The following is a 288,358-nucleotide window of genomic DNA, read 5'->3' on the forward strand; positions in this document are numbered from 1 at the left end:
CATTCTTAGAGTCCTAGATTGTATAATGAAGGGGGAAATGGTTAATTATTTTGTGTAACAAATACTCTAGTCACACTAGCATGAGTGTAAGATGTAAGGGGATTAATTTTCCATTCATTTAGTTACTAATACAAGATCCTCTTCATCTCCAAGCTTCTCCTTCAACTTCTATGACACTCTCTCTCTTCTTTCTATCTTTGTCTCTCTATTTCTCATCTTTCTCTCTCCTTTGTAGTCTATCTCTCTTCTCTCTACCTCCTTCTTTAAATAAATTTAATCCCAACTTGTTTTATATCCTAATTTATCTTCCCTTTTGTACCTCATCATCTTCATTTCGCTTTAGTTGCCATCTCTCCCCAAGCTTACCAAGTTTAGGCTCATCCCTTTCTACTTCTCTCCTCCTTCTAGTAACAAGCATTATATCAACCCTTTTATTGGCAGCTAATGAATTTAATGCACTTTTTCCTTTCCCTTCAACATTTAGTCAATGGCTCGTGAATTTCTATCCCGTAGTCATTTTGACTATTTGGTAGGTGGAGTGGATACATATCTCCTCCTATTCATCAAGGATGTGGACAATTTTGATTGGTATGACCGACCTCTCTGTAGATGAAACAAGTTGGAACTCTTTTGGGAAGACCTCTACTATTTCCCCTAAAAAATTCTCCTTGCGCTCCTTGACTAATAGGTCCTCCAACTCCTCTATCCCAAGATCTATCTCTCAATGTTGCAAGCCTCATATTTGGAATTTGTGTAGCTAGTTGGTGTTCAACCTCAACTACTAATTAACTGAGTTCCCTATCTTGTCAACACTTGATAATTGTAGCCATTATTTGTTGGGCGTAAAGGTGTCTTTGCTTAGCCGCTTGTGTATTACTACACTGATAGTACCCACACCTGCACACTACAGGCAGTGGGCATCCATCATTATCACTTCATTCTTTATTCTTTCAGTGATATTTGAATAAAGGGAAGGGCAGTCATACATTGTGACTGTTGGAGTTTCCACATTGTGCATGTCTCTCTCTCTTGCTCTTGCTCCTTTCACCATAGCTCTTGCTCCTGCTCATGCTTCCATTTTAGGGCTCACCTCTCTTCAATTGGTATTAGAGCTTTCTTCTTTGTGAGCTTGAGCTTGGTCCAGCACACTCTTAACTTCTATTTGAATACCTACAACAGTCATCTCTTTGTTGGCAACCACCATAGCCACTCCGTTCGAGCTTCCTATCGGTTGCATTCTTCTTAGGCACTCTTTGAGCCTTCTCGAGCAAGTTATAGTAGCCCCCATAGTCCTCACCCTGCTGGTGCAACATCACATTGTAGCAGCAGCTCACGTTTTTCATATCCTATAGCATATCTTCTTCATTGGGCAGCTATAGAAGCACTTATACACTTGGTTTTGATGCTTGGCATTGATCCTTCCACTCTTGCCATTTGATTTGAGTGCTAAGATTTAGTTTTGGACTATTATAATAGTCCACAGACTGTCATAAAACATGGAAACACTTATCTTTGATGTCTACACTCATTGCCATTGGTTGGATAATGTCCAATTATACTCGGGTTGATGCTTATATATTCGGGGATGCTACATCATTGCTTGGAGTTGATTTTGGATTGATTTAACCACTTCATTTACTCTATTTTGTCTGAGGTTTGCTAGTTGGAAATACAGTGCAGCACTCTATTTGATGCTTCTATGGTTAGCTTTGTTGGTCTTATGATGCCCGATTATACTCGGGTGATGTCTACATGTATGGGAATGCTATGCCTGTGTTATGGGTTGGATTTGGAGCTGATTTTGGTACTAAAATAGCTTGGTTTGACAGTGTATTCATTGTTGTATATAGTAGGGCTGAATCTCTTTTAATAGGGATTTTATATGCCTATTGCTTCGAGCTATGATTCGGGTGCTCTATATGCACTACCGATGTGTACCATTGATGCTAGTACATTGGTATATCATATGCCTATGATTTGAGGTGGTTTTGAGCTTGAATTGAGGACTGATTTACTTAGTTTTGACAATGAATTTATTGCTATAATAACTAGGGCCGAAGCCTATCTAGTTAGTGTATGCTCTACCTATCACGAGTGCTTCTTGGGTGACTCATATGATTACATGGATGTATACGAAGGTTGGCACACATCTTGTATTACTCCAGAATGCCTTTTGAGCTTTGATCGAGCTTTGTCTTGATTGGCATTTGATTGACATTGGTCTATAATGTTATGCTTTGTGATAGTCATTATGCCTATGGTCTATGCTTGACCCTTCGGTACATGCTTTGACGCATATGTCAGAAGTGCATGCTCCTTACATTATCTGTGTTTGATTGCCACTTGGAGTTTCAGTTGGGCATTCATTTGCATACTTTGGAGCTCTTGGATGCTTATTTGGGTTGTTAGAGATTTGACATTGACTGCTACATGATATACTGGATATTATAGGCGATGCTTGACCGATCCCTTGCTCTGGATGCTCTGTTGATATACGGTCTTGGATCCATGATGCCTTATGTATTCACATGCTATCTTTGAGCTTGGTTGCTCAATTGATATTGATCTTTTTGCCAATGGAAGCTTCATGCTATCTCTGGATATTGCAAAGCTTGTGATTTATGTAGTTGAGCTTCTTGAGTAGATGAGATTAGGATCGCTTACATGTCTATGCTCTCGATAGATACTTGTTTGCATTGGATGCTTTTGGGCTGATTTGATCCGTCTTCTCTTTGAGCATACATCGACCTTTGTCAGGTCTTATCAATTATAGGCATACACCTAGCTTGGCTTACTCTCTGAGTTCTTTATGCCAGGGCTTGTATCCTCCTATTGACATCGATTGCTTTGACACATTTGGGCATTTGGCTCATGGTTCTTAGCTTTTACAGTGTTTGTTACATGCCCGCTTTATGCAGGATCTGACCTGGTAGTCATACTTGACTTTTGTTAGCTTATTGTTTGCTCTCTTTTTCTCATTACTGTGATTTATTATATCAAGCTAATTTATGGGGATTGTGATGTATTTACTGAGCTTCATGTCATTTTGATATACTTTTGGTACTATTTGGTGGACAGGTAGTCATTTTAGCAGTTTCTCTTATTTTTAGCTTGTTTTGGTAGTGGTTTTTGCTTGTTTAATGCTAATTATAATAGGCTATTTTTTGCATAGTCTGTCTCTATTTGACTCATTATGGCCAGTCATCTCAAAGATACAACTTTGTTTAACATTGCCAAGTTGGATGGCACCAATTGTGGCTATTGGAAGTCTCAAATATGGCAGGTTTTGGTGCAGAAATTGTAGATTAAGCCACTAAGAAACAAAGATATTAAACCCTAAAACATGGATGATGATGATTGGGTTGATTTAGATGCACTATGCAAGTTCACTATCATTTTATCACTCTTTGAAGACGTCCACAATAATGTTGTTGAAGATGAAGATCAAAGTGCATGGAACCTATGGGAAAAGATTCAGGAACTTTATGCAAAGTAAAGCCTTGCTTCGTAGATGTATTGGCTTAAATAAATGATGGATCTTTGTATGAACGAGGGGACCCCATTGTTTGTTGACTTTAGCCAGTTTCATTCTATCATGAAGAATCTTCTTCAAGAGGGTATTGAGTTTCAGGATAATTTACATCCTTTGTTTCTACTTGGCACTACCTGAGTCTTGGGATGTATTTCACATTGTGATCTGTACCAAAAAAATTGATGCTTGACTAAATAAATTAGTAAGAAAAACAATGATGCTTCCCGCAATTCACATGCTTTATCCATTAGAGGTGGCAAGAAAGATAATGATTGACATGGGAAGGACTCTCAAAAGTCCCAATCTAAGTCACATGGATATAGCAAGTCCCCTGGACGTAAGTCTGATCTTACATGCCATTATTGTGGGAAAGCAGGACACATACGGTCGTAGTTCCATAAGATGTGCGATGACAAGCGCACTGAAAAGGGGAAAGAAAAAGTGCAATAGAAATCTAATGATCGTAGCATTATACCTGCAAAGTCTAGCATAAAGATTGAGGAGATAAATATCATGCAACTTGAGGAGTCCGATGGTGACTACATCTTAGCAGCCTCTTCATGTGATGCCTCTTAGTTGACCGATGCTCACTCTATGCATGCACAATGTTGGCTCTTGGATTTAGGTGCGCCTTTCCATGTGATCCCTCTACTGTGAGTGATTTCATACCAATCGCAGTGTATCTAGTACTATGCGCTTAGGTGATAATAGGTCTCTTACTATTGTTGGCATTTGTGATGTCACTATATAGTTTCCCTTTGGTAGCACTTTTGTTCTGCATAATTTACTTCATGTACCCACCCTGACTAAAAGCCTTATGTTTGTTGGGTAGCTTGATGATGCAGGTTATTATATATGCTTTGATGATTCTACATGGAAGATAACTCGTGGTAGGCTTGTTCTTGCAAGAGGTGCCAAGTTTGGCAATCTCTACCCCTTGGTTATATTTGGTACTATTGACCATGTTTTATCTGTGGGTTTTATCCCACATGTATTTCTCTGGCATGCTCGTCTCGGGCATATGTCGCTTAAGGGAATGAAAATACTTTGTGCTTTGTAGTATCTTCTGCCTTTTGACTAGCATTTTGAGGAGTGTGATCATTGTTTATATGGCAAGCAAACTAGGAATTCGCATAAAAAGTCCAGTATTCCACGCATGGGTGAGCCTTTGGCTCTTGTGCATTTAGATGTGTGTGGACCCATACCCTGCCAGTCATTAGGGGGTGCGAAGTACTTTGTCACATTTATTGACAATTATTCATGTAAGGTTTGGGATTATCCCATAAAGTAGAAATTTAATGTCTTAGCCATCTTTCAACATTGGCTTGCTCTCACCAAGAATAAGTTTGGGCATAGGCTGAAATGCCTGATGATTGATAACAGGGATGAGTACGTCTCACGTTGTCGCACGGGATTTGCACAGGGGTTCGTGAAAGTTGCTCGTCGCATGGACGCTTTGAGATGAGAGAATTCAACAAAATAAAACTTATTTAGAAGAATTTTTGAATGAGAAAAACAACTTCTTGATTAAAATATAGGAAAAATACAGGTTCAAAAGACTTTCGGATTTGATGTTAAGAGTTTTGGGAAAGACAAGATAAATTCTCAATCTTAGAAAGAAGAGATGAAGGTGGGATGACAAAATTTTATGGAAAATTTTCGAGGAGCATGAAGCTCAACTCAGAAGTTTGATGTCATACAGAATTTGTTAACGATCTTTTTAAAAAAAAGGCGAGAAGCTTTAAGCTCAATTCAAACCAAACTTCATAGTGACTCGCGATGATGGTATCTTTGATGTAGGTGAGGGGCTTAAAGCTCATCCTCAAGCCTTCTCTCCAAAATTCGATGCCGGTCTTCGAAGAAGGTGACGGATTCAAGCTCAACCTCTAGCCTCTCTCACAACATGCGACCCTCCTCCAATTACAAACTTCAATGCAACGAGTAGTGCTCTTTGCACCATTTACCCCTCTCTTATATAGTTTTTTGTCAAGTACTCACGTTAGGTTTGCTTTTTGCTTTCTATAAAGTCTAAGGCTTTTTAACATTGCCACAGACTGCTTCGTCATCATCAATGTCCATCTTCATATTGTTATCTTACATGTGGAGTCTGCCTTATATTTTGTGGATAGTCCGTCACCTTGCGAGTTTTTAGGATGCGGCTGTCAGCATCTAGTTTCGTTGTCGGGACATCTTCTTTCTCCACTAACATACAAGTTGCTGCGGTGCTTGTCACCTTCTTGCAATTTGGATCACGGTCATCGCCTCTTTCACATGAAAGCTCCCATTATTGATCCAATCTACCTTCTTAGTTTGAGCATCTTCATAGTTTGGATTGTCACACAATAGCCTTTGAAACACAGGATATCTTCTCTTTTGTAGCATTGATGTCGCCCTCTCACAGTCGTGCCCTCTTGCGTTAGAAGAATCTCATTACATGTCACATTAGATTTTGAACTTCCATCAATTGAAATCTTCTCCCTCCTTCCTATAGATATCGTGCCAATGATAAATACGATGCCGTTAAATTGTTAAAGTTGAGGACAATAATGGCGATGAAGTTGCAAATAGAAGGCCGTACTGACTTCAGTGGGATAAGCTTCAGCAAACTCACGTCTAGTTCTGACAAACGAATAAGCTTTGCAAGAAATTTTTGAAGCCTTCTTCCCCATGCTCTTAGTAGCAACCAAATATTTCTATGCCCCTAGAAACATTTAGTTTCCCCCACCTTCCAATGTTCTTGTGACCCTCTTTTTCCATACTTTTTCCACCAATCCTCCAAGAGCTGGCTGCAGAAGTCCTTCTCATGCAAGATTTGTCCAATTCTCTTCTGTTGGATCTTCATCTTTACACTTTATAGTTGCTTATAAAGCCTTTATTTCTACTTTGAGAGATGATGGTGCGCAAATCGGATACTGGATGCATACATAGGGAGTGCTGGAAGGTCCCCAAGAATAAAGAACTCTACTAAAACTCATAAAAAGCAAGAAGAGAGTTTGCACGACATGAGGCAACACTACAACAAGCAGTAGTTATAGACGCGCTTGGTACACGCGCATAGTCGGGCGTGTTTAACTGTGCGTATATAAGTGCATCTATAAGCGCGTGTATATAGACGAAATTCGTGCTCTATATACATGTGCTTATAGACACGCTTTCAGATGCGCGCATAGACGTGCACTAAAATTTTAAAAAAAATTGAAAAATATTGCTAATGTGTCGTTCTTTTCAAAGTAGTCCCGTCTTGCGTTTCTTTTGGGTTTTTTCTGACAGGCGCACGACACAAAGAGAGGAGAAAGGAAGAAGCAAAGAAAAAAGGGTAAAGAGAGGAGGAAGCAAGAGGCAAAGAGAAAGGAGAGGGAGGAGAAGAAGGAATTTGTAGCCCTGTCGCCGCCGCCCATCACAACACTGATTCAAGGTGAGTCCTTCTTGTCTCTCTCTCTCTCTCTCTCTCTCTCCCTCCCTCCCTCCCTCTCGCTCTTTCTCTCTCTATCTTTGCTTTGAGTTGTATTTTGCTACCTTCTTAGCTTTTGGTATGTTTGTTGCGACGAGGAGAACAGCCAAAGAGCAAGGAGATGGATGAGAAGAAGGAGTTTGTAGTTGTGCCGCTGCCCATCACAACAAATATTCAAGGTGAGTCCTTCTTCTCTTCTCTCTCTCTCTCTCTCTATCTGTTTACTCTGAGTTGTATTTTGGTTCCTTCTTAGCTTTGGGTATGTTAGTTGTTGCTTGCTTTTCCTAGTTTTATTTTGTGCTTCACTGCTAATTCGTGTCTACAAGCGGGTCTTATATACAGAGTAGACGCGCAAGTGTTGAAGATCCATTCAACCTCCTAGGTTTTTTTGAGTTTTGTGGAGCTGGTGCATGTAAGAGTATGTTTGATCCATAGAGTAGACGTGCCTATAGACACATTCGTGTTAAACAACCACACCTCCTCTGAGGTTTTTTGAGTTTTGTGGACCTGGCATGTGTAGGAGCGTATCTAGTGTGCAGTGTACACGTGCTGATAGACACACAAATTTGTTTTGCAAAATATACAAAAAGAGAGAGAGATATATATATATATATATATATATATATATATATATATATATATATATATATATATATATATATATATATATATATATATATATAGAGAGAGAGAGAGAGAGAGAGAGAGAGAGAGAGAGAGAGAGAGAGAGAGAGAGAGAGATAGACACGTAGACAGAAATACTCACTACAATGCAATGGCACCTTAAGTATAAGAGTAACATCGGTAGGCTACATAATACATTTAAAATTGGAGAGAAAAGAGAAGGCGAAGGATAATATAGATAGCACGAGATGGGAAGGAGTAAACATGGGAGCGGATAGCAAGCCGATAATCACCACAACCAATATTTTGATTGTGTTATATAGCCTAACAATGTTACTCTTAACCTTAAGGTGTCTTTGCATTGAAATAAGCATGTGCTCTATTTCTAGTATTAACAAAATAGTTGAGAAATCCCTACATGCGTGCTATCATAAGCTATACAGTTTGCTTACATTGGGACTACATGATCCTTGCAACGGATCCTAGCTTATAAAATCACTTTTTTTTGTTGTATTAGCTACCTTGTAAAATTACTTATCTCTCACACTGGTACTACACGATCTTTGCAATGGACTTTTACAAGAAGGGGCTCATCATAGATAAGGTATGTTTTGTTATTGCATGAGAAGTATGACTAATATTCTTGAGTAATGTTCTTGTGTTATCTCCAAACACACAAAATTTGATGGGGGGAAAAAAAAGCCAGAGAGCATGTGGTTGCAAAAAGCCAGAGAGCATGTGGTTGCATGGCAACCACATGCTCTCTGGTTTTTTTTTTTCATACACTGTTTTGCGCGTCTATATATGCGTATAAGTTGCAGGTGAAATCACATCTATGTGCGAGTGTATATGCGCATCTATAAGTGCATCTATATGAGCATCTATATTCGGGTGTATATGCGCGTTTATTTAAGCGTGTATATGCACATCTATTAGTGCGTGTAGATTCCCATATACACACGACTATAGACACGAAATTATACACGCGCACTTACACGGGCTTATAGACGCACCCATAAGATTTTCTCTCAATTCAAAAATCGCGTCTAAGAGGCCTTTTTATTGTAGTGCAAAAAGACAAATTGGGTACAATCTCCCCCCACGCTTTGTGTGAACGCTTCACAAGGCATGTATTTATAAATTTATTCATCTAAAACTCAAAAATAGCCTAATTTTACAATTAGTATGCTTTAGCTTTTGTGTTTGCTTTTGTCCAAATAAAGAACAAAGCGGTTGGGCGGCCCAAGAGTTAGGCTGTGCCCAAATACAATGTCCAATAATGAAATATTTAAACCGAGCACCCATGCACATACAAAATAATAAATATTTGTCAAGCGCTTCAATAAATAGGAGCGTCTAAATAAATATTAGTGCCACGCCTTTAATGATAAGATGTGCATCCATAAAAAATGATAATTTCTTCTAGGTAATTTGAATACATGCTATTGCCTAGTGCTTCCCAACGCCACTGCTGCTTGCTCTACACATCAACTAAAGCATTCACAATTGTTAAAAAATAAAAAAATTAAACCGACAAAAGTAAATACCTTGCAATCTTCAGCTACAAAATAAATAAATAGGTTAACTCTGTCCTAACCTTAATTTAATACGAGTGCACTCTAAACTCATAAACGCCCATTAATTTAAATATGTATTTTGCAAAATTACCCGCTGTGGAGTCACCCACATGCACATTAAATTAACTTGACGCCCAAAAAGGACAGGTGTCCTCGTCAACTTCTCGCACAAGGAATCCTCCTTTTGTATGAGCCCCATCAAATAAATACACTTTTACGAAATCCACCGCAAAACCTCACGGAATCCATCGTGGAATAAAAAACTCATGGAATCCACTATGGAATATGCCTCTTGGCATCATAACCCAAGGGTGGGATAGCAATACATTTAGAAGATTCGAAACCTTTAAGCTTTTCATCATTTTTAAAGGCTAAAAACTTCTTTTAAAGCCTTAAGGTTTTAGCTTTTTAATAAAGCTTTTTTTTGTTCATGTTTCTTCTGCTACCTTCCATTTTTGAGGATGCCACCATCCTTTTTCTTTTGTTTGTGATGCTTTTGAACAGGCCACTACCCTTTTTCGTTCCTCATCGGAACCGCCACAGGACCACCACACTTGATCGAAACGTGCGGTCCATCTCTAGTAGCTCATTTCAAAAAGTTCATATCATCAATGCCTACTTGAATTGTTATGATGTCTTCCTTCATATAATCACCAAGCACACATGCATCCAAAATAAATATCCCTTGCTTCTTGTTTGCCAACTCCCATTTTCTTTAAGTAAGTTTAGATCTACATATGCAAATCCAATAGCCCATAGACGTTGCGAAATTATGTTGCGTAAAGCAATATTCCTTTGTAACCTCACAGAAGTGCTAAACTTATACATTGCAATATGTGTTGCTTGAGGCATAATTGTAATATTTCTGCTGAAAAATATTACGAGCCACGTAAGTCTCATGCAATGACAATTCCGGCATTGAAAATACGGACGGTGCGATCTTTAAATTGTACACGACGTATCATGATCTCCATTGGCAGAATAGAGACTAAGGTTTAAAGAAACCGCATATCTTCATGTGAACCTCCTTTTGGGAGGAGGTAAAGAGGATAATGATATAATTATTGCAAATTTTTTAAATCCTCTTCTCCCCAGTCGAAGCGTGGCTGAGGGAAGAGGATGGGGCTATGTTGGGAAATAGTAGAGGTGGAAGAAGAGGAGCCATGCGGGCACCACGTGGGGGAGGGAGGCCTTACCCCCTCTTCCTATAAAAACCCTTGCTATGGGGTGGAGGGGGGAGTGTGGTAAGGCTGATAGGAAGGAGAGGTAGCCGTGAGAAGGGAAGCTGAGTCGGACGCTGCCGTGATTGTGTGAGAGAGAAAGTAGAGCTGCGCCGCTCTGAATGCGCCGAGAGGGAGGAGGATTGCCTTAGAAGAATCGTTGCTGCCATATTTCGCCTCTCCTGCCTGCCAACAACTGTCAATAATAATCGTCTCCTCTTCCTCCACGTGGATTCTGACAGCCAACAGAAGCTTCCAAGAAGCTTCTTGGAAGCTTCTAAGGGGGGCTCTCTAAGCCCCCTTTTCTATTGCCTTCTCAAGTGGGTTTTTATTACTTCCACGTTTCTAAAAAACCCTTTTCCATTGGCCCTTCTTGTGTGGCCAAAATTAAGGTCTTTCCCCTTGCATCCTCGTGAATTAAGCCTTTCCCCCCTTGCATCCCCCATAAAGCTTACACTAGCTGGGTTTTTAAGCCCCTTTCCATAGCATTTCCACAAGGCTTTTAACCTCGTTTCCTTTTAAAGCCTCCCATTGCATTCCTACACAAGCCATATTGGTAGGTTTTAAACCCTCTTTTCTGTTGGATCTCCTCAAGTTCACTCTAACTGCCGGATTCAAAAACCATCTTTCCTATTACAACTCCCACAAGCCTATTTTTTCTAACCGAATTAAAAGGCCCTTCCCTTTTGAACCCTCCGAAAGCCCAAATTTCTTTCCCCTCTTAAGCTTCGAGGAGGAAGCCTACAAGGTCTTCCAAAGCCCAATTCCACAAGACAGAACATCGGTCAAGGAAGCCGATTCTCAAAAGAGAATTGCGCGTGCAAAGGAGATGGGCCAAGATCATAAGTCTGTGGCCAAGGCAAGAAGATCGAATTCGCGATGGCCCCTAAAAAGGCACAAGGCGCAACCGCAAGAGGATCATCTCCTAACATTCATGTGGACATTTCACCGAATCCACAAGTCCAGGTTTTCTTCCTAATTTTGGTTTACGTCGAAATATTGAAATTGTGAATGGATAATTTATGAAATTAGGGTGCACTTTTGGCTATTTTTAAGGAAATAACTCATAATTGAAGAATCAGTCATTTTTATTTTTTTTCAAAGAAACGAGTGAAAGAAGGACATAAGACGTCCATGCATTCTTAGCAAGTTGTTTTTATACATTGCAAAGTAACGAATTTAGATCAACTAATGATCATCTTTACAAAGTTGAAATTATTGTTGTATACTTTGATTATGCATGGAAAGATAAAAATTGCATGTTGCATTATTAGACATCTCTTTCTTCGCAAAGATTCATTAAAGAAGATTGCTAACAACCGTAGGAATTTGCAAGGCATGGAAATGATTCTAGGACTGCATGAAGAAGATTAAACTCTAGGCAATTGGCATAAATCTCGTTTCAACTGTGTAGTTGTTAGAAAAGGCTGCATGGTTTAAACATAAAACCCTAAAGCTTAGTAGCTTGAATCTTGAATGCATGTTCTAGAAGGATCAATAGAAATTGTGTTGTAACTTAACATGCGCTTGAAGCTTAGCCGCTAAAGCTAGGGTTTGTAAATCTAATCATTCATAGCCAATGAATCGTGTGCTCACGAGAATGGTATCGTAATGGTTTTACCCTAAACACCTAAACCACAAAAGAACTCGCTTAGGAATGGTTAAATCGATGCAACATACCCCAAGTGCTAACTAGGATTTAGCACGTTGAGGACGTGACCTAGTCGCTCTTATTGCCAAGCTGAAACTCTCATACCCTAAAGACCTGCCCACATTCACGAAATGTAGGGACAATAGGATATACTTGCGAGAAACGATCTAGGGTTTCTACCCTAAGGATCGCTCGATTAAAAAGATGAAACTCGGATTGAGTTGGAACCCTAGGACCGACGGTGTCGCCTAGTGCAATCAGGAATGGATTGGATATGAAGACACCCTAACCCTATTTCCTATCTAATCATGATTCTGCGATTAGAAGACGTCATTTGATGGGTAAAATAGTCCCATGGATTAGATGCGGCACTTGTGCAACAAGTTGTAGAGTCGCATGATCTTGTGGTTTGACCACAAGAGAATGGCCAATTCCTCGGAATACGATTGGCAGATTCTTGCGCAAGTTTATCTTGCAAGATGATGAGTAGTCGTCCTGATATAGTACCTTTCTTGGGAAAAGTGACCAAGATAAGGGGATTAGATATTTGCTTGGAAGCAAAGGACCAATCAATAATTTGGAGCAACATATTTTTTGTTAATAGAACTTAAGGTATTGGTTAAGTTGGGTTAATAGGGTACGATTCTAACCCAAGGATATAAGGGTTAACAAACAAACCCTTGGGAATCTTGCCAAGTCGCAATTGATCCCGAATCGAGTGTTGGATGCATTCGGAAAGAAGGATTTACTCCTTAGCAATTGGCCAAATAACGACCACTGGAAATGATTGTGCTTGTAACAATTTAAAGGGCACTGTTTGCTTTGTTTGCTCAAGGAATTAAAGGATGAAAATATATCTAATGCTTCAGGTTGAAGGCCTGAAGGGAGAGGCAGCCTCAGTTACCCTCGATTGTCTCCCTGACCCTAACCAAGGGGGTTGTTAGCCACGCCGAGAAGGTGGATTGAACCCTCTGTGTGAGGTCTCTCCGTTGAGCACTACTTGGAGTAGGAAGATGCTTGGGTGCGAGGGGGGGGGGGGGGGGGCTTTGGCCGTAAATCCCTCACCTTCCGAGCCCTGCACAAGAGGCCAACGTGACTCGAGATTGGATCTCGAGGCCCGCATACTAGTCTACGGGCGAAATCTTGGATTAGTAATCCCTGTGGATTGCTGGATAGCCTTTGGGCGGATTATGGATAAGCCTACGGGCTGGACTTTTTAAATGTATTCCAAAGATAAATATGATAACCTATTGACAAGGAACTTGTTTGACACTTTTTCTATGTCAAGTACTAAGATTACACGAAGGAACCAATGCCTAATGAACTAATTAATGAAGCTGCTTGATGCATGTCCAACTAAATGTGGTAGGCAGAAAGTGCGGTGGATGTGGCTATGGGTCCGTCCTACGGATGGGTGGTCCCGGTTGGCCGGGAACTTTTCTCAATCATAAATGACAGCAAGAAGATCGTTTCAAAGGACATGAACAACAAGGGCGCTGACCTAAAGTCTAGGTTATGATAATCCCGGTTTACGCTGTTTTAGGGGTACGAAATGGAGCTATGCCTTATGGCAGAGAGGTTGAGCTTTGCATCCCTCTTGTTTCCCATTCTCCTTGAACCAAGTGCAGTGTGAATCCGCTTCGGCCCTGGCGTTTTTGTGTAAAGTAGTTCGCTCGGGGTTCGATGCTAGTTGCCCTTTAGGAAATGACCATTAGAAAAAACCCTGATTCAGGTCGGTCCTAAGTGGGAACGGCCAGAATACTTCCGCTACGTGGCAGACGCGGAAAGTCCTAGATCGCAAACCCCGTGACATTCCATGGGAATGCCGGACGGAGCTTTCTAGACCTCCTTTCCGATGGATTGCTAAGATGTGTCCTGAAGTGAACAAGTGGACACATTACAATAATGCTCATGTTGTCCTTCACAGCTTGTACCATTCAGAGACTTCTTGAATAAGGTGTTGCTTTCTATAAACATTCACTTATGCAACTATTGTCATCAATGTCTACTCCATGGAAAAAAATTGGATGTGTGATGCCTCTGTTGTCCAAGTCACCGTCTTGCTTACCAAGCAAGCTAGCCTTGTCAACCGTCTAATGCTCTAGTTTCCTCTCTTCAAGTCAAATACTAACAGCCATGCACATATTAAAAACTCTATCATTATATAACAAACACCTCTTGATTCAGCAACCCAGTGCTATATTTCTCCTTCATCTCTATTGCTGCAAACATGACCCGTTCCCATATCTTTTTCCAACAATGCCAACAGTTTGTGCTCTTTGAGTAGTAAACAAGATCAAATGATACCAATAGCCTTTGATATTATCACAAAATGATAATGTCTGTCATATTCTTCTTTTGCTTCTCAATTTCCTTTGTCCCGATCATCCCCTAAGCAAAATATTGAATTTCTCGTCCAACCATCTAATACACCTTCAGTAATTTCAAATAAGCATGCCAAATTATAATGATTGCATTGAGTTTTCACTCAAATCCAAAAAATGAGTGTATCTCGATTTTCAATGCATGAAAGAAAGTCTCTTAGTTTTTTGTCAGTTTTTGAATTTTTTGTACTTGAGAACTTGATTGTCTTGGTTGAGATAGATTGATTTCTTATAGATTGGAGCTAGATTTTGTGAGTAGCTATTAGACATCTTGAGTCAAGTGTGCTTTCTTTCCAATATTCTTGCACATCACTAGGATTATGGATTCACAAGCACTTCACGTTACACTTGTTGGATACACTGTACTCAAGGGTCATCTCTTGATTTTCTTCAATTATGTCTATGACATGGGTTGGATTAATGCACTTATTGCAGCATCATGAGCACTAGCACAACATGATGCCCACTGCAACTATATGTAGTAAAATTTAGATGTATGTGCACTTGAGACACCAGCCTTTATTGTGTTTGCATTGTTCCTTGCATGCACTAAAATTGGAATATTCATCACTAAATTAGGAACCTCAGGTTGAAAGGGAAAGGTAGTCAGGTGAGTTTGAGGGTTGTGAAGGACTCCTCGAGTTGCGAGATCGACTGGCTACCTTGGTCAACATCTTGAGGACCATTATTTTCTCAAGAGTTTGTGAGATGGGCTTTCTACCTTGGTCATGTTGGGGTGGATGATGGCACGTCACTGTTGGTGGGAAGAATCTATCTATAGTGGTCGAGGGTGGAAAGAGAGCTGAGGTCGAAAATAAGATCATTATTATGTAAGAAAGAGAAAAGGAAAGAGATGGCAACCTTAGCAGAATAGTGGAAGTAAGTAATTCGTAAAAGAAGAAATTAGTGAAAGCAAAAGCTTTCGAAAAGAAGCAATAGACAAGTAGAGGCAAGGGCGGGCCATCACTTACAAGGAAGGAGCTTGAGCCTGGATACATCCAACAACCAAGGTGGTCGCTTTGTGAAACTGATTAGGGAATGCCAAAAAGGGAGTAGATTCAAGTGACCGCTGCTTGTGACTTGGTTGCATCCAGACGTCCAAGAAAGAGGGGATCGATGGGGTGTGCCATAGAGGAGGCTTCTCTCATGCATTCTAGCATGGAGACCTCATCTAGTCTTCTAGCACACAAGCCCTTGGACAAGACATTAGTGCACCATGGCCCAACAGAGCAGCAACACCATCTAGCAGTATCAAGGATGATGCGGGGCTAATGCGGTCATTCTAAGGCACTGGCCTTCTCCATCAAAACGCGAGGACATCATAGTATAGATTTACCTTCTAAGGGGGCAGCTGTCAAGATGGGCCTATGAAAGTGGTGCCCACCAACTTGCAGAAAGGGAGAGTGAGGGAGCCGTATAAGAAGCTATGCTGCTAGCATGATATGATGATGTTTCTAAAGGCTATCATCCTATCCATTTGTGGTGTGCTAAAAGAGAATAAAGAGGATTACCACTTGGATGTTCTACTTGCTTACAATTGCCAATTTAGCCTATGGTGGGTATAGAGTAAAAGGATTGCTGAATAGGATGCTAGCTTAGAGTAGGCATTTGAGAAAGCTACTTTAGAATAGGACGGTAGCTTGGAGAGTTGTTCGAGAAGGACATGCTTTTGTACCCTTGAAAATTTCACAATTCTAGTTTGATGGTATACTAGCAGACCATTTTATAAAATGCCTCTTTGGATGTGCATAGCTTTGTGATATTGGGAGTTTGGATGATAGTGCTAGGGTACTTGAAGTGCTTAGGATGAAAATAAAATAAATGCTCTTCACATGCCAAGTATGCATGGATGAATCAAAAGATGATCTGGATCGTTACATTTTGTGATAGGGTTACCGGGAAAATGCAACTTTAGGCAAGGCACATTCATGGCAATCTTCAAAGTGGGTAGGTGCACAAATAGAGAGAGAGAGAGAGAGAGAGAGAGAGAGAGAGAGAGAGAGAGAGAGAGAGAGAGAGAGAGAGAGAGAGAGAGAGAGAGAGAGAGAGAGAGAGAGAGAGAGAGAGAGAGAGAGAGAGAGAGAGAGAGAGAGAGAGAGAGAGAGAGAGAGAGAGAGAGAGAGAGAGAGAGAGAGAGAGCGAGGGAGGGAGGGAGGGAGGGAGGGAGGGAGGGAGGGAGGGAGGGAGAGAGAGAGAGAGAGAGAGAGAGAGAGAGAGAGAGAGAGAGAGAGAGAGAGAGAGAGAGAGAGCGAGGGAGGGAGGGAGGGAGGGAGGGAGGGAGGGAGGGAGGGAGAGAGAGAGAGAGAGAGAGAGAGAGAGAGAGAGAGAGAGAGAGAGAGAGAGAGAGAGAGAGAGAGATAGAGAGAAAGAAAGTTATATTAACGTCTTCTAAAGACCAAAACTGGCCTATGAGACAAACTGTGATACAACTGATGAGGTCCAGCTATCCAAAATAAAAGTGCTGAATGAAAAGCTAAAAATTGAAAACTGAAAATACGGTGCTGTGTGTGTGATAAGTGTCGTATATGTGTATGTGCGTATGTAGCTCTGGTACTCTAGATAATGGCTACAAAAGGGGAACAAATGTCGGCTGTGATAAAGTGGTGCGATGTGTATATGTAACAGATGCAGGGAGATATACTATCCTGGGATGTAGTAGTAGTCGTCGAAGTCACTAATAGCAGGTGATCCCTCCTGGATGCAGGATGTGGTACATCGGCGGTGGAGAAAGAGCAAATTGGAGATCTGAGATCCAATGTGTCGAGTGTCGTCGAATCTTAGTCTGTTGTCGATGTAGATCAAGAATCCTCCGGATCTCCTGTCGGTGTGGCTGTGGGGTTCGAAACCCCCGGATCCTCTTGCGGCGTCGGATATGCTGGTCCTCAGCTTGCTGTAGTGTGAGCCCGGAGGTTTGGCTGGAGGCTGGTATAGTAGCTCTCACTCTGTCTGTCTGAAAGAACTGTGTAATAGTCGTCTGGGTTGGCCCCTCTCTGACTGGGACTCGCTGTGTGCTCTGCTCTCTGATGTGCCATGCCTCTCCCAGAAAACGACCAAATGATCTCTGGTCCATATCAGTCATACATCCATGAAGTGAGCTGCTCAATGTGTATCTAGATCTCAACTCTGAGTATGCTAGGCATCTGAGAACAAAATGCTCCTCACTCTCCACCTCTGATCTGCAAAGGGGGCATATCCTCTCCTCCCATGGGATGCCACTGGCTCTGGCACTCTCAATCATAAGCTGATGTGATGATACCCTGAGCTGTCCAATAAGAACTCTCAATTGATGTGGCATATAGATCTGCATATATCTCGGAATCTCTATGAATCCCTGCTCTGATATGCTCAAGAACTGTGTATAATAATGTGCCATCTTCGATGGCAGTGGCTGTGCAGGGCTGACCCATATCCTCTGTATATAAATATGCCATATCTCCTGTCTGATGACTCTGTTCCTCTCAGAGAGAGAGAGGGTGTAAGTGGGAGCCTGAGTATCATATAGAAGAGGTGGGATAGTCTTCTTCTAATTTCATCAACTACTCTAATCGATGTTGAATTGATTTTTCCAGATTGACCTTGTGTTCCACTACAATTCTGAGACTATGCACAACAAATTCCATAGGTACGATTGCCTGATGTCCATGAGCTAGTGTGATATTGGGAGTTTGGATGATAGTGCTAGGGCATGTTCCCTTGGGTTGGGTCTCTCCATTGAAAAATGTTAGAGCTTACCCTAATTGATGACATGATTTATGCTTCATACATTGAAAATGTTAAAGGTTGTGCTAATTGATGACATAGTTTATGCTTCATCCATGAAAGATAAAGCTGAGCTCGAGAATGCTTACCCGTGGCTTAGTGTGACAACTTGAGAAGAACTTTGAGAAGATGAGAAACTCAAAAGAGCATTAACGCTATGTAAAGATATGGAGAAAATGTGGACTTGAGACTAGATACTTAACAAAGCTTAGAGAATTATATACTGGATGTTTTCTACTAGTATCTTAGGACTTTGAGTTTTGGAGGTGGATGGAAACATGAGAGATAGAATGCTTAGGTAGTCCTGACTATGTTGAGTGAACAAAACTTGCCTATGATTAGGATCGTATTAATGCATCAATTTGAGGGCAAGAAGAGAAAGGAAACTCCATGAAATTGAGAGGTATTGCGATCGTTTTTTAGTAGTGCATTTGAAAGTACATGTTTGTGGCTTCTAATTGTTATCCTTGAGGACTAAAACATCATAAAGAAGAACCTTGAGAGAGAGATATTCATGAAATGTGAGGTTGCACACCAATCATATTTATGAAATAATATTTACAAAGATGTATTGATCATACTATGATCTACCAAAACATCATCTCATGGATCCTTTCCTCAAGTATTTTAAGGTCTATATTCTCATATCTTGGTGGATTCTCATGTACATGTCAAACAACATAATGTGGTGGCTCTTGGGGATAACCAAAACATCCCATACCGAAACAAGGCTTTCAATCTCTTATGTGGTACTATATGTAGCACTTTCCAATATACCCAGAAGGTTTTAGGTATAGGCTTTTCCCCAATGTCTAGTACCATTCAACAAAGGCATTGAACAAAAGGTATATCTTAACTATCCTTAATTGCTCAGCCCATCTAATCATCCCTAGCTCGTAATGAAGAAGGATGTTGTGCCCACAATATATCTCCATATGTGACCTTTTCCTTGGCCAGAAATCTTTCATGTACCATGAGTTAGGATAAGGTTGCAATACAAGCTGTGAAGGACAACATGAGCATTATGCCTCAAGCGACACGGATTGTAGTGTACAAGTTTGGCACTTCTGTGAGGTTACTGAGAAATATTGCTTTATGGAAGATAATTTTGCAACATCTATGGGCTATTGGATTCGCATATGTAGATCTAAACTTAAAGAAAATGGGAGTTGGCAAACAAGAAGCAAGGGATATTGATTTTGGATGCATGTGTGCTTGGTGAATATATGAAGGAAGACATCATAACAATTCAAGTAGGCATTGATGATATGAACTTTTTGCAATGAGCTACTAGAGATGGATTGCACATTTTGATCAGATGTGGTGGTCCTATGGCGGTTCCCATGAGGAACGAAAAAGGGTGGTGGCCTGTTCAAAAGCATCACAAACGAAAGAAAAAGGAGGGTGGCATCCTCAAAAACGGAATGTGGTGAAAGAAACATGAACGAAAAAAAGCTTCATTAAAAAGCTAAAACCTTAAGGCTTTAAAATAAGTTTTAAAAGCCTTTAGGCTACGTTTAGGGCTAAAAGCCTTTAGGCATTTGAAAACCCCAACCCATAACCTTTATGAACAATCTATAAAAGGGGGGGCCAAGAGGCATGAAGGGCCCTTCATTAAACATGCAACCTCTTCTGTAATGTGAGAGAAAGGAGGTCCCATACAGAAGTATGGTTTTTTGTGAGAGTTTGTCAACCTTGTGAGAGTTTTGGATGTTGCTCAAATGACACATTGTGTATCGAATATTAAAGATGTTGAGATGACAAGCTCAACACATGCAGACATTGATGATGAACCACCTGGTTAGATGGGTCCACACGTCTACACTTAGCACGTCGGTGGTCATTATGACTCTCACATGGCCATTGACTCATTACTTATTATATTCAGGTTGTTACACCTATTTACAGCTGGCATAGTTATAGCGCCAGTCGACTAGTGTAGTCGGTTATGCATTGTTTGACTTAGTAGGCCACTTTCCTTTATGTTGTATCTTATCTATACTTTGTGTACATTGAAAAGAGTGTGAAAGAAGAAGAAGAAACCAACAAGAAAACGTTTTGGCCTCCATCTCTCTTCTTGTCTCTTGAGTGAGCTTCTCCTTGTGTATTCTGTGTGTGTTCGGCGCAGCATCTTGAGCAAGTCCCCCCACCACGCGATTCTTGACATGGTATCAGAGCCACGCCACTGAGAGAGGCTGATTTCGAAGGTTGAAGTGAAAGAGAAGAAGCAAGGTTCAAGCAAGCAAGCCACGGGTAAGAAGCTCTTCCATCCTTCCACTCTCTCTCTTGGATAGTGCCTGTGGAGGCACGGGAAGCAGGGCAGAGCAAAAATCTCAGATTGTAATGAGATTTGGTGTGCGCGAATAGCACTGTGTATTCCGCAAATCTGAGGCCGTTTCAGGCCCCGTTTTAGAGCTGCAAGGTTATAGACAATAGTTTCAGGGTACATTGTGATTTCGGCTGTTTTGACCGAAAGTGGGTGCACAGGTTAAAGATTGTGAATTTGTAATTCTTGAGGTGTTTGCAGGAAGGGAACATAAGGTTTATTTGCAAACAGGTTATAGATTGCATGTATTGTTGAGGAGACAGTGAAAAATGTCTGGTGTATTACTGTGCACTACAGGTCGAGGGTTGCAGAAGATTTGCTTGCTATTTGGTATTAATTTTGTGATATGACAGAGAACAGTGGAAGCCCCATCATTGAGAAGCTCGACAAGAAAACTACCCTTCATGGAAGTTCCATGTCACGAACTTCCTTATTGGAAAAGGCCTCTACAAGGTTGTTTCAAGTGAAGAAAAGGAGTCGGAGGTGAGTGATCCTCCAACTGCAGAAGAGACAAAGGCACGGAAGGAATGGAATGCAAAAGACAAGAAGGTCATGTATTGGCTGTCTGCAGTAATTGACAATAATATGCTAGGGCATATTAGAAATGTAGAGAATTCATATGCAGCTTGGACCATACTTGAAAGTATATTTTCCGTAAATACAAAGGCACGAAAGATTCAACTCAAGCAAGAGTTGAATACATTGAAGAAAGGGAAGATGTCTATCAATGAGTATGCACTGAAGGTAAGGAGCATTACAGATGCATTGGCAACGATTGATGCAATGCCCGATGATGATGATTTGGCGTCGTCTACCTTGGGTGGACTTAACAATGAAAAGGCTTGGAAGTCTTTTGTAACTTCTGTATATGTCAGAAAGCCATTTCCAAATTTCGATGAGTTGGTCTCCCTTATGATAATTGAAGAGATCAACATGTAGAGTGAGACATCTGAAAGAAGTGGTGAACAGGTTCAAGCTTTCTACTCCAGTTCAGGAAGGGGACGTGGTAGGTTCTCTTCAAGACGCCGTGGTATAGGACGTGGTAGTGACAACCAGCAAAACAGATTGAATCAACAATTTAGAGATATATAGGTTTCAAGAGGTCATGGTAACTTTAGAGGCAGGGGGAGTTTTAGAGGAAGAGGTGGATGATAGAACAGAGGCTCTAACAACTCTGGTATTGTGTGTCACTATTGTGGCAAAATAGGTCATATTGCAGCCCAATGTTATGCTAAGAAAGATGATATTCGCAGTGGTAAGTTGCAGCAAGGAAACTATGCATCATCTTCACGACAGAATGAAGACAAAAATGAACGTCTGTTTGTTATGCAGCATATGCTGAATGTTGTTACAGGAAAGGGAACACATGATGATGTTTGGTATGTTGATTCAGGTGCATCCAATCATATGACCAGCCATGCAAAATGGTTTGGAGAGATGCAGGATTTGCAAAATATAGGTTATGTGCAGATGGGTGATGATTCATGCCACCTAATTTCACACATTGAAAAAGTTCCCTTGTCCTTGCATGATGGTAAGACAAAGAGTCTTCCAGATGTATTACATGTACCATCTATTACAAAGAACTTGGTGTCAGTCGGTCAAATGGTAGAACAAGGGCTGTAAGTCAAATTTAATGCAAAGGGCTGCTTTGTAGAAAACTTCAATGACAAGTGTAGGTTGGTAGCAAAGGGAAGTAGAGTTGGATGTATGTTTGCTCTGGATGCTGGAATTCCTACTATGAATGCTGATATGTATGCTAAAGGAAAAGGTGTTGTTGCAGATATTGAAATTTGGCACAAACGCATTGGATATGCAAATATACAAAGGTTGAAATTAATGCAGTCCAAAGGGTTGGTTACAGGTTTGCCTACATTTAGAGTTGTAGAATTTCATAAGGTATGTGAAGCATGTCAGTTTGGTAAGCAGGCAAGACAACCCTCTTCACATGACAGAGATGTAAGCATAAATATCCTTGATGTTGTGCATACAGATATTTGGGGGCCTACACAAAATGTATCTCTTGGAGGCAGTTCATACTTTGTCACATTCATTGATGATTGTTTTAGAAAGCTGTGGGTATATTTTATGAAGGAAAAGAGTGAAGAGTTTGAGCACTTTAGAACTTTCAAGGCTGTAGTTGAAAGAGAAATAGGCTTGAAAATAAAGTGCTTGAGGTCAGATGGAGGGGGAGAGTACCTCTCGAATGAGTTCAGTGATTTTCTGAGGTCTCATGGGATAAAGAGATAGTTCACATGCAGGTATACCCCATATCAAAATGGTATTGCAGAAAGGAAAAACAGGCATATTGCAGAAGTTGCACGCGCCTTGATGGTTGAAAAGAATATGCCTAAGCATTTTTGGTCTGAGGCTGTTCATACTACTGTTTATATTATGAACAGAACTCCCACAGTTGCAGTTCATGGGATGACTCCTGAAGAATGCTTTACTGGCAAGAAGCCTGATGTATCGCACTTGAAGGTATTTGGCTGTGTTGCATACGTTCATGTGCCAGATGAGCTACAAAAGAAGCTTGATCCAAAGGCATAAAAATGTGTCTTTATTGGATACTCTGTAGAGTAGAAAGGGTATTGCTGTTATAACCCTGTCACATGTAAGTTCAGAGTGAGCAGGGATGTCATCTTTGATAAAATGAGAAGTTGGTATGCATCTAATGGTGATGCATTAGATGATGATAATGATCATGACACTCATGTGCAGGCTGAAAAGCAAGAATCACGGACTCTTAGTGGACCAGAGACATCATCTGGTAGTCCTTGGCCTGGGAGACTAAGGAGTAGCTCTACATCTTCAGGTGCATCTAGTAGCACTATAGGTAAAGACAAAGGAAAGAATAAAGTGTCAGAAGGCATTGATGCAGTTCTTGATGGAGACTCCAGTGGCTCAGAGAGCTTGGATGATGAGCTTGGCATTCCTTCAGTGAGGACACCAGGTGTACAGAGAGCTCATAATAATGTAAAGGCTCCATTGAGTGATCCGATGGTACGCAGATCTAGCAGGGTCAGATACCCTATTAAAAGATTTGGTTTTGAAGGTTATGCAGCTCACCATTATGCTTATATGGTGAAACTAGTTGAGGATGTTGAGCCTATATGTTTTGAGGAGGCTGTTGGTCATGCTCATTGGGATGCAGCAATGGATGAGGAGATGGCTGCATTAGAGGTCAATAAGACTTGGGATCTAGTATCATTGCTGAAGGGCAAGAAAGCTATTGGATGTAAGTGGGTTTATAAGATTAAGCACAATGCAGATGGTTCTATTAGTAGGTACAAAGCTAGGCTGGTTGCAAAAGGCTATGCCCAGACATATGGCATAGATTATGAAGAAACCTTCAGTCCAGTTGCTAGGATGGCAACTGTCAGACGTGTGATTGCTTTGGCAGTAGCCAAAGGTTGGAGGTTGCAGCAAATGGATGTGAAGAATTCCTTCTTTCATGGTGATTTGCAAGAAGAAGTGTATATGGATCAACTAGCAGGTTATGAAGATTTAGAACATCCCACGTATGTGTGCAGGTTGAAGAATGTGCTCTATGGGCTCAAGCAAGCACCTAGAGCATGGTCTGACAAGATCAGAGAGTATCTTGTCAATATTGGCTTTTATGTTTCTGATGCTGATCACTCACTTTATGTGAGAAAGGGAGATGCAGGTTTGGTCATCATAGTCATCTATGTGGATGACTTGATTATTACAGGTGATAGTGATAGTGGGATTTTTGAAGTCAAGGAGTTTTTGAAGAAGAAGTTTGAGATGAAGGATTTAGGTGAGCTAAGGTACTTCCTTGGCATTGAGGTGATCAGATGTGATGATGGTATATGGCTGTCCCAAAGACAGTATCGCTTGGATATGTTGTCCAAGTATGGTATGACAGAATGCAAACCACTTTCAGTCCCATTGGAGCAGAATGTAAAGTTGAGTGCTAATGTTGGGGATGAGATAGAAGACTCTACATGACCATTACAAGGCCACACTTGAGCTACGCTGTTGGTCTTGTGAGTCAGTTTATGCAAGTACCTAGAAAGCCACATTTGGATGTAGTCAGACGCATATTGAGATATGTGAAGTCCACATTACATTATGGACTTTTCTATGAGGCAGGTACAGATGTACAGGCACACCAGTGGATACATGTTCTCTCTTGGTAGTGCAGTAGTTGCTTGGAGCAGCAAAAAGCAATCTACAGTTGCTTTGTCGAGTACAGAGGCTGAGTATAGAGGTGCTGCTATTGCAGCATGTGAGGTAGTATGGCTATAAAAGTTAATGGCTGATTTGGATGTGCAGGTGGAAGGTCCAGTTGTCATTTATTGTGACAACATGAGCAGTATACAGTTGGCTAGGAACCCTGTGTTCCATTACATAGGATCAGATAGTTGACATCTTCACGAAGGCATTGGATACAAAGAAGCTTCAAAAGTTTCGAAGTTTACTTGGAGTTGCAGAGATGTAGTTGAGCTTGAGGGGGAGTGCTGAGATGACAAGCTCAACACATGCGGACATTGATGATGAACCACCTGGTTAGATGGGTCCACACATCTACACTTAGCACATCGGTGGTCATTATGACTCTTACATGGCCACTGACTCATTACTTATTATATCCAGGTTGTTACACCTATTTACAGCTGGCATAGTTATATTGCCAGTCGACTAGTGTAGTCGGTTATGCATTGTTTGACTTAGTAGGCCACTTTCCTTTATGTTGTATCTTATCTATACTTTGTGTACATTGAAAAGAGTGTGAAAGAAGAAGAAGAAACCAACAAGAAAATGTTTTGGCCTCCATCTCTCTTCTTGTCTCTTGAGTGAGCTTCTCCTTGTGCATTCTGTGTGTGTTCGGCGCAACATCTTGAGCAAGTCTCCCCACCACGCGATTCTTGACAAAAGAGGTATGAAGTGATTATTTGTTTTTGGACTCAAGATTTCATGTTTGAATGTTTATGTATGCTTTACCTAGTGTCCATTTTTGATGTTTTTTAGAGCTACAAGAGGCATTGTTGGTCATTTGCGTTCTTGTGTGGGTTGTGTAGTGTTTATGAAACATTAAATTTTTTTGTTTTGAGTCGTTTGTCAATATAGTCAATTTCCTATTGGCACTCCTTAATGTCTCGCTATATCGAGTAGTGAGTGAGGCTTGTCTTCGATCACCACTTGCTTAACAATGAAAGTTCTTTAACATCCAATTTTGACGTGCAAGGTACCTATTATGCTTGACATACGTGCATCTATTGTTGAAATTTATATGTAATTTGCAAGATCATAGGGTCTGCTAAGGGTGCAGAGGCCCAAGTTGTAGTGAATGCCTATCATGGATGTTGTTAGTATATTATACAGGCTAGGATGTGGTAAAATTTTATAAATACACACAACTACCCACATTGGGTAGCTATGTGTCTAGATGGGTTGATGTATGCAATGGTTTTGAGGCTACATATATTGGAGTGAATGCAATCGTCTACTCTACAAAGTCCTTGAGTGGATGTACATGTGTTGATGAACAGAGTGAATGAGCGTAATAATGTTGCCTAAGGTAGACTAAGTGTTAGATGATTCTCATCATGTGGTGGAAACACAATTTAGTGTAGCAAGGATGGATGCATAGTGATGAATGCACATTAGAAGATGCACTTCACTGGGTGCATACTTATAGCATATGCTCTATATATGGCTATGTAGAGGTGAAGGGGTTAATTGGGTGTGGATACATTGTGTGTAATTGGATGAGATGGTGCTTCCTATGTGCGATTGACTACACATAGTATGCGTTTGAGTACAAAAACTGTGCAGTCAACTACACTTGAGCACACATAGTGGTCGATGCCCATTTGTCCTTCCGCTACCTCTCTTCCCATTGTCCTTCCATCCTACTAGGTTGGACATGGGTTGTAGAGATAGAGATTAGGTGGCTTGATGCATACCACATTGTGACTGTGAGGAATCTCTTACACAACTATGCAGGTAGAGTAATGTGCAGTCTAGGAGGATACAATATGTATCTCTATGGAGATGGGGGCATGGTGTAGCACTGGTTGCACTACAAGGGTTAGAAGCACTTTATGAATGTAGAGTGTAGTGTTGGATGCATGCATTACTATGCACAAAGATAGTGAAGCGAATGTACTCTTGTGTGGTGTGAATTGATGTGGATACACGACATGCTATTGTGGAGGGAAAGATGAGGCTCTTGTTATGAACACTTGGTCTATATGCTACATGCTATGTGGTGTGAGACATAATGGAGTGCCCAAATTAAAAATCTTACTTAATGAATCAATCAAAATCAATGAATGGTGAAATCTACACATAGAAAACCAATTCAAACTCACAGGAGGTACACAATCTAATTATACTCATGATCGTGTAATTGGCATGTAACTCATGTGTTTTGGGTCATATGGTGTTGCCAAGGTGCACTTAGTGTCCACTAACCTTGCCACTCATGCCAATCCTTCCACCCAACAGGATGGATGGCCAAGTACATGAAGGGAAAGTGCCTTATGCTCACATGGCCACACACATATGTAGGAGGATGCACATAGTGTAGGTAGGAAAAACAACATTACCTCCTTCACCCAAATTCAAAAAGCAATAATAAACAATTCAATTCCTTTGTGCTAACATGTGTGTATAGCAATCAGTGCATTGATACAGAGGGAGCAAGTACGAAGCCTTCTCAATTCATGCATGCATCAAATATCTTTTACATGTGCAATCATTAATGATGGCTAAGTGACTAGGTTGTTTCTAACACACACCCTTCCTTTCATAGGTAATTGCCCACCCCACTAAGAGGGGTGAAAGTCATTGATAGGGTAAGATGGAGACATGACCTATCACGAATACTCCATTTTACAAAAACTTCACATGCAATAAGTTAAACACCCTACCTATGATTGCAATAGCCGGGTTGGCATGACATCCTTAGTGGTAATTATCCTATTGAGTGGCAGCTTTGGGTTTCTCCTCCTCCCCCAATTGTGGCTTTGCTCCTTTCTTCAAAGGTGATTCTAGTTTTCTTTCTCTTCTTCTCACTATTAATGTGCGGTGGGGATGCAAGGCTCCTTCTCATGATAATAAGGGTAAAGATGACGAAGATAGGAGTTGTGATTCATGCAATTTATGAAGTAGATAATGATGACAGATAAGTTGAGGTTGGGGTGCTGTTGGCTATAGGAAAGATGATTGCGGTGGTGGCAAAGCGTTCAAGTGTGGCACAAGAGGACATGGGGCATAAGGCAAAAGTGAGGTGGGAGCACCGTGTGGAGTTTGGGGTTCTATCAACTATAGGTGAGGCGACTGTGGTGGTGGCCAAGCAGCCACATGTAGCACAAGAGGATGTGGGACATACTGGAGTAGCACGACAACGATTGTATGACATGTTACTAATGTTGAGGTGGGGCTACTGGGCACTAGGTGATGGTGTTGTGTGGAGCACTGTGTGGAGGTTAGCCTCCTTTCTTGCATGAGTGGATGAGGTTCAAGTGGCAGAGTGGGTGCATTGTTGGGGAATGAGGCATAAGGACTCCAACAATCATGATGACTTGCGTGCGAGTAGGGTTGTAGGTATGGTGGATGACACAGTGAAGAGGGAAGACAAATTGATTATGCGTTGCAACTCAATGATTGGGGGGTGGCTATTTAAGGAAATCCTCCCCTTCCTTACTAAAAGCACACATGCCATGCCTTTTTTTGGAATAATAAATAAGAGTTAAGCCCCCATTCACCGGACTTTTTTTTAAATGGGTTGAACTTCCCTCTTTCCTTATGCAGCTTGCTCATCAAGGATCAAAGGCGTTCATCCTCATGGTGATTCCCATCCTCAAGGTTCCCTTTCTCACATCGAAAGGCATGTGAAAAATTTGTACTTGAAATATTAGTGAATATTTTTTATGTGAACAACTTTGCTTATATGTACTTGAAATATCATTAATGAATATTTTTATGTGAACAACTTTGCTTATGCATGAGAGAAGGTGTTATAGATACTATGTCCTAAAATCAAAAAATGGAAAGCTTTGCAAGAAAAATGTGCGTCATAATGCATCCTATGCTAGGCAAAAATGAAATCCACTAATCAATTCCATAATGCATTTGTCAAAAATCATTAAGAAAAAACAACCAAACCCAACTAAGTTATGCTTCACACTCAACATCTCTGGGCCGTCGAGCACACTGTTGTTCTTTCTAGAGCTTGGGTGCATGCATTGTTGACGTGTTTATTCTCAAGAGTATTTTGAATACAAGAGCAAAACAATGACAAGCAATTGAGTTTTTTGTTGCCCTAAATCATTTGAAGCTACTCTTGTATATATGATCATATAATAGTGAGTGTTTTGCAATCCAAACCCCAAATATGTTTATGAAGCTCTTTGGACTCTTGCTATAGCTTCTTTAGCTATCTCTATATGATCTCTTCTATATTATGGAACTCTCATAACTATATTCTCCTATGTGCAATAGCTTCATCCTTCGAGTTTTGGAACCCTCATTTTGCATCAATAGATGAGCCAACTCCATGGCATATATCTCTAGTTTTTGGAACCCTGTTCAAGGCTATGGACAAAGCCCTCTAGTAGTTAAGCCCAAAATACCCCTTTTATGCTTCAACTCCATGGCATATATCTCTACTTTTTGGGACCCTATTTACTGCTATCAATAGCCCTCTACTTCAACCCAAGATATCCCTTCTATGCTTTAGGAAAACCATGAACTATTCTTGCATAAAAACAACCTAGTATTTCTATTTGTTCTATTCAAGACAACACTTAAAATGTTTTCTTGTTCTCTATAAACATAGCAACACATTTTGATATTATGTACGATAATCAAGCTCCTTAACGTCAAGTTTCAAGACAACTTCTTGAGGGGAAGTTATTCAATTGTCTAATGTGTGTATGCTAGGATTGTAGACCAAATTTGGGGGGAGAAGAGAACTTTCATTATGAGTGTCACGCAATGCAAATGACATTAACTCAAGAGTTGGCAAAACTTTCATTCTTGTTGGGAATAACTATTTAGAAAGTAGATGCTCTCATAAAAAAAATCATTAAGAGATAGAAAAATGGAGTCAGACTTGTCTACAATGATAGCTTGCTTAGTGGAAAGGCTAATATTATTATTTGAATGAGTTTTCATGCTAAAGAGGTAGTTGATATCAGATGCATGAGCAGTTGGGCTATTTTCTGAAAGGTGAGAAGGATCGAAGCTTGCACGCGAGCTATGGCGGGAGAGCAAGAGCAAGAAAGAGAGAGACAAGAAATGGGAACTCCAACAGTCACAATGTGTGACCGGGCCTTCCTTTATTCAAACTGTCACTAAAAGAATAAAGAATAAAGTGACGTGACGGGCGCCCGCCACCTGCAGTGTGCAGTGGCGGGTACTGTCAGTGTAGTAATACACGGGGCGGCACGGCGGAGGCGCCTTTACCCCCAACAACCTCCCACTTAAAGGCGAATCTGCCCTAGTGAGAGAGAAAAGAAAAAGAAAAGACAGTACAAATGTACATAGGTGAGGAAAGGTGACATCTCATCCAACGCCCATCAACCTCCTGAGGAAGGCAAAGCGCTCAGTAGTGAGGCTCTTCGTGAGCAAATCTGCAGGATTCTCGTCAGTGGAGATCTTGACAAGGTCAACAGACCTGTCCTCCACGATACCACGTATGAAGTGATACCTCACCTCAATGTGTTTCGTCTTCGCATGGAAGACCGGATTCTTAGCCAACTGAATGGCACTCATAGAATCCGAATGCAGTGTAGGTGTAGCATCAATCCCAAGGTCAGCAACTAGACGGCCTAACCATATGGCCTCCTTGCAAGCCTCAGTGGCTGCAACATACTCGGCCTCAGTGGTAGACAAAGCCGTACACTTCTGAACCCTGGACATCCAAGAGATAGCCCCTCCAGCATAGGTGAATACATAGCCAGAAGTGGACTTCCTACTATCTGCATGTCCTGCATAATCGGAGTCAGTGTACCCCACGACCCCTGTATCCTGGCTGCCATAGCAAATACACATATCTGCTGTGCCCTTCAGGTACCTCATGATACCCTTCACGGCATCCCAATGTCTGCTGCCAGGTGTAGCCATATAGCGTGCCACAACACCAACTGCATGTGCAATATCTGGACGAGTGGCTATCATGGCATACATCAAACTGCCCACGGCTGATGCATAAGGGATCTTGGCCATCTCGGCCCTCTGCTCATCTGTCTGCGGACAATCGGCCTGTGATACCTTCACATAAGAAGGTAATGGACAGCCAATAGGCTTTACGTCCTGCATGCGGAAGCGCTCAAGGACTTTATGAATGTACTCCCGCTGTGAGAGATACAAAAGTCCCTGATGCCTATCGCGCTTAATGCGCATCCCAAGTATATGTGAGACCTGTCCCAAATCCTTCATCTCAAAGCTCTTCTTTAGCTGAGATTTAAGAGCATCTAGCTCATCATGAGCTTTCCCTACTATCAGCATATCATCAACATAGAGTACCAAGATAAGCAAACTGCCATCACGGGCTTTCTTCGTGTAAAGACACGGATCCATAGCACTCCTGCTGTAGCCCTGTGACTGCATAAAGGCATCAAACTTATGATACCATTCCCTAGGTGCCTGCTTCAAGCCATACAAGCTCTTCTTCAACTTGCACACTAGGTGCTCCCTGCCAGGTTCTGCAAAGCCCTTAGGCTGATCCATATAGATCTCATCATGCAAGTCCCCATGTAGAAAAGCCGTCTTGACATCCATCTGATATAGATCTAAGTCAAGCTGTGCAACCAAAGCCAAGACTAAGCGCAGGGTGGTCATCTTAACCACAGGAGAGAAGACCTCATCAAAGTCCACACCATGTTCCTGCTTAAAACCCTTTGCTACCAATCTAGCCTTGTATGCCGGCTTGGGGTGTCCAGGGGTACTTTTCAGCTTGTACACCCACTTGCATGGCAAAGCCTTCTTGCCCTTAGGCAAGGCAACCAAATCCCAAGTCTCATTCTTATGCAGGGAGTCTATCTCAGACTGCATAGCCCTCTCCCAGGAGTGACTGTCACCCCTGCGCATAGCCTCATCATAAGTGAAAGGCTCTCCTGCATCTGTAACCAAAACATAATGCATAGAGGGCTGAAATCTGTCAGGTGGACGTCTATCTCTAGCAGACCGTCTCACCGCAGGCTCTGCTGCCTGTCTAACTACCTGTCCAACATCCTGGCCCTGTGGAGGAACTGCTGCAGGCTGTACTACTGGCTGTGCTGGAGCTTTAGGCTCCTCCTGAAAGATCACTCTGCGGATCTCAACCACCTTCTCAGGCTGCCTGTGCATCTTGTCTTCATGGAAGACGACATCATGGCTGCGTACTATTTTCCGCGCCTGCGGATCCCATAGGCGATAGCCCATCTCTCCTGACTCACCATAGCCAAGGAATATGCATTTAATGCTCTTTGGATCCAATTTACTCCTCTTGTCCTTGGGCACATGGCAGAATGCCTCACATCCAAAGACACGGAGATGCGCATAAGAGGGTGGCTTACCAGCCCAAACTTCCTCTGCAACCTGGAAATCCAATCCACTGGAAGGCGATCGGTTTATGACATGCACTGACGTACTAATTGCCTCAGCCCAAAAACTCGGGGGTAGGCCTGCATGGCTAAGCATAGAGCGCACACGCTCCTGAATAGTCCTGTTCATGCGCTCAGCCAAACCATTCTGGGGTGGGGTGTAAGGGGCGGTCAACTGACGCTTAATACCCCTGTCATCACAAAACTGCTCAAAAGCATGCGAGACATATTCTCCCCCATTATCTGTCCTAAGGCATTTCAGCCTATACCCAGTCTGGCTCTCAACAAGAGCAAGCCATCTCTGAAAAATTGCCAAGACATCGGACTTCTGCTTTATGGGATAAGCCCACACTTTCCTAGAAAAATCATCAATGAAGGTAACGAAGTACTTCGCGCCACCCATAGACATGCAAGGCATAGGCCCACAAACATCGGAATGCACCAATGCCAAGGGCTCACTCATGCGTGGCCTACCCGATTTCTTATGCGTAGACCTATTCTGCTTACCATAAAGACAATGATCACACGAGTCAAAACATGCATAATCCAAAGGCGGAAGATACTGCAAACCAGATAACATTTTCATTCCTTTCAAAGACATATGCCCCAAACGGGCATGCCAAAGTGATACATGTGGGATAGAGCCCACTGCCAAAACATGGTCTACAGAAGACCCAGATACAACAAGAGGATAGAGGCTGCCAGCCTTGGCGCCTCTAGCAAGCACAAGTCTGCCTTTGGTAATCTTCCAGGTAGAATCCCCAAAACAGACATGAAATCCTGCATCATCCAACTGTCCTGCAGACATAAGACTACGCGTAAGCGCAGGTACATGACGTACATCCCTGAGAAAAAAGGAACTGCCAGTGGAAAACTGCAACTGAATATCTCCACAGCCCACAATATCAAGAGACCTGTCATCTCCAAGTTTGACTGATCCAGATACAGTACGGTAAGAGTGAAACCACTCACGGTAAGGCGTCACATGGAAGGACGCACCTGAATCCAATAACCAGCACTGTGCATACATACTAGGTGTCTCAGTCAAGTGTGAAGCATCAGAAGAACTAGCTGCAAGTATAAACTCATCACCACCATCGGACTCTTCAGTCTGCGTGACATTAATTTCCTCAATCTTGACGTTGGACTTCGCAGGTACTATGCTGCGATCAGAGGACTTCTCCTGCACTTTATCTTTCCCCTTATCCTTGCGCTTCTCATTGCGCAACTCATGACACTGTGGTCTAATATGGCCCTTTTTCCCACAATGATGACAAGTGACATTTGCATTGCGTCCACGCGACTTACTACGCGACTTGCCACCACGAGATTTAGACCGACCCTTCTGCGAGTCACGGCCTCGGCCATTACCACGGTCATACCTGTCATTCCTGCCTCTAACTGTCAAAGCATGACTACCACGAGAGGCATCCAAGTTTTTGCGATTCACCTCTTCCTGAAGAAGAGCACTCTCAACATCTGCCAATTTTAGAGTAGCACTAGAGGCACAAAGAGCAGTGCGGAATACATCCCATGACTCATTCAGAGTTCCAAGCAAGAAAAGAGGAGTTACTTCCTCTCCAAAGGTGATATCCTGCGAAGTCAGGTTCTTCAGTATAGCATGGAACTGGCTCAAGTGAGCAGACATAGTCGCATTATCCTTCATGCGCAGATCCATAAGCTGCTTCAACCAGTACATCTGACTCGCCGGGCTTTTCTTATCATAAAGATTCTTGATCTTATTCCATAGATCCCATGCACTCTGTGCTTCCTCAAATACATTATAATGTACCTGTTCAGTGAGAGACAATACAATCGTGGACTTGCATAGCTCATCAAGTTCAAGCCAGTCGTCAATGTCCATAGTTTCAGGCTGCTCCCCACTCAACCGAAGTGGCTTAATCTGAGATTTCTGCACCAAAACCTGCCATATTTGACTCTTCCAGTAAGAGTAGTTGGTACCATCCAACTTTGTAATGTTAAAGATGGCACTATCATGCGAAGATGACGCCATTATGCAGGCTGGAAATGCCCAAACAGTCCAAAACTGCTTGCTGTTTTACTGCAGAAACTGCCCAAAAATGACCAAAACGGGGTCCAAAGGGTGAGCAAAGTGTGCCAAAAGTTGCTGCCCACTTAGTACTAGGTGCGGTACACCAAATCAGGATATTTCAGCATGAAAAGTACACCTCAGTCCACCAATAACTGCTTGCTGTAATAAATTGCAGGTATGCAGTCTAGAGAGCAAACTGTCCCAAAATAGGATCCAATGTCAAGCAAACAATGCTAGGTCCAAAGCCGGCATGAAACGGACATAAGCAAGGCCAATGACAGTGAAAAGAACATGAGCTCAACACCAAGCATGTCAAAATAACATCTGCCAGTGAAAGGCACACCCCCAGACACTCTAGGCAAAGTGTTCCTGTAACTGCCAAAACCTGACACAAATAGGTATCTGCTCAAAGAGAAAGATCCAAATATGAGACTCAGCTCATAAGCATCCTGTGAACCAAGAGTACATCAATGCATATCCATAAAGATCGGAGTATGATCCCAAAGTCTCAATGTGTATGTAGCTGCTCAAGACATAAACTGCTTCAAATACATGTAAGTGCTCCAATAGCATGCAACTGTCAAAGGTCAAGAAAGCATGTAAAATGCTCCCACTGGCACAAAAGGCGTACAAAGCGAGCTCAAAAGCTCAAACAACCCAAGAGAAAGCACCAGTGATAAGTGACCCTGTCAATGCATCAAGCGCATCCGAGAGAGCATGACATACATGAAGCACCGGTCGTATTAACCATGAAGCAATACATAAGCCCAAATAAGCTCTCGGTCAACTCAATGACATCCAAATAGCAACCAAGATCAGTGATCAAGTAAGCCGGGAATGCTCAAATACATCCAAATCCAAGCTCCAAATGTCGGTATGGCATACACGAACCAAATAGCATATGTCACGAACCAAAGCATGTAATGCAAAAGCCTAATTGTCAAGCAGAGACATGAGGCATAGGCGGTCCACGAGCATGCCGAGTCGGTCCAAATGCCAGTGAAGACGGAGCTAATGCGAAGCTCAAAAGCATCCCATAATCTCATACATATGCTCCAAGTCGTCCCCAAATGTCAGAGATATCATGCCAAAGCTCAAAGCATACATCCGGTATCGGTAGGTAAGTGCCAAAGCATGTAAAGTACCTTCAGCCCACTGTTATTCCAGCATGTATTTACTGTTCTAAACAGTAGATTTCAGCCCCAAATTCAAGCCAAAATCATGGTCAAACCAAATGCATACATCCCCAATACATCCGGGTAGGAAGTAGACCACATACGGGCATCAAACAAGGTAACCGGAGTAGAGTATAAGCATTAAATGCCAATGCCAAGTGTGGCTGCCCTGTTTCCAGCACTGTATAACAGTAAATAACAGTCCCAAATCAGCCAATATTTCAAGCCAAAATCATGGCATAATCATGTGCATACATTCCCAAGGCACTAGGCATCATGTAGACCGCATACGGGCATCAAATAGCACAACCGGAATGGAGTATAAGCAACAAATGCTAATGCCAATGGTGCTGCCCTGTTTTCAGCCTGTTATGACAGTTTATGACAGTCCGAAATCTGAAGAAATCAGCCCCGAAAGATCAAGACCAATACCCAAAGCTTGAATGACATCAAACATGAAGTCTATAGCCCTCTTGATCAAGGTAGAGAGCAAGAAGCAATGGCCAAGTGTGGAGCTGAAGTAGATGAGTGCTCACAGCCTGGAAAAAAATGATGCAATCTGCCCTGTTGGTGCTGAACTTGCTGTTGCTCCACATGGGCTGAAAAGGGGGTAATGGGGGGCTCAATGATGGCCCAAGGTAGGCACATACCAAGCCATGAAGGCCCAATGCAAAGGGGAGGGAAGATATGAGCTATGGAGCTCAAGAAGAGTGGCTGCCCTTTGTTCCTGCCCTGTTTCAATCTGAGAATACACTCAAATGCCTGCAAATGCTGAAGCAATACCTCAAGGGCAAGGCCCTGATGAAGCTCAAGAAGGCCAGGATGGAGCTCGGGAAGCCGGGGAGAGTCGGGAGCTCAAGAGGTCGGCTATGGCTGCCGGGATGGAGACCCAATGCGTGAAGCGAGTCGATGCGAAGGTCGGGAAGCACCGAGTCGAGCTCGAGCAAGAGAATGCCAAGCTCTGATACCAGTTGAAAGGTGAGAAGGATCGAAGCTTGCACGCGAGCTATGGCGGGAGAGCAAGAGCAAGAAAGAGAGAGACAAGAAATGGGAACTCCAACAGTCACAATGTGTGATCGGGCCTTCCTTTATTCAAACTGTCACTAAAAGAATAAAGAATAAAGTGACGTGACGGGCGCCCGCCACCTGCAGTGTGCAGTGGCGGGTACTGTCAGTGTAGTAATACACGGGGCGGCACGGCGGAGGCGCCTTTACCCCCAACATTTTCAGCACATATGTATACCAAAAAGGGTAGTATTCTATTGCTAGACTATGGGAGTAATAATCCATTATTATCTTTAGACCTATGCATGGTCTTGAAAGATGATTGAGGTATGAGAATGTGATAAAAAATAAATAGGTGTTTTTAAACCATTGAGACTTGGTAGAATTTTGTTTGTTAATCAAACTTGTAGGCCCTATAGATGCATGAGGAGTATGTGGACCTTGCTATTTTCATAAATGACTACTTCATTGATTTGGAGAAATTAGGTGTCTTATTAGTTTGGCTTGTTATTTGAGGCATTGGAAGTTGAATGAGAGATTATTAGATCTAAAGACCAAATTACTTAAGTCTTAGCACCAAGCCACTAACTTATACTGACACTCCTTTACTTTCATGTCTTGGGTTGTGAGAGTGGATTATATTCGCTCTCCGCTTGCGATATGAGGGTAGTTAGTAGCATTAAAAGCAAGATAGCTAGTGGCCCATTGATGGTTGTAGTGATAATTATGGCAATTTGCATGGCACATGGTCAAAGAGAATATTGCAACTAGTAGCAAGCTATAAAAGGAAGAGGCTCACCTAAGTAAGGGGTTTGTTCGTTTGCATCTTTTGGTTCGATAGTTCATAGTCATTGACTTGCATCTTAGGTGCTATAATAGTAGCATAGCTATCCCTGGCATATAGCTTGGGTTGATAATTGGCAGTAGTACTACCTCCCCCTTTGTATTTCTATTATCTTTGAGTATATGAAGCTATGCTACTTCTCTAGTATTGGTCTCTGTATAGTTAGATACTATCATTCACATATTTGATGAGACTATTGTATTGGATATGGATATCAAAACACTTGGGAGTTTCATTTATTGTCTTTATCTTTACCATTTTGGCTATGTCTATCTTCTTACCTTGGATATTGATTGTAGATTAGGATGTTGGTGTCCACATGTGTCAGTTTTTTGTGTGACTGCACTTTGCCCTATGGTGGTGATGTTCGGACCCGATTACGAATACCAAACCGGATTACTTGGTAATTCCTACTTCCCATCAGGATGTGGAAACACCACAGTCACACTTCCTAATAACCCCACCAATTCTACCAAGAAGCATACACTTAATGCCTCAAAAAAGAGTGATACTTACACAAAACTAACAAGCCCAAGTAGTCAGTAATCCTCAAGTTAAGCTCAACCTGAGAAAAGCCTCTAGCTCAATTAAAACTTACCTTGTGGACTGAGAGAATTAAATGACATTACAATAGAAATTTCCCAAAATGAAAATCAAGTAGTGATTACCTATCTTAAGAAATTGAGTGATAAAATCATGTTTCTTGCTTGTGTGTATACCCAAGGTTATGTTGGAATTATACTGAGCAATTTGAGGAATTCTGAGCATGGCCACCATCATGGGAAGAGCGGCAACACCTCAGCAAGCAATATAGTGACCACATCGATGACCTTGGAAAGCTCATTCCCAATGAGAAAGTTGAGAAACACTATTTGGTTCCCAAATTTCATAATGCATTGTGCTCCCAAACCATTGAGGAAATATTATTACTAGAGGGTCAAAGTTCATTCGAGCAAGTATAGTGCACCTTCAGAGCCTCAAGGGTGAGATTGGAAGTCAGCTCATGACCATTTAAAAGCAAAGATAAGCCATATGAAAATCCCAACTTGATCCAATGTACGTAGCTTGGACTTCCCTGTGAGTACTTGCCATTTTACAAGGAGTCATGACCTTTCCTTTCTCAACAAAATCCGAACAATAGAACACCTCCATGTTGCAAGTAGATTAAATCAAGGAGGTGTGGTACTTGAAGTTGTAGCGTTTCTATCCTATTTGCACAATTTCCATAACTTCTAGACACATACAATGCACTCCAATACAATCCTGACTTCTATCAATGGCTCATATATTGATAGAGTAACCCTATACCATAATCCACAACACTTGTACATTGCAATTTTATACACAATATAATCTATATTTATTTTTTGAAAAAATACAAAAAAAGCATAAAGCAATTCATGCATGCCAGACTATTAGTATCCCTGCAATGCTCGAAAGCATTGTTACATTTTTCATGCACGGTGGGAGCAAGAAGTTGATGAATGTTAACAACATGAATTGGTAAGTGATTATAAACAACCATTTTCAAAAGTTTTAAATCCTCATTGAACTCAATTGTATATGCTATCAATTTTTATCAAGTGAATGTAGACAAAGAGGTGGCTAATGATATACTTAAGGTAGAAATAACAAAGGAGTAGTAAGTTAGTAAGCTTTGGAAGATCTCATGGACACAAGAAAGAATGAAGATATGGATGTGTAGGATTCTCAATGAACTCCAAGGGAATGCAAAAAGAAATTAAACATCAAAGAGCTTATTTCATCAAGTAAACCTCAACTGCTGTCTGAAGCTCTCTATTATTGCATGATGAAGTGTAACAACTTCTAAGATATTCAATTATCCCTCAAACTTTAAACTTTTCATCAATAATAGGTTCTTCACAACATCAATTCAATGCTTAAGGATCAAAAAATGCTTACTCAATGTGCAATCCTTCTTAGCCTTCCAAATCTTCACCATCTATCTGAAATCTCTTGTAAGGCTAAAAGCCTCATTGTATGGCACTATTGTATCATTCAAAAACCAAAAAAATAAGAAGAAGAAGAAAAAAATATTTTTTTTAAAAATGCATGCACGATCACTTCACTACACCTAGGTGTTCTCAAGTTAGGTACATCCGGTGGGCTTGGTTAGTAAGCTCTGCCCCCCTAATCCCCTATTGCTTTTGTTCATTCCTCCTACACTTACTCAATGCACATCAATCATCAGGCATATCTAGGAAGCATGCCTTGCCTATAGTTAGAGACCTGTCACCCTGAGTCACTTGCATATTTTCTTCTCTGTATTCACACGAATGCCACCCATAAATCAAGGTGGAAAAGTGCTAGAAGAGGAGACCATTTTGTTCAATCTCCCCTGTGAAGTAGAATTGAGATTCCCATGTTCAACTAAGTTCAAGGTTTCCGATGGGGAGATGAGATGGTGATGTGCATGGATATGAATTTCAATCGACTACTTAGAGGACTCGTCTGGGCTGTTGGAGGAGGCACCTCACACGTGTATCAGAGCCTAGGTTTCAAAAGAGCTTTTAGTGTAAGGTTAAGTAGTCAACATATAAAAGGAATTAATAAGATAACCACACTTGTTTGAAGAGAAGTGTTGTTGATTATCTTGCACTAACGCTAGCATACACATTGTGCTCATCAGGAAATTAGCGATGAGGAAGCTATATATTTGCGGGATATTTCTCCCATCATGTATCAAGTAGCCTTAGGGTCAAATAAATTCTCATACCATGAGAGCGGAATTTTGGTGCCGGGAATTGCTTAAAAATAGCTAAAAATTATGAATATCAAGGGAAAAATATCCAATGTCAAAGGCGGCGGACGATTTTAAGCGTCAAAGTGCTCTAAGGATGCCCGGGCAACACTTGCAGATTTTTAGTAATTTTTCCATGCGCCTGTGGCGGTTAGTGGAGCTATCAATCAGTGCGGGATACCGAGACGAGCTCACAGAAATTTTCAGATCGCGATTCGGACACCGTATGCGAGAGAGACGGGAAAAGGGCCAAAAGGCCGGTCAAAAGAGGTGCCCAAAAAAGAGAAGTGAAGGGGTGCCTTTAGGAAGGGGCACCCCCCTTCCCTCAAAAAAACGAGATTGAGGGGGGGCGGCAGGCTGCAGCGCCGAAAAAAAATGGCGCCCCCCCCACAAATCGTGATGAGGGCTTGAAAGCAAGCCATGGAAGTAACTACAGCAGGCAACTACTCTCACTCCGCGCTCCGTATCGCTCCGGTCCACGCGAGAAATGGCAGCCTGTAGAGGGAGAGAGAAAATCAGTCTTTCTCTCTCCTCCCTCTCTCTCCTCTAAAGGCAGGTTCATGTGGGAAGAGAAAGGAAGAAGAAAGAATGGTGGAGGCTTGTCCGGCATCGATCGGATTGCTCCACGGGTTGGAAATGGTGACGTGTGATCATCATGAGCATGAAGTGCTGCTGATTTTCAGATTTGCAGCCATGGACATGAAACCCGAAACACGCAAATAAGCGGTAATTCAATTTTTTCAAAGGAAATTTGAGATTTCATGGCTTTTGATTGATAAAATGTTGTTCATGTGGGCTAAAAATTGTTTATGTTGCTGATTCCCATGAGTACTTGTTGATCATAATCAGAAAATTAGAAAAACATGCATCTTGTGGCTCAAAATAATACACTAAAACACGTAAAATATGGAAAATCAAGGGAAAATGATGTTTTTGGGTATAAAAATGGAAGAATAAATAGGAACACCAACTAAATTTTCATTTTTGTTGCAAGAAGGAACTAAGGGCCACAGCCCATAACCTATTTTGAAATTTTAGTAATAAAATAATGCAAAAAATAAGGAAAAATACAAGAAAAATAGAGAAAAACCACAAAAATAGAGAAAAAATGCATTTTGGGTGCGAAAAATTAATGAAAATTAAGAACAATGTTTGTGAATGTTTGTGGGGACTGAAGCATGAGGATTTGCCTCAGTTTAGCCCCACCTTCTTGTTCTAGTGTGTCTTTTTCCGCTTTTTACACATAAAATGATGGCAAAATGCCTTATAAATCTATACAACAATGCAACATTTGATCGATGGGAGGGTAGAGTGGTTAAAATGTGTCTAAATGCGGAGTAATGATGAAAAGATTGCTGGTATTTGTTAGCATGCCATATAGGTCGGTGAATAATTATAGAATGAGAGCCTAGTAGCACGAGGGTTTCCTCGGTGCTAGGTTCGTGCAACGCCGCATAAGAACGGTAGTTGAAAATCATTGAAAGGGTGTTTTCCATATGTGCACAATATTGATTTCATAATTGTTTGAGCACTTAGCATCCACAATATGCATAAACCATGGAAATATTTAAAGGTATCAGAAATCCTGGATGCACAGCAATTGCTTTCATTAGGACCTTGACCCACGTTGAGTGAGAGACAGGACACCCTAAGCCATAGGCTAGTTGTGGGGTCTAGGGAAAAGAGAGGTAAGGACGATAGTACATTCCTGTATACGATTAAATGGTACCTTGAGTGGATTTTGTGCGAAATGTTTATATGTTGAGCGACGCACCGAGGGGCCAATCCCCAAGGTGTAGGAGAGTCGCAGCGGGGTGGCGGCACTCAGCCGTTGGAGGACCCCCTATGTCTGTGCTTCATGCCATTAGGCAATGTGTAAGGGACTCCCTTTGAGGAGTAGTGGGTGAGAGAAGAGTGGACTACAAACGACGTAATACAAATGCAAGATGTCTAGGAAGGCAATGTATGTGTCATCAGCGCTCCTGGCCGCGAGGCCGTGGGGTTGTTGAGCGCGTGAGATAGAGGTCCGGCTAGTGCACGAGGCAGTGCCGGCCCGTTCTAGGTTCCATCAGTGGTGCATCTGTCGGGAGCCACTTAAAAGTGGCGGTCCTCGAATCTTGGTTGTCTAGGGACCAACTAGCAGTTTGTGCCAAAGGATACTGTGATTGATCCGTTATTTATTGATAAGCATCGTCTAGCAGAAATCCAAAAGCAAGAGAGAGACGAAAGAGCTAGGCGATGTGCTGAAATTTTTAGGAGATATTCCCCTAAGCGTAGCGGTGCTGAACCCTTACGAGGGAGTGGATCTAGTGGTCTTGGGGCCACAAGCAGTAAGTTAGAAGAAGGTGGAAGCTCTAGTGCTCCCCTTCCATCCATAAGCCAGTCTATATCAAGTGCGGGAGGTGTAACCCCACCGTCCCTTATTCCTAGTGCAAATCCAATCCTCGTCATGGCACAGCCTATTGCAATTCCAGCAAGAGTGACAGATTTGCTGGCTCTAGGTTACCCGCTACCCATTTTTAATGGGCTAGTTGAGGAAGATGCAGAACTCCACATTAGGGAGTTTCAAAAGCTGATGTTTAACTGTCGCATCCAAGAAGAAGGACATTTAATGATGTTTTTCAATATGACTCTCAAAGGAAGAGTCGCTATATGGTATCATGGTGTAGAAGCCGGAACCATATTGAATATTGATTCATTTTATGGAGCTTTTCGAAGGGAGTTTGCCCTTGAAAGGGGTGGGCAATATTGGTTGCGTGTACTCAACGTGACCCGCCAAGAACCACACGAGGATATTCGTGCTTATGCGAAGAAAATAAAAGAGGTTTTCCGTAAGTTGGACACCTCTATTCCTATCCCCGCAGCTGCCCAATTGCAATATTTCCTACATGGTTTGGACTTTAATATCCAATTGCAGTTTAGTGTCCCCTTGGGGGATATAGATACTGCCATTACACGAGCACAAGAGGTGGAATCCCGACTACAAGCAGCCTATGCTTCTCGAGGAAATTCGAATATGGGTTTAGTATTGGGAAACAATGTGGCGATGGCCAATGGCAGTAGTAGCCAAGGGATAGCGATGGCTAACCCTAATGGGAGAGGGAACATGATGCATAATGTCCCTTTATTACCAGCTCCCCCTAGCATGTCAATGCCTACGGGCAGTCAAATGGCTCCAAATGGTGGAGGCCAGGCGGTCAATTCTAATACCATGCATGTGGCTCAACAACCAGTGCCTAATCGAATTGTTAGGCCAATGGAAGGACATGGTAATGACCAAGGCTATGAGTCGAGTGCTTCCAATGTTCTTGGCGAGGTTAAGGACATGATGAAGCATTATACCGACATGATTACGGAGCAGTATCGTCAAATAGCCGTTGATGTCAACTTCCTTAAAAAACAACAAAATTTGATAGGAAGTAGATACCCAGATGAGGGTGCACCTTCGAGGTTTAGTTGCAAATGGTATGGTGGGCAACACTATCCAAGAAATTGCCCAAATGTTAAGTGCAATATCTGTGGAAAATTCGGCCATTTAGCAGCTACTTGCTGGAGTAAGATCAGTTCCCTCCAGCGCGGTAGTCGGCAGCCAGGGCCTGTTAATCATCGTGCCCAAGGAAATGATTCCCAGCGAGAAGACGGGCCTAAACAAATACTTCAACGACCAAAGACTACAGTGGAGGAGCTACCCAGCGGTAGTGGGGTTAGTTTGATTGAGGCTGTATGCGTTAATGATGCTGAAACCTCTAATCTGCGAGCTGTTCTTACAAGAGGTCAAAAGGGTAGAGAAGCCGACAAGGATCAGCCTGTCGACGGAAACCCTAAACAAGGCGACAAAGGAACGCAAGTTTTGGATCTTGCCATGGAAGGGGGACCTTTGAAGCCCGTGGAGAGTAAAGCCGATAAGGAACCACCAAAGAAGAAGGTGAAAGTTAAAAAAGAGGCAATAAAGCCGGTTCAGCGACCTAAAGAGCGGATGGTTTGGCATGAAAAGCGAACTCTATTGAACTATCATGAATTCGATTTGGCGAGCTCTCTTTGTAAAGTCAAGCCGGATGTGAATCTTCTGCAGCTTATTAAGCTTTCCCCAGAAGTACGCAAGGAATTTAGAAAGATCCTACGTACCGGGTATATCGTAGAACCTTTGGGTATTGTGCGAGTTGGTGATGATTGGTTCGAGCATGCTGAGAAGCATTGCCCAAGGGTTGCAGCCTATGTCGATGGGATATTAGTAGATTATGCCATTGTCGACATGGGATCATCTGTTAACATTATGAGTTCTGAACTGATGGAAAGGTTGGGTCTTGCGATCTAGAAAGATACCTCCACAATTCTCAGAATGGCAGATGATAGTTTGAGGTAGCCGGAAAGCTGCATTACTAAGGTCCATGTCACTGTTGCAAATGTAGAATGCATGTTGGACTTTAGGGTGATTCGTTTTGCAAGCTGTCCAAGTTACCAAGTATTACTCGGACGACCTTGGATCTTGCAGGCGGACTGCCAAGTAGATATACCCGCCGATCGACTAATATTCGGCAGAGATGCCCAGCGTGTGGTGGTTGATGCTTATCTTGAGTCTCCGCGGAGTGAGAGAGCTCCTCTATCTTCTACAGAATTGGAGATATTAGAAGATTTATCTGCTAGTGAGACATCATCGAGTGATGAGTCCAAAGAGGGATCCACCACGGAAGACATCTATCAGATCACTTTGAACGAGCCGATAGAGGGCCAAGATCGTATGAGAGATGCAGATGTTATCGAGCTAGACCTTGGTATGCCTGATGATTCGCAGCCAATCAAATTAGGTTCTATGCTCAGCATAGCAGAAAGGGAGGACTATGTGGCCTTGATTCAGGAATTCCGCGATATCTTTGCCTGGAGTTATGATGAGCTGAGAGGCATTCCTCCTAGGCTTGCTGTTCATACAATTTCGTTGAAAGAGGGCAGTCGTCCTGTACGACAGAAAGTAAGGCGTATGCCTTTCGAATTGAGGGACGGGCTGTTTGAAGAGTTACAGAAGCTTCGGAAAGCAGGGTTGATTTTTCCTGTGCAACACACGGAATGGTGTTCGCCGGTTGTGATCAGAAAGAAGAAAAATAATCAAATCCGATTATGTGTAGACTTTAGGGAGCTGAATAAGCAGATAGTTAAGGACTACTACCCATTGCCATTTATTGACCAGATTTTGGATCAATTAGCAGGTAGGGAGATATATTCGTTTATGGATTGCTTTGCAGGATATAACCAGATGGCAATTGCAGAAGAGGACAAGTTGAAAACAACTTTTATTACTGTATTTGGTACTTTTGCGTACCATGTGATGGCCTTTGGTTTATGCAATGCGCCTGGTTCGTGGCAACGAACAACAGATAATACATTCGATGACATATCCCCTGAAGAGTTGAAGGTGTTTATTGATGACTTAGGGGCTGCCACTGTGAGAAGAAGGCAGTTGATCATTTTAAGAAAATGCTTTGAGCGCTGTAGACAGTTTTGTATCGCCCTAAACCCACGGAAGTGTGTTTTTGGAGTACCTTATGGGCTATTGTTGGGTCATGTGGTCAGTTCGGTAGGAATTGCGACAGACCTCGATAAGGTCAAAGTTATAGTTGCCATGGGTCCACCACGCACTCCGAAAGAAGTTCATAGCTTTCTGTCTCCGGTTGGTTATTACCATAGATTCATCAACGCCTTGGCAAAAAGAACGTTGCCGCTTACAAATTTATTGTCCTTTAGCTGTTTGTTTGAATGGGGTGACCCTTGTAAGGTAGCATTCGAGGATGTGAAACAAGAGCTAGCATGAGCTCCCGTTTTAAAAGCACCTAAAAGAGGTGAGGTGTTCTATATATTCTCAACAGCCACCATGTATAGTATCAGCTGTGCTGTTTAGCCCAAATTTGGGAAGAGAAGTGGTACCACCCGATTGCTTTTGCTAGCCGAAAGCTGGGGGTATCCGAAATCAATTATATCTACATGGAGAAGTTGTGTCTAGCGATGGTCTTTGGGACCAAGAAATTCAGGCATTATATTCTCTATGAGAAAGTCGTGCTTTATACGAAGGCGGAGGGACTTCGATTATTGATGAATAAGCTACAGCCGCTTGATTGTCTAGCGAAGTGGTTAATCACTTTGCAGGAATTTGATTATGAAATCCGTAGTAAGCCACCAAGGTTGCAAGGCATCGTGGAATGTCTTGTGGACTTTGGGGAGCCGAAAGAATCTTTGGCTGAAGGTAGTAACATGGAGTTGTTATTTAAAATAGATACGACATCTATTCCCTCCTGGTACGCTGCAATAACACATTATTTATCGACGGGAGAGGCGGGATCCGAATTATCTAAAGCTGAGAGAAGAAAAATTAAGCAGCAAGCGTTAAAGTTTGCCTTGATCGCAGGTACATTATATTGGCAAGGGGTTGATGACATCTATTGCCGATGTGTGATGCCTGACGAGGTGCCATTCATTTTGGAAGAGTGCCATGATTCTGCTTGCGAAGGCCATTTTGCTGGACGGCTTATAGCACAAAAGGCTTTAAGAGCAGGTTATTGGTGGCCTGCCATCTTCCAGGATGCGTTTGCGTATGTTAAGAGATGTGATATTTGTCAACGACATGATAGTCGAGAGAATAGGAAACGACCACTCACCCCTATTATGGTGATACTTCCATTTGAAAAGTGGGAAATAGACTTTGTGGGTAATATTACTCTGTCGTCGACTGCACAAAAGAGGTATATCATTGTAGCAATTGACTACTTCACAAAGTGGTCAGAAGCACGTGCAACAAGGAAAGATGATGCTAAAGAAACTGCTAGTTTCCTTTTAGAGTAGATAATATGCCATTTTGGTCCGCCGAAAGATTTAGTGTCGGATCGCGGAGCCCATTTTTTGAATAAGGTGATCAAAAGCTTGATAGAGACTTGGCAAATCAAGCATAACAAGACAACCCCATATAACCCGCAAGCCAATGGGCAAGTTGAAAGCACCAACAAGCAGCTTGTGGGCATTCTGTCCAAAATTGTGTCGGAAAAGAAACGGGATTGGGATAAAAAGTTATACGTGGCAGTGTGGGCCTATAATACGACCTTCAAACGAGCCACTGGCCATACCCCGTTCAAGTTAGTATATGGGGAGGAGTGTGTCTTGCCTTTAGAGATTGAGCTGCCGACTATTCGGTTTGCCATCAATCATTCTTTGAGTGATGAAGATGCACTTTTTGAGTGCTTGACGACACTGGCACATTTAGATGAGCTAAGCTGTAGAGCTTATTGCACCAAGAAGTGCACTAATACTATGACTGCCTTGAAGGTCTAGGCGAGATCGTTCAAACATCTGCAAGGAGATCGTGATAGAGGTTGATGGGCCGTCTGATCCCTTATTTAGAACACCCATATTTAGAACAGAGGTAACATTAGGGAAAGCTCATTTGGTGGAGCAAAGGATATAAGGTGACTGAGCATGAAGGCGGGAAATTTATTTGTGAGATCAAGGTCTTCTGCCATCACTGCCTACAAATTTTGACGAGCATCCCTATTGAATTCAATGAGGATGGAGGGATGGAGCCTACAGTCCACCCGTTGAATATGCTGAATTTCGATTACCATAATTACGAGTAGAGTTCAGGATGGCGGGATATGTAAATCCTTTATGGACGTACACCTTGTACTTTGATGGGGCATCCAGGGGTGCATGCAAAAAAGGAAGTGTAGGAGTTGTCATCCGAGACTCCCGACGATGCAATGTCATGAAGTTAGCTGCTTATCTCGGGGTGAATTTTACCAATAATATGGCAGAATACAAAGCCCTGATTATGAGTTTGAATATTGCAAAGAAGGGTGGTATCCGCCAGTTTTACTGGTGAAAGGGGACTCTTAGTTGGTTTTAAATCAACTCAATAGGACGTACATGGTACGAAACCCCATCCTTTGCATGTACCATCATACTGCCATAGCCCTGCTAGACGAATTTGATAGAGTGTCTTTTCAGCTGATTCCACGAAATTGGAATCAGTTTGCCGATTCATTGGCTAATTTTGCGTATGAAGAAGACCTCTTCTTTAATTATGGCCCTTGTCCCGATATATCTATTGATGGTGAGACAGGATTTGGTCGTTTGTGGGGTATGCTTTCTGAACATGCCCTCTTTGGTAGACGATGGTTGATTTGGGTGATGTAGAGGGTAGGCGAGACTCATCTGTCTTTATTATCTTGGACCCACAGACTGATTAGACGACATGTGATGCGAACACCTCTTGCGATATACGCAGGAGGGATGGGTCATAATTTAATGCACCTAGTTTAGGGCTACGAGCCTCTGTTCCCCTGGGAATGGTATGCTTTGATGTCTATCATAGTTGTTTCCAGGAGGATGCTAAGCGTAGTTATGTTTGATTTCATTAGGCCAACAGGGCCGATTCAGTTTTGTAGTGAAGTATTTGATTTCATTAGGCCAAGAGGGCCGATTCAGTTTTGTAGTGAAGTATTTGATTTCATTAGGCCAAGAGGGCCATTTCCCCGTCTAGTGCGGGTGCGTTTAATCAGGTTTTTGTTTTAAGTGTTATGCTGGACAAGTTTCGTGATTCGTGGAATTTGGTGAAGCCTGGAGGAGCCTTTGTTGCGATGGAAGCTTCTTGTGGCCAATCCAGGTGATACCTCTCCTTTACGAGTACCTTTCTTTCCTGTTATATGTGTATTTGTACTTGTCGAGGGGATATATTTTGTTGGGGACCGGCAACTAAGGCATGAAGTCCCAGGTTTAGGCTAAGTATGTTTGAGGGAGGTCGGAGTAGTCATTGCCTCCTGTAAAGACATTGTCAGGCATTGAAAGACCTGCTTTAGACGGAAGTCCTAGTGGCCCTGTTCTGCTAGCCTGCTAGGCAGCCGTTCTAGGAGTTCTTGTTAGTAGTGAGGCAGTTAGAGAACAGAAGACAATAATAATGATGCCAAGAAACCCTGAACATCCTACAAGATGAATCTAAATACGAAGGTGTGTAAAAAGGGGTTCTAACCCCTAGCAAAGAAAAGAAAAGGAATGAAAATGTATAGGCAGTTGATCATCGCCTTGCGAAGGCCTGGTAGGTTCCTGGGGACGAGTCAGACCCGGGGCCGATACCTTATCTTCCTAGGGGTGGCTTCTTGCTGGAAAAAAAAAAGACAAAATAAGGAAGGTTGGAGCGAAAATAAAAGTGAGCGTTAGAAAAGGATTAAGTGTCGCCTTGCGAGGGCTTGGTAGGTTCTTGGGTACCGAGACAGGTCCTGAGACCGATGCCCTGTTCTCCTTGGGTCACTACGCTCAACTCCCTCCTTTTTACATACCCAAGTATGTTACTAAAATAAAAACCCTAAAAGAAGAAATGTATTGAAAGAAAATACTCCTTGATCAGGCTATAGGAGTCCTCGCCTTGTAGGAGCTCCTAGTTGTGTTGTCTTTAGTTGGTAAGTAGTTCAGACTACCACTTAGGGCAACCTCTTTGATGGGTTTTTTAGTTCGGTTGTGTTGGAGCAGTTGGGTAGTGACTCGCTTCGGATCTTCTATTAGACGATACTAGGCCTACTCCTTGTGGATGCCATGCCTTGGTTCTGTCCAGGGGTAGGGGGAGCATTGTGCTGAGTTTTATTATATATTTGTTTTGTATTAGCTTGATACTTCTTTGGTTGTTTATGTGCGGATATGTTCGTGGATTCGACGGGCTGAGTCGCCCTATCCCGTGGTCACTAATGAGAGCGGAATTTTGGTGCCGGGAATTGCTTAAAAATAGCTAAAAATTATGAATATCAAGGGAAAAATATCCAATGTCAAAGGCGGCGGCTCGACCTAGGACGATTTTAAGCGTCAAAGTGCTCTAAGGATGCCCGGGAAACACTTGCAAATTTTTAGTAATTTTTCCATGCGTCTGTGGCAGTCAATGGAGCCATCACTCAGTGTCGGATGCCGAGACGAGCTCACAGAAATTTTCAGATGGCGATTCGGACACTGTATGCGAGAGAGACGGGAAAAGGGCCAAAAGGTCAAAAATTGGGAGGTGCCCAAAAAAGAGAAGTGAAGGGGTGCCTTTAGGAAGGGGCACCCCCCTTCCCTCAAAAAAACGAGATTGAGGGGGGGCGGCAGGCTGCAGCGCCTAAAAAAAACGGCGCCCCCCCCCAAATCGTGATGAGGGCTTGAAAGCAAGCCATGGAAGCAACTACAGCAGGCAACTACTCTCACTCCGCACTCCGTATCACTCCGGTCCACGCGAGAAATGGCAGCCTGTAGAGGGAGAGAGAAAATCAGTCTTTCTCTCTCCTCCCTCTCTCTCCTCTAAAGGCAGGTTCATGTGGGAAGAGAAAGGAAGAAGAAAGAATGGTGGAGGCTTGTCCGGCATCGATCGGATTGCTCCACGGGTTGGAAATGGTGACGTGTGATCGTCATGAGCATGAAGTGCTGCTGATTTTCAGATTTGCAGCCATGGACATGAAACCCGAAACACGCAAATAAGCGGTAATTCAATTTTTTCAAAGGAAATTTGAGATTTCATGGCTTTTGATTGATAAAATGTTATTCATGTGGGCTAAAAATTGTTTATGTTGCTGTTTTCCATGAGTACTTGTTGATCATAATCAGAAAATCAGAAAAACGTGCATCTTGTGGCTCAAAATAATACACTAAAACACGTAAAATATGGAAAATCAAGGGAAAATGATGTTTTTGGGCATAAAAATGGAAGAATAAATAGGAACACCAACTAAATTTTCATTTTTGTTGCAAGAAGGAACTAAGGGCCACAGCCCATAACCTATTTTGAATTTTTAGTAATAAAATAATGCAAAAAATAAGGAAAAATACAAGGAAAATAGAGAAAAACCACAAAAATAGGGAAAAAATGCATTTTGGGTGCGAAAAATTAATGAAAATTAAGAACAATGTTTGTGAATGTTTGTGGGGACTGAAGCATGAGGATTTGCCTCAGTTTAGCCCCACCTTCTTGTTCTAGTGTGTCTTTTTCCGCTTTTTACACATAAAATGATGGCAAAATGCCTTATAAATCTATACAACAATGCAACATTTGATCGATGGGAGGGTAGAGTGGTTAAAATGTGTCTAAATGCGGAGTAATGATGAAAAGATTGCTGGTATTTGTTAGCATGCCATATAGGTCGGTGAATAATTATAGAATGAGAGCCTAGTAGCACGAGGGTTTCCTCGGTGCTAGGTTCGTGCAACGCCGCATAAGAACGGTAGTTGAAAATCATTGAAAGGATGTTTTCCATATGTGCACAATATTGATTTCATAATTGTTTGAGCACTTAGCATCCACAATATGCATAAACCATGGAAATATTTAAAGGTATCAGAAATCCTGGATGCACAGCAATTGCTTTCATTAGGACCTTGACCCACATTGAGTGAGAGACAGGACACCCTAAGCCATAGGCTAGTCGTGGGGTCTAGGGGAAAGAGAGGTAAGGACGATAGTACATTCCTGTATACGATTAAATGGTACCTTGAGTGGATTTTGTGCAAAATGTTTATATGTTGAGCGACGCACCGAGGGGCCAATCCCCAAGGTGTAGGAGAGTCGCAGCGGGGTGGCGGCACTCAGCCGTTGGAGGACCCCCTATGTTTGTGCTTCGTGCCATTAGGCAATGTGTAAGGGACTCCCTTTGAGGAGTAGTGGGTGAGAGAAGAGTGGACTACAAACGACGTAATACAAATGCAAGATGTTTGAGGCCAGTGCCGGCCCGTTCTAGGTTCCATCATACCGCGAGGCTATATTTGAGATAATGGAGATGATCTTTATTCCTCCAATTGTATTGCAACCTTATCCTAACTCATGGTACATGAAAGATTTCTGGCCAAGGAATAGGTCACATATGGAGATATATTGTGGGCACAACATCCTTGTTCATTACAAGCTATGGAGGATTCGATGGGCTAGACAATTAAGGATAGTTAAGATTTACCTTTTGTTCAATGCCTTTGTTGAATGGTTACTAGACATTGGGGATGAGCCTATATCTACAACCTTGTGGTTATATCGAAAAGTGCTACATATAGTACCACCTGAGAGAGTGAAGGCCTTATTTTGGTACGGGATGTTTTGGTTATCCCCAAGAGCCACCACATTATGTTGTTTGACATGTACATGAGAATCCACCAAGATATGAGAATATAGATCTTGAAATACTTGAGGAAAGGATCCATGAGATGATGTATTGGTAGATCATAATATGATCAATACATATTTGTAAATACTATTTCATAAACATGATTGGTGTGCAACCTCACATTTCATGAATATCTCTCTCTCAAGGTTCTCCTTTATGATCTTTTAGTCCTCAAGGAGAACAATTAGAAGTCAGAAACATGCACTTTCAAATGCACTACTAAAAAAAGATTGCAATACCTCTCAATTTCGTGGAGTTTCCTTTCTTTTCTTGCTCTCAAATTGATGCATCAGTACAATCCTAATCATAGGCAAGTTTTGTTCACTCAACATAGCCAAGACTACCTAAGCATTCTATCTCTCATGTTTCCATCCACCCTCCAAAACTCAAAGTCCTAAGATACTAGAAGAAAACATCCAGTATATAATTCTCTAAGCTTTGTCAAGTATCTAGTGTCAAGTCCACATTTGCTCCATATCTTTACATAGTGTTAATGCTCTTTTGAGTTTCTCATCTTCTCAAAGTTCTTCTCAAGATGTCACACTAAGCCACAGGTAGGCATTCTCGAGCTCACCTTTGTCTTTCATGGATGAATCATAAACCATGTCATCAATTAGCACAACCTTTAACATTTTCAATGTATGAAGCATAAATCATGTCATCAATTAGGGTAAGCTCTGACATTTTTTAACGGAGAGACCCAACCCAAGGGAACATGCCTTAGCACTATCATTCAAATTCCCAATATCACACTAGCTCATGGATGCGAGGCAATTGTACCTATGGAATTTGTTGTGCATAGTCTCAGAATTGTAGTGGAGCAGAAGGTAACTCTTGAAAAATCAATTCAACACCAATTAGAGTAGTTGATGAAATTAGAAGAAGACTATCCCATCCCTCTCTCTATCTCTCTCTCTCTCTCTCTCTTTTTGCACCTGCCCACTTTGAAGATTGTCAAGAATGTGCCTTGCCTAAAGTTGCATTTTCCCGATAAGCCTATCACAAAATGTAACGTTCCAGATCATCTTTTGATTCATCCATGCATACTTGGCATGTGAAGAGCATTTATTTTACCATCATCCTAAGCACTTCAAGTACCTAGCACTATCATCCAAACTCCCAATATCACATATAGGCATTTTATAAAATGTTGTACTTGTATTCCATCAAACTAGAATTGTGAAATTTTCAAGGGTACAAAAGCATGTCCTTCTCGAACAACTCTCTAGGTTACCGTCCTATTCTAAAGTGGCTTTCTCAAACCCCTACTCTAAGCTAGAATCCTATTCAGCAATCCTTTTGCTCTATAGCCACCATAGGCTAAATTGGCAATTGTAAGCAAGTAGAACATCCAAGCGGCAATCCTCTTTATTCTCTTTTAGCACACCACAAATGGATAGGATGATAGCCTTAAGAAACATCATCATATCATGCTAGCATCATAGCTTCTTATATGGCTTCCTCTCTCTTCCTCTTTGCAAGTTGGTGGGCACCACTTTTATAGGCCGATCTTGATAGCCGCCTCTTAGAAGGTAAATCTATAGTGCGATGTCTTTGCGTTTTGATGGAGATGGCTAGTGCCTCAGAACTATTGCATTACCCCAACATCATTCTTGATACTGATAGATGCTGTTGTTGCTCTGTTGGGCCATGGTACACTAATCTCTTGTCCAAGGGCTCATGTGCTAGAAGACTAGAAGAGGTCTCCATGCTAGAATGCATGAGGGAAGCCTCTTCTATGGCACACCCCATCGATCCCCTCTCTCTCGGATGTCTGGATGCAACCAAGTCATAGGCGACAACGGTCACTTGAATCTACTCCCTTTTTGGCATTCCCTAATCAGTTTCACAAAGCAACCACCCTGGTTGTTGGATGTATCCAGGCTTAAGCTCCCTCCTTGTAAGTGATGGCCCACCCTTGCCTCTAGTTGTCTTTTGCTTCTTTTCGAAAGCTTGTGCTTTCACTAATTTCTTCTTTTATGAATTACTTACTTCCACTATGCAGCTAAGGTTGCTATCTCTTTCCTTTTCTCCTTCTTACATAATAATGATCTTCTTTTCAGCCCCGACTCTCTTTCCACACTCGACCACTATAGATAGATTCTTCCCACCAACACTGACGTGCCATTATCCGCCCCAACATGACCAAGGTAGAAAGCCCATCTCACAAACCCTTGAGAAAATAATGGTCCTCAAGATGTTGACCAAGGTAGTGAGTTGATCTCACAGCTCGAGGAGTCCTTCACAACCCTCAAACTCACCCGACCAACTTTCTCTTTCAACCTTAGGTTCCTAATTGAGTGATGGATATTCTGATTTTTAGTGCATGCAAGGAACAATGCAGACACAATAAAGTGTGGCGTCTCAAGTGCACATACATCTAAATTTTATTGCATATAGTTGTAGTGGGCATCATGTTGTGCTAGTGCGCATGATGTTGCAATAAGTGCATTAATCCAACCCATGTCATAGACATAATTGAAGAAAATCAAGAGATGACCCTTGAGTACAGTGTATCCAATAAGTGTAATGTGAAGTGCTTGTGAATCCATAATCCTAGTGATGTGTAAGAATATTGGCAAGAAAGCACACTTGACTCAAGATGTCTAATAGCTATTGACAAAATATAGCTCCAATCTAAAAGAAAATCATAAGTCCCAACCAAGACAATGAAGCTCTCAAGTACCAAAAATTCAAAAAATGACAACAAACTAAGAGACTTTCTTTCATGCATTGAAAATCGAGATACACTCAAATTTTTTGGATTTGAGTGAAAACTCAATGTAATCATTATAAGTTGGCATGATTATTTGAAATTACTGAAGGTGTATTAGATGGTTGGATGGAAATTCAATATTTTTCTTAGGGGATGATCGAGACAAAGGAAATTGAGAAGCAAAAGAAGAATATGATGGACATCATCATTTTTTGATAATATCAAAGGCATCCTATTCAACAATCCTTTTGCTCTATAGCCACCATAGGCTAAATGGCAATTGTAAGCAAGTAGAACATCCAAGCGGCAATCCTCTTTATTCTCTTTTAGCACACCACAAATGGATAGGATGATAGCCTTTAGAAACATCATCATATCATGCTAGCAGCATAGCTTCTTATACGGTTCTCTCTCTGTCCCTCTCTGCAAGTTGTTGGGCACCACTTTTATAGGCTGATCTTGATAGCCGCCCCTTAGAATATAAATCTATACTGCGATGTCCTCGTGTTTTGATGGAGAATGCCAGCACCTCAGAATGACCGCATTAGCCCTACATCATCCTTGGTACTGCTAGATGGCATTGCTTCTCTGTTGGGCCATGGTACACTAATCTCTTGTCCAAGGGCTCATGTGCTAGAAGACTAGAAGAGGTCTCCATGCTAGCATGCATGAGGGAAGCCTCCTCTATGGCACACCCCATCAATCCCCTCTTTCTCGGACATCTGGATGCAACCAAGTCATAGGCAACAACGGTCACTTGAATCTACTCCCTTTTTGACATTCCCTAATCAGTTGCACAAAGCAAACACCCTGGTTGTTGGATGTATCCAGGCTCAAACTCCCTCCTTGTAAGTGATGGCCCGCCCTTGCCTCTAGTTGTCTTTTGCTTCTTTTCGAAAGCTTGTGCTTTCTCTAATTTCTTCTTTTATGAATTACTTAATTCCACTATGCAGCTAATGTTGCCATCTCTTTCCTTTTCTCCTTCTTACACAATAATGATCTTCTTTTCGGCCCTGGCTCTCTTTCCACCCTCAACCACTATAGATAGATTCCTCCCACCAACACTGACGTGCCATCATCCACCCCAACATGACCAAGGTAGAAAGGCCATCTCACAAACTCTTGAGAAAATAATGGTCCTCAAGATGTTGACCAAGGTAGCGAGACAATCTCACAACTCGAGGAGTGCTTCACAACCCTCAAACTCACCCGACCACCTTTTCCTTTCAACCCGAGGTTCCTAATTGAGTGATAAATATTCTGATTTTTAGTGCATGCAAGGAACAATGCAAACACAATAAAGGTTGGTGTATCAAGTGCACATACATCTAAATTTTACTACATATAGTTGCAGTGGACATCATGTTGTACTAGTGCTCATGATGCTGCAATAAGTGCATTAATCCAACCCATGTCATAGACATAATTGAAGAAAATCAAGAGATGACCCTTGAGTACAGTGTATCCAACAAGTGTAACATGAAGTGCTTGTGAATCCATAATCCTAGTGATGTGCAAGAATATTGGCAAGAAAGCACACTTGACTCAAGATGTCTAATAGCTACTCACAAAATCTAGCTCCAATCTATAAGAAAAAACATCAATCTCAACCAAGACAATCAAGTTCTCGAGTACAAAAAATTCAAAAAATGGCAAAAAACTAAGAGACTTTCTTTCATGCATTGAAAATCGAGATACACTTAAATTTTTTAGATTTGAGTGAAAACTCAATGCAATCATTATAATTTGGCATGCTTATTTGAAATTAGTGATGGCATATTAGATGGTTGGATGGGAAATTCAATATTTTGCTTAAGGGATGATTGGGACAAAGGAAATTGAGAAGCAAAAGAAGAATATGATGGACATTATCATTTTGTGATAATATCAAAGGTTATTGGTATCATTTGATCTTGTTTACTACTCAAAGAGCACAAATTGCTAGCATTGTTGGAAAAGGATATGGGAACGGGTCATGTTTGCAGCATTAGAGATGAAGGAGAAATATAGCACCGAGTTGCTGAATCAAGAGGTGTTTGTTATATAATGATAGAGTTTTTAATATGTGCATGGCTGTTAGTATTTGACTTGAAGAGAGGAAGCTAGAGCATTAGACGGTAGACAAGGCTAGCTTGCTTGGTTAGCAAGACGGTGACTTGGACAACAGAGGCATCACACATCCAATTTTTTTCCATGGAGTAGACATTAATGATGACAATAGCTGCATAAGTGAATGTTTACAAAAAGCAACACCTTATTCAAGAAGTCTCTGAATGGTACAAGCTGTAAAGGACAACATGAGCATTATGCCTCAAGCAACATGAATTGCAAAGTACAAGTTTGGCAATTCTTTGAGGTTACTGAGGAATATTACTTTATGCAAGATAATTTCACAACGTCTATGGGCTACTGGATTTGCATATGTAGATCTAAACTTAAAGAAAATGGGAGTTCGCAAACAAGAAGCAAGGGATATTGATTTTGGATGCATGTGTGCTTGGTGATTATATGAAGGAAGACATCATAACAATTCAAGTAGGCATTGATGATATGAAATTTTTGAAATGAGCTACTAGAGGTGGACTGCATGTTTCAATCAGGTGTGGTGGTCATGTGGTGGTTCCGATGAGGAACGAAAAAGGGCGGTGGCTTGTTCAAAAGCATCACAAATGAAAGCAAAAGGATGGCGGCATCCTCAAAAATGGAAGGTGGCAGAAGAAACATGAATGGAGGAAAGCTTTATTAAAAAGCTAAAACCTTGAGGCTTGAAAAGAAGTTTTTAGCTTTAAAAAACGATGAAAAGCTTAAAGGTTTCGAATCTTCTAAATATTTCAAACGTTTAGGGCTAAAAGCCTTTAGGCTAAAACCCCAACCCATAACCTTTATGAACAATCTATAAAAGGGGGGGCCAAGAGGCATGAAGGGCCTCTTCATTAGACATGCAACCTCTTCTCTAATGTGAGAGAAAGGAGGGTTCCATATACAAGTATGGTTTTTTGTGAGAGTTCATCAACCTTGCGAGAGTTTTGGATGCTGCTCAAATGACACATTGTGTATCAAATATTAAAGAGGTATGAAGTGATTATTTGTTTTTGGACTCAAGATTTCATGTTTGAATGTTTATGTATGCTTTACCTAGTGTCCATTTTTGATGTTTTTTAGAGCTACAAGAGGCATTGTTGGTCATTTGCATTCGTGTGTGGGTTGTGTAGTGTTTATGAAACATTAAAATTTTTTGTTTTGAGTTGTTTGTCAATAAAGTCAATTTCCTATTGGCACTTCTAAATGTCTCGCTATTGAGTAGTGAGTGAGGCTTGTCTTGGATCACCACTTGCTTAACAATGAAAGTTCTTTAACATCGAATTTTGATGTGCAAGGTACCTATTATGCTTGACATGCGTGCATCTATTGTTGAAATTTATATGTAATTTACAAGATCATAGGGTCTCCTAAGGGTGTAGAGGCCCAAGTTGTAGTGAATGCCTATCATGGACGCTATTAGTATATTATACAGGCTAGGATGTGGTAAAATTTTATAAATACACACAACTACCCACATTGGGTAGCTATGTGTCTAGATGGGTTGATGTACGCAATGGTTTTGAGGCTACATATATTGGAGTGAATGCAATCGTCTACTCTACAAAGTCCTTGAGTGGATGCACATGTGTTGATGAATAGAGTGAATGAGTGCAATAATGTTGCCTAAGGTAGACTAAGTGTTAGATGATTCTCATCGTGTGGTGGAAACACAATTTAGTGTAGCAAGGATGGATGCATAGTGATGAATGCACACTAGAAGATGCACTTCACTGGGTGCATACTTATAGCAGATGCTCTATATATGGCTATGTAGAGGTGAAGGGGTTAATTGGGTGTGGATACATTGTGTGTAATTGGATGAGATGGTGCTTCCTATGTGCGATTGACTACACATAGTATGTGTTTGAGTACAAAAACTGTGCAGTCAGCTACACTTGAGCACACATAGTGGTCGATGCCCATTTGTCCTTCCGCTACCTCTCTTCCCATTGTCCTTCCATCCTACTAGGTTGGACATGGGTTGTAGAGATAGAGATCAGGTGCCTTGATGCATATCACATTGTGACTGTGTCCTCTCTTACACAACTATACAGGTAGAGTAATATGCAATCTAGGAGGATACAATATGTATCTCTATGGAGATGGGGGCGTGGTGTAGTAGTGATTGCAGTACAAGGGTTAGAAGCACTTTATGAATGGATAGTGTAGTATTGGATGCACGCATTACTATGCACAGAGATAGTGAAGCGAATGTACTTGTGTGTGGTGTGAAGTGATGTGGATACACGACGTGCTATTGTGGAGAGAAAGATGAGGCTGTTCTTATGAACACTTGGTCTATATGCTACATGCTATATGGTGTAAGCCATAATGGAGTGCCCAAATTAAAAATCTTACTTAATGAATCAACCAAAATCAATGAATGGTGAAACCTACACATAGACAACCAATTCAAACTCATAGGAGGTACACAATCTAAGTATACTCATGATCGTGTAATTGGCATGTAACTCATGTGGCTTGGGTCATATGGTGTTACCAAGGTGTACTTAGTTTCCATTAACCTTGCCACTCATGCCAATCCTTCCACCTAATAGGTTGGATGGCTGAGTGCATGAAGGGAAAGTGCCATATGGTCACATGGCTACACACATATGTAGGAGGATGCACATAGTGTAGGTAGGAAAAACAACATTACCCTCTAAGGGCTGAAATGATAAATGGGTTGCCTCTTACCCATCCAACTTCCAATCCTCACTAAGAGAACTAAAGAGGGCACCACCTTGCCAAAGGGAGGATAGGCTAGGATATCCTTTTTCTCAAAGAGAATCAAAAGAACCAAGACACAACTTCACAAGAGAGAATATATGTACTAGACACCATATTAGAATATGAGAGAGAGAGAGATTAGAGGGTAGGGAAACAAGAGGAGAAGAGGTAGAGGAAGCTTGCCATTAGGAGAAGAGGTAGAGGAAGTTTGCCATTATGTATTCATGGAATGAGTAGATGAGAAGAGAGGGAGACAAGAGGAGAAGAGGTAGAGGAAGCTTGCCACTATGCTACATAATAAAAGAACTCACTCATAGCTTATCAAAGAGATGGACTAGCATGAGGGTATTCTAGAGTGCTCTCATGTGCTTGTCATTGTCTTTTTTTACATCTCCATGGGCTCCTTATATAGCCTCCATGAGGGATTATATTAAGCTAATCTTCTTGATTAACATAATCCTAGATGATGTATGGTATCTTTGAAAATATGGAGAATAGTGGATGGGACAAGTCTCCACCTTGGTCATCATGCAAGAAGCCAAGGGTGGTAGTAGAAAAAATAGAGAAAGGGAGCTAGATTACAAGAGGTGGATGCCCAAAGCACATTATTATAATATATTTACAATAAGGATACAATGGAAAGTTGATGTGGTGAAAGAGAGAAGAAAATTGCATGTAGCTAGGAGTTTGCGCCTTTGTAACTTCAAATCGGTGAAGAATCCGAAAAAATTTTCTTCTGCAACTTTGTAGACCAAGTCGAAATCAATCGGGTAGCATGAGAATTTTCTTGAAATTCACTTTTCTTTGGGATTTATTGAGATGACAAAAAATGGCTTCCAAAAGTTACTTTGACTTTAGTTCCTTATATATATATATATAAATACATATAAGCATGTGATAGAAGGGGTCCATGCTTGTAAGCTTTTGTGTAAGATCCAAATAACACCATGATGTGGATATTGACTTGTGTACTAGGGTGAGGTGTCCTTTAATGATGGTGATAGATTCCAAATATTAGTGATGCAGGTGGAATCCACATGTAGTTGGAGGCTAGTCCTTTGAAAAATCTATGCACTCACTCAACTCTTAGGTGTAATCCATTTCCATCTTCACTAAGATAACCATCCCTTTTACCCTTTACATTGACATCCCTCCTAAGAACTTGTTCCCCCCATTTGCTAGAGTTATCATAATCGAGAGCCAATGTAGCATCCCTGTGCTTGAAGAGTAAACCCAAAGTGATATGGTAAGGTTCTTGATAGGGGTTTTGGCCAAATTTTGTGGTAGAAATCCGGTTCGTAAAAAACCTGGATCATTAGCCCTCCCCTTAGGCTAGAGGCATTAATGCCTCTAGCTTACTAATGATGGTCCAATAGAGCAAGGAGGATTGCATCCCCTCATTGGTAGCTCTTTATCAAATGACTGCTCCAAAGTGTCCCTGTCTCTTTGAAAATAAGACTTGAGTCGCCATCCATTTACCCTTGTCTTGTGAACTCTCCCATCGATGTCACCTAGCTTATAGCTACCATTTGGATATCTCCTTATGACCATGAATGGCCCTTCCCACTTGAATACAAGTTTAGCATCCTTTTTGTTATCAAAACGGTTATCATAGCGTAGCACAAGTGATCCTTCCCTTATGTGTTTGCTAGCTAGCTTCTTATTAAATGTCTTCGTTCTCTCTTCAGCCTGCATGGAATAGTGTTAGATTGCTTCTTCTCTGTCTAACTCCAGCTTCTCTAGATCCAAGATCCTTTCCTCTAACTTCTTATCTTGATTCTTCTCTCGACCAGCTACTAAAACATGTAAGCTGGCCCGTTCCACCTCTATAGGAAGAAAAGCCTCTTGGCCATAGACAAGGTGAAATGAAGTATAGCCAAGTGAGGTTTGAATGAAGTCCTATAGGCCCAAAGAGCTGCACTCAATTTTTTATCCCAGTGCTTGGGGTGCATGTGTACTTGCTTGGTAATTATCTTACAAATCAACCATTCACTTTTTCGACCAAACCATTACACTGTGGGTAGTAGGGAGTAGAATGCCTGCGCTTGATTTTTAGCCTTTCCATTAACTCCCCTACTAGATTTGGCCCTAAAACCAGGACCCTGATCAGAGATAATTTCCAAAGGTGTGCCAAATTTCCAAAGGTGTGCCAAACGTGCAACAAATGTTTTCAAACACAATTTTTTTCTCTTCTTGGGCTGTGATCCTACTAGTTACTGAAGCCTCTGTCCACCTCGTCATGTAGTCCACACCCATTATGATGTATTCCTTGCCAGACTGAGTTCGTGGGAGTGGCCCTATTGCATCAATCCCCCATTTCTCAAATGGGCCATATGTAGTTATGGAATTTTGTTCCACATGCACTAGCTTCCTTGGTCCGGCCTTTTGGCAATCATCACAAGTGCGGTACCAATGTTGTACATCTTGATGCAGACTAGGCCACACAAAACTAGCTTGGAGAATCTTTTTGCTGGTTATTTCTTGAGCAAAATGTCCACCACAAACCCCCTCATGAAAGCTCTTAATCACATCCATAATCTCCTTTGCTATTGGCACCCTTCTAAGCATTGCATCCTTTCCTTTGCAATACAACACATCATTTATCAAGCGGTATTTAGTGGCCTTAGTAGCTAGCTACCTTTTCTAACTCTTACTCATATGTGTAGGTGCCTCACCATACACAAGAAAATAAAGTACATCTTGTAGTTGAAACTTACCTTGAAACAAGGGAAGCTTTACTGCAATGATGCCCACCATTACCTCTTTCAATTTTTTAGCTACTAGAGCATCTACGTCACCATCTGTGCGCCTTGGAACAAAATAGATTTGGGCTTTCTGTAGCTTTCTCATGAGAGTTTTAGCTTCTCTCATTTTCACTGCCAAGTTATCATTTTTACAAGCCCAGATTCCTTTCATTTGCTTAATAATTAGCATAGAATCCCCAAAAACATTAAGTCGAGTGACACCATGTGAGAGACACCACCTCAAACCTAAAAGCAAGGCTTGATATTCTGCCTCATTGTTAGAATGGACATCATCCAAGGTGATACCTTCTTCATAAAGTTTGTCACCTTTGGGACCGAACACCACTATTCCTATTGCCGCTCTCTCTTTAATACTCTTGTAGGCCCCATCAAAGTAGAGGGCATGGGCATTCTCCACCTGTGGGCGGGTCCTCAAGAGGAGGTGTCTCCTCTTTTACCTTTCCCTTCTCTTTTTCCTTCTTTTGATGGCATCTATGGGTCAACAAATCAGCTAGGCAGGCCCGAGTAGAGTCCTCCGCCTTGAGGGTGTAGTCAAACTCTTGGAGTTGTATCACCCACTTAGCGATTCTGGCTGAAGCATCCATGTGCTATAAGGCATAGGGAAAATGCTCTTCTGTCATGATCACTGTGAACGGCCTAGGGAGAAGATAAGGATGAAAATTTCTTACAGCAAACATTAGAGACAAAACCATCACCTCCACCATTTTATATTAGTGCTGCCCCTAGAGCATCTTCCCCAAAACTCGGGTTGACAAAAAACTCTTGATCCCAGTAAGGCTGTAAAATTATGGGAAGGGTGTTGAGAGCTTCTTCACCTCGTGAAAGCACCTTTCACTAGTGGAAATACTAATTGGGAGAGGAGATGAATGAACCACTCCATATATCGCACCTTTTGAATGAAAGAGGTTAGTTGCTTCACAGAAGATAGTGATGGCATTGCCAATAGGGCCTTAACTTTGTTTAGGTCTACTTCAATGCCCCTCTCACTTACGACATGCAACACTTCTCATGGTTTAACTACCCCCCCATTTGTGCGAGGCAGTTGAAAGCTTCATCCACCTTTCCTAGATGTAGAGCCTTAGAGCTATAAATACAAAAATCATCAATAAAGACCCTGATGGACTTACCAAAATATGGTTGGAAGACATAATTCATGAATCGTTGGAAGGTAGTCGGGGCATTTGTTAATCCAAATGGCATTACTTTGTAAGCAAAACACCCCTAAGGCGTGATGAAGGTGGTCTTCTGTTGATCCTTCTCAGCTATTCAAATACGAAAATAACCTAAATACCCATCACAAACAGTGTATCTCTTATGCCCAGCCACCTCGTTGAGTATTTCATCCTAAAAGGGAAGAGGAAAGTGATCTCTCTTTGTTGCAGCATCTAGCAGCTTGTAGTCCACACAAATCCTCCATTTGTCATTCTTCTTGGGTGTTATCACTACAGGTGAGATCCACTCTGAGTCCGCTATTGGATAGATGAAACCTGCCATCAAAAGTTGTTGCACCTTAGTGAGTAGAGCTTTTTGTTGAACTACTCCCAACCATCATAGTCGCTACACCACTGGCCTTGCTCCCTCTTTTAGATTAATGTGATATTGTACTATTGTCACACATGTGATGTATTCATAATTAGAAATAAAAAGTGTAGAGTGTTTTATCACCACTTCCATGTAGGCTACCTTCTCCTCAACTGATAGATCCTTAGCCAACATTTTTTCTAACCCCTCCTTCTTGACCTTTGGAAGCTGCTACGGAATTTTACTACTAGAAGGCCCTTTTAATGTAATCCCCATCACTTCTAGAGAGGTTTCTTCATCCTCATTAGAAGACTCTCTCTCTATCGTACATGACCAACCCTCGCTGGAACTCATACATCAGCAGTGGTCTCTAACACAAGATCCTCATGTCGGCCCTCCTTCATGTTGTAGATAATGCTCTTCCATTTTTTCTGTAGCCCATTCTGTGGCCTTAGCTCTAAAGCCCCTGTCTCTCAATCTTGTCTGACTTTCATTCCCATTAGGCATGGTCACCCGAGAATGAGTGGATAGCCGTCCCCCTTCACTGGCATCACATACATGTCAAGCTCCAATTGCACTCCACACAGCTTTACCTTGACTTTCTTTATAACTCCCAAACAATTTACTACTACATTGTTAGCCATTTTGGCCCCAAATTTAGTAGTTTCATTTATCTCTAATCCCAAACGATGCGTCAACTTTTCCGTCATGACACAAATCTCTGCATGTCCATCCACATATGTCTTTGATACTCTCTGCCCATTGATTTCGGCTTCCACTAGAGGTACAATATCTTTCATCTTTCTAGCCTGGATTGGTTTCACGTGTCTATTCTTCATGGGTCTAATGCTTACCATCTTTGACCATTGTTGTCACACTATTGGAGATAGATGTAGTAATTGTGGCCATGAAATTTTTGGCCCTTGATCCCTCACATCAGCAAGCAAATCATAAGCTGTAGTACCTCTACCCAAGGAAAAAACATCTGGCTCAATGTGTCGGCATGAGCAAGCCCTCCTCTTTTTACTACCGTGTGTCTTTGCAGCCTTTGAAGACTTTGCCTCCTCTTCCATATTTTCAACCTCTGGTGGTGTAGGCTCCATCCTCTCAATTCTACGGGCTTTCTTCACCGGCATTGCTTCAACCTCTACTACTTTGGCCTTCCCTTTGACATCACTCTCATCCAAATTGATCATCCTGATGTCACGATTCTCTAGCGGCTGGATAGGCAAGGGCGGCACCTTTGCAAGTGGTCGAGGATGCTGGAGAACTTGAACCCATGGTGGAGGCCCTGGATTCAGTGGAACAAGCCTCTCCCTAGGTGGTGTCACTTGTTGTCCTATCCTTCTTGGTTGGAATCCATTTCCTAGCAAACATCTGGGATGAGGGCAAAAGTACATACCGTGGCTAGTCTCCCCACAATTATAGCAAATATACTCTCTTTCTTATCTCCTTGGATCTCGATTGCCTTCATTTGTGAGGGGAGAGGGACCGTACTCCTTGCACCAAATTCAACGAAAGGCTTTCAAGTTGATTAGTAATGCGTTGTAGGAGCTCTTGCTGTGGCATCTCTAGTTCGGGTGGGGCCTCTGCTATTTCTCTAGGCCTTGGCATGGTTAGTAAAACCTGCATGGGCTCAACTCCCCCCTTCAACTGGGCTTGATACTTCAATTTTCTATCTTTCTCCATGGCATAAGTGACTAATTCTTCATAGGATGTGGGAAACTTTCCTTTGACCTTCTCCCTTAGTAGAGGGTGGAGTCCGGCCAGAAAACAATCTTTATTAAGGCAATCAGGTACTCTCTCCCTCGGTTAAGGAGGCTATCCATTTATCCCATAATTTTATAAACATGCCTTAATATGCTTGGTACTCCCCCGGTAAGGTTTGGTGAAGATCTAGGAGCTGTCTCCAAATATCTTCAGGAGGCTTTGTATTTTGGTACTCATGCATGAATGCGGTCTTGAGATCCTCCTAGTTACCCCTTGTAGCCTCTAGGAGAGCTTGATACCACACTCGAGCATCACCCTTTAGAACTAAAGAGAAGGTCCGTACTTTGGTTGCTTCATCGTCCCAACTTGTGACTAGGAAGGCCATTTCTAAGTCATCTAGAAAGTCTAGAGCTTCTCCCCTTTGTGCCAAAAAAAACTTGAAAAAGCCATGATAGGAAGATGTTGATCTAGCTCAATACAAAATAAAGATAAACACGTCTAGGACGAAGACATATCCTATTAAGGGTAGAATAAATGGATTCACATATGCATTAATCTCAGCAAGACGACGAGGGCCCAATAAGCCCCTTATGATATTTTGAAACTTGAGCTTTGTGCTAACTATTATATGCATGGTTTGCCTAGCAAGTGGACGGATAGGTCCGTACAAATCCCTATGGTTTATGGGATACACTTAGAGTAGAATGAATATATGCACATTAAAGGATATGTTATAATCCAAAATAGAAAATATTATGGGATCAGGGGACAACAAGATCTCTCTCAACCTCTTAGCTCCAAAATAGAAGACCAACCTTTGCTAAAAAATGTATCTTTCTACTAATGCACATATCCACCCAAATGTTTTGAACCCATTGAAAGTTATAGAAAGTAAGAGTAGTCATTTATGCATTAACTACAAATTTCCACTACAAACGTTCATGAAGCATGTTGTTGAAGCTCTGGTTTCTTAGATCCCACCATCCAAGAGATGCGAAGGATTTGCTCACCACTGATTGGCATAGCTTTGGTGTGACCATCATCAGCCTTGTAAAGTTCATAGGCTTCGATAGCTACCCTCTCAATTACTTTGAGTCTTCTTGCTAGTAGTAGTTAAAGTGCATCACCATACGTAGCCTCTCGCCAATACCGCACACCATTGATGTGTAACTCCCCCTCCAAAAACTTGTTAATCCCCGAATTTGAAAGCGCCTTCACCACTTGAAGACGAGGAAAGTACATAATGATGACAGATAAGATGGGGTAAAAATGATGATGATGATATGGAAGAAGATGATGAGGGTGATGACGGTGGTGGCAGTAGGTGAATGATGATGGTTGAGAAGACAATGGTGATGCTGTTGATGGTGCAAGGGCGGAGGCCGAGGAGGACAATGATTATGATAATGGTGGCGATTGTAGGAGGCAACAGTGAGCTACAGTGGTGACATAGATGATAGGAGGGAGGTAATGGTGATGACAATGGTCATGGCAAGGACAATTGCACATAAGCGGGCCATAGTGATTGTAGGGGGTGTCAGGGCAAAAGGGAGGTGGGACCATCGTGTGGAGGTTGGGATGCTATTGGCTATAGGAAAGATAATTGCGGTGGTGGCCAAGCGGTCCAGGGTGGACAAGAGGACATGGGGCATAAGGCAAAAGGGAGGTGGGAGCACCATGTGGAGGTTGGGTTGCTATCAGCTATAGGTGAGGCGACTGTGGTGGTGGCCAAGTGGCCAAAGGTGGCACAAGAGGGTGTGGGACATATTGGAGTAGCACGAAAACGATGGTGTGATAGGTTACTAATGCTTAGGTGGGGCTACTGGACACTAGGCGACGGTGTTGTGTGAAGCACCATGTGGAGGTTAGCCTCCTTCCTTGCAGGAGTGGATGAGGTTCAAGTAGCAAAGCGGGTGCACTATTGGGGAATGAGGCATAAGGACTCCAACAATCATGATGACCTGCGTGTGAGTTGGGTTGTAGCTATGGTGGATGACACAGTGAAGAGGGAAGAAAAATTGATTATGTGCTGCAACTCAATGATTAGGGGGGTGGCTATTTAAGGAAATCCTCCCCTTCCTTACTAAAAGCACACATGCCATGCTTTTTTTTTTGAGAATAATAAATAAGAGTTAAGCCCCCATTCACCTGACCTTTTGTTTAACAGGTTGAACTTCCCTCTTTCCTTATGCAGCTTGCTCATCAAGGATCAAAGGCCTTCATCCTCATTGTGATTCCCACCCTCAAGGTTCCCCTTCTCACATCAAAAGGCATGTGAAAAATTTGTACTTGAAATATTAGTGAATATTTTTTATGTGAACAACTTTGCTTACATGTACTTGAAATATCATTAATGAATATTTTTATGTGAACAACTTTGCTTATGCATGAGAGAAGGTGTTATAGATACTATGTCCTAAAATCAAAAAAGGGAAAGATTTGCAAGAAAAATGTGCATCATAATGCATCTTATGCTAGGCAAAAATGAAATCCACTTATCAATTTCATAATGCATGTGTCAAAAATCATTAAGAAAATACAACTAAACCTAACTAAGTTATGCTTCACACTCAACATCTGTGGGCGATTGGGCACACTGTTGTTCTTTCAAGAGCTTGAATGCATGCATCGTTGATGTGTTTATTCTCAAGAGTATTTTGAATACAAGAGCAAAACAATGACAAGCAATTGAGTTTTTCGTGCCCCTAAATCATTTGAAGCTACTCTTGTATATATGATCATATAATAGTGAGTGTTTTTGCAATCCAAACCCTAAATATGTTTATGAAGCTCTTTGGACTCTTGCTTTAGCTTCTTTAGCTATCTCTATATGATCTCTTCTATATTATAGAACTCTCATAACTATATTCTCCTATGTGCAATAGCTTCATCATTCGAGTTTTGGAACACTCATTTTGCATGAATAGATGAGCCAACTCCATGGCATATATCTCTAGTTTTTGGAACCCTGTTCTTGGCTATGGACAAAGCCCTCTAGTAGTTAAGCCCGAAATACCCATTTTATGCTTCAACTTCGTGGCATATATCTCTACTTTTTGGGACCCTATTTACTGCTATCAATAGCCTTCTACTTCAACCCAAGATATCCCTTCTATGCTTTAGGAAAACCATGAACTATTCTTGCATAAAAACAACCTAGTATTTCTATTTGTTCTATTCAAGACAACACTTAAAATGTTTTCTTGTTCTCTATAAACATAGCAACACATTTTGATATTATGTACGATAATCAAGCTCCTTAACGTCAAGTTTCAAGACAACGTCTTGAGGGGAAGTTATTCAATTGTCTAATGTGTGTATGCTAGGATTGTAGACCAAATTTGGGGGGAGAAGAGAACTTTCATTATGAGTGTCACGCAATGCAAATGACATTAACTCAAGAGTTGGCAAAACTTTCATTCTTGTTGGGAATAACTATTTAGAAAGTAGATGCTCTCATTAAAAAAATCATTAAGAGATAGAAAAACAGAGTCAGACTTGTCTACAATGATAGCTTGCTTAGTAGAAAGGTTAGTATTATTATTTGAATGAGTTTTCATGCTAAAGAGGTAGTTGATATCAGATGCATGAGCAGTTGGGCTATTTTCAGCACATATGTATACCAAAAAGGGTAGTATTCTATTGCTAAACTATGGGAGTAATAATCCATTATTATCTTTAGACCTATGCATGGTCTTGAAAGACGATTGATGTATGAGAATGTGATTTAAAAAAAAAGGCATTTAAAAACCATTGAGACTTGGTAGAATTTTGTTTGTTAATCATACTTGTAGGCCCTATAGATGCATGAGGAGTATGTTGACCTTGCTATTTTCATAAATGACTACTTTGTTGAGTTGGAGAAATTATGTGTCTTATTAGTTTGTCTTATTATTTGAGGCATTGGAAGCTGAATGAGAGATTATTAGAGCTAAAGACCAAATTACTGAAGTCTTAGCACCAAGCCACTAACTTATACTGACACTCCTTTACTTTCATGTCTTGGGTTGTGAGAGTGGATTATATTCGTTCTCCGCTTACGATACAAGGGTAGTTAGTAGCATTAAAAGCAAGATAGCTAGCGGCCATTGATGAGCAAACAGTTGTAGTGATAATTATGGCCATTGGCATGGCACATGGCCAAAGAGAATATTGCAACTAGTAGCAAGCTATAAAAGGAAGAGGCTCACCTAAGTAAGGGGTTCGTTTGTTTGCAGCTTTTGGTTCGATAGTTCATAGTCTTTGACTTGCATCTTGGGTGCTATAATAATCACATAGCTATCCCTGGCATAGAGCTTGGGTTTAATCATTGGCGGTAGTACTACCTCCCCCTTTGTATTTCTGTTATCTTTGAGTCTATGAAGTTATGCTACTTCTCTAGTATTGGTCTCTGTATACTCAGATACTATCATTCACATATTTGATGAGACTATTGTATTGGATATGGATATTAAAACACTTGGGATTTTTGTTTACCGTCTTTATATCTATCATTTTGGCTATGCCTATCTTCTTACCTTGGATAGTGATTGTAGATTAGGATGTCAGTGTCCACATGAGTCAGTTTTTTGTATGACTGCACTTTGCCCTATGGTGGTGATGTTCGAACCCGATTACGAATACCAAACCCGACTACTTGGTAATTCCTACTTCCCATCAAGATGTGGAACACCATAGTCACACTTCCCAATAACCCCACCAATTCTACCAAGAAGCATACACTTAATGCCTCAAAAAAGAGTGATACTTACACAAAACTAACAAGCCCAAGCTAGTCAGTAATCCTCGAGTTAAGCTCAACCTGAGAAAAGCCTCTAGCTCAATTAAAACTTACCTTATGAGAGAATTAAATGACGTTACAAGAGAAATTTCCCAAAATGAAAATCAAGTAGTGACTACCTATCTTAAGAAGTTGAGTGTGATAAAATCATGTTGCTGTATACCCAAGGTTATGTTGGACTTATATTGAGAAATTTGAGGAATTCTGAGCATGGCCACCATCATGGGAAGAGCGGGAACACCTCAGCAAGCAATATAGTGACCACATAGATGACCTTCTAAGACTCATTCCCAATGAGGAAGTTGAGAAACACCATTTGGTTCCCAGATTTCATAATGCATTGTGCCCCCAAACTCATGACCATTTAAGAGCAAAGATAAGCCATATGAAAATCCCAACTTGATCCAATGTACATAGCTTCGACTTCCCTCCGAGTACTTGCCATTTTACAAGGAGTCATGACATTCCCTTTCTCAACAAAATCCTAACAATAGAATATCTCCATGTTGCGAGTAGATTAAATCAAGGAGATGTGGTACTTGAAGTTGTAGCATTTCTAATCCTATTTGCACAATTTCCATAACTTCTAGACACATACAATGCACTCCAATACAATCCTGACTTCTATCAATGGCTCATATATTGATAGAGTAACCCTATACCATAATCCACAACACTTGTACATTGCAATTTTATACACAATAGAATCTATATTTATTTTTTGAAAAAATACAAAAAAAAAAAAAGCAATTCATGCACGCCAAACTATTAGTATCCCTGCAATGCTCGAAAGCATTGTTACATTTTTCATGCACGGTGGGAGCAAGAAGTTGATGAATGTTAACAACATGAATTGGTAAGTGATTATAAACAACAATTTTCAAAAGTTTTAAATCCTCATTGAACTCAATTGTATATGCTATCAATTTTTATCAAGTGAATGTAGACAAAGAGGTGGCAAATGATATACTTAAGGTAGAAATAACAAAGGAGTAGTAAGTTAGTAAGCTTTGGAAGATCTCATGGACACAAGAAAGAATGAAGGCATGGATGTGTAGGATTCTCAATGAACTCCAAGGGAATGCAAAAAGAAATTAGACATCAAAGAGCTTATTTCATCAAGTAAACCTCAACTGCTATCTCAAGCTCTCTATTATTCCGAGATGAAGTGCAACAACTTCTAAGATATTCAATTATCCCTCAAAATTTAAACTTTTCATCAATAGCAGGTTCTTCACAACATCAAATCAATGCTTAAGGATCAAAAAGTTCTTTCTCAATGTGCAATCCTTCTTAGCCTTCCAAATCTTCACCATCTATCTGATCTCTCTTGTAAGGCTAAAAGCCTCATTGTATGGCACTATTGTATCATTCAAAAACCAAAAAAATAAGAAGAAGAAGAAAAAAATATTTTCTTAAAAAATGCATACACGATCACTGCACTACATGTAGGTGTTCTCAAGTTAGGTACATCCGGTGGCCTTGGTTAGTAAGCTCCGCCCCCCTAATCCCCTATTGCTTTTGTTCATTCCTCCCACACTTACTCAATGCACATCAATGATCATGCATATCTAGAAAGCATGCCTTGCCTATAGTTAGAGAAATGTCACCCTGAGTCACTTGCATATTTTCTTCTCTCTATTCACACGAATGCCACCCATAAAGCAAAGTGGAAAAGTGCAAGAAGAGGAGACCATTCTATTCAATCTCCCCTGTGAAGTAGAATTGAGATTCCCATGTTCAACCAAGTCCAAGGTTTCCCATGGTGAGACGAGATGGTGATGTGCATGGATATGTGGATATGAATTTCAATTGACTACTTAGTGGACTCCTCTAGGTCTGTTGGAGGAGGCACCTCACACGTGTATTAGAGACTAGGTTCCAAAGGAGCTTTTAGTGTAAGGTTAAGTAGTCAATGTATAAAAGGAATTAATAAGATAACCACACTTGTTTGAAGAAAAGTGTTGTTGATTATCTTGCACTAACGCTAGCAGACACATTGTGCTCATCAGGAAATTAGTGATGAGGAAGCTACACATTTGCGGGATATTTTTCCCATCATGTATCAAGTAGCCTTAGGGTCAAATAAATTCTGATACCATGAGGCTATATTTGAGATAATGGAGATGATCTTTATTCCTCCAATTGTATTGCAACCTTATCCTAACTCATGGTACATGAAAGATTTGTGGCCAAGGAATAGGTCACATATGGAGATATATTGTGGGCACAACATCCTTCTTCATTACAAGCTATGGAGGATTTGATGGGCTGAACAATTAAGGATAGTTAAGATTTACCTTTTGTTCAATGCCTTTGTTGAATGGTTACTAGACATTGGGTATGAGCCTATAACTAAAACCTTGTGGGTATATCAGAAAGTGCTACATATAGTACCACCTGAGAGAGTGAAGGACTTATTTCGGAACGGGATGTTTTGGTTATCCCCAAGAGCCACCACATTATGTTGTTTGACATGTACATGAGAATCCACCAAGATATGAGAATATAGACCTTGAAATACTTGAGGAAAGGATCCATGAGATGATGTTTTGGTAGATCATAGTATGATCAATACATCTTTGTAAATACTATTTCATAAATATGATTGGTGTGCAACCTCACATTTCATGAATATCTCTCCCTCAAGGTTCCTATTTATGAGGTTGTAGTCCTCAAGGATAACAATTAGAAGCCACAAACATGTACTTTCAAATGCACTACTAAAAAAAGATTGCAATACCTCTCAATTTCATGGAGTTTCCTTTCTTTTCTTGCTCTCACATTGATGCATTAATACGATCCTAATCATAGGCAAGTTTTGTTCACTCAACATAGCCAAGACTACCTAAGCATTCTATCTCTCATGTTTCCATCCACCCTCCAAAACTCAACGTCCTAAGATACTAGAAGAAAACATCCAGTATATAATTCTCTAAGCTTTATCAAGTATCTAGTGTCAAGTCCACATTTTCTCCATATCTTTACATAGTGTTAATGCTCTTTTGAGTTTCTCATCTTCTCAAAGTTCTTCTCAAGCTTTCACACTAAGCCACAAGTAGGCATTCTCGAGCTCAGCTTTGTCTTTCATGGATGAATCATAAACCATGTCATCAATTAGCACAACCTTTAATAGTTTCAATGTATGAAGCATAAATCATGTCATCAATTAGGGTAAGCTCTAAAATTTTTCAATGGAGAGACGCAACCCAAGGGAAGACGCCCTAGCACTATCATCCAAACTCCCAATATCACACTAGCTCATGGACATGAGGCAATTGTACCTATGGAATTTGTTGTGCATAGTCTCAAAATTGTAGTGGAGCACTAGGTAAATCTTGAAAAATCAATTCAACATCGATTGGAGTAGTTTATGAAATTAGAAGAAGACTATCCCATCTCTCTCTCTCTCTCTCTTTGTGTACCTTCCCACTTTGAATATTGTCATGAATGTGCCTTGCCTAAAGTTGCATTTTCCCGGTAAGCCTATCACAAAATGTAACGATCAAGATCATCTTGTGATTCATCCATGCATACTTGGCATGTGAAGAGCATTTGTTTTGTCGTCATCCTAAGCACTTCAAGTACCCTAGCACTATCATCCAAACTGCCAATATCACATAGCTATGCACATCCAAATAGGCATTTTATAAAATGGTCTACTGGTATGCCATCAAACTAGAATTGTGAAATTTTCAAGGGTACAAAAGCATGTCCTTCTCGAACAACTCTCCAGACTACCATTCTATTCTAAAGTAGCTTTCTCAAACCCCTACTCTAAGCTAGCGTCCTATTCAGCAATCCTTTTGCTCTATAGCCACCATACGCTAAATTGGCAATTGCAAGCAAGTAGAACATCGAAGCGGCAATCCTCTTTATTCTTTTTTAGCGCACCACAAATGGATAGGATGATAGCCTTTAGAAACATCATCACATCATGCTAGCAGCATAGCTTCTTATACGACTCCCTCTCTCTCCCTCTCTGCAAGTTGGTGGGCACCACTTTCATAGGCCGATCTTGACAGTTGCGCCTTAGAAGGTAAATCTATACTGTGATGGCCTCGTGTTTTGATGGAGAATGCCAGCGCCTCAGAATGACTGCATTAGCCCTGCATCATCCTTGGTATTGCTAGATGGCGTTGCTTCTCTGTTGGGCCATGGTACACTAATCTCTATTCCAAGGGCTCCTGTGCTAGAAGACTAAAAGAGGTCTCCACGCTAGAATGCATGAGGGAAGCCTCCTCTATGGCACATGCCATCAATCCCTTCTTTCTCGAACGTCTGGATGCAACCAAGTCATAGGCAGTGGTCACTTGAATCTATTGCCTTTTTTGGCATTCCCCAATCAGTTTCACAAAGCGACCACCCTGGTTGGGTGATGTATCCAGGCTCAAGCTCCCTCCTTGTAAGTGATGGCCGGCCCTTGCCTCTACTTGTCTGTTGCTTCTTTTCGAAAGCTTGTGATTTCACTAATTTCTTCTTTTACGAATTACTTACTTCCACTATGCAGCTAAGGTTGCCATCTCTTTCCTTTTCTCCTTACATAATAATGATCTTCTTTTCGGCCCCGACTCTCTTTCCATCCTTGACCACTATAGATAGATTCTTCCCACCAACACTGACGTGCCATCATCCACCCCAACATGACCAAGGTAGAAAGGCCATCTCACAAACTCTTGAGAAAATAATGGTCCTCAAGATGTTGACCAAGGTAGTGAGCCGATCTCACACCTCGAGGAGTCCTTTACAACCCTCAAACTCACCCAACCAACTTTCCCTTTCAACATGAGGTTCCTAATTGAGTGATGGATATTCCGATTTTTAGTGCATGCAAGGAACAATGCAGACACAATAAAGGGTGGTGTCTCAGGTGCACATACATCTAAAATTTATTGCATATAGTTGTAGTTGGCATCATGTTGTGCTAGTGCTCATGATGCTGCAATAAGTGCATTAATCCAACCCATGTCATAGACATAATTGAAGAAAATCAAGAGATGACCCTTGAGTACAGTGTATCCAACTAGTGTAATGTGAAGTGCTTGTGAATCCATAATGCTAGTGATGTGCAAGAATATTGGCAAGAAAGCACACTTGACTCAAGATGTCTAATAGCTATTGACAAAATATAGCTCCAATCTAAAAAGAAAAACATCAATCTCAACCAAGACAATCAAGTTCTCAAGTACAAAAAATTCAAAAAATGGCAAAAAACTAAGAGACTTTCTTTCATGCATTGAAAATCGAGATACACTCAAAATTTTTGGATTTGAGTGAAAACTCAATGCAATCATTATAAGTTGGCATGCTTATTTGAAATTACTGAAGGTGTATTAGATGGTTGGAAGGGAAATTCAATATTTTTCTTAGGGGATGATCAAGACAAAGGAAATTGAGAAGCAAAAGAAGAATATGATGGACATCATCATTTTGTGATAATATCAAAGGCTATTGGTATCATTTGATCTTGTTTACTACTGAAAGAGCACAAACTGCTGGGATTGTTGGAAAAAGATATGGGAATGGGTCATGTTTGTAGCACTCGGAGATGTAGGATAAATATAGCACTGGGTTGCTTAATTAAGAGGTGTTTGTGATATAAGGATAGAGTTTTTAATCTGTGCATGGCTGTCAATATTTTACTTGAAGAGAGGAAGTTAGAGCATTAGACGGTTGACAAGGCTAGCTTGCTTGGTTAGCAAGACGGTGTTGCAGTGCGTACGGTTGAAGGTCACCAGAGGGGTTTGGCAAGAGAACAATGTATGGGGGTTCAAGAGCTTTTACTATGGAGATGGTAGAGATAAGATAAGGGTTGAAAGTTTCAAGCCAAGTTCTTGAAGATAAGAGACAGCTGGGTGTAGATTCAGGGAGAGGAGTAGATGGAAGAGAAGGGGTTCGAAGAAATTGAAGACATAGAAGAATACTCCAAAAAAGAAATAGAAAATGAAGAAGAATACTAACAGAGATGAAGCCTGTCAGTTTCTTTCAGCATTATGAGAAAATATGACTCTAATAGACAAAAACGTGTACAAAATAATATCTTCCTCTATGCTGCTCAGATTCACCAATCTGATGCCTCCATTGGCTCAGAAAGAGGGGCTAAATCCCCGGACAGCTGGCCAAAATTATGCCAAATCACTCCTTCATCTCCCACTTCGGAGTGCTGCTCACTCCCTGAAAACAGCGATCACACATCGCACGATTTCACCAATCTCTCTTTTCACATAAAATCCTCTCAAATTGGTTGAAAGCTACATGCTTTCTTTTACATGTCATCCTAATCTAGAAGTTGTCTATAGTTTTATGGATTTTTACAAGAGATAATATCTAGAATATCAAAAATTGGCTTAAAAACTTGTCCAAAGAAATCTAATCTTTTGAAACATGGACACTAACACTAATGCCAAAAGTGGCATTGGCTCTTTAAATCTAAAAGGAAGCCACACTCTAGTATACGATGTCCGCGTAGCAGCATGACATCCACCCCCTCCTAACTTGCACATCCTCTGGCATGTGCCAAAGTCTTACGGATTTGTAGTGTCACAAGAAGTATCTTCTGCCATGTCAATGTCTTCATCTTCTGTCTCTTCTTCTTCCTGTATGTCTTCATGCTCTTGAATTATATTCAAGTCTTCTAACTCATATGTTGAACTTTCTCTTCATTTGAAGAGCTTGATTCTTTTTCCAACTACAGGTATCTTTATGCTGGTCCCATCCAATTCAGCCAATGAATATGTGGCATTGTCATGAATGGCCTTTACCACATACGGGCCAAACCAACGCTTTACCATCTTCCTAAAAGCAGTATATTGATTGTCTAGGCTGTTGTCATAGACAAGCACCCAATCGTTTTCTTGAATTGCTCTTGGTGGCCGAAGTCGATGTCGCTTATCAAATATTCTTTTGTTCTTTAGTCTTGCTGTCTTTAGCTTCTCAATAGCTACTTGAACATCTTCAGGCCTTCTTTCTAGCTGCCATATACGCAAAGTCAGTAATTCTTCTCTACTCATGCCTTCCTCCCAAGGTAGAAGAATCCATGTGAGAATTGATTCTTTAATTGGCATAATTGGTTGTTGTCCATGCATAAGTTCATATGCTGGCATATAGCCAGTCACTGTACTATGAGTAGTCCGGTCAGTTCATAATGCAAAAGGTAGCATTTTAGGCCATTCTTTGATCTTTTCTCTACAAGACTTTGCTAGAGCTTTGAGAATAGACTGGTGCCCTCTCTCACTTTTCCCATTGCCTTCAGGGTTGTAGGCTGATGTTAAAGCCAACCTAATATCCAATTGAGCAAAGAAGTTGCATGCCTCATCAACATTCAACTCTCCTCTATCTGTAGTTACTTTACCCACACAACCATATCTACAAAACACTTCTTCAAGCAAAAATGATAAACAACTTGAGTGGATTTGGTTGTTAAGGCTTTGCCCTCAACTTGATTGATTAGATCCTCTCTTGCAAGTACTAAATATCGCATATTCCATATTCCTGTAGGCATGGTTACAAGATCAATAACCCATAAGCACCTATAAAGTATTCATGATCACACTTTAATGCTATTACAACTCCCCACAATTCCCTTTTTACTTGTGTATACGTTCTTTGACGTTCATTGAGAACCTTTGCTCCAAAACAAATTGCATACCTGTTACCTTCAAGGTCTTCTTGGCCAACAGCCCATCCTATCCCAATGGGACTTGTATCCACAGTAAGGATGATGGGTTGACCATTTGAATAATCAGCCCTTGCCCTCAACTTGATTGGTTAGATCCTCTCTTGCAAGCACTAAATATCGCACATTCCATATTCTTGTAGGCATGGTTACAAGATCAATAATCCATAAGCACCTATAAAGTATTCACGATCACACTTTAATGCTATTACAACTCCCCATAATTCCCTTTTTACTTGTGCATACGTTCTTTGACTTTCATTGAGAACCTTTGCTTCAAAACGAATTGCATACCTGTTACCTTCAAGGTCTTCTTGGCCAACAGCCCATCCTATCCCAATGGGACTTGTATCCACAGTAAGGATGATGGGTTAACCATTTGAATAATCAGCCCTTTTGAGAGTGGGGGCTGAAATTAACAACTTTTTTAGTTTGCGTATAGTGAGAGTATGCTCTTCCCCCCAAGAGAATCTTTGGCCTTTTCTTAATAATTGATAAAGATTTTTGACTACATGAGCAAAATGTGGTATCCATATGAGATAGAATACACATTTGCTAAGAAATCTTCTCACCTCAGAAATACTTATGCATTTTTCTTGCATTATATCTTGATTGGTGAAGGTTTACGTCCGTAGGGGCCACTCAGATGTCCGACCACTAGGACTTCTTCTACTCCAAAAATCGACTTAGCTCCAGAAAGGGTAAGATGTACCTCTTCTAGCCTTGTCAAAATCCTGTCACAATCATGAATATGGTTAACTACAAATGTCCTGTAGCCATCTTCATCAAGCTCCTCATTCTTTTCATTGACTTCACATCCCTTGATAGGTACATCATCAAGAAATGGAAGAGTAAGTTGTGGAATAAAGTCCCTTAAAACTTTGTGCATGGCATTCATCATATGGGCTATGGAGTTTGTTGCACCTTGTGGTAGAGTGCACATGCGGACCAATCCAAGAGGTGTCTTCATTGTGGTAATGTCTCGCTATCTAATGAAAGCTGAAATTGGTCATATCCTGAATATAGGTCGCCCATAGAATAAATTGCTCTACCTGCAAAAGCTTCAGCAAACTCGTCAACAATTGGACCCGAACCAACATTTCGGATTGTGACATGATTAACAGGTTGTAGATCTTGAATGAATCGTAAAGATTCATTTTTTAAAGGCAGTTTGAGTAAGGTGCTGAAGAAGGTTCCAAAATCTTCATTCTGATCTTTTCATTTTTCCAGTAATTTGGACAAATGCGCCCTTGGAATAGGAATAGGTTTGAGGTTCCAAGGTACATGCCACAATATTTGGATCCACATAGCCTATTTCACTTGGCTGAAATGCAAAAGCTTTTCCATGTCTCATTAGAATTTGCATAAAAGAGTGTTTTTCAACCGGTGAAAGGAAAAAATTTTCACCTATTTTGAGCTCTTTTATACTTTCAGATGTGAACTTGTGACCAATGTTGGAAGGATCACGAAGACTTGATTGATTTGCTGCAGTATTAGCCAACCCTTCACTTTCAAGAGGCAGTGGGACTACCATGGGCTTGACTTTCTTATCCACTGTCTTGTATTTTGTCTCCACTTGTGCTTCAACCTTGTTGAGTAAGCCAATGTCTTCCTGCTCAACAAATTCTTGAATTGTTTGATAAAAATCCAATGTACATACTTCTATGGATTGATTTTCAACCGATTTTTTGTATGAGTAGCTACATATATTTTCAGCCAATGTGTTGGTAGTAATCAGTCCAAAAAAAATGCCTAAAATATCTTCATTTTTAGCCATCACATCATAAGTTTTTATCTCCCTTTTTACATGACATAAGTATTTTCTATCAGCTTTAGTCATGGGTGGAAGAGACTTATAACAACCCATGCTATTGGTTGTACATACATACAGATTTGCTAGAGACACGATTTCTGTAGCATAAGGAGGTTCAATATTTTTACATGACACACTACCATAGCCTCCTTTTATAGCAGTGCAGCCCGAAAACCCTTGAATTCTCAGGTATTAGAAGGCACAGGATAATCATGCAGTCGATCTCTGTTTCGATGATGGCTAACACACATAGTAAGAAATTGGACAGGTCGTTCATTATCCTTGCTTCGGATTCAAGCACAGGAAGAACCATCATCGAGAGCTTTTGTTTCCAAGCGCGCTTCAGAAATGTAAGGTTGCCCAAGAATGATAGGGTAACTACAAGAGTCTTGAACAAAAAAGTGAAAATTTTCTTTTATGCCTCCAATAGTTACTTGCACTTTAGGACATGCAACATATAACTCTCTAGAAGAGTTGTTTGCAGCTCTCATTCACCATCCTAGATCAACATCTATGGGCCATTTGCCACTTTCATAGAGACTCCTTGCCATGACGTTTATCTCCGAGCCATGGTCTAAGACTGCAATACATGGTGTTTCTTTTTCTCCAATTTTGACGACTGTCTCCGTTGTTGCTCTTGCCCAATGCGTACGGGAGTAGTGACTGCTTGGAATAAACCGAGCCTCTTCCTCCTCATGCATTCTTTTTGAGAGGTGGGCTGCCCAATTGGTTTGAACCAGCCGACCATTACATTTTAAGCTTTTACTTCTTTAATTTTTGCATTCATGTTTTCTTTATCTTCAACTTCAATTGCTACAATTAATTCTTTAACTGCTTCAAGATAAATTAATTCTTTAACTGCTTCAAAATAAATTCCTTGTGAAGTCATGCACTATTTCTTCAGCTTCATCACCAACATATTATCTTTTCCTTTTGATTACATTAATAATTACATCATGGAATTCATGTTTAGCAATTCCAAGAATTTTGCCTAAGGTGAATTCAATTTTGCTTCCTAGAATTTGTTCTTCTAGGACTCGTTTGAGATTGGTTGCAGATTCTATGTCGTCAGATTGCAATTTGTAGCCTAGATGCTTGCCTTTCTTCTTTCCTTCGGTCTTCTTTTTTTGTGGCACATCTTCCATCTCTTGATCTGGGGTTATATTTTCAGCAAGCTTTGGTTGTTTAGGCATTCTTCTAGTCACCCGTTTTGAAGGGCTAGAAGAGGAAGGCCCTGGTTCATCTTCTCTTCTTCTCTTTTCTTCAATCAAGACTTCTTTATGATTGATGTCAGCCACATGTGCAAAGGCGGAAAAAGAATCTACGAGTTCTTTCCAACCAGCTATTTCTTGAATGCACTATAACTGGCGTTAGTCAAATCTTCTTTGGCTGCTTTACCACGTTTCATGTGATCTAGTGCCTGCATCCATGCTTTAGATTGCACATTAGCTTTACATACTTTCAAACTTGATTTAGTTGGCTCAATTTGCAGCAGGCCATAGGTAGCTGCATCAATTGCTGCATAGGCATTCTTTACAGCTAAATCTTCTAATCTTTTCTTCATTCCACCATTGCCAAAATTTGGCTCCAGTGAAAGACCAGTTTCAGCTACATGAATCTGTGCTTTAGCCTCACGGAAGGCACATCAATCCCTCTTGTCATGTTGTTGGCCATTGTACCAAATACAACACCTCTTAAAGTCTTCTCTCATGGGTCTTTGAGTTGATGACTGTCCTCGTTCTTCAACTTTGACATCCAGCTTCGCCACCTTGGAAATAATTTTTGTAAGATTCAGATGAAGGCCATGCATGCTTTTAATCAGTTCATCCATGACATCGTTTTTAGAAGGAACATAAGACGAAAGAGTTGGTTGATTAATCAAAGGAATAGGGGATTTTGAAGGTGGAACAAGCTCCATCAATGGAGTTGTTGAAGTTGAAGTAGAGCCCAATCTTAGTCGAATCCACTCTCTCCGAGCAATCATGTTAACTGCATCAGACTAACATCTGTCCATGCAATCTTGACTCCTGATTCGGAGGTAGCATCTTCTAGGCGATCAGTAAGCTTCCCTTGCAGAATGGGATCTGCAGCCTTAAGGCATAATTCAATCTTCTAACCTTCCATACTTTGTTGGTCTTCAGCATCAAGTTGTCCAAATTTACTTTCAAACTGATGGTATAAAGTGGTTGCAGCTAAACCTTTGTTGGGTTTCTTAACCCAATCAATGAAACTTTTCTTTGTCATTAGGCCGAAGTCTTCTAAGAAGAATTCTTCGCGTAGGGATTTTTTGAATACAGCACAATCCGCATCTTGTTGAAAAAGACCATGGATTCTTTCTTGAAGACCATGCTTGGCTAGTCTGGCAAAATAATGGGTCCATGCATGTTGTGGTACACCAAAGAGGAGCATTTTTTAAACATATAAGTGAATAAAAACAGTGACATTTTGACCGTTGAATTGTTTTAATTCTCGCCCAACTTACTCTAGGGCCTTGATAGCTATGGAATCAATCTTCTCTTCGTCTTGCCTTTGTTGTTGTTGTTGTTGTAACATTTGGATTTGTTGTTGCTGAGTCTGCTGCAGTATGCGCACCAATTGTTGTAGAGTATCTCCTGAAGAATCCCCCATCTTGGAATTCTCTTACACCGACCTTTACGTCGGGTTCACCAATGTCGCAACACGTAGGGTTGAAGGTCACTACAGGGGTTTGGCAAGAGAAGAATGTATGGGGGTTCAAGAGCTTTTACTCCAGAGATGGTAGAGATAAGAGAAGGGTTGAAGGTTTCAAGCCAAGTTCTTGAAGATAAGAGACAGTAGGGTGAAGGTAGATTTAGAGAGAGGAGTAGACGGAAGAGAAGGGGTTCAAAGAGATTGAAGATGTAGAAGAATAATCCCAAAAATAATTAGAAAATATAGTAGAATGCTAACAGAGATGAAGCCTATCAGTTTCTTTCAGCATTATGAGAAAATATAACTCTAATAGACAAAAACGTGTACGAAATAATACCTTCCTCTATGCTGCTCAGATCACCAATCTGATGCCTCCATTAGCTCCGAAAGGGGGGCTAAATACCAGGACACCTACCAAAATTCAACCAGATCACTCCATCTTCCACTTCGGAGTGCTGTTCACTGCTTGAAAACAGCGATCGCGCGTCGCACAATTTTGTCAATCTCTCTTTTTACATAAAATCCTCTCAAATTGGCTAAAAGCTACATGCTTTCTTTTACATATCATCCTAATCTAGAAGTTGTCTATAGTTTTTATGGATTTTTACAAGAGATAATATCTAAAATATCAAAACTGACGAAAAACTTGTCCAAAAAAATCTAATATTTTGAACCATGTACACTAACACTAATGCCTAAAGTGGCATTGGCTCTTTAAATTTAAAAAAAAGAAACACTCTAGATTTTTTTACACAATATGCACGTAGCGGCACGACAACGCTAATCACCAAAGGCTATGGAGCACTAAGCAACATCAGAGATAACGGAAGATGATGCAAGTAACAGGCCAGACTGCAAAATGCAGCTATGGAGAGAGATGTAGAAGAGAGAAACCCGATACCATGTAATGGAGGTAGCGAACGCAAGAAAGAACAAGTATTGGAGGAGCTAGTGATGGCAAGAGGGCACCAAACGCAATAAAGGGTTTGTACTCGTTATTTACAGTCATTGATAACACCATATTGGGGCATATAAAAAATGCAAAAACTTCACATGTAGTTTGGACAACCTTTGAGAATATATTCTCAATAAATACAAAGGTATGAAAAATTCAACTCAAGCAAGAGTTGAATACCTTGAAGAAAGGAAAGATGTCTATAAATGAGTATGTTTTGAATGTGAGAAGCATCGCAGATACCTTAGCATCTATTGATACAATGCATGATGATGATGATGGTTTGGTTTCATCTACTTTGGGTGGCTTTAATAATGAGAAGGCTTGAAAATAATTTGTTATTTTTGGATATGTACAAAAACTATTTCCCGATTTTGATGAGTTGGTCTCTCTCATGATCACTGAAGATATCAATATGCAAAGTAAATCATCTAAAAGAAATGGTGAAAAAATCAATGCATTGTACTCAAGTTCAAGAAGGGAACATGGCAAATCCTCTTCAAGAGATTATGATATGGATCATGCCTGTGACAACCAACAAAATAAGTTAGATCAACAATTTGGTGACGTGCAGATTTTAAGAGGTTGTGGTGCTTCTAGAGGTAAGGGGAGCTCTAGAGGAAGAGATAGATGGCAGAATAGAGCTGATCAATTCTAGTATTGTTTGCATTACTGTGGAAAAACAAGTCATATTATAGTTCAGGAAGGGAATGTGGCAAATCCTCTTCGAGAGATTATGGTATGGATCATGCTCGTAGCAACCAACAAAATAAGTTAAATCAACAATTTGGTGACATGCAGATTTCAAGAGGCCGTGGTACTTCTAGAGGCAAGGGGAGCTCTAGAGGAAGAGATAGATGGCAGAATAGAGCTTCTAGCAATTCTAGTATTGTTTGCATTACTGTGGAAGAACAAGTCATATTATAGCCCATTGTTTTGATAAGAGGGATGACATTCGCAATGGCAAGTTGCAGCAAGGAAATTATACATCATCTTCAAGACAAAATGATAACACAAATAAGTGTTTGTTTATCATGCAACATATGACGAATGTTATTACAAGAAATAGGACATGTGATGATATATCGTATGTTAATTCTAGTGCATTTAACCATACGACCAGTCATGCTGAATGGTTTGGAGGGATGCAAGATTTACAAATTCTAGGTTATGTAGAGATGAGTGATGATTCTTGTCATCCAATTTTACATATTGAAAAACTTCCTTTATCCTTGCATGATGGCCAAAGAAAGTGTTTGTCAAATGTTTTACATATGCCATCTATCATAAAGAATTTGGTATTTGTTAGTCAAATGGTAGAGCAAGAACTGCAAGTTAGATTTAATACGAAGGGCTATTTGGTTGAAGACTTCAACAATAAGTACAAGTTGATTGCAAAAGGAACCAAAGTTGGCCACATGTTTACTTTGGATGCTAGAGTTCCTACTATAAATGCTACTATTTATACTAAAGGCGAAGGTATGGTTGCAGACATTGAAATATGACACAAATGTATTTCACATGAAAATCTACAAAGGCTAAAATTAATGCATTCGAAAGGGTTGGTTACAGGTTTGCCTACATTGAAAGGTTACAGAATTACATAAACTTCATGAAACATGTCAATTTGGGAAGTAGACAAGGCAATCGTTTTGCACATCCAAGTGATAAAGGTACACCCATGGTAGGGGTTTATTCCCCAACCCAACCTTTTGTGAAAACCCATGTGCACAAGTATCCCATCCATGTGCATCAAGCCCCACCCTATTCTTCCATTTCCCAGGTGGCCACACAATATGTTGAGAGGGGGTGTTGAGCTAAAAAAATGCAATATTACTTACTTGGCTCTCAATTATAGCCCCAAAACTCAAATTTAACAAACTTTTATTAAAAAGAAGCGCAATCTTCCGCAAGTGTTTGAGTCCCATAAGCCAAACCCTAATTTGGGAGGATCCATCCATTTGTAAATAGACAGGCTGCCAATTGCTCAACCTCAATCTCATTTTTACAGATTGCTAGCACCAAAACTTTACTAATCAACACCCCATACATAGGATATCTTAGTTCGAGTTGTTGTCCATAATTGTATCAATGCTTGTTATCCAACTCTCCCCAAGTGTTAGGGACTGCTATTAGCCTTTGTTTACTACTGTACGACCATTTATTGCTACTCCTCGGACTTTTTAGCTTGTCAAAAGCTGTAATGTGGCAATTTTATTTGCATTTATAGCTTAAAACTAATGCTTATTATGCCTGTCTAGCCTCTTCTAAGCTGCATTTCTTGCTGACTGACATCTCTGAGAACTCTCTACTTTGCGATTCAGGATTTATCAAAGTACAATACACTCTCCAACTCATACTTTTTGCCTTGGTTCTTGAGACATGGGAGTTTGGGGGTCAATATTTCACCTTTGCATTTAGTATTGTACATATATTTGTTAGCAATATGTTTGTCATGCCTTGTCAACTCCCACCTCTAAGCCTCTATCTCAGTTAGATGAGGACTTTGGGAACTCTGACCTATCTATCACTTGTTTAGACAAAGGAGGTAGCTCATTCTGGAGCAGTTAGTTTATTGCCTTTCAGTGCATTTTCTCCTTCAAACATGTTTTTGTTTGCATTTCCCAGGCAGTTTTTGCATACATTAGTGTATCTCACATGTTGGACATTGTCCACCCTTTTCAGGATTTTTTTGAGCCCTATTAAGCATTTTTACCAGCATTAAATGCTGGTCGGCCACATTTTTGGCCTCACATTGCAATTAGCCAGATTTGGGGTTTGTTGGCTATATATAGCATGCCCCTTCCACATTAACATTCATCTTCCTTCTTCCTTGGCAAGTGCACACTCCGACTTTGTTATCTTTCTCTATCTTTGCTCTTGCTGTCATCATCAACATGATCTGGTGCCCTCATTGACATTGTGGGTTGCATGCAGGGATTGATCAGTCCTCCTACATTCAACATTCTTTCCTTGCTCAATGCAAATTTTTCTTCTTTTCTTGCAGTCTCTCTTTGTTCCTTTGTTTCTATGGTCATATTCCTTCTTCCGTTGTGCAGTCGCATGGTATCATCACCTAAGAGAGACATTGAGCTGTTTTCTCATGGAGGAAACTATCTCAAACTGCCAAACAGCCTTGCCACATCAGTGTTTTGTTGAAAACATAGCTTTCTTCTTGAAGGTGACAGCTTCTTTTGTGTAGGCGACACTATTTCTCCCCCAAGCCCTCTACATCAACTTCCTTGTGATCCTATAGCCTTTTCCTCCTATTTCAAGGCTATCCACCACCAAAACGCAAAATTTCTTATGGGTGTCTTGTAGAATTTTGAAGATGTCTTACAACTAGTTTCATGGCTTTGATGTTACAGATAAGGAGCCTTCTTAGCACGAAGACTTGGCTGATTTGCTTCCCTATCACCCAGGCCTTCACTTTTAGGAGACAGTGGGACTGCCACATGCTTGACTTTCTTATCCACCGTCTTGTATTTTATCTCCACTTGCGCTTTAGCCTTGTTGAGTAAAGTAATGTTTTCCTGCTCAATAAATTCTTGAATTGTTTGATAAAAATCCAATGTACATACTTCTATGGACTGATTTTTAGCTTAATTTTTTGTATGAACAGCTGCATCTATTTCAACCAATGTGTCAGTAATAAGTCCAAAAAAATGCCTAAAATATCTTCATTTTCAGCCATCATGTCATAAGTTTTTAGCTCCCTTTTTACATGTTATAAGTATTTTCTTTCAGCTTTAGTCATGGCTGGAAGAGACTTATAACAACCCATACTATTGGCTATACATACATACAAATTTGCTAGAGACACGATTTCTGTAGCATAAGGAGGTTCAATCTTTTTACATGACACACTACTATAGCCTCCTTTTATGGCAGTGCAACCCGAAAACCCTTGAATTCTCGGGCATTAGGAGACACAGGATAATCATGTAGTCAATCTCTGTTTCGATGATGGTTAACACACATAGTAAGAAATTGGACAGCTCGTTCATTATCCTTGCTTTGGATTCGAGCATAGGAAGAACCTTCATCAAGAGCTTTTGTTTCCAAGCAGGCTTTAGAAATGTAAGGTTGCCCAAGAATGATAGGGTAACTATAAGAGTCTTGAACAAAAAAGTGAAAATTGTCTTTTATGTCTCCAATAGTTACTTGCACATTAGGACATGCAACATATAACTCTCCAGAAGAGTTGTTTGTAGCTCTAATTCGCCAACCTAGATCAACATCTATGGGCCATTTGCCACTTTCATAGAGACTCCTTGCCATGATGTTTATCTCCGAGCCATGGTCTAAGAGTGCAATACACGGTGTTTCTTTTTCTCCAATTTTGACGACTATCTTTGTTATTGCTCTTGCCCAATGTGTATGGAAGTAGTGACTGCTTGGAATAAACCAAGACTCTTCCTCCTCATGCATGTGCTGTAGACGACCTTCTTTTTGAGAGGTGGGCTGCCCAACTGGTTTGGACTAGTCGATCATTACATTTTCAGCTTTCACTTCTTTAATTTTTTCATTCATGATTTCTTTATCTTTAGCTTCAATTGCTACAATTAATTCTTTAACTTCTTCAAGATGAATTCCTTGTGAAGTCAACTTCTCTTCATCCTGCACAAAAACTCAAAGAACTTGCAAAAAAGCATGCACTGTTTCTTTAGCTTCATCACCAACATATTGTCTTTTCCTTTTGATTACATTAATAATTACATCATGGAATTCACGTTTGGCAATTCCAAGAATTTTGCCTAACGTGAATTCAATTTTACTTCCTAGAATTCGTTCTTCTAGGACTCGTTTGAGATCGGTTGCAAATTCTATGTCTCAGACTGCAATTTGTAGCCTGGCTGCTTGCCTTTTTTCTTTCCTTCGGTCTTCTTTTTTTGTGGCGCATCTTCCATCTCTTGATCTGGGGTTATATTTTCAGCAAGCTTTGGTTGTTTAGGCGTTCTTCTAGTTAGCCGTTTTGGAGGGCAAGAAGAGGAAGGCCTTGTTCATCTTCTCTTCTTCTCTTTTCTTCAATCAAGACTTCTTTATGATTGATGTCAGCCAAATGTGCAAAGGCGGAAAAAGAATCTACGAGTTCTTTCCAACCAGCTATTTCTTGAATGCACTATAACTGGCATTAGTCAAATATTCTTTGGCTGCTTTACCACGTTTCATGTGATCTAGTGCCTGCATCTATGCTTTAGATTGCACATTAGCTTTACATACTTTCAAACTTGATTTAGTTGGCTCAATTTGCAGCAGGCCATAGGTAGCTGCATCAATTGCTGCATAGGCATTCTTTACAGCTAAATCTTCTAATCTTTTCTTCATTCCACCATTGCCAAAATTTGGCTCCAGTGGAAGACTAGTTTCAGCTGCATGAATTTTTTCGTCTTTCCAAAAGACGAGCTTCTGTGCTTTAGTCTCACGGAAGGCAGAACACTCCCTCTTATCATGTTGTTGGTTGTTGCACCAAATACATCGCCTCTTAAAGCCTTCTCTCATGGGTCTTTGAGTTGATGATCGTCCTCGTTCTTCAACTTTGACATCCAACTTCTCCCAATGAGTTCATCCATTATATCATATTTAGAAGGAACAGAAGAAGAAAGAGTTGGTTGATTAGTCAAAGGAATATGGGATTTTGAAGGTGGAACAGGCTCTGTTCTTATATGAGAACATTATCACCCATTTTGGCACTCCCCTAGATCTTGTAAGCGACGACAGAGGTACTCACTTTCTCAACAAGATTACGGAAGAATTGACAGAGCTATACAAGATACGTCATCGCAAGTCCACACACTACTATCCTAGAGCCAACGGCCAACTTGAAGTTATCGACTGCATCCTCTACTCAATCCTGACAAGGATGATTGCTACACATCATCATAATTGGGATGATCAACTTACAGAGGCCCTCCGGGCATATAGAACCTCCCATAAGGCTACTACAAGACAGACACCTTTCTAGTTGGTGTACGATACCAAAGCCATTTTTCCTATTGAGTTAGAGCTACCCTCTTTGTGTGTGACTATCAAAGAATGCCTAGTCAATAATGAGTCCCTACAGCACCATCTCCTACACTTGGAATGTTTAGACGATACTCGCAAGATGGCCCTACAGTGTCATCAATGGAGTTATTGAAGTTGAAGTAGAGCCCAATCTTAGTCGCATCCTCTCTCTTCAAGTAATCATGTTAACTGTATCAGTAACATCTGTCCATGTAGTCTTGACTCCTAATTCGGAGGTAGCATCTTCTAGCCGATCAGCAAGCTTTTCTTGCAGAATTGGATATGCAGCCTTAAGCAATAATTCAATATTTTGACCTTCCATACTTTGTTGGTCTTCAGCATCAAGTTGTCCAAATTTACTTTCAAACTCATGGTATAGAGCTGTTGCAGCTAAAACTTTGTTGGGTTTTTCAACCCATTCAGTGAAGCTTTTCTTCATCATAAGGCCAGAGTCTTCTAAGAAGAATTCTTCGCATAGGGCTTTTTTGAATGTAGCCCAATCCACATCTTGCTGAAAAAGACCATGGATTCTCTCTTGAAGACCATGCTTGGGTAGTCTGGCAAAATAACGACTCCATGCATGTTGTGGTACACTAAAGAAGATAATTTATTCAACATACAAGCGAATAAAAACAGAGACATTTTGACAAAATTCCTACACAACTTTCTCTAGGGCCTTGATAGCTGTGGAATCAATCTTCTCTTCGCCTTGCCTTTGTTGTTGTTGTTGTAACATTTGGATTTGTTGTTGCTGAGTTTGCTATAGTATGTGCACCAATTGTTGTAGAGTATCTCCTGAAGAATCCCCCATCTTGGAGTTCTCTTACACCAACCTTCATGTCAGGTTCACCAATGTTGCAACGCATAGGGATGAAGGTCACCACAAGGGTTTGGCAAGAGAAGAATATATGGGGGTTTAAGAGCTTTTACTTCGGAGATGGTAGAGATAAGAGAAGGGTTGAAAGTTTCAAGGCAAGTTCTTGAAGATAAGTGATAGCAAGGTGTAGATTTAGGGAGAGGAGTAGACAGAAGAGAAGCGGTTCAAAGAAATTGAATACATAGAAGAATGCTCCCAAAAAGAAATAGAAAATGAAGAAGAATACTAACAGAGATGAAGCATGTCAGTTTCTTTTAGCATTATGAGAAAATATAACTCTAATAGACAAAAACGTGTACAAACTAATACCTTCCCTTATGCTGCTCAGATCCTCAATTTGATGTCTCCATTGGCTCGGAAAGGGGGGTTAAATACTAGGACAACTGGCCAAAATTCTGCCAAATCACTCCTTCTTCATCTCCCACTTCAGAGTGTTATTGCGTGAAAACAACGATCATACGTCGTGTGATTTTTCCAATCTCTCTTTTTACATAAAATTCTCTCAAATTAACTGAAAGCTACATGATTTCTTTTACATGTCATCCTACATTAGGGCCAAAAACGCTTCAAAAAATGCACTTTTGTTAATCACGGGATTAAGGAAAGGGCCAAAGAGAGTTCGCCACGTGTGCAAGAATATGGTATTCTTGTCTCCTCTTTTTTAGAGATAGTGGAGTCCATTTCGTGATTCTCTCTTCTTTTTTAGCCAAAACCCCTAAAGTCTGACATGTTTTGGAGTCCCAAAGACGTTATTTACTTACAAATCTGACAAAATACGTGACAGAGATGTGATGAAATTAAGAATGAGTTTTTTGAAAGTAGGGAGATCTTTCAATATTGTTTTTGCCGCCCAATACATACTCATTTGTGTTCTTGGCGCTACTTTTTAGTTCATTCACTCCTCTTTGAGCTTCTTTCTCTGCGCTTTCATTCTTTTCATGGCTTCTTCCAGTCGCCCTTCTCGTTTAATACACTCTTGCACAGTCTATAGCCAGGGAGCAGATGGAAATTTTGAGCCCAAAACCTTTGCTGTAAACGATTGGGTTACCATGCTGCCATCTTGCAAGGGCTCTCATAAGGTGAAAAGAAGAAAACGAGAAGATATAAAACATCACTGGAAGGGGCGTATCATTGCCTTCAAAATTATGCCCGAAGGCTGGTTTGTCAAGGTGCAACATGTTTACATGGCCAAGGATATGCACTTGCCTCCAAACGAACGTGTTCCCCAACAAACACATTGTAAGTTATAAGTTGAATAACGTATATAATTCTTTTCCATTTATGCAAGTTCTAACAAACGGTTCGTCATTTTAGATATCTTTCCGTCAACAAGTATTGAATGGCAACCTGTGGAAAGCCTAAGTGGGACTTTCCATGCCATTCATAAGGTATTGGCAGACATTATTTATGCCGATCAAACTGTGTCTTTTTATAGTGAATGCAAGGTTTTTATATATTATGCACAGTATGTGGTTCCCTCTAAAGCGGATAGGTATGGGAATATCGAAGATTTGCCATTGCCAAGTCTTTCATCTCTAAACTGGGAGATTCCTGACAAGGTAACGGTGCAGAGTTTCAAATTCAAAATATCTCAGGATATTAAAAAGTCCATGACAGCTGGAAGGATCTCAAGAAGAATACGTTTATCATGGTTTATACCCCTCCATATCTTTGTGGCTTGCTTCAAAACAGCAAATTTACAAAGAACGAAGGTATCCTGGCTAAGTAGAAACTTTTCGGAAGAGGATTTGGACAACGCTATAGGGACGCATTGGAAATCTAGAGAGTGCGATCATAAGGGTGATATCTTGAGGTGCAGTGCATGCCCTCAATCCTTGGCTTTGGCTTACAATATCCCTCGCCAAACTCTTGCTTTGGGCTTTGATTACAGGAGATAAAAACTACGATTGGGTATTTGGGTTCCCTTGGATTCCGATACAGATTACGCACCATATAAACTTGCGGTGCACGTTTTGCCGCATGAAGAAGTAAACAAGGTGAATGTTACTTCCAATTGGAGTCTAAAAGATGTGAGGGATACCTTGGAATTGCTAGACAATACATCCCCTAGATATAAGTTCAAAGTGAATGGTGTAACAATTGGTAAAAGAGCCGAGCGCTCTTTCTTTTGTACGAGTTGTTTGTCTCCCACAATTGTGAGTTTTGAGCCTTGAGAATAAAAACTTGGCAGGAATTTATCTTAATAGACTGTCCTTAAGATATTTTTTAATGGGAACTCATAAGGAAGCAAGATGCCTTTCGAATGTGTATAAATAAAATGTACATTACATTCGATTTACAAGTGAAAATTTTCATTACACAATGAGGTACAAAAATTGCATAAAAATGTACAAAGCCAAAATAATAAGGCTCGTGTATGCTTATGTTTGCTATTTTCATTCTTTATCGATTTCTTCAAAGATATTTTTTCTCATAGGGCCTTTCTTTGATTGTTGAAAAAATTTCACCTTTAAAGGTAGTCTCTTTTCTTGGGGCTTAAGAGGGGATGGATCAAATTTAAGAGGAGAGAGCATTGGCATTCCTTTTTTCTTAGACTCTGCAGCAGTGGTCCCATTGCCTTTGCCCTTGCCTTTACCATTGCCATTGTCCTTACCCTTTCCCTTGACCTTTCCCTTGCTTGTGCCCTTGGCCATTGAAGTTTTGGGAGGAAGAGGGGAGTCAGGATCATACGGTGTGATTGCCCTGTCCAGAATCAGCTCGATGCATCTCTCCCTTATCCACCAAACATATGATTCGGGATAGTCCTTACACTGTAAGAATAAATATTAAAAGTTAGTGAAAAGAAATGATGATAAGGGTTGCACAAACATCAAATGAAATTAACTTACATTCACTCCTTCTATTTGTAACAACTTTGAATCCACTGTTCTGCAAATGTTTGAGATAACTCTCCATCCACAAGAATGCGCATCGCTTTGCAATGGAACTTCTTGTAGAAGAAAAGTATAGGGCCTTTGAGGATCAGCAAGATCCTCGTATGTTGTATCCAAAAATGTAGAAACGAGTCTACCAGCACTGCAAAAGGAAGCTTTGTAAGTTCAAAATATTCTTTATAAATAAAATCAAAGTAAGTAATTTTCTTTCAACATACATTCGTGCTTGACCATGAACACCGCTGAGAGAATTCATAAAGATAATTTCCCTTGAAAGACAATTAATGTAGATGAGACTCCAATGCCCTCTGCAAATTCATAAAAGAGGTGAGTAGAAGGGTGAAAGCAAATGAATATAAATTTTCCTCTACAGAAAAAGAAAAATACATTTCTACATAAGGGAAAAAGATGTGGTAATTTGTCACACTATCGAAGCTACGAAAAAATGGTGAAATATTAGAACCAGATTTTGCAAAAAGTTCCACAGAGAGAAGTGGATCAACAATGTATATGGTTCTTCGGATATCGAGAGTGAGCGAGGAGACCAATGCCCTGTAGACAATAGCAAAAGCTGTTCAATACAAATTTCATCCAAAATATACTTGAACCTAAAAGACTTAACTTACGCAAAAAAAAAAAAAAACCTTACCTTATGCAACAAAAAACCACGGAGTCAGATAGTTGGACATCCCTTTTTTCCAACATGGGCTTGTCCTCGGGAGATATACTAAGATATTCCTCCTCAGGTTCCGCAGAGACATTCACAAGAATCTGCCCATACACTTTGCCCATCCTCTCGCTGTTGACGGGAGCAAGTAATGCGGCTTTCCTCTTGTAAACATCGTCTTCAGTTTCAAGCACCTCCTGATTTTTCACTCAAGAAAGCCTCCTGCTGGGTGGCACCCCTTGTAGGGTAAAGGTGAGTAACATCCTCAACATTTAGCTTTTTCTCTTTCCTGGACAATTTTGGGGGAATGTTAAGGATTTCAAAGGCTTTTTGATCATTGGAAGGCAAGGGCCTCAGCACTTTGTCAAACCTATACCTGACTTTGCTGATGATGCTGAAATCTTTATTCATAAGGGTGATCCTATGAGCATGGGCGGCAGCAATGTAAGCATAGTTCATGAAATCAATAACAAAATCTTTTGCGGCCTCTTGCAGGGCAAGAATGGCTGAGAGTTGCCACTTCTTATTTAGACCAGAGACAGTTGCCACTTGAGACAATCTATCAGAGATCTCTTTAACGACCCTTATAAAAGCAGCTTTTGGAATGACATGCTGTGTAGCCCTCTGGGCTTTCCTTATCTCACTGAAACATCTCTGCATATAGAAGAACCTAGACTTCCTCTTTCTCTTTTGTGGCTTGGGAGGTTCAGTGGCTTCAGCAGATGTAGCCTCAGGTGCCATTGTAGGGAATGAGTCTTTCACAGGGCAAGAATCACCCTTTGCTTCCTCAACTTCAGGAGAAGAAACATTTATAGAAGATGCAAGGCCAACACCAGGTGTAGGGGGGATTTCTGTTGTAAAATGCTCTGGGGCCTGTGATGGACCAGCTACAGTAAACTTGGCAGAGGGCTCCTCCTCAGATTCATCAAATTTTAACTTTCTTTTTCCCCCACTGTCCTTCCCATCCAGATACACTCTTCTTGCAGTTTGCTTTGTCCTTGCCATCCAGAAATGCAAAAATAACAACCAGAAGGACAATTCTAGAAATAGTAAATCAAACAGGCTAATTGACGCGAAAAGGGACGAAATGAGAAATTCCGATACGGCGCGATATGAACAAAACGAGCACAACGGAACAGCGCCCTCGCTCCGTATTGGACACTAGAATGTCGATACGGCGCGATATGGAGCAAACCAAGACTGCGTATGGATGCCCTCACTCCGTATTGGCAATGCCACAAGGGTGAGACGGAAATGCTGATACGGCGCGATATGGAGCAAACGAACCCAGCGGATGGACGCCCTCGCTTCGTATTGGCCTGGTCCGTATTGGTGAGACAAAAGTACTGATACGGCGCGATATGCAATAAACGAGAATAGCGTTCGGACGCCCTTGCTCCGTATCGGCACACCTCTTTTTTAAAAGCAAATAAGGAACGGAGCCGAAAGACCACCGATACAACGCGAGAGTTAAGAAACGGAGAAGACGCAAGTCTTGTATCGCACCGTATCGGCAAGCAAGGCGGGAAGAGCTCGAGAAATGAAAAGTGTACACGTAGGAAAGATCACCACTTATATACCCACGTGAATCATGATACGTGTCGGACACGTGTCCGACGCTGATTGTGCCACGTATCTGCATTTATGGTCCGTGTGCTATGTGTCAAGTAAAGACTGGTCCACTTCTTTGCCACGTGGTTATCGGCCACGTGTTGGCCAACGGCTACTGCCACGTGTCGGAAACCAACGGATACTGCCAGGTGGCATAATTCCGCGCCTACATAAGGGTGTGTTCCTCATCCATACGTTTTTTTTCGGTTTTTCGGGAGCTCTGTTTGTGTTGCTAATACGGCGCGAGGGCGACTGTTTGCCTTCTTCACTTTTCTCTCTTCACGTCATTTTGGAGGTTCTGCAGAGTCTTCTTTCGGCTCTCCTCTCAAGTTCATTCTGCCCAAGCTCGTGTGACCACCGTTGTGGCGTTCGCGCTTCTTACTGGAATCACCGATACGGCGCGAGGGGGCCTATCCGTCTGATTCGTTTCTCTCTTATTGCGCCGTATCGGCAGAAGTTGCAAACATGTCTGAACCCATAGAATTCCTAGGATCCAAGGTTTCTCCAGGAACTGGTAAAAGGAGGCTTTCAAAAGGCTCAAGGGCATCAACATGTGATTCTTTTTCCTCTCCATCCTCTGCCACCACTGTGAGAAGGCCAAGTACATCTCCAGGGAAGCGAACGTCGGTAGTGAGAGGTCAAGGAGTATCAGAGCTCACTGATATCACTCCATCAGAGAGGCTACTTGATTTTATGCTTTAGAATGGAATGGATCTCTCATTCTATGGAGTTGTGAAAAATGTGTTTAATCCTGATTGGGAACTTGACAAAGTTCTGAAATCTTGTGAAAAATATATTGTGGAGGACTTTTTGGAGTTTGAAAATCTTGCAGGTCCTTCTGTTGAAGTTGGCACAATTGAATATGTCCATGTTCCCATTGGGTCAACAGGAAATGAAAAGTCAGTATTTACTAAAAAGTGCAGTGCCCACTCTCTGGAGAGGTTTTATTCAAGAGACATATTTTGCTGCACTCATTCCAAAAACTGCAAGATGATGAGAAAATCTGTTGCTTTTATTGTTTTCAGCCTTGTCAAATACCGTGTGAAAGCTGAGGAGCAACAGTTCGAAGGAGCAAAATCTGCCAGCTTTTGCATGTTAGATGATTTGGTAGATGAAAAGGAAACAGAGGAGGTTGTAGATACAGATTTTGAGGCTTCTATTGCTGAGAATTTGGATGTTGCTCACTTCAAAGCTGAGACTATCATTGAGGAGAGCCAAGGAGATACAAACCCTCAACCTGATGAGAGTTCTCACCATATTGTTCCTTCCCTACCATGTATACCTTTCAAGGACAAGGAGTACATTTTACTGTCAGATATTCAAAAACTTTTTAATCTCAGGGAAGATTATTGTCTTGCAATTATTGCAGAGGCTTCTGAAGCTGCACATGGGATAATTGACACAGAAAATGAATCAAAGGAAGAGATTCTGAAACTTGATAAAGAAACTCTAGATGATAAGTTTATTGATGCTAGTGAGGCCCTCTCTCTTTGTTTTGAAAAGGCCAAAGAAGCTGAGAAAGAGTTGAGTATTACTGATGAGGACTTCGATCGCATTCAAAGCGAACTCGGGATTTCCAATTTTGGAAGAGAGGAGCCTGAATATGTTAAAGAATTGACTAACACCAATGAGACAGCATCATCAATTAATTTATGGAATCCATTTAAATTGGAGTACGATGAAAATCAAGTGGTAAGATAATTTTGAATTTGCTTTTACACATTGGTAGGTTTACATTTCATGCTCATTCAGTATGGGTTTTATTTGCAGTTGGAGATTGCTGATACAGATAACTTCTTGGGGCATGGCAAAGGATCGAGAGCTGCTAGTAACACCACCAAAGACATTGCACTCGGCCATTACTTGGCTAGGATTGACCCTGATTCCTTTTTTGTACTTCATAGTAGTTTCTCAGAGGATGCGGCATGGCCGATACTTTGTATTAAAGCTATTACAAGGCTTCTAGGTTTCTCAAGATTACAATATAATGCCCACAAAGTAATGTTTTTGGAAAAGACTGCAGCAATTAGGATTTTTGGCTACGGTCCAGGTTACTCTGCTTCTAGAGCAGGATACTTTTTGGCGTTTTCATCCTACGCCTTAGCTACAGACCGAACTGATGTAAAATCTATAGCTGGCTACAAGAGAAAAAAATTTCTACGATATAGAGGAAAGATTCCTGAGGAGGAAGAGAATGTGAGAGTTTTGGAAAACTAGCTTTGTATATATTCTTTCTTATATATAAAAGTGCGATTGCTCATGTGTCATTGTCGTCTTTTATTTGCATTCTTTGAAGTTGTCGTCGAAAAAACCAGTTGAATAGCTCCTCCAAAGCATTGCTTTTTGTAACTCCTCCCCCATGCCTTGTGCTTCGAAAATAACTTGTGCGTGCTTGATAGTGGGATTTTTCCATGCCTTGGTTGCTATAAGTTGCTAAGGGCCCATGCTCCTCCACAAAGAAAGGTCCATGAATATGAAGAATATGCTGCAATACAAAATAACACAAATTTTATACCAATCGAAAAACCTATCAAAATAAGCCCATATTAAATAATTATTACTTTACCAGATAAAAAGTGATATCTTTTTCTCCCCATGCCTCTTTTATCGCCTGAACAAGCTTTGTGATTGATCTTTTGAACTCTTTCGCATATGTATATGTTGTCTTATGTTGCCTGAGGAGTTTCAGAAAAACATCAAGGTGTATCCAGACCTCCATTCTAAGAAACGCAAGCCTCGGCGTGCTTGCAACATTTTTTGTGATCTCACATAGCTCTCTCCAACACTCCCAAGCCACATTCACCTGCCTTCCCGAATGGTTTCCTAAGAATCGTCTAGCTTTTGAGCCTCCCATAGAGACATTGGCCAAGATATCTCTTGTTTTTCCTGAAAGTATTGGATCCTTTCTCAAGTGAACTTGGCCCCCATGAAATCCCATTTTCGATAGCAATGCCTCGCATTTATCAATACACTCATCTGATAAAGATAATGGCTTAATGGAATATGCGTAGTCAAGATGCAATCTGAGAAGCTTATCGATTATTCTAATCTTTGCATGCAAAGTACAAATATGAACATTCTTAAGAGAGATGGAAAGAATGGGATCCCAGATGTCTTCTATGTTTTTAAATTTACTCAAATCTATAGAGTCTCTATTTGGGGCTCTTCTTACTGGTCGCAAACTACTCCAATCTTTGGATCCAATACTTTCCATGCAATAAATGCAAAATGATATTTTGCATTTGCACCATTACATATTCCAAGCATACATTTGATAGTTTTCAAATCAGCACTCATATGCCATTCCACATTAAATTTACCAACCCCATAAACTACCAACATTTCGCCTTCACTTTGAGACTTAATGATATTTGGAATACCTGTATGGTTGAACAACCATTTCAACGTTTGATGATTTTCAATTGGTACCTGGGCTGCACCAATCCACCAAATCTCCATCTCGGATTGGATCTTATGCAATGGAGCTTTGCCCTCGCCATTGCCATGGTCCAATGGCATGTTCATGAGGCAAATGCTAATTCTTTCCATCTTCTGTCCCTTTTGAATCTATGCTTCATCCAACTTCAAGGCAAACTTTAGAACACCATAACTTTCTTCCACTGTGATTTTATACATGTGAACCATTGCAATTTGCACCTTTTTTAGATCAACCCATATATTGTTAAACTCATTGTAATAAAAAATTGCCTGTTTTTTTGTTTTTCATAGGACATAGACCTTTCGATGTGAATGTAATCTCCAAAAACATGTGGAATCTTGCGATTCATGGAAATTATTGCAGACGAAACTGCAAGGGCTCGGGGCAATCCAAATATAGTTACCCTATTGCGTTTAAGATTTTTAAACCATAATCCAGAGATAGCACGATAACCTTTTCGACTTATACCCACAGTATCACATGTCTCTACGATTTCATTTGCTTTCACTGTGCCTTTTAAATCCTTCACTAACTCTCTCAGAGTTGGACCTCTCAAATCCACATTTTCTGGTGACTTAAGAATCCTCAAAATGTCTTTCTTATTCATGGTTTCCTTCAAAAGTTTGATTCTTTCCTCATTCTCTCGGATATTTATGCCTAGTATGTTAGAGACATATTTCTTTGTAAGATTTAGTCTCCTTTTCTTTGGTCTCTCACACAAGCTGGTTATATTTTTTAATGGTCTCTTCCTCTCTCTAAATCCTACTGGAGTTTCTCTTAAGCATGTTAGCTTATCCTGCAATGAATTGTTAACATTTTTCAAAATATCAATTTGACTTGTCAACTCTAAAATATTTGTTTGTGTAGTTTCTAGTGCTTTTTTCATTTTGTGCACTTGAGCTATATATGTGTAAGATGCAGATTATAACCTCATACAGTAGCCAAGCATTCCATTGTAACCTTCTCCAGCATATCTTATATAGTCATGGACATTCAAAAAAGGAGGTGGTTTACCTATAGAAGGATCCCTGGCATAGATATTTCCATCCACCCACAAATCTATATGCTTCATTCCTTGTGTTCGCAACCTGTTGGCTTCAATCTCATCTATCAATACTCGATGATGTATACTTCTCCAAGATGTGTAAGTCGGATCTAGCTGAATAGATAGCTTGTATTTACGTGTGCTTGCGCCTGTGTTATTTGAAGTAGTATTGCTAGACATTCTAGCAAATGAACCGAGCAAGAATCTCACAGTGGTAGGAAGCAAGTGCAACAAAAGGAATGGTAAAAGAGAATAGTGTATAGAAAGAAAACGCGGGAGCAAACAAATGCGAAGTTCGTACGAAAATCTCGAAAATACAAAATCTCTCGAGTTCCAAGACAATAAACGGCCGAAAAGGTGACCCCTGACCTGGATTAAAAGATGAGGGCAATTAATAGCCGACCTCTTCAATGAACCAAATATTCTCTCATTAATCACATATGGACAACCAAATTTAGAGGTTTTATTCTTCCTAAACCTCAACTAATTAGCAACTTAATCACTTTCTTACAAGTGCCATTTTTGAAGCGTTTTTGGCCCTAATGATCTACAAGTTGTCTATAGTTTTATGGATTTCTACAAGAGATAATATCTAAAATATCAAAAATTGGCTTAAAAACTTGTCCAAAAAAATATAATATTTTGAACCATGGACACTAACACTAATGCCTAAAGTGGCATTGGCTCTCTAAATCTAAAAGGAAGTCACACTCTAGATTTTTTTTACACGGTGTGCACGTAGCAACATGACAATGGTGACTTGGACAACAGAGGAATCACACATCCAATTTTTTTCCATGGAGTAGACAATGATGACAATAGCTGCATAAGTGAATGTTTATAGGAACCAACACCTTATTCAAGAAGTCTCTGAATGGTACAAGTTGTGAAGGACAACATGAGCATTATGCCTCAAGCAACACGGATTGCAATGTACAAGTTTGGCACTTCTATGAGGTTACTGAGGAATATTTCTTTATTCAAAATAATTTCGCAACATCTATGGGCTACTGGATTTGCATATGTAGATCTAAACTTACTTAAAGAAAATGGGAGTTGGCAAATAAGAAGCAAGGGATATTGATTTTGGATGCATGTGTGCTTGGTGATTATATGAACGAAGACATCATAACAATTCAAGTAGGCATTGATGATATGAAATTTTTGAAATGAGCTACTAGAGGTGGACTGCACGTTTCGATCAGGTGTGGTGGTCCTGTGGCGGTTGCGATGAGGAATGAAAAAGGGTGGTGGCTTGTTCAAAAGCATCACAAACGAAAGCAAAAGGATGGTGGCATCCTCAAAAATGGAAGGTGGTAGAAGAAATATGAACCGAAAAAAGCTTTATGAAAAAGCTAAAACCTTAAGGCTTTAAAAGAAGTTTTTAGCTTTAAAAAACGATGAAAAGCTTAAAGGTTTCGAATCTTCTAAATGTTTCAAATGTTTAGGGCTAAAAGCCTCTAGGCTTTTCAAAACCCCAACCCATAACCTTTATGAACAATCTATAAAAGGGGGGGACAAGAGGCATGAAGGGGCCCTTCATTAGACATGCAACTTGTTCTCTAATGTGAGAGAAAGGAGGGTCCCATACACAAGTATGGTTTTTTGTGAGAGTTCATCAACCTTGCGAGAGTTTTGGATGCTGCTCAAATGACACATTGTGTATCAAATATTAAAGAGGTATGAAGTGATTATTTGTTTTTGGACTCAAGATTTCATGTTTGAATGTTTATGTATGCTTTACCTAGTGTCCATTTTTGATGTTTTTTAGAGCTACAAGAGGCATTGTATGTCATTTGCATTCGTGTGTGGGTTGTGTAGTGTTTATGAAACATTAAAATTTTTTGTTTTGAGTTGTTTGTCAATAAAGTCAATTTCCTATTGGCACTTCTAAATGTCTCGCTATTGAGTAGTGAGTGAGTCTTGTCTTGGATCACCACTTGCTTAACAATGAAAGTTCTTTAACATCCAATTTTGATGTGCAAGGTACCTATTATGCTTGACATGCGTGCATCTATTGTTGAAATTTATATGTAATTTACAAGATCATAGGGTCTCCTAAGGGTGTAGAGGCCCAAGTTGTAGTGAATGCCTATCATGGACGCTATTAGTATATTATACAGGCTAGGATGTGGTAAAATTTTATAAATACACACAACTACCCACATTGGGTAGCTATGTGTCTAGATGGGTTGATGTACGCAATGGTTTTGAGGCTACATATATTGGAGTGAATGCAATCGTCTACTCTACAAAGTCCTTGAGTGGGTGTACATGTGTTGGTGAATAGAGTGAATGAGTGCAATAATGTTGCCTAAGGTAGACTAAGTGTTACATGATTCTCATCGTGTGGTGGAAACACAATTTAGTGTAGCAAGGATGGATGCATAGTGATGAATGCACACTAGAAGATGTACTTCACTAGGTGCACATTGATAGTAGATGCTCTATATATGACTGTGTAGAGGTGAAGGGGTTAAATGGGTGTGGATGCATTGTGTGTAATTGGATGAGATGGTGCTTCCTATGTGCGATTGACTACACATAGTATGTGTTTGAGTACACAAATTGTGCAATCAACTACACTTGACCACGCAAAGTGGTCGATGCCCATTTGTCCTTCTGCTACCTCTCTTCCCATTGTCCTTCCATGCTACTAGGTTGGACATGGGTTGTAGAGATAGAGATTAGGTGCCTTGATGCATATCACATTGTGACTGTGAAGAATCTCTTACAAAATTATACAGGTAGAGTAATGTGCAATCTAGGAGGATACAATATGTATCTCTATGGAGATGGGGGCATGGTCTAGTAGTGGTTGTAGTACAAGGGTTAGAGGCACTTTATGAATGGACAGTGTAGTGTTGGATGCATGCATTACTATGCATAGAGATAGTGAAGCAAATGTACTTGTGTGTGGTGTGAAGTGATGTGGATACATGACATGCTATTGTGGAGGGAAAGATGAGGATGTTGTTATGAACACTTGGTCTATATGCTAAATGCTATGTGGTATGAGCCATAATGGAGTGCCCAAATTAAAAATCTTACTTAATCAAAATCAATGAATGGTGAAACCTACACATAGAGAACTAATTCAAACTCACAGGAGGTACACAATCTAATTATACTCATGATCATGTAATTGGCATGTAACTCATGTGATTTGGGTCATATGGTGTTGCCAAGGTGCACTTAGTGTCCACTAACCTTGCCACTCATGCCAACCCTTCCACCCAATAGGTTTGATGCCGAGTGCATGAAGGGAAAGTGCCTTATGCTCACATGGCTACACACATATGTAGGAGGATGCACATAGTGTAGGTAGGAAAAAAAACATTACCCTCCTTCACCCAAATTCAAAAAGAAATAATAAACAATTCAATTCCTTTGTGCTAACATGTGTGTTAAGATTTAGAGACAGAGACAAGAGTGAAGAGCTGAGTGCTCTCTACTTCTTTCATTATCTCATAGACCACACACATAATATAAGTGTATACAATAGTACCAAGGTCAGTAGGACCATTCACACTGGGTCTAAGACCACCGACTTATTTAATGTCCCACACTTGCTGATATAGCTGGATACATCTAATGTCGGTCATACATACTGACAGGAGAATAATGGGAGCTTGATATTCTAACACTCCCCCTCAAGCTCAAATCATCTGATGAACTCCAAGTAGCTGTCTGAAGCTACTAAACTTATCTTTACCCAAAGACTTGGTAAAGATATCTACAACCTGTTCATCAGTCTTCACATGCATAAGATCTACTCTTCTTGCAAGAACCATCTCTCTAATAAAATGGTAATGTACCTCTATGTGTTTTGTCCTGGCATGGTATACTGGATTCGTTGCCAGGATCAGTACACTACTGAGATTGTTGCATAATAAGGTCACTGGAGCATCCACCTGAATATCCAAATCAGCCATAAGCTTGAGTAGCCATGAAATCTCGCATGCTGCCAATGCAGCACTCCTGTACTTTGCCTCAGTACTAAACAATGCAACTGTTGGTTGCTTCTTGTTGCTCCACTTGATCATGCCACCCAAAAGCATAACCACTCATAGATCTATGTATCCAACGAGTTTCAAGGGCTTATCTCTCATATAGAACGGCCCATAATCTACAGTGGACTTAACATATCTCATAATCTGCCTAACAGCATCCAAATGTGGCTTCCTGGGCTTCTGCATAAACTGACTTATGAGCCTAACTGCATAACTCAAATCTGGCCTAGTGATGGTCAAATAGATCAGACTTCCAACCATCTGCCTGTACATAGTCACATCCTGAATTTCAGCTCCAGTGCTAATGTCCATCTTGACATTCTGATCAAGGGGTGTATCCAATGGTTTGCATTAAGCCATGCCATACTTTTTCAGCATTTCCATGGCATAATGTTTCTGCATCAACCATAAACCATTTTCAGCCTTGATTACCTTAATACCCAAAAAGTACTTCAATTCACCGAGATCTTTCATGTCAAATTCAAGATTTCAGCATCTTCATTTCATGCTGTATGCCGAAGTCATCATCACCAGTGATTATCAAATCATCAACACATATGACCAGCACTACCAAGCCACTGTTAGTCTTCTTTGTAAATAGGTTGTGATCAGCCCTACCAATAGTAAATCCCAACCTCTGCAAGTAGTTACTGATTCTAGCATGCTAAGCCCTCGGAGCCTGCTTTAGCCCATACAATGCCTTTTTCAGCCTGATACATAATGCTAAAAATCACGATGAACATACCCTTCTGGTTGAACCATATAAACATCCTCTGCTAAGTCACCATTAAGAAAGGCATTCTTCACGTCCATCTACTGTAATTTCGAGCCTCTAGTAGCAGCCAAAGCAATCACAGTGTGTATGGTTGCCATCTTGGCAACAGGGCTGAATGTTTCCTCATAATCAAGTCCATACTGTTGGACATACCCCTTAGCAACCAGCTTGGATTTGTACCTTTCCACACTGCCATCCGACTTGCATTTGATTTTGTAGACCCATTTGCAGCCAATGGTCTTTTTTCCTTTAGGTAGTGGCACAAGATCCCATGTCTTATTTTCAGCCAAGGCATTCATTTCTTCATCCATAGCTACACACCATTTCTCATCTTCCACTGCTTCAGCATATGTACCTGGTTCTTTGATCTCCACCACTTTTGTCATGTAAGCATAATGCTTTGCAGAGTAGCCACTATATGTCAACCTGTCAACAGGGTATGTACGAAGCCTTCTCAATTCATGCATGCATCAAAGATATTTTACATGTGCAATCATTAATGATGGCTAAGTGACTAGGTTGTTTTTAACACACACCCTTCCTTTCATAGGTAATTGCCCACCCCACTAAGAGGGGTGAAAGTCATTGATAGGGTAAGATGGAGACCTGACCTATCACCAATACTCCATTTTACAAAAACTTCACATGCAATAGGTTAAACACCCTACCTATGATTGCAGTAGCCGGGTTGCCATGACATCCTTAGTGGTAATTCTCCTATTGAGTGGTAGCTTTAGGTTTTTTCTCCTCCCCCAATGGTGGCTTTGCTCCTTTCTTCAAAGGTGATTCTAGTTTTCTTTCTCTTCTTCTTACTATTAGTGTGGGGTGGGGATGCAAGGCTCCTTCTCGTGATGATGGGGGTAAAGATGGCAGTGATAGGAGTTGTGATTCATGGGATTTATGAAGTAGATAATGATGACATATAAGATGGGGTGAAAATGATGATGATGCTATGGAAGAAGATGATGATGGTGGTGGCAGGAGGTGAATGATGATGGTTGAGAAGACAATGGTGATGATGTTGATGGTGCAAGGGTGGAGGCCAAGGAGGAAAATGATTATGATAATGGTGACGATGGTAGGAGGCAATAGTGAGCTATAGTGGTGACAGAGATGATAGGAGGGAGGCGATGGTGATGACAATGGTCATGGCAGGGACGATTGCACATAGGCGGGCCATAGTGACTGTAGGGGGTGTCAGGGTGAAAGGGAGGTGGGACCATCTTGTGGAGGTTGGGATGCTATTGGGTATAGGAAAGATGATTGCGGTGGTGGCCAAGTGGTCGAGGGTGGCACAAGAGGACATGGGGCAAAAGGGAGGTGGGAGCATTGTGTGGAGGTTGGGTTGCTATCAGCTATAGGTGAGGCGACTGTGGTGGTGGCCAAGTGGCCAAAGGTGGCACAAGAGGATGTGGGACATACTGGAGTAGCACGACATCGATGGTATGACATGTTACTAATGCTTAGGTGGGCCTACTAGACACTAGGCGATGGTGTTGTGTGGAGCATCGTCTCGAGCACCGTGTGGAGGTTAGCCTCCTTCCTTGCAGGAGTGGATGAGGTTCCAGTGGCAGAGGGGGGGTGCAATGTTGGGGAATGAGGCATAAGGACTCCAACAATCATGATGACCTGCATGCGAGTAGGGTTGTAGCTATGGTGGATGACACAGTGAAGAGGGAAGACAAATTGATTATGCGCTGCAACTCAATGCTTGGGGGGGTCGCTATTTAAGGAAATCCTCCCCTTCCTTACTAAAAGCACACATGCCAAGCTTTTTTTTTTGAATAATAAATAAGAGTTAAGACCCCATTCACCCAACCTTTTGTTTAATGGGTTGAAATTCCCTCTTTCCTTATGCAGCTTGCTCATCAAGGATCAAAGGTCTTCCTCATGGTGATTTCCATCCTCAAGGTTCCCTTTCTCACATCGAAAGGCATGTGAAAAATTTGTACTTGAAATATTATTAGTGAATATTTTTTATGTGAACAACTTTGCTTATATGTACTTGAAATATCATTAATGAATATTTTTACGTGAACAACTTTGCTTATGCATGAGAGAAGGTGTTATAGATACTATGTCCTAAAATAAAAAAAGGGAAATATTTGCAAGAAAAATGTGCATCATAATGCATCCTATGCTAGGCAAAAATGAAATCAACTTATCAATTCCATAATGCATTTGTCAAAAATCATTAAGAAAATAGAAGTAAACCTAACTAAGTTATGCTTCACACTAATCATCTCTGGGCCATTGGGCACACTGTTGTTCTTTCAAGAGCTTGTATGCATGCATCGTTGATGTGTTTATTCTCAAGAGGATTTTGAATACAAGAGTAAAACAATGACAGGCAATTGAGTTTTTTGTGCCCCTAAATCATTTGAATCTACTCTTGTATATATGATCATATAATAGTGAGTGTTTTTGCAATCCAAACCCTAAATATGTTTATGAAGCTCTTCAGACTCTTGCTTTAGCTTCTTTAGCTATCTCTATACGATCTCTTCTATATTATAGAACTCTCATAACTATATTCTCCTATGTGCAATAGCTTCATCCTTCAAGTTTTGGAACCCTCATTTTGCATCAATAGATGAGCCAACTCCATGGCATATATCTCTAGTTTTTGGAATCCTATTCTTGGCTATGGACAAAGCCCTCTAGTAGTTAAGCCCAAAATACCCCTTTTATGCTTCAACTCCGTGGCATATATCTCTACTTTTTGGGACCCTATTTGCCGCTATCAATAGCCCTCTACTTCAACCCAAGATATCCCTTTTATGCTTTAGGACAACCATGAATTATTATTGATTGAAAACAACCTACTATTTCTCTTTGCTCTATTCAAGACAACACTTAAAATGTTTTCTTGTTCTCTATAAACATAGCAACACATTTTGATATTATGTACGATAGTCAAGATCCTTAATGTCAAGTTTCAAGACAATGTCTTGAGGGGAAGCTATTCAATTGTCTAATGGGTGTACGCTAGGATTGTAGACCAAATTTGGGGGGAGAAGAGAACTTTCATAATGAGTGTCATGCAATGCAAATGACATTAACTCAAGAGTTGGCAAAACTGTCATGCTTGTTGGGAATAACTCATTAGAAAGTAAATGCCCTCATCAAAAAAATCATTAGGAGACAGAAAAATGGAGCCATACTTGTCTACAATGATAGGTTGATTAGTGGATAAGCCGGTATTATTATTTGAATTAGTTTTCATGCTAAAGAGCTAGTTGATATCAGATGCATGAGGAGTTGGGCTATTTTTAGCACATATGGATATGAAAAGGGTAGTATTCTATTGCCAGACTATAGGAGTAAAAATCCATTATTATCTTTAGACCAATGCATGGTGTTGAAAGATGATTGATGTATGAGAATATGATTTATAAAAAAGGCATTTTAAAACCATTGAGACTTGGTAGAATTTTGTTTGTTAATCAAACTTGTAGGCCCTGTAGATGCATGAGGAGTATGTTGACCTTGCTATTTTCATAAATGATTACTTTGTTGATTTGGAGAAATTAGGTGCCTTATTAGTTTGTCTTGTTATTTTAGGCATTGGAAGTTGAATGATAGATTGTTAGAGCTAAAGACCAAATTACTTAAGTCTTAGCACCAAGCCACTAACTTATACCGACACTCCTTTGCTTTCATGTCTTGGGCTGTGAGAGTGGATTATATTCATTCTCTCCTTGCGATACGAGGGTAGTTAGTAGCATTAAAAGCAAGATAGCTAGTGGCCCATTGATGAGCAAACGGTTGTAGTGATAATTATGGCCATTGGCATGGCACATGGTCAAAGAGAATATTGCAACTAGTAGCAAGCTATAAAAGGAAGAGGCTCACCTAAGTAAGGGGTTCGTTTGTTTGCAAATTTTGGTTCGATAGTTCATAGTCTTTGACTTGCATCTTGGGTGCTATAATAATCGCATAGCTATCCTTGGCATAGAGCTTGGGTTTAATCATTGGCAGTAGTACTACCTCCCCCTTTGTATTTCTATTATCTTTGAGTCTATGAAGTTATGCTACTTCTCTAGTATTGGTGTTTGTATACTCAGATACTATCATTCACATATCTGATGAGACTATTGTATTGGATATGGATATCAATACACTTGGGATTTTTGTTTACCATCTTTATCCCTATCATTTTGGCTATGTCTATCTTCTTTCTTATGAATACTGATTGTAGATTAGGATGTCCGTGTCCACATGTGTCAGTTTTTTGTATGACTGCACTTTGCCCTATGGTGGTGATGTTTGGACCCAATTATGAATACCAAACCCGACTACTTGGTAATTCCTACTTCCCATCAAGATGTGGAAACACCACAATCACACTTCCTAATAACCCCACCAATTCTACCAAGGAGCATACTCTTAATGCCCAAAAAAAGAGTGATACTTACACAAAACTAACAAGCCCAAGTTAGTTAGTATTCCTCAAGTTAAGCTCAACTTGAGAAAAGCCTCTAGCTCAATTAAAACTTACCTTGTGACCAGGAGAATTAAATGACATTACAACAGAAATTTCCCAAAATGAAAATCAAGTAGTGACTACCTATCTTAGGAAATTGAGTGATAAAATCATGTTTCTTGCTTGCGTGTATACCCAAGGTTATGTTGGACTTCTATTGAGCAATTTAAGGAATTGTTAGCATGGCCACCATCATGGGAAGAGTGGGAACACCTTAGCAAGCAATATAGTGACCACATAGATGAACTTCTAAGACTCATTCCTAATGAGAAAGTTGAGAAACACCATTTGGTTCCCAGATTTCATAATGCATTGTGCCCCAAAACCATTGAGGAAATATTATTAACTAGAGGGTCAAAGTTCATTCGAGCAAGTATGGTACACTTTGAGAGCTTCAATGGGTTAAATCAAAAGTCAACTCATGAACATTTCAGAGCAAAGATAAGCCATATCAAAATCCCAAATTGATCCAATGTATGTAGCTTCAACTTCCCTCCGAGTACTTGCCTTTTTACAAGGAGTCATGACCTTCCCTTTCTCAACAAAATCCTAACAATAGAATACCTCCATGTTGCAATTAGATTAAAGCAAGGAGGTGTGGTACTTGAAGTTGCAGCATATCTAATCCTATTTGCACAATTTCCATAACTTCTTGGCACATACAATGCACTCCAATACAATCTTGACTTCTATCAATGGCTCATATATGGATAGAGTAACCCTATACCATAATCCACAACACTTGTACATTGCAATTCTATACACAATAGAATCTATATTTATATTTTTTAATAATACAAAAAACATAAAGCAATTCATGCATGCCAGACTATTAGTATCCCTCCTACAATGCTCGAAAGCATTGTTACATTTTTCATGCACGGTGGGAGCAAGAAGTTGATGAATGTTAACAACATGAATTGGTAAGTGATTTTAAACAACCATTTTCAAAAGTTTTGAATCCTCATTGAACTCAATTTTATATGCTCTCAATTTTTATCAAGTGAATGTAGACAAACAGGTGGTGAATGATATATTTAAGGTAGAAATAACAAAGGAGCAGTAAGTCAGTAAGCTTTGGAAGATCTCATGGACACAAGAAAGAATGAAGACATGGATGTGTAGGATTCTCAATGAGCTCCAAGGGAATGAAAAAAGAAATCTGACATCAAAGAGCCCATTTCATCAAGCAAACCTCAATTGCTGTCTCAAGCTCTCTATTATTCCAAGATGAAGTGCAACAACTTCTAAGATATTCAATTATCCCTCAAACTTTAAACTTTTCATCAATAACAAGTTCTTCACAACATCAAATCAATGCTTAAGGATCGAAAAATTCTTACTCAATGTGCAATCCTTCTTAGCCTTCCAAATCTTCACCATCTATTTGATCTCCCTTGTAAGGCTAAAAACCTCATTGTATATTGTATCATTCAAAAACCAAAAAAATTAGAAGAATAAGATTAAAAAATGCGTGCACGATCACTGCACTACACCTAGGTGTTCTCAAGTTAGGTATATCCGGTGGCCTTGGTCAGTAAGCTTCGTCCCCCTAATCCACTAGCCCTTTTGTTCATTCCTCCTACACTTACTCAATGCACATCAAGGATAAGGCATATCTAGGAAGCATGCCTTTCCTATAGTTAGAGACCTGTCACCTTGAGTCACTTGCTTATTTTCTTCTCTGTATTCACACGAATGCCACGCATAAAGCAAGGTGGAAAAGTGCCAGAAGAGGAGACAACTCAGTTCAATCTCATTGGAAGCAACTACAACTACTAAAGTTTCTTATTCACAGGCCATTCATATATGATACGTCTTATCAAGCATAGTAACGATGTCTTAAAAATATTCTTCAAGTGGATTTTCAGTCAACATCAATGCTTCTTCCCTTCTCTTTATCAACAACACTGCTTCAAGGAACCAAAATATCTCTCTTCTAACTAAGTAGTACCTTAGTATTCACATATACTCACTTGATATCTACACCACAACCTATACATGGTTTGGGTCCTCAAGTGCAGGGCCATACTTCAAGTTCCCTTAGGGTTTGAGCCATCTCCCAAGTCAACAAAATATGTCTTATGTATGATAATAAGACTAGCAATTTCCTCTAGGGAGCAACTGCATAAGAGGTTTTTAAAAAAAATTATAGGTATTGAAGATCCCAAGGAGTAATGTGCCATCAGCTCATCTTCAAGATTTTGTACTCTCAATGTAGTACTTATTCCCTTTGATCTACCATAGGATCTCACCATGAGAATGATTACCATCAGCACTGGCAAGAAAATCCCAAGAATATCGTAATCTTTAGCAACAAGACCATCTACCACCATTATAGTCATAATTTATCTTAAACTAAGAAGCTTCTACTATCAATAGTTTGAAAAATGCCTCAAAGAACAACACACGACGATCCATAGCATCCGCATCTTTGGTGTGAGCTAAAGCATGCCACTTACAAGGGAGAGTGCCATAGGACTAGAACTCCTTTAGGAGGGGGATAATGTTAACTGCAAGAAGTAAGTAACCTGCAACATGCAAGAAAGTACAAAGAAGGATCACAATTTTTAGATAATTAGCCACACCATAATGTGCATGAAACATTTGCATATTTGAAATACCAAAAGGTTGTAACAATTGTATCAATTTATCATGTAAATCTGCAAGCATGATCAATCCCGTGCAATTTATAATATTAGAGTAGGCTCCTTAGAAAAAACACTAAAGGTTCTATTTCATTCTCACCATAGGAAAAGCATGCAATAAGGGATAACTAGTCTTGAGCCCCAAAAAGTAGGCTAGATACCCAAGAGGGATGGGGAAACATCAACCCTAAAAATAAAAAATAAAAATGAATAGAATTAAAAGAGCAACCTATTAATGTACATGCAAACTTTGTGCACTTGTCTTCTTGCTTTCCTTGTGTGTGAGAGAAGGTGAGGATCAGAGTGAAAGATTGAGAGCAAGAGAGTGAGGCTAAGGAACCAAGAGGATGAAGCTCTCCCATTCTTCTCTCCAAGCACTCTCTCTTGCCATACCCATGCTTACTCTATTTAATATGGAGGCTATAGAGGGTTGAGACATGAAGGAGTACACACTTGGGTCATGGAGCTTGCGTGTACATCCATCATGGTCCATGGTATGCTACGGAATGCTGCTCATGACAATTGTGTTTTGATCCAAATGGTAGTGGCTAGGTGAGAGCTAGTCCAAGGATTTCGTATATCAAAGCTCTTAAAATAATAAAAGTGTCTAATGATCCCAAGACATTGAGCTCATGTTGCCCAATATTTTGGTTCCATTGTCACAACCAACAGCACATGGACCTACAAAGTTGATCACACGGTTCCTTGTTGTGGAATAGGAGTGATGCTTATGCATTGCGTCCAAAATTTATATGAGGGGTAGTTCCTTTTTTTTTTTTTTGTGGAATAGGAGGTGCACGAATGTGCAAACCCTCAAATGCTTGCGATAAGTAGGTATAGGTAAATTTGTTGTTTTTTTCTTTGTATTTAATTTAAAAATAAAGAGAGAGAGAGAAAAAGAAGGAGAATAAGAAGAAGGGTTAGGGTTTTTAATATTAAAAAGAAGAAAAAGAAAGGGGAGAAAGAAAGAAGTAGAAGAGAGAAAAGAAGATAAAGAAGAAGAAAAAGGGGAGGAAAAGAAGGAGAGGAAGAAAAGAAAGAATTAGAAGGGAGAAAAGAAGAAGAAGAAGAAGAAAAAGGAGGAGAAAAGAAGGAAGAAGAAGAAGAAGACAAGAAAGAGGAGAAGAAGAGAAAAAAAACTAGGGTTTTCGCCCTTCTCCTACGTCCCCCGACCTCCTCCACCGTCCGACGTCCCCTCCTCCTCTCCAATGCTCATCCTTTCCCCATCTCCTCTAGCTTCTCCGCCTCCCCCCACGGCCACCCTCCCACTACTTCTCTCCTCCCGCCTACTGCCTGGGCCATAGGCTTCCCCCTCTTCTCTTGCTCACCCGGACTGCAATATCTCTCCTCTAGCTGCCTTCACCTCCCTTCATGGTCGCCTGCAACCTCCACCAAGTTGCGGCCCCTTGCCGCCACAGATTTGTGGGCTTCCACCACTCATATAGAGAAATGGGTGGAAGCGACAGGACGTGGAGGAGTGAGGTCGTCACAGGGTCGTAGAGCAACTTTAGCACCTGCACACTCTTTGCGTCTCTGGTCTTCAGCTTTGATGCATCCTTTTGGTCTTCTTCTGTCGCAACAACATTTGCGTTGTCGCTCCTCCTCGTCGTGTTCGTTGATGATCCTCTTTGTCACCTTCTGCCTTCTCTCCCTTCGTTCCGTCCTCCTTCGTTCCCCTTTGTAATCGGTGCCGCTCCAAAAAAAAGCTTCAGAAAGCATCATCATTAATGACATCTATTTGCTCCACCTCAACATCTCATCCTGATTCAGATTACACGGCTCACAAAAGCTCGGTGCTTTTCTCTGTAGAAAAGCTTGCGATTACATCAGTCATGTCACCATTCAAGCCGTTACGAGCATATTAAGCTTTTTTGCTATTTTGTTTATGAATGCCGTCATAGCTTATGCCATCTTGCTTTCGTAAACACTGCCACGTCCAGTCCCGCAGTTTATGCCGCTGACAAAGCAACTTGAAGTTCATAGCAGCCTATTGTGCCTCTTTCAGAAATGCGTTAGCATTGATCAGAAACATAATAATCCTTTAGTTCTTCAGTTTGTGACACTGGCATTGAGCCAAATATTAGATGTTCTCGTGTCTTCCTATCTGTTTCATCTTCAAACCCTGCAAACTCCCACTCCTTGAGAGATTCCATTTGATAGATAGTGTCAGCTTGCTGGGATAAATTAGAGCCATATGAACAAGATGTCTTTAATTTTGAGGGCTGTGTTAGTTGACCTCTACAGTGTGAGAAAAATGACGTTGATGAAGGTCCAGTTACTGCAGGATTTGGCCCTGTTGACCCAATAACTCGAGCAATCGTGCGTAGCAACATACCACCCCCCATCATTGTATGGCAACAATGCAATACTAGGGGCTCGATCTTGGAATATCAACAGGATGTTACTACATGTACCTATAATCTTGATCAACTATACCTCGATGCACCCCCCCGCTCTGAAATTCATCCATTCAAGTACTTCTTCGTGGTAGCCAAGGCCTTTTATACAAAATGCGAAAAATAGAGATGAAGCGAGAATCCACTTGGCTACACAGTGGTAGTAGAAGAGATGACAAGAACTTTGTTTGCTTATCCTCTGGCAGATCCTCCATTCTCAGGAATAAACCAATTGCCTCAAATGCATAACTTCCATCTTCAAAGCTTGTTGTTTGTGTACTTCTAGAAAGTATTTCACTAGTGGTGAAGCTACTCAAAATATCTTGCAAGCTCTTTGATCACCAACGTTATTAGTCAATGAGTTCGGCCTCTCCAAAGAGCTCTTGCACGAGGAAAGTCCAAAACCAAGCTCGTCTTTTCCTTGGATCCTTGAGCCTTCAAAAAAATTACATGTTTTTCCATGCAATATGCGCTTTCAAGAATATGTTTTTAAAAAGAACATCCTGCTCAATCACTAATGCAGTTTGCAATTTAGAATCCTTGCTGTACATTCAATTGAGTGATGCTTACAAAAAATTATGAATGCATTGAAAAAATTGTGCCTAGCCTAACTACAGATGTTTGTGTGTCATGCAAATGCAAACAAAGAGACAGACACAAAGGAAAATAAATTCCAAATGACGTTGACTAATGTGATCAATTGGCGAAAAACTCTACCCTTAGATTTGCAGTGGTGGACGTGTAGCATCACGACAATGGCTGTCCAAGCAATGTCTTAGTGGTCCATCGAGAAATGAATTTAAGCATCATTGTCCGGTGCTCCCATGGAATGTTCCGGGGTTTGTTGCCTAGGGTTTCTCGAGTCCCCCTCGCAATGGAACGCTTGCGGTCGAACCTACTAGGATCAATTTGAAAGCTGGGTTCCTAGTTGGCAAGGTCCTCTAACAACATTCTAGCGTCAATGGATCCTAGACATCCTACTTGGTTCAACCTAAGCCAAAGTAGACACATGCCACACTTGGTTCAAAGAGAATGGAAAACAAGAGGGATGTGTCGCTCAACCTCTCTGCCCGTAGGGCATAGTCCCATTCTGGTCCCATAAAACGGCATGAATTGGGTTCTAACTTGCTATAACCTAAAGATTGCATGATTGTAGAACCTTGTGAGAAGCCTCTTTTTCTTCTGGGAGCACCCTTTCGTAGGAGGGACCCGTCGGGGGTTCCGCCCACCCACTTTCCTGAATAGGCATTCTTTAGTTATCTGATTAGGTCCTATCACATTTACTTGTGACAATTAAAATCTGCTTTCTTAATTAAGCCTTTTAGGGAACATGGTTCATTCACGCAACTTACGTTCCTTGCAATCCATGAGGATGCGTCTTATTTCCTCCAGGTTTTTGCCCTTGTACTAGTAATAGGGCCTCAAGTATCTATCTCGAGTCATGTAGATTGTTTGAGTAGGACTCCGAGGCAGGGAATTTAGAGCTAGAGTCCCCCCTAGCATCCAAGTGTCCTCCTATGTTCAAAGTAACCCACGGGGAAACCTCTTGTGGCGGGTCCAGTCCATGTTCTCGTTACGGTTATTTAGAACCCCCTTGGCTAGGGTTGGCCGCCAGTTGAGGGTAGCTTGGCGCACCCTCCTTGAATTCATCTTGATTCATTATTCAAATTTCTTTTGTGAGCTTGGGTCATACATTCCTTTCATAGACATTGAATCTAGATTTACAAGCACAAACAATAATGAAGGCGAGTACTCAAGACATTTGCTAATGTGGAGTCCTCATCTTTGAATGCTTAGCGTTGCCCTTCTTGGGAATTTCTTGGCTTGGCATCATTTTCCATTATATTTTGAGGGATAGAGAATACACTCTTTTTGATCTCTCTCCTATTAAATAGGGGTGAGAAATTTTGCTATAGTTTGGGATGACAGCTTTCCTAAGTTACTAATCTTTGGTTCTTATCTTAAGATCCCGCTCTAGGATTTTAATTATTCAGTTGGTAACCACTTTCTTGTCTTAGAATTTTATTGGGGTTCTAAGTTTAGCCTAGGGTTTCCTTCCCTCAAGATAGCAAGAACTTGTGTTTACTCCTCTCGCAAGTCAAGCGTAAAATAAGTCTATTTACCATTTTGAAATAGTTGCGAGCATCGAATGTAACTTGGCGAATAGTCATTCTTCTTGTGGGTACGACATTCGACCTTTCTTGTGTTAGCTTCGAGATGTATCATATTTTGAAAATGATATACCCAAGAGTGTTTTGGATCCATGGCGGCTGGCTATTGGGGTAGAGACCAAAGAGCATGTTGACTCTAAGACTGACTCTAAGTCAAAATATGGACGTAAGGGCAACTTGGCCTATTTGCGATTAGAACCCTAGTTGAGTCGAATTAAATCTTAGCCTCACTCATCATGTAGGATTTCATTTACCACATTGGCCCTTGCAATTAAGCTTATCACTTCACATGTGCATCTTTAATCTACCTTTTTAGATGCATCCCTATTATGTGGTACAATTGAGACTATTCATGATGCCATGCAAAACTAGATGCATGTCTTTTTTGAGTTTTCGATACGATGAGGGATCCCCAGTACGTACTCATAAAAATTCATTCAAGTGAATTTATGCAATTCATAAGGCATGACTTAATTATTTAAATGTGAGTGTACACGAGTTCATTGTAAATGCAAGTTAATTCACTCCAATGGTCTACGCGATGCAATTGACCTATATAGGATATTTATGTACACCAGCAATCCATGATGCATTTGCAAAAGTTCAAACCTAATACTTGACTTAATTATTGCCACAACCCATAGATGCTTAATCTATTCACGACAATTCATGGTTATTAAGCCTTTCAACTACCTTTCAAGCTAAGCAAGTTACGTGATGCGAGGTATGATTTCTTCCTAATGATGTTTATGCTTAAATATTTGACTTCAATTACTAGACACGATAGCGGTACCCGGTTTTGGATTGTTGAGTTAGCGTTCAGACTTGATAACCTATTCGTGTTGATGGTGGCATCTTTGCCGGATCCTTCTTCCATAGTCCTAGCTTTTCCAGTTACTTGGGAGAGTTTATGCTTTGAGGAAATTTCGGAGTTGGAATGCATTCTTTACTCCTCTCAAAGGACTCCTTGGTGCTGATGTTCCCTACACCTTGTCTTGACTTCTGCGATCTCCTTTTGAACTAGAAGAAATCGATGGAGAGGTCTCGGGAAGTGTTGATGGGGAGAGAGGGTGCTTGAGGCTTCGTCCAGGTAAGGAATTGTCCTTGGGCCTCTTCTCTCTCTCTCTCTCTCTCTCTCTCTCTCTCTCTCTCTCTCTCTTTCTCTCTCTTTCTTAAGCTTAGCAGAAGGGGGGAAAGAGAAGAATGGCGTGTTCATTCCTTTGCTTAAGGAGAGGGGGATTATATAGGAGAGAAGTGGGTATTAATTTTTTGGGGGGGGATGCTATGATAGGGGATCCTTAACTACACAGGACCCCCCAGATCTTTCTACCACCATGCGGCCTACTAAGGGAAAGGAAGGGATATTGGGGGGGGGGGGGGGGGGTTGGAGGTGGCACACGTGTGCCCTCCCCCCCATCAAATTCATCGTCATCGTCATCGCCGCTCCCATGGCCTTTGACAGCCTACTTCCCGCCACATCACTCCCTTTCACTACCATGCTCTCCTACTTTACTCCCATTGTCCGTCGACTTCTAGTTTGACTCCCCCTCCCTTCGCCAATCGATGATGTTGATGGGGGGAATGTAGTTTAATTTAATTTGGTTAAAAAAAAGGGGGGAAATCTAACGACGAGGGCATAAGATTATTTTGATAAAAAGAAGGGGTCCTTATAGCAGCGACGGAGGCGGACTATTACAACCATGCATGCTCCTCACTCCTAATTGACAAGTATCATGCATGGTTAAATGCAACAATGATGATGGCAATGAGTATGGTAGCGAAATCCTATACAGACAACTTGAATGAGTATAGTTGGATTAGCTTGATGGAGGATGTTATCAATGAGTATGGTAGCAAAATCCTAGAGACAACTTCAATATCACTCTCACTAGGGGAGAAAATGGATAAAGATGGCTAAGGAGCTCTTGGCAAAAGAGGTATCTAATGTCCCATTGGATAGAGGAACCAAATGGGATGCTCATGGACATTTTTGTTGCAAGGATGACATAATGGGGCTCATGGCAAAAGAAGACTGATATGGCCTAATGGATGGAGGGACGAAATGGGATCCTTGTGACCCTAGTGGATTCAAACTTCCCACTTCCATCAAAATCAGCCATAGCCAAGGATGAAGAAAAGAAAATGCCCCCTCCAAAAGTAGACTCTAAGAGTAAGGGCAACACCAAATCTATTACTAGGAAGAAGAGCACAATCAACAAAAAAGTGAGGGAATGCCCAAGATCTTTCCTTTGAAGTTCAAGACATCCCCTCTCATAGCCAATGAGAAAAGAGTGGCCTTGAAAACCTATTCTTGCCTCTTGAATAATTTGATTCTTTTCTGACTTGCAAGAGCTTGTTGTTCTATAAGATCTAACTGCTCAAACCAACTTTCACATTCTCTTAATAACTCTGTAGCCACAAGACCCTTATTTGGTTTTAAAACCCACTCATAGAAAGTCTTGTGGGTAATAAAATTGGTGTCTTCAATGTAAACTTCTTCTCGGAGTGTCTTCTTGAAAGCTACCCAGCTAGCATCATGCATGTATAATTCAGTAACTTGGGCTTTCAATTCATGTATAGTGACATGTATAAAATACTGGCTCCATCCAAGTTGAGCCACCCCAAAGAACTCCATATTTTGAGCATAGGTATGCAAATATGCAAATACATTCCTTCCATTAAACAACTTCATCTCATGCTCTACTGCTTGCAGAGCATTCATCATAATAGTTTCTGTTTGAGCAGAAGCCTGTATTACTTGTTTTTGTTGTTGTACCTCCATAAGTATGTTTATATTCTACACTAATTGCTACAAAAAATCACTACCAAATGTGCTTAAAGGTTCTCCCATCTTGCCTTTCCTTGTAACAATCTTTCACGTCAAGTTCACCAATATGTCGAAGGGGCTTTGGTCAAAAGGTCGTATCCATTGGGGATCAGAGAGAGAATGAAGTAGAGAATATGAGATAGAAGAAAAGAAGAAAAATAGACAAGTGGTACACAAGATAAAGACAAAGCTCAATGAATCAAAGCACTATGTATTGATAGAACATGAGAAGATAAACAAAATCCTTATCTCGGACTACTTAATAGCAATCTCCAAGCATTAGATCTCCTATAGCTCCTCAGTAGACCAAAAATGCATTCCAAACATTAACTTGTTCTCTATTGCTTAGACAAAAAATTTGATGGTTCCATTGGCTTTGAAAGGGGGTAAAATCCCAAGACACCTAATTAGAATTCTCTGAGATCGCTCCTTCTTCTCCCTATGATTCAAGGTGCTATTTACTGCCTTTGTAAATAACGATCGCGCACGGTGTGATTTCAGAAGCCCTTCTTTATTTGCATGAGATCTCCAAAACCGTTTGAAAAAGTAACTTGCTTTTTGCATGTCACCATATTCTAGAAGTTTTTTACACATTCTTAGGATATTTTTAAGAAATAATATCCAAAATATAAAAAATAGACTAAACTTATCCGAAAATCTTGTATTTTGGAACTAACCATACTATGGACACTAACACTAATGACTAATATGACATTGACTCTCTAGATTCGTAAGACAGCCGGATGATGATGCACTCTAGGTTTTTTCATAGTGTGTATATGTAGCGACGTGACAACGTGGATGTCTGTGTAAAATGTGATAAGTTGGGTTTATTTTAGGAATTCAATGTGGTTTGTTGTGTACGAAAAAAATAAAAAAATGGATACCTCCAAGGTGTGTGTATGCACCCTAATCTGAATGCACACACTAAAAAGTAATGACCACGTCCACCATAAAGGAAACCAAAATACAATCCAACTAGGTTGAAAGTTGACAACATAAGTAAAAAGACCAAAACATGGCATGCATTTTTTAATAATTTATAATTTATTTTTATAGATTTATGAAATTTTATGATTTTTTTCTTTTTTAAGTTGAAATAAATGAATTTGGAAATGCAACTAGGAATGAAAAATGTGGAATTCTGAATGGGTTTTTTAAGAGTTTTTAAATATTTGTTAGTCATTTTTGCGAATTCTTGAAGATTTTTAATGAAAAGTTTAGTTTTATGGTGGATTTTTAATTTTTTTATTTTAAACAAATTTCAAATGAGATTTACTATCCAAAAATTTATGCCTATATTTTTGATTTTTTCACCATTTTTTGTAATCTTTTTTATTTTTTTGAGATTAAATTTTTATATTTATATTTATTTTTTTGTTGTGAAATTTTTATTTTTGTGTTTAAATGTTTTTAGCAATTTTAAAATTGGCAAGAAGGAGGGGTACCATGGTTTCCCACACTACACGTGAACATTTGCAATGAGCCCTATGGGACAAACAAAACCCTACGCATGTTCTCATGTATGAATGGAGGCAAAGAATCTTGGCCACATATGAACATATCATGCATGCATAAAAATCAAAACGAAAGCTTATGTGTAATTAGTAATTGAAAAGACAACATAATGAGGAGAAGAGAGCGTGGGGGTAGTGTCGGTGATAGTAGGGGGAAATTTTTGAAGGAGGAGGAGGAGGAGGAGGAGGAGCAACAACAATAACAATACCAACAACAACAATAGAAGAAGGAGAAGGACAAGGAGAGGAAGGGCAAGGAGAAGGAGGAGGAGGAGGAGGAGGAGAAGAAGAAGAAGAAAAAAATAATAATGATTAAGTACGAGTGCCCTTTCATCCCATACACAAGCGGGGGGTGGGGTAGAAAATTTTGAACTACCAGGATTAGGTAGGAACAGGGAGAGCATGGGCAGGGGGCTAGACGTGACACATTGGACCCACTAATATGCATCATGAGACAAAAAGAAGCATTCACGCGGCACGAAGGGACGTCGATGGACATAAAAATGCGAAGAAATTAATGAGGGACCAACTAGACATTGGATAAAGAAGCAAAAAAAAGGAAAAGTGGACATGACAATGGGAGAGCTAACTCAATGGATGCTTTTGGCGGTAAAGAGAAGCATGCACATGGAAAAATACCAAAAAACATATATGAAAATATAATTAGAGATTAATAAAAAAAAATTCATCTACCAAAACAGAATGTAATAAGAAGGAAAGATGTCTAGTTTTTGAGGTGATGGATAGGGCTATCAACAAGTGAAATTACAATTTCGATGAGAAACAAGGGTATTCACATGAAAACATACAGAAAATATCAAAGAAAAATACATGCAAACATGTGAAAATTAATAACAGGAAATTCATGCATCAGAAAGACATGTGATGAAAATAAAAAATATTCAAGGAAATGAAAGAATCAAGACTATAAGGTCAAAACACAATTTTGGAGTGAAAATGATGAGTTCATGTGAAAACACATATGATTCATATAAAATCCTTCAAAAATTAATAGCTTATGAAGCAGGACTCGAAACAAAGGGTAGTAAAAGGAAAAAGAGTCCAATTTGAAGGGGAAATTAGGGCTATAAGGTCGGATTTCAATTTCACAAGGATAGGTGGGACGTGCCCATGAAAATACATTTGAAGAGCGTAAAAATGGTAAAAAATGGATAACGAATGAATTGTAGGTCTGAACAAGGGATTATAAAAGGAAAAGATTCAATTCAAAGGGACGAATAGGATTCTAACATAAAAGTGTAGTTCGAGTGAAGCAAGGATGCATTCACATGGAAAAATGAAAAGAGGAAAATAGCCAAAGGGCAAAAGGGAAGGCCTTGGGTATGGGGTAGAATAGGATATATGGGTGGGGAAGAAGGACCCCAATAGGGCATAGAAAATACATTGTATCATTAAAAGGTCAGATAAAGAAGCATTTTTTATAAGTGTATACATAATAGATGTGCAAGGACATGTTTTCCCCCTTAAAACCTTAACAAACTGGTTTTGTTAATCAACATGGCCTAGGACTTGACAATCGAGACAGAACCCTCACGTCTCCATACTTAAGACATGACATACATATATAAACACAAGAGGTTGGGTTAGAAACACTTGGCCTATTAAGTCGATGGTCAATGCCAACAATTGTTTATGTGCGAGGTATGAGGATTGACCACACACAAGAGGTACTGTAGCTTGCCAAAGCATGCTCCAATCATGGCAAGGACCACACAACTGTTAGAAATGCGGGATCTAGAGCATGACATAACCGGAAGCTATGGAGAATGGAAGGAGAAGTGTAGACTCATGATGGAATGGACACTGTTTGTTACACAAGTGAATTAGGTTCCAAGATTGAGACTTGGACTCATAAACACAATCTTGTGTATGTGGACAATGACATTGACACTTTACTGAAATGAAAAGAGTACTATCATTGCATTAAGAAAGGAAGCAAGTACAATGCTTTATAGGAAAGTAGGAAACTGCAGTAGGCACCATTGTGCATATGGGATAAGTTAGCCTGCATGTCCTTGACCCTGAGACTCCATACAAAGAGGCTGTTTGAGTGTGATTGCTGATTCTCAACACCCCTCCTCAATCACAACTAGGAAAGGCACAAAGTGTGTAGAGGCTGTAATGAGAACCACCTGCAAAGTGTGGGCATACCACAGACATGGCAAAACACCAGAGGCTGTCGCAGAAAAAACTAAGTGTGGGTACCATAAACATGGTGGACATCCAGAGGCTGTAACAGGGGCCTCACAAAGTGTACAGGGACTGTAATTCCAAGTTACATAAGGAGTTTACATAGCTTATGGAAGGAAGCATTAGGGCAAGGAAAAATACAAGGCTATTAAAACAGTCTATCAGAATTATGAGAGTACAAGGACTGATGAGTCTTGTCCTTCCGATCCTGGTGATCTTCATCTTCTTCTTCCTTTGCTTCATTTTCTTCTTCTTCTTTGACTGCGACTAGATAGGCCTTTTGGGATCTCTTTCTTGCGTGGCAGAACTTCTCGGTGTGTCCGGTCCTTTTGCAGAAGTCACAAAAGAGCTGATCTTTCTTGCCTTTGTAACTGTTGCCAACATATAATGCATGCTCATCTCTAGAGGTACTTGGTTCTTCTTTAGTTTTTAGCTTCTTTTCTTCTTCTAACAGTGATGCCTGGATATCAACAAGCTCAGGATTTGGCATGTTGATTAAAGTTGTTGATACGTTATTATATTCAGGAGGCAAGCTCTTAAGTAGAACACCGATGCAAACATCTTCATCCATTTTAATGTTTATTCCTGCAAGTTGGGTTAGGAGTCCTTCCACGTAATTGAGATGTGTGGCAAGTGATGTGCTGGACTTCATTTCAAGCCTGAAGAATTCAATCAGGAGACCATACTTTGATGATTTAGATTGTGCACCGAACAGGGTGTCAAGTCTTTTCCATGTATCCTGTGAGGTCTCACAGTTATCCACATGATGGATATAACTGTCGTCTAGCTCCAATTTGATAATGGCCTGGGCTCTGTCATCATTCTTTTGCCAAGTAGTTGCAAGGTCCGCGTCCCGCGGTTTCTTCTCTTTGCCATTTGTGATGGCCCAGAGACCCTTCTTCATCAGGATGAGCTTGATGCGGGTTTGCCAAGTGTGGAATCCGACTCCTTTGAATCGAGCATTTGGCGAGTCTTTGCCCATGTTAGATTTACGGGAACAGTAGCAAATCAACTTCAGACTTTATTAGATTTGAGCAACAGAAGAATTGATTGAGAGACACAAGTGCTAAAAAGCACTAACTTAGTGTCAATGAATACCAAATCTGCAAAAGTCTTTTACTCCAAGTGATCTTCCCCTTCTTGATTTGATGCTGATGCCTTCAGATCTGAGTGACAGTACTTTAACGAACTTCAGAGAGTATTGCTCAGTGATTAAAATCACTGTTGATAACTTCAGTGAGAGAAATAGTGAAAAATGTCAAGATTTTGAAGCTTTTGGCTATGGTGGAATTAGGGTTTCTGAGACAGGGGCCTAGTTTTTTGTTGATTGCAGGAGCTACAGTGGATCATTTTCAAAACTTTTTACATATCTAGGAAGCTTATGTCATGGGCTACCAAAGCCCCATGGAGATTGTCAACATCGTGGTCAGTATGCAGCGCGCAGGTGCCGCGAACAGAATCGGCGCAGATCTGGACAGCGAGGTCGAATTTGAGCAATGCTGGAGCTGTAGATCATCAATGTTGGTGTTTAAAGTGACAGGAAGCTGCGCCCTGAGCCAAGGAACATTTCTCCAGAAGAAATCGTGTTGAAATTCTGCCTGATTGAAGAGTTATGGAAGCTCCAAGCAAGGTAGGTCCTGTCTGGCTATGGCAGACACAGAACAGAGATTGAGGATTTTCACAATGCTGAGCTCCAGATGGTCCAATGTCCTAGATTGATGTGATACAGGGAAGCTTTATGAGTTGGGGAATACTTTTCCAGAAGGAAGCTCCAAGAGATTTGACCTGTGGAGTGAGATATAAGCAGTTCAATCTGACAGGGTGCTGCTGGCTATGGCTGCCATGGAAGCTTCAGTGAGAGTAGAGTTGAGAAAAGAAGTCATACACTGACACTGAGCTGGATGGAGGTTCAGAAGAGTCAAGAGAGGCTGGAGAAGCAATGCCATGCCCAACTGGGCTCTGATACCATGTTAGAAATGCGGGATCTAGAGCATGACATAACCGGAAGTTATGGAGGATGGAAGGAGAAGTGTAGACTCATGATGGAATGGACACTGTTTGTTACACAAGTGAAGTAGGTTCCAAGATTGAGACTTGGACTCATAAACACAATCTTGTGTATGTGGACAATGACATTGACACTTTACTGAAATGAAAAGAGTACTATCATTGCATTAAGAAAGGAAGCAAGTACAATGCTTTATAGGAAAGTAGGAAACTGCAGTAGGCACCATTGTGCATATGGGATAAGTTAGCCTGCATGTCCTTGACCCTGAGACTCCATACAAAGAGGCTGTTTGAGTGTGATTGTTGATTCTCAACAACAACAACACCCAGGGAGATAGCATTATTGATGAAGACTCATTAAGTTATCGAGACAGAAAATATAGCAGTTAGCTCAATAGCCACTCATGTTAGAATGATAGATTAGTCTCACACCCCACAACTCACGTCACTTTTGGAGAGAAATTAAAAGAATCCATATCTCACATTTGGTTTAGAAATTGACAAGGGATATTGTTCACAACGAGTATGCCAATGTGTACAATTGATGGTGTATTAATGTATCCCAACCAATCTAGCATAGGTGCAAGAAGAAAGGCCAAAGAAAAGAGTGACGTGTCCTAATGTAGTGACAAAGGCCCGTTTTGTGTGTGCATAGAAAAATGTGAACATACCTAATGTAGAGTAATAGGATAGTGTACCAAGAGGGGTGGCTTCCAAACTATATCTTGGAGAGGCCAATTGACGAGTTAGTTGATTTGGACTATGGGTTATTACCACCTTTTTTGTAGCCAACTTCTTGCCCAAGGGTGTTTGTCATGCTTTCTTGGAGCGAGGCCTTTTATGACATAGAATTTCTTCATTTTCTCATGTAATAGTTTACTTGTTTTTCTTAAAAAAATTATTTTCTCTTTTTCCTACTCATGAGGGTGTTTTCCATCAATTTCCCAAAAATAGGTCAGTATGGTAGGGACTGAAGTCATTTTCTCCCATAATCTTTTTTGTTTGTTTGTGTTTTTGTCTTTTTTAATAACAAGAATCTTAGTGTTCAGAGCCAACCCTATCACATTTGTTGGATTGGAAGGAAGGGAAGCATAACAAGGTCAAGGGATGGAACAAAAGGTACAAAAGAAATCATCCACTTTATCAATAGAATCCAAATGATGATGGCTAGTAGAATCAACATGAGAAGCATTAAAGAGTGACACCAAAGGGAAAGAGGGGTTGTCAGTTGTGATTGCCAAGATCCTCAGGGAAGGAAATATTTCTTCAAGTGACAGCCATTAGTTAGAAAGGGATCATTAGAGGCATCTATAGCCTAGATCTGAACAGAGCTATGAGGATTGATTGCAAGTAACTTGCAAGGGCCCATCCAATTCTGTTGAAAATTTCTAGAAAACTTGCCAAAGCATGAATCATAGGTAAGGATGAGATCATCTTCTTTGAAATCTTTCTATTTAATGACGTTATTATGGTAAGCTTTGCGTTGAGATTGTGTGGCTTCCATGCATTGTAAGGCCATCCTTCGAGTCTTTCTAGACATTCAAAGCGCATGAGACAACACTATAGGGACTTTGTATCTCCTAGGTGCTTTGTGATGGCTACTTATTGTAGAGAGTGAATTTTGGCTCAACAGGAAAGATGGTTTCTGTACCATAGACCAACTGGAAAGTTGTTGTCATGTTATGGCCTTATGGGAGGTTCTATATATCGAGAGGGCTTTTGTAAGTCGATTATCGCAATCGTGATGATGTGTAGCAATTGTCCTTGTGAGGATCAAACAGAGGATACGATTGGTGGCTTCCACATGATGGTTGGCTCTTGAGTCTTAGGATGTAGACTTATGATGGAGGATCATGTAGATCTCTGTTAGCTCTTCCATGATCTTATTTAGAAAGTGAGTACTATGATCACTTACTAGCTCCAAGGGATGACCAAATTGGGTGACTATGTTCTCGTACATGAAGAACAGAGCCATGCTGTTGCCATCATCACACTTGAGAGCTTTAGCTTCACACCACTTTGTGGCATAATCAGTACTAGAATGTATTTGTTCTGCTTCCTTTTGGTTGGAGGGTCTCAATGGGACCCATGAAGTCAATGCCCCATTTCTCAAATGGCTTCAAGGGAAGGATAGGCTATAGTGGCATTGTATTGGTTTTTGTAGGCTTTCCTATTCATTGATAGACCATCACAACTCTTATAATAGGAGAGTTGGCTATTAGTATCCTTTGAGTAGAGCTTTCTTAGCCATCATTTCCCCTGCAAAGTGTCCAACACACGGCTCATCATGGCATGCTTTCAACATGATCCCAATCTCATCTCATGCAACACATCTTTGTAGTGTTAAGATATGTAAGCTCAGTCAGTCTACCTATTATCTACTGACATGCTTTCAACATGATCCCAATCTCATCTCATGCAACACATCTTTGTAGTGTTAAGATATGTAAGCTCAGTCACTCTACCTATTATCATGGCATGCTTTCAACATGATCCCAATCTCATCTCATGCAACACATCTTTGTAGTGTTAAGATATGTAAGCTCAGTCAGTCTACCTATTATCTACTGACATGATAGCTAGGTGTGTGTAGTTGTCTATCATATGTGTGACTTGAAGAAGTCTGTACTTGAGTTAACCATAGTTAGTTAGTGTAGTCACTTAGACCTAGTTCACTTTGCGTTACTCAGTTAGTGTGATGGAATAATGAAGTGAAGATGAGAGTATACTGCTCTCATTGTTTTGCCGCTATGTCTGTCTCTCTTTCTCAATAATTGAACATTGTATCAGAGCCATAAACCCCCGTGATGTGTGAAGCCCGAAAGCATGGCATTGGAGTTGTGAGGAGCTGGAGATTAAATTCCTACAGAAGTTCATATGTGGTAGTCATTTGCATTACTTCAAAGCAGGACAACAAACGTGGGTCTAGAATGTTGCACCTATTTTTTGGATTGAAGAAAAGGACAATACTAAGGCATGAAGAGAAACATTAAGAATAGTATAGAATCAGTGTGAAAGATCTACATTTGTGCCTATTTGTGGGTTATTAGGTTGGGGTAGCTTGCAATCATCGGTTTCTATGATTAATGATCACTATCTTGGGCATTGTTGGGCTTGAAGTTAAGCTCGCTCACTATTTGAGCTATTAAATACCCCATGAATGCTTTGTAATGAGCATATATGAATGCATCTACTTTGATAGGGAAAAATCAGACATGTTTTTAGCTATTAAATACCTGTATGGGCACACTCAACTACATGAGGTGGTTTGATAAATGTTTCAAAACGCATATGCCTTTGACCTTGTGCATTTGGCATGATTAAAAGGGGAAAATTTTAGTACTAGATAGCTTTACATATATGAAAATGCAAGCTGAAATCTGTCATCGAATGTATGACAAATCATACTTGATAGTTGAAGCATTGCGATGCTTGTTTAGTACTTGCAAAAGCCCGGATATTTTCCCTATGTTTTGGGAATGTGATGTGGATGTTCTTTGGATGTTGTGGGCTAGAAATACTTTAAATTTGGACTGAATTCATTGATGGTCATACAGTGGCTGACTATTTATAGCATGTAAAGAGTTTGTTTGGCACTGCTAATGGTCATAGATACTACCATTGATGCCTATATGTCTCGACATTGAACTTTGAAGGTTATGGTGCATGTCGGAGATGTTTTGAGGGTTTTGACATGAAAATGTTTTCAGGCTGTTTTGAGGTTGTTTTGAGCTGAAAATGATTCAGTTTGCATAGGCAAATAAGTGCTGGACATTACAGATTGCTTGTCTGTCTATTGTTACATAGCTTGGTTGCATACAAGATATGCAAGAGATGAAGTCTACATGAACATTCCATCATGTCTAGATGTCTTGCCACATCTTTGGGGATGTTTTTTACATGTCTATGAACTGAAATACACTAATTATAGAGATTTAGTGTAAACTTTTTTTGGGCTGAATATTTCATATAGAGCTTACTTGGTCTATAGTAATAGTCAAACATTGTTTAATTTAAATTGCATTGAATACATAGAGTTGTAGAGACGGCAAATCTTGAAAGAACCGATAACATAACTCAAATAGTGGGTGACAAATTAGATGAAAATAACTATGCTATTTGGAAGTTAAGGATGGTGATTTTTCTCATTGGCAAGGGCTATTGGGACTTGGTTAACGGGTGCGGAAGCTGAGCATAAGCTTCTCGAAAAGGGTCAACCAACTATTGCTAATAAGCTTAGGGCTGATTGTGCATGGACTGAAAGATCCCAGAGAGTGTTGCATTGGTTGTCCTTTATGTATCCCTAACACAATGGTCATGCAAATAATGAATTGCAAATCACTTGAAGATGCTTGAAATATTTTTTTGATGAGACACTATGGCGCGACTACTAGTTCACGCAAAATTATGTTAAAGTAGAACTTTAACACAATGGATAGGAAAGGATGGTCCATACAAGATTATGTGACTTAGATCAAGACTATTGCAGATTAGTTAGCTCTTGAAAGAGTTGAAGTAGATGATGATGATATGGTGGCTGTGACCTTGAATGGTCTAGGACCAGAATATAAGTCCTTTAATATGTCAATTTTAGTCAGGATTGAAAGGCCTAAATTTAATGAATTGGTATCCTTGCTTATCCATGAAGAAGCGAAATTGGGTTTGGCTATGAGCTCAAGTATCTCTAAAGCAAATATGTAGCTTTTTATTCTAATCAACGAGGCCATGGTTCTGGTGCCAGAGGTTCTAGTCGTGGTGGAGGAACCCAATAGCTCATGCATCTCAGCACGAGCAAAGTTAGTAGGGATTTTCTAGTAGAGGTGGTAGATACTCCCATGCGAGGGGGAGATCTCAGTCTAGGGGTAGAGGATCCTAGCATACTTAGTCTAGTCATGAAAATGCAAACAAGAATAAAGATTGTCATTACTATTGCAAGCATGGCCACATTGCAAGAAGAGTGCCAGAAGAAGTAGGCTTATCAGGAGGGTAGACAACATGGACACTATGCATCTTCTAGCCATATAGAGCCTAAGACTAGTGAGAGACTCTTTGCTATGACTTATATATGCAACAAGGGCAAGTAGCAAGGAAATACTGATAATGTTTGGTATATAAATTCTAGTGCCTCAAACCACATGCCACCACATGGTGAGTGGTTTGATGAGCTGAAAATAGGTGCTAATGGTTATGTATGTACTAGAGATGATTCTCAGCATGACATAGCACACACAAGGATTGTTTCTTTAGTTATGTTTGATGGCAAAAAAAGCACTTGCATGATGTATTGCATGTTCCTTTGGTCACCAAGAATTTGTTATATGTAGGTTAGATGGTTGAGCAGAACAACCTACAAGTACGATCTAATAGAGATGGCTACTTCATAGAGGAGTATTGCAAAGGATGTAGATTGGTTGCTAAAGGCTAGAGACATGGTAGGATGTTTACACTGGATGCAAACATTCCTAAATTGAATGCTACTATGTTTACTCATGATGGGGCAAGTATTTGAGACATTAATATGTGGCATAAATGGATTGGACATATAAATGTCCAAAAGGTAAAAAATATGTAGCATAAGGAGCTTGTTACAGGGCTACCACAAGGTCTAAGTATGCTGATTTGGAATATATATGCTCAACATGTCAATTTGTGAAATAAGCTAGGTTTCCATTTTCCAAGAATACACGGAATAGTAGCATGCCTTTACAGCTTGTGTACTCAGATGTCTAGGGAGTTTCCCATAATACATCACTTGGTGGGTCTCAAATCTATGTGGCCTTTATGGATGACTATAGTAGGTACACATGGATATACATCTTAAAGCATAAAGATGATGCACTGGATAGCTTTGTGGATTTTAAAGCTCATGTTAAAAATGAGCTTAACTATTATGTCTCATGCTTATTCTCTGACAGTGGTGCAGAGTATGTTTCAAAAGAGTTTGGTAGATACTTAGCAAATGGGATCACGAGGCAATTGACTTACAACTATACTCCACAACAGAACGGAGTTGTTGAAAGAAAGAATAGGGTGATTATGGAGGTAACCAGGGCCATGTTAAATGAGAAGGATATGCCGTTGCATTATTGGAATGAAGCAGTACTTATGGCTATCTATGTTATGAATATAACATCTATAGTAGGGCTACATGAAAAGACACCTTATAAGTAGCTCTATGGCTATAAGCCAGATATCCAACATTTGAAAGTATTCGGTAGTATTGCCTATGTCCATGTTTCAGATGATAAACAAAGAAAACTTGACCCTAAATCAGTGAAGTGTATTCTTATTGGATACTCCTAGGAAAGGAAGGCATAGAAGTGCATTGTTGCGACTACACGAGAAATATTGCTCAGTCATGATGTTGTGTTTGATGAGTTAGCATCTTGGTATGGTGCTAAGAAGGCTACAATATATGATGACACTTCACAAGATACATATGCTGAAAATAGATAGCACGACACTTTTTCTACTAGTGGACCTTCTCATGATGCCTCTAGCAATGTAAGTCCTTAGACAAGAAGGCTCCACAATCATGGGTCTCCATCTAGTAACATGGATACATCAGTGAGAGGGAGAGATATAGGAAAAGAGAACTTTTTTGATGATATTATAGGTCTATTGACTTTAGGGTATGACTCTTCTAAGAGTCTTGATAGTGAGTTTGTTATACCTAGAGTGGTTACACCTGTAGTTAAGTAGAGATATGTACTACCTGATGAGAGAGTAGAATCTAGTTCACCTCTATTGCGGAGATCGTAGGGAGAAAGGAAGTTTGTGGATAGACTTGCCTATAGTGGATACTTAGTGAGACATTATGAATACATGACATGTGTTGAAATACAAAGAGCCTATGTCTTTTGCAGAAGCAATTAAGAAAAAGAAATGGTGCAAGGCTATGGATGATGAATACGAGGCCTTGCTAAAAATAAAACATGGGATTTATTTGAGTTGCAAGACAATATTTTCACTGAGTGTAAAGATTCGCATGGTGGTTTCATCTCAAAATTGGAAAGATTATTACCTCCTTTTCCACACATCTCGAGCATCGAAATCTTCCCATTGATGACACCATGCAACTTTTTGCCTCTTTGAGATTGAGCTACACCTCGATCACATAGTTTCTTTAAAAAACAAAAAGGTAAGTGAAAACACAAGGGCACGTATAGACCAGGCGGATGACCATCCTTCAAGATAGATGGTTGTCCGATGTCGGAGGGGTTTTTCTCGAAAGGTCGAATCCACTAGGGATCAGAAGTAGAAGGAAGTAGAGATAGGAGATGGAAGAGAAGATAGAGAATATCCAAGTGGTAAACACTACAAAAACAAATCACAATGAATTGAAACAATATGTATTGAAAGAACCTGGAATCTTTGCACTACTTAGAAGCAATCTCCAGGCATTAGTTCTCCTGGAGCTCCTTCATAGACCAAAAACGTGGATAAGAAAAATCAGCTCTTTCTCTGCTACTCGGAACCCAAATGTGATGGCTCCGTTGGCTCCGAAAGGGGGGTAAAACCCAGGACACTTGATCACGGATCTTCCAAAACACTCCTTCTTCTTTCAATTCAATCTGCAGTTTTCAACCTGTTTACAGTGATCGGGACGTGCGCGATTTCATCAATCTGTCCTTCTTGTGAAAGTCCCCTAATTGGCTGAAAAAGCAACTAGCTTTTTGCATGCCATCCTAATCTAGAAGCTTTTTCTAACTTTTTCGAAGTTTTACAATAAATAATATAAAAAAAAGACTAAAATTATCCAAAATTCTAGTATTTTCAGATAATCCATGCGACTCACACTAGTACTATTGGCTCAGATCACATTGACTCTCTAGATCAATAGAGAAGTCGGATGATGATGCATTCCATACTTTTTCACAATGTGTCCTCATAACATCACAACATCCACCCCCTCTGAACCTGCACATCCTCCGATATGTGCCAAAATCCTAGTTGTCACCGGATTATGAGTCCTCCTCATCCTCTGCAATCATATCCTTTACTTCTTCATCTTCCATATCTTCCTGGCTAGCCTCTCTATCATGGCCACTATTTTCTTCAAATTCTGGCAACTCATAGGCAGTAGATTCCTGCCTTTTGAATAATTTGATTCTTTTCCTTGCTATCGGAAGTTTTATGGCTGTCCCATATAGCTCATTTAATGCATAAGTAGCATTATCAAACACCTGTCTTACCACATAGGGTCCAAACCATCTTTTGGAAACTTTACGCATGGCACTATGCTAGTTATCTAAACTGCTATCATAAACCAATACCCAATCCCCATCTTGTATGGTTCTTAGTCTCAGTCTATGTATTTTGTCAAACCGTTTCTTGTTCTGTATCCTTGCTACCCTTAACTTTGTAGTTGCTACCTCTATGTCTTCTGACTTTCTTTCCAACTGTCTAATGCGTAAGGCCAACAAATCCTCTCAATTCAATTCCTCCTCCCAAGGTAACACACTCCATGTGACTGTCATCTCTTCTATCGGCATGATAGGTTTTTGACCATACATCAATTTTGCAGGCATATATCCTGTAACAGGATTATGAGTTGTTCTGTCAGCCCACAAAGCATAAGGGAGCAATCGTGGCCACTCTTTTATATTCTCTCCACATGCTTTTGCCAATGTCTTCACAATAGGTGGATGACCTCTTTCACTTTTGCCATTTCCTTTAGGGTTATAGGCTGAAGTTAAAGCAAGCTTTATCCCCAACCGTGCAAAGAAATCATGAGCTTCATCTGCATCCAACTCACCCCTATCTGCTGTAAATTTTCCCACACAGCCATATCGATAAAAGATCTCTTTTAAGAGAAAAGTACATATGGCATTTGTCGTCTTAGTACGTAGAGCTCTCCCTTCCACTTGATTAGTCAAGTCTTCACGAGCAAGCACAAGATACCTCATTTGCCAAAGACTTGTAGACATTGTGACCAAAATCACCACCCACTTAAAATGCCCTACTACCAATATCTTTCTTTGATTTTTGTAAAAGTACCCCAAACACCTCTATGACCAGCCCACAAGCTTTCATGAAATTCTTGCATTACTTTTACTTGTGAAGCTCTGTCACCCAAAACTCGCATTGGTATACCCTGTTTCTTTTTAGCAGGTTTCCACAAGTATCCATCTTTTAAGAAAAATCCATAGGCTTTCCTCTTGATCTTCTTAAACTCCTCATCTGACCATTCATCTCTCTTTGTTAATGTATTGAGATATTGACCAATCTCAGCCACTCTCCTGCATATTTGTCTTCCAGAAACACTTCTACACAAGATGCAAAACATCTAAAGTGTCTTCTCTTTGTTGTCCAAGCTTCTGTTAATGCTATAGCAACACCTTGCATTACTAAATTCACTCTTGCAACATCATTTTCAGCCATAAGAAAGTCATCTTCTTCCTCCTCATCCATCATCCCATCTTCATTCTCATAGCGTGCTCGAGATAACATGTCTGCCATCACTGGGTTATCTACTTCTGCAATATGCTGAAATTCAGGGTTCAAAGATTTGATGTATGCAATCCACTGGAGCATAGCAATGTCCAGGGTAGCACAACTAGTAATCATACCCAATACCGATAAACAATCAGTCTCAATGACTACATGAGCATCCATAAAATAATCCTTATCACATTTAACAGCTGTCACAATTTCCCATAATTCTCTTTTAACCAGTGGATATCTTCTATGTCGTTCAGTCAATACTTTAGCACCAAAGCGAATTGCATATCTTTGTCCTTCCTCATCATCTTGCCCAATTGCCCATTCAATCTCGATTGGGCTTGTATCAATTGTAATAAAAATAGGCTTTCCACGTGAATAGTTAGCCTTTCTCAATGTAGGAGCAGATTTTAAGAGTTGCTTCAATTTCTTCATTGCTTTCTGATGCTTCCTTTCCCAATGAAATTTTTGACCTTTTCTTAGAAGCTGATAAACAGCATCGGCTACATGTGCAAAGTGAGGAATCCATATCAAATAGAACACACATGCACCCAAGAATCTACGCATCTCTGATACATTCGTGCATACATCTCGCATTCTATCAATCCCATCTATTTTTGCTGGTGATGGCCTTCGCCCATAAGGCCCACACATATGCCCAACAATCAAAACCTCTTCAACTCCAAAGACAAACTTTTGTCCAGAAAGAGTTAAATGCACCTCTTCTAGACATGTCAAAATCCTCTCACAATCCACAATATGATTTGCAACAAACTGTCTGCATCCATGAGCATCCATCTCTTCATTCTTTTCATCCACTGCACACCCTTTGATTGGAACATCATCCAAGAAGGGCATAGTCAATTGTGGTATAAAATCCCTGAGTACCCTATTCATAGCATTTGTCATGTGTGCCACTGAGTTTGTTGCACCCTGTGGGAGAGTACACATCCATACTAATGCCAAAGGAGTCTTCATGGTTGTGATATCCCTGCTTTCAATTGCAAGATGAAACTGATCATACCCTGAGTAAAGATCACCCAAAGAATAGATCGCTCTGCCTGCAAAAGCCTCTGCAAATTCATCAACCATAGGACCTACACCCACATTTCTTATGGTCACTTTATTGACCAGTTGCATGTCTTAAATAAATCTCAAAGCCCCGTTCTTTTTTGGCACAGTAAACCAATGATTTGAGTACGGGGCTGAAAAAGGCTCCAAAATCTTCATGCAATTATTTTCATTTAGCAAATCCATTAGCTTTGGCAAGTAAGATTTAGGCACTGGAATAGGCCTCAAGTTCCATGGTACACGTGACACAGTAAATATGACCATATGAGAGACAACATTTGGATCCACACAACCTATTTCACTTGGTTGAAATGCAAATGCCTTCCCATGTCTAGCCAACATATGCATAAAACAGTTTCTCTCAGTAGGCAAAAGAAACCCTTTTGCACCAACTTTCAATTCTTGTAATGTTTCAGATGTAAACTGATGACCTATATCTTTAGGATCTCGTAAGCTTGGCTGCCTTGAGACTTTTTCATACAAACCCTGACTCTCTGGTGGAAGTGGAAAAGCAATTGGTTTCACCTTTTTATCAACTGTTTTGTTCTTTGTCTCCACAAGTGCTTCATCCCATTGTAATACTTCCTGCTGAGTAAACAATGCTATAACATCATACATATCCAAAGAGCATACTGACAACACTATGTTTTCAGTCTCATTTTCTACATGTATAGTTGCTGAAATTTCAGCCATAGTGCCATTAATATTCAACCCATAAAAGATGCCTGAAATGCCATCATTTTCAGCTAACAATCCCAATGATCTCAGTTTCTTAATAGCCCATTTCATAGATATGCATTCAATCCTACACATAGCTTCCATAGGCTTAAACCAACATGAATTGTTTGTTGTAAACTGAGAATTACCAATAGTAAATACATGCTTCATTTCATCAAGAGGCGAGTACACCCTCTGAACAGCACTACTGTAGCCCCGCATTATAGCAGTGCTTAATGAAAATCCAGGTCTTTGAATTCCCTTGCATTTGGAACCAAAGGAGACTCTCGAAGCGTATCACGATTTCTAGGATGATTAACACAAATAGTAAGAAATTGGACTGCTTTTCTCCCATCTTTGCTTATGACTCTTGCATAAGCAGAACCATCATCAAGCACCTTTGTTTCCATACGCACACCTGTAATATAGGACTGTTCCAAAATCACGGCATATGAGGAATTATCTTGCACAAAGAAGTGTTGCTCTTCATGTACATCACCAATCGTCACTTTTATATTAGGACATGTAGCATAGAGCTCCCCTGAAGAATTATTTGCAGCCCTCATTCAGCAACCATGATCAGTGTCTACAGGCCATGCACCATTTTCATACAATCCACACTCAATGACATTTGTCTCAGACCCATGGTCAAGTAAAGCAACACAAGGAGTTTCACGCTCCCCTATTTTCACTACCGTTTCAGTGGTAGCTCTAGCCCAATGATTTCTTATGTAGTGACTTCGAGGAATAAATCCTAGAGTCTCTTCTCCATATTGTTGCATTTGCCTTACTCCACCATGCATATTGCTACAAGAAAATGCATTTTCAACCACTTTCTTCTCTTTTCCACATATTATCTACTGATTAGTAGCATCCTGCACAGATAATCCAGTACTTACTTCATGCTCATATTCAGCCCGATGACCCAACAAACTAGTTTCCTCTTCAAATTGTAGCAATGCACTAGTGGTAGCACCAAAAAACTGACGCTTCCTTTTAATTATGCCAATGATCTCATCATGAAATTCTCGCTTGGCAATGCCAAGCACCTCTCCCAAGGTAAATTCCACCCAACTGTTAAAGATCCATTCTTCAAGAACCTTCTTAAGATCTGTGGCTGTCTCAATGTCAGATTGCAACTTATATCCTAGCTGCTTGCCCTTCTTTTTCCCCTTCTGTTTGTTATCTTGTTTTTGCTTTTGACTGATCTCTTCCATAACATGCTCGGGAGGTGGTTGATTTGCAGCTTTAGGCTGATCCACACTTCTTCTTGTCATTCTTTTAGATGTCCCTGCAATATCTTCATCTCTTTTTCGTTTTTCTTCCATAAGTACATCCTTGTTTTGTACCTTTGCTAAATATGCATACACTGAATATGCATCTACCGGTGATTCCCAACCAATTATGCCATGAATGTCTTGCCCTGCATGAGACATTTCACAATTAGTGACCTTTCTCTTTTCAGCTACATGTAAAGCATGTGCCCATATTTCAGTCTTTGGACCAACCATCACTTGGCCATGCATTCTATCCAACTGTAGACTAAAAGTAGAAGCATGTATTGCCGCATAAGCATTTCAGACAGCCAAGTCTTTCAACAACTTCTGCATACCTCCCTTTCCAAAATTCAAAGAAAGAGGCAATCCCATTTCTTATGCATGGATCTTGCCATCTTTCCAAAAGATAAGCTGTCGTGCCAAGGCCTCCTAATAGGCAGCACAATCCTTTCTCTCGTGCTACAAACTATCACACCACGTACATCTTTTTCCAGGCTTAGGGGTTGCTGCCCGTCCCCTTTCCTCTTGTCCTTTTTCATCCAATTTTGCAACCTTCAATTGAAGATTCCGCATCCCTTTGACCAATTCATCTAAGACATATTCCCTAACAGAGGGAACAATAGCAGGTACAACCATAGGGTTAGCCATAGAAGCGGGTGGCTTACTGGATACTTCAACTGTCTTACTCATAACAGTGGGCAAGCTAGAGATATGCAATCTTTCTCTTCTTTTATGCTTCTTCACAAACGGAGTAATAGCTTCCTTGATATGTCTCCACTCTGTTTTCAAACCTTTCTTTGTAGTTTGATCCTCTAGCAAATCATCAAGCTTCACTTGAAGCTCAGGATTAGCTGCCTGTAAAACAATTCAATTTTTTGACTCGCAAGAGCTTGTTGTTATGCAAGATCCAATTGCTCAAATCTACTTTCAAATTCTCTTAACAATTATGTAGCCACAAGACCCTTATTGGGTTGTATAACCTACTCCTGAAAAGTCTTGCGTGTATTCAAATTGGTGTCCTCAATGTAAAATTCTTCCCTGAGTATCTACTTGAAGGCTACCCAGTCAGCGTCCTGCAAGTATAATTTAGTAATCCGTGCTTTCAGTTCATGAATAGTAACACGTACAAAATACCGGCTCCATGCAGATTGAGCCACTCCAAAGAATTTCATCTTCTGAGCATAGATATGCACATATGCATATACATTCCTACCATTGAATAACTTCACCTCACGCTCAACTGCTTGCAAAGCATTCATCACGACACTTTCTGTTTGAGCTGAAGCTTGCATCACCTGTTGTTGTTGTTGTACCTGCATAAGCATATTCATATTTTTCACCAACTGTTGCAAAACATCATTGGAGATTGTATTCGAAGGTTCTCCCATATTATCTTTCCTTCTTCTCTGACAACCTTTCATGTCAGGTTCACCAATGTCGAAGGGGTTTTTGTTGAAAGGTCGAATCCACCAGGGATCAGAAGTAGAAGGAAGTAGAGATAGGAGTTGGAAGAGAAGATAGAGAATATCCAAGTGGTAAACACTACAAAAACAAATCACAATGAATTGAAACAATATGTATTGAAAGAACCTGGAATCTTTGCACTACTCAGAAGCAATCTCCAGGCATTAGTTCTTCTGGAGCTCCTTTGTAGACCAAAAACGTGGATAAGAAAAATCAGCTCTTTCTCTATTGCCCGGAACCCAAATCTGATGGCTTCGTTGGCTCCGAAAGGGGGGTAAAACCATAGGACACCTGATCACGGATCTCCTAGATCACTCCTTCTTTCAGTTTAACCTGCAATTTTCAGCCTGTTTACAGCAATCGCGACGCGCATGATTTCATCAATCTGTCCTTCTTATGAAAATCCCCTAATTGGCTGAAAAAGCAACTAGGTTTTTGCATGCCATCCTAATCTAGAATTTTTTTCTAACTTTTTCGGATTTTTACAATAAATAATATCAAAAATAGACTAAAATGATCCAAAAATCTAATATGCAACTCACACTAGTACTAATGGCTTAGATCACATTGACTCTCTACATCAATAGAGAAGTCGAATGATGATGCATTCCCTACTTTTTCACATTGTGTCCTCATAACATCACGACACCGCCCTTTTCCTTGCACAAAATTTTGCAATTACTATATAAAAGGAGCATTGCAATACATCCTAAAAACCATAGATTTTGAACTATTCCCTTGGATTTGTCAAAAGAAAAATTGGAAAAAATTTGATTTCTTATTTCTGGTGGAAATTGCAAAAAATTTTAAATAACATGATGCCGATTAGAGGAATTTTTATTAGGACTTCTTATTCTTTTTTTGGGAATATTTTTGAACATTAAACTCAAATTTTTTGATTTTACCCTTTTGATTTTACTCTTACTTTGCTATGTTTGGCATGGATGCTTTTGCTTTTGGTTTTTTCATTAAAAATAAAAGTGTTATTTATTTTTCATTGATGCATAAAAAATTTAGGCAAAATCCAATATGGCTTTGCTCTAATACCAAGTAGGAGACATTGCATGTCTAGATTCTTTTGGTGCTTCATGCCATGTTCTTTCAATACTTCGAGGTCGCTCACCCCAAATAAGAATATTAATCTCCTTTGCTAAGAGAAGCACTATTAGGTCACTCTCTTAGGCCAAGCACTCCAAATAAGAGTATAAATATATTTTGTGTCTTCGACCAATGTTGCCACCAAAGCATAGCTCATTTTATGCGCACACTGTCATGAATTTGAAATCTTGTAGTTGCATCTATGGCTTCCATCACTAATAGTTGTATGTGTGGGTCCCACCTAGTAATATTAAATTGAGGTTTATAGATGAATCATAAAACAATTCTAGATATTTAAGAATCACTTTATTTTAAGGGAACCATAAACCTCAATGAACTTGTGATGGAGTGTAATGTGTAATGAAGATTGCCTCAACTATTTCACATTGATAAACTCCACCCATGAAAATCTAAGAAGAGAATAACAAGAACTATTGCATGAAATGAATAAAGCATACCTATGCAATTAGCATGAGATTAAATGAATCTTTTGTTTAAATGCTTCTTAGAGGTTGATTGACGTAGTTGTTATTTCCAAAATGTAGTAATAAGAGAGCATTGCCATGTTTATCAAACACTATCCAAATCAAAGGAGAGAGAGAGAGAGAGAGAGAGAGAGAGAGAGAGAGAGAGAGAGAGAGAGAGAGAGAGAGAGAGAGAGAGAGAGAGAGAGAGAGAGAGAGAGAGAGAGAGAGAGAGAGAGAGAGAGAGAGAGAGAGAGAGAGAGAGAGAGTTACAACAAAGCAGCAGCAATATGAGCTAGGTTTAAAGAAAAAGATACATTGAAAAATATAATTAGTTTACCAAAGCTTCATGCTTTGAGTATTTTATTGTAAGGACTAATGCAAGAAAATCTAGGGTGCAACTACTAGTGGCACAACCTAGTTTCCATCTCTTTCACCCTCAAGGAAGTTACTATATGTATATCCTCTACATCACGTGCGTTCAAGGCCTATTTATAAATATCCTTATCTATGAATTTTGTAAAAATAAAACATAACCCTTTTCCATTCAATCTATAAATAACCCCTTTATATTATATCCTTCTGTATGTAAAAAAATGTATGAAAATGGTATTTTAAAATATCCCCACGTGATGTACACATATATTCATGAGTAACTTACCCAAGCTTTCACCATATTCGACTATATACCTTGTTCTTATCAAAGGGGTGTTACACATAGGAAAATCAACCAACCACTGGACTTGATTTATTATTTGTGTCATAGAGAAAGGTTTTATTAGGCAATCTCCAAGGTGATAGGTAATGGAAGCAAGAGAAATTAGAGCTTTAATTAATGATTGGGTATGTCAAAGGTAGAACAAGGGTGGATGGATTTCCAAATAGGAAATTTCTAAAACCAAAGGTTTTTAAGAACCTCAAGGCAACCACAATAGGGTGGTACCCTTGCAATTGAAGTCTAGGTGTTTACATTAGTTAGTGTCCAAGTATTGGCACATTTGAAACTTTACTAGGAAAGAGTATTACTCGAATTGATTTTTTTTCATAATTAAGTTTATTTTATAATATGGTTGATTGTGAATGTTGTACCATTGGGACTTAAGTTTGTATGTTTACATTAGTTAGTGTCTTAGTGTGGAGGTGTTTGGAACTTAATTAGGAAAAAGTGTTACTCTAATTGAACTTTTCACACAATTAAGTTTAGTTTACAATATGGTCGATTATGAATTTAATGAATAAGGTTGAATATACAAGATAGGCCATGAACTTGAGTTCCCTTAGCCTCCTACATACAAGGATGTCATGACAGAGGTGTGGATGATGGTTTTGTTTGTGGGCAAGGATGTGAACATGGTCTTCAACAACGTTTCTCAATCTTACTCATGTCCTAGCAACCATGAGGGTTGAAAATTATTAGGTTATAGAGCTCGTGGGGGAAGGCTCCATTGGAAAGTCTACAAAGGTAGGTGCAACTGTACTGGTCAGGTATGGAAAGAACCAAGCTTCATGACACTCTCGCATCCTTGTGTAAATGAATGGATTCACATACATTGTTCAGATGCATTTTTTTGTGCTTTGTCTCATAGAGCGTGGCAATGAAGCTCATCCTTCAACATAGCAAGTGCATCAAGCAAGAAATTGAGGTGATCCTCTTTTGCAAGGCATGCATAAAATCGTTGCCTGCCTAATCATGGTCACAATCTCAGTAATTGAATTTGTAAGGTAAATCCCTATGCTCAGGTAAGTTACTCATGAACATATATGCGCATCACATGGGTTCAAAATAAGGTATTAAAAAAAACCATTTTTATACATTTTTTACATATAGAAGGGTGTAATATATTGGGTTATTTTCATATTGAATAAAAAAGGGTTATCTTTTATTAAGGAAAAATTCATAGATAAGAATGTTTATAAAAAGGCCTTGAATGCACATGATGTAGAGGATATACATATAGTAACTTCCCCAAGTCCCTATGCTTGGCATGAAATTCCACGCATATAGCTCAAATCCAATTTAAGTTTTAATATAGAGCAACCTGAGCTCCCCCATCTCACTTTTGTTCATAGACAAGCAGCCTTGATCTTTCCTGTGTAGGGTAGGCACAGTTTGCAATTTTTGATACGTTAAGTGGTCCCTTGTGAAGTTGTTGCACCATCCGTTTGCCCAACATTTTTTTGTCCACTCAGTCTATGGGGGATTGCACCTCGCTAAATTTGAATGACTTGTGGGTAAAGTAGTGTGGTATTAGTCGCACAAGGAGCTTTAAGGATATTGGCATGGGAGTCTTGGTGAGTCAGGTGCAGAGGCTAAGGAAAATGAATAAGGATGTCATTGATGTTAGTTGTGCATCCACTATTGATACTTCTGTAGCACTTTCAACTTATTGTGTTGCAACTGGCATTCCTCCTATTGCGTTTTTGCCAACAAACAGAATCTAAATTGCTCGGTTGGTGCAAGGAAGTGCCAATGGGGTAGTCTTATTGAGCTTGGACACCAATTTTGTTAGGTGCATGTGTCTAATTTGAGAAGTGACAGAAGCAATGCTTATATACTTGGCTAATTCTTTATAAAGCCTTCCCTTGGAAGACCAAAGAATTGCAGCCATAGGTATTTTGGGTGGGAGGTTCTTGACTGGGTTATTGTACCTCGAAGCAATCTTGGGAGGTGCACAAGTTGCAAATGCCAATCCACTGTATCTATATCATAAGACCAAGTGGAAGAATTATACACCTATGAAGGCCAACCCTAGTTTTGCATCTGCTATTCAAACTAGTGATCTAGTATCCATTGATGATGCAATTTATGCCCTTTGAAATTTTGATGGGATTGTAGAAGAGACTACAACTGATAGCGAGACAGATTTCATGAATAGATTTTCTCTACATTGCATAGTTACAATTTTCTTATGGGTCATGCATGCAAACAAAAGTGGAGGATTGCTAAGTCATGCATGACTCTCCATAGTAGTGGCTATTAATTAGAACACTATCATAACCCTAGCACCCTTCAGCCTAGTTCAATAATTCTTGGTAGTTTGCAACATTCTTCCTCATGGCTCAATGTAGTGTTTCCTATTAGGATTTTGAATTCTAGAAGATTATAAGATGCTTCTTGTTCTCCTCAAATATGATTTTTGTGATGATGTTAGTTTATCACCCTAAACTAGCTATTATCAAAACATGTCATGGAAAGTGAAGTGTTTAGAGGATTCTTCCTTGTCCTTAAGATATAAAAGTGGTCACTCATTATCTTCAAACCAAAGTGTCTCAAAGATCATGTTGGTGTATGCATCATGCTATATCTAGTGAGGTAATACACAATTATCTTCAAACCAAAGTATCTCGAATATCATGTGATGTATGAATCATGCTATATGTGGTGAGATAATTCATCTATTGAATTCTAAAACTATTGCCATGTGGTGAGATAATCCATAATTATCTTCAAACCAAAGTGTCATGTGGTGTTTGCTTCATGCTATTATGGTGAGATAATTCATCTATTGAACTCCATAACAATTGTCATGACATTTGTAACATTTAGATATTCCAATCCTACCCTACCTCTTGCTTTCCATGTTATTTGGCATGTTCACTTGATGATCCATCAAGGCTCCGCTCAACATTGATCCTGCTATCATTGGGGCAAGAATGCATAAAGGAAGACAATGTTACCAACGTAGATATCTATTGTGTGGCCTTCCAAAATCTACATATGGTTTAGAAATATTGGATGGTCTTCTTAGAGCTTTGAGAATCTCTTACTTAGACTATAGTAGACATTGGTGAGCTATCACATGTGGGGAGTTTTTTTATTTATCTCTTGCTTTATACTTGAGGAGACTTCTTTTCATTTTCTTTGAGGCACATCTAGTCTATGTGTAGGACTTGAGCATCTAGGGGTCTAACATCTTATTGACTTCCTTGTGCCATTGTCTTCCCTTGTTATTGTAGCATTTATTGAGTATTAGGAGGGTGTGTTAGGAATATGTATTCTACTCTATAAAGTGCTATTGTGGTTTCACTCATGACCCTCTTGTTATATCTCATCATCTTGAGTCTTGTCCTCTTAGGTCTTGTCCTCTTAAGTCTTGTCCTCTTGGGCCTCATCCCACTTGTGGCCTTACAAAGGCAACCGTATTTGGCACCCCACACATTATGTTCCAAAATCGTCATCATTTACTCGCCGTTTGTTGGTCCTTCACTTTGAGATCCAACTTGTTGTGAGTGTCCATGATTTAGAACCATTGGATGGTCTTCTTGGAGCTTTGAGAGACACTTAGAATCTCATGGACATTGGTGAGCTACCACATGTGGGGAGTTGTATCTTTATCCCATGATTTCTACTTGAGGAGTCTCCTTTGTGTTGTCTTCAAGGCACATCTGGTCTATGTATAAAGCATCCATGGCCGTAGCATCTTCTTGACTACTTTCCACCATTGAAATATCTTGTTACTATAGCATTTAGTGAGTATCAAGACAATGTGTTAGAAATATGTATGGGGCTCTATAAAGTGCTATTGTGGTTTCTATGGTGATCCTCTTATTATATCTCATACTCTTGTTATATCAAGACAACATGTTAGAAAATATGTATAGTGCTCTATAAAGTGCTATTGTGGTTTCTCTGGTGACCCTCTTATTATATCTCATACTCTTAAGTCTTTTCCTCTTGGGTCTCCTCCTCTTGAGTCTCATCCCACTTGTAGCCTTCACAAAGGCAACTCTATTTGTCATCTTGCATATTGTATGCTAAAACCATTGTTCACTCACTCTTGATTGGTGCTCCACTCTTGGATCCAACTTGTTGTGAGAGTTCTTGGTGGCTCACTTTGGGATAAATATTGTGTGATCTCTATCTTTATTAAGTTCCTTTCTATTTTTCCTCCATTAATATTGTTTATAATTTACATTGGCCTCTCAAATCCAATTTATGGAATTATAGGAAATGAAGTCGATGCGTTTGTAGTTAATTAATTTTTGGTACTCTTGAACATCAAAGGAAATGCACTAAAGTGCACGCACCTTGAGAAACCACCCCATTTTCCTAGGGATTCTTTATGTGAGGTTGAAAGAGAGGGTTCTTTTTATATATATTTTGGAAATGCACATGCATTAGAATGATATGGAAGAAGTTGCACAAATGGCACACTACAATTGGTTCCTAGTTTTTGTAAATATCAAACTAGGTTAAAAGGTGGTCAACATTAAGTTATTGATCAATTATAGTTACTTTCATTGGGATTGATGAACTAACAAATAATGTTTAGAGGAGTAAGAATAATAATTTTGCAAAAGTTCATAAAAAGGGGACGAGAAGCAAATCCATACCAGGTGGCCATGAAATAAATAAAATAGACCCATGGATCTGAGTTTCATCCCCTAGGGGGTAGTTTATGGCTCTTAGGATGCTCTATATCTACATTTAGCATGAATCATAGTTGATGTGTCTTTTAAATCATGCTCTTGAATTCTCAAAAGGTTGATGCGCTATCACATGGTCCATTACCTGAGGGACTTTATATTAATATTGGTACACATTCTAGTATTAAGACATACAAGGTTGCATCCTTGAGGATGATGGAACATTAGAGTCGATATTGAATGGCTCTCCTAGCCATAATGATGTAGGTAATAAGTTTTAGGCTTAGGGAATTTTTAGGATTTAGGTCATGGCACTAGGACTAGCTTATGGGATCTTGCTTTATAAAGGGTTCCATGGCCCTTGGGATTGTTATCTTGGATTAGTTATATATTTGGATTCTTAATTTCTTTTGAGAGCTAGCTAGCTATTTATAGCTAGATGAAACCTTCAACCTTTGGGTTTATGTGAAAGATAACTTATAGCCCTTGCAAATGGGTGAAATGTGTCTCCTACTAGAGTAGTTATTTAAGGGCTGAAGACTTTATCATACATAGTAACTAAGAAAAGTAACTAAGAATATTAACTTTAATGTGTAACCAATAGTCGTGCAAAATCTTATTAAAAACATAAGATTAGTCATATTCCAATAATCTAGCCATATAGATGTAATACAATGTAAGATCATACAACTTTTCGACCATAAATATGTATAGAGTCAACGAAAATAACATAGATTATGGAATTAAGGTATATTGTGACAATTGTTTAATAAAGCTACTTAAAAACATGTGCATTCTAATAAATTGACATTCATTATGTAAGATACTACAAAATCTTGGAGGACTTATATGGAAAAATAATAAAATATGTAAAAAGGAAATTCTTTTTAATTCACTACAAATGTCAGGTTGATTTTATTTTAAAAAACACATTGTTGTTAGTTATGTGATCGCTTCATGACTTGAGATTGTTGACATTCTTTCTATCATTGTTTAAATCTAACACTTCCGAAGTACAAAATGAAGCTTCAAGTTCCATCTTGATGATAATAGCCATGCCACCATGTCTTGGTTCATTTTAAGCTATGCATATGCCTATTGGCATGATAGCTAGATGACCATTTGTACATGTAATTGCTCATGCAAGAACATTAATCATGTAATCAAGAAAACTTTGTAAAGCAAGTTTTTAACCAATCACCAATCCATGTGCAAATTAACATGCAAATTTTAAAGAATCTACAACTAGCATGGGATTGAGTGACTATTAGTTTAACCCTAATTTGTTTGGTAACCATTTTCCACAAAATAACTAGGTTTTCAACATAAGATTAGGCTATTTTAATTCCCTATTATGAGCTATAGAGAATGGAATTCCCTAGTTGTGTGGGCCATAATTCCCTAGTATGATATATGGGCTCAGGTAAGTTACTCAGGAATATATGTGTGCATCACATGGGTTCAAAATAAGGTATTTTTAAAATACAATTTTTATTCTTTTTTTACATATAGAAGGGTGTAATATAAAAGGGTTATTTACATATTGAATAGAAAAGGGTTATGTTTTATTCATGAAAAATTCACAGATAAGGATATTTATAAATAGGCATTGAACGCACGTGACGTAGAGGATATACATATAGTAACTTTCCTGAGTATATGAGGAACTAGATTCCCTAGTTCAAGATGTGGGGAATGAAATTCCCTAGTTATATGTGGGGAATTCATATACGCATACCTATGATTCCCTATTGTAAGGTGTTGTAACGTGTCCACTAGGATCATCCAGGACACGTCTTAGCAGTCCATCGGAAAGGATGTCTAGAAAACTCCGCCCGGCACTCCCATGGAATGTTACGGGTTTTGCAATCTAGGTCTTCCCGTGTCTACCACGTAGCGGAAGTATCCTGGCCGTTCCCACTTAGGATCGACCTGAATTTGGGTTTTCTTGTTTGGTCATTAGCTAGCAGCAACTAGCGTCAGACCCGAGCGAACTACTTTACGCAGAAACGCCAGGTCCGAAGCGGATTCACGCTGCACTTGGTTCAAGGAGAATGGGAACGAGAGGGATGCAAAACTCAACCTCTCTGCCATAAGGCATAGTCCCATTTCATTCCCCTAAAACAGCGTAAATTGGGTAAAACATAATTCTAGGTCATTGTTTTCGATGAACCTCCCGCTGCTCTTCGAGATTTTTGAGAAAAGTTCCCAGCTAACCGGGACCACCCAACCGTAGGACGGACCCATGGCCCATCCTCCGCACTTTCCTCAGTTTGTTTTAGTTATGTAATTATCTAACACATTAATTTGACATATAACAACCAGCTTCTTTAATTAACCCTGTTAAGCACTGGTTCCTTCACGTAATCTTATCACGTGACATAGAAAAATAATATCAAACAACTTCTTTATTATCATTTCATCATTTTATCTTTGAAATACAAGGAGTTCCGCCCGTAGGTTGTCCATAATCCGCCCGAAGGCTTATCCAGTAATCCGCTAGGGATCACTATTCCAAGCTTCTGCCCGTAGACTAGTATGCGGGCCTCGAGATCCAATCCCGAGTCACGTTAGCCTCTTGTGCAGGACCCGGAAGGCGAGGGATTTACGGCCAGAGCCCCCCCTGGCACCCAAGCGTCCTCCTGCTCCAAGTAGAGCTCAACGGAAAGATCTCTCGCGGCGGGTTCGGTCCACGTTCCCGGCGCGGTCAACAACCCCCTTGGTTAGGGTCAAGCAGGCAGTCGGGGGTAACTGAAGCTGCCTCTCCCTTCAGGCCTTCAACTTGAAGCATTTAGATATCTTTTTATCCTTTAGTTCCTTGAGCAGACAATGCAAACAGTGCTTTCTAAACTATTACAAGCACAATCAATTTCAGTGATCGTTTATTTGGCCAACTGTTAAAAGTGAATCTTTCTCTCCGAATGCATCCAGCATTCGATCTGGGATCAAATTGCGACTTGGCAAGATCCCCAAGGGTTTGTTTGTTCACCTTTTGTCCTTGGGTTAGGGCCATACCCTGTTAACCCAACTTAACCAATACCTTAGGTTTTATTAATAGTAAATCCTGGCGACCATGTCGCTTCAATTTATTGATTGGTCATTTGCTTCCAGGCAAATACCTAACTCTCCTTTTTCTTGGCAATTATTCCCCAAGAAAGGTGATGTAACAGGATGATTACTCATCCTCTTGTAAGTTAAATTTGCGCAATAACTTGCCAACCTCATTTCAAGAAATGGCAAAACTCTCTTGTGAACAAATCACAAGTCTATGCGATGTTGCAACTTTTTGCACATGTGTTACATCTATTCCACGGGATCATTTCACCCATTGAATGGCGTTTTCCGATCACGGAATTACCTCCAGCCGAGAAGCAGGGTTTAGGGTGTCTTCTTACCCAACCCATTCCTAATTATATTAGGCCATGGTCCTAGGAATTTTCAACTCAGTCGGAGTTTCATCATTTGAACGAGTGATCCTTGGATAGAAACCTTAGATCGTTTTATGCATGAGCATCCAATTGACTCAACATTTCGTGAATGTGGGTATGATCTTTGGGTTTGAGGGTTTTGACTTGGCAACAAGTGTAAAACTAGGTCGACTCCTTATCGTGCTAAACCCTAGTTAGCACTTGGGATATTTGTCATATCGACTGAACCATGCCCATATGAATCCCTTGTGGGTTAGGTGATTTAGACAACTCAATATACTTGTCTTGCGACAAGGATGAACCTTTCCTAGAGATAATAAACTAGATCTAAAGGAGGAAAAATAGTTACAACTACACCAATACATGTAAACATGCGATTTATTGCTTCTACGCATCACATGGTTCACAATAACCCTATCTTTCCTTGGTAAAGTAAAAATGCCTGATAATCTGGACACTAACTTTCCTAGGTCCTACTAGGACTTACATCAAATAATCATGCCTACAACCTTGTTGTCTACACTTTAGAATCTCATGCTTTGATAAACTATGCAACCTTTCCTAAATGCGGATCCTGATGAATGAAATTTTTGCATGACGACTATGCAATACGCAACTTTCTCCTAGCTACAATGTAGTCAATGAAGTTCATACAAAACTAAAGCTAGTGTTAACTTATTCCATTTTACATGCCACTTGCAAGTCCATAGATCATTTTCGTACTCTTCCATTTCTTTTCGGATAACATCTTATGGGTGTTAACTTTTCCTCATGAATCATTACAAAGAAGATTTATCTAAAAATGTGACATGCCACTAATCTTTCCATGCCTAGTAAAAAGGTGTACCTCAATAATTTCAACCTTGTAATGAGGTAACAGTTGTCCTAGGCTCGTCACTTTTGAATGCACAAAAGGAAACTTACTGATAAGGTCCTACAAATGCATAGACACCTTATGCTCTTTTCATTCATTCCATTGAACGTACCAATGATCAATTTTCATATCTTAAGCTATTTCTAGTAAATGTTCAAATAGTCAATTCATTTTCCAATTGCATTTAACTTGACTAGTTGAATTTGAACATGCATGAGTGCTTCCTAATCCATGAAGTTATCGTGATTAATTCAATACTTTTGTGTGGAATCCAAATAGATAAAACTTGGACTTGTGGACTCCGGGAAATATCCACGTAAATACTAGGAGAAGATCCTCCCGCAGGCGCGACTTGTGACTTTTTAGGGTCCATGGTAGGCGTGATTTTTGGCTTCCGGATTGCCTTCGCGGTCTATAAATTTACTCGCCTTGGTATGCAGCCTCAAGATCTTGCCCTTCTCCCTCGTACGCAGGAGATACCTTCATGGAACTTCGGATCTTTAAAAGGCCGGCCTGTGGGACCTGGGCCTATAGGATTTGGGTATATGGGACTTGGAGCTTATGGAAGGCCTTAGGATTCGGAGCTTGGGTCTTCTTTCTTTCGAAAAAAGAGAGGGTTCGTGAAAGGGATCCTGTGATGGACCTTGCAAGAGTGGAGACTTTAAATCTGGCCCTAGAGGCCTTATGGGAGATTTAGTAGGAAGGCCCTTATAGGCTTCCTCTTCAGAGCTAGGGGAAAAATGGACTTATGGAGGATCTGTGTGGAAGGGCGTTAAGGAACCCTCTTGTTCTCTACAAAGACCTCGGGGGGGGGGGGGGGGTTGATAGGGATGGGGTTATGGGGGAAATATAGTGGGAAGGGGCTTTAAATCCGAGCCTAGGAGGCTTATGGGTGATTGGTGGAAAGGGACTTGTGTTGGGAATCCACGAGAAGGGGGGGGGACTTTATGGGGACTTGGGTGGGAAATCCACGGGAAGGGGGGACTTAAACCAGGGCTAATATGGGTTGTGTGGGAAAGGAATGGGAAAGGGGGATTGAATCCCGGGGGTAAAGATTGCTTGTGTAGGATCCAATGGGAAGGGGGCTTAGGGAAGCTCCCTTAGAAGCTTCCTAGAGAAGCTTCTAAGAAGCTTCAGCACGTGGTGTGACAGCGTGGAGACCTGCAGGGTGGCGGCCAAATGAGCCAGGTGGCAGCGATTCTGTCAGCTGGCGGCTCCACGGTTGTAACGGCTTCTGGCGATGGCAACGACGGCCTCAATTTTTAGGCGGTGGCTCCTCCTGTACACAGCACAGCCCCGGCAGCTTCCTCATGGCCCCTCCTTCACCGGCAGCCTCCCCACAGTCCCTCCATCACCATCGCCTCCTCACGGCCCTCCATCACCGTGGCCTCCTCACGGCCCTTCATCACCGTGGCCTCCTCACGGCCCTTCATCACCGTGGCCTCCTCACGGCCCCTCCATTACCATACTACTTAAATAAGTGAGGGGGAGGGTCCTCCCTCTATCAGTCTCCCGACTCCTTTAGCCCCCCCAACTCCCCCGTTAGAGGGGGTTTATATAAGAAAAAGGGGGGAAGAGGACACCCTCCCACGTGGTGGCCTGCATGGCTCTTCTCCCCTCCACTTCTCAAGTTCCCTATTTCAGTCCATCCCCTTCCCTCAGCCACGCTTTGGCTGGGGGAAGTAATAAAAAAAATTTGCAATTACCTTATCCTCTTGACCTCTTCCCAAGAGGCTGTTTACCTATGGTTATGCGGGTTATTTAAACCTCGGTCCCGTTTTGCCAGTGGAGAGGTCATGATTCTTCGGTCCCGATTTACCAATGCGGAGTACTCCTTTTCTCGCGTACGATCATAAATCAGCTACCGGAAATGGAGATAACCTTTTCACAAATTTACGATGTGCGGGAGGTTGGTCTAGTAATATTTCAAACGGAAATATTACAGGTGTGGGAAATATAATTCCCTAGTTATATGTAAGAAACACATATGTAAATACCTAAGAAATACTAGAGAATTTCCTAGATTCCAAGGGTTTTCCTATGTAGGAAATGTTCAAAAGCTATTTGTGTGTGAGTCCTAGCACATCACAAAAACTAGTTTTCTTGAGAAAGGCATTTCCTTAAGAGTTTCCCAAATAGAAACTTTTAGGGTATCTAATTAAGGCATATTTACAATTCAACATATCTATAATCTAAATAATGATCAAGTGAACTTCTTCTATGCTTAAAATTCATAACATAAGATGATCGTAACATACACAATACATCAAATTTAAGCATAAAATAACATGAATCAAGAATATAAGACATACTACAAAGGTATACTTCTTGATTGTCTTCTTCAAGGAACTAGTTGTAGTCAATCATGATAGCTTTGATACCATATTGAGATGTAAAGAGAGAAGATATTTAGAGAGAGAGAGAGAGAGAGAGAGAGAGAGAGAGAGAGAGAGAGAGAGAGAGAGAGAGAGAGAGAGAGAGAGAGAGAGAGAGAGAGAGAGAGAGAGAGAGAGAGAGAGAGAGAGAGAGAGAGAGAGAGAGAGAGAGAGAGAGAGAGAGAGATGGCATATACACTCCCAAAGACTATTTCATGTTGATCATAATCTACATATATATAGGTGAGATCTACTCTAGATAGAGTGAGCTATATATAGCTCCAACACGCATAAACTCCAAGCCGAGCCATTGCAAGTTCTAGATGTGACTATCCCTCAAGGAGAGGAGTGTGATCCTGTAAAAATGGGGTCAGAAACTTATAGTGTAGGAGCAATGGAAAAATTGCAATTGCCCTTTTGAGTTTTCCTTTACCTTCTCTCCAATGCTAGATAGGCCGATATTATCTCCAAGAGTGGTGGAGGACATAATAAAGCTCTTGGCAAGGTTGGAGAGGAGATGGTTGGATGAAAGAATGAGACACTCCATGAGGTGGCAATAGCAACCCTGCAGATTATTGGGAAGACAAGGCAGTGGAGGTGCCCCGGAGACTGGAAGGGTATGAGACTCAACCTAAGTGGTGCAGAAACATCTAAGACTCTAACTTAAAAAGACCTGGATGACTTTTTGTAGCACCCTACCACATGAAAGGGATGATCCTACCTACATGTCCTACATGCTGAGGATTGGAGTTGACTTCAACTGGGAGGTGTATGATAGGTATGACTTTTTTATGATCTACAATGTGAATGCCTTGTCTCCTGAAAAATACACGACCTTCACTGAAAGGGAACTCTGCCTATCAATAGAATGTTTTCTAAAGAATTCTCCTAGTGGGCCCAGATCTTGCTTTCATTATTGTGACCTGTAACTGTCTTCTTCTTTTGCGAATACTACCAAAACAAAAGCCTATTGTAGAGGAAGAGCGGTTATCCCCCCTCTTTTTTGATATCAATGCATGAATAGATAGCTGTGCAATGGTCCACCTCATGATGAGAGCCACTCTCTTGCCAACATTTTGTATGAGCCTATTAGAGGATATGAGTGATAGTAGGTTCATCGAGTTTAAGCACCCATTTTTATCATCTACTCCCCTCAATGTAAGAGCTAACTTGAAGCGCTATATGCAAAATAGGGCCTTCTTAAGCAAATCCCTTAAGCCTCCATGCAGCTTGGCCCCTGCTTGTGAACATGGTACCACTTAATGTTCTTTGTAAATTTTTAAAATAGAAGGAAAATATCTAGATATTTAGGCTTTCTTCTAGGTATTGATGTAAAAGAAAATTATAGAGAAAAACTAGTACTTTGAAAAATGGAAAAAAAAGTATGGGTGCTAAAGCACAAAAAATGGGCCTCTTCATGTGAAGCTTCATATTTTGAAGTGTTTTATTTATGCATCTATCTTGGTTTATCTTCCAGAATAATTTAGAATCCATCCCTACAAAATGAATGAGACTCCTTAATGAGTAAACTCTTGTGAAGTAAACATGACAAGAGTAGATATTTGACTCCAATCTCAATGAGCTTTCTAAAGAATGATAAATGCATTGGTCGCATGTTGTTCATGGACAAGGAAAAAGAAAGCATTGCATTAAGGGACAAGTTTCTTAAAAGGTGTAAGCTCCAAGAAGTTCCTTGGGCCGAGATGCTAGTCGCATTGATTTATTTAGGAAACACCCATTCTATAAATCCTGGAATCTTAATAGAATAGAATTAATATCATTGAAGCCATCATGAAGTTCAAACAAGAAGGTCTAATTCTTTACATTGTGGATTCCTTGAGGGTAGTTCTTAGGTGCTCTAGGCTGATTGGAAGGGTCATGAAGCTAGAGAAATACGAAATTTTATTTTGGATTTAAGCCTTTCATCTAGCTCTTGTAAATGTTGTTAGTAGAAAATGCATGTTCTTGCCTAGATAAGGTTTTCACAAAGCTTGCTTTTTGTTGATTTAGCTTGGTAAAAGATAACATTTGATGTAGCTAAAGGCACTTGGGGTTACATGTCCATGACCTATAGGATTTCCTAGGAATTTTTTGCAAGAAAATGTGATGACTTGATGTAACACTTAAAATTTTGAATTCAAAGGAGTTGGGAAGATATGGGATTTAAGTGCCTTGGAATAAATCCTAGCTAAAAGCCTCAATAGACTATGCTCCTTGACGCTCCCATTAAAGATATATTTTTCTCATGAAGGGTTCTGTTGGGAGCCATAATACTGCTAATAAATTGCAAGTTAGAGATTTGTAGTGCTAAGGAGACCATAATGCATTTGTTTGGGGATTTGGTGAATAATAACCATTGGCAATGAGACATGACCCTAGTTAAGCTAGCATTAGGGCCAAAAACGCTTCAAAAAATGCACTTTTGTTAATCACGGGATTAAGGAAAGGGCCAAAGAGAGTTCGCCATGTGTGCAAGAATATGGTATTCTTGTCTCCTCTTTTTTAGAGATAGTAGAGTCCATTTCGTGATTCTCTCTTCTTTTTTAGCCAAAACCCCTAAAGTCTGACATGTTTTGGAGTCCCAAAGTTGTTATTTACTTACAAATCTGACAAAATACGTGATAGAGATGTGATGAAATTAATAATGAGTTTTTTGAAAGTTGGGAGATCTTTCAATATTGTTTTTGGCGCCCAATACATACTCATTTGTGTTCTTGGCGCTACTTTTTAGTTCATTCACCCCTCTTTGAGCTTCTTTCTCTGCGCTTTCATTCTTTTCATGGCTTCCTCCAAGCGCCCTTCTCGTTTAATACACTCTTGCACAGTCTATAGCCAGGGAGCAGATGGAAATTTTGAGCCCAAAACCTTTGCTGTAAACGATTGGGTTACCATGCTGCCATCTTGCAAGGGCTCTCATAAGGTGAAAAGAAGAAAACGAGATGATATAAAACATCACTGGAAGGGGCATATCATTGCCTTCAAAATTATGCCCGAAGGCTGGTTTTTCAAGGTGCAACATGTTTACATGGCCAAGGATATGCACTTGCCTCCAAACGAACGTGTTCCCCAACAAACACATTGTAAGTTATTAGTTGAATAACGTATATAATTCTTTTCCATTTATGCAAGTTCTAACAAACGGTTCGTCATTGTAGATATCTTTCCGTCAACAAGTATTGAATGGCAACCTGTGGAAAGCCTAAGTGGGACTTTCCATGCCATTCATAAGGTATTGGCAGACATGATTTATGCCGATCAAACTGTGTCTTTTTTTAGTGAATGCAAGGTTTTTATATATTATGCATAGTATGTGGTTCCCTCTAAAGCAGATAGATATGGGAATATCAAAGATTTGCCATTGCCAAGTCTTTCATCTCTAAACTGGGAGATTCCTGACAAGGTAACGGTGCAGAGTTTCAAATTCAAAATATCTTAGGATATTAAAAAGTCCATGACAGCTGGAAGGATCTCAAGAAGAATATGTTTATCATGGTTTTTACCCCTCCATATCTTCGTGCCTTGCTTCAAAACATCAAACTTACAAAGAACGAAGGTATCCTGGCTAAGTAGAAACTTTTCAGAAGAGGATTTGGACAACACTATAGGGACGCATTGGAAATCTAGAGAGTGCGACCATAAGGGTGATATCTTGAGGTGCAGTGCATGCCCTCAATCCTTGGCTTTGGCTTACAGTATCCCTCGCCAAACTCTTGCTTTGGGCTTTGATTACAGGAGATACAAACTAAGATTGGGTATTTGGGTTCCCTTGGATTCCGATATAGATTACACACCATATAAACTTGCGGTGCACGTTTTGCCGCATGAAGAAGTAAAGAAGGTGAATGTTACTTCCAATTGGAGTCTAAAAGATGTGAGGGATACCTTGGAATTGCTAGACAATACATCCCCTAGATATAAGTTCAAAGTGAATGGCGTAACAATTGGTAAAAGAGCCGAGCGTTCTTTTTCTTGTACGAGTTGTTTGTCTCCCACAATTGTGAGTTTTGAGCCTTGAGAATGAAAACTTTGCAGGAATTTATCTTAATAGACTATCCTTAAGATATTTTTTAGTGGAAACTCATAAGCTATCATGAAGCAAGTTGCCTTTCGAATGTATATAAATAAAATGTACATTACATTCGATTATAATTGAAAATTTTCATTACACCATGAGGTCCAAAAATTTCATATAAATGTACAAAGCCAAAATAATAAGGCTCGTGTATGCTTATGTTTGCTATTTTGATTCTTTATCGATTTCTTCAAAGATATTTTTTCTCACAGGGCCTTTCTTTGATTGTTGAAAAAATTTCACCTTTATAGGTAGTCTCTTTTCTTGGGGCTTAAGAGGGGATGGATCAAATTTCAATGGAGAAAGCATTGGCATTCCTTTTTCTTTAGACTTTGCAGCAGTGGTTCCATTGCCTTTGCCCTTGCCCTTGCCTTTACCATTGCCATTGTCCTTACCCTTTCCCTTGCCCTTTCCCTTGCTTGTGCCCTTGGCCATTGAAGTTTTGGGAGGAAGAGGGGAGTCAAGATCATATGGTGTGATTGCCTTGTCCAGAATCAGCTCAATGCATCTCTCCCTTATCCACCAAACATATGAATCAGGATAGTCTCTACACTGTAAGAATAAATGTTATAAGTTAGTGAAAAGAAATCATGATAAGGGTTACACAAACATCAAATGAAATTAACTTACATTCACTCCTTCTATTTGTAACAACTTTGAATCCACTGTTCTACAAATATTTGAGATAACTCTCCATCCACAAGAATGCGCATCGCTTTGCAATGGAACTTCTTGTAGAAGAAACGTATAAGGCCTTTGAGGATCAGCAAGATCCTCGTATGTTGTATCCAAAAATGTAGAAACGAGTCTACCAGCACTGCAAAAGGAAGCTTTGTAAGTTCAAAATATTTTTTGTAAATAAAATCAAAGTAAGTAATTTTCTTTCAACATACATTCGTGCTTGACCATGAACACCGCTGAGAGAGTTCATAAAGATAATTTTTCTTGAAAGACAATTAATGCAGATGAGACTCCAATGCCCTCTGCAAATTCATAAAAGAGGTGAGTAGAAGGGTGAAAGCAAATGAATATAAATTTTCCTCTACAGAAAAAGAAAAATACCTTTCTACATAAGGGAAAAAGATGTGGTAATTTGTCACACTATCGAAGCTACGAAAAAACGGTGAAATATTAGAACCAGATTTTGCAAATAGTTCCACAGAGAGAAGTGGATCAACAATATATATGGTTCTACGGATATCAAGAGTGAGAGAGGAGACCAATGCCCTGCAGTCAATAGCAAAAGCTATTCAATACAAATTACATCCAAAATATACTTGAACCTATAAGACTTTACTTACGCAAAAAAAAACAAAAAATATAAGCCTTACCTTATGCAACAAAAAACAACGGAGTCAGATAGTTGGACATCCCTTTTTTCCAACATGGGCTTGTCCTCGAGAGATATACTAAGATATTCCTCCTCAGGTTCCGCAAAAACATTCACAAGAATCTGCCCATACACTTTGCCCATCCTCTCACTGTTGACGGGAGCAAGTGATGCGGCTTTCCTCTTGTAAACTTCGTCTTCAGTTTCCAACATCTCCTGATTTTTTTCACTCAAGAAAGACTCCAGCTGGATGGCACCCCTTGTAGAGTAAAGGTGAGTTACATCCTCAACCTTTAGCTTTTTCTCTTTCCTAGACAATTTTGGGGGAATGTTAAGGATTTCAAGGGCTTTTTGATCGTTGGAAGGCAAGGGCCTCAGTACTTTGTCAAACCTATACCTGATTCTGCTGATGATGCTGAAATCTTTATTCATAAGGGTGATTCTATGAGCATGGGCGGCAGCAATGTAAGCATCGTTCATGAAATCAATAACAAAATCTTCTGCGGCCTCTTGCAGGGCAAGAATGGCTGAGAGTTGCCACTTCTTATTTAGACCAGAGACAGTTATCACTTGAGACAATCTATCAGAGATCTCTTTAACGACTCTTATAAAAGTAGCCTTTGGAATGACATGCTGTGTAGCTCTCTGGGCTTTCCTAATCTCACTGAAACATCTCTGCATATAGAAGAACCTAGACTTCCTCTTTCTCTTTTGTGGCTTGGGAGGTTCAGTGGCTTCAGCAGATGTAGGCTCAGGTACAATTGTAGGGGATGAATCTTTCACAGGGCAGGCCTCACCCTTTGCTTCCTCAACTTCAGGAGAAGAAACATTCACTGCACTCAAATTCTTTAACTCCATGGAAGATGTTAGGCCAACACCTGGTGTAGGGGGGATTTCTGTGGTAAAATGCTCTGGGGCCTGTGATGGCCCAGCTTCAGCAAACTTTGAAGAGGGCTCCTCCTCAGATTCATCAAATTGTAACTTTCTTCTACCCCCACTGTCCTTCCCATCCAGATACACTCTTCTTGCAGTTTGCTTTGTCCTTGCCATCCAGAAAAGCAAATACAACAACCAGAAGGACAATAACTGAAATAGCAAAAATCTGTAAACCCAACAGGCTAATCGACGCGAGAAGGGACGAAATGAGAAATTCCGATACGGCACGATATGAACAAAACGATGAGAATGGAACCGCGCCCTCGCTTCGTATTGGAGATTACAAGAGGAGAAATGCCGAAATGGCGTGATAGGAGGAATGCGTAGACCGCGGAACCACTCCCTCGCTCCGTATTGGAGACGACAATGCTGATACGACCCGATATGGAGGAAACGAAGACAGCATAGAGATGCCCTCGCTCCGTATTGGCAATGACACAAGGCCGATATGACGCGAGGGGGAGGTTACGAAAGCCTTGAATGAACGTACTTGCTCCGTATCGGCACACCTTGTTTTGACCAGCGAAGCAAAGGACTCAGCAAAAAGACCACTGATACAACGCGAGAGATTAGAAACGCAGAAGACGCAAGACTTGGATCGCACCGTATCGGTAAGCAAGGCAGGAGAGCTCGAGAAATGTAAAGTGTACACGTAGGAAAAATAACCCCTTATATACCCACGTCAATCATGACACTTGTCGGACACGTGTTCGACGCTGATTGTGCCACGTGTCTGCACATATCGTGCATATGCTACATGTGAAGTAACGACCGGTCCACGTGTTTGCCACGTGGTTATCGGCCACGTGTTGGCCAACGGCTACTGCCACGTGTCGAAGACCAACGGATAGTGCCAGGTGGCATAATTCTGCGCCTACATAAGGGTGTGTCCCTAATCCGTACGACTTTTTCGGTTTTTTCTGGACCTCAGTCTCTTATCCTAATACGGCGCGAGAGCGAGTGTTTGCATTCTTTTCTTTCGTCTGTTCGCGTCGTTTTGGAGGTTCTGCAGAGTTTCCTTTAGCTTTTCTCCCAAGCTCATAGTGCCGAAGCTCATGTGACCACCGTTGTGGCTCTTTCGTTAAAGTTCTTGCTGGAATCACCGATACGGCGCGAGGGGGCACATCCGTCTGAATCGTTTCACTCTTATCGCGCCGTATCGGCACAAGCTATAAACATGTCTGAACCCACAGAATTGCTAGGCTCCAAGGTTTTTCCAGGAACTGGTAAAAGAAGAAGGCTTTCAAAAGGCTCAAGGGCATCAACATGTGATGAGCCTGTGCATTCTGTTTCTTCTCCATGCTCTGCCACCAGTGTGAGAATGCCAAGTACATCTCCAGGGAAGCGAACGTCGGTAATGAGAGGTCAAGGAGTATCAGAGCTTACTGATATCACTCCATCAGAGAGGCTACTTGATTTTATCCTTCAGAATGGAATGGATCTCTCATTCTATGGAGTTGTGAAAAATGTCTTTAATCCTGATTGGGACCTTGACAGTGTTCTGAAATCTTGTAAAAAATATATTTTGGAGGACTTTTTGGAGTTTGAAAATCTTGCATGTCCTTCTATTGAAGTTGGCACAATTGAATATGTACATGTTCCCATTGGGTCAACAGGAAATGAAAAGTCAGTATTTACTAAGAAGTGTGGTGCCCACTCTCTGGAGAGGTTTTATTCAAGAGACATATCGTGCTCCACTCATTCCAAAAACTGCAAGATGATGAGAAAATCTGCTGCTTTTATTGTTTTCACCCTTGTCAAATATCCTGTGAAAGCTGAGGAGCAACAGCTGGAAGGAGCAAAGTCTGCCAGCTTTTGCATGTTAGATGATCTGGTAGATGAAAAGGAAACAGAGGAGATTGTAGATGCAGATTTTGAGGCTGCTATTGCTGAGAATTTGGATGTTTCTCACTTCAAAGCTGAGACTATCATTGAGGAGAGCCAAGGAGATACAAACCCTCCAACTGATGAGAATTATCACCATATTGTTCCTTCTCTACCATCTATACCTTTCAAGGACAAGGAGTACATTTTACTGTCAGATATTCAAAAACTTTTTAATCTCAGGGAAGATTATTGTCTAGCAATTATTGCAGAGGCTTCTGATGCTGCAAATGGGATAATTGACACAGAGAATGAATCAAAGGAAGAGATACTCAAACTTGATAAAGAAACTCTAGACGATAAGTTTATTGATGCTGGTGAGGCCCTCTCTCTTTGTTTTGAAAAGGCCAAAGAAGCTGAGAAAGAGTTGAGTATTACTGATGAGGACTTCGATCGCATTCAAAGCGAACTTGGGATTTCCAATTTTGGAAGAGAGGAGTCTGAATATGTTAAAGAATTGATTAACACCAATGAGACATCATCATCAATAAATTTATGGAATCCATTTAAATTGGAGTACGATGAAAATCAAGTGGTAAGATAATTTTGAATTTGCTTTTACACATTGGTAGGTTTACATTTCATGCTCATTTAGTATGGGTTTTATTTGCAGTTGGAGATTGCTGACACAGATAACTTCTTGGGGCATGGCAAAGGATCGAGAGCTGCTAGTAACACATTCAAAGACATTGCACTCAGCCACTACTTGGCTAGGATTGGCCCTGGATTCCTTTTTAGTACTTCATAGTAGTTTCTCAGAGGATGCAGCATGGCCCATACTTTGAATTAAAGCTCTTACAAGGCTTCTAGGTTTCTCAGGATTACAATATAATGCCCACAAAGTAATGTTTTTGGAAAAGACTGCAACAATTAGGATTTTTGGCTATGGTCCAGGTTACTCTGCTTCTAGAGCAGGATACTTTTTGGCGTTTTCATCCTACGCCTTGGCTGCAAACCGAACTGATGTAAAATCTATAGCTGGCTACAAGAGAAAAAAATTTCTACGTTATAGAGGAAAGATTCCTGAGGAGGAAGAGAATGTGAGAGTTTTGGAAAACTAGCTTTGTATATATTCTTTCTTATATATAAAAGTGCGATTGCTCATGTGTCATTGCCGTCTTTTATCTGCATTCTTTGAAGTTGTCGTCGAAAAAACCAATTGAATAGCTCCTCCAAAGCATTGCTTTTTGTAACTCCTCCCCCATGCCTTGTGCTTCAAAAATAACTTGTGCGTGCTTGATAGTGGGATTTTTCCATGCCTTGGTTACTATAAGTTGCTAAGGGGCCATGCTCCTCCACAAAGTAAGGTCCATGAATATGAAGAATATGCTGCAATACAAAGTAACACTAATTTTATACCAATTGAAAAACCTATCAAAATAAGCCCATATTAAATAATTATTACTTTACCAGATAAAAAGTGATATCTTTTTCTCCCCATGCCTCTTTTATCGCCTGAACAAGCTTTGTGATTGATCTTTTGAACTCTTCCTCATATGTATATGTTGTCTTATGTTGCCTGAGGAGTTTCAAAAAAACATCAAGGTGTATCCAGACCTCCATTCTAAGAAACGCAAGCCTCGGCGTGCTTGCAACATTTGTTGTGATCTCACATAGCTCTCTCCAACACTCCCAAGCCGCATTCACCTGCCTTCCCGAATGGTTTCCTAAGAATCGTCTAGCTTTTGAGCCTCCCATAGAGACATCGGCCAAGATATCTCTTGTTTTTCCTGAAAGTATTGGATCCTTTCTCAAGTGAACTTGGCCCCCATGAAATCCCATTTTCGATAGCAATGCCTCGCATTTATCAATACACTCATCTGATAAAGATAATGGCTTAATGGAATATGCGTAGTCAAGATGTAATCTCCAAAAACATGTGGAATCTTGCGATTCATGGCAATTCTTGCAGTCGAAACTGCAAGGGCTCAGGGCAATCCAAATATAGTTACCCTATTGTGTTTAAGATTTTTAAACCATAATCCAGAGATAGCACGATAACCTTTTCGACTTATACCCACAGTATCACATGTCTCTACGATTTCATTTGCTTTCATTGTGCCTTTTAAATCCTTCACTAACTCTTTGAGAGTTGGACCTCTCAAATCCACATTTTCGGGTGACTTAAGAATCCTCAAAATATCTTTCTTATTCATGGTTTCCTTCAAAAGTTTGATTCTTTCCTCATTCTCTCAGATATTTATGCCTAGTATGTTAGAGACATATTTCTTTGTAAGATTTAGTCTCCTTTTCTTTGCTCTCTCACACAAGCTGGTTATATTTTTTAATGGTCTCTTCCTCTCTCTAAATCCTATTGGAGTTTCTCTCAAGCGTGTTAGCTTATCTTGCAATGACTTGTTAACATTTTTCAAAATATCAATCTGACTTGTCAACTCTAAAATATTTGTTTGTGTAGTTTCTAGTGCTTTTTTCATTTCGTGCATTTGAGCTATATATGTGTAAGATGCAGAGTATAACCTCATACAGTAGCCAAGCATTCCATTGTAACCTTCTCCAGCATATCTTATATAGTCATGGACATTCAAAAAAGGAGGTGGTTTACCTGTAGAAGGATCCCTGGGATAAATATTTCCATCCACCCATAAATCTATATGCTTCATTCCTTGTGTTCGCAACCTGTTGGCTTCAATCTCATCTATCAATACTCGATGATGTATACTTCTCCAAGATGTGTAAATCGGATCTAGCTGAATAGATAGCTTGTATTTACGTGTGCTTGCGCCTGTGTTATTTGAAGTAGTATTGCTAGACATTCTAGCAAATGAACCGAGCAAGAATCTCACAGTGATAGGAAGCAAGTGCAACAAAAGGAATGGTAAAAGAGAATAGTGTGTAGAAAGAAAACGCGGGAGCAAACAAATGCGAAGTTCGTACGAAAATCTCGAAAATACAAAATCTCTCGAGTTCCAAGACAATAAACGGCCGAAAAGGTGACCCCTGACCTGGATTAAAAGGCGAGGGCAATTAATTGCCGACCTCTTCAATGAACCAAATATTCTCTTATTAATCACATCTGGACAACCAAATTTAGAGGTTTTATTCTTCCTAAACCTCAACTAATTAGGAACTTAATCACTTTCTTACAAGTGCCATTTTTGAAGCGTTTTTGGCCCTAATGGAAAAGGCTATATGTGTGCACTCTAATAGTGTTTGTGCAACCAACAAACATGTTAAAAGAGAATTGTGGCTATGTTACACTTGTCACAATAATTTCATGAGGAACTTTTAATCATTTCCTACATAGGAAACTTTGTCAAATGTAGAAAATTCTCCAATATTTCCTATACGAGTAGGTACATATCCCCATATCTAAGTAGAAAATTACATTCCCTACATCTAAGAATAGATAATTGTAAGTCAATTTAGAGAATTTCCTACATTCTCTCAAAAATTCCTATATAAGAGAATGTAAAAGTGTAATTTCCTACATTCAGTTAGTAGTGATGAATAATAAACATCACCAATGAGTAATTGAGTTAGAAGAGGTTAAACACATGTAGTCTAATAGTGTTTATGCAATCAAAGGACCCATTAAAAGGGAGTTCCAGTTTCATTTGATTGCTGTGTCCCGCCAGCCTTTCCCCATATTTTTCCTTTTTTCTCCACCCTATTTCAATCGCTGTATTTTTTGTTATTAATTTTTCAATATATTTTCAGTTTTTTTTTTGGTGTTTTTCGCATGTGAACCCCTTCTAACTCCCCCGAAAGTGAGTTTTGACATGATAGCCCTGTGCATCTCCTTCCCGTGGACATTTTCTCTTTTTACTGCCCTTCATTTTGCTACTCGGTTCTTTCTGTATTAATCTTTAAACCCATTTTCGGGTCTGTTTTTTAGGTTTTTTCCATGTGAACACGTCCTCTCTTGATCAGAATTGTGTGTTGACATGATAGGTTTGTCGGGCTACGTTATTTGGCACATTTTGCATTCTTTCCACCCTGTGTTCCCGCGAGTGGATTTTCCCATATTAATCCCCGTATATATTTTTTGAGTCGTTTTTTGTGTTTTTCCCATATGAACACCTTGCTTTTGCCCCACCACCCGTGTTGCAATTTTTTGTCATCTTTTCCTCATCTCCCCACACATTTTCCCTTTTTATGGTCTTTCGATCCGGTGTATGGTTTGGGTTTTATTATTTTTTCTTCCTCTTGACGTATAGCCACGTCTCTCGTGTCGTGCGTGAACGTGCATGTTTTTGGTTTTAAGCGCCTTGGGATGCCCATGTGGCCTTTGTGCCTCGGGTGTCACTGTCTTAGCCCCGTCTGATCCCATTGATATAAAATTATTTTACTCCCGTCCCCCGCATGTGTGTAGAACGGTGGTGCGCTCACCTTTTAATGGATTTCACAAAAACACAAAAAAAAAAAAAACAAAACAAAACAAAAACAAAAAACAACAACTAAAAAAGAAAAAACAAAAAAACCCACAAAAACAAAAAACAACATACATTAAAAACAATAAAAAAAAACCAAAACCACAAAAAAAAACACGCACACACATAAAAATACAATAATTCAACCAAATAAAAAAAAACACAAAACAAAAACAAAAAAACAACAAAAAAAGAAAAAAACAAATAAAGAGAAAAAAACCAAGAAAAAAAAGACAAAAGGAAAGACACAAAAAATCGAAGCAACAAAAAAAAAAAACACAAACAAAGAACAAAACAACAAAAAGAAACAAACAAAAAAAGAAAAAAGAAAAAACAAAAAATAAACAAAAAAAAGAAAAAACAAAAAAAGACAAAACCAAAATAGAGAAAAAAAAGCACAAAAGAACCAATAAAATAAAAAAACCAAAAACAAAAGAAAAACCCAAAACAAAACATGAAAAAAAAAACGTTAGTGGTGGAGGGCGAGGACCCTGTGGCTGGCGGTGCAGAGGGAGGGAGACGGCGACGATGGGAGGGAGAGGCCTGCTGGCAGGACCCGGCAGAAGGGGAGGAAGAGGGAGAGGAGGAGAGGGCGAGGAGAGAGGGCGTAGGAGAAAGGAGGGCTCGGCGGGGGGAGGGAGGGTGCAGGAAGGTGGGCCCGACGGAAGGGGAGCAAGAGGGAGACAAGGGGAGGACGAGGACGAAGGGCGCAGGAGGAAGGAGGGCCCGACACAAGGTGAGGAAGAGGGAGATGAGGGGAGGGCAAGGAGGGAGAGCGTAGGAGGGAGGGCGACCCCGTGAGGTAAGTGGTTTGTTTTGTTTGTTTTTTTGTCTTCTTTTGTGTTTTTTTTGTTGTTGTTTTTTCATGTTTTGTTTTGGGTTTTTGTTTTGTTTTTTACTTTTATTGGTTCTTTTGTGTGTTTTTTTTTTCGTATGTTTGTTTTTTTTCTATTTTGGTTTTCTCTTTTTTGGTTTTTTTGGGGTTTTTTTTTTTGGGTTTTTTTCTTTTTCTTCTTTTGATTTTTCTTTTTTTTAAAAAATTGTTTTTTGTTTGTTTCTTTTTTTGTTTTTTTTTTTTTGGTTTTTATTATTTGGTTGTTTCGATTTTTTTTTGTCTTCCTTTTTGTCTTTTTTTTTTCTTGGTTTTTTTCTCTTTGTTTGTTTTTGTTCTTTTTTTTCTTTTTTTTGGGTTTGTTTTTATTTGTTTTGTGTGTTTTTTTTGGTTGAATTATTGTATTTTTGTTTTTATGGGTGTTTTTATTTTAAAAAAATTTTGTGGTTTTGGATTTTTTTAAAACTTTTGTTTTTAATGTATGTTGTTTTTTGTTTTTGTTGGTTGTTTTTTTTGTGTTTTGTTGTTGTTGTTTTTTTTGTTTTGTTGTGTGTGTGTGTGTGGTTTTTTTTTTTTTTTTGCGAAATCCATTAAAAGGTGAGCGCACCCTCATGTGCGGGGCGGGAGCAAAAAACAATTGCATTGATGGGATTAGACAGGGCGGGGACGACAACACGCGAGGCACAGAGGCCACGGGGGCATCCCAAGGCGCTTAATACCAAAAACATGCGCGTTCATGCACGATAGGAGAGACGCAGCAAAGGATGTGATTGGTGACTTCAACTTGGCCATTGGCTTTGGGGTAGTAAGGGGTGGACTTGCAATGGCAGTCCAATGATGTTGATCCTCCAAGAGGTGCTTGTAAGTCCCTTGATTGTGATTGTCATCTAGAATTTGATCATTATATTTTTCAAGAATCAAAAGCACACAATCTAGAGCCAAATTTATTAAAGTATTTCCACATCTTCTTGACTACTATCGGTCATGCTTGGGTCAAATCCAACCTTGAGCAACTAATTATTCTCCATGAAAAAGCGATGTCATCTTTCATGCATCAAACATATAAACAAAGTAGCATGTAAGGGACCAAAGCCATGTCTTCGTTTAGGTGACCTCATCTAATCACCTCACATTTTTAAAGCATAGAGATCTAGAAGGTCAACCATCTCATCTCTAATTCAACCCTTCATAGCTCAACTTTCACTTGCATGATGACTTTCCAACATTAATGCATTAATGAAGTGGCTTCTTGGGATGCTACACTCCCCATGATATGTTCCCTCATAGAAACCTATACATTGATAGGGGAGTGTTGATCATGATTAATTACTTTTTCTTGAACCATATACAAATCGTTCTTGTCAGGATCGAGCAAAGGATGTGATTGGTGACTTCAACTTGGCCATTGGCTTTGGGGTAGTAAGGGGTGGACTTGCAATGGCAGTCCAATGATGTTGATCCTCAGCAAGCAATATAGTGACCACATCGATGACCTTGGAAAGCTCATTCCCAATGAGAAAGTTGAGAAACACTATTTGGTTCCCAAATTTCATAATGCATTGTGCTCCCAAACCATTGAGGAAATATTATTACTAGAGGGTCAAAGTTCATTCGAGCAAGTATAGTGCACCTTCAGAGCCTCAAGGGTGAGATTGGAAGTCAGCTCATGACCATTTAAAAGCAAAGATAAGCCATATGAAAATCCCAACTTGATCCAATGTACGTAGCTTGGACTTCCCTGTGAGTACTTGCCATTTTACAAGGAGTCATGACCTTTCCTTTCTCAACAAAATCCGAACAATAGAACACCTCCATGTTGCAAGTAGATTAAATCAAGGAGGTGTGGTACTTGAAGTTGTAGCGTTTCTATCCTATTTGCACAATTTCCATAACTTCTAGACACATACAATGCACTCCAATACAATCCTGACTTCTATCAATGGCTCATATATTGATAGAGTAACCCTATACCATAATCCACAACACTTGTACATTGCAATTTTATACACAATATAATCTATATTTATTTTTTGAAAAAATACAAAAAAGCATAAAGCAATTCATGCATGCCAGACTATTAGTATCCCTGCAATGCTCGAAAGCATTGTTACATTTTTCATGCACGGTGGGAGCAAGAAGTTGATGAATGTTAACAACATGAATTGGTAAGTGATTATAAACAACCATTTTCAAAAGTTTTAAATCCTCATTGAACTCAATTGTATATGCTATCAATTTTTATCAAGTGAATGTAGACAAAGAGGTGGCTAATGATATACTTAAGGTAGAAATAACAAAGGAGTAGTAAGTTAGTAAGCTTTGGAAGATCTCATGGACACAAGAAAGAATGAAGATATGGATGTGTAGGATTCTCAATGAACTCCAAGGGAATGCAAAAAGAAATTAAACATCAAAGAGCTTATTTCATCAAGTAAACCTCAACTGCTGTCTGAAGCTCTCTATTATTGCATGATGAAGTGTAACAACTTCTAAGATATTCAATTATCCCTCAAACTTTAAACTTTTCATCAATAATAGGTTCTTCACAACATCAATTCAATGCTTAAGGATCAAAAAATGCTTACTCAATGTGCAATCCTTCTTAGCCTTCCAAATCTTCACCATCTATCTGAAATCTCTTGTAAGGCTAAAAGCCTCATTGTATGGCACTATTGTATCATTCAAAAACCAAAAAAATAAGAAGAAGAAGAAAAAAATATTTTTTTTAAAAATGCATGCACGATCACTTCACTACACCTAGGTGTTCTCAAGTTAGGTACATCCGGTGGGCTTGGTTAGTAAGCTCTGCCCCCCTAATCCCCTATTGCTTTTGTTCATTCCTCCTACACTTACTCAATGCACATCAATCATCAGGCATATCTAGGAAGCATGCCTTGCCTATAGTTAGAGACCTGTCACCCTGAGTCACTTGCATATTTTCTTCTCTGTATTCACACGAATGCCACCCATAAATCAAGGTGGAAAAGTGCTAGAAGAGGAGACCATTTTGTTCAATCTCCCCTGTGAAGTAGAATTGAGATTCCCATGTTCAACTAAGTTCAAGGTTTCCGATGGGGAGATGAGATGGTGATGTGCATGGATATGAATTTCAATCGACTACTTAGAGGACTCGTCTGGGCTGTTGGAGGAGGCACCTCACACGTGTATCAGAGCCTAGGTTTCAAAAGAGCTTTTAGTGTAAGGTTAAGTAGTCAACATATAAAAGGAATTAATAAGATAACCACACTTGTTTGAAGAGAAGTGTTGTTGATTATCTTGCACTAACGCTAGCATACACATTGTGCTCATCAGGAAATTAGCGATGAGGAAGCTATATATTTGCGGGATATTTCTCCCATCATGTATCAAGTAGCCTTAGGGTCAAATAAATTCTCATACCATGAGAGCGGAATTTTGGTGCCGGGAATTGCTTAAAAATAGCTAAAAATTATGAATATCAAGGGAAAAATATCCAATGTCAAAGGCGGCGGACGATTTTAAGCGTCAAAGTGCTCTAAGGATGCCCGGGAAACACTTGCAGATTTTTAGTAATTTTTCCATGCGCCTGTGGCGGTTAGTGGAGCTATCAATCAGTGCGGGATACCGAGACGAGCTCACAGAAATTTTCAGATCGCGATTCGGACACCGTATGCGAGAGAGACGGGAAAAGGGCCAAAAGGCCGGTCAAAAGAGGTGCCCAAAAAAGAGAAGTGAAGGGGTGCCTTTAGGAAGGGGCACCCCCCTTCCCTCAAAAAAACGAGATTGAGGGGGGGCGGCAGGCTGCAGCGCCGAAAAAAAATGGCGCCCCCCCCACAAATCGTGATGAGGGCTTGAAAGCAAGCCATGGAAGTAACTACAGCAGGCAACTACTCTCACTCCGCGCTCCGTATCGCTCCGGTCCACGCGAGAAATGGCAGCCTGTAGAGGGAGAGAGAAAATCAGTCTTTCTCTCTCCTCCCTCTCTCTCCTCTAAAGGCAGGTTCATGTGGGAAGAGAAAGGAAGAAGAAAGAATGGTGGAGGCTTGTCCGGCATCGATCGGATTGCTCCACGGGTTGGAAATGGTGACGTGTGATCATCATGAGCATGAAGTGCTGCTGATTTTCAGATTTGCAGCCATGGACATGAAACCCGAAACACGCAAATAAGCGGTAATTCAATTTTTTCAAAGGAAATTTGAGATTTCATGGCTTTTGATTGATAAAATGTTGTTCATGTGGGCTAAAAATTGTTTATGTTGCTGATTCCCATGAGTACTTGTTGATCATAATCAGAAAATTAGAAAAACATGCATCTTGTGGCTCAAAATAATACACTAAAACACGTAAAATATGGAAAATCAAGGGAAAATGATGTTTTTGGGTATAAAAATGGAAGAATAAATAGGAACACCAACTAAATTTTCATTTTTGTTGCAAGAAGGAACTAAGGGCCACAGCCCATAACCTATTTTGAAATTTTAGTAATAAAATAATGCAAAAAATAAGGAAAAATACAAGAAAAATAGAGAAAAACCACAAAAATAGAGAAAAAATGCATTTTGGGTGCGAAAAATTAATGAAAATTAAGAACAATGTTTGTGAATGTTTGTGGGGACTGAAGCATGAGGATTTGCCTCAGTTTAGCCCCACCTTCTTGTTCTAGTGTGTCTTTTTCCGCTTTTTACACATAAAATGATGGCAAAATGCCTTATAAATCTATACAACAATGCAACATTTGATCGATGGGAGGGTAGAGTGGTTAAAATGTGTCTAAATGCGGAGTAATGATGAAAAGATTGCTGGTATTTGTTAGCATGCCATATAGGTCGGTGAATAATTATAGAATGAGAGCCTAGTAGCACGAGGGTTTCCTCGGTGCTAGGTTCGTGCAACGCCGCATAAGAACGGTAGTTGAAAATCATTGAAAGGGTGTTTTCCATATGTGCACAATATTGATTTCATAATTGTTTGAGCACTTAGCATCCACAATATGCATAAACCATGGAAATATTTAAAGGTATCAGAAATCCTGGATGCACAGCAATTGCTTTCATTAGGACCTTGACCCACGTTGAGTGAGAGACAAGACACCCTAAGCCATAGGCTAGTTGTGGGGTCTAGGGAAAAGAGAGGTAAGGACGATAGTACATTCCTGTATACGATTAAATGGTACCTTGAGTGGATTTTGTGCGAAATGTTTATATGTTGAGCGACGCACCGAGGGGCCAATCCCCAAGGTGTAGGAGAGTCGCAGCGGGGTGGCGGCACTCAGCCGTTGGAGGACCCCCTATGTCTGTGCTTCATGCCATTAGGCAATGTGTAAGGGACTCCCTTTGAGGAGTAGTGGGTGAGAGAAGAGTGGACTACAAACGATGTAATACAAATGCAAGATGTCTAGGAAGGCAATGTATGTGTCATCAGCGCTCCTGGCCGCGAGGCCGTGGGGTTGTTGAGCGCGTGAGATAGAGGTCCGGCTAGTGCACGAGGCAGTGCCGGCCCGTTCTAGGTTCCATCAGTGGTGCATCTGTCGGGAGCCACTTAAAAGTGGCGGTCCTCGAATCTTGGTTGTCTAGGGACCAACTAGCAGTTTGTGCCAAAGGATACTGTGATTGATCCGTTATTTATTGATAAGCATCGTCTAGCAGAAATCCAAAAGCAAGAGAGAGACGAAAGAGCTAGGCGATGTGCTGAAATTTTTAGGAGATATTCCCCTAAGCGTAGCGGTGCTGAACCCTTACGAGGGAGTGGATCTAGTGGTCTTGGGGCCACAAGCAGTAAGTTAGAAGAAGGTGGAAGCTCTAGTGCTCCCCTTCCATCCATAAGCCAGTCTATATCAAGTGCGGGAGGTGTAACCCCACCGTCCCTTATTCCTAGTGCAAATCCAATCCTCGTCATGGCACAGCCTATTGCAATTCCAGCAAGAGTGACAGATTTGCTGGCTCTAGGTTACCCGCTACCCATTTTTAATGGGCTAGTTGAGGAAGATGCAGAACTCCACATTAGGGAGTTTCAAAAGCTGATGTTTAACTGTCGCATCCAAGAAGAAGGACATTTAATGATGTTTTTCAATATGACTCTCAAAGGAAGAGTCGCTATATGGTATCATGGTGTAGAAGCCGGAACCATATTGAATATTGATTCATTTTATGGAGCTTTTCGAAGGGAGTTTGCCCTTGAAAGGGGTGGGCAATATTGGTTGCGTGTACTCAACGTGACCCGCCAAGAACCACACGAGGATATTCGTGCTTATGTGAAGAAAATAAAAGAGGTTTTCCGTAAGTTGGACACCTCTATTCCTATCCCCGCAGCTGCCCAATTGCAATATTTCCTACATGGTTTGGACTTTAATATCCAATTGCAGTTTAGTGTCCCCTTGGGGGATATAGATACTGCCATTACACGAGCACAAGAGGTGGAATCCCGACTACAAGCAGCCTATGCTTCTCGAGGAAATTCGAATATGGGTTTAGTATTGGGAAACAATGTGGCGATGGCCAATGGCAGTAGTAGCCAAGGGATAGCGATGGCTAACCCTAATGGGAGAGGGAACATGATGCATAATGTCCCTTTATTACCAGCTCCCCCTAGCATGTCAATGCCTACGGGCAGTCAAATGGCTCCAAATGGTGGAGGCCAGGCGGTCAATTCTAATACCATGCATGTGGCTCAACAACCAGTGCCTAATCGAATTGTTAGGCCAATGGAAGGACATGGTAATGACCAAGGCTATGAGTCGAGCGCTTCCAATGTTCTTGGCGAGGTTAAGGACATGATGAAGCATTATACCGACATGATTACGGAGCAGTATCGTCAAATAGCCGTTGATGTCAACTTCCTTAAAAAACAACAAAATTTGATAGGAAGTAGATACCCAGATGAGGGTGCACCTTCGAGGTTTAGTTGCAAATGGTATGGTGGGCAACACTATCCAAGAAATTGCCCAAATGTTAAGTGCAATATCTGTGGAAAATTCGGCCATTTAGCAGCTACTTGCTGGAGTAAGATCAGTTCCCTCCAGCGCGGTAGTCGGCAGCCAGGGCCTGTTAATCATCGTGCCCAAGGAAATGATTCCCAGCGAGAAGACGGGCCTAAACAAATACTTCAACGACCAAAGACTACAGTGGAGGAGCTACCCAGCGGTAGTGGGGTTAGTTTGATTGAGGCTGTATGCGTTAATGATGCTGAAACCTCTAATCTGCGAGCTGTTCTTACAAGAGGTCAAAAGGGTAGAGAAGCCGACAAGGATCAGCCTGTCGACGGAAACCCTAAACAAGGCGACAAAGGAACGCAAGTTTTGGATCTTGCCATGGAAGGGGGACCTTTGAAGCCCGTGGAGAGTAAAGCCGATAAGGAACCACCAAAGAAGAAGGTGAAAGTTAAAAAAGAGGCAATAAAGCCGGTTCAGCGACCTAAAGAGCGGATGGTTTGGCATGAAAAGCGAACTCTATTGAACTATCATGAATTCGATTTGGCGAGCTCTCTTTGTAAAGTCAAGCCGGATGTGAATCTTCTGCAGCTTATTAAGCTTTCCCCAGAAGTACGCAAGGAATTTAGAAAGATCCTACGTACCGGGTATATCGTAGAACCTTTGGGTATTGTGCGAGTTGGTGATGATTGGTTCGAGCATGCTGAGAAGCATTGCCCAAGGGTTGCAGCCTATGTCGATGGGATATTAGTAGATTATGCCATTGTCGACACGGGATCATCTGTTAACATTATGAGTTCTGAACTGATGGAAAGGTTGGGTCTTGCGATCTAGAAAGATACCTCCACAATTCTCAGAATGGCAGATGATAGTTTGAGGTAGCCGGAAAGCTGCATTACTAAGGTCCATGTCACTGTTGCAAATGTAGAATGCATGTTGGACTTTAGGGTGATTCGTTTTGCAAGCTGTCCAAGTTACCAAGTATTACTCGGACGACCTTGGATCTTGCAGGCGGACTGCCAAGTAGATATACCCGCCGATCGACTAATATTCGGCAGAGATGCCCAGCGTGTGGTGGTTGATGCTTATCTTGAGTCTCCGCGGAGTGAGAGAGCTCCTCTATCTTCTACAGAATTGGAGATATTAGAAGATTTATCTGCTAGTGAGACATCATCGAGTGATGAGTCCAAAGAGGGATCCACCACGGAAGACATCTATCAGATCACTTTGAACGAGCCGATAGAGGGCCAAGATCGTATGAGAGATGCAGATGTTATCGAGCTAGACCTTGGTATGCCTGATGATTCGCAGCCAATCAAATTAGGTTCTATGCTCAGCATAGCAGAAAGGGAGGACTATGTGGCCTTGATTCAGGAATTCCGCGATATCTTTGCCTGGAGTTATGATGAGCTGAGAGGCATTCCTCCTAGGCTTGCTGTTCATACAATTTCGTTGAAAGAGGGCAGTCGTCCTGTACGACAGAAAGTAAGGCGTATGCCTTTCGAATTGAGGGACGGGCTGTTTGAAGAGTTACAGAAGCTTCGGAAAGCAGGGTTGATTTTTCCTGTGCAACACACGGAATGGTGTTCGCCGGTTGTGATCAGAAAGAAGAAAAATAATCAAATCCGATTATGTGTAGACTTTAGGGAGCTGAATAAGCAGATAGTTAAGGACTACTACCCATTGCCATTTATTGACCAGATTTTGGATCAATTAGCAGGTAGGGAGATATATTCGTTTATGGATTGCTTTGCAGGATATAACCAGATGGCAATTGCAGAAGAGGACAAGTTGAAAACAACTTTTATTACTGTATTTGGTACTTTTGCGTACCATGTGATGGCCTTTGGTTTATGCAATGCGCTTGGTTCGTGGCAACGAACAACAGATAATACATTCGATGACATATCCCCTGAAGAGTTGAAGGTGTTTATTGATGACTTAGGGGCTGCCACTGTGAGAAGAAGGCAGTTGATCATTTTAAGAAAATGCTTTGAGCGCTGTAGACAGTTTTGTATCGCCCTAAACCCACGGAAGTGTGTTTTTGGAGTACCTTATGGGCTATTGTTGGGTCATGTGGTCAGTTCGGTAGGAATTGCGACAGACCTCGATAAGGTCAAAGTTATAGTTGCCATGGGTCCACCACGCACTCCGAAAGAAGTTCATAGCTTTCTGTCTCCGGTTGGTTATTACCATAGATTCATCAACGCCTTGGCAAAAAGAACGTTGCCGCTTACAAATTTATTGTCCTTTAGCTGTTTGTTTGAATGGGGTGACCCTTGTAAGGTAGCATTCGAGGATGTGAAACAAGAGCTAGCATGAGCTCCCGTTTTAAAAGCACCTAAAAGAGGTGAGGTGTTCTATATATTCTCAACAGCCACCATGTATAGTATCAGCTGTGCTGTTTAGCCCAAATTTGGGAAGAGAAGTGGTACCACCCGATTGCTTTTGCTAGCCGAAAGCTGGGGGTATCCGAAATCAATTATATCTACATGGAGAAGTTGTGTCTAGCGATGGTCTTTGGGACCAAGAAATTCAGGCATTATATTCTCTATGAGAAAGTCGTGCTTTATACGAAGGCGGAGGGACTTCGATTATTGATGAATAAGCTACAGCCGCTTGATTGTCTAGCGAAGTGGTTAATCACTTTGCAGGAATTTGATTATGAAATCCGTAGTAAGCCACCAAGGTTGCAAGGCATCGTGGAATGTCTTGTGGACTTTGGGGAGCCGAAAGAATCTTTGGCTGAAGGTAGTAACATGGAGTTGTTATTTAAAATAGATACGGCATCTATTCCCTCCTGGTACGCTGCAATAACACATTATTTATCGACGGGAGAGGCGGGATCCGAATTATCTAAAGCTGAGAGAAGAAAAATTAAGCAGCAAGCGTTAAAGTTTGCCTTGATCGCAGGTACATTATATTGGCAAGGGGTTGATGACATCTATTGCCGATGTGTGATGCCTGACGAGGTGCCATTCATTTTGGAAGAGTGCCATGATTCTGCTTGCGAAGGCCATTTTGCTGGACGGCTTATAGCACAAAAGGCTTTAAGAGCAGGTTATTGGTGGCCTGCCATCTTCCAGGATGCGTTTGCGTATGTTAAGAGATGTGATATTTGTCAACGACATGATAGTCGAGAGAATAGGAAACGACCACTCACCCCTATTATGGTGATACTTCCATTTGAAAAGTGGGAAATAGACTTTGTGGGTAATATTACTCTGTCGTCGACTGCACAAAAGAGGTATATCATTGTAGCAATTGACTACTTCACAAAGTGGTCAGAAGCACGTGCAACAAGGAAAGATGATGCTAAAGAAACTGCTAGTTTCCTTTTAGAGTAGATAATATGCCATTTTGGTCCGCCGAAAGATTTAGTGTCGGATCGCGGAGCCCATTTTTTGAATAAGGTGATCAAAAGCTTGATAGAGACTTGGCAAATCAAGCATAACAAGACAACCCCATATAACCCGCAAGCCAATGGGCAAGTTGAAAGCACCAACAAGCAGCTTGTGGGCATTCTGTCCAAAATTGTGTCGGAAAAGAAACGGGATTGGGATAAAAAGTTATACGTGGCAGTGTGGGCCTATAATACGACCTTCAAACGAGCCACTGGCCATACCCCGTTCAAGTTAGTATATGGGGAGGAGTGTGTCTTGCCTTTAGAGATTGAGCTGCCGACTATTCGGTTTGCCATCAATCATTCTTTGAGTGATGAAGATGCACTTTTTGAGTGCTTGACGACACTGGCACATTTAGATGAGCTAAGCTGTAGAGCTTATTGCACCAAGAAGTGCACTAATACTATGACTGCCTTGAAGGTCTAGGCGAGATCGTTCAAACATCTGCAAGGAGATCGTGATAGAGGTTGATGGGCCGTCTGATCCCTTATTTAGAACACCCATATTTAGAACAGAGGTAACATTAGGGAAAGCTCATTTGGTGGAGCAAAGGATATAAGGTGACTGAGCATGAAGGCGGGAAATTTATTTGTGAGATCAAGGTCTTCTGCCATCACTGCCTACAAATTTTGACGAGCATCCCTATTGAATTCAATGAGGATGGAGGGATGGAGCCTACAGTCCACCCGTTGAATATGCTGAATTTCGATTACCATAATTACGAGTAGAGTTCAGGATGGCGGGATATGTAAATCCTTTATGGACGTACACCTTGTACTTTGATGGGGCATCCAGGGGTGCATGCAAAAAAGGAAGTGTAGGAGTTGTCATCCGAGACTCCCGACGATGCAATGTCATGAAGTTAGCTGCTTATCTCGGGGTGAATTTTACCAATAATATGGCAGAATACAAAGCCCTGATTATGAGTTTGAATATTGCAAAGAAGGGTGGTATCCGCCAGTTTTACTGGTGAAAGGGGACTCTTAGTTGGTTTTAAATCAACTCAATAGGACGTACATGGTACGAAACCCCATCCTTTGCATGTACCATCATACTGCCATAGCCCTGCTAGACGAATTTGATAGAGTGTCTTTTCAGCTGATTCCACGAAATTGGAATCAGTTTGCCGATTCATTGGCTAATTTTGCGTATGAAGAAGACCTCTTCTTTAATTATGGCCCTTGTCCCGATATATCTATTGATGGTGAGACAGGATTTGGTCGTTTGTGGGGTATGCTTTCTGAACATGCCCTCTTTGGTAGACGATGGTTGATTTGGGTGATGTAGAGGGTAGGCGAGACTCATCTGTCTTTATTATCTTGGACCCACAGACTGATTAGACGACATGTGATGCGAACACCTCTTGCGATATACGCAGGAGGGATGGGTCATAATTTAATGCACCTAGTTTAGGGCTACGAGCCTCTGTTCCCCTGGGAATGGTATGCTTTGATGTCTATCATAGTTGTTTCCAGGAGGATGCTATGCGTAGTTATGTTTGATTTCATTAGGCCAACAGGGCCGATTCAGTTTTGTAGTGAAGTATTTGATTTCATTAGGCCAAGAGGGCCGATTCAGTTTTGTAGTGAAGTATTTGATTTCATTAGGCCAAGAGGGCCATTTCCCCGTCTAGTGCGGGTGCGTTTAATCAGGTTTTTGTTTTAAGTGTTATGCTGGACAAGTTTCGTGATTCGTGGAATTTGGTGAAGCCTGGAGGAGCCTTTGTTGCGATGGAAGCTTCTTGTGGCCAATCCAGGTGATACCTCTCCTTTACGAGTACCTTTCTTTCCTGTTATATGTGTATTTGTACTTGTCGAGGGGATATATTTTGTTGGGGACCGGCAACTAAGGCATGAAGTCCCAGGTTTAGGCTAAGTATGTTTGAGGGAGGTCGGAGTAGTCATTGCCTCCTGTAAAGACATTGTCAGGCATTGAAAGACCTGCTTTAGACGGAAGTCCTAGTGGCCCTGTTCTGCTAGCCTGCTAGGCAGCCGTTCTAGGAGTTCTTGTTAGTAGTGAGGCAGTTAGAGAACAGAAGACAATAATAATGATGCCAAGAAACCCTGAACATCCTACAAGATGAATCTAAATACGAAGGTGTGTAAAAAGGGGTTCTAACCCCTAGCAAAGAAAAGAAAAGGAATGAAAATGTATAGGCAGTTGATCATCGCCTTGCGAAGGCCTGGTAGGTTCCTGGGGACGAGTCAGACCCGGGGCCGATACCTTATCTTCCTAGGGGTGGCTTCTTGCTGGAAAAAAAAAAGACAAAATAAGGAAGGTTGGAGCGAAAATAAAAGTGAGCGTTAGAAAAGGATTAAGTGTCGCCTTGCGAGGGCTTGGTAGGTTCTTGGGTACCGAGACAGGTCCTGAGACCGATGCCCTGTTCTCCTTGGGTCACTACGCTCAACTCCCTCCTTTTTACATACCCAAGTATGTTACTAAAATAAAAACCCTAAAAGAAGAAATGTATTGAAAGAAAATACTCCTTGATCAGGCTATAGGAGTCCTCGCCTTGTAGGAGCTCCTAGTTGTGTTGTCTTTAGTTGGTAAGTAGTTCAGACTACCACTTAGGGCAACCTCTTTGATGGGTTTTTTAGTTCGGTTGTGTTGGAGCAGTTGGGTAGTGACTCGCTTCGGATCTTCTATTAGACGATACTAGGCCTACTCCTTGTGGATGCCATGCCTTGGTTCTGTCCAGGGGTAGGGGGAGCATTGTGCTGAGTTTTATTATATATTTGTTTTGTATTAGCTTGATACTTCTTTGGTTGTTTATGTGCGGATATGTTCGTGGATTCGACGGGCTGAGTCGCCCTATCCCGTGGTCACTAATGAGAGCGGAATTTTGGTGCCGGGAATTGCTTAAAAATAGCTAAAAATTATGAATATCAAGGGAAAAATATCCAATGTCAAAGGCGGCGGCTCGACCTAGGACGATTTTAAGCGTCAAAGTGCTCTAAGGATGCCCGGGAAACACTTGCAAATTTTTAGTAATTTTTCCATGCGCCTGTGGCAGTCAATGGAGCCATCACTCAGTGTCGGATGCCGAGACGAGCTCACAGAAATTTTCAGATGGCGATTCGGACACTGTATGCGAGAGAGACGGGAAAAGGGCCAAAAGGTCAAAAATTGGGAGGTGCCCAAAAAAGAGAAGTGAAGGGGTGCCTTTAGGAAGGGGCACCCCCCTTCCCTCAAAAAAACGAGATTGAGGGGGGGCGGCAGGCTGCAGCGCCTAAAAAAAACGGCGCCCCCCCCCAAATCGTGATGAGGGCTTGAAAGCAAGCCATGGAAGCAACTACAGCAGGCAACTACTCTCACTCCGCACTCCGTATCACTCCGGTCCACGCGAGAAATGGCAGCCTGTAGAGGGAGAGAGAAAATCAGTCTTTCTCTCTCCTCCCTCTCTCTCCTCTAAAGGCAGGTTCATGTGGGAAGAGAAAGGAAGAAGAAAGAATGGTGGAGGCTTGTCCGGCATCGATCGGATTGCTCCACGGGTTGGAAATGGTGACGTGTGATCGTCATGAGCATGAAGTGCTGCTGATTTTCAGATTTGCAGCCATGGACATGAAACCCGAAACACGCAAATAAGCGGTAATTCAAATTTTTCAAAGGAAATTTGAGATTTCATGGCTTTTGATTGATAAAATGTTATTCATGTGGGCTAAAAATTGTTTATGTTGCTGTTTTCCATGAGTACTTGTTGATCATAATCAGAAAATCAGAAAAACGTGCATCTTGTGGCTCAAAATAATACACTAAAACACGTAAAATATGGAAAATCAAGGGAAAATGATGTTTTTGGGCATAAAAATGGAAGAATAAATAGGAACACCAACTAAATTTTCATTTTTGTTGCAAGAAGGAACTAAGGGCCACAGCCCATAACCTATTTTGAATTTTTAGTAATAAAATAATGCAAAAAATAAGAAAAAATACAAGGAAAATAGAGAAAAACCACAAAAATAGGGAAAAAATGCATTTTGGGTGCGAAAAATTAATGAAAATTAAGAACAATGTTTGTGAATGTTTGTGGGGACTGAAGCATGAGGATTTGCCTCAGTTTAGCCCCACCTTCTTGTTCTAGTGTGTCTTTTTCCGCTTTTTACACATAAAATGATGGCAAAATGCCTTATAAATCTATACAACAATGCAACATTTGATCGATGGGAGGGTAGAGTGGTTAAAATGTGTCTAAATGCGGAGTAATGATGAAAAGATTGCTGGTATTTGTTAGCATGCCATATAGGTCGGTGAATAATTATAGAATGAGAGCCTAGTAGCACGAGGGTTTCCTCGGTGCTAGGTTCGTGCAACGCCGCATAAGAACGGTAGTTGAAAATCATTGAAAGGATGTTTTCCATATGTGCACAATATTGATTTCATAATTGTTTGAGCACTTAGCATCCACAATATGCATAAACCATGGAAATATTTAAAGGTATCAGAAATCCTGGATGCACAGCAATTGCTTTCATTAGGACCTTGACCCACATTGAGTGAGAGACAGGACACCCTAAGCCATAGGCTAGTCGTGGGGTCTAGGGGAAAGAGAGGTAAGGACGATAGTACATTCCTGTATACGATTAAATGGTACCTTGAGTGGATTTTGTGCAAAATGTTTATATGTTGAGCGACGCACCGAGGGGCCAATCCCCAAGGTGTAGGAGAGTCGCAGCGGGGTGGCGGCACTCAGCCGTTGGAGGACCCCCTATGTTTGTGCTTCGTGCCATTAGGCAATGTGTAAGGGACTCCCTTTGAGGAGTAGTGGGTGAGAGAAGAGTGGACTACAAACGACGTAATACAAATGCAAGATGTTTGAGGCCAGTGCCGGCCCGTTCTAGGTTCCATCATACCGCGAGGCTATATTTGAGATAATGGAGATGATCTTTATTCCTCCAATTGTATTGCAACCTTATCCTAACTCATGGTACATGAAAGATTTCTGGCCAAGGAATAGGTCACATATGGAGATATATTGTGGGCACAACATCCTTGTTCATTACAAGCTATGGAGGATTCGATGGGCTAGACAATTAAGGATAGTTAAGATTTACCTTTTGTTCAATGCCTTTGTTGAATGGTTACTAGACATTGGGGATGAGCCTATACCTACAACCTTGTGGTTATATCGAAAAGTGCTACATATAGTACCACCTGAGAGAGTGAAGGCCTTATTTTGGTACGGGATGTTTTGGTTATCCCCAAGAGCCACCACATTATGTTGTTTGACATGTACATGAGAATCCACCAAGATATGAGAATATAGATCTTGAAATACTTGAGGAAAGGATCCATGAGATGATGTATTGGTAGATCATAATATGATCAATACATATTTGTAAATACTATTTCATAAACATGATTGGTGTGCAACCTCACATTTCATGAATATCTCTCTCTCAAGGTTCTCCTTTATGATCTTTTAGTCCTCAAGGAGAACAATTAGAAGTCAGAAACATGCACTTTCAAATGCACTACTAAAAAAAGATTGCAATACCTCTCAATTTCGTGGAGTTTCCTTTCTTTTCTTGCTCTCAAATTGATGCATCAGTACAATCCTAATCATAGGCAAGTTTTGTTCACTCAACATAGCCAAGACTACCTAAGCATTCTATCTCTCATGTTTCCATCCACCCTCCAAAACTCAAAGTCCTAAGATACTAGAAGAAAACATCCAGTATATAATTCTCTAAGCTTTGTCAAGTATCTAGTGTCAAGTCCACATTTGCTCCATATCTTTACATAGTGTTAATGCTCTTTTGAGTTTCTCATCTTCTCAAAGTTCTTCTCAAGATGTCACACTAAGCCACAGGTAGGCATTCTCGAGCTCACCTTTGTCTTTCATGGATGAATCATAAACCATGTCATCAATTAGCACAACCTTTAACATTTTCAATGTATGAAGCATAAATCATGTCATCAATTAGGGTAAGCTCTGACATTTTTTAACGGAGAGACCCAACCCAAGGGAACATGCCTTAGCACTATCATTCAAATTCCCAATATCACACTAGCTCATGGATGCGAGGCAATTGTACCTATGGAATTTGTTGTGCATAGTCTCAGAATTGTAGTGGAGCAGAAGGTAACTCTTGAAAAATCAATTCAACACCAATTAGAGTAGTTGATGAAATTAGAAGAAGACTATCCCATCCCTCTCTCTATCTCTCTCTCTCTCTCTCTCTTTTTGCACCTGCCCACTTTGAAGATTGTCAAGAATGTGCCTTGCCTAAAGTTGCATTTTCCCGATAAGCCTATCACAAAATGTAACGTTCCAGATCATCTTTTGATTCATCCATGCATACTTGGCATGTGAAGAGCATTTATTTTACCATCATCCTAAGCACTTCAAGTACCTAGCACTATCATCCAAACTCCCAATATCACATATAGGCATTTTATAAAATGTTGTACTTGTATTCCATCAAACTAGAATTGTGAAATTTTCAAGGGTACAAAAGCATGTCCTTCTCGAACAACTCTCTAGGTTACCGTCCTATTCTAAAGTGGCTTTCTCAAACCCCTACTCTAAGCTAGAATCCTATTCAGCAATCCTTTTGCTCTATAGCCACCATAGGCTAAATTGGCAATTGTAAGCAAGTAGAACATCCAAGCGGCAATCCTCTTTATTCTCTTTTAGCACACCACAAATGGATAGGATGATAGCCTTAAGAAACATCATCATATCATGCTAGCATCATAGCTTCTTATATGGCTTCCTCTCTCTTCCTCTTTGCAAGTTGGTGGGCACCACTTTTATAGGCCGATCTTGATAGCCGCCTCTTAGAAGGTAAATCTATAGTGCGATGTCTTTGCGTTTTGATGGAGATGGCTAGTGCCTCAGAACTATTGCATTACCCCAACATCATTCTTGATACTGATAGATGCTGTTGTTGCTCTGTTGGGCCATGGTACACTAATCTCTTGTCCAAGGGCTCATGTGCTAGAAGACTAGAAGAGGTCTCCATGCTAGAATGCATGAGGGAAGCCTCTTCTATGGCACACCCCATCGATCCCCTCTCTCTCGGATGTCTGGATGCAACCAAGTCATAGGCGACAACGGTCACTTGAATCTACTCCCTTTTTGGCATTCCCTAATCAGTTTCACAAAGCAACCACCCTGGTTGTTGGATGTATCCAGGCTTAAGCTCCCTCCTTGTAAGTGATGGCCCACCCTTGCCTCTAGTTGTCTTTTGCTTCTTTTCGAAAGCTTGTGCTTTCACTAATTTCTTCTTTTATGAATTACTTACTTCCACTATGCAGCTAAGGTTGCTATCTCTTTCCTTTTCTCCTTCTTACATAATAATGATCTTCTTTTCAGCCCCGACTCTCTTTCCACACTCGACCACTATAGATAGATTCTTCCCACCAACACTGACGTGCCATTATCCGCCCCAACATGACCAAGGTAGAAAGCCCATCTCACAAACCCTTGAGAAAATAATGGTCCTCAAGATGTTGACCAAGGTAGTGAGTTGATCTCACAGCTCGAGGAGTCCTTCACAACCCTCAAACTCACCCGACCAACTTTCTCTTTCAACCTCAGGTTCCTAATTGAGTGATGGATATTCTGATTTTTAGTGCATGCAAGGAACAATGCAGACACAATAAAGTGTGGCGTCTCAAGTGCACATACATCTAAATTTTATTGCATATAGTTGTAGTGGGCATCATGTTGTGCTAGTGCGCATGATGTTGCAATAAGTGCATTAATCCAACCCATGTCATAGACATAATTGAAGAAAATCAAGAGATGACCCTTGAGTACAGTGTATCCAATAAGTGTAATGTGAAGTGCTTGTGAATCCATAATCCTAGTGATGTGTAAGAATATTGGCAAGAAAGCACACTTGACTCAAGATGTCTAATAGCTATTGACAAAATATAGCTCCAATCTAAAAGAAAATCATAAGTCCCAACCAAGACAATGAAGCTCTCAAGTACCAAAAATTCAAAAAATGACAACAAACTAAGAGACTTTCTTTCATGCATTGAAAATCGAGATACACTCAAATTTTTTGGATTTGAGTGAAAACTCAATGTAATCATTATAAGTTGGCATGATTATTTGAAATTACTGAAGGTGTATTAGATGGTTGGATGGAAATTCAATATTTTTCTTAGGGGATGATCGAGACAAAGGAAATTGAGAAGCAAAAGAAGAATATGATGGACATCATCATTTTTTGATAATATCAAAGGCATCCTATTCAACAATCCTTTTGCTCTATAGCCACCATAGGCTAAATGGCAATTGTAAGCAAGTAGAACATCCAAGCGGCAATCCTCTTTATTCTCTTTTAGCACACCACAAATGGATAGGATGATAGCCTTTAGAAACATCATCATATCATGCTAGCAGCATAGCTTCTTATACGGTTCTCTCTCTGTCCCTCTCTGCAAGTTGTTGGGCACCACTTTTATAGGCTGATCTTGATAGCCGCCCCTTAGAATATAAATCTATACTGCGATGTCCTCGTGTTTTGATGGAGAATGCCAGCACCTCAGAATGACCGCATTAGCCCTACATCATCCTTGGTACTGCTAGATGGCATTGCTTCTCTGTTGGGCCATGGTACACTAATCTCTTGTCCAAGGGCTCATGTGCTAGAAGACTAGAAGAGGTCTCCATGCTAGCATGCATGAGGGAAGCCTCCTCTATGGCACACCCCATCAATCCCCTCTTTCTCGGACATCTGGATGCAACCAAGTCATAGGCAACAACGGTCACTTGAATCTACTCCCTTTTTGACATTCCCTAATCAGTTGCACAAAGCAAACACCCTGGTTGTTGGATGTATCCAGGCTCAAACTCCCTCCTTGTAAGTGATGGCCCGCCCTTGCCTCTAGTTGTCTTTTGCTTCTTTTCGAAAGCTTGTGCTTTCTCTAATTTCTTCTTTTATGAATTACTTAATTCCACTATGCAGCTAATGTTGCCATCTCTTTCCTTTTCTCCTTCTTACACAATAATGATCTTCTTTTCGGCCCTGGCTCTCTTTCCACCCTCAACCACTATAGATAGATTCCTCCCACCAACACTGACGTGCCATCATCCACCCCAACATGACCAAGGTAGAAAGGCCATCTCACAAACTCTTGAGAAAATAATGGTCCTCAAGATGTTGACCAAGGTAGCGAGACAATCTCACAACTCGAGGAGTGCTTCACAACCCTCAAACTCACCCGACCACCTTTTCCTTTCAACCCGAGGTTCCTAATTGAGTGATAAATATTCTGATTTTTAGTGCATGCAAGGAACAATGCAAACACAATAAAGGTTGGTGTATCAAGTGCACATACATCTAAATTTTACTACATATAGTTGCAGTGGACATCATGTTGTACTAGTGCTCATGATGCTGCAATAAGTGCATTAATCCAACCCATGTCATAGACATAATTGAAGAAAATCAAGAGATGACCCTTGAGTACAGTGTATCCAACAAGTGTAACATGAAGTGCTTGTGAATCCATAATCCTAGTGATGTGCAAGAATATTGGCAAGAAAGCACACTTGACTCAAGATGTCTAATAGCTACTCACAAAATCTAGCTCCAATCTATAAGAAAAAACATCAATCTCAACCAAGACAATCAAGTTCTCGAGTACAAAAAATTCAAAAAATGGCAAAAAACTAAGAGACTTTCTTTCATGCATTGAAAATCGAGATACACTTAAATTTTTTAGATTTGAGTGAAAACTCAATGCAATCATTATAATTTGGCATGCTTATTTGAAATTAGTGATGGCATATTAGATGGTTGGATGGGAAATTCAATATTTTGCTTAAGGGATGATTGGGACAAAGGAAATTGAGAAGCAAAAGAAGAATATGATGGACATTATCATTTTGTGATAATATCAAAGGTTATTGGTATCATTTGATCTTGTTTACTACTCAAAGAGCACAAATTGCTAGCATTGTTGGAAAAGGATATGGGAACGGGTCATGTTTGCAGCATTAGAGATGAAGGAGAAATATAGCACTGAGTTGCTGAATCAAGAGGTGTTTGTTATATAATGATAGAGTTTTTAATATGTGCATGGCTGTTAGTATTTGACTTGAAGAGAGGAAGCTAGAGCATTAGACGGTAGACAAGGCTAGCTTGCTTGGTTAGCAAGACGGTGACTTGGACAACAGAGGCATCACACATCCAATTTTTTTCCATGGAGTAGACATTAATGATGACAATAGCTGCATAAGTGAATGTTTACAAAAAGCAACACCTTATTCAAGAAGTCTCTGAATGGTACAAGCTGTAAAGGACAACATGAGCATTATGCCTCAAGCAACATGAATTGCAAAGTACAAGTTTGGCAATTCTTTGAGGTTACTGAGGAATATTACTTTATGCAAGATAATTTCACAACGTCTATGGGCTACTGGATTTGCATATGTAGATCTAAACTTAAAGAAAATGGGAGTTCGCAAACAAGAAGCAAGGGATATTGATTTTGGATGCATGTGTGCTTGGTGATTATATGAAGGAAGACATCATAACAATTCAAGTACGCATTGATGATATGAAATTTTTGAAATGAGCTACTAGAGGTGGACTGCATGTTTCAATCAGGTGTGGTGGTCATGTGGTGGTTCCGATGAGGAACGAAAAAGGGCGGTGGCTTGTTCAAAAGCATCACAAATGAAAGCAAAAGGATGGCGGCATCCTCAAAAATGGAAGGTGGCAGAAGAAACATGAATGGAGGAAAGCTTTATTAAAAAGCTAAAACCTTGAGGCTTGAAAAGAAGTTTTTAGCTTTAAAAAACGATGAAAAGCTTAAAGGTTTCGAATCTTCTAAATATTTCAAACGTTTAGGGCTAAAAGCCTTTAGGCTAAAACCCCAACCCATAACCTTTATGAACAATCTATAAAAGGGGGGGCCAAGAGGCATGAAGGGCCTCTTCATTAGACATGCAACCTCTTCTCTAATGTGAGAGAAAGGAGGGTTCCATATACAAGTATGGTTTTTTGTGAGAGTTCATCAACCTTGCGAGAGTTTTGGATGCTGCTCAAATGACACATTGTGTATCAAATATTAAAGAGGTATGAAGTGATTATTTGTTTTTGGACTCAAGATTTCATGTTTGAATGTTTATGTATGCTTTACCTAGTGTCCATTTTTGATGTTTTTTAGAGCTACAAGAGGCATTGTTGGTCATTTGCATTCGTGTGTGGGTTGTGTAGTGTTTATGAAACATTAAAATTTTTTGTTTTGAGTTGTTTGTCAATAAAGTCAATTTCCTATTGGCACTTCTAAATGTCTCGCTATTGAGTAGTGAGTGAGGCTTGTCTTGGATCACCACTTGCTTAACAATGAAAGTTCTTTAACATCGAATTTTGATGTGCAAGGTACCTATTATGCTTGACATGCGTGCATCTATTGTTGAAATTTATATGTAATTTACAAGATCATAGGGTCTCCTAAGGGTGTAGAGGCCCAAGTTGTAGTGAATGCCTATCATGGACGCTATTAGTATATTATACAGGCTAGGATGTGGTAAAATTTTATAAATACACACAACTACCCACATTGGGTAGCTATGTGTCTAGATGGGTTGATGTACGCAATGGTTTTGAGGCTACATATATTGGAGTGAATGCAATCGTCTACTCTACAAAGTCCTTGAGTGGATGCACATGTGTTGATGAATAGAGTGAATGAGTGCAATAATGTTGCCTAAGGTAGACTAAGTGTTAGATGATTCTCATCGTGTGGTGGAAACACAATTTAGTGTAGCAAGGATGGATGCATAGTGATGAATGCACACTAGAAGATGCACTTCACTGGGTGCATACTTATAGCAGATGCTCTATATATGGCTATGTAGAGGTGAAGGGGTTAATTGGGTGTGGATACATTGTGTGTAATTGGATGAGATGGTGCTTCCTATGTGCGATTGACTACACATAGTATGTGTTTGAGTACAAAAACTGTGCAGTCAGCTACACTTGAGCACACATAGTGGTCGATGCCCATTTGTCCTTCCGCTACCTCTCTTCCCATTGTCCTTCCATCCTACTAGGTTGGACATGGGTTGTAGAGATAGAGATCAGGTGCCTTGATGCATATCACATTGTGACTGTGTCCTCTCTTACACAACTATACAGGTAGAGTAATATGCAATCTAGGAGGATACAATATGTATCTCTATGGAGATGGGGGCGTGGTGTAGTAGTGATTGCAGTACAAGGGTTAGAAGCACTTTATGAATGGATAGTGTAGTATTGGATGCACGCATTACTATGCACAGAGATAGTGAAGCGAATGTACTTGTGTGTGGTGTGAAGTGATGTGGATACACGACGTGCTATTGTGGAGAGAAAGATGAGGCTGTTCTTATGAACACTTGGTCTATATGCTACATGCTATATGGTGTAAGCCATAATGGAGTGCCCAAATTAAAAATCTTACTTAATGAATCAACCAAAATCAATGAATGGTGAAACCTACACATAGACAACCAATTCAAACTCATAGGAGGTACACAATCTAAGTATACTCATGATCGTGTAATTGGCATGTAACTCATGTGGCTTGGGTCATATGGTGTTACCAAGGTGTACTTAGTTTCCATTAACCTTGCCACTCATGCCAATCCTTCCACCTAATAGGTTGGATGGCTGAGTGCATGAAGGGAAAGTGCCATATGGTCACATGGCTACACACATATGTAGGAGGATGCACATAGTGTAGGTAGGAAAAACAACATTACCCTCTAAGGGCTGAAATGATAAATGGGTTGCCTCTTACCCATCCAACTTCCAATCCTCACTAAGAGAACTAAAGAGGGCACCACCTTGCCAAAGGGAGGATAGGCTAGGATATCCTTTTTCTCAAAGAGAATCAAAAGAACCAAGACACAACTTCACAAGAGAGAATATATGTACTAGACACCATATTAGAATATGAGAGAGAGAGAGATTAGAGGGTAGGGAAACAAGAGGAGAAGAGGTAGAGGAAGCTTGCCATTAGGAGAAGAGGTAGAGGAAGTTTGCCATTATGTATTCATGGAATGAGTAGATGAGAAGAGAGGGAGACAAGAGGAGAAGAGGTAGAGGAAGCTTGCCACTATGCTACATAATAAAAGAACTCACTCATAGCTTATCAAAGAGATGGACTAGCATGAGGGTATTCTAGAGTGCTCTCATGTGCTTGTCATTGTCTTTTTTTACATCTCCATGGGCTCCTTATATAGCCTCCATGAGGGATTATATTAAGCTAATCTTCTTGATTAACATAATCCTAGATGATGTATGGTATCTTTGAAAATATGGAGAATAGTGGATGGGACAAGTCTCCACCTTGGTCATCATGCAAGAAGCCAAGGGTGGTAGTAGAAAAAATAGAGAAAGGGAGCTAGATTACAAGAGGTGGGTGCCCAAAGCACATTATTATAATATATTTACAATAAGGATACAATGGAAAGTTGATGTGGTGAAAGAGAGAAGAAAATTGCATGTAGCTAGGAGTTTGCGCCTTTGTAACTTCAAATCGGTGAAGAATCCGAAAAAATTTTCTTCTGCAACTTTGTAGACCAAGTCGAAATCAATCGGGTAGCATGAGAATTTTCTTGAAATTCACTTTTCTTTGGGATTTATTGAGATGACAAAAAATGGCTTCCAAAAGTTACTTTGACTTTAGTTCCTTATATATATATATATAAATACATATAAGCATGTGATAGAAGGGGTCCATGCTTGTAAGCTTTTGTGTAAGATCCAAATAACACCATGATGTGGATATTGACTTGTGTACTAGGGTGAGGTGTCCTTTAATGATGGTGATAGATTCCAAATATTAGTGATGCAGGTGGAATCCACATGTAGTTGGAGGCTAGTCCTTTGAAAAATCTATGCACTCACTCAACTCTTAGGTGTAATCCATTTCCATCTTCACTAAGATAACCATCCCTTTTACCCTTTACATTGACATCCCTCCTAAGAACTTGTTCCCCCCATTTGCTAGAGTTATCATAATCGAGAGCCAATGTAGCATCCCTGTGCTTGAAGAGTAAACCCAAAGTGATATGGTAAGGTTCTTGATAGGGGTTTTGGCCAAATTTTGTGGTAGAAATCCGGTTCGTAAAAAACCTGGATCATTAGCCCTCCCCTTAGGCTAGAGGCATTAATGCCTCTAGCTTACTAATGATGGTCCAATAGAGCAAGGAGGATTGCATCCCCTCATTGGTAGCTCTTTATCAAATGACTGCTCCAAAGTGTCCCTGTCTCTTTGAAAATAAGACTTGAGTCGCCATCCATTTACCCTTGTCTTGTGAACTCTCCCATCGATGTCACCTAGCTTATAGCTACCATTTGGATATCTCCTTATGACCATGAATGGCCCTTCCCACTTGAATACAAGTTTAGCATCCTTTTTGTTATCAAAACGGTTATCATAGCGTAGCACAAGTGATCCTTCCCTTATGTGTTTGCTAGCTAGCTTCTTATTAAATGTCTTCGTTCTCTCTTCAGCCTGCATGGAATAGTGTTAGATTGCTTCTTCTCTGTCTAACTCCAGCTTCTCTAGATCCAAGATCCTTTCCTCTAACTTCTTATCTTGATTCTTCTCTCGACCAGCTACTAAAACATGTAAGCTGGCCCGTTCCACCTCTATAGGAAGAAAAGCCTCTTGGCCATAGACAAGGTGAAATGAAGTATAGCCAAGTGAGGTTTGAATGAAGTCCTATAGGCCCAAAGAGCTGCACTCAATTTTTTATCCCAGTGCTTGGGGTGCATGTGTACTTGCTTGGTAATTATCTTACAAATCAACCATTCACTTTTTCGACCAAACCATTACACTGTGGGTAGTAGGGAGTAGAATGCCTGCGCTTGATTTTTAGCCTTTCCATTAACTCCCCTACTAGATTTGGCCCTAAAACCAGGACCCTGATCAAAGATAATTTCCAAAGGTGTGCCAAATTTCCAAAGGTGTGCCAAACGTGCAACAAATGTTTTCAAACACAATTTTTTTCTCTTCTTGGGCTGTGATCCTACTAGTTACTGAAGCCTCTGTCCACCTCGTCATGTAGTCCACACCCATTATGATGTATTCCTTGCCAGACTGAGTTCGTGGGAGTGGCCCTATTGCATCAATCCCCCATTTCTCAAATGGGCCATATGTAGTTATGGAATTTTGTTCCACATGCACTAGCTTCCTTGGTCCGGCCTTTTGGCAATCATCATAAGTGCGGTACCAATGTTGTACATCTTGATGCAGACTAGGCCACACAAAACTAGCTTGGAGAATCTTTTTGCTGGTTATTTCTTGAGCAAAATGTCCACCACAAACCCCCTCATGAAAGCTCTTAATCACATCCATAATCTCCTTTGCTATTGGCACCCTTCTAAGCATTGCATCCTTTCCTTTGCAATACAACACATCATTTATCAAGCGGTATTTAGTGGCCTTAGTAGCTAGCTACCTTTTCTAACTCTTACTCATATGTGTAGGTGCCTCACCATACACAAGAAAATAAAGTACATCTTGTAGTTGAAACTTACCTTGAAACAAGGGAAGCTTTACTGCAATGATGCCCACCATTACCTCTTTCAATTTTTTAGCTACTAGAGCATCTACGTCACCATCTGTGCGCCTTGGAACAAAATAGATTTGGGCTTTCTGTAGCTTTCTCATGAGAGTTTTAGCTTCTCTCATTTTCACTGCCAAGTTATCATTTTTACAAGCCCAGATTCCTTTCATTTGCTTAATAATTAGCATAGAATCCCCAAAAACATTAAGTCGAGTGACACCATGTGAGAGACACCACCTCAAACCTAAAAGCAAGGCTTGATATTCTGCCTCATTGTTAGAATGGACATCATCCAAGGTGATATCTTCTTCATAAAGTTTGTCACCTTTGGGACCGAACACCACTATTCCTATTGCCGCTCTCTCTTTAATACTCTTGTAGGCCCCATCAAAGTAGAGGGCATGGGCATTCTCCACCTGTGGGCGGGTCCTCAAGAGGAGGTGTCTCCTCTTTTACCTTTCCCTTCTCTTTTTCCTTCTTTTGATGGCATCTATGGGTCAACAAATCAGCTAGGCAGGCCCGAGTAGAGTCCTCCGCCTTGAGGGTGTAGTCAAACTCTTGGAGTTGTATCACCCACTTAGCGATTCTGGCTGAAGCATCCATGTGCTATAAGGCATAGGGAAAATGCTCTTCTGTCATGATCACTGTGAACGGCCTAGGGAGAAGATAAGGATGAAAATTTCTTACAGCAAACATTAGAGACAAAACCATCACCTCCACCATTTTATATTAGTGCTGCCCCTAGAGCATCTTCCCCAAAACTCGGGTTGACAAAAAACTCTTGATCCCAGTAAGGCTGTAAAATTATGGGAAGGGTGTTGAGAGCTTCTTCACCTCGTGAAAGCACCTTTCACTAGTGGAAATACTAATTGGGAGAGGAGATGAATGAACCACTCCATATATCGCACCTTTTGAATGAAAGAGGTTAGTTGCTTCACAGAAGATAGTGATGGCATTGCCAATAGGGCCTTAACTTTGTTTAGGTCTACTTCAATGCCCCTCTCACTTACGACATGCAACACTTCTCATGGTTTAACTACCCCCCCATTTGTGCGAGGCAGTTGAAAGCTTCATCCACCTTTCCTAGATGTAGAGCCTTAGAGCTATAAATACAAAAATCATCAATAAAGACCCTGATGGACTTACCAAAATATGGTTGGAAGACATAATTCATGAATCGTTGGAAGGTAGTCGGGGCATTTGTTAATCCAAATGGCATTACTTTGTAAGCAAAACACCCCTAAGGCGTGATGAAGGTGGTCTTCTGTTGATCCTTCTCAGCTATTCAAATACGAAAATAACCTAAATACCCATCACAAACAGTGTATCTCTTATGCCCAGCCACCTCGTTGAGTATTTCATCCTAAAAGGGAAGAGGAAAGTGATCTCTCTTTGTTGCAGCATTTAGCAGCTTGTAGTCCACACAAATCCTCCATTTGTCATTCTTCTTGGGTGTTATCACTACAGGTGAGATCCACTCTGAGTCCGCTATTGGATAGATGAAACCTGCCATCAAAAGTTGTTGCACCTTAGTGAGTAGAGCTTTTTGTTGAACTACTCCCAACCATCATAGTCGCTACACCACTGGCCTTGCTCCCTCTTTTAGATTAATGTGATATTGTACTATTGTCACACATGTGATGTATTCATAATTAGAAATAAAAAGTGTAGAGTGTTTTATCACCACTTCCATGTAGGCTACCTTCTCCTCAACTGATAGATCCTTAGCCAACATTTTTTCTAACCCCTCCTTCTTGACCTTTGGAAGCTGCTACGGAATTTTACTACTAGAAGGCCCTTTTAATGTAATCCCCATCACTTCTAGAGAGGTTTCTTCATCCTCATTAGAAGACTCTCTCTCTATCGTACATGACCAACCCTCGCTGGAACTCATACATCAGCAGTGGTCTCTAACACAAGATCCTCATGTCGGCCCTCCTTCATGTTGTAGATAATGCTCTTCCATTTTTTCTGTAGCCCATTCTGTGGCCTTAGCTCTAAAGCCCCTGTCTCTCAATCTTGTCTGACTTTCATTCCCATTAGGCATGGTCACCCGAGAATGAGTGGATAGCCGTCCCCCTTCACTGGCATCACATACATGTCAAGCTCCAATTGCACTCCACACAGCTTTACCTTGACTTTCTTTATAACTCCCAAACAATTTACTACTACATTGTTAGCCATTTTGGCCCCAAATTTAGTAGTTTCATTTATCTCTAATCCCAAACGATGCGTCAACTTTTCCGTCATGACACAAATCTCTGCATGTCCATCCACATATGTCTTTGATACTCTCTGCCCATTGATTTCGGCTTCCACTAGAGGTACAATATCTTTCATCTTTCTAGCCTGGATTGGTTTCACGTGTCTATTCTTCATGGGTCTAATGCTTACCATCTTTGACCATTGTTGTCACACTATTGGAGATAGATGTAGTAATTGTGGCCATGAAATTTTTGGCCCTTGATCCCTCACATCAGCAAGCAAATCATAAGCTGTAGTACCTCTACCCAAGGAAAAAACATCTGGCTCAATGTGTCGGCATGAGCAAGCCCTCCTCTTTTTACTACCGTGTGTCTTTGCAGCCTTTGAAGACTTTGCCTCCTCTTCCATATTTTCAACCTCTGGTGGTGTAGGCTCCATCCTCTCAATTCTACGGGCTTTCTTCACCGGCATTGCTTCAACCTCTACTACTTTGGCCTTCCCTTTGACATCACTCTCATCCAAATTGATCATCCTGATGTCACGATTCTCTAGCGGCTGGATAGGCAAGGGCGGCACCTTTGCAAGTGGTCGAGGATGCTGGAGAACTTGAACCCATGGTGGAGGCCCTAGATTCAGTGGAACAAGCCTCTCCCTAGGTGGTGTCACTTGTTGTCCTATCCTTCTTGGTTGGAATCCATTTCCTAGCAAACATCTGGGATGAGGGCAAAAGTACATACCATGGCTAGTCTCCCCACAATTATAGCAAATATACTCTCTTTCTTATCTCCTTGGATCTCGATTGCCTTCATTTGTGAGGGGAGAGGGACCGTACTCCTTGCACCAAATTCAACGAAAGGCTTTCAAGTTGATTAGTAATGCGTTGTAGGAGCTCTTGCTGTGGCATCTCTAGTTCGGGTGGGGCCTCTGCTATTTCTCTAGGCCTTGGCATGGTTAGTAAAACCTGCATGGGCTCAACTCCCCCCTTCAACTGGGCTTGATACTTCAATTTTCTATCTTTCTCCATGGCATAAGTGACTAATTCTTCATAGGATGTGGGAAACTTTCCTTTGACCTTCTCCCTTAGTAGAGGGTGGAGTCCGGCCAGAAAACAATCTTTATTAAGGCAATCAGGTACTCTCTCCCTCGGTTAAGGAGGCTATCCATTTATCCCATAATTTTATAAACATGCCTTAATATGCTTGGTACTCCCCCGGTAAGGTTTGGTGAAGATCTAGGAGCTGTCTCCAAATATCTTCAGGAGGCTTTGTATTTTGGTACTCATGCATGAATGCGGTCTTGAGATCCTCCTAGTTACCCCTTGTAGCCTCTAGGAGAGCTTGATACCACACTCGAGCATCACCCTTTAGAACTAAAGAGAAGGTCCGTACTTTGGTTGCTTCATCGTCCCAACTTGTGACTAGGAAGGCCATTTCTAAGTCATCTAGAAAGTCTAGAGCTTCTCCCCTTTGTGCCAAAAAAAACTTGAAAAAGCCATGATAGGAAGATGTTGATCTAGCTCAATACAAAATAAAGATAAACACGTCTAGGACGAAGACATATCCTATTAAGGGTAGAATAAATGGATTCACATATGCATTAATCTCAGCAAGACGACGAGGGCCCAATAAGCCCCTTATGATATTTTGAAACTTGAGCTTTGTGCTAACTATTATATGCATGGTTTGCCTAGCAAGTGGACGGATAGGTCCGTACAAATCCCTATGGTTTATGGGATACACTTAGAGTAGAATGAATATATGCACATTAAAGGAGATGTTATAATCCAAAATAGAAAATATTATGGGATCAGGGGACAACAAGATCTCTCTCAACCTCTTAGCTCCAAAATAGAAGACCAACCTTTGCTAAAAAATGTATCTTTCTACTAATGCACATATCCACCCAAATGTTTTGAACCCATTGAAAGTTATAGAAAGTAAGAGTAGTCATTTATGCATTAACTACAAATTTCCACTACAAACGTTCATGAAGCATGTTGTTGAAGCTCTGGTTTCTTAGATCCCACCATCCAAGAGATGCGAAGGATTTGCTCACCACTGATTGGCATAGCTTTGGTGTGACCATCATCAGCCTTGTAAAGTTCATAGGCTTCGATAGCTACCCTCTCAATTACTTTGAGTCTTCTTGCTAGTAGTAGTTAAAGTGCATCACCATACGTAGCCTCTCGCCAATACCGCACACCATTGATGTGTAACTCCCCCTCCAAAAACTTGTTAATCCCCGAATTTGAAAGCGCCTTCACCACTTGAAGACGAGGAAAGTACATAATGATGACAGATAAGATGGGGTAAAAATGATGATGATGATATGGAAGAAGATGATGAGGGTGATGACGGTGGTGGCAGTAGGTGAATGATGATGGTTGAGAAGACAATGGTGATGCTGTTGATGGTGCAAGGGCGGAGGCCGAGGAGGACAATGATTATGATAATGGTGGCGATTGTAGGAGGCAACAGTGAGCTACAGTGGTGACATAGATGATAGGAGGGAGGTAATGGTGATGACAATGGTCATGGCAAGGACAATTGCACATAAGCGGGCCATAGTGATTGTAGGGGGTGTCAGGGCAAAAGGGAGGTGGGACCATCGTGTGGAGGTTGGGATGCTATTGGCTATAGGAAAGATAATTGCGGTGGTGGCCAAGCGGTCCAGGGTGGACAAGAGGACATGGGGCATAAGGCAAAAGGGAGGTGGGAGCACCATGTGGAGGTTGGGTTGCTATCAGCTATAGGTGAGGCGACTGTGGTGGTGGCCAAGTGGCCAAAGGTGGCACAAGAGGGTGTGGGACATATTGGAGTAGCACGAAAACGATGGTGTGATAGGTTACTAATGCTTAGGTGGGGCTACTGGACACTAGGCGACGGTGTTGTGTGAAGCACCATGTGGAGGTTAGCCTCCTTCCTTGCAGGAGTGGATGAGGTTCAAGTAGCAAAGCGGGTGCACTATTGGGGAATGAGGCATAAGGACTCCAACAATCATGATGACCTGCGTGTGAGTTGGGTTGTAGCTATGGTGGATGACACAGTGAAGAGGGAAGAAAAATTGATTATGTGCTGCAACTCAATGATTAGGGGGGTGGCTATTTAAGGAAATCCTCCCCTTCCTTACTAAAAGCACACATGCCATGCTTTTTTTTTTGAGAATAATAAATAAGAGTTAAGCCCCCATTCACCTGACCTTTTGTTTAACAGGTTGAACTTCCCTCTTTCCTTATGCAGCTTGCTCATCAAGGATCAAAGGCCTTCATCCTCATTGTGATTCCCACCCTCAAGGTTCCCCTTCTCACATCAAAAGGCATGTGAAAAATTTGTACTTGAAATATTAGTGAATATTTTTTATGTGAACAACTTTGCTTACATGTACTTGAAATATCATTAATGAATATTTTTATGTGAACAACTTTGCTTATGCATGAGAGAAGGTGTTATAGATACTATGTCCTAAAATCAAAAAAGGGAAAGATTTGCAAGAAAAATGTGCATCATAATGCATCTTATGCTAGGCAAAAATGAAATCCACTTATCAATTTCATAATGCATGTGTCAAAAATCATTAAGAAAATACAACTAAACCTAACTAAGTTATGCTTCACACTCAACATCTGTGGGCGATTGGGCACACTGTTGTTCTTTCAAGAGCTTGAATGCATGCATCGTTGATGTGTTTATTCTCAAGAGTATTTTGAATACAAGAGCAAAACAATGACAAGCAATTGAGTTTTTCGTGCCCCTAAATCATTTGAAGCTACTCTTGTATATATGATCATATAATAGTGAGTGTTTTTGCAATCCAAACCCTAAATATGTTTATGAAGCTCTTTGGACTCTTGCTTTAGCTTCTTTAGCTATCTCTATATGATCTCTTCTATATTATAGAACTCTCATAACTATATTCTCCTATGTGCAATAGCTTCATCATTCGAGTTTTGGAACACTCATTTTGCATGAATAGATGAGCCAACTCCATGGCATATATCTCTAGTTTTTGGAACCCTGTTCTTGGCTATGGACAAAGCCCTCTAGTAGTTAAGCCCGAAATACCCATTTTATGCTTCAACTTCGTGGCATATATCTCTACTTTTTGGGACCCTATTTACTGCTATCAATAGCCTTCTACTTCAACCCAAGATATCCCTTCTATGCTTTAGGAAAACCATGAACTATTCTTGCATAAAAACAACCTAGTATTTCTATTTGTTCTATTCAAGACAACACTTAAAATGTTTTCTTGTTCTCTATAAACATAGCAACACATTTTGATATTATGTACGATAATCAAGCTCCTTAACGTCAAGTTTCAAGACAACGTCTTGAGGGGAAGTTATTCAATTGTCTAATGTGTGTATGCTAGGATTGTAGACCAAATTTGGGGGGAGAAGAGAACTTTCATTATGAGTGTCACGCAATGCAAATGACATTAACTCAAGAGTTGGCAAAACTTTCATTCTTGTTGGGAATAACTATTTAGAAAGTAGATGCTCTCATAAAAAAAATCATTAAGAGATAGAAAAACAGAGTCAGACTTGTCTACAATGATAGCTTGCTTAGTAGAAAGGTTAGTATTATTATTTGAATGAGTTTTCATGCTAAAGAGGTAGTTGATATCAGATGCATGAGCAGTTGGGCTATTTTCAGCACATATGTATACCAAAAAGGGTAGTATTCTATTGCTAAACTATGGGAGTAATAATCCATTCTTATCTTTAGACCTATGCATGGTCTTGAAAGACGATTGATGTATGAGAATGTGATTTAAAAAAAAAGGCATTTAAAAACCATTGAGACTTGGTAGAATTTTGTTTGTTAATCATACTTGTAGGCCCTATAGATGCATGAGGAGTATGTTGACCTTGCTATTTTCATAAATGACTACTTTGTTGAGTTGGAGAAATTATGTGTCTTATTAGTTTGTCTTATTATTTGAGGCATTGGAAGCTGAATGAGAGATTATTAGAGCTAAAGACCAAATTACTGAAGTCTTAGCACCAAGCCACTAACTTATACTGACACTCCTTTACTTTCATGTCTTGGGTTGTGAGAGTGGATTATATTCGTTCTCCGCTTACGATACAAGGGTAGTTAGTAGCATTAAAAGCAAGATAGCTAGCGGCCATTGATGAGCAAACAGTTGTAGTGATAATTATGGCCATTGGCATGGCACATGGCCAAAGAGAATATTGCAACTAGTAGCAAGCTATAAAAGGAAGAGGCTCACCTAAGTAAGGGGTTCGTTTGTTTGCAGCTTTTGGTTCGATAGTTCATAGTCTTTGACTTGCATCTTGGGTGCTATAATAATCACATAGCTATCCCTGGCATAGAGCTTGGGTTTAATCATTGGCGGTAGTACTACCTCCCCCTTTGTATTTCTGTTATCTTTGAGTCTATGAAGTTATGCTACTTCTCTAGTATTGGTCTCTGTATACTCAGATACTATCATTCACATATTTGATGAGACTATTGTATTGGATATGGATATTAAAACACTTGGGATTTTTGTTTACCATCTTTATATCTATCATTTTGGCTATGCCTATCTTCTTACCTTGGATAGTGATTGTAGATTAGGATGTCAGTGTCCACATGAGTCAGTTTTTTGTATGACTGCACTTTGCCCTATGGTGGTGATGTTCGAACCCGATTACGAATACCAAACCCGACTACTTGGTAATTCCTACTTCCCATCAAGATGTGGAACACCATAGTCACACTTCCCAATAACCCCACCAATTCTACCAAGAAGCATACACTTAATGCCTCAAAAAAGAGTGATACTTACACAAAACTAACAAGCCCAAGCTAGTCAGTAATCCTCGAGTTAAGCTCAACCTGAGAAAAGCCTCTAGCTCAATTAAAACTTACCTTATGAGAGAATTAAATGACGTTACAAGAGAAATTTCCCAAAATGAAAATCAAGTAGTGACTACCTATCTTAAGAAGTTGAGTGTGATAAAATCATGTTGCTGTATACCCAAGGTTATGTTGGACTTATATTGAGAAATTTGAGGAATTCTGAGCATGGCCACCATCATGGGAAGAGCGGGAACACCTCAGCAAGCAATATAGTGACCACATAGATGACCTTCTAAGACTCATTCCCAATGAGGAAGTTGAGAAACACCATTTGGTTCCCAGATTTCATAATGCATTGTGCCCCCAAACTCATGACCATTTAAGAGCAAAGATAAGCCATATGAAAATCCCAACTTGATCCAATGTACATAGCTTCGACTTCCCTCCGAGTACTTGCCATTTTACAAGGAGTCATGACATTCCCTTTCTCAACAAAATCCTAACAATAGAATATCTCCATGTTGCGAGTAGATTAAATCAAGGAGATGTGGTACTTGAAGTTGTAGCATTTCTAATCCTATTTGCACAATTTCCATAACTTCTAGACACATACAATGCACTCCAATACAATCCTGACTTCTATCAATGGCTCATATATTGATAGAGTAACCCTATACCATAATCCACAACACTTGTACATTGCAATTTTATACACAATAGAATCTATATTTATTTTTTGAAAAAATACAAAAAAAAAAAGCAATTCATGCACGCCAAACTATTAGTATCCCTGCAATGCTCGAAAGCATTGTTACATTTTTCATGCACGGTGGGAGCAAGAAGTTGATGAATGTTAACAACATGAATTGGTAAGTGATTATAAACAACAATTTTCAAAAGTTTTAAATCCTCATTGAACTCAATTGTATATGCTATCAATTTTTATCAAGTGAATGTAGACAAAGAGGTGGCAAATGATATACTTAAGGTAGAAATAACAAAGGAGTAGTAAGTTAGTAAGCTTTGGAAGATCTCATGGACACAAGAAAGAATGAAGGCATGGATGTGTAGGATTCTCAATGAACTCCAAGGGAATGCAAAAAGAAATTAGACATCAAAGAGCTTATTTCATCAAGTAAACCTCAACTGCTATCTCAAGCTCTCTATTATTTCGAGATGAAGTGCAACAACTTCTAAGATATTCAATTATCCCTCAAAATTTAAACTTTTCATCAATAGCAGGTTCTTCACAACATCAAATCAATGCTTAAGGATCAAAAAGTTCTTTCTCAATGTGCAATCCTTCTTAGCCTTCCAAATCTTCACCATCTATCTGATCTCTCTTGTAAGGCTAAAAGCCTCATTGTATGGCACTATTGTATCATTCAAAAACCAAAAAAATAAGAAGAAGAAGAAAAAAATATTTTCTTAAAAAATGCATACACGATCACTGCACTACATGTAGGTGTTCTCAAGTTAGGTACATCCGGTGGCCTTGGTTAGTAAGCTCCGCCCCCCTAATCCCCTATTGCTTTTGTTCATTCCTCCCACACTTACTCAATGCACATCAATGATCATGCATATCTAGGAAGCATGCCTTGCCTATAGTTAGAGAAATGTCACCCTGAGTCACTTGCATATTTTCTTCTCTCTATTCACACGAATGCCACCCATAAAGCAAAGTGGAAAAGTGCAAGAAGAGGAGACCATTCTATTCAATCTCCCCTGTGAAGTAGAATTGAGATTCCCATGTTCAACCAAGTCCAAGGTTTCCCATGGTGAGACGAGATGGTGATGTGCATGGATATGTGGATATGAATTTCAATTGACTACTTAGTGGACTCCTCTAGGTCTTTTGGAGGAGGCACCTCACACGTGTATTAGAGACTAGGTTCCAAAGGAGCTTTTAGTGTAAGGTTAAGTAGTCAATGTATAAAAGGAATTAATAAGATAACCACACTTGTTTGAAGAAAAGTGTTGTTGATTATCTTGCACTAACGCTAGCAGACACATTGTGCTCATCAGGAAATTAGTGATGAGGAAGCTACACATTTGCGGGATATTTTTCCCATCATGTATCAAGTAGCCTTAGGGTCAAATAAATTCTGATACCATGAGGCTATATTTGAGATAATGGAGATGATCTTTATTCCTCCAATTGTATTGCAACCTTATCCTAACTCATGGTACATGAAAGATTTGTGGCCAAGGAATAGGTCACATATGGAGATATATTGTGGGCACAACATCCTTCTTCATTACAAGCTATGGAGGATTTGATGGGCTGAACAATTAAGGATAGTTAAGATTTACCTTTTGTTCAATGCCTTTGTTGAATGGTTACTAGACATTGGGTATGAGCCTATAACTAAAACCTTGTGGGTATATCAGAAAGTGCTACATATAGTACCACCTGAGAGAGTGAAGGACTTATTTCGGAACGGGATGTTTTGGTTATCCCCAAGAGCCACCACATTATGTTGTTTGACATGTACATGAGAATCCACCAAGATATGAGAATATAGACCTTGAAATACTTGAGGAAAGGATCCATGAGATGATGTTTTGGTAGATCATAGTATGATCAATACATCTTTGTAAATACTATTTCATAAATATGATTGGTGTGCAACCTCACATTTCATGAATATCTCTCCCTCAAGGTTCCTATTTATGAGGTTGTAGTCCTCAAGGATAACAATTAGAAGCCACAAACATGTACTTTCAAATGCACTACTAAAAAAAGATTGCAATACCTCTCAATTTCATGGAGTTTCCTTTCTTTTCTTGCTCTCACATTGATGCATTAATACGATCCTAATCATAGGCAAGTTTTGTTCACTCAACATAGCCAAGACTACCTAAGCATTCTATCTCTCATGTTTCCATCCACCCTCCAAAACTCAACGTCCTAAGATACTAGAAGAAAACATCCAGTATATAATTCTCTAAGCTTTATCAAGTATCTAGTGTCAAGTCCACATTTTCTCCATATCTTTACATAGTGTTAATGCTCTTTTGAGTTTCTCATCTTCTCAAAGTTCTTCTCAAGCTTTCACACTAAGCCACAAGTAGGCATTCTCGAGCTCAGCTTTGTCTTTCATGGATGAATCATAAACCATGTCATCAATTAGCACAACCTTTAATAGTTTCAATGTATGAAGCATAAATCATGTCATCAATTAGGGTAAGCTCTAAAATTTTTCAATGGAGAGACGCAACCCAAGGGAAGACGCCCTAGCACTATCATCCAAACTCCCAATATCACACTAGCTCATGGACATGAGGCAATTGTACCTATGGAATTTGTTGTGCATAGTCTCAAAATTGTAGTGGAGCACTAGGTAAATCTTGAAAAATCAATTCAACATCGATTGGAGTAGTTTATGAAATTAGAAGAAGACTATCCCATCTCTCTCTCTCTCTCTCTTTGTGTACCTTCCCACTTTGAATATTGTCATGAATGTGCCTTGCCTAAAGTTGCATTTTCCCGGTAAGCCTATCACAAAATGTAACGATCAAGATCATCTTGTGATTCATCCATGCATACTTGGCATGTGAAGAGCATTTGTTTTGTCGTCATCCTAAGCACTTCAAGTACCCTAGCACTATCATCCAAACTGCCAATATCACATAGCTATGCACATCCAAATAGGCATTTTATAAAATGGTCTACTGGTATGCCATCAAACTAGAATTGTGAAATTTTCAAGGGTACAAAAGCATGTCCTTCTCGAACAACTCTCCAGACTACCATTCTATTCTAAAGTAGCTTTCTCAAACCCCTACTCTAAGCTAGCGTCCTATTCAGCAATCCTTTTGCTCTATAGCCACCATACGCTAAATTGGCAATTGCAAGCAAGTAGAACATCGAAGCGGCAATCCTCTTTATTCTTTTTTAGCGCACCACAAATGGATAGGATGATAGCCTTTAGAAACATCATCACATCATGCTAGCAGCATAGCTTCTTATACGACTCCCTCTCTCTCCCTCTCTGCAAGTTGGTGGGCACCACTTTCATAGGCCGATCTTGACAGTTGCGCCTTAGAAGGTAAATCTATACTGTGATGGCCTCGTGTTTTGATGGAGAATGCCAGCGCCTCAGAATGACTGCATTAGCCCTGCATCATCCTTGGTATTGCTAGATGGCGTTGCTTCTCTGTTGGGCCATGGTACACTAATCTCTATTCCAAGGGCTCCTGTGCTAGAAGACTAAAAGAGGTCTCCACGCTAGAATGCATGAGGGAAGCCTCCTCTATGGCACATGCCATCAATCCCTTCTTTCTCGAACGTCTGGATGCAACCAAGTCATAGGCAGTGGTCACTTGAATCTATTGCCTTTTTTGGCATTCCCCAATCAGTTTCACAAAGCGACCACCCTGGTTGGGTGATGTATCCAGGCTCAAGCTCCCTCCTTGTAAGTGATGGCCGGCCCTTGCCTCTACTTGTCTGTTGCTTCTTTTCGAAAGCTTGTGATTTCACTAATTTCTTCTTTTACGAATTACTTACTTCCACTATGCAGCTAAGGTTGCCATCTCTTTCCTTTTCTCCTTACATAATAATGATCTTCTTTTCGGCCCCGACTCTCTTTCCATCCTTGACCACTATAGATAGATTCTTCCCACCAACACTGACGTGCCATCATCCACCCCAACATGACCAAGGTAGAAAGGCCATCTCACAAACTCTTGAGAAAATAATGGTCCTCAAGATGTTGACCAAGGTAGTGAGCCGATCTCACACCTCGAGGAGTCCTTTACAACCCTCAAACTCACCCAACCAACTTTCCCTTTCAACATGAGGTTCCTAATTGAGTGATGGATATTCCGATTTTTAGTGCATGCAAGGAACAATGCAGACACAATAAAGGGTGGTGTCTCAGGTGCACATACATCTAAAATTTATTGCATATAGTTGTAGTTGGCATCATGTTGTGCTAGTGCTCATGATGCTGCAATAAGTGCATTAATCCAACCCATGTCATAGACATAATTGAAGAAAATCAAGAGATGACCCTTGAGTACAGTGTATCCAACTAGTGTAATGTGAAGTGCTTGTGAATCCATAATGCTAGTGATGTGCAAGAATATTGGCAAGAAAGCACACTTGACTCAAGATGTCTAATAGCTATTGACAAAATATAGCTCCAATCTAAAAAGAAAAACATCAATCTCAACCAAGACAATCAAGTTCTCAAGTACAAAAAATTCAAAAAATGGCAAAAAACTAAGAGACTTTCTTTCATGCATTGAAAATCGAGATACACTCAAAATTTTTGGATTTGAGTGAAAACTCAATGCAATCATTATAAGTTGGCATGCTTATTTGAAATTACTGAAGGTGTATTAGATGGTTGGAAGGGAAATTCAATATTTTTCTTAGGGGATGATCAAGACAAAGGAAATTGAGAAGCAAAAGAAGAATATGATGGACATCATCATTTTGTGATAATATCAAAGGCTATTGGTATCATTTGATCTTGTTTACTACTGAAAGAGCACAAACTGCTGGGATTGTTGGAAAAAGATATGGGAATGGGTCATGTTTGTAGCACTCGGAGATGTAGGATAAATATAGCACTGGGTTGCTTAATTAAGAGGTGTTTGTGATATAAGGATAGAGTTTTTAATCTGTGCATGGCTGTCAATATTTTACTTGAAGAGAGGAAGTTAGAGCATTAGACGGTTGACAAGGCTAGCTTGCTTGGTTAGCAAGACGGTGTTGCAGTGCGTACGGTTGAAGGTCACCAGAGGGGTTTGGCAAGAGAACAATGTATGGGGGTTCAAGAGCTTTTACTATGGAGATGGTAGAGATAAGATAAGGGTTGAAAGTTTCAAGCCAAGTTCTTGAAGATAAGAGACAGCTGGGTGTAGATTCAGGGAGAGGAGTAGATGGAAGAGAAGGGGTTCGAAGAAATTGAAGACATAGAAGAATACTCCAAAAAAGAAATAGAAAATGAAGAAGAATACTAACAGAGATGAAGCCTGTCAGTTTCTTTCAGCATTATGAGAAAATATGACTCTAATAGACAAAAACGTGTACAAAATAATATCTTCCTCTATGCTGCTCAGATTCACCAATCTGATGCCTCCATTGGCTCAGAAAGAGGGGCTAAATCCCCGGACAGCTGGCCAAAATTATGCCAAATCACTCCTTCATCTCCCACTTCGGAGTGCTGCTCACTCCCTGAAAACAGCGATCACACATCGCACGATTTCACCAATCTCTCTTTTCACATAAAATCCTCTCAAATTGGTTGAAAGCTACATGCTTTCTTTTACATGTCATCCTAATCTAGAAGTTGTCTATAGTTTTATGGATTTTTACAAGAGATAATATCTAGAATATCAAAAATTGGCTTAAAAACTTGTCCAAAGAAATCTAATCTTTTGAAACATGGACACTAACACTAATGCCGAAAGTGGCATTGGCTCTTTAAATCTAAAAGGAAGCCACACTCTAGTATACGATGTCCGCGTAGCAGCATGACATCCACCCCCTCCTAACTTGCACATCCTCTGGCATGTGCCAAAGTCTTACGGATTTGTAGTGTCACAAGAAGTATCTTCTGCCATGTCAATGTCTTCATCTTCTGTCTCTTCTTCTTCCTGTATGTCTTCATGCTCTTGAATTATATTCAAGTCTTCTAACTCATATGTTGAACTTTCTCTTCATTTGAAGAGCTTGATTCTTTTTCCAACTACAGGTATCTTTATGCTGGTCCCATCCAATTCAGCCAATGAATATGTGGCATTGTCATGAATGGCCTTTACCACATACGGGCCAAACCAACGCTTTACCATCTTCCTAAAAGCAGTATATTGATTGTCTAGGCTGTTGTCATAGACAAGCACCCAATCGTTTTCTTGAATTGCTCTTGGTGGCTGAAGTCGATGTCGCTTATCAAATATTCTTTTGTTCTTTAGTCTTGCTGTCTTTAGCTTCTCAATAGCTACTTGAACATCTTCAGGCCTTCTTTCTAGCTGCCATATACGCAAAGTCAGTAATTCTTCTCTACTCATGCCTTCCTCCCAAGGTAGAAGAATCCATGTGAGAATTGATTCTTTAATTGGCATAATTGGTTGTTGTCCATGCATAAGTTCATATGCTGGCATATAGCCAGTCACTGTACTATGAGTAGTCCGGTCAGTTCATAATGCAAAAGGTAGCATTTTAGGCCATTCTTTGATCTTTTCTCTACAAGACTTTGCTAGAGCTTTGAGAATAGACTGGTGCCCTCTCTCACTTTTCCCATTGCCTTCAGGGTTGTAGGCTGATGTTAAAGCCAACCTAATATCCAATTGAGCAAAGAAGTTGCATGCCTCATCAACATTCAACTCTCCTCTATCTGTAGTTACTTTACCCACACAACCATATCTACAAAACACTTCTTCAAGCAAAAATGATAAACAACTTGAGTGGATTTGGTTGTTAAGGCTTTGCCCTCAACTTGATTGATTAGATCCTCTCTTGCAAGTACTAAATATCGCATATTCCATATTCCTGTAGGCATGGTTACAAGATCAATAACCCATAAGCACCTATAAAGTATTCATGATCACACTTTAATGCTATTACAACTCCCCACAATTCCCTTTTTACTTGTGTATACGTTCTTTGACGTTCATTGAGAACCTTTGCTCCAAAACAAATTGCATACCTGTTACCTTCAAGGTCTTCTTGGCCAACAGCCCATCCTATCCCAATGGGACTTGTATCCACAGTAAGGATGATGGGTTGACCATTTGAATAATCAGCCCTTGCCCTCAACTTGATTGGTTAGATCCTCTCTTGCAAGCACTAAATATCGCACATTCCATATTCTTGTAGGCATGGTTACAAGATCAATAATCCATAAGCACCTATAAAGTATTCACGATCACACTTTAATGCTATTACAACTCCCCATAATTCCCTTTTTACTTGTGCATACGTTCTTTGACGTTCATTGAGAACCTTTGCTTCAAAACGAATTGCATACCTGTTACCTTCAAGGTCTTCTTGGCCAACAGCCCATCCTATCCCAATGGGACTTGTATCCACAGTAAGGATGATGGGTTAACCATTTGAATAATCAGCCCTTTTGAGAGTGGGGGCTGAAATTAACAACTTTTTTAGTTTGCGTATAGTGAGAGTATGCTCTTCCCCCCAAGAGAATCTTTGGCCTTTTCTTAATAATTGATAAAGATTTTTGACTACATGAGCAAAATGTGGTATCCATATGAGATAGAATACACATTTGCTAAGAAATCTTCTCACCTCAGAAATACTGATGCATTTTTCTTGCATTATATCTTGATTGGTGAAGGTTTACGTCCGTAGGGGCCACTCAGATGTCCGACCACTAGGACTTCTTCTACTCCAAAAATCGACTTAGCTCCAGAAAGGGTAAGATGTACCTCTTCTAGCCTTGTCAAAATCCTGTCACAATCATGAATATGGTTAACTACAAATGTCCTGTAGCCATCTTCATCAAGCTCCTCATTCTTTTCATTGACTTCACATCCCTTGATAGGTACATCATCAAGAAATGGAAGAGTAAGTTGTGGAATAAAGTCCCTTAAAACTTTGTGCATGGCATTCATCATATGGGCTATGGAGTTTGTTGCACCTTGTGGTAGAGTGCACATGCGGACCAATCCAAGAGGTGTCTTCATTGTGGTAATGTCTCGCTATCTAATGAAAGCTGAAATTGGTCATATCCTGAATATAGGTCGCCCATAGAATAAATTGCTCTACCTGCAAAAGCTTCAGCAAACTCGTCAACAATTGGACCCGAACCAACATTTCGGATTGTGACATGATTAACAGGTTGTAGATCTTGAATGAATCGTAAAGATTCATTTTTTAAAGGCAGTTTGAGTAAGGTGCTGAAGAAGGTTCCAAAATCTTCATTCTGATCTTTTCATTTTTCCAGTAATTTGGACAAATGCGCCCTTGGAATAGGAATAGGTTTGAGGTTCCAAGGTACATGCCACAATATTTGGATCCACATAGCCTATTTCACTTGGCTGAAATGCAAAAGCTTTTCCATGTCTCATTAGAATTTGCATAAAAGAGTGTTTTTCAACCGGTGAAAGGAAAAAATTTTCACCTATTTTGAGCTCTTTTATACTTTCAGATGTGAACTTGTGACCAATGTTGGAAGGATCACGAAGACTTGATTGATTTGCTGCAGTATTAGCCAACCCTTCACTTTCAAGAGGCAGTGGGACTACCATGGGCTTGACTTTCTTATCCACTGTCTTGTATTTTGTCTCCACTTGTGCTTCAACCTTGTTGAGTAAGCCAATGTCTTCCTGCTCAACAAATTCTTGAATTGTTTGATAAAAATCCAATGTACATACTTCTATGGATTGATTTTCAACCGATTTTTTGTATGAGTAGCTACATATATTTTCAGCCAATGTGTTGGTAGTAATCAGTCCAAAAAAAATGCCTAAAATATCTTCATTTTTAGCCATCACATCATAAGTTTTTATCTCCCTTTTTACATGACATAAGTATTTTCTATCAGCTTTAGTCATGGGTGGAAGAGACTTATAACAACCCATGCTATTGGTTGTACATACATACAGATTTGCTAGAGACACGATTTCTGTAGCATAAGGAGGTTCAATATTTTTACATGACACACTACCATAGCCTCCTTTTATAGCAGTGCAGCCCGAAAACCCTTGAATTCTCAGGTATTAGAAGGCACAGGATAATCATGCAGTCGATCTCTGTTTCGATGATGGCTAACACACATAGTAAGAAATTGGACAGCTCGTTCATTATCCTTGCTTCGGATTCAAGCACAGGAAGAACCATCATCGAGAGCTTTTGTTTCCAAGCGCGCTTCAGAAATGTAAGGTTGCCCAAGAATGATAGGGTAACTACAAGAGTCTTGAACAAAAAAGTGAAAATTTTCTTTTATGCCTCCAATAGTTACTTGCACTTTAGGACATGCAACATATAACTCTCTAGAAGAGTTGTTTGCAGCTCTCATTCACCATCCTAGATCAACATCTATGGGCCATTTGCCACTTTCATAGAGACTCCTTGCCATGACGTTTATCTCCGAGCCATGGTCTAAGACTGCAATACATGGTGTTTCTTTTTCTCCAATTTTGACGACTGTCTCCGTTGTTGCTCTTGCCCAATGCGTACGGGAGTAGTGACTGCTTGGAATAAACCGAGCCTCTTCCTCCTCATGCATTCTTTTTGAGAGGTGGGCTGCCCAATTGGTTTGAACCAGCCGACCATTACATTTTAAGCTTTTACTTCTTTAATTTTTGCATTCATGTTTTCTTTATCTTCAACTTCAATTGCTACAATTAATTCTTTAACTGCTTCAAGATAAATTAATTCTTTAACTGCTTCAAAATAAATTCCTTGTGAAGTCATGCACTATTTCTTCAGCTTCATCACCAACATATTATCTTTTCCTTTTGATTACATTAATAATTACATCATGGAATTCATGTTTAGCAATTCCAAGAATTTTGCCTAAGGTGAATTCAATTTTGCTTCCTAGAATTTGTTCTTCTAGGACTCGTTTGAGATTGGTTGCAGATTCTATGTCGTCAGATTGCAATTTGTAGCCTAGATGCTTGCCTTTCTTCTTTCCTTCGGTCTTCTTTTTTTGTGGCACATCTTCCATCTCTTGATCTGGGGTTATATTTTCAGCAAGCTTTGGTTGTTTAGGCATTCTTCTAGTCACCCGTTTTGAAGGGCTAGAAGAGGAAGGCCCTGGTTCATCTTCTCTTCTTCTCTTTTCTTCAATCAAGACTTCTTTATGATTGATGTCAGCCACATGTGCAAAGGCGGAAAAAGAATCTACGAGTTCTTTCCAACCAGCTATTTCTTGAATGCACTATAACTGGCGTTAGTCAAATCTTCTTTGGCTGCTTTACCACGTTTCATGTGATCTAGTGCCTGCATCCATGCTTTAGATTGCACATTAGCTTTACATACTTTCAAACTTGATTTAGTTGGCTCAATTTGCAGCAGGCCATAGGTAGCTGCATCAATTGCTGCATAGGCATTCTTTACAGCTAAATCTTCTAATCTTTTCTTCATTCCACCATTGCCAAAATTTGGCTCCAGTGAAAGACCAGTTTCAGCTACATGAATCTGTGCTTTAGCCTCACGGAAGGCACATCAATCCCTCTTGTCATGTTGTTGGCCATTGTACCAAATACAACACCTCTTAAAGTCTTCTCTCATGGGTCTTTGAGTTGATGACTGTCCTCGTTCTTCAACTTTGACATCCAGCTTCGCCACCTTGGAAATAATTTTTGTAAGATTCAGATGAAGGCCATGCATGCTTTTAATCAGTTCATCCATGACATCGTTTTTAGAAGGAACATAAGACGAAAGAGTTGGTTGATTAATCAAAGGAATAGGGGATTTTGAAGGTGGAACAAGCTCCATCAATGGAGTTGTTGAAGTTGAAGTAGAGCCCAATCTTAGTCGAATCCACTCTCTCCGAGCAATCATGTTAACTGCATCAGACTAACATCTGTCCATGCAATCTTGACTCCTGATTCGGAGGTAGCATCTTCTAGGCGATCAGTAAGCTTCCCTTGCAGAATGGGATCTGCAGCCTTAAGGCATAATTCAATCTTCTAACCTTCCATACTTTGTTGGTCTTCAGCATCAAGTTGTCCAAATTTACTTTCAAACTGATGGTATAAAGTGGTTGCAGCTAAACCTTTGTTGGGTTTCTTAACCCAATCAATGAAATTTTTCTTTGTCATTAGGCCGAAGTCTTCTAAGAAGAATTCTTCGCGTAGGGATTTTTTGAATACAGCACAATCCGCATCTTGTTGAAAAAGACCATGGATTCTTTCTTGAAGACCATGCTTGGCTAGTCTGGCAAAATAATGGGTCCATGCATGTTGTGGTACACCAAAGAGGAGCATTTTTTAAACATATAAGTGAATAAAAACAGTGACATTTTGACCGTTGAATTGTTTTAATTCTCGCCCAACTTACTCTAGGGCCTTGATAGCTATGGAATCAATCTTCTCTTCGTCTTGCCTTTGTTGTTGTTGTTGTTGTAACATTTGGATTTGTTGTTGCTGAGTCTGCTGCAGTATGCGCACCAATTGTTGTAGAGTATCTCCTGAAGAATCCCCCATCTTGGAATTCTCTTACACCGACCTTTACGTCGGGTTCACCAATGTCGCAACACGTAGGGTTGAAGGTCACTACAGGGGTTTGGCAAGAGAAGAATGTATGGGGGTTCAAGAGCTTTTACTCCAGAGATGGTAGAGATAAGAGAAGGGTTGAAGGTTTCAAGCCAAGTTCTTGAAGATAAGAGACAGTAGGGTGAAGGTAGATTTAGAGAGAGGAGTAGACGGAAGAGAAGGGGTTCAAAGAGATTGAAGATGTAGAAGAATAATCCCAAAAATAATTAGAAAATATAGTAGAATGCTAACAGAGATGAAGCCTATCAGTTTCTTTCAGCATTATGAGAAAATATAACTCTAATAGACAAAAACGTGTACGAAATAATACCTTCCTCTATGCTGCTCAGATCACCAATCTGATGCCTCCATTAGCTCCGAAAGGGGGGCTAAATACCAGGACACCTACCAAAATTCAACCAGATCACTCCATCTTCCACTTCGGAGTGCTGTTCACTGCTTGAAAACAGCGATCGCGCGTCGCACAATTTTGTCAATCTCTCTTTTTACATAAAATCCTCTCAAATTGGCTAAAAGCTACATGCTTTCTTTTACATATCATCCTAATCTAGAAGTTGTCTATAGTTTTTATGGATTTTTACAAGAGATAATATCTAAAATATCAAAACTGACGAAAAACTTGTCCAAAAAAATCTAATATTTTGAACCATGTACACTAACACTAATGCCTAAAGTGGCATTGGCTCTTTAAATTTAAAAAAAAGAAACACTCTAGATTTTTTTACACAATATGCACGTAGCGGCACGACAACGCTAATCACCAAAGGCTATGGAGCACTAAGCAACATCAGAGATAACGGAAGATGATGCAAGTAACAGGCCAGACTGCAAAATGCAGCTATGGAGAGAGATGTAGAAGAGAGAAACCCGATACCATGTAATGGAGGTAGCGAACGCAAGAAAGAACAAGTATTGGAGGAGCTAGTGATGGCAAGAGGGCACCAAACGCAATAAAGGGTTTGTACTCGTTATTTACAGTCATTGATAACACCATATTGGGGCATATAAAAAATGCAAAAACTTCACATGTAGCTTGGACAACCTTTGAGAATATATTCTCAATAAATACAAAGGTATGAAAAATTCAACTCAAGCAAGAGTTGAATACCTTGAAGAAAGGAAAGATGTCTATAAATGAGTATGTTTTGAATGTGAGAAGCATCGCAGATACCTTAGCATCTATTGATACAATGCATGATGATGATGATGGTTTGGTTTCATCTACTTTGGGTGGCTTTAATAATGAGAAGGCTTGAAAATAATTTGTTATTTTTGGATATGTACAAAAACTATTTCCCGATTTTGATGAGTTGGTCTCTCTCATGATCACTGAAGATATCAATATGCAAAGTAAATCATCTAAAAGAAATGGTGAAAAAATCAATGCATTGTACTCAAGTTCAAGAAGGGAACATGGCAAATCCTCTTCAAGAGATTATGATATGGATCATGCCTGTGACAACCAACAAAATAAGTTAGATCAACAATTTGGTGACGTGCAGATTTTAAGAGGTTGTGGTGCTTCTAGAGGTAAGGGGAGCTCTAGAGGAAGAGATAGATGGCAGAATAGAGCTGATCAATTCTAGTATTGTTTGCATTACTGTGGAAAAACAAGTCATATTATAGTTCAGGAAGGGAATGTGGCAAATCCTCTTCGAGAGATTATGGTATGGATCATGCTCGTAGCAACCAACAAAATAAGTTAAATCAACAATTTGGTGACATGCAGATTTCAAGAGGCCGTGGTACTTCTAGAGGCAAGGGGAGCTCTAGAGGAAGAGATAGATGGCAGAATAGAGCTTCTAGCAATTCTAGTATTGTTTGCATTACTGTGGAAGAACAAGTCATATTATAGCCCATTGTTTTGATAAGAGGGATGACATTCGCAATGGCAAGTTGCAGCAAGGAAATTATACATCATCTTCAAGACAAAATGATAACACAAATAAGTGTTTGTTTATCATGCAACATATGACGAATGTTATTACAAGAAATAGGACATGTGATGATATATCGTATGTTAATTCTAGTGCATTTAACCATACGACCAGTCATGCTGAATGGTTTGGAGGGATGCAAGATTTACAAATTCTAGGTTATGTAGAGATGAGTGATGATTCTTGTCATCCAATTTTACATATTGAAAAACTTCCTTTATCCTTGCATGATGGCCAAACAAAGTGTTTGTCAAATGTTTTACATATGCCATCTATCATAAAGAATTTGGTATTTGTTAGTCAAATGGTAGAGCAAGAACTGCAAGTTAGATTTAATACGAAGGGCTATTTGGTTGAAGACTTCAACAATAAGTACAAGTTGATTGCAAAAGGAACCAAAGTTGGCCACATGTTTACTTTGGATGCTAGAGTTCCTACTATAAATGCTACTATTTATACTAAAGGCGAAGGTATGGTTGCAGACATTGAAATATGACACAAATGTATTTCACATGAAAATCTACAAAGGCTAAAATTAATGCATTCGAAAGGGTTGGTTACAGGTTTGCCTACATTGAAAGGTTACAGAATTACATAAACTTCATGAAACATGTCAATTTGGGAAGTAGACAAGGCAATCGTTTTGCACATCCAAGTGATAAAGGTACACCCATGGTAGGGGTTTATTCCCCAACCCAACCTTTTGTGAAAACCCATGTGCACAAGTATCCCATCCATGTGCATCAAGCCCCACCCTATTCTTCCATTTCCCAGGTGGCCACACAATATGTTGAGAGGGGGTGTTGAGCTAAAAAAATGCAATATTACTTACTTGGCTCTCAATTATAGCCCCAAAACTCAAATTTAACAAACTTTTATTAAAAAGAAGCGCAATCTTCCGCAAGTGTTTGAGTCCCATAAGCCAAACCCTAATTTGGGAGGATCCATCCATTTGTAAATAGACAGGCTGCCAATTGCTCAACCTCAATCTCATTTTTACAGATTGCTAGCACCAAAACTTTACTAATCAACACCCCATACATAGGATATCTTAGTTCGAGTTGTTGTCCATAATTGTATCAATGCTTGTTATCCAACTCTCCCCAAGTGTTAGGGACTGCTATTAGCCTTTGTTTACTACTGTACGACCATTTATTGCTACTCCTCGGACTTTTTAGCTTGTCAAAAGCTGTAATGTGGCAATTTTATTTGCATTTATAGCTTAAAACTAATGCTTATTATGCCTGTCTAGCCTCTTCTAAGCTGCATTTCTTGCTGACTGACATCTCTGAGAACTCTCTACTTTGCGATTCAGGATTTATCAAAGTACAATACACTCTCCAACTCATACTTTTTGCCTTGGTTCTTGAGACATGGGAGTTTGGGGGTCAATATTTCACCTTTGCATTTAGTATTGTACATATATTTGTTAGCAATATGTTTGTCATGCCTTGTCAACTCCCACCTCTAAGCCTCTATCTCAGTTAGATGAGGACTTTGGGAACTCTGACCTATCTATCACTTGTTTAGACAAAGGAGGTAGCTCATTCTGGAGCAGTTAGTTTATTGCCTTTCAGTGCATTTTCTCCTTCAAACATGTTTTTGTTTGCATTTCCCAGGCAGTTTTTGCATACATTAGTGTATCTCACATGTTGGACATTGTCCACCCTTTTCAGGATTTTTTTGAGCCCTATTAAGCATTTTTACCAGCATTAAATGCTGGTCGGCCACATTTTTGGCCTCACATTGCAATTAGCCAGATTTGGGGTTTGTTGGCTATATATAGCATGCCCCTTCCACATTAACATTCATCTTCCTTCTTCCTTGGCAAGTGCACACTCCGACTTTGTTATCTTTCTCTATCTTTGCTCTTGCTGTCATCATCAACATGATCTGGTGCCCTCATTGACATTGTGGGTTGCATGCAGGGATTGATCAGTCCTCCTACATTCAACATTCTTTCCTTGCTCAATGCAAATTTTTCTTCTTTTCTTGCAGTCTCTCTTTGTTCCTTTGTTTCTATGGTCATATTCCTTCTTCCGTTGTGCAGTCGCATGGTATCATCACCTAAGAGAGACATTGAGCTGTTTTCTCATGGAGGAAACTATCTCAAACTGCCAAACAGCCTTGCCACATCAGTGTTTTGTTGAAAACATAGCTTTCTTCTTGAAGGTGACAGCTTCTTTTGTGTAGGCGACACTATTTCTCCCCCAAGCCCTCTACATCAACTTCCTTGTGATCCTATAGCCTTTTCCTCCTATTTCAAGGCTATCCACCACCAAAACGCAAAATTTCTTATGGGTGTCTTGTAGAATTTTGAAGATGTCTTACAACTAGTTTCATGGCTTTGATGTTACAGATAAGGAGCCTTCTTAGCACGAAGACTTGGCTGATTTGCTTCCCTATCACCCAGGCCTTCACTTTTAGGAGACAGTGGGACTGCCACATGCTTGACTTTCTTATCCACCGTCTTGTATTTTATCTCCACTTGCGCTTTAGCCTTGTTGAGTAAAGTAATGTTTTCCTGCTCAATAAATTCTTGAATTGTTTGATAAAAATCCAATGTACATACTTCTATGGACTGATTTTTAGCTTAATTTTTTGTATGAACAGCTGCATCTATTTCAACCAATGTGTCAGTAATAAGTCCAAAAAAATGCCTAAAATATCTTCATTTTCAGCCATCATGTCATAAGTTTTTAGCTCCCTTTTTACATGTTATAAGTATTTTCTTTCAGCTTTAGTCATGGCTGGAAGAGACTTATAACAACCCATACTATTGGCTATACATACATACAAATTTGCTAGAGACACGATTTCTGTAGCATAAGGAGGTTCAATCTTTTTACATGACACACTACTATAGCCTCCTTTTATGGCAGTGCAACCCGAAAACCCTTGAATTCTCGGGCATTAGGAGACACAGGATAATCATGTAGTCAATCTCTGTTTCGATGATGGTTAACACACATAGTAAGAAATTGGACAGCTCGTTCATTATCCTTGCTTTGGATTCGAGCATAGGAAGAACCTTCATCAAGAGCTTTTGTTTCCAAGCAGGCTTTAGAAATGTAAGGTTGCCCAAGAATGATAGGGTAACTATAAGAGTCTTGAACAAAAAAGTGAAAATTGTCTTTTATGTCTCCAATAGTTACTTGCACATTAGGACATGCAACATATAACTCTCCAGAAGAGTTGTTTGTAGCTCTAATTCGCCAACCTAGATCAACATCTATGGGCCATTTGCCACTTTCATAGAGACTCCTTGCCATGATGTTTATCTCCGAGCCATGGTCTAAGAGTGCAATACACGGTGTTTCTTTTTCTCCAATTTTGACGACTATCTTTGTTATTGCTCTTGCCCAATGTGTATGGGAGTAGTGACTGCTTGGAATAAACCAAGACTCTTCCTCCTCATGCATGTGCTGTAGACGACCTTCTTTTTGAGAGGTGGGCTGCCCAACTGGTTTGGACTAGTCGATCATTACATTTTCAGCTTTCACTTCTTTAATTTTTTCATTCATGATTTCTTTATCTTTAGCTTCAATTGCTACAATTAATTCTTTAACTTCTTCAAGATGAATTCCTTGTGAAGTCAACTTCTCTTCATCCTGCACAAAAACTCAAAGAACTTGCAAAAAAGCATGCACTGTTTCTTTAGCTTCATCACCAACATATTGTCTTTTCCTTTTGATTACATTAATAATTACATCATGGAATTCACGTTTGGCAATTCCAAGAATTTTGCCTAACGTGAATTCAATTTTACTTCCTAGAATTCATTCTTCTAGGACTCGTTTGAGATCGGTTGCAAATTCTATGTCTCAGACTGCAATTTGTAGCCTGGCTGCTTGCCTTTTTTCTTTCCTTCGGTCTTCTTTTTTTGTGGCGCATCTTCCATCTCTTGATCTGGGGTTATATTTTCAGCAAGCTTTGGTTGTTTAGGCGTTCTTCTAGTTAGCCGTTTTGGAGGGCAAGAAGAGGAAGGCCTTGTTCATCTTCTCTTCTTCTCTTTTCTTCAATCAAGACTTCTTTATGATTGATGTCAGCCAAATGTGCAAAGGCGGAAAAAGAATCTACGAGTTCTTTCCAACCAGCTATTTCTTGAATGCACTATAACTGGCATTAGTCAAATATTCTTTGGCTGCTTTACCACGTTTCATGTGATCTAGTGCCTGCATCTATGCTTTAGATTGCACATTAGCTTTACATACTTTCAAACTTGATTTAGTTGGCTCAATTTGCAGCAGGCCATAGGTAGCTGCATCAATTGCTGCATAGGCATTCTTTACAGCTAAATCTTCTAATCTTTTCTTCATTCCACCATTGCCAAAATTTGGCTCCAGTGGAAGACTAGTTTCAGCTGCATGAATTTTTTCGTCTTTCCAAAAGACGAGCTTCTGTGCTTTAGTCTCACGGAAGGCAGAACACTCCCTCTTATCATGTTGTTGGTTGTTGCACCAAATACATCGCCTCTTAAAGCCTTCTCTCATGGGTCTTTGAGTTGATGATCGTCCTCGTTCTTCAACTTTGACATCCAACTTCTCCCAATGAGTTCATCCATTATATCATATTTAGAAGGAACAGAAGAAGAAAGAGTTGGTTGATTAGTCAAAGGAATATGGGATTTTGAAGGTGGAACAGGCTCTGTTCTTATATGAGAACATTATCACCCATTTTGGCACTCCCCTAGATCTTGTAAGCGACGACAGAGGTACTCACTTTCTCAACAAGATTACGGAAGAATTGACAGAGCTATACAAGATACGTCATCGCAAGTCCACACACTACTATCCTAGAGCCAACGGCCAACTTGAAGTTATCGACTGCATCCTCTACTCAATCCTGACAAGGATGATTGCTACACATCATCATAATTGGGATGATCAACTTACAGAGGCCCTCCGGGCATATAGAACCTCCCATAAGGCTACTACAAGACAGACACCTTTCTAGTTGGTGTACGATACCAAAGCCATTTTTCCTATTGAGTTAGAGCTACCCTCTTTGTGTGTGACTATCAAAGAATGCCTAGTCAATAATGAGTCCCTACAGCACCATCTCCTACACTTGGAATGTTTAGACGATACTCGCAAGATGGCCCTACAGTGTCATCAATGGAGTTATTGAAGTTGAAGTAGAGCCCAATCTTAGTCGCATCCTCTCTCTTCAAGTAATCATGTTAACTGTATCAGTAACATCTGTCCATGTAGTCTTGACTCCTAATTCGGAGGTAGCATCTTCTAGCCGATCAGCAAGCTTTTCTTGCAGAATTGGATATGCAGCCTTAAGCAATAATTCAATATTTTGACCTTCCATACTTTGTTGGTCTTCAGCATCAAGTTGTCCAAATTTACTTTCAAACTCATGGTATAGAGCTGTTGCAGCTAAAACTTTGTTGGGTTTTTCAACCCATTCAGTGAAGCTTTTCTTCATCATAAGGCCAGAGTCTTCTAAGAAGAATTCTTCGCATAGGGCTTTTTTGAATGTAGCCCAATCCACATCTTGCTGAAAAAGACCATGGATTCTCTCTTGAAGACCATGCTTGGGTAGTCTGGCAAAATAACGACTCCATGCATGTTGTGGTACACTAAAGAAGATAATTTATTCAACATACAAGCGAATAAAAACAGAGACATTTTGACAAAATTCCTACACAACTTTCTCTAGGGCCTTGATAGCTGTGGAATCAATCTTCTCTTCGCCTTGCCTTTGTTGTTGTTGTTGTAACATTTGGATTTGTTGTTGCTGAGTTTGCTATAGTATGTGCACCAATTGTTGTAGAGTATCTCCTGAAGAATCCCCCATCTTGGAGTTCTCTTACACCAACCTTCATGTCAGGTTCACCAATGTTGCAACGCATAGGGATGAAGGTCACCACAAGGGTTTGGCAAGAGAAGAATATATGGGGGTTTAAGAGCTTTTACTTCGGAGATGGTAGAGATAAGAGAAGGGTTGAAAGTTTCAAGGCAAGTTCTTGAAGATAAGTGATAGCAAGGTGTAGATTTAGGGAGAGGAGTAGACAGAAGAGAAGGGGTTCAAAGAAATTGAATACATAGAAGAATGCTCCCAAAAAGAAATAGAAAATGAAGAAGAATACTAACAGAGATGAAGCATGTCAGTTTCTTTTAGCATTATGAGAAAATATAACTCTAATAGACAAAAACGTGTACAAACTAATACCTTCCCTTATGCTGCTCAGATCCTCAATTTGATGCCTCCATTGGCTCGGAAAGGGGGGTTAAATACTAGGACAACTGGCCAAAATTCTGCCAAATCACTCCTTCTTCATCTCCCACTTCAGAGTGTTATTGCGTGAAAACAACGATCATACGTCGTGTGATTTTTCCAATCTCTCTTTTTACATAAAATTCTCTCAAATTAACTGAAAGCTACATGATTTCTTTTACATGTCATCCTACATTAGGGCCAAAAACGCTTCAAAAAATGCACTTTTGTTAATCACGGGATTAAGGAAAGGGCCAAAGAGAGTTCGCCACGTGTGCAAGAATATGGTATTCTTGTCTCCTCTTTTTTAGAGATAGTGGAGTCCATTTCGTGATTCTCTCTTCTTTTTTAGCCAAAACCCCTAAAGTCTGACATGTTTTGGAGTCCCAAAGACGTTATTTACTTACAAATCTGACAAAATACGTGACAGAGATGTGATAAAATTAAGAATGAGTTTTTTGAAAGTAGGGAGATCTTTCAATATTGTTTTTGCCGCCCAATACATACTCATTTGTGTTCTTGGCGCTACTTTTTAGTTCATTCACTCCTCTTTGAGCTTCTTTCTCTGCGCTTTCATTCTTTTCATGGCTTCTTCCAGTCGCCCTTCTCGTTTAATACACTCTTGCACAGTCTATAGCCAGGGAGCAGATGGAAATTTTGAGCCCAAAACCTTTGCTGTAAACGATTGGGTTACCATGCTGCCATCTTGCAAGGGCTCTCATAAGGTGAAAAGAAGAAAACGAGAAGATATAAAACATCACTGGAAGGGGCGTATCATTGCCTTCAAAATTATGCCCGAAGGCTGGTTTGTCAAGGTGCAACATGTTTACATGGCCAAGGATATGCACTTGCCTCCAAACGAACGTGTTCCCCAACAAACACATTGTAAGTTATAAGTTGAATAACGTATATAATTCTTTTCCATTTATGCAAGTTCTAACAAACGGTTCGTCATTTTAGATATCTTTCCGTCAACAAGTATTGAATGGCAACCTGTGGAAAGCCTAAGTGGGACTTTCCATGCCATTCATAAGGTATTGGCAGACATTATTTATGCCGATCAAACTGTGTCTTTTTATAGTGAATGCAAGGTTTTTATATATTATGCACAGTATGTGGTTCCCTCTAAAGCGGATAGGTATGGGAATATCGAAGATTTGCCATTGCCAAGTCTTTCATCTCTAAACTGGGAGATTCCTGACAAGGTAACGGTGCAGAGTTTCAAATTCAAAATATCTCAGGATATTAAAAAGTCCATGACAGCTGGAAGGATCTCAAGAAGAATACGTTTATCATGGTTTATACCCCTCCATATCTTTGTGGCTTGCTTCAAAACAGCAAATTTACAAAGAACGAAGGTATCCTGGCTAAGTAGAAACTTTTCGGAAGAGGATTTGGACAACGCTATAGGGACGCATTGGAAATCTAGAGAGTGCGATCATAAGGGTGATATCTTGAGGTGCAGTGCATGCCCTCAATCCTTGGCTTTGGCTTACAATATCCCTCGCCAAACTCTTGCTTTGGGCTTTGATTACAGGAGATAAAAACTACGATTGGGTATTTGGGTTCCCTTGGATTCCGATACAGATTACGCACCATATAAACTTGCGGTGCACGTTTTGCCGCATGAAGAAGTAAACAAGGTGAATGTTACTTCCAATTGGAGTCTAAAAGATGTGAGGGATACCTTGGAATTGCTAGACAATACATCCCCTAGATATAAGTTCAAAGTGAATGGTGTAACAATTGGTAAAAGAGCCGAGCGCTCTTTCTTTTGTACGAGTTGTTTGTCTCCCACAATTGTGAGTTTTGAGCCTTGAGAATAAAAACTTGGCAGGAATTTATCTTAATAGACTGTCCTTAAGATATTTTTTAATGGGAACTCATAAGGAAGCAAGATGCCTTTCGAATGTGTATAAATAAAATGTACATTACATTCGATTTACAAGTGAAAATTTTCATTACACAATGAGGTACAAAAATTGCATAAAAATGTACAAAGCCAAAATAATAAGGCTCGTGTATGCTTATGTTTGCTATTTTCATTCTTTATCGATTTCTTCAAAGATATTTTTTCTCATAGGGCCTTTCTTTGATTGTTGAAAAAATTTCACCTTTAAAGGTAGTCTCTTTTCTTGGGGCTTAAGAGGGGATGGATCAAATTTAAGAGGAGAGAGCATTGGCATTCCTTTTTTCTTAGACTCTGCAGCAGTGGTCCCATTGCCTTTGCCCTTGCCTTTACCATTGCCATTGTCCTTACCCTTTCCCTTGACCTTTCCCTTGCTTGTGCCCTTGGCCATTGAAGTTTTGGGAGGAAGAGGGGAGTCAGGATCATACGGTGTGATTGCCCTGTCCAGAATCAGCTCGATGCATCTCTCCCTTATCCACCAAACATATGATTCGGGATAGTCCTTACACTGTAAGAATAAATATTAAAAGTTAGTGAAAAGAAATGATGATAAGGGTTGCACAAACATCAAATGAAATTAACTTACATTCACTCCTTCTATTTGTAACAACTTTGAATCCACTGTTCTGCAAATGTTTGAGATAACTCTCCATCCACAAGAATGCGCATCGCTTTGCAATGGAACTTCTTGTAGAAGAAAAGTATAGGGCCTTTGAGGATCAGCAAGATCCTCGTATGTTGTATCCAAAAATGTAGAAACGAGTCTACCAGCACTGCAAAAGGAAGCTTTGTAAGTTCAAAATATTCTTTATAAATAAAATCAAAGTAAGTAATTTTCTTTCAACATACATTCGTGCTTGACCATGAACACCGCTGAGAGAATTCATAAAGATAATTTCCCTTGAAAGACAATTAATGTAGATGAGACTCCAATGCCCTCTGCAAATTCATAAAAGAGGTGAGTAGAAGGGTGAAAGCAAATGAATATAAATTTTCCTCTACAGAAAAAGAAAAATACATTTCTACATAAGGGAAAAAGATGTGGTAATTTGTCACACTATCGAAGCTACGAAAAAATGGTGAAATATTAGAACCAGATTTTGCAAAAAGTTCCACAGAGAGAAGTGGATCAACAATGTATATGGTTCTTCGGATATCGAGAGTGAGCGAGGAGACCAATGCCCTGTAGACAATAGCAAAAGCTGTTCAATACAAATTTCATCCAAAATATACTTGAACCTAAAAGACTTAACTTACGCAAAAAAAAAAAAAAACCTTGCCTTATGCAACAAAAAACCACGGAGTCAGATAGTTGGACATCCCTTTTTTCCAACATGGGCTTGTCCTCGGGAGATATACTAAGATATTCCTCCTCAGGTTCCGCAGAGACATTCACAAGAATCTGCCCATACACTTTGCCCATCCTCTCGCTGTTGACGGGAGCAAGTAATGCGGCTTTCCTCTTGTAAACATCGTCTTCAGTTTCAAGCACCTCCTGATTTTTCACTCAAGAAAGCCTCCTGCTGGGTGGCACCCCTTGTAGGGTAAAGGTGAGTAACATCCTCAACATTTAGCTTTTTCTCTTTCCTGGACAATTTTGGGGGAATGTTAAGGATTTCAAAGGCTTTTTGATCATTGGAAGGCAAGGGCCTCAGCACTTTGTCAAACCTATACCTGACTTTGCTGATGATGCTGAAATCTTTATTCATAAGGGTGATCCTATGAGCATGGGCGGCAGCAATGTAAGCATAGTTCATGAAATCAATAACAAAATCTTCTGCGGCCTCTTGCAGGGCAAGAATGGCTGAGAGTTGCCACTTCTTATTTAGACCAGAGACAGTTGCCACTTGAGACAATCTATCAGAGATCTCTTTAACGACCCTTATAAAAGCAGCTTTTGGAATGACATGCTGTGTAGCCCTCTGGGCTTTCCTTATCTCACTGAAACATCTCTGCATATAGAAGAACCTAGACTTCCTCTTTCTCTTTTGTGGCTTGGGAGGTTCAGTGGCTTCAGCAGATGTAGCCTCAGGTGCCATTGTAGGGAATGAGTCTTTCACAGGGCAAGAATCACCCTTTGCTTCCTCAACTTCAGGAGAAGAAACATTTATAGAAGATGCAAGGCCAACACCAGGTGTAGGGGGGATTTCTGTTGTAAAATGCTCTGGGGCCTGTGATGGACCAGCTACAGTAAACTTGGCAGAGGGCTCCTCCTCAGATTCATCAAATTTTAACTTTCTTTTTCCCCCACTGTCCTTCCCATCCAGATACACTCTTCTTGCAGTTTGCTTTGTCCTTGCCATCCAGAAATGCAAAAATAACAACCAAAAGGACAATTCTAGAAATAGTAAATCAAACAGGCTAATTGACGCGAAAAGGGACGAAATGAGAAATTCCGATACGGCGCGATATGAACAAAACGAGCACAACGGAACAGCGCCCTCGCTCCGTATTGGACACTAGAATGTCGATACGGCGCGATATGGAGCAAACCAAGACTGCGTATGGATGCCCTCACTCCGTATTGGCAATGCCACAAGGGTGAGACGGAAATGCTGATACGGCGCGATATGGAGCAAACGAACCCAGCGGATGGACGCCCTCGCTTCGTATTGGCCTGGTCCGTATTGGTGAGACAAAAGTACTGATACGGCGCGATATGCAATAAACGAGAATAGCGTTCGGACGCCCTTGCTCCGTATCGGCACACCTCTTTTTTAAAAGCGAATAAGGAACGGAGCCGAAAGACCACCGATACAACGCGAGAGTTAAGAAACGGAGAAGACGCAAGTCTTGTATCGCACCGTATCGGCAAGCAAGGCGGGAAGAGCTCGAGAAATGAAAAGTGTACACGTAGGAAAGATCACCACTTATATACCCACGTGAATCATGATACGTGTCGGACACGTGTCCGACGCTGATTGTGCCACGTATCTGCATTTATGGTCCGTGTGCTATGTGTCAAGTAAAGACTGGTCCACTTCTTTGCCACGTGGTTATCGGCCACGTGTTGGCCAACGGCTACTGCCACGTGTCGGAAACCAACGGATACTGCCAGGTGGCATAATTCCGCGCCTACATAAGGGTGTGTTCCTCATCCATACGTTTTTTTTCGGTTTTTCGAGAGCTCTGTTTGTGTTGCTAATACGGCGCGAGGGCGACTGTTTGCCTTCTTCACTTTTCTCTCTTCACGTCATTTTGGAGGTTCTGCAGAGTCTTCTTTCGGCTCTCCTCTCAAGTTCATTCTGCCCAAGCTCGTGTGACCACCGTTGTGGCGTTCGCGCTTCTTACTGGAATCACCGATACGGCGCGAGGGGGCCTATCCGTCTGATTCGTTTCTCTCTTATTGCGCCGTATCGGCAGAAGTTGCAAACATGTCTGAACCCATAGAATTCCTAGGATCCAAGGTTTCTCCAGGAACTGGTAAAAGGAGGCTTTCAAAAGGCTCAAGGGCATCAACATGTGATTCTTTTTCCTCTCCATCCTCTGCCACCACTGTGAGAAGGCCAAGTACATCTCCAGGGAAGCGAACGTCGGTAGTGAGAGGTCAAGGAGTATCAGAGCTCACTGATATCACTCCATCAGAGAGGCTACTTGATTTTATGCTTTAGAATGGAATGGATCTCTCATTCTATGGAGTTGTGAAAAATGTGTTTAATCCTGATTGGGAACTTGACAAAGTTCTGAAATCTTGTGAAAAATATATTGTGGAGGACTTTTTGGAGTTTGAAAATCTTGCAGGTCCTTCTGTTGAAGTTGGCACAATTGAATATGTCCATGTTCCCATTGGGTCAACAGGAAATGAAAAGTCAGTATTTACTAAAAAGTGCAGTGCCCACTCTCTGGAGAGGTTTTATTCAAGAGACATATTTTGCTGCACTCATTCCAAAAACTGCAAGATGATGAGAAAATCTGTTGCTTTTATTGTTTTCAGCCTTGTCAAATACCGTGTGAAAGCTGAGGAGCAACAGTTCGAAGGAGCAAAATCTGCCAGCTTTTGCATGTTAGATGATTTGGTAGATGAAAAGGAAACAGAGGAGGTTGTAGATACAGATTTTGAGGCTTCTATTGCTGAGAATTTGGATGTTGCTCACTTCAAAGCTGAGACTATCATTGAGGAGAGCCAAGGAGATACAAACCCTCAACCTGATGAGAGTTCTCACCATATTGTTCCTTCCCTACCATGTATACCTTTCAAGGACAAGGAGTACATTTTACTGTCAGATATTCAAAAACTTTTTAATCTCAGGGAAGATTATTGTCTTGCAATTATTGCAGAGGCTTCTGAAGCTGCACATGGGATAATTGACACAGAAAATGAATCAAAGGAAGAGATTCTGAAACTTGATAAAGAAACTCTAGATGATAAGTTTATTGATGCTAGTGAGGCCCTCTCTCTTTGTTTTGAAAAGGCCAAAGAAGCTGAGAAAGAGTTGAGTATTACTGATGAGGACTTCGATCGCATTCAAAGCGAACTCGGGATTTCCAATTTTGGAAGAGAGGAGCCTGAATATGTTAAAGAATTGACTAACACCAATGAGACAGCATCATCAATTAATTTATGGAATCCATTTAAATTGGAGTACGATGAAAATCAAGTGGTAAGATAATTTTGAATTTGCTTTTACACATTGGTAGGTTTACATTTCATGCTCATTCAGTATGGGTTTTATTTGCAGTTGGAGATTGCTGATACAGATAACTTCTTGGGGCATGGCAAAGGATCGAGAGCTGCTAGTAACACCACCAAAGACATTGCACTCGGCCATTACTTGGCTAGGATTGACCCTGATTCCTTTTTTGTACTTCATAGTAGTTTCTCAGAGGATGCGGCATGGCCGATACTTTGTATTAAAGCTATTACAAGGCTTCTAGGTTTCTCAAGATTACAATATAATGCCCACAAAGTAATGTTTTTGGAAAAGACTGCAGCAATTAGGATTTTTGGCTACGGTCCAGGTTACTCTGCTTCTAGAGCAGGATACTTTTTGGCGTTTTCATCCTACGCCTTAGCTACAGACCGAACTGATGTAAAATCTATAGCTGGCTACAAGAGAAAAAAATTTCTACGATATAGAGGAAAGATTCCTGAGGAGGAAGAGAATGTGAGAGTTTTGGAAAACTAGCTTTGTATATATTCTTTCTTATATATAAAAGTGCGATTGCTCATGTGTCATTGTCGTCTTTTATTTGCATTCTTTGAAGTTGTCGTCGAAAAAACCAGTTGAATAGCTCCTCCAAAGCATTGCTTTTTGTAACTCCTCCCCCATGCCTTGTGCTTCGAAAATAACTTGTGCGTGCTTGATAGTGGGATTTTTCCATGCCTTGGTTGCTATAAGTTGCTAAGGGCCCATGCTCCTCCACAAAGAAAGGTCCATGAATATGAAGAATATGCTGCAATACAAAATAACACAAATTTTATACCAATCGAAAAACCTATCAAAATAAGCCCATATTAAATAATTATTACTTTACCAGATAAAAAGTGATATCTTTTTCTCCCCATGCCTCTTTTATCGCCTGAACAAGCTTTGTGATTGATCTTTTGAACTCTTTCGCATATGTATATGTTGTCTTATGTTGCCTGAGGAGTTTCAGAAAAACATCAAGGTGTATCCAGACCTCCATTCTAAGAAACGCAAGCCTCGGCGTGCTTGCAACATTTTTTGTGATCTCACATAGCTCTCTCCAACACTCCCAAGCCACATTCACCTGCCTTCCCGAATGGTTTCCTAAGAATCGTCTAGCTTTTGAGCCTCCCATAGAGACATTGGCCAAGATATCTCTTGTTTTTCCTGAAAGTATTGGATCCTTTCTCAAGTGAACTTGGCCCCCATGAAATCCCATTTTCGATAGCAATGCCTCGCATTTATCAATACACTCATCTGATAAAGATAATGGCTTAATGGAATATGCGTAGTCAAGATGCAATCTGAGAAGCTTATCGATTATTCTAATCTTTGCATGCAAAGTACAAATATGAACATTCTTAAGAGAGATGGAAAGAATGGGATCCCAGATGTCTTCTATGTTTTTAAATTTACTCAAATCTATAGAGTCTCTATTTGGGGCTCTTCTTACTGGTCGCAAACTACTCCAATCTTTGGATCCAATACTTTCCATGCAATAAATGCAAAATGATATTTTGCATTTGCACCATTACATATTCCAAGCATACATTTGATAGTTTTCAAATCAGCACTCATATGCCATTCCACATTAAATTTACCAACCCCATAAACTACCAACATTTCGCCTTCACTTTGAGACTTAATGATATTTGGAATACCTGTATGGTTGAACAACCATTTCAACGTTTGATGATTTTCAATTGGTACCTGGGCTGCACCAATCCACCAAATCTCCATCTCGGATTGGATCTTATGCAATGGAGCTTTGCCCTCGCCATTGCCATGGTCCAATGGCATGTTCATGAGGCAAATGCTAATTCTTTCCATCTTCTGTCCCTTTTGAATCTATGCTTCATCCAACTTCAAGGCAAACTTTAGAACACCATAACTTTCTTCCACTGTGATTTTATACATGTGAACCATTGCAATTTGCACCTTTTTTAGATCAACCCATATATTGTTAAACTCATTGTAATAAAAAATTGCCTGTTTTTTTGTTTTTCATAGGACATAGACCTTTCGATGTGAATGTAATCTCCAAAAACATGTGGAATCTTGCGATTCATGGAAATTATTGCAGACGAAACTGCAAGGGCTCGGGGCAATCCAAATATAGTTACCCTATTGCGTTTAAGATTTTTAAACCATAATCCAGAGATAGCACGATAACCTTTTCGACTTATACCCACAGTATCACATGTCTCTACGATTTCATTTGCTTTCACTGTGCCTTTTAAATCCTTCACTAACTCTCTCAGAGTTGGACCTCTCAAATCCACATTTTCTGGTGACTTAAGAATCCTCAAAATGTCTTTCTTATTCATGGTTTCCTTCAAAAGTTTGATTCTTTCCTCATTCTCTCGGATATTTATGCCTAGTATGTTAGAGACATATTTCTTTGTAAGATTTAGTCTCCTTTTCTTTGGTCTCTCACACAAGCTGGTTATATTTTTTAATGGTCTCTTCCTCTCTCTAAATCCTACTGGAGTTTCTCTTAAGCATGTTAGCTTATCCTGCAATGAATTGTTAACATTTTTCAAAATATCAATTTGACTTGTCAACTCTAAAATATTTGTTTGTGTAGTTTCTAGTGCTTTTTTCATTTTGTGCACTTGAGCTATATATGTGTAAGATGCAGATTATAACCTCATACAGTAGCCAAGCATTCCATTGTAACCTTCTCCAGCATATCTTATATAGTCATGGACATTCAAAAAAGGAGGTGGTTTACCTATAGAAGGATCCCTGGCATAGATATTTCCATCCACCCACAAATCTATATGCTTCATTCCTTGTGTTCGCAACCTGTTGGCTTCAATCTCATCTATCAATACTCGATGATGTATACTTCTCCAAGATGTGTAAGTCGGATCTAGCTGAATAGATAGCTTGTATTTACGTGTGCTTGCGCCTGTGTTATTTGAAGTAGTATTGCTAGACATTCTAGCAAATGAACCGAGCAAGAATCTCACAGTGGTAGGAAGCAAGTGCAACAAAAGGAATGGTAAAAGAGAATAGTGTATAGAAAGAAAACGCGGGAGCAAACAAATGCGAAGTTCGTACGAAAATCTCGAAAATACAAAATCTCTCGAGTTCCAAGACAATAAACGGCCGAAAAGGTGACCCCTGACCTGGATTAAAAGATGAGGGCAATTAATAGCCGACCTCTTCAATGAACCAAATATTCTCTCATTAATCACATATGGACAACCAAATTTAGAGGTTTTATTCTTCCTAAACCTCAACTAATTAGCAACTTAATCACTTTCTTACAAGTGCCATTTTTGAAGCGTTTTTGGCCCTAATGATCTACAAGTTGTCTATAGTTTTATGGATTTCTACAAGAGATAATATCTAAAATATCAAAAATTGGCTTAAAAACTTGTCCAAAAAAATATAATATTTTGAACCATGGACACTAACACTAATGCCTAAAGTGGCATTGGCTCTCTAAATCTAAAAGGAAGTCACACTCTAGATTTTTTTTACACGGTGTGCACGTAGCAACATGACAATGGTGACTTGGACAACAGAGGAATCACACATCCAATTTTTTTCCATGGAGTAGACAATGATGACAATAGCTGCATAAGTGAATGTTTATAGGAAGCAACACCTTATTCAAGAAGTCTCTGAATGGTACAAGTTGTGAAGGACAACATGAGCATTATGCCTCAAGCAACACGGATTGCAATGTACAAGTTTGGCACTTCTATGAGGTTACTGAGGAATATTTCTTTATTCAAAATAATTTCGCAACATCTATGGGCTACTGGATTTGCATATGTAGATCTAAACTTACTTAAAGAAAATGGGAGTTGGCAAATAAGAAGCAAGGGATATTGATTTTGGATGCATGTGTGCTTGGTGATTATATGAACGAAGACATCATAACAATTCAAGTAGGCATTGATGATATGAAATTTTTGAAATGAGCTACTAGAGGTGGACTGCACGTTTCGATCAGGTGTGGTGGTCCTGTGGCGGTTGCGATGAGGAATGAAAAAGGGTGGTGGCTTGTTCAAAAGCATCACAAACGAAAGCAAAAGGATGGTGGCATCCTCAAAAATGGAAGGTGGTAGAAGAAATATGAACCGAAAAAAGCTTTATGAAAAAGCTAAAACCTTAAGGCTTTAAAAGAAGTTTTTAGCTTTAAAAAACGATGAAAAGCTTAAAGGTTTCGAATCTTCTAAATGTTTCAAATGTTTAGGGCTAAAAGCCTCTAGGCTTTTCAAAACCCCAACCCATAACCTTTATGAACAATCTATAAAAGGGGGGGACAAGAGGCATGAAGGGGCCCTTCATTAGACATGCAACTTGTTCTCTAATGTGAGAGAAAGGAGGGTCCCATACACAAGTATGGTTTTTTGTGAGAGTTCATCAACCTTGCGAGAGTTTTGGATGCTGCTCAAATGACACATTGTGTATCAAATATTAAAGAGGTATGAAGTGATTATTTGTTTTTGGACTCAAGATTTCATGTTTGAATGTTTATGTATGCTTTACCTAGTGTCCATTTTTGATGTTTTTTAGAGCTACAAGAGGCATTGTATGTCATTTGCATTCGTGTGTGGGTTGTGTAGTGTTTATGAAACATTAAAATTTTTTGTTTTGAGTTGTTTGTCAATAAAGTCAATTTCCTATTGGCACTTCTAAATGTCTCGCTATTGAGTAGTGAGTGAGTCTTGTCTTGGATCACCACTTGCTTAACAATGAAAGTTCTTTAACATCCAATTTTGATGTGCAAGGTACCTATTATGCTTGACATGCGTGCATCTATTGTTGAAATTTATATGTAATTTACAAGATCATAGGGTCTCCTAAGGGTGTAGAGGCCCAAGTTGTAGTGAATGCCTATCATGGACGCTATTAGTATATTATACAGGCTAGGATGTGGTAAAATTTTATAAATACACACAACTACCCACATTGGGTAGCTATGTGTCTAGATGGGTTGATGTACGCAATGGTTTTGAGGCTACATATATTGGAGTGAATGCAATCGTCTACTCTACAAAGTCCTTGAGTGGGTGTACATGTGTTGGTGAATAGAGTGAATGAGTGCAATAATGTTGCCTAAGGTAGACTAAGTGTTACATGATTCTCATCGTGTGGTGGAAACACAATTTAGTGTAGCAAGGATGGATGCATAGTGATGAATGCACACTAGAAGATGTACTTCACTAGGTGCACATTGATAGTAGATGCTCTATATATGACTGTGTAGAGGTGAAGGGGTTAAATGGGTGTGGATGCATTGTGTGTAATTGGATGAGATGGTGCTTCCTATGTGCGATTGACTACACATAGTATGTGTTTGAGTACACAAATTGTGCAATCAACTACACTTGACCACGCAAAGTGGTCGATGCCCATTTGTCCTTCTGCTACCTCTCTTCCCATTGTCCTTCCATGCTACTAGGTTGGACATGGGTTGTAGAGATAGAGATTAGGTGCCTTGATGCATATCACATTGTGACTGTGAAGAATCTCTTACAAAATTATACAGGTAGAGTAATGTGCAATCTAGGAGGATACAATATGTATCTCTATGGAGATGGGGGCATGGTCTAGTAGTGGTTGTAGTACAAGGGTTAGAGGCACTTTATGAATGGACAGTGTAGTGTTGGATGCATGCATTACTATGCATAGAGATAGTGAAGCAAATGTACTTGTGTGTGGTGTGAAGTGATGTGGATACATGACATGCTATTGTGGAGGGAAAGATGAGGATGTTGTTATGAACACTTGGTCTATATGCTAAATGCTATGTGGTATGAGCCATAATGGAGTGCCCAAATTAAAAATCTTACTTAATCAAAATCAATGAATGGTGAAACCTACACATAGAGAACTAATTCAAACTCACAGGAGGTACACAATCTAATTATACTCATGATCATGTAATTGGCATGTAACTCATGTGATTTGGGTCATATGGTGTTGCCAAGGTGCACTTAGTGTCCACTAACCTTGCCACTCATGCCAACCCTTCCACCCAATAGGTTTGATGCCGAGTGCATGAAGGGAAAGTGCCTTATGCTCACATGGCTACACACATATGTAGGAGGATGCACATAGTGTAGGTAGGAAAAAAAACATTACCCTCCTTCACCCAAATTCAAAAAGAAATAATAAACAATTCAATTCCTTTGTGCTAACATGTGTGTTAAGATTTAGAGACAGAGACAAGAGTGAAGAGCTGAGTGCTCTCTACTTCTTTCATTATCTCATAGACCACACACATAATATAAGTGTATACAATAGTACCAAGGTCAGTAGGACCATTCACACTGGGTCTAAGACCACCGACTTATTTAATGTCCCACACTTGCTGATATAGCTGGATACATCTAATGTCGGTCATACATACTGACAGGAGAATAATGGGAGCTTGATATTCTAACACTCCCCCTCAAGCTCAAATCATCTGATGAACTCCAAGTAGCTGTCTGAAGCTACTAAACTTATCTTTACCCAAAGACTTGGTAAAGATATCTACAACCTGTTCATCAGTCTTCACATGCATAAGATCTACTCTTCTTGCAAGAACCATCTCTCTAATAAAATGGTAATGTACCTCTATGTGTTTTGTCCTGGCATGGTATACTGGATTCGTTGCCAGGATCAGTACACTACTGAGATTGTTGCATAATAAGGTCACTGGAGCATCCACCTGAATATCCAAATCAGCCATAAGCTTGAGTAGCCATGAAATCTCGCATGCTGCCAATGCAGCACTCCTGTACTTTGCCTCAGTACTAAACAATGCAACTGTTGGTTGCTTCTTGTTGCTCCACTTGATCATGCCACCCAAAAGCATAACCACTCATAGATCTATGTATCCAACGAGTTTCAAGGGCTTATCTCTCATATAGAACGGCCCATAATCTACAGTGGACTTAACATATCTCATAATCTGCCTAACAGCATCCAAATGTGGCTTCCTGGGCTTCTGCATAAACTGACTTATGAGCCTAACTGCATAACTCAAATCTGGCCTAGTGATGGTCAAATAGATCAGACTTCCAACCATCTGCCTGTACATAGTCACATCCTGAATTTCAGCTCCAGTGCTAATGTCCATCTTGACATTCTGATCAAGGGGTGTATCCAATGGTTTGCATTAAGCCATGCCATACTTTTTCAGCATTTCCATGGCATAATGTTTCTGCATCAACCATAAACCATTTTCAGCCTTGATTACCTTAATACCCAAAAAGTACTTCAATTCACCGAGATCTTTCATGTCAAATTCAAGATTTCAGCATCTTCATTTCATGCTGTATGCCGAAGTCATCATCACCAGTGATTATCAAATCATCAACACATATGACCAGCACTACCAAGCCACTGTTAGTCTTCTTTGTAAATAGGTTGTGATCAGCCCTACCAATAGTAAATCCCAACCTCTGCAAGTAGTTACTGATTCTAGCATGCTAAGCCCTCGGAGCCTGCTTTAGCCCATACAATGCCTTTTTCAGCCTGATACATAATGCTAAAAATCACGATGAACATACCCTTCTGGTTGAACCATATAAACATCCTCTGCTAAGTCACCATTAAGAAAGGCATTCTTCACGTCCATCTACTGTAATTTCGAGCCTCTAGTAGCAGCCAAAGCAATCACAGTGTGTATGGTTGCCATCTTGGCAACAGGGCTGAATGTTTCCTCATAATCAAGTCCATACTGTTGGACATACCCCTTAGCAACCAGCTTGGATTTGTACCTTTCCACACTGCCATCCGACTTGCATTTGATTTTGTAGACCCATTTGCAGCCAATGGTCTTTTTTCCTTTAGGTAGTGGCACAAGATCCCATGTCTTATTTTCAGCCAAGGCATTCATTTCTTCATCCATAGCTACACACCATTTCTCATCTTCCACTGCTTCAGCATATGTACCTGGTTCTTTGATCTCCACCACTTTTGTCATGTAAGCATAATGCTTTGCAGAGTAGCCACTATATGTCAACCTGTCAACAGGGTATGTACGAAGCCTTCTCAATTCATGCATGCATCAAAGATATTTTACATGTGCAATCATTAATGATGGCTAAGTGACTAGGTTGTTTTTAACACACACCCTTCCTTTCATAGGTAATTGCCCACCCCACTAAGAGGGGTGAAAGTCATTGATAGGGTAAGATGGAGACCTGACCTATCACCAATACTCCATTTTACAAAAACTTCACATGCAATAGGTTAAACACCCTACCTATGATTGCAGTAGCCGGGTTGCCATGACATCCTTAGTGGTAATTCTCCTATTGAGTGGTAGCTTTAGGTTTTTTCTCCTCCCCCAATGGTGGCTTTGCTCCTTTCTTCAAAGGTGATTCTAGTTTTCTTTCTCTTCTTCTTACTATTAGTGTGGGGTGGGGATGCAAGGCTCCTTCTCGTGATGATGGGGGTAAAGATGGCAGTGATAGGAGTTGTGATTCATGGGATTTATGAAGTAGATAATGATGACATATAAGATGGGGTGAAAATGATGATGATGCTATGGAAGAAGATGATGATGGTGGTGGCAGGAGGTGAATGATGATGGTTGAGAAGACAATGGTGATGATGTTGATGGTGCAAGGGTGGAGGCCAAGGAGGAAAATGATTATGATAATGGTGACGATGGTAGGAGGCAACAGTGAGCTATAGTGGTGACAGAGATGATAGGAGGGAGGCGATGGTGATGACAATGGTCATGGCAGGGACGATTGCACATAGGCGGGCCATAGTGACTGTAGGGGGTGTCAGGGTGAAAGGGAGGTGGGACCATCTTGTGGAGGTTGGGATGCTATTGGGTATAGGAAAGATGATTGCGGTGGTGGCCAAGTGGTCGAGGGTGGCACAAGAGGACATGGGGCAAAAGGGAGGTGGGAGCATTGTGTGGAGGTTGGGTTGCTATCAGCTATAGGTGAGGCGACTGTGGTGGTGGCCAAGTGGCCAAAGGTGGCACAAGAGGATGTGGGACATACTGGAGTAGCACGACATCGATGGTATGACATGTTACTAATGCTTAGGTGGGCCTACTAGACACTAGGCGATGGTGTTGTGTGGAGCATCGTCTCGAGCACCGTGTGGAGGTTAGCCTCCTTCCTTGCAGGAGTGGATGAGGTTCCAGTGGCAGAGGGGGGGTGCAATGTTGGGGAATGAGGCATAAGGACTCCAACAATCATGATGACCTGCATGCGAGTAGGGTTGTAGCTATGGTGGATGACACAGTGAAGAGGGAAGACAAATTGATTATGCGCTGCAACTCAATGCTTGGGGGGGTCGCTATTTAAGGAAATCCTCCCCTTCCTTACTAAAAGCACACATGCCAAGCTTTTTTTTTTGAATAATAAATAAGAGTTAAGACCCCATTCACCCAACCTTTTGTTTAATGGGTTGAAATTCCCTCTTTCCTTATGCAGCTTGCTCATCAAGGATCAAAGGTCTTCCTCATGGTGATTTCCATCCTCAAGGTTCCCTTTCTCACATCGAAAGGCATGTGAAAAATTTGTACTTGAAATATTATTAGTGAATATTTTTTATGTGAACAACTTTGCTTATATGTACTTGAAATATCATTAATGAATATTTTTACGTGAACAACTTTGCTTATGCATGAGAGAAGGTGTTATAGATACTATGTCCTAAAATAAAAAAAGGGAAATATTTGCAAGAAAAATGTGCATCATAATGCATCCTATGCTAGGCAAAAATGAAATCAACTTATCAATTCCATAATGCATTTGTCAAAAATCATTAAGAAAATAGAAGTAAACCTAACTAAGTTATGCTTCACACTAATCATCTCTGGGCCATTGGGCACACTGTTGTTCTTTCAAGAGCTTGTATGCATGCATCGTTGATGTGTTTATTCTCAAGAGGATTTTGAATACAAGAGTAAAACAATGACAGGCAATTGAGTTTTTTGTGCCCCTAAATCATTTGAATCTACTCTTGTATATATGATCATATAATAGTGAGTGTTTTTGCAATCCAAACCCTAAATATGTTTATGAAGCTCTTCAGACTCTTGCTTTAGCTTCTTTAGCTATCTCTATACGATCTCTTCTATATTATAGAACTCTCATAACTATATTCTCCTATGTGCAATAGCTTCATCCTTCAAGTTTTGGAACCCTCATTTTGCATCAATAGATGAGCCAACTCCATGGCATATATCTCTAGTTTTTGGAATCCTATTCTTGGCTATGGACAAAGCCCTCTAGTAGTTAAGCCCAAAATACCCCTTTTATGCTTCAACTCCGTGGCATATATCTCTACTTTTTGGGACCCTATTTGCCGCTATCAATAGCCCTCTACTTCAACCCAAGATATCCCTTTTATGCTTTAGGACAACCATGAATTATTATTGATTGAAAACAACCTACTATTTCTCTTTGCTCTATTCAAGACAACACTTAAAATGTTTTCTTGTTCTCTATAAACATAGCAACACATTTTGATATTATGTACGATAGTCAAGATCCTTAATGTCAAGTTTCAAGACAATGTCTTGAGGGGAAGCTATTCAATTGTCTAATGGGTGTACGCTAGGATTGTAGACCAAATTTGGGGGGAGAAGAGAACTTTCATAATGAGTGTCATGCAATGCAAATGACATTAACTCAAGAGTTGGCAAAACTGTCATGCTTGTTGGGAATAACTCATTAGAAAGTAAATGCCCTCATCAAAAAAATCATTAGGAGACAGAAAAATGGAGCCATACTTGTCTACAATGATAGGTTGATTAGTGGATAAGCCGGTATTATTATTTGAATTAGTTTTCATGCTAAAGAGCTAGTTGATATCAGATGCATGAGGAGTTGGGCTATTTTTAGCACATATGGATATGAAAAGGGTAGTATTCTATTGCCAGACTATAGGAGTAAAAATCCATTATTATCTTTAGACCAATGCATGGTGTTGAAAGATGATTGATGTATGAGAATATGATTTATAAAAAAGGCATTTTAAAACCATTGAGACTTGGTAGAATTTTGTTTGTTAATCAAACTTGTAGGCCCTGTAGATGCATGAGGAGTATGTTGACCTTGCTATTTTCATAAATGATTACTTTGTTGATTTGGAGAAATTAGGTGCCTTATTAGTTTGTCTTGTTATTTTAGGCATTGGAAGTTGAATGATAGATTGTTAGAGCTAAAGACCAAATTACTTAAGTCTTAGCACCAAGCCACTAACTTATACCGACACTCCTTTGCTTTCATGTCTTGGGCTGTGAGAGTGGATTATATTCATTCTCTCCTTGCGATACGAGGGTAGTTAGTAGCATTAAAAGCAAGATAGCTAGTGGCCCATTGATGAGCAAACGGTTGTAGTGATAATTATGGCCATTGGCATGGCACATGGTCAAAGAGAATATTGCAACTAGTAGCAAGCTATAAAAGGAAGAGGCTCACCTAAGTAAGGGGTTCGTTTGTTTGCAAATTTTGGTTCGATAGTTCATAGTCTTTGACTTGCATCTTGGGTGCTATAATAATCGCATAGCTATCCTTGGCATAGAGCTTGGGTTTAATCATTGGCAGTAGTACTACCTCCCCCTTTGTATTTCTATTATCTTTGAGTCTATGAAGTTATGCTACTTCTCTAGTATTGGTGTTTGTATACTCAGATACTATCATTCACATATCTGATGAGACTATTGTATTGGATATGGATATCAATACACTTGGGATTTTTGTTTACCATCTTTATCCCTATCATTTTGGCTATGTCTATCTTCTTTCTTATGAATACTGATTGTAGATTAGGATGTCCGTGTCCACATGTGTCAGTTTTTTGTATGACTGCACTTTGCCCTATGGTGGTGATGTTTGGACCCAATTATGAATACCAAACCCGACTACTTGGTAATTCCTACTTCCCATCAAGATGTGGAAACACCACAATCACACTTCCTAATAACCCCACCAATTCTACCAAGGAGCATACTCTTAATGCCCAAAAAAAGAGTGATACTTACATAAAACTAACAAGCCCAAGTTAGTTAGTATTCCTCAAGTTAAGCTCAACTTGAGAAAAGCCTCTAGCTCAATTAAAACTTACCTTGTGACCAGGAGAATTAAATGACATTACAACAGAAATTTCCCAAAATGAAAATCAAGTAGTGACTACCTATCTTAGGAAATTGAGTGATAAAATCATGTTTCTTGCTTGCGTGTATACCCAAGGTTATGTTGGACTTCTATTGAGCAATTTAAGGAATTGTTAGCATGGCCACCATCATGGGAAGAGTGGGAACACCTTAGCAAGCAATATAGTGACCACATAGATGAACTTCTAAGACTCATTCCTAATGAGAAAGTTGAGAAACACCATTTGGTTCCCAGATTTCATAATGCATTGTGCCCCAAAACCATTGAGGAAATATTATTAACTAGAGGGTCAAAGTTCATTCGAGCAAGTATGGTACACTTTGAGAGCTTCAATGGGTTAAATCAAAAGTCAACTCATGAACATTTCAGAGCAAAGATAAGCCATATCAAAATCCCAAATTGATCCAATGTATGTAGCTTCAACTTCCCTCCGAGTACTTGCCATTTTACAAGGAGTCATGACCTTCCCTTTCTCAACAAAATCCTAACAATAGAATACCTCCATGTTGCAATTAGATTAAAGCAAGGAGGTGTGGTACTTGAAGTTGCAGCATATCTAATCCTATTTGCACAATTTCCATAACTTCTTGGCACATACAATGCACTCCAATACAATCTTGACTTCTATCAATGGCTCATATATGGATAGAGTAACCCTATACCATAATCCACAACACTTGTACATTGCAATTCTATACACAATAGAATCTATATTTATATTTTTTAATAATACAAAAAACATAAAGCAATTCATGCATGCCAGACTATTAGTATCCCTCCTACAATGCTCGAAAGCATTGTTACATTTTTCATGCACGGTGGGAGCAAGAAGTTGATGAATGTTAACAACATGAATTGGTAAGTGATTTTAAACAACCATTTTCAAAAGTTTTGAATCCTCATTGAACTCAATTTTATATGCTCTCAATTTTTATCAAGTGAATGTAGACAAACAGGTGGTGAATGATATATTTAAGGTAGAAATAACAAAGGAGCAGTAAGTCAGTAAGCTTTGGAAGATCTCATGGACACAAGAAAGAATGAAGACATGGATGTGTAGGATTCTCAATGAGCTCCAAGGGAATGAAAAAAGAAATCTGACATCAAAGAGCCCATTTCATCAAGCAAACCTCAATTGCTGTCTCAAGCTCTCTATTATTCCAAGATGAAGTGCAACAACTTCTAAGATATTCAATTATCCCTCAAACTTTAAACTTTTCATCAATAACAAGTTCTTCACAACATCAAATCAATGCTTAAGGATCGAAAAATTCTTACTCAATGTGCAATCCTTCTTAGCCTTCCAAATCTTCACCATCTATTTGATCTCCCTTGTAAGGCTAAAAACCTCATTGTATATTGTATCATTCAAAAACCAAAAAAATTAGAAGAATAAGATTAAAAAATGCGTGCACGATCACTGCACTACACCTAGGTGTTCTCAAGTTAGGTATATCCGGTGGCCTTGGTCAGTAAGCTTCGTCCCCCTAATCCACTAGCCCTTTTGTTCATTCCTCCTACACTTACTCAATGCACATCAAGGATAAGGCATATCTAGGAAGCATGCCTTTCCTATAGTTAGAGACCTGTCACCTTGAGTCACTTGCTTATTTTCTTCTCTGTATTCACACGAATGCCACGCATAAAGCAAGGTGGAAAAGTGCCAGAAGAGGAGACAACTCAGTTCAATCTCATTGGAAGCAACTACAACTACTAAAGTTTCTTATTCACAGGCCATTCATATATGATACGTCTTATCAAGCATAGTAACGATGTCTTAAAAATATTCTTCAAGTGGATTTTCAGTCAACATCAATGCTTCTTCCCTTCTCTTTATCAACAACACTGCTTCAAGGAACCAAAATATCTCTCTTCTAACTAAGTAGTACCTTAGTATTCACATATACTCACTTGATATCTACACCACAACCTATACATGGTTTGGGTCCTCAAGTGCAGGGCCATACTTCAAGTTCCCTTAGGGTTTGAGCCATCTCCCAAGTCAACAAAATATGTCTTATGTATGATAATAAGACTAGCAATTTCCTCTAGGGAGCAACTGCATAAGAGGTTTTTAAAAAAAATTATAGGTATTGAAGATCCCAAGGAGTAATGTGCCATCAGCTCATCTTCAAGATTTTGTACTCTCAATGTAGTACTTATTCCCTTTGATCTACCATAGGATCTCACCATGAGAATGATTACCATCAGCACTGGCAAGAAAATCCCAAGAATATCGTAATCTTTAGCAACAAGACCATCTACCACCATTATAGTCATAATTTATCTTAAACTAAGAAGCTTCTACTATCAATAGTTTGAAAAATGCCTCAAAGAACAACACACGACGATCCATAGCATCCGCATCTTTGGTGTGAGCTAAAGCATGCCACTTACAAGGGAGAGTGCCATAGGACTAGAACTCCTTTAGGAGGGGGATAATGTTAACTGCAAGAAGTAAGTAACCTGCAACATGCAAGAAAGTACAAAGAAGGATCACAATTTTTAGATAATTAGCCACACCATAATGTGCATGAAACATTTGCATATTTGAAATACCAAAAGGTTGTAACAATTGTATCAATTTATCATGTAAATCTGCAAGCATGATCAATCCCGTGCAATTTATAATATTAGAGTAGGCTCCTTAGAAAAAACACTAAAGGTTCTATTTCATTCTCACCATAGGAAAAGCATGCAATAAGGGATAACTAGTCTTGAGCCCCAAAAAGTAGGCTAGATACCCAAGAGGGATGGGGAAACATCAACCCTAAAAATAAAAAATAAAAATGAATAGAATTAAAAGAGCAACCTATTAATGTACATGCAAACTTTGTGCACTTGTCTTCTTGCTTTCCTTGTGTGTGAGAGAAGGTGAGGATCAGAGTGAAAGATTGAGAGCAAGAGAGTGAGGCTAAGGAACCAAGAGGATGAAGCTCTCCCATTCTTCTCTCCAAGCACTCTCTCTTGCCATACCCATGCTTACTCTATTTAATATGGAGGCTATAGAGGGTTGAGACATGAAGGAGTACACACTTGGGTCATGGAGCTTGCGTGTACATCCATCATGGTCCATGGTATGCTACGGAATGCTGCTCATGACAATTGTGTTTTGATCCAAATGGTAGTGGCTAGGTGAGAGCTAGTCCAAGGATTTCGTATATCAAAGCTCTTAAAATAATAAAAGTGTCTAATGATCCCAAGACATTGAGCTCATGTTGCCCAATATTTTGGTTCCATTGTCACAACCAACAGCACATGGACCTACAAAGTTGATCACACGGTTCCTTGTTGTGGAATAGGAGTGATGCTTATGCATTGCGTCCAAAATTTATATGAGGGGTAGTTCCTTTTTTTTTTTTTTGTGGAATAGGAGGTGCACGAATGTGCAAACCCTCAAATGCTTGCGATAAGTAGGTATAGGTAAATTTGTTGTTTTTTTCTTTGTATTTAATTTAAAAATAAAGAGAGAGAGAGAAAAAGAAGGAGAATAAGAAGAAGGGTTAGGGTTTTTAATATTAAAAAGAAGAAAAAGAAAGGGGAGAAAGAAAGAAGTAGAAGAGAGAAAAGAAGATAAAGAAGAAGAAAAAGGGGAGGAAAAGAAGGAGAGGAAGAAAAGAAAGAATTAGAAGGGAGAAAAGAAGAAGAAGAAGAAGAAAAAGGAGGAGAAAAGAAGGAAGAAGAAGAAGAAGACAAGAAAGAGGAGAAGAAGAGAAAAAAAACTAGGGTTTTCGCCCTTCTCCTACGTCCCCCGACCTCCTCCACCGTCCGACGTCCCCTCCTCCTCTCCAATGCTCATCCTTTCCCCATCTCCTCTAGCTTCTCCGCCTCCCCCCACGGCCACCCTCCCACTACTTCTCTCCTCCCGCCTACTGCCTGGGCCATAGGCTTCCCCCTCTTCTCTTGCTCACCCGGACTGCAATATCTCTCCTCTAGCTGCCTTCACCTCCCTTCATGGTCGCCTGCAACCTCCACCAAGTTGCGGCCCCTTGCCGCCACAGATTTGTGGGCTTCCACCACTCATATAGAGAAATGGGTGGAAGCGACAGGACGTGGAGGAGTGAGGTCGTCACAGGGTCGTAGAGCAACTTTAGCACCTGCACACTCTTTGCGTCTCTGGTCTTCAGCTTTGATGCATCCTTTTGGTCTTCTTCTGTCGCAACAACATTTGCGTTGTCGCTCCTCCTCGTCGTGTTCGTTGATGATCCTCTTTGTCACCTTCTGCCTTCTCTCCCTTCGTTCCGTCCTCCTTCGTTCCCCTTTGTAATCGGTGCCGCTCCAAAAAAAAGCTTCAGAAAGCATCATCATTAATGACATCTATTTGCTCCACCTCAACATCTCATCCTGATTCAGATTACACGGCTCACAAAAGCTCGGTGCTTTTCTCTGTAGAAAAGCTTGCGATTACATCAGTCATGTCACCATTCAAGCCGTTACGAGCATATTAAGCTTTTTTGCTATTTTGTTTATGAATGCCGTCATAGCTTATGCCATCTTGCTTTCGTAAACACTGCCACGTCCAGTCCCGCAGTTTATGCCGCTGACAAAGCAACTTGAAGTTCATAGCAGCCTATTGTGCCTCTTTCAGAAATGCGTTAGCATTGATCAGAAACATAATAATCCTTTAGTTCTTCAGTTTGTGACACTGGCATTGAGCCAAATATTAGATGTTCTCGTGTCTTCCTATCTGTTTCATCTTCAAACCCTGCAAACTCCCACTCCTTGAGAGATTCCATTTGATAGATAGTGTCAGCTTGCTGGGATAAATTAGAGCCATATGAACAAGATGTCTTTAATTTTGAGGGCTGTGTTAGTTGACCTCTACAGTGTGAGAAAAATGACGTTGATGAAGGTCCAGTTACTGCAGGATTTGGCCCTGTTGACCCAATAACTCGAGCAATCGTGCGTAGCAACATACCACCCCCCATCATTGTATGGCAACAATGCAATACTAGGGGCTCGATCTTGGAATATCAACAGGATGTTACTACATGTACCTATAATCTTGATCAACTATACCTCGATGCACCCCCCCGCTCTGAAATTCATCCATTCAAGTACTTCTTCGTGGTAGCCAAGGCCTTTTATACAAAATGCGAAAAATAGAGATGAAGCGAGAATCCACTTGGCTACACAGTGGTAGTAGAAGAGATGACAAGAACTTTGTTTGCTTATCCTCTGGCAGATCCTCCATTCTCAGGAATAAACCAATTGCCTCAAATGCATAACTTCCATCTTCAAAGCTTGTTGTTTGTGTACTTCTAGAAAGTATTTCACTAGTGGTGAAGCTACTCAAAATATCTTGCAAGCTCTTTGATCACCAACGTTATTAGTCAATGAGTTCGGCCTCTCCAAAGAGCTCTTGCACGAGGAAAGTCCAAAACCAAGCTCGTCTTTTCCTTGGATCCTTGAGCCTTCAAAAAAATTACATGTTTTTCCATGCAATATGCGCTTTCAAGAATATGTTTTTAAAAAGAACATCCTGCTCAATCACTAATGCAGTTTGCAATTTAGAATCCTTGCTGTACATTCAATTGAGTGATGCTTACAAAAAATTATGAATGCATTGAAAAAATTGTGCCTAGCCTAACTACAGATGTTTGTGTGTCATGCAAATGCAAACAAAGAGACAGACACAAAGGAAAATAAATTCCAAATGACGTTGACTAATGTGATCAATTGGCGAAAAACTCTACCCTTAGATTTGCAGTGGTGGACGTGTAGCATCACGACAATGGCTGTCCAAGCAATGTCTTAGTGGTCCATCGAGAAATGAATTTAAGCATCATTGTCCGGTGCTCCCATGGAATGTTCCGGGGTTTGTTGCCTAGGGTTTCTCGAGTCCCCCTCGCAATGGAACGCTTGCGGTCGAACCTACTAGGATCAATTTGAAAGCTGGGTTCCTAGTTGGCAAGGTCCTCTAACAACATTCTAGCGTCAATGGATCCTAGACATCCTACTTGGTTCAACCTAAGCCAAAGTAGACACATGCCACACTTGGTTCAAAGAGAATGGAAAACAAGAGGGATGTGTCGCTCAACCTCTCTGCCCGTAGGGCATAGTCCCATTCTGGTCCCATAAAACGGCATGAATTGGGTTCTAACTTGCTATAACCTAAAGATTGCATGATTGTAGAACCTTGTGAGAAGCCTCTTTTTCTTCTGGGAGCACCCTTTCGTAGGAGGGACCCGTCGGGGGTTCCGCCCACCCACTTTCCTGAATAGGCATTCTTTAGTTATCTGATTAGGTCCTATCACATTTACTTGTGACAATTAAAATCTGCTTTCTTAATTAAGCCTTTTAGGGAACATGGTTCATTCACGCAACTTACGTTCCTTGCAATCCATGAGGATGCGTCTTATTTCCTCCAGGTTTTTGCCCTTGTACTAGTAATAGGGCCTCAAGTATCTATCTCGAGTCATGTAGATTGTTTGAGTAGGACTCCGAGGCAGGGAATTTAGAGCTAGAGTCCCCCCTAGCATCCAAGTGTCCTCCTATGTTCAAAGTAACCCACGGGGAAACCTCTTGTGGCGGGTCCAGTCCATGTTCTCGTTACGGTTATTTAGAACCCCCTTGGCTAGGGTTGGCCGCCAGTTGAGGGTAGCTTGGCGCACCCTCCTTGAATTCATCTTGATTCATTATTCAAATTTCTTTTGTGAGCTTGGGTCATACATTCCTTTCATAGACATTGAATCTAGATTTACAAGCACAAACAATAATGAAGGCGAGTACTCAAGACATTTGCTAATGTGGAGTCCTCATCTTTGAATGCTTAGCGTTGCCCTTCTTGGGAATTTCTTGGCTTGGCATCATTTTCCATTATATTTTGAGGGATAGAGAATACACTCTTTTTGATCTCTCTCCTATTAAATAGGGGTGAGAAATTTTGCTATAGTTTGGGATGACAGCTTTCCTAAGTTACTAATCTTTGGTTCTTATCTTAAGATCCCGCTCTAGGATTTTAATTATTCAGTTGGTAACCACTTTCTTGTCTTAGAATTTTATTGGGGTTCTAAGTTTAGCCTAGGGTTTCCTTCCCTCAAGATAGCAAGAACTTGTGTTTACTCCTCTCGCAAGTCAAGCGTAAAATAAGTCTATTTACCATTTTGAAATAGTTGCGAGCATCGAATGTAACTTGGCGAATAGTCATTCTTCTTGTGGGTACGACATTCGACCTTTCTTGTGTTAGCTTCGAGATGTATCATATTTTGAAAATGATATACCCAAGAGTGTTTTGGATCCATGGCGGCTGGCTATTGGGGTAGAGACCAAAGAGCATGTTGACTCTAAGACTGACTCTAAGTCAAAATATGGACGTAAGGGCAACTTGGCCTATTTGCGATTAGAACCCTAGTTGAGTCGAATTAAATCTTAGCCTCACTCATCATGTAGGATTTCATTTACCACATTGGCCCTTGCAATTAAGCTTATCACTTCACATGTGCATCTTTAATCTACCTTTTTAGATGCATCCCTATTATGTGGTACAATTGAGACTATTCATGATGCCATGCAAAACTAGATGCATGTCTTTTTTGAGTTTTCGATACGATGAGGGATCCCCAGTACGTACTCATAAAAATTCATTCAAGTGAATTTATGCAATTCATAAGGCATGACTTAATTATTTAAATGTGAGTGTACACGAGTTCATTGTAAATGCAAGTTAATTCACTCCAATGGTCTACGCGATGCAATTGACCTATATAGGATATTTATGTACACCAGCAATCCATGATGCATTTGCAAAAGTTCAAACCTAATACTTGACTTAATTATTGCCACAACCCATAGATGCTTAATCTATTCACGACAATTCATGGTTATTAAGCCTTTCAACTACCTTTCAAGCTAAGCAAGTTACGTGATGCGAGGTATGATTTCTTCCTAATGATGTTTATGCTTAAATATTTGACTTCAATTACTAGACACGATAGCGGTACCCGGTTTTGGATTGTTGAGTTAGCGTTCAGACTTGATAACCTATTCGTGTTGATGGTGGCATCTTTGCCGGATCCTTCTTCCATAGTCCTAGCTTTTCCAGTTACTTGGGAGAGTTTATGCTTTGAGGAAATTTCGGAGTTGGAATGCATTCTTTACTCCTCTCAAAGGACTCCTTGGTGCTGATGTTCCCTACACCTTGTCTTGACTTCTGCGATCTCCTTTTGAACTAGAAGAAATCGATGGAGAGGTCTCGGGAAGTGTTGATGGGGAGAGAGGGTGCTTGAGGCTTCGTCCAGGTAAGGAATTGTCCTTGGGCCTCTTCTCTCTCTCTCTCTCTCTCTCTCTCTCTCTCTCTCTCTCTCTCTTTCTCTCTCTTTCTTAAGCTTAGCAGAAGGGGGGAAAGAGAAGAATGGCGTGTTCATTCCTTTGCTTAAGGAGAGGGGGATTATATAGGAGAGAAGTGGGTATTAATTTTTTGGGGGGGGATGCTATGATAGGGGATCCTTAACTACACAGGACCCCCCAGATCTTTCTACCACCATGCGGCCTACTAAGGGAAAGGAAGGGATATTGGGGGGGGGGGTTGGAGGTGGCACACGTGTGCCCTCCCCCCCATCAAATTCATCGTCATCGTCATCGCCGCTCCCATGGCCTTTGACAGCCTACTTCCCGCCACATCACTCCCTTTCACTACCATGCTCTCCTACTTTACTCCCATTGTCCGTCGACTTCTAGTTTGACTCCCCCTCCCTTCGCCAATCGATGATGTTGATGGGGGGAATGTAGTTTAATTTAATTTGGTTAAAAAAAAGGGGGGAAATCTAACGACGAGGGCATAAGATTATTTTGATAAAAAGAAGGGGTCCTTATAGCAGCGACGGAGGTGGACTATTACAACCATGCATGCTCCTCACTCCTAATTGACAAGTATCATGCATGGTTAAATGCAACAATGATGATGGCAATGAGTATGGTAGCGAAATCCTATACAGACAACTTGAATGAGTATAGTTGGATTAGCTTGATGGAGGATGTTATCAATGAGTATGGTAGCAAAATCCTAGAGACAACTTCAATATCACTCTCACTAGGGGAGAAAATGGATAAAGATGGCTAAGGAGCTCTTGGCAAAAGAGGTATCTAATGTCCCATTGGATAGAGGAACCAAATGGGATGCTCATGGACATTTTTGTTGCAAGGATGACATAATGGGGCTCATGGCAAAAGAAGACTGATATGGCCTAATGGATGGAGGGACGAAATGGGATCCTTGTGACCCTAGTGGATTCAAACTTCCCACTTCCATCAAAATCAGCCATAGCCAAGGATGAAGAAAAGAAAATGCCCCCTCCAAAAGTAGACTCTAAGAGTAAGGGCAACACCAAATCTATTACTAGGAAGAAGAGCACAATCAACAAAAAAGTGAGGGAATGCCCAAGATCTTTCCTTTGAAGTTCAAGACATCCCCTCTCATAGCCAATGAGAAAAGAGTGGCCTTGAAAACCTATTCTTGCCTCTTGAATAATTTGATTCTTTTCTGACTTGCAAGAGCTTGTTGTTCTATAAGATCTAACTGCTCAAACCAACTTTCACATTCTCTTAATAACTCTGTAGCCACAAGACCCTTATTTGGTTTTAAAACCCACTCATAGAAAGTCTTGCGGGTAATAAAATTGGTGTCTTCAATGTAAACTTCTTCTCGGAGTGTCTTCTTGAAAGCTACCCAGCTAGCATCATGCATGTATAATTCAGTAACTTGGGCTTTCAATTCATGTATAGTGACATGTATAAAATACTGGCTCCATCCAAGTTGAGCCACCCCAAAGAACTCCATATTTTGAGCATAGGTATGCAAATATGCAAATACATTCCTTCCATTAAACAACTTCATCTCATGCTCTACTGCTTGCAGAGCATTCATCATAATAGTTTCTGTTTGAGCAGAAGCCTGTATTACTTGTTTTTGTTGTTGTACCTCCATAAGTATGTTTATATTCTACACTAATTGCTACAAAAAATCACTACCAAATGTGCTTAAAGGTTCTCCCATCTTGCCTTTCCTTGTAACAATCTTTCACGTCAAGTTCACCAATATGTCGAAGGGGCTTTGGTCAAAAGGTCGTATCCATTGGGGATCAGAGAGAGAATGAAGTAGAGAATATGAGATAGAAGAAAAGAAGAAAAATAGACAAGTGGTACACAAGATAAAGACAAAGCTCAATGAATCAAAGCACTATGTATTGATAGAACATGAGAAGATAAACAAAATCCTTATCTGGGACTACTTAATAGCAATCTCCAAGCATTAGATCTCCTATAGCTCCTCGGTAGACCAAAAATGCATTCCAAACATTAACTTGTTCTCTATTGCTTAGACAAAAAATTTGATGGTTCCATTGGCTTTGAAAGGGGGTAAAATCCCAAGACACCTAATTAGAATTCTCTGAGATCGCTCCTTCTTCTCCCTATGATTCAAGGTGCTATTTACTGCCTTTGTAAATAACGATCGCGCACGGTGTGATTTCAGAAGCCCTTCTTTATTTGCATGAGATCTCCAAAACCGTTTGAAAAAGTAACTTGCTTTTTGCATGTCACCATATTCTAGAAGTTTTTTACACATTCTTAGGATATTTTTAAGAAATAATATCCAAAATATAAAAAATAGACTAAACTTATCCGAAAATCTTGTATTTTGGAACTAACCATACTATGGACACTAACACTAATGACTAATATGACATTGACTCTCTAGATTCGTAAGACAGCCGGATGATGATGCACTCTAGGTTTTTTCATAGTGTGTATATGTAGCGACGTGACAACGTGGATGTCTGTGTAAAATGTGATAAGTTGGGTTTATTTTAGGAATTCAATGTGGTTTGTTGTGTACGAAAAAAATAAAAAAATGGATACCTCCAAGGTGTGTGTATGCACCCTAATCTGAATGCACACACTAAAAAGTAATGACCACGTCCACCATAAAGGAAACCAAAATACAATCCAACTAGGTTGAAAGTTGACAACATAAGTAAAAAGACCAAAACATGGCATGCATTTTTTAATAATTTATAATTTATTTTTATAGATTTATGAAATTTTATGATTTTTTTCTTTTTTAAGTTGAAATAAATGAATTTGGAAATGCAACTAGGAATGAAAAATGTGGAATTCTGAATGGGTTTTTTAAGAGTTTTTAAATATTTGTTAGTCATTTTTGCGAATTCTTGAAGATTTTTAATGAAAAGTTTAGTTTTATGGTGGATTTTTAATTTTTTTATTTTAAACAAATTTCAAATGAGATTTACTATCCAAAAATTTATGCCTATATTTTTTATTTTTTCACCATTTTTTGTAATCTTTTTTATTTTTTTGAGATTAAATATTTATATTTATATTTATTTTTTTGTTGTGAAATTTTTATTTTTGTGTTTAAATGTTTTTAGCAATTTTAAAATTGGCAAGAAGGAGGGGTACCATGGTTTCCCACACTACACGTGAACATTTGCAATGAGCCCTATGGGACAAACAAAACCCTACGCATGTTCTCATGTATGAATGGAGGCAAAGAATCTTGGCCACATATGAACATATCATGCATGCATAAAAATCAAAACGAAAGCTTATGTGTAATTAGTAATTGAAAAGACAACATAATGAGGAGAAGAGAGCGTGGGGGTAGTGTCGGTGATAGTAGGGGGAAATTTTTGAAGGAGGAGGAGGAGGAGGAGGAGGAGCAACAACAATAACAATACCAACAACAACAATAGAAGAAGGAGAAGGACAAGGAGAGGAAGGGCAAGGAGAAGGAGGAGGAGGAGGAGGAGGAGAAGAAGAAGAAGAAAAAAATAATAATGATTAAGTACGAGTGCCCTTTCATCCCATACACAAGCGGGGGGTGGGGTAGAAAATTTTGAACTACCAGGATTAGGTAGGAACAGGGAGAGCATGGGCAGGGGGCTAGACGTGACACATTGGACCCACTAATATGCATCATGAGACAAAAAGAAGCATTCACGCGGCACGAAGGGACGTTGATGGACATAAAAATGCGAAGAAATTAATGAGGGACCAACTAGACATTGGATAAAGAAGCAAAAAAAAGGAAAAGTGGACATGACAATGGGAGAGCTAACTCAATGGATGCTTTTGGCGGTAAAGAGAAGCATGCACATGGAAAAATACCAAAAAACATATATGAAAATATAATTAGAGATTAATAAAAAAAAATTCATCTACCAAAACAGAATGTAATAAGAAGGAAAGATGTCTAGTTTTTGAGGTGATGGATAGGGCTATCAACAAGTGAAATTACAATTTCGATGAGAAACAAGGGTATTCACATGAAAACATACAGAAAATATCAAAGAAAAATACATGCAAACATGTGAAAATTAATAACAGGAAATTCATGCATCAGAAAGACATGTGATGAAAATAAAAAATATTCAAGGAAATGAAAGAATCAAGACTATAAGGTCAAAACACAATTTTGGAGTGAAAATGATGAGTTCATGTGAAAACACATATGATTCATATAAAATCCTTCAAAAATTAATAGCTTATGAAGCAGGACTCGAAACAAAGGGTAGTAAAAGGAAAAAGAGTCCAATTTGAAGGGGAAATTAGGGCTATAAGGTCGGATTTCAATTTCACAAGGATAGGTGGGACGTGCCCATGAAAATACATTTGAAGAGCGTAAAAATGGTAAAAAATGGATAACGAATGAATTGTAGGTTTGAACAAGGGATTATAAAAGGAAAAGATTCAATTCAAAGGGACGAATAGGATTCTAACATAAAAGTGTAGTTCGAGTGAAGCAAGGATGCATTCACATGGAAAAATGAAAAGAGGAAAATAGCCAAAGGGCAAAAGGGAAGGCCTTGGGTATGGGGTAGAATAGGATATATGGGTGGGGAAGAAGGACCCCAATAGGGCATAGAAAATACATTGTATCATTAAAAGGTCAGATAAAGAAGCATTTTTTATAAGTGTATACATAATAGATGTGCAAGGACATGTTTTCCCCCTTAAAACCTTAACAAACTGGTTTTGTTAATCAACATGGCCTAGGACTTGACAATCGAGACAGAACCCTCACGTCTCCATACTTAAGACATGACATACATATATAAACACAAGAGGTTGGGTTAGAAACACTTGGCCTATTAAGTCGATGGTCAATGCCAACAATTGTTTATGTGCGAGGTATGAGGATTGACCACACACAAGAGGTACTGTAGCTTGCCAAAGCATGCTCCAATCATGGCAAGGACCACACAACTGTTAGAAATGCGGGATCTAGAGCATGACATAACCGGAAGCTATGGAGAATGGAAGGAGAAGTGTAGACTCATGATGGAATGGACACTGTTTGTTACACAAGTGAATTAGGTTCCAAGATTGAGACTTGGACTCATAAACACAATCTTGTGTATGTGGACAATGACATTGACACTTTATTGAAATGAAAAGAGTACTATCATTGCATTAAGAAAGGAAGCAAGTACAATGCTTTATAGGAAAGTAGGAAACTGCAGTAGGCACCATTGTGCATATGGGATAAGTTAGCCTGCATGTCCTTGACCCTGAGACTCCATACAAAGAGGCTGTTTGAGTGTGATTGCTGATTCTCAACACCCCTCCTCAATCACAACTAGGAAAGGCACAAAGTGTGTAGAGGCTGTAATGAGAACCACCTGCAAAGTGTGGGCATACCACAGACATGGCAAAACACCAGAGGCTGTCGCAGAAAAAACTAAGTGTGGGTACCATAAACATGGTGGACATCCAGAGGCTGTAACAGGGGCCTCACAAAGTGTACAGGGACTGTAATTCCAAGTTACATAAGGAGTTTACATAGCTTATGGAAGGAAGCATTAGGGCAAGGAAAAATACAAGGCTATTAAAACAGTCTATCAGAATTATGAGAGTACAAGGACTGATGAGTCTTGTCCTTCCGATCCTGGTGATCTTCATCTTCTTCTTCCTTTGCTTCATTTTCTTCTTCTTCTTTGACTGCGACTAGATAGGCCTTTTGGGATCTCTTTCTTGCGTGGCAGAACTTCTCGGTGTGTCCGGTCCTTTTGCAGAAGTCACAAAAGAGCTGATCTTTCTTGCCTTTGTAACTGTTGCCAACATATAATGCATGCTCATCTCTAGAGGTACTTGGTTCTTCTTTAGTTTTTAGCTTCTTTTCTTCTTCTAACAGTGATGCCTGGATATCAACAAGCTCAGGATTTGGCATGTTGATTAAAGTTGTTGATACGTTATTATATTCAGGAGGCAAGCTCTTAAGTAGAACACCGATGCAAACATCTTCATCCATTTTAATGTTTATTCCTGCAAGTTGGGTTAGGAGTCCTTCCACGTAATTGAGATGTGTGGCAAGTGATATGCTGGACTTCATTTCAAGCCTGAAGAATTCAATCAGGAGACCATACTTTGATGATTTAGATTGTGCACCGAACAGGGTGTCAAGTCTTTTCCATGTATCCTGTGAGGTCTCACAGTTATCCACATGATGGATATAACTGTCGTCTAGCTCCAATTTGATAATGGCCTGGGCTCTGTCATCATTCTTTTGCCAAGTAGTTGCAAGGTCCGCGTCCCGCGGTTTCTTCTCTTTGCCATTTGTGATGGCCCAGAGACCCTTCTTCATCAGGATGAGCTTGATGCGGGTTTGCCAAGTGTGGAATCCGACTCCTTTGAATCGAGCATTTGGCGAGTCTTTGCCCATGTTAGATTTACGGGAACAGTAGCAAATCAACTTCAGACTTTATTAGATTTGAGCAACAGAAGAATTGATTGAGAGACACAAGTGCTAAAAAGCACTAACTTAGTGTCAATGAATACCAAATCTGCAAAAGTCTTTTACTCCAAGTGATCTTCCCCTTCTTGATTTGATGCTGATGCCTTCAGATCTGAGTGACAGTACTTTAACGAACTTCAGAGAGTATTGCTCAGTGATTAAAATCACTGTTGATAACTTCAGTGAGAGAAATAGTGAAAAATGTCAAGATTTTGAAGCTTTTGGCTATGGTGGAATTAGGGTTTCTGAGACAGGGGCCTAGTTTTTTGTTGATTGCAGGAGCTACAGTGGATCATTTTCAAAACTTTTTACATATCTAGGAAGCTTATGTCATGGGCTACCAAAGCCCCATGGAGATTGTCAACATCGTGGTCAGTATGCAGCGCGCAGGTGCCGCGAACAGAATCGGCGCAGATCTGGACAGCGAGGTCGAATTTGAGCAATGCTGGAGCTGTAGATCATCAATGTTGGTGTTTAAAGTGACAGGAAGCTGCGCCCTGAGCCAAGGAACATTTCTCCAGAAGAAATCGTGTTGAAATTCTGCCTGATTGAAGAGTTATGGAAGCTCCAAGCAAGGTAGGTCCTGTCTGGCTATGGCAGACACAGAACAAAGATTGAGGATTTTCACAATGCTGAGCTCCAGATGGTCCAATGTCCTAGATTGATGTGATACAGGGAAGCTTTATGAGTTGGGGAATACTTTTCCAGAAGGAAGCTCCAAGAGATTTGACCTGTGGAGTGAGATATAAGCAGTTCAATCTGACAGGGTGCTGCTGGCTATGGCTGCCATGGAAGCTTCAGTGAGAGTAGAGTTGAGAAAAGAAGTCATACACTGACACTGAGCTGGATGGAGGTTCAGAAGAGTCAAGAGAGGCTGGAGAAGCAATGCCATGCCCAACTGGGCTCTGATACCATGTTAGAAATGCGGGATCTAGAGCATGACATAACCGGAAGTTATGGAGGATGGAAGGAGAAGTGTAGACTCATGATGGAATGGACACTGTTTGTTACACAAGTGAAGTAGGTTCCAAGATTGAGACTTGGACTCATAAACACAATCTTGTGTATGTGGACAATGACATTGACACTTTACTGAAATGAAAAGAGTACTATCATTGCATTAAGAAAGGAAGCAAGTACAATGCTTTATAGGAAAGTAGGAAACTGCAGTAGGCACCATTGTGCATATGGGATAAGTTAGCCTGCATGTCCTTGACCCTGAGACTCCATACAAAGAGGCTGTTTGAGTGTGATTGTTGATTCTCAACAACAACAACACCCAGGGAGATAGCATTATTGATGAAGACTCATTAAGTTATCGAGACAGAAAATATAGCAGTTAGCTCAATAGCCACTCATGTTAGAATGATAGATTAGTCTCACACCCCACAACTCACGTCACTTTTGGAGAGAAATTAAAAGAATCCATATCTCACATTTGGTTTAGAAATTGACAAGGGATATTGTTCACAACGAGTATGCCAATGTGTACAATTGATGGTGTATTAATGTATCCCAACCAATCTAGCATAGGTGCAAGAAGAAAGGCCAAAGAAAAGAGTGACGTGTCCTAATGTAGTGACAAAGGCCCGTTTTGTGTGTGCATAGAAAAATGTGAACATACCTAATGTAGAGTAATAGGATAGTGTACCAAGAGGGGTGGCTTCCAAACTATATCTTGGAGAGGCCAATTGACGAGTTAGTTGATTTGGACTATGGGTTATTACCACCTTTTTTGTAGCCAACTTCTTGCCCAAGGGTGTTTGTCATGCTTTCTTGGAGCGAGGCCTTTTATGACATAGAATTTCTTCATTTTCTCATGTAATAGTTTACTTGTTTTTCTTAAAAAAATTATTTTCTCTTTTTCCTACTCATGAGGGTGTTTTCCATCAATTTCCCAAAAATAGGTCAGTATGGTAGGGACTGAAGTCATTTTCTCCCATAATCTTTTTTGTTTGTTTGTGTTTTTGTCTTTTTTAATAACAAGAATCTTAGTGTTCAGAGCCAACCCTATCACATTTGTTGGATTGGAAGGAAGGGAAGCATAACAAGGTCAAGGGATGGAACAAAAGGTACAAAAGAAATCATCCACTTTATCAATAGAATCCAAATGATGATGGCTAGTAGAATCAACATGAGAAGCATTAAAGAGTGACACCAAAGGGAAAGAGGGGTTGTCAGTTGTGATTGCCAAGATCCTCAGGGAAGGAAATATTTCTTCAAGTGACAGCCATTAGTTAGAAAGGGATCATTAGAGGCATCTATAGCCTAGATCTGAACAGAGCTATGAGGATTGATTGCAAGTAACTTGCAAGGGCCCATCCAATGCTGTTGAAAATTTCTAGAAAACTTGCCAAAGCATGAATCATAGGTAAGGATGAGATCATCTTCTTTGAAATCTTTCTATTTAATGGCGTTATTATGGTAAGCTTTGCGTTGAGATTGTGTGGCTTCCATGCATTGTAAGGCCATCCTTCGAGTCTTTCTAGACATTCAAAGCGCATGAGACAACACTATAGGGACTTTGTATCTCCTAGGTGCTTTGTGATGGCTACTTATTGTAGAGAGTGAATTTTGGCTCAACAGGAAAGATGGTTTCTGTACCATAGACCAACTGGAAAGTTGTTGTCATGTTATGGCCTTATGGGAGGTTCTATATATCGAGAGGGCTTTTGTAAGTCGATTATCGCAATCGTGATGATGTGTAGCAATTGTCCTTGTGAGGATCAAACAGAGGATACGATTGGTGGCTTCCACATGATGGTTGGCTCTTGAGTCTTAGGATGTAGACTTATGATGGAGGATCATGTAGATCTCTGTTAGCTCTTCCATGATCTTATTTAGAAAGTGAGTACTATGATCACTTACTAGCTCCAAGGGATGACCAAATTGGGTGACTATGTTCTCGTACATGAAGAACAGAGCCATGCTGTTGCCATCATCACACTTGAGAGCTTTAGCTTCACACCACTTTGTGGCATAATCAGTACTAGAATGTATTTGTTCTGCTTCCTTTTGGTTGGAGGGTCTCAATGGGACCCATGAAGTCAATGCCCCATTTCTCAAATGGCTTCAAGGGAAGGATAGGCTATAGTGGCATTGTATTGGTTTTTGTAGGCTTTCCTATTCATTGATAGACCATCACAACTCTTATAATAGGAGAGTTGGCTATTAGTATCCTTTGAGTAGAGCTTTCTTAGCCATCATTTCCCCTGCAAAGTGTCCAACACACGGCTCATCATGGCATGCTTTCAACATGATCCCAATCTCATCTCATGCAACACATCTTTGTAGTGTTAAGATATGTAAGCTCAGTCAGTCTACCTATTATCTACTGACATGCTTTCAACATGATCCCAATCTCATCTCATGCAACACATCTTTGTAGTGTTAAGATATGTAAGCTCAGTCACTCTACCTATTATCATGGCATGCTTTCAACATGATCCCAATCTCATCTCATGCAACACATCTTTGTAGTGTTAAGATATGTAAGCTCAGTCAGTCTACCTATTATCTACTGACATGATAGCTAGGTGTGTGTAGTTGTCTATCATATGTGTGACTTGAAGAAGTCTGTACTTGAGTTAACCATAGTTAGTTAGTGTAGTCACTTAGACCTAGTTCACTTTGCGTTACTCAGTTAGTGTGATGGAATAATGAAGTGAAGATGAGAGTATACTGCTCTCATTGTTTTGCCGCTATGTCTGTCTCTCTTTCTCAATAATTGAACATTGTATCAGAGCCATAAACCCCCGTGATGTGTGAAGCCCGAAAGCATGGCATTGGAGTTGTGAGGAGCTGGAGATTAAATTCCTACAGAAGTTCATATGTGGTAGTCATTTGCATTACTTCAAAGCAGGACAACAAACGTGGGTCTAGAATGTTGCACCTATTTTTTGGATTGAAGAAAAGGACAATACTAAGGCATGAAGAGAAACATTAAGAATAGTATAGAATCAGTGTGAAAGATCTACATTTGTGCCTATTTGTGGGTTATTAGGTTGGGGTAGCTTGCAATCATCGGTTTCTATGATTAATGATCACTATCTTGGGCATTGTTGGGCTTGAAGTTAAGCTCGCTCACTATTTGAGCTATTAAATACCCCATGAATGCTTTGTAATGAGCATATATGAATGCATCTACTTTGATAGGGAAAAATCAGACATGTTTTTAGCTATTAAATACCTGTATGGGCACACTCAACTACATGAGGTGGTTTGATAAATGTTTCAAAACGCATATGCCTTTGACCTTGTGCATTTGGCATGATTAAAAGGGGAAAATTTTAGTACTAGATAGCTTTACATATATGAAAATGCAAGCTGAAATCTGTCATCGAATGTATGACAAATCATACTTGATAGTTGAAGCATTGCGATGCTTGTTTAGTACTTGCAAAAGCCCGGATATTTTCCCTATGTTTTGGGAATGTGATGTGGATGTTCTTTGGATGTTGTGGGCTAGAAATACTTTAAATTTGGACTGAATTCATTGATGGTCATACAGTGGCTGACTATTTATAGCATGTAAAGAGTTTGTTTGGCACTGCTAATGGTCATAGATACTACCATTGATGCCTATATGTCTCGACATTGAACTTTGAAGGTTATGGTGCATGTCGGAGATGTTTTGAGGGTTTTGACATGAAAATGTTTTCAGGCTGTTTTGAGGTTGTTTTGAGCTGAAAATGATTCAGTTTGCATAGGCAAATAAGTGCTGGACATTACAGATTGCTTGTCTGTCTATTGTTACATAGCTTGGTTGCATACAAGATATGCAAGAGATGAAGTCTACATGAACATTCCATCATGTCTAGATGTCTTGCCACATCTTTGGGGATGTTTTTTACATGTCTATGAACTGAAATACACTAATTATAGAGATTTAGTGTAAACTTTTTTTGGGCTGAATATTTCATATAGAGCTTACTTGGTCTATAGTAATAGTCAAACATTGTTTAATTTAAATTGCATTGAATACATAGAGTTGTAGAGACGGCAAATCTTGAAAGAACCGATAACATAACTCAAATAGTGGGTGACAAATTAGATGAAAATAACTATGCTATTTGGAAGTTAAGGATGGTGATTTTTCTCATTGGCAAGGGCTATTGGGACTTGGTTAACGGGTGCGGAAGCTGAGCATAAGCTTCTCGAAAAGGGTCAACCAACTATTGCTAATAAGCTTAGGGCTGATTGTGCATGGACTGAAAGATCCCAGAGAGTGTTGCATTGGTTGTCCTTTATGTATCCCTAACACAATGGTCATGCAAATAATGAATTGCAAATCACTTGAAGATGCTTGAAATATTTTTTTGATGAGACACTATGGCGCGACTACTAGTTCACGCAAAATTATGTTAAAGTAGAACTTTAACACAATGGATAGGAAAGGATGGTCCATACAAGATTATGTGACTTAGATCAAGACTATTGCAGATTAGTTAGCTCTTGAAAGAGTTGAAGTAGATGATGATGATATGGTGGCTGTGACCTTGAATGGTCTAGGACCAGAATATAAGTCCTTTAATATGTCAATTTTAGTCAGGATTGAAAGGCCTAAATTTAATGAATTGGTATCCTTGCTTATCCATGAAGAAGCGAAATTGGGTTTGGCTATGAGCTCAAGTATCTCTAAAGCAAATATGTAGCTTTTTATTCTAATCAACGAGGCCATGGTTCTGGTGCCAGAGGTTCTAGTCGTGGTGGAGGAACCCAATAGCTCATGCATCTCAGCACGAGCAAAGTTAGTAGGGATTTTCTAGTAGAGGTGGTAGATACTCCCATGCGAGGGGGAGATCTCAGTCTAGGGGTAGAGGATCCTAGCATACTTAGTCTAGTCATGAAAATGCAAACAAGAATAAAGATTGTCATTACTATTGCAAGCATGGCCACATTGCAAGAAGAGTGCCAGAAGAAGTAGGCTTATCAGGAGGGTAGACAACATGGACACTATGCATCTTCTAGCCATATAGAGCCTAAGACTAGTGAGAGACTCTTTGCTATGACTTATATATGCAACAAGGGCAAGTAGCAAGGAAATACTGATAATGTTTGGTATATAAATTCTAGTGCCTCAAACCACATGCCACCACATGGTGAGTGGTTTGATGAGCTGAAAATAGGTGCTAATGGTTATGTATGTACTAGAGATGATTCTCAGCATGACATAGCACACACAAGGATTGTTTCTTTAGTTATGTTTGATGGCAAAAAAAGCACTTGCATGATGTATTGCATGTTCCTTTGGTCACCAAGAATTTGTTATATGTAGGTTAGATGGTTGAGCAGAACAACCTACAAGTACGATCTAATAGAGATGGCTACTTCATAGAGGAGTATTGCAAAGGATGTAGATTGGTTGCTAAAGGCTAGAGACATGGTAGGATGTTTACACTGGATGCAAACATTCCTAAATTGAATGCTACTATGTTTACTCATGATGGGGCAAGTATTTGAGACATTAATATGTGGCATAAATGGATTGGACATATAAATGTCCAAAAGGTAAAAAATATGTAGCATAAGGAGCTTGTTACAGGGCTACCACAAGGTCTAAGTATGCTGATTTGGAATATATATGCTCAACATGTCAATTTGTGAAATAAGCTAGGTTTCCATTTTCCAAGAATACACGGAATAGTAGCATGCCTTTACAGCTTGTGTACTCAGATGTCTAGGGAGTTTCCCATAATACATCACTTGGTGGGTCTCAAATCTATGTGGCCTTTATGGATGACTATAGTAGGTACACATGGATATACATCTTAAAGCATAAAGATGATGCACTGGATAGCTTTGTGGATTTTAAAGCTCATGTTAAAAATGAGCTTAACTATTATGTCTCATGCTTATTCTCTGACAGTGGTGCAGAGTATGTTTCAAAAGAGTTTGGTAGATACTTAGCAAATGGGATCACGAGGCAATTGACTTACAACTATACTCCACAACAGAACGGAGTTGTTGAAAGAAAGAATAGGGTGATTATGGAGGTAACCAGGGCCATGTTAAATGAGAAGGATATGCCGTTGCATTATTGGAATGAAGCAGTACTTATGGCTATCTATGTTATGAATATAACATCTATAGTAGGGCTACATGAAAAGACACCTTATAAGTAGCTCTATGGCTATAAGCCAGATATCCAACATTTGAAAGTATTCGGTAGTATTGCCTATGTCCATGTTTCAGATGATAAACAAAGAAAACTTGACCCTAAATCAGTGAAGTGTATTCTTATTGGATACTCCTAGGAAAGGAAGGCATAGAAGTGCATTGTTGCGACTACACGAGAAATATTGCTCAGTCATGATGTTGTGTTTGATGAGTTAGCATCTTGGTATGGTGCTAAGAAGGCTACAATATATGATGACACTTCACAAGATACATATGCTGAAAATAGATAGCACGACACTTTTTCTACTAGTGGACCTTCTCATGATGCCTCTAGCAATGTAAGTCCTTAGACAAGAAGGCTCCACAATCATGGGTCTCCATCTAGTAACATGGATACATCAGTGAGAGGGAGAGATATAGGAAAAGAGAACTTTTTTGATGATATTATAGGTCTATTGACTTTAGGGTATGACTCTTCTAAGAGTCTTGATAGTGAGTTTGTTATACCTAGAGTGGTTACACCTGTAGTTAAGTAGAGATATGTACTACCTGATGAGAGAGTAGAATCTAGTTCACCTCTATTGCGGAGATCGTAGGGAGAAAGGAAGTTTGTGGATAGACTTGCCTATAGTGGATACTTAGTGAGACATTATGAATACATGACATGTGTTGAAATACAAAGAGCCTATGTCTTTTGCAGAAGCAATTAAGAAAAAGAAATGGTGCAAGGCTATGGATGATGAATACGAGGCCTTGCTAAAAATAAAACATGGGATTTATTTGAGTTGCAAGACAATATTTTCACTGAGTGTAAAGATTCGCATGGTGGTTTCATCTCAAAATTGGAAAGATTATTACCTCCTTTTCCACACATCTCGAGCATCGAAATCTTCCCATTGATGACACCATGCAACTTTTTGCCTCTTTGAGATTGAGCTACACCTCGATCACATAGTTTCTTTAAAAAACAAAAAGGTAAGTGAAAACACAAGGGCACGTATAGACCAGGCGGATGACCATCCTTCAAGATAGATGGTTGTCCGATGTCGGAGGGGTTTTTCTCGAAAGGTCGAATCCACTAGGGATCAGAAGTAGAAGGAAGTAGAGATAGGAGATGGAAGAGAAGATAGAGAATATCCAAGTGGTAAACACTACAAAAACAAATCACAATGAATTGAAACAATATGTATTGAAAGAACCTGGAATCTTTGCACTACTTAGAAGCAATCTCCAGGCATTAGTTCTCCTGGAGCTCCTTCATAGACCAAAAACGTGGATAAGAAAAATCAGCTCTTTCTCTGCTACTCGGAACCCAAATGTGATGGCTCCGTTGGCTCCGAAAGGGGGGTAAAACCCAGGACACTTGATCACGGATCTTCCAAAACACTCCTTCTTCTTTCAATTCAATCTGCAGTTTTCAACCTGTTTACAGTGATCGGGACGTGCGCGATTTCATCAATCTGTCCTTCTTGTGAAAGTCCCCTAATTGGCTGAAAAAGCAACTAGCTTTTTGCATGCCATCCTAATCTAGAAGCTTTTTCTAACTTTTTCGAAGTTTTACAATAAATAATATAAAAAAAAGACTAAAATTATCCAAAATTCTAGTATTTTCAGATAATCCATGCGACTCACACTAGTACTATTGGCTCAGATCACATTGACTCTCTAGATCAATAGAGAAGTCGGATGATGATGCATTCCATACTTTTTCACAATGTGTCCTCATAACATCACAACATCCACCCCCTCTGAACCTGCACATCCTCCGATATGTGCCAAAATCCTAGTTGTCACCGGATTATGAGTCCTCCTCATCCTCTGCAATCATATCCTTTACTTCTTCATCTTCCATATCTTCCTGGCTAGCCTCTCTATCATGGCCACTATTTTCTTCAAATTCTGGCAACTCATAGGCAGTAGATTCCTGCCTTTTGAATAATTTGATTCTTTTCCTTGCTATCGGAAGTTTTATGGCTGTCCCATATAGCTCATTTAATGCATAAGTAGCATTATCAAACACCTGTCTTACCACATAGGGTCCAAACCATCTTTTGGAAACTTTACGCATGGCACTATGCTAGTTATCTAAACTGCTATCATAAACCAATACCCAATCCCCATCTTGTATGGTTCTTAGTCTCAGTCTATGTATTTTGTCAAACCGTTTCTTGTTCTGTATCCTTGCTACCCTTAACTTTGTAGTTGCTACCTCTATGTCTTCTGACTTTCTTTCCAACTGTCTAATGCGTAAGGCCAACAAATCCTCTCAATTCAATTCCTCCTCCCAAGGTAACACACTCCATGTGACTGTCATCTCTTCTATCGGCATGATAGGTTTTTGACCATACATCAATTTTGCAGGCATATATCCTGTAACAGGATTATGAGTTGTTCTGTCAGCCCACAAAGCATAAGGGAGCAATCGTGGCCACTCTTTTATATTCTCTCCACATGCTTTTGCCAATGTCTTCACAATAGGTGGATGACCTCTTTCACTTTTGCCATTTCCTTTAGGGTTATAGGCTGAAGTTAAAGCAAGCTTTATCCCCAACCGTGCAAAGAAATCATGAGCTTCATCTGCATCCAACTCACCCCTATCTGCTGTAAATTTTCCCACACAGCCATATCGATAAAAGATCTCTTTTAAGAGAAAAGTACATATGGCATTTGTCGTCTTAGTACGTAGAGCTCTCCCTTCCACTTGATTAGTCAAGTCTTCACGAGCAAGCACAAGATACCTCATTTGCCAAAGACTTGTAGACATTGTGACCAAAATCACCACCCACTTAAAATGCCCTACTACCAATATCTTTCTTTGATTTTTGTAAAAGTACCCCAAACACCTCTATGACCAGCCCACAAGCTTTCATGAAATTCTTGCATTACTTTTACTTGTGAAGCTCTGTCACCCAAAACTCGCATTGGTATACCCTGTTTCTTTTTAGCAGGTTTCCACAAGTATCCATCTTTTAAGAAAAATCCATAGGCTTTCCTCTTGATCTTCTTAAACTCCTCATCTGACCATTCATCTCTCTTTGTTAATGTATTGAGATATTGACCAATCTCAGCCACTCTCCTGCATATTTGTCTTCCAGAAACACTTCTACACAAGATGCAAAACATCTAAAGTGTCTTCTCTTTGTTGTCCAAGCTTCTGTTAATGCTATAGCAACACCTTGCATTACTAAATTCACTCTTGCAACATCATTTTCAGCCATAAGAAAGTCATCTTCTTCCTCCTCATCCATCATCCCATCTTCATTCTCATAGTGTGCTCGAGATAACATGTCTGCCATCACTGGGTTATCTACTTCTGCAATATGCTGAAATTCAGGGTTCAAAGATTTGATGTATGCAATCCACTGGAGCATAGCAATGTCCAGGGTAGCACAACTAGTAATCATACCCAATACCGATAAACAATCAGTCTCAATGACTACATGAGCATCCATAAAATAATCCTTATCACATTTAACAGCTGTCACAATTTCCCATAATTCTCTTTTAACCAGTGGATATCTTCTATGTCGTTCAGTCAATACTTTAGCACCAAAGCGAATTGCATATCTTTGTCCTTCCTCATCATCTTGCCCAATTGCCCATTCAATCTCGATTGGGCTTGTATCAATTGTAATAAAAATAGGCTTTCCACGTGAATAGTTAGCCTTTCTCAATGTAGGAGCAGATTTTAAGAGTTGCTTCAATTTCTTCATTGCTTTCTGATGCTTCCTTTCCCAATGAAATTTTTGACCTTTTCTTAGAAGCTGATAAACAGCATCGGCTACATGTGCAAAGTGAGGAATCCATATCAAATAGAACACACATGCACCCAAGAATCTACGCATCTCTGATACATTCGTGCATACATCTCGCATTCTATCAATCCCATCTATTTTTGCTGGTGATGGCCTTCGCCCATAAGGCCCACACATATGCCCAACAATCAAAACCTCTTCAACTCCAAAGACAAACTTTTGTCCAGAAAGAGTTAAATGCACCTCTTCTAGACATGTCAAAATCCTCTCACAATCCACAATATGATTTGCAACAAACTGTCTGCATCCATGAGCATCCATCTCTTCATTCTTTTCATCCACTGCACACCCTTTGATTGGAACATCATCCAAGAAGGGCATAGTCAATTGTGGTATAAAATCCCTGAGTACCCTATTCATAGCATTTGTCATGTGTGCCACTGAGTTTGTTGCACCCTGTGGGAGAGTACACATCCATACTAATGCCAAAGGAGTCTTCATGGTTGTGATATCCCTGCTTTCAATTGCAAGATGAAACTGATCATACCCTGAGTAAAGATCACCCAAAGAATAGATCGCTCTGCCTGCAAAAGCCTCTGCAAATTCATCAACCATAGGACCTACACCCACATTTCTTATGGTCACTTTATTGACCAGTTGCATGTCTTAAATAAATCTCAAAGCCCCGTTCTTTTTTGGCACAGTAAACCAATGATTTGAGTACGGGGCTGAAAAAGGCTCCAAAATCTTCATGCAATTATTTTCATTTAGCAAATCCATTAGCTTTGGCAAGTAAGATTTAGGCACTGGAATAGGCCTCAAGTTCCATGGTACACGTGACACAGTAAATATGACCATATGAGAGACAACATTTGGATCCACACAACCTATTTCACTTGGTTGAAATGCAAATGCCTTCCCATGTCTAGCCAACATATGCATAAAACAGTTTCTCTCAGTAGGCAAAAGAAACCCTTTTGCACCAACTTTCAATTCTTGTAATGTTTCAGATGTAAACTGATGACCTATATCTTTAGGATCTCGTAAGCTTGGCTGCCTTGAGACTTTTTCATACAAACCCTGACTCTCTGGTGGAAGTGGAAAAGCAATTGGTTTCACCTTTTTATCAACTGTTTTGTTCTTTGTCTCCACAAGTGCTTCATCCCATTGTAATACTTCCTGCTGAGTAAACAATGCTATAACATCATACATATCCAAAGAGCATACTGACAACACTATGTTTTCAGTCTCATTTTCTACATGTATAGTTGCTGAAATTTCAGCCATAGTGCCATTAATATTCAACCCATAAAAGATGCCTGAAATGCCATCATTTTCAGCTAACAATCCCAATGATCTCAGTTTCTTAATAGCCCATTTCATAGATATGCATTCAATCCTACACATAGCTTCCATAGGCTTAAACCAACATGAATTGTTTGTTGTAAACTGAGAATTACCAATAGTAAATACATGCTTCATTTCATCAAGAGGCGAGTACACCCTCTGAACAGCACTACTGTAGCCCCGCATTATAGCAGTGCTTAATGAAAATCCAGGTCTTTGAATTCCCTTGCATTTGGAACCAAAGGAGACTCTCGAAGCGTATCACGATTTCTAGGATGATTAACACAAATAGTAAGAAATTGGACTGCTTTTCTCCCATCTTTGCTTATGACTCTTGCATAAGCAGAACCATCATCAAGCACCTTTGTTTCCATACGCACACCTGTAATATAGGACTGTTCCAAAATCACGGCATATGAGGAATTATCTTGCACAAAGAAGTGTTGCTCTTCATGTACATCACCAATCGTCACTTTTATATTAGGACATGTAGCATAGAGCTCCCCTGAAGAATTATTTGCAGCCCTCATTCAGCAACCATGATCAGTGTCTACAGGCCATGCACCATTTTCATACAATCCACACTCAATGACATTTGTCTCAGACCCATGGTCAAGTAAAGCAACACAAGGAGTTTCACGCTCCCCTATTTTCACTACCGTTTCAGTGGTAGCTCTAGCCCAATGATTTCTTATGTAGTGACTTCGAGGAATAAATCCTAGAGTCTCTTCTCCATATTGTTGCATTTGCCTTACTCCACCATGCATATTGCTACAAGAAAATGCATTTTCAACCACTTTCTTCTCTTTTCCACATATTATCTACTGATTAGTAGCATCCTGCACAGATAATCCAGTACTTACTTCATGCTCATATTCAGCCCGATGACCCAACAAACTAGTTTCCTCTTCAAATTGTAGCAATGCACTAGTGGTAGCACCAAAAAACTGACGCTTCCTTTTAATTATGCCAATGATCTCATCATGAAATTCTCGCTTGGCAATGCCAAGCACCTCTCCCAAGGTAAATTCCACCCAACTGTTAAAGATCCATTCTTCAAGAACCTTCTTAAGATCTGTGGCTGTCTCAATGTCAGATTGCAACTTATATCCTAGCTGCTTGCCCTTCTTTTTCCCCTTCTGTTTGTTATCTTGTTTTTGCTTTTGACTGATCTCTTCCATAACATGCTCGGGAGGTGGTTGATTTGCAGCTTTAGGCTGATCCACACTTCTTCTTGTCATTCTTTTAGATGTCCCTGCAATATCTTCATCTCTTTTTCGTTTTTCTTCCATAAGTACATCCTTGTTTTGTACCTTTGCTAAATATGCATACACTGAATATGCATCTACCGGTGATTCCCAACCAATTATGCCATGAATGTCTTGCCCTGCATGAGACATTTCACAATTAGTGACCTTTCTCTTTTCAGCTACATGTAAAGCATGTGCCCATATTTCAGTCTTTGGACCAACCATCACTTGGCCATGCATTCTATCCAACTGTAGACTAAAAGTAGAAGCATGTATTGCCGCATAAGCATTTCAGACAGCCAAGTCTTTCAACAACTTCTGCATACCTCCCTTTCCAAAATTCAAAGAAAGAGGCAATCCCATTTCTTATGCATGGATCTTGCCATCTTTCCAAAAGATAAGCTGTCGTGCCAAGGCCTCCTAATAGGCAGCACAATCCTTTCTCTCGTGCTACAAACTATCACACCACGTACATCTTTTTCCAGGCTTAGGGGTTGCTGCCCGTCCCCTTTCCTCTTGTCCTTTTTCATCCAATTTTGCAACCTTCAATTGAAGATTCCGCATCCCTTTGACCAATTCATCTAAGACATATTCCCTAACAGAGGGAACAATAGCAGGTACAACCATAGGGTTAGCCATAGAAGCGGGTGGCTTACTGGATACTTCAACTGTCTTACTCATAACAGTGGGCAAGCTAGAGATATGCAATCTTTCTCTTCTTTTATGCTTCTTCACAAACGGAGTAATAGCTTCCTTGATATGTCTCCACTCTGTTTTCAAACCTTTCTTTGTAGTTTGATCCTCTAGCAAATCATCAAGCTTCACTTGAAGCTCAGGATCAGCTGCCTGTAAAACAATTCAATTTTTTGACTCGCAAGAGCTTGTTGTTATGCAAGATCCAATTGCTCAAATCTACTTTCAAATTCTCTTAACAATTATGTAGCCACAAGACCCTTATTGGGTTGTATAACCTACTCCTGAAAAGTCTTGCGTGTATTCAAATTGGTGTCCTCAATGTAAAATTCTTCCCTGAGTATCTACTTGAAGGCTACCCAGTCAGCGTCCTGCAAGTATAATTTAGTAATCCGTGCTTTCAGTTCATGAATAGTAACACGTACAAAATACCGGCTCCATGCAGATTGAGCCACTCCAAAGAATTTCATCTTCTGAGCATAGATATGCACATATGCATATACATTCCTACCATTGAATAACTTCACCTCACGCTCAACTGCTTGCAAAGCATTCATCACGACACTTTCTGTTTGAGCTGAAGCTTGCATCACCTGTTGTTGTTGTTGTACCTGCATAAGCATATTCATATTTTTCACCAACTGTTGCAAAACATCATTGGAGATTGTATTCGAAGGTTCTCCCATATTATCTTTCCTTCTTCTCTGACAACCTTTCATGTCAGGTTCACCAATGTCGAAGGGGTTTTTGTTGAAAGGTCGAATCCACCAGGGATCAGAAGTAGAAGGAAGTAGAGATAGGAGTTGGAAGAGAAGATAGAGAATATCCAAGTGGTAAACACTACAAAAACAAATCACAATGAATTGAAACAATATGTATTGAAAGAACCTGGAATCTTTGCACTACTCAGAAGCAATCTCCAGGCATTAGTTCTTCTGGAGCTCCTTTGTAGACCAAAAACGTGGATAAGAAAAATCAGCTCTTTCTCTATTGCCCGGAACCCAAATCTGATGGCTTCGTTGGCTCCGAAAGGGGGGTAAAACCATAGGACACCTGATCACGGATCTCCTAGATCACTCCTTCTTTCAGTTTAACCTGCAATTTTCAGCCTGTTTACAGCAATCGCGACGCGCATGATTTCATCAATCTGTCCTTCTTATGAAAATCCCCTAATTGGCTGAAAAAGCAACTAGGTTTTTGCATGCCATCCTAATCTAGAATTTTTTTCTAACTTTTTCGGATTTTTACAATAAATAATATCAAAAATAGACTAAAATGATCCAAAAATCTAATATGCAACTCACACTAGTACTAATGGCTTAGATCACATTGACTCTCTACATCAATAGAGAAGTCGAATGATGATGCATTCCCTACTTTTTCACATTGTGTCCTCATAACATCACGACACCGCCCTTTTCCTTGCACAAAATTTTGCAATTACTATATAAAGGAGCATTGCAATACATCCTAAAAACCATAGATTTTGAACTATTCCCTTGGATTTGTCAAAAGAAAAATTGGAAAAAATTTGATTTCTTATTTCTGGTGGAAATTGCAAAAAATTTTAAATAACATGATGCCGATTAGAGGAATTTTTATTAGGACTTCTTATTCTTTTTTTGGGAATATTTTTGAACATTAAACTCAAATTTTTTGATTTTACCCTTTTGATTTTACTCTTACTTTGCTATGTTTGGCATGGATGCTTTTGCTTTTGGTTTTTTCATTAAAAATAAAAGTGTTATTTATTTTTCATTGATGCATAAAAAATTTAGGCAAAATCCAATATGGCTTTGCTCTAATACCAAGTAGGAGACATTGCATGTCTAGATTCTTTTGGTGCTTCATGCCATGTTCTTTCAATACTTCGAGGTCGCTCACCCCAAATAAGAATATTAATCTCCTTTGCTAAGAGAAGCACTATTAGGTCACTCTCTTAGGCCAAGCACTCCAAATAAGAGTATAAATATATTTTGTGTCTTCGACCAATGTTGCCACCAAAGCATAGCTCATTTTATGCGCACACTGTCATGAATTTGAAATCTTGTAGTTGCATCTATGGCTTCCATCACTAATAGTTGTATGTGTGGGTCCCACCTAGTAATATTAAATTGAGGTTTATAGATGAATCATAAAACAATTCTAGATATTTAAGAATCACTTTATTTTAAGGGAACCATAAACCTCAATGAACTTGTGATGGAGTGTAATGTGTAATGAAGATTGCCTCAACTATTTCACATTGATAAACTCCACCCATGAAAATCTAAGAAGAGAATAACAAGAACTATTGCATGAAATGAATAAAGCATACCTATGCAATTAGCATGAGATTAAATGAATCTTTTGTTTAAATGCTTCTTAGAGGTTGATTGACGTAGTTGTTATTTCCAAAATGTAGTAATAAGAGAGCATTGCCATGTTTATCAAACACTATCCAAATCAAAGGAGAGAGAGAGAGAGAGAGAGAGAGAGAGAGAGAGAGAGAGAGAGAGAGAGAGAGAGAGAGAGAGAGAGAGAGAGAGAGAGAGAGAGAGAGAGAGAGAGAGAGAGAGAGTTACAACAAAGCAGCAGCAATATGAGCTAGGTTTAAAGAAAAAGATACATTGAAAAATATAATTAGTTTACCAAAGCTTCATGCTTTGAGTATTTTATTGTAAGGACTAATGCAAGAAAATCTAGGGTGCAACTACTAGTGGCACAACCTAGTTTCCATCTCTTTCACCCTCAAGGAAGTTACTATATGTATATCCTCTACATCACGTGCGTTCAAGGCCTATTTATAAATATCCTTATCTATGAATTTTGTAAAAATAAAACATAACCCTTTTCCATTCAATCTATAAATAACCCCTTTATATTATATCCTTCTGTATGTAAAAAAATGTATGAAAATGGTATTTTAAAATATCCCCACGTGATGTACACATATATTCATGAGTAACTTACCCAAGCTTTCACCATATTCGACTATATACCTTGTTCTTATCAAAGGGGTGTTACACATAGGAAAATCAACCAACCACTGGACTTGATTTATTATTTGTGTCATAGAGAAAGGTTTTATTAGGCAATCTCCAAGGTGATAGGTAATGGAAGCAAGAGAAATTAGAGCTTTAATTAATGATTGGGTATGTCAAAGGTAGAACAAGGGTGGATGGATTTCCAAATAGGAAATTTCTAAAACCAAAGGTTTTTAAGAACCTCAAGGCAACCACAATAGGGTGGTACCCTTGCAATTGAAGTCTAGGTGTTTACATTAGTTAGTGTCCAAGTATTGGCACATTTGAAACTTTACTAGGAAAGAGTATTACTCGAATTGATTTTTTTTCATAATTAAGTTTATTTTATAATATGGTTGATTGTGAATGTTGTACCATTGGGACTTAAGTTTGTATGTTTACATTAGTTAGTGTCTTAGTGTGGAGGTGTTTGGAACTTAATTAGGAAAAAGTGTTACTCTAATTGAACTTTTCACACAATTAAGTTTAGTTTACAATATGGTCGATTATGAATTTAATGAATAAGGTTGAATATACAAGATAGGCCATGAACTTGAGTTCCCTTAGCCTCCTACATACAAGGATGTCATGACAGAGGTGTGGATGATGGTTTTGTTTGTGGGCAAGGATGTGAACATGGTCTTCAACAACGTTTCTCAATCTTACTCATGTCCTAGCAACCATGAGGGTTGAAAATTATTAGGTTATAGAGCTCGTGGGGGAAGGCTCCATTGGAAAGTCTACAAAGGTAGGTGCAACTGTACTGGTCAGGTATGGAAAGAACCAAGCTTCATGACACTCTCGCATCCTTGTGTAAATGAATGGATTCACATACATTGTTCAGATGCATTTTTTTGTGCTTTGTCTCATAGAGCGTGGCAATGAAGCTCATCCTTCAACATAGCAAGTGCATCAAGCAAGAAATTGAGGTGATCCTCTTTTGCAAGGCATGCATAAAATCGTTGCCTGCCTAATCATGGTCACAATCTCAGTAATTGAATTTGTAAGGTAAATCCCTATGCTCAGGTAAGTTACTCATGAACATATATGCGCATCACATGGGTTCAAAATAAGGTATTAAAAAAAACCATTTTTATACATTTTTTACATATAGAAGGGTGTAATATATTGGGTTATTTTCATATTGAATAAAAAAGGGTTATCTTTTATTAAGGAAAAATTCATAGATAAGAATGTTTATAAAAAGGCCTTGAATGCACATGATGTAGAGGATATACATATAGTAACTTCCCCAAGTCCCTATGCTTGGCATGAAATTCCACGCATATAGCTCAAATCCAATTTAAGTTTTAATATAGAGCAACCTGAGCTCCCCCATCTCACTTTTGTTCATAGACAAGCAGCCTTGATCTTTCCTGTGTAGGGTAGGCACAGTTTGCAATTTTTGATACGTTAAGTGGTCCCTTGTGAAGTTGTTGCACCATCCGTTTGCCCAACATTTTTTTGTCCACTCAGTCTATGGGGGATTGCACCTCGCTAAATTTGAATGACTTGTGGGTAAAGTAGTGTGGTATTAGTCGCACAAGGAGCTTTAAGGATATTGGCATGGGAGTCTTGGTGAGTCAGGTGCAGAGGCTAAGGAAAATGAATAAGGATGTCATTGATGTTAGTTGTGCATCCACTATTGATACTTCTGTAGCACTTTCAACTTATTGTGTTGCAACTGGCATTCCTCCTATTGCGTTTTTGCCAACAAACAGAATCTAAATTGCTCGGTTGGTGCAAGGAAGTGCCAATGGGGTAGTCTTATTGAGCTTGGACACCAATTTTGTTAGGTGCATGTGTCTAATTTGAGAAGTGACAGAAGCAATGCTTATATACTTGGCTAATTCTTTATAAAGCCTTCCCTTGGAAGACCAAAGAATTGCAGCCATAGGTATTTTGGGTGGGAGGTTCTTGACTGGGTTATTGTACCTCGAAGCAATCTTGGGAGGTGCACAAGTTGCAAATGCCAATCCACTGTATCTATATCATAAGACCAAGTGGAAGAATTATACACCTATGAAGGCCAACCCTAGTTTTGCATCTGCTATTCAAACTAGTGATCTAGTATCCATTGATGATGCAATTTATGCCCTTTGAAATTTTGATGGGATTGTAGAAGAGACTACAACTGATAGCGAGACAGATTTCATGAATAGATTTTCTCTACATTGCATAGTTACAATTTTCTTATGGGTCATGCATGCAAACAAAAGTGGAGGATTGCTAAGTCATGCATGACTCTCCATAGTAGTGGCTATTAATTAGAACACTATCATAACCCTAGCACCCTTCAGCCTAGTTCAATAATTCTTGGTAGTTTGCAACATTCTTCCTCATGGCTCAATGTAGTGTTTCCTATTAGGATTTTGAATTCTAGAAGATTATAAGATGCTTCTTGTTCTCCTCAAATATGATTTTTGTGATGATGTTAGTTTATCACCCTAAACTAGCTATTATCAAAACATGTCATGGAAAGTGAAGTGTTTAGAGGATTCTTCCTTGTCCTTAAGATATAAAAGTGGTCACTCATTATCTTCAAACCAAAGTGTCTCAAAGATCATGTTGGTGTATGCATCATGCTATATCTAGTGAGGTAATACACAATTATCTTCAAACCAAAGTATCTCGAATATCATGTGATGTATGAATCATGCTATATGTGGTGAGATAATTCATCTATTGAATTCTAAAACTATTGCCATGTGGTGAGATAATCCATAATTATCTTCAAACCAAAGTGTCATGTGGTGTTTGCTTCATGCTATTATGGTGAGATAATTCATCTATTGAACTCCATAACAATTGTCATGACATTTGTAACATTTAGATATTCCAATCCTACCCTACCTCTTGCTTTCCATGTTATTTGGCATGTTCACTTGATGATCCATCAAGGCTCCGCTCAACATTGATCCTGCTATCATTGGGGCAAGAATGCATAAAGGAAGACAATGTTACCAACGTAGATATCTATTGTGTGGCCTTCCAAAATCTACATATGGTTTAGAAATATTGGATGGTCTTCTTAGAGCTTTGAGAATCTCTTACTTAGACTATAGTAGACATTGGTGAGCTATCACATGTGGGGAGTTTTTTTATTTATCTCTTGCTTTATACTTGAGGAGACTTCTTTTCATTTTCTTTGAGGCACATCTAGTCTATGTGTAGGACTTGAGCATCTAGGGGTCTAACATCTTATTGACTTCCTTGTGCCATTGTCTTCCCTTGTTATTGTAGCATTTATTGAGTATTAGGAGGGTGTGTTAGGAATATGTATTCTACTCTATAAAGTGCTATTGTGGTTTCACTCATGACCCTCTTGTTATATCTCATCATCTTGAGTCTTGTCCTCTTAGGTCTTGTCCTCTTAAGTCTTGTCCTCTTGGGCCTCATCCCACTTGTGGCCTTACAAAGGCAACCGTATTTGGCACCCCACACATTATGTTCCAAAATCGTCATCATTTACTCGCCATTTGTTGGTCCTTCACTTTGAGATCCAACTTGTTGTGAGTGTCCATGATTTAGAACCATTGGATGGTCTTCTTGGAGCTTTGAGAGACACTTAGAATCTCATGGACATTGGTGAGCTACCACATGTGGGGAGTTGTATCTTTATCCCATGATTTCTACTTGAGGAGTCTCCTTTGTGTTGTCTTCAAGGCACATCTGGTCTATGTATAAAGCATCCATGGCCGTAGCATCTTCTTGACTACTTTCCACCATTGAAATATCTTGTTACTATAGCATTTAGTGAGTATCAAGACAATGTGTTAGAAATATGTATGGGGCTCTATGAAGTGCTATTGTGGTTTCTATGGTGATCCTCTTATTATATCTCATACTCTTGTTATATCAAGACAACATGTTAGAAAATATGTATAGTGCTCTATAAAGTGCTATTGTGGTTTCTCTGGTGACCCTCTTATTATATCTCATACTCTTAAGTCTTTTCCTCTTGGGTCTCCTCCTCTTGAGTCTCATCCCACTTGTAGCCTTCACAAAGGCAACTCTATTTGTCATCTTGCATATTGTATGCTAAAACCATTGTTCACTCACTCTTGATTGGTGCTCCACTCTTGGATCCAACTTGTTGTGAGAGTTCTTGGTGGCTCACTTTGGGATAAATATTGTGTGATCTCTATCTTTATTAAGTTCCTTTCTATTTTTCCTCCATTAATATTGTTTATAATTTACATTGGCCTCTCAAATCCAATTTATGGAATTATAGGAAATGAAGTCGATGCGTTTGTAGTTAATTAATTTTTGGTACTCTTGAACATCAAAGGAAATGCACTAAAGTGCACGCACCTTGAGAAACCACCCCATTTTCCTAGGGATTCTTTATGTGAGGTTGAAAGAGAGGGTTCTTTTTATATATATTTTGGAAATGCACATGCATTAGAATGATATGGAAGAAGTTGCACAAATGGCACACTACAATTGGTTCCTAGTTTTTGTAAATATCAAACTAGGTTAAAAGGTGGTCAACATTAAGTTATTGATCAATTATAGTTACTTTCATTGGGATTGATGAACTAACAAATAATGTTTAGAGGAGTAAGAATAATAATTTTGCAAAAGTTCATAAAAAGGGGACGAGAAGCAAATCCATACCAGGTGGCCATGAAATAAATAAAATAGACCCATGGATCTGAGTTTCATCCCCTAGGGGGTAGTTTATGGCTCTTAGGATGCTCTATATCTACATTTAGCATGAATCATAGTTGATGTGTCTTTTAAATCATGCTCTTGAATTCTCAAAAGGTTGATGCGCTATCACATGGTCCATTACCTGAGGGACTTTATATTAATATTGGTACACATTCTAGTATTAAGACATACAAGGTTGCATCCTTGAGGATGATGGAACATTAGAGTCGATATTGAATGGCTCTCCTAGCCATAATGATGTAGGTAATAAGTTTTAGGCTTAGGGAATTTTTAGGATTTAGGTCATGGCACTAGGACTAGCTTATGGGATCTTGCTTTATAAAGGGTTCCATGGCCCTTGGGATTGTTATCTTGGATTAGTTATATATTTGGATTCTTAATTTCTTTTGAGAGCTAGCTAGCTATTTATAGCTAGATGAAACCTTCAACCTTTGGGTTTATGTGAAAGATAACTTATAGCCCTTGCAAATGGGTGAAATGTGTCTCCTACTAGAGTAGTTATTTAAGGGCTGAAGACTTTATCATACATAGTAACTAAGAAAAGTAACTAAGAATATTAACTTTAATGTGTAACCAATAGTCGTGCAAAATCTTATTAAAAACATAAGATTAGTCATATTCCAATAATCTAGCCATATAGATGTAATACAATGTAAGATCATACAACTTTTCGACCATAAATATGTATAGAGTCAACGAAAATAACATAGATTATGGAATTAAGGTATATTGTGACAATTGTTTAATAAAGCTACTTAAAAACATGTGCATTCTAATAAATTGACATTCATTATGTAAGATACTACAAAATCTTGGAGGACTTATATGGAAAAATAATAAAATATGTAAAAAGGAAATTCTTTTTAATTCACTACAAATGTCAGGTTGATTTTATTTTAAAAAACACATTGTTGTTAGTTATGTGATCGCTTCATGACTTGAGATTGTTGACATTCTTTCTATCATTGTTTAAATCTAACACTTCCGAAGTACAAAATGAAGCTTCAAGTTCCATCTTGATGATAATAGCCATGCCACCATGTCTTGGTTCATTTTAAGCTATGCATATGCCTATTGGCATGATAGCTAGATGACCATTTGTACATGTAATTGCTCATGCAAGAACATTAATCATGTAATCAAGAAAACTTTGTAAAGCAAGTTTTTAACCAATCACCAATCCATGTGCAAATTAACATGCAAATTTTAAAGAATCTACAACTAGCATGGGATTGAGTGACTATTAGTTTAACCCTAATTTGTTTGGTAACCATTTTCCACAAAATAACTAGGTTTTCAACATAAGATTAGGCTATTTTAATTCCCTATTATGAGCTATAGAGAATGGAATTCCCTAGTTGTGTGGGCCATAATTCCCTAGTATGATATATGGGCTCAGGTAAGTTACTCAGGAATATATGTGTGCATCACATGGGTTCAAAATAAGGTATTTTTAAAATACAATTTTTATTCTTTTTTTACATATAGAAGGGTGTAATATAAAAGGGTTATTTACATATTGAATAGAAAAGGGTTATGTTTTATTCATGAAAAATTCACAGATAAGGATATTTATAAATAGGCATTGAACGCACGTGACGTAGAGGATATACATATAGTAACTTTCCTGAGTATATGAGGAACTAGATTCCCTAGTTCAAGATGTGGGGAATGAAATTCCCTAGTTATATGTGGGGAATTCATATACGCATACCTATGATTCCCTATTGTAAGGTGTTGTAACGTGTCCACTAGGATCATCCAGGACACGTCTTAGCAGTCCATCGGAAAGGATGTCTAGAAAACTCCGCCCGGCACTCCCATGGAATGTTACGGGTTTTGCAATCTAGGTCTTCCCGTGTCTACCACGTAGCGGAAGTATCCTGGCCGTTCCCACTTAGGATCGACCTGAATTTGGGTTTTCTTGTTTGGTCATTAGCTAGCAGCAACTAGCGTCAGACCCGAGCGAACTACTTTACGCAGAAACGCCAGGTCCGAAGCGGATTCACGCTGCACTTGGTTCAAGGAGAATGGGAACGAGAGGGATGCAAAACTCAACCTCTCTGCCATAAGGCATAGTCCCATTTCATTCCCCTAAAACAGCGTAAATTGGGTAAAACATAATTCTAGGTCATTGTTTTCGATGAACCTCCCGCTGCTCTTCGAGATTTTTGAGAAAAGTTCCCAGCTAACCGGGACCACCCAACTGTAGGACGGACCCATGGCCCATCCTCCGCACTTTCCTCAGTTTGTTTTAGTTATGTAATTATCTAACACATTAATTTGACATATAACAACCAGCTTCTTTAATTAACCCTGTTAAGCACTGGTTCCTTCACGTAATCTTATCACGTGACATAGAAAAATAATATCAAACAACTTCTTTATTATCATTTCATCATTTTATCTTTGAAATACAAGGAGTTCCGCCCGTAGGTTGTCCATAATCCGCCCGAAGGCTTATCCAGTAATCCGCTAGGGATCACTATTCCAAGCTTCTGCCCGTAGACTAGTATGCGGGCCTCGAGATCCAATCCCGAGTCACGTTAGCCTCTTGTGCAGGACCCGGAAGGCGAGGGATTTACGGCCAGAGCCCCCCCTGGCACCCAAGCGTCCTCCTGCTCCAAGTAGAGCTCAACGGAAAGATCTCTCGCGGTGGGTTCGGTCCACGTTCCCGGCGCGGTCAACAACCCCCTTGGTTAGGGTCAAGCAGGCAGTCGGGGGTAACTGAAGCTGCCTCTCCCTTCAGGCCTTCAACTTGAAGCATTTAGATATCTTTTTATCCTTTAGTTCCTTGAGCAGACAATGCAAACAGTGCTTTCTAAACTATTACAAGCACAATCAATTTCAGTGATCGTTTATTTGGCCAACTGTTAAAAGTGAATCTTTCTCTCCGAATGCATCCAGCATTCGATCTGGGATCAAATTGCGACTTGGCAAGATCCCCAAGGGTTTGTTTGTTCACCTTTTGTCCTTGGGTTAGGGCCATACCCTGTTAACCCAACTTAACCAATACCTTAGGTTTTATTAATAGTAAATCCTGGCGACCATGTCGCTTCAATTTATTGATTGGTCATTTGCTTCCAGGCAAATACCTAACTCTCCTTTTTCTTGGCAATTATTCCCCAAGAAAGGTGATGTAACAGGATGATTACTCATCCTCTTGTAAGTTAAATTTGCGCAATAACTTGCCAACCTCATTTCAAGAAATGGCAAAACTCTCTTGTGAACAAATCACAAGTCTATGCGATGTTGCAACTTTTTGCACATGTGTTACATCTATTCCACGGGATCATTTCACCCATTGAATGGCGTTTTCCGATCACGGAATTACCTCCAGCCGAGAAGCAGGGTTTAGGGTGTCTTCTTACCCAACCCATTCCTAATTATATTAGGCCATGGTCCTAGGAATTTTCAACTCAGTCGGAGTTTCATCATTTGAACGAGTGATCCTTGGATAGAAACCTTAGATCGTTTTATGCATGAGCATCCAATTGACTCAACATTTCGTGAATGTGGGTATGATCTTTGGGTTTGAGGGTTTTGACTTGGCAACAAGTGTAAAACTAGGTCGACTCCTTATCGTGCTAAACCCTAGTTAGCACTTGGGATATTTGTCATATCGACTGAACCATGCCCATATGAATCCCTTGTGGGTTAGGTGATTTAGACAACTCAATATACTTGTCTTGCGACAAGGATGAACCTTTCCTAGAGATAATAAACTAGATCTAAAGGAGGAAAAATAGTTACAACTACACCAATACATGTAAACATGCGATTTATTGCTTCTACGCATCACATGGTTCACAATAACCCTATCTTTCCTTGGTAAAGTAAAAATGCCTGATAATCTGGACACTAACTTTCCTAGGTCCTACTAGGACTTACATCAAATAATCATGCCTACAACCTTGTTGTCTACACTTTAGAATCTCATGCTTTGATAAACTATGCAACCTTTCCTAAATGCGGATCCTGATGAATGAAATTTTTGCATGACGACTATGCAATACGCAACTTTCTCCTAGCTACAATGTAGTCAATGAAGTTCATACAAAACTAAAGCTAGTGTTAACTTATTCCATTTTACATGCCACTTGCAAGTCCATAGATCATTTTCGTACTCTTCCATTTCTTTTCGGATAACATCTTATGGGTGTTAACTTTTCCTCATGAATCATTACAAAGAAGATTTATCTAAAAATGTGACATGCCACTAATCTTTCCATGCCTAGTAAAAAGGTGTACCTCAATAATTTCAACCTTGTAATGAGGTAACAGTTGTCCTAGGCTCGTCACTTTTGAATGCACAAAAGGAAACTTACTGATAAGGTCCTACAAATGCATAGACACCTTATGCTCTTTTCATTCATTCCATTGAACGTACCAATGATCAATTTTCATATCTTAAGCTATTTCTAGTAAATGTTCAAATAGTCAATTCATTTTCCAATTGCATTTAACTTGACTAGTTGAATTTGAACATGCATGAGTGCTTCCTAATCCATGAAGTTATCGTGATTAATTCAATACTTTTGTGTGGAATCCAAATAGATAAAACTTGGACTTGTGGACTCCGGGAAATATCCACGTAAATACTAGGAGAAGATCCTCCCGCAGGCGCGACTTGTGACTTTTTAGGGTCCATGGTAGGCGTGATTTTTGGCTTCCGGATTGCCTTCGCGGTCTATAAATTTACTCGCCTTGGTATGCAGCCTCAAGATCTTGCCCTTCTCCCTCGTACGCAGGAGATACCTTCATGGAACTTCGGATCTTTAAAAGGCCGGCCTGTGGGACCTGGGCCTATAGGATTTGGGTATATGGGACTTGGAGCTTATGGAAGGCCTTAGGATTCGGAGCTTGGGTCTTCTTTCTTTCGAAAAAAGAGAGGGTTCGTGAAAGGGATCCTGTGATGGACCTTGCAAGAGTGGAGACTTTAAATCTGGCCCTAGAGGCCTTATGGGAGATTTAGTAGGAAGGCCCTTATAGGCTTCCTCTTCAGAGCTAGGGGAAAAATGGACTTATGGAGGATCTGTGTGGAAGGGCGTTAAGGAACCCTCTTGTTCTCTACAAAGACCTCGGGGGGGGGGGGGGGGGGTTGATAGGGATGGGGTTATGGGGGAAATATAGTGGGAAGGGGCTTTAAATCCGAGCCTAGGAGGCTTATGGGTGATTGGTGGAAAGGGACTTGTGTTGGGAATCCACGAGAAGGGGGGGGGACTTTATGGGGACTTGGGTGGGAAATCCACGGGAAGGGGGGACTTAAACCGGGGCTAATATGGGTTGTGTGGGAAAGGAATGGGAAAGGGGGATTGAATCCCGGGGGTAAAGATTGCTTGTGTAGGATCCAATGGGAAGGGGGCTTAGGGAAGCTCCCTTAGAAGCTTCCTAGAGAAGCTTCTAAGAAGCTTCAGCACGTGGTGTGACAGCGTGGAGACCTGCAGGGTGGCGGCCAAATGAGCCAGGTGGCAGCGATTCTGTCAGCTGGCGGCTCCACGGTTGTAACGGCTTCTGGCGATGGCAACGACGGCCTCAATTTTTAGGCGGTGGCTCCTCCCGTACACAGCACAGCCCCGGCAGCTTCCTCATGGCCCCTCCTTCACCGGCAGCCTCCCCACAGTCCCTCCATCACCATCGCCTCCTCACGGCCCTCCATCACCGTGGCCTCCTCACGGCCCTTCATCACCGTGGCCTCCTCACGGCCCTTCATCACCGTGGCCTCCTCACGGCCCCTCCATTACCATACTACTTAAATAAGTGAGGGGGAGGGTCCTCCCTCTATCAGTCTCCCGACTCCTTTAGCCCCCCCAACTCCCCCGTTAGAGGGGGTTTATATAAGAAAAAGGGGGGAAGAGGACACCCTCCCACGTGGTGGCCTGCATGGCTCTTCTCCCCTCCACTTCTCAAGTTCCCTATTTCAGTCCATCCCCTTCCCTCAGCCACGCTTTGGCTGGGGGAAGTAATAAAAAAAATTTGCAATTACCTTATCCTCTTGACCTCTTCCCAAGAGGCTGTTTACCTATGGTTATGCGGGTTATTTAAACCTCGGTCCCGTTTTGCCAGTGGAGAGGTCATGATTCTTCGGTCCCGATTTACCAATGCGGAGTACTCCTTTTCTCGCGTACGATCATAAATCAGCTACCGGAAATGGAGATAACCTTTTCACAAATTTACGATGTGCGGGAGGTTGGTCTAGTAATATTTCAAACGGAAATATTACAGGTGTGGGAAATATAATTCCCTAGTTATATGTAAGAAACACATATGTAAATACCTAAGAAATACTAGAGAATTTCCTAGATTCCAAGGGTTTTCCTATGTAGGAAATGTTCAAAAGCTATTTGTGTGTGAGTCCTAGCACATCACAAAAACTAGTTTTCTTGAGAAAGGCATTTCCTTAAGAGTTTCCCAAATAGAAACTTTTAGGGTATCTAATTAAGGCATATTTACAATTCAACATATCTATAATCTAAATAATGATCAAGTGAACTTCTTCTATGCTTAAAATTCATAACATAAGATGATCGTAACATACACAATACATCAAATTTAAGCATAAAATAACATGAATCAAGAATATAAGACATACTACAAAGGTATACTTCTTGATTGTCTTCTTCAAGGAACTAGTTGTAGTCAATCATGATAGCTTTGATACCATATTGAGATGTAAAGAGAGAAGATATTTAGAGAGAGAGAGAGAGAGAGAGAGAGAGAGAGAGAGAGAGAGAGAGAGAGAGAGAGAGAGAGAGAGAGAGAGAGAGAGAGAGAGAGATGGCATATACACTCCCAAAGACTATTTCATGTTGATCATAATCTACATATATATAGGTGAGATCTACTCTAGATAGAGTGAGCTATATATAGCTCCAACACGCATAAACTCCAAGCCGAGCCATTGCAAGTTCTAGATGTGACTATCCCTCAAGGAGAGGAGTGTGATCCTGTAAAAATGGGGTCAGAAACTTATAGTGTAGGAGCAATGGAAAAATTGCAATTGCCCTTTTGAGTTTTCCTTTACCTTCTCTCCAATGCTAGATAGGCCGATATTATCTCCAAGAGTGGTGGAGGACATAATAAAGCTCTTGGCAAGGTTGGAGAGGAGATGGTTGGATGAAAGAATGAGACACTCCATGAGGTGGCAATAGCAACCCTGCAGATTATTGGGAAGACAAGGCAGTGGAGGTGCCCCGGAGACTGGAAGGGTATGAGACTCAACCTAAGTGGTGCAGAAACATCTAAGACTCTAACTTAAAAAGACCTGGATGACTTTTTGTAGCACCCTACCACATGAAAGGGATGATCCTACCTACATGTCCTACATGCTGAGGATTGGAGTTGACTTCAACTGGGAGGTGTATGATAGGTATGACTTTTTTATGATCTACAATGTGAATGCCTTGTCTCCTGAAAAATACACGACCTTCACTGAAAGGGAACTCTGCCTATCAATAGAATGTTTTCTAAAGAATTCTCCTAGTGGGCCCAGATCTTGCTTTCATTATTGTGACCTGTAACTGTCTTCTTCTTTTGCGAATACTACCAAAACAAAAGCCTATTGTAGAGGAAGAGCGGTTATCCCCCCTCTTTTTTGATATCAATGCATGAATAGATAGCTGTGCAATGGTCCACCTCATGATGAGAGCCACTCTCTTGCCAACATTTTGTATGAGCCTATTAGAGGATATGAGTGATAGTAGGTTCATCGAGTTTAAGCACCCATTTTTATCATCTACTCCCCTCAATGTAAGAGCTAACTTGAAGCGCTATATGCAAAATAGGGCCTTCTTAAGCAAATCCCTTAAGCCTCCATGCAGCTTGGCCCCTGCTTGTGAACATGGTACCACTTAATGTTCTTTGTAAATTTTTAAAATAGAAGGAAAATATCTAGATATTTAGGCTTTCTTCTAGGTATTGATGTAAAAGAAAATTATAGAGAAAAACTAGTACTTTGAAAAATGGAAAAAAAAGTATGGGTGCTAAAGCACAAAAAATGGGCCTCTTCATGTGAAGCTTCATATTTTGAAGTGTTTTATTTATGCATCTATCTTGGTTTATCTTCCAGAATAATTTAGAATCCATCCCTACAAAATGAATGAGACTCCTTAATGAGTAAACTCTTGTGAAGTAAACATGACAAGAGTAGATATTTGACTCCAATCTCAATGAGCTTTCTAAAGAATGATAAATGCATTGGTCGCATGTTGTTCATGGACAAGGAAAAAGAAAGCATTGCATTAAGGGACAAGTTTCTTAAAAGGTGTAAGCTCCAAGAAGTTCCTTGGGCCGAGATGCTAGTCGCATTGATTTATTTAGGAAACACCCATTCTATAAATCCTGGAATCTTAATAGAATAGAATTAATATCATTGAAGCCATCATGAAGTTCAAACAAGAAGGTCTAATTCTTTACATTGTGGATTCCTTGAGGGTAGTTCTTAGGTGCTCTAGGCTGATTGGAAGGGTCATGAAGCTAGAGAAATACGAAATTTTATTTTGGATTTAGGCCTTTCATCTAGCTCTTGTAAATGTTGTTAGTAGAAAATGCATGTTCTTGCCTAGATAAGGTTTTCACAAAGCTTGCTTTTTGTTGATTTAGCTTGGTAAAAGATAACATTTGATGTAGCTAAAGGCACTTGGGGTTACATGTCCATGACCTATAGGATTTCCTAGGAATTTTTTGCAAGAAAATGTGATGACTTGATGTAACACTTAAAATTTTGAATTCAAAGGAGTTGGGAAGATATGGGATTTAAGTGCCTTGGAATAAATCCTAGCTAAAAGCCTCAATAGACTATGCTCCTTGACGCTCCCATTAAAGATATATTTTTCTCATGAAGGGTTCTGTTGGGAGCCATAATACTGCTAATAAATTGCAAGTTAGAGATTTGTAGTGCTAAGGAGACCATAATGCATTTGTTTGGGGATTTGGTGAATAATAACCATTGGCAATGAGACATGACCCTAGTTAAGCTAGCATTAGGGCCAAAAACGCTTCAAAAAATGCACTTTTGTTAATCACGGGATTAAGGAAAGGGCCAAAGAGAGTTCGCCATGTGTGCAAGAATATGGTATTCTTGTCTCCTCTTTTTTAGAGATAGTAGAGTCCATTTCGTGATTCTCTCTTCTTTTTTAGCCAAAACCCCTAAAGTCTGACATGTTTTGGAGTCCCAAAGTTGTTATTTACTTACAAATCTGACAAAATACGTGATAGAGATGTGATGAAATTAATAATGAGTTTTTTGAAAGTTGGGAGATCTTTCAATATTGTTTTTGGCGCCCAATACATACTCATTTGTGTTCTTGGCGCTACTTTTTAGTTCATTCACCCCTCTTTGAGCTTCTTTCTCTGCGCTTTCATTCTTTTCATGGCTTCCTCCAGGCGCCCTTCTCGTTTAATACACTCTTGCACAGTCTATAGCCAGGGAGCAGATGGAAATTTTGAGCCCAAAACCTTTGCTGTAAACGATTGGGTTACCATGCTGCCATCTTGCAAGGGCTCTCATAAGGTGAAAAGAAGAAAACGAGATGATATAAAACATCACTGGAAGGGGCATATCATTGCCTTCAAAATTATGCCCGAAGGCTGGTTTTTCAAGGTGCAACATGTTTACATGGCCAAGGATATGCACTTGCCTCCAAACGAACGTGTTCCCCAACAAACACATTGTAAGTTATTAGTTGAATAACGTATATAATTCTTTTCCATTTATGCAAGTTCTAACAAACGGTTCGTCATTGTAGATATCTTTCCGTCAACAAGTATTGAATGGCAACCTGTGGAAAGCCTAAGTGGGACTTTCCATGCCATTCATAAGGTATTGGCAGACATGATTTATGCCGATCAAACTGTGTCTTTTTTTAGTGAATGCAAGGTTTTTATATATTATGCATAGTATGTGGTTCCCTCTAAAGCAGATAGATATGGGAATATCAAAGATTTGCCATTGCCAAGTCTTTCATCTCTAAACTGGGAGATTCCTGACAAGGTAACGGTGCAGAGTTTCAAATTCAAAATATCTTAGGATATTAAAAAGTCCATGACAGCTGGAAGGATCTCAAGAAGAATATGTTTATCATGGTTTTTACCCCTCCATATCTTCGTGCCTTGCTTCAAAACATCAAACTTACAAAGAACGAAGGTATCCTGGCTAAGTAGAAACTTTTCAGAAGAGGATTTGGACAACACTATAGGGACGCATTGGAAATCTAGAGAGTGCGACCATAAGGGTGATATCTTGAGGTGCAGTGCATGCCCTCAATCCTTGGCTTTGGCTTACAGTATCCCTCGCCAAACTCTTGCTTTGGGCTTTGATTACAGGAGATACAAACTAAGATTGGGTATTTGGGTTCCCTTGGATTCCGATATAGATTACACACCATATAAACTTGCGGTGCACGTTTTGCCGCATGAAGAAGTAAAGAAGGTGAATGTTACTTCCAATTGGAGTCTAAAAGATGTGAGGGATACCTTGGAATTGCTAGACAATACATCCCCTAGATATAAGTTCAAAGTGAATGGCGTAACAATTGGTAAAAGAGCCGAGCGTTCTTTTTCTTGTACGAGTTGTTTGTCTCCCACAATTGTGAGTTTTGAGCCTTGAGAATGAAAACTTTGCAGGAATTTATCTTAATAGACTATCCTTAAGATATTTTTTAGTGGAAAATCATAAGCTATCATGAAGCAAGTTGCCTTTCGAATGTATATAAATAAAATGTACATTACATTCGATTATAATTGAAAATTTTCATTACACCATGAGGTCCAAAAATTTCATATAAATGTACAAAGCCAAAATAATAAGGCTCGTGTATGCTTATGTTTGCTATTTTGATTCTTTATCGATTTCTTCAAAGATATTTTTTCTCACAGGGCCTTTCTTTGATTGTTGAAAAAATTTCACCTTTACAGGTAGTCTCTTTTCTTGGGGCTTAAGAGGGGATGGATCAAATTTCAATGGAGAAAGCATTGGCATTCCTTTTTCTTTAGACTTTGCAGCAGTGGTTCCATTGCCTTTGCCCTTGCCCTTGCCTTTACCATTGCCATTGTCCTTACCCTTTCCCTTGCCCTTTCCCTTGCTTGTGCCCTTGGCCATTGAAGTTTTGGGAGGAAGAGGGGAGTCAAGATCATATGGTGTGATTGCCTTGTCCAGAATCAGCTCAATGCATCTCTCCCTTATCCACCAAACATATGAATCAGGATAGTCTCTACACTGTAAGAATAAATGTTATAAGTTAGTGAAAAGAAATCATGATAAGGGTTACACAAACATCAAATGAAATTAACTTACATTCACTCCTTCTATTTGTAACAACTTTGAATCCACTGTTCTACAAATATTTGAGATAACTCTCCATCCACAAGAATGCGCATCGCTTTGCAATGGAACTTCTTGTAGAAGAAACGTATAAGGCCTTTGAGGATCAGCAAGATCCTCGTATGTTGTATCCAAAAATGTAGAAACGAGTCTACCAGCACTGCAAAAGGAAGCTTTGTAAGTTCAAAATATTTTTTGTAAATAAAATCAAAGTAAGTAATTTTCTTTCAACATACATTCGTGCTTGACCATGAACACCGCTGAGAGAGTTCATAAAGATAATTTTTCTTGAAAGACAATTAATGCAGATGAGACTCCAATGCCCTCTGCAAATTCATAAAAGAGGTGAGTAGAAGGGTGAAAGCAAATGAATATAAATTTTCCTCTACAGAAAAAGAAAAATACCTTTCTACATAAGGGAAAAAGATGTGGTAATTTGTCACACTATCGAAGCTACGAAAAAACGGTGAAATATTAGAACCAGATTTTGCAAATAGTTCCACAGAGAGAAGTGGATCAACAATATATATGGTTCTACGGATATCAAGAGTGAGAGAGGAGACCAATGCCCTGCAGTCAATAGCAAAAGCTATTCAATACAAATTACATCCAAAATATACTTGAACCTATAAGACTTTACTTACGCAAAAAAAAACAAAAAATATAAGCCTTACCTTATGCAACAAAAAACAACGGAGTCAGATAGTTGGACATCCCTTTTTTCCAACATGGGCTTGTCCTCGAGAGATATACTAAGATATTCCTCCTCAGGTTCCGCAAAAACATTCACAAGAATCTGCCCATACACTTTGCCCATCCTCTCACTGTTGACGGGAGCAAGTGATGCGGCTTTCCTCTTGTAAACTTCGTCTTCAGTTTCCAACATCTCCTGATTTTTTTCACTCAAGAAAGACTCCAGCTGGATGGCACCCCTTGTAGAGTAAAGGTGAGTTACATCCTCAACCTTTAGCTTTTTCTCTTTCCTAGACAATTTTGGGGGAATGTTAAGGATTTCAAGGGCTTTTTGATCGTTGGAAGGCAAGGGCCTCAGTACTTTGTCAAACCTATACCTGATTCTGCTGATGATGCTGAAATCTTTATTCATAAGGGTGATTCTATGAGCATGGGCGGCAGCAATGTAAGCATCGTTCATGAAATCAATAACAAAATCTTCTGCGGCCTCTTGCAGGGCAAGAATGGCTGAGAGTTGCCACTTCTTATTTAGACCAGAGACAGTTATCACTTGAGACAATCTATCAGAGATCTCTTTAACGACTCTTATAAAAGTAGCCTTTGGAATGACATGCTGTGTAGCTCTCTGGGCTTTCCTAATCTCACTGAAACATCTCTGCATATAGAAGAACCTAGACTTCCTCTTTCTCTTTTGTGGCTTGGGAGGTTCAGTGGCTTCAGCAGATGTAGGCTCAGGTACAATTGTAGGGGATGAATCTTTCACAGGGCAGGCCTCACCCTTTGCTTCCTCAACTTCA

The sequence above is a fragment of the Lygodium microphyllum genome, chromosome 30 (genome assembly GCF_053477565.2).
Source record: "Lygodium microphyllum isolate KBCC chromosome 30, Lygodium_microphyllum_v1.1.10, whole genome shotgun sequence".
Lineage (NCBI taxonomy): Eukaryota > Viridiplantae > Streptophyta > Polypodiopsida > Schizaeales > Lygodiaceae > Lygodium > Lygodium microphyllum.